This window comes from Loxodonta africana, chromosome 21, assembly GCF_030014295.1.
Source record: "Loxodonta africana isolate mLoxAfr1 chromosome 21, mLoxAfr1.hap2, whole genome shotgun sequence".
NCBI lineage: Eukaryota > Metazoa > Chordata > Mammalia > Proboscidea > Elephantidae > Loxodonta > Loxodonta africana.
Genome location: NC_087362.1, coordinates 10,016,480 through 10,304,837, shown reverse-complemented (window position 1 = coordinate 10,304,837; position 288,358 = coordinate 10,016,480). Strand labels below are relative to the sequence as shown.

Here is a 288,358-nt window from a genome sequence, read left to right as displayed (position 1 = left end):
TTGTGTATGCTGTGAGGCTTGGGTCCTCTTTCATTTTTTTACAGATAGACATCCAGTTTTACCACAGTCATTTGCTAAAAACACTCTTTTCCTCATTTAATGGACTTTGGGCTTTTATTGAAGATCAGGTGAATGTAGGTGGACGGATTTATATCTGGCTTCTTAATTCCATTCTGTTGGTCAATGTGTCTGTCAGTATACCAGTACCAGGCTGTTTTGACTACCATAGCTGTATAGTAGGTTCTGAGGTCAGGTAGTGAAAGTCTTCCTAATTTATTCTTTTTCTTCAATAGTGCTTTACATATTCAGGGCCTCTTTCCTTTCCATATAAATTTGGTGATTTGTTTTTCCATCTCGTTAAAGAATGTTGTAGGTATTTGGATTGGGATTGCATTGTGTTTATCAATTTTTTGGGGTAGAATTGACATTTTCACAATGTTGAGTTTACCTGTCAATGAGCATGGTATGTTTTTCCATTTATGTAGGTCTCATTTGGTTTCTTGCAATAGTGTTTTGTAGTTTTCTTTGTATAGGTCTTTTATGTGCCTGGTTCAATTTATTCCTAAGTATTTTATTTTTTTAAGGGCTATGATAAATGGTATTACTTTCCTGATTTCCTTTTCACTGTTCTCTTTATTGATGTATAGGAATCTAACTGATTTTTATATGTTAGTCTTGTATCCTGCTTCTCTGCTGAATCCTTCTAATAGTTTCAGTAGTTTTCTTGTGTAGTCCTTTGGGTTCTCTATGTATAGTATATCAACTGCAAACAGAGATAGTTTTACTTCCTCCTTGCCAATTTAGATGCGTTTTATTTCTTTTTCTTCCCTTATTGCTCTATCTAGGACTTCTGAGTGGTGATAAAGGGAATCCTTGTCTTGTTCCTGTTCTCAGGGGGAATGATTTCAGGCTCTCTCCATTAAGAATGTTGTTGGCTGTAGTTTTATAATGATGCTCTTTATTATGTTGAGGATTTTCCCTTCTATACTTATTTTATTGAGAGCTTTTACCAGGAATTGGTGTTGGACTTTATCAAATGCCTTTTCTTTGTCAATCGAGATGATCATTGATTCTTTTGTTTTATTTATGTGGTGGATTACACTGATTGCCTTTCTAATGTTGAACCATCCTTGCCTACCTGGTATGGATCCCATTTGGTTGTGGTGTATTGTTTTTTTGATATGATGCTGAATTCTATTGCCTAGAATTTTGTTGAGAATTTTTGTATCTGCTGTCCTATAGGGTCGCTATGAGTCAGAATCGACTCCATGGCAGTGGGTTATTCATGAGAAATATTGGTCTGTAATTTTCTTTCTTTTTTTTTTCTTAGTGTCTTTGCCTGGTTTTTGTATCAGGGTTATGCTGGCTTCATAGAATGAATTTGGAAGTATCCTTTCCATTTCTATATTCTAAAATAGTTTGAGTAGTACTGGTATAAGCTGTTCTCTGAATGTTTGGTAGAATTCTCCAGTGAAGCCATCTGGGTGATGGCAGCTTTTTAATAAAACTGATCTTGTGATTTGACTCTGCTCTGGAATCAACTGCATAGAAGCTATTTGTTTCTTTTTGTTTCTTAGCTTGGTTCTCCAGACTTCCTGTGAATTCTGGTCCTCCTATCAGGAAATCAGATATTGGTGAACAGTCCTTGAGCCTAGCACATATTCCTCTTTATAATGTACTTTTTAGATTGACTCCAACTCTCTGTTATCTTAAAAAACACTGTAGTTAACTTCTTTCTCCATCTCTACTTATAGGCCTTGTTAAGACATTTTTGTTGTATAAACCCAGAGAAGAAATGTTGATACAAGGGTATAAAGCATATTAATTTAGCTAAAACTGCCAAATCACCTCAAAAAAGGCTGTGCTAGTTTACTGATCTTACCAACAGTGCGTTTACCCTATGTTTGCCACCACATCTTATTGGATGTCGAGTTTTCACACTATTGAGCAGTGGACAAATAATAACTTGTAGTTATTTATAGTTAAATAAACACAAGTGAGGTTAAGCACTTCTTCCTTTGCTTTATATCCTTTGTTTGTATGTTTGAAAACTTCTTAGGTCTTTTCAGTTTTTTTTCAATACAAATTTTACAATTCTTTGGTTAAATTATTTCAAAAAATCCTGCTGGTAGTTTTATAGGAATTTCATTTCATATATAGTGATAATTGTTATACATAAGACAAAAAGTAGAGTGTGGTGAGGAGAATGAGGAAGTGTGCAGAACTAAATGAAATGATCAGAATAAACTTTATTGAAATAGTGAGTTTTGAACAAAGGCTTGAGGGGGACAAGGGAGTTAGAAAAGCAAGTTTGGGGGAAAAAAGGACATTCTGGGTAGAGGAAAGAGCTTAAGAAAAGACCCCAATGCGGGAGTATACGCAAAGAGCAGCAAGGACTGTGAGGCTAGGATGGAGTGAGTGAGAGGAAAGAGTGGTAGGAGAAAAGTTCAGAGATTTGGAGGGCGGGGTGCAGATCATTTAGGGCCTGAGGACCCATGTGAAGACAGCTTTTCCTCCAAGTGAAGAGGAAGGCATTACAGGGTTTTGAACAGAGGAGTGGCATGTTCTGACCCTCGATTTAAAAGGATAACTTTGGCTACAGTTATGAGAATAGACTGTAAAGGAATAAGAGTAAACCTGTTAGGAGGCTACTTTATTAACCCAAGCATGTATGATATTGCTTGGCCCCGGATCACAGAATGTGGCAGTAGCTCAAAGTGATAAGATATGTTTTACAGGCTGAGTTAATTGGATCAAAATGTCCCTGGTTGGTGTAAATGGTTAATGTGCTTGGCTGTTAACTGAAAGGTTGAGGTTCAAGTCCACCCAGAGGCACCTTGGAAGAAAGGCTTGGCAATTTACCCTTGAAAAATCAGCCATTAAAAACCATATGGAACACAGTTCTACTCTGGTACACATGGGGCTGCCATGCGTTGGAATCCACTCAATAGCAACTGGTTAATAGGATCACAAATGAATTGCATGTAGGTTGTGAGAGGAAGAGGGGATAATGATAGGTTTTTTTTTTTTTTTTTTTACCTGAGCAACTTCAAGGATATAAATGCTATTACCCAAGATGGGGAGGGTTGTTGGTAAAACAGGTTTAGGGAAGAAAACTGGGAGTTACTTTTTGGACATCTTATATTTGGAATATCTAGTTAATATTGAGTAGAAATGTAGTGTTGGCAGGTGAATGTACAGATCTGGTCTGTGGAAACAGATAGAAGATGGAGATATATTAGAAAAAAATCAACACAGAGATAGGATTTTAAACCATGAGACTATATGAGATTTCCAGAGAGTGTTGCTAGAGGAAAGAAACAAGGATTAAGCCCAGAAGCACTCTAGCATTAGAACTTCCGGAGAAGAGGAAGAATAATCAAAAGAGACACAAAAGTAAGGATCAGCATTTATTTTGATCATGTTTTTTGCAAATTTCTAAATTGTCATTAATTCTACAGTTTCTCTGCCAGTTCATATGGATTTCCAATGCAAATGATTATTTGCAAGTAGTGGCTATTTTGTCTCTTAGTTATGTCTTTCTCTGGTCTTGTTACATCAGCCAGAATTTACAACACTTTGGAAAAACCGGTGATGGTAGGCATGTCACTTTGGTCCCCAGTGAAATAGGAACAGTAAAATCTAATGTTTACCCTCTGATTATGGCGGTTAAATTTTAGTACATTAAAAAAAAAAAATTATTATTTTTATAGTCTTTATAAATTAAAGACATGCTCGGGCTTGTCTTTAATAGTTTCACAAGAGATTTTACTTCAAAGGCATTTTCTGTATATATTGAGATGATCAAGGACTTTAATTTGGGATCACTACTGTGACGATTTACGTTGGTATTTGCCTTATGACGAACTATGTTATAAACAAACTAAAAATAGTCCTAGGATAAATCCTACCTATCATGATAAACACTTTATATTTTAATATATGGTTGGATTAACTAACTAACATTTTAATTAGTATGTCCATATCCTTTCGAATAATATATTATTTATAATATAAAACAATAATATTTTAATTTGGAGGCATGTAATTTATATTTTGTACTAATCTTTTTTATATTAAATTTGATATTAAAAAGATACAAAAAAATTAAACAAATCAATCAATATTTTGGGCTTTTTCTTTTTTATTTTTCTGGGGGGGTGAATTTGTTTAAAGAAGGATTATGTATTTCTTCAGTATTTGTTATAAATCATCTGTTTTTTTGTGTGAGATTTTCATTACCATTGCTTATCCTGTAATGTTTATTATCTACCAAAATTTTCTATTTTTTCTTTACCCCACTTTGTCAATTTATGGTACTAAAATTTTATCAACACATATGGAAGAAGTAGTCAGGAAATCAAACGACACATTGTGTTGAACAAATCTGCTGGAAAAGATCTCTTTTAAAGTGTTAAAAAGCAAAGATGATGCCTTGAAGACTAAGGTGCACCTGACCCAAGCCATGGTGTTTTCAATCACCTTATATGCATGTGAAAGCTGGCCAATGAATAAGGACCACCGAAGAAGAATCCATGCCTTTGAATTATAGCGTTGACAAACAATATTGACTATACTATGAACCGCCAAAAGAAGGAACAAATCTCTCTTGGAAGAAGTACAGCCAGAATGCTGCTTAGAAGCAAGGATGGTGAGACTAGTCTCACATACTTTGGACATGTTGTTAGGGGGAATCAGTCCCTGGAGAAGGACATCATGCTTGGTAAAGTAAAGGGTCAGAGAAAAAGAAGAAGGTTCTCAATGAGATGGATTGACACAGTGGCTGTAACAATGGGCTGAAGCATAACAACAATTATGAAGATGGCGCGTAACCGGGCAGTGGTTCGTTCTGTTGTACATAGGTTCCCACGCTGAGATGCTCCCAGACCAAGGGAAGACTAATGACAAGGACCTTCCTCCAGAGCTGACAAAGAGGGAAGGCTTTCCCTTGGAGCTGGCACCCTGAATTCGGACTTCTAGCCTACTGGACTGTGAGAGAATAAACTTCTCTTTGTTAAAACCATCCACTTGTGGTATTTCAGTTATAGCAGCCCCAGATGACTAAGACACCTGGTGTATGTTTTTTCATCTTTTTATTTTCTTACTTTATGAATTCTTTTATTTTTAATATGTCTTCAAAAGCCACATATGGCCTGATAGCAATTTAAGAATTCAAGCTGGGAAACTATGTCCTTTGATCAATGATTTTCTAAATTTATTAAAACTATCATTTTATTCAGCCTCATTCTGCCATATTATTTTGTGTTTTCTATTAATCATATTTTTTTTCTCCATCTCTACCTTATCCTGGCTAAACTGAATAAAAAAATTATGTTGGTTTGAAAGTTAAGGTTTTTATCTTTATTCTTCTTTTGGTTACTCTTATTAAACCTCATACTTACCTTTCTTCGGGGATTAATAAATGCTATTTCTTCTCTTCAAGGAAAGCAAGTAACTCCTGCTCTGTCCTCTCCAGCTTCATTCTCCTCTTTTGTTATATTTTGGTTTTGGGTTTTTGTGGGTTTGCTATGCATGGAAGCTACTATTGTTACTTAGGGGAAAGTAAAATGATCAGTGGTTGGAACTTGCCTGGAGACACCTCAGAAGACAGGCCTGACGATCTGCTCCTGAAAGGTCATAACCTTGAAAACCTTTGGAGCAGTTCTACTCTGTACATATGTGGTCAATATGAGTCAAAATCAACTCAGCGGTAACTAACAACAGCCGCAACAAATTTTACTTAGTTATTAACTCATTCCTACTTCTCTTTGTTCTTTCCTACATCCACTCATTTTATTGTCAGCTTACTATCATTCAAGACTAATATTCAAGACAGTTTTCTTGTGGTAAAATCTTGAAGTCATTTATACCTGAGAATATTTGTATTTCACCTTTGCATTTAAGTATCACTGCTTTTCTGGGTATAAACTCCATGTTCGAAATTATTTTCTTTCAACACTTTGAAAATACTACTTCATGACCTTCTCTGACATAGTTTTTGAGAAGTTCAATGTCCAAGTGATTCGTGTCTCATGATAGATGATCTGCAAAAGCTTTCTAAAGTTTCACTAGGTTTATTTACTTACTTATTTTCCAACATCCAATGAACCATTTCATTTGGAACCTTTTCTATCATTAGAGAGACAGCCTTGATCATTTGTCTTTGTTTTTGTTTTTTACTTCAGCTACATTTTTTCTCTTCTCCTTGGATTATTTTTAGAAGGGTGTAATCACTTGTACTTCTTCCACTTTTTTTTTTTCATCTTTTTTTCCCCATCTTTTCCATTTGTTATACTTCTTGTGCCTATTGGAAGAGATCTTTGCCCAAATCTTCTAGCCCATTAATTTGTTCACTATCTGTGTATATAGCGTATCTATATGCTATTTGAGGGGCCCCGATGGTGCAATGGTTAAGTGCTTGACTGCTAACTGAAAGGTTGGTGGTTCGAGCCCACCAGCTGCTCCACTACTCAGGAGAAGCATGTGGCAATCTGCTTCTGTAAAGATTTACTGCCTTGGAAATCTGTCCTATAGGGTCACCATGAGTCAGAATCGACTTAACAGCAATGGGTTTGGGGACATGCTATTTAATATTGAATTCTATTTCAGCAATTACGTTTGTCATGCCCAGTATCTATAATTGATTTCTTAACTCTTTCTTCTTGGTGCATGTTTCTAATAAAAAAAAAAATATTGTCTTATAATAACCCCACTTCTCCTCCTTAAATAATAAAAAAAAAAATGCAGGAAAGTTGATTCTGATTCATAGTGACCTTATAGGACAGAGTAGAACTTCCCAGCTTCCTTGAAATTAGAGTTTTTAAGGCTGAAATCTGTACAGAAGTAGACTGCCACACCTTTTTCCCACAGAGCACCTGGTGGGTTTGAACCACCTCATTGACCTTTCAGTTAGTGGCTGAGTGCTTAACCACTATACCACCAGGCCTCCTTGTCTTTGTATAGACAAGGATAATTATTTTCCTTATTTTAATTTCTTGCTATTCAGACCATCAACTGTTCTTCCAGAAGATGTGGCTCAATGTGTTGTTCTTCATTCCTGTTTGTAGTCCTTAGTAGTCACATCATGTTTGCTACAAACTCAAGACCTTTGGGATTACTAGCCATGCTACTTATCCATAGCTAAGAGGTAAGTGAACACCTAAGCCCCATCTTGTTCCAGCTTGATGAGTTTAGGAATGGGGATTGGAGATAAGAGACTTTGCCCTTAAAATTCAAGTCCCAACTCCTCCCATTTTAGTCCACCCTAGATAATGTTATATTCCTCAGGGGACTTGTTGTTTCCTCTGCTTCGGCCCCTATTATTTTCCAAGAGATGTTATTGACAGCAGCAGGTGTCTGGGCTAGAGTGTAGGAGTTGCCTACGGAATGCTGAGGGGCTGACCAGCCTGCTCGAATACTTTGGATCAGCCCTGACATAGCTGATTCTGGAGTTGCCGTTACATCACAAAGTCTGCCCTGCATGGCACAGGGAAGGTACTTTGCTACTCAGTCTGTTGTTAGTGACCAGAGCAATGTGAGGGAGAGTAAAGCACCACTAGAATGCCCTCTCCAAGCCTAGCCAAGCATTCATGGCACCAGGCCGTCCCCTTTAACTAATCTTCCATTTGTCTTCCTCACTGGGTCACATGCACTTGCTTATTTCTTAGTTTCTCACTGATCTTGTGTCAGGATAGGCATTGCGTTAGCTTCTTTCTTGCTTTTGTGGCATCTCTTTAGTTGGGTCCCAGGTTAGAGGCCATGGCTCATATTAGTTCCTAAACTTGTTCAGAACTAGAAGCTCCCCAAATTTTATAAAACATAAAATTACTTACTCTTTTGACAAATAAAATTGATTGCCACTTGCTAAACAGAATAAAATGTTTAGTTCCTCACCTCCAGCTTCCAGAGAATATTATTACAATCAGCCTGGCCTCAGAAAGATTTTTTTTTTTTAATAATTTTTATTGTGCTTTAAGTGAAAGTTTACAAATCAAGTCAGTCTGTCACATATAAACTTATATACACCTTACTACATACTCCCATTTACTCTCCCCCTAATGAGTCAGCATGCTCCCTCCTTCCAGTTTCTCCTTTCGTGACCATTTTGCCAGTTTCTAACCCTCTCTACCCTCCCATCTCCCCTCCAGACAGGAGATGCCAACACAGCCTCAAGTGTCCACCTGATACAAGTAGCTCACTCTTCATCAGCATCTCTTTCCAACCCATTGTCCAGCCCCTTCCATGTCTGATGAGTTGTCTTCGGGAATGGTTCCTGTCATGGGCCAACAGAAGGTCTGGGGACCATGACCGCCAGGATTCTTCTAGTCTCAGTCAGACCGTTAAGCCTGGTCCTTTTATGAGAATTTGGGGTCTGCATCCCACTGATCTCCTGCTCCCTCAGGGGTTCTCTGTTGTGCTCCCTGTCAGGGCAGTCATCGGTCATGGCCAGGCACCATCTAGTTCTTCTGGTCTCAGGATGATGTTAAGTCTCTAGTTCATATGGCCCTTCCTGTCTCTTGGGCTCATAGTTATCGTGTGACCTTGGTGTTCTTCATTCTCCTTTGATCCAGGTGGGTTGAGACCAATTGATGCATCTTAGATGGCCGCTTGTTAGCATTTAAGACCCCAGACACCACACTTCAAAGTGGGGTGCAGAATGTTTTCATAATAGAATTTATTTTGCCAATTGACTTAGAAGTCCCCTTAAGCCATAGTCCCCAAACCCCCACCCTTGCTCTGCAGACCTTCGAAGCATTCATTTTATCCCGGAAACTTCTTTGCTTTTGGTCCAGTCCAGTTGAGCTGACCTTCCCTGTATTGAGTATTGTTCTTCCCTTCACCTAAAGTAGTTCTTATCTACTAACTAATCAGTAAATAACCCTCTCCCACCCTCCCTCCCTCCCCCCTCTCGTAACCACAAAAGAATGTGTTCTTCTCAGATTATACTATTTCTCAAGATCTTATAACATTGGTCTTGTACAATATTTGTCCTTATGCCACTGACTAATTTCACTCAGCATAATGCCTTCCAGGTTAGAAAGATTTTTTAAAAAATTAATTTCACATGCCTAGACAAATCTATCAATATGTTGCTTTTTCTGCTGCAAAGTGTTTCCAGCATATTATACAATAATGCTCCACAACTAGGATAGCTATATAAGAGAATTGAAAAAAAAAAAAAGAAAAAAAAAAAAAACCATTGCTGTCAAGTCGGTTCCTACTCATAAAGTCGAACTGCCCCATAGAATTTCCTGGTGGATTCAAACTGCCAATCTTTTGGTTAGCAGACATAGCACTTAACCACTACTCCAAGAGAATAGAGATACTTTTATTTCAGGCCTAGAGAGGAGACCCCCTGGCCAGGGAAACTAGAGGGGAAAGTCCCGCTCTCTACAAGCAAGTAGTGAGACAATTAGAACCAAGGTATCGTATGGGGATAACAAGAAGATCATGAATCAACAGTGGAACTCAGCAGTCGGAAAGCAAGCAGGAAAGAAGGAAGAAAGGAAAGAAGGAGCCTATAATCAGGAGACATTGGTAATAAAGTAAAATGCAATAACCTTTAGTTGACAGTAAAATTAGACTATTAGACTTATCATAGGACAAGTGGTATTATGTCTATTTATGCATTCAATAATAGCAAAAAATGACAGCCATCATTTATTAAGAATTTCTAATGTGCCCAGTACTGTGCTAAGTATGCTATATACATTACCCCATTTAGTTCTTACAACATTTTATGAGGTGATAATTATATTTGTTCTTATTTTACAGATAAGAAAACTGAATTAATAAGATACGTAACTCTCCCAAGTCAAAGAGGCAGAATTTAAGACAAGGAACTCTGACTCCAGAGCTTAACTGTCTTGTAATGAAGAGGTGTGAGAAACTTCTGCAAAGAGTTCAGTAGAGATTTCAACAACAATTTTAGGTGAGAAAAGAAATTAAATGAGGAAATTCTGAAGGAACTATATTCATCTTTTACACAGGTGGAATAAGGCACTTTAATAATGGTTTTTATTGTAGAAATCCTCCCACTTAAAGAAGGAAGGTTCTTTAATTCCCTCCCACTTAAAGAAGGAAGGTTCTTTAATTCCTCCACAGACCATTGAAGACTTTTCAACTGGAAAGGTCTTGAACAGGAACTTGAAGCATTTTAGTTAAACACAGGGAAGTATGTAATGACTGAACAGATTTATCGGAATGTTTTGCCAAAAAATGTTATAGAATCTTCTTTTTATCATTAAAAATAAAATATTAGATTCTGCTTGGTATGATTTAATCATGGATCTACCTGAAAGAAGGGGAATGCTTTGTTGTAAGAGCAGCAACTGAAGGGAGGGTTACAAGATAAAGGTCTTACTAAGTAGCAAGAGGCAGTCTTAGGTATTGTAGTGGATTGAATGATGCCCCCCACTCCAGAAAGATATGTCCACGTCTTAACCCCCAGACCCTTTGAATGTGACCTTGTTTGGAAAAGGAAAGTTGCAGATGTAATTAAGAGTCTTGAGATGAGATCATCCTGGGTTATCTGGATGGGCCCTTAACCAACGAAAATATCTTTATAAAAAAATTAGAAGAAAGACACAGAAGAGAAGGCCATGTGAAAATGGAGACAGAGACTGAAGTTATGCAGCCACAAGCCAAAGAATGCCAGAAGCCACAAGAAGCTGGGAGAGGCAAGGAAAATTTCTCCCCTGGAGACTTCAGAGGGAGTGCGGCTTTGCTGATGCTTTGATTTTGGACTTTTTGCTTCCAGAACTAAGAGAGAATAAATTTCCCTTGTTTTAAGCCACCGTTTGTGGTACTTTGTTATAGAAGTCCTGGGAAACTAACCCAAGTATACATTCAGATAGTATCACTAGGACCATTGTATGTAATGATATGACCTTGATATGACCTTGAGTGTATCCTACCTGAGTTTAGAGATTATCTCAAGAGTAGATATAACACATTGAACACTAATGACCAAAGACCAGGCAAGCGCTGGGATAACATCAAGAACATAACATATGAAGAAAGCAAAAATTCATTTAAAAAGACAGAATAGAAAGAAAAGACCAAAATTGATAACAGAAGAGACTCTGAAACTTGCTCCTGAACAAAGAGTAGCTAAAGTGAATGAAAGAAATGATGAAGAGCTTAACAGAAGATTTCAAAGGGCAGTTCGAAGAAATAAAATATTATGATGAAATGTGCAAATATCTGAGTTAGAAAGCCAAAAGAGAAGAGCACGCCCAGTGTTTCTCAAGCTGAAAGAACTGAAGAAAGAATTCAAGCCTCAAGTTGCAACATTGAAGGATTCTATAGGGACGGTTGTGGAGTAGTGGTTAAGTGCTGCAGCTGCTAACCAAAGGGTCAGCAGTTCATATCTGCCAGGCACTCCTTGGAAACTCTATGGGGCAGTTCTACTCTGTCCTATAGGGTCGCTATGAGTTGGAATCGACTCGCCAGCATTAGGTTTGGTTTTTGTTTTGTTTTTTTGTATAGGGACGCTATGAATCCGAACTGACTTGATGGTAATGGATTTGGATTTTGTTTGGTTTGTGAGCAAAATATTGAATGATGCAGAAAGCATCAAAAGAAAATGGAAGGAATACACAGAGTCACTGTTACAAAAAGAATTGGTCAATGTTCAATCATTTCAAGAGGCATCATATGATCAAGAACCGATGATACTAAAGGATTAAGTCCAAATTCACTGAATTAATGAAATACCAAGTGAAGTATTTCAACAAACTGATGCAATACTGGCAGTGCTCATTCATCTATGCGAAGAAATTTGAAAGACAGCTGCCTGGCCAACCAACTGGGAGAGACTCATATTTGCACTCATTCCAAAGAAACGTGATCCAACAGAATATGGAAATTATCGAACAGTATCATTACTATCACATGCAAGTAAAATTTTGCTGAAGATATTTCAAAAACAGTTGAAGCAGTACATTGACAAGGAACTGCCAGAAATTCAAGCCAGATTTAGAGAAGGATGTGGAAAAAGGGATATCATTCCTGATGTCAGGTGGACCTTGGTTGAAAGCCGAGAATACCAGAAAGATGTTTACCTGTGGTTTATTGACTATGCAAAAGGCATTTGACTGTGTGGATCATAAAAAATTATGGATAACATTGCTGAGAATGGGAATTCCAGAACACTTAATTGTGCTGGTGGGGAACCTGTACATAGACCAAGAAGCAGTCTTTTGAACAGAACTGTGGGATACTACATGGTTTAAAATCAGGAAATGTGTGCATCAAGGTTGTATCTTTTCATGATACTTATTCAATCTGTATGCTGAGCAAATAATCCAAGAAGCCAGAATATATGAAGAAGAGTGCAGCATCAGGATTGGAGGAAGACTCAATAATAGCTTGAGATGTGCAGATGACGTGACCTTGCTTGCTGAAAGTAAAAAGACTTAAAGCACTTACTGATAAGGATGAAAGACTGCAGCCTTCAGTATGGATTATATCTCAACATAAAGAAAACAAAAATCCTCACAACTGGACCAGTAAGCAACATCACTATAAATGGAGAAAAGATTTGAAGTTGTCAAAGATTTCATATTACTTAGATCTGTAATCAATGCCCATGCAAGCAGCAGTCAAGAAATCAAATGACATTGGGCAAACCTGCTACAAAAGACCTCTTTAAAGTGTTAAAAAGCAAAGACGTTGCTTTGAGGGCTAAGGTGCACGTGACCCAAGGCATGGCATTTTCAGTCACCTCACGTGCATGCGAAAGTTGGACGATAAATAAGGAAGATTGAAGAAGAATTGATGCCTTTGAATTATGGTGTTGGCAAAGAATATTGAATATACCACGGACTTCCAGAAGAACAGACAAATCTGTCTTCTAAGAAGTATGGGCAAAATGCTCCTTAGGAGTAAGAATAGTGAGGCTTTGACTCACATACTTTGGACATGTTATCAGGAGGGACCAATACCTGAAGAAAGACACATGTTTGGTCAAATAGAAGGTCTGCAAAAAAGAGGAAGACCCTCAACAAGATGGATTGACACAGTGGCTACAACAAAAAAAGCTTAAATATAGGAATGATTGTGACAATGGCGCAAGACTGGGCAGTGTTTCCTTCTGTTGCAAATAGGGTCATTATGATTCGGAACCAGTTTGATGGCACCTAAAAACAACTGTAACATTTTATAGAGAATTATAGGAATCTGTATAAAATGAAACTTTGATACAATCATAAATAGTCTCAGTGAGAAAGTCAAGGCTGAATTACCTAACAAAATCTATTGTCTGTAATTACATGCAAAAAATGGACATGCAAAACCATGAGAAGTATGAAAATGCATGAACTGCAATAACAAACACTGCTGCCTTCTGAAATGAAGCACTGGTGCCATAAGTATTCTCCCAGAGGGTAGACCTCGGTGCTTTGCTATTGGCCCTGACGCATTCAATGTTTTCAGTGGTACCTTGGATAAAGCCGTGTATAAGGCATACATATAAAATCTGAAAATGACTGAACTTGAGAAAGAAGTAATATATTAAAAGATGAGTATGTGAAGTAATGGGTCAAAATCTAAATTATGAAATTTAGACAACAATAAAATTATTTAATAGTCATTGAGTACTTTCATTCGTTAGTCATTGAGCTAATCCCTTAGAGGTCGTTACATCATTTTACCCACAAAACCACCCTCCAGAGTCAACATTAGTCAGTGGTAACTTGTGGACACCAAAATAACTAATCCAAGTTAATATGTTTTCATCAAGGACCAATACTTAAAACTAGGTAGATAGGAATCTGGCGTTTCCCACAAAATGAGATCTCATCATGTCTGGAGAACAATATTTATTAGACTTCAAAGATATTGAGGATCACACTGAGTTCTTTCAGAGAAAAATGAACAGTTCTGGAAGCCAGGCCATTCTAGGCCTGATTAAAGGAAAGATTTAAGCCACCTTCAAACATTTGTTGGACTGATATGTTGAAAAGGAGTTCACTTATTTTCATGTTTTCAGAGGGCAGAATTAGGATGAGAGGCAGAAATTACAGGAAAGAAAATTGTGACTCACTATATGGACATTTTTTTTTTTTTTTAATAATTACCGTGGCCCAGTCATGGAATGGAGACCTTGGATGGCACAAACAGAGTCTGCTGGGCTACTAACCAAAAGTTTGGAGGTTTGAACCCACCCAGAAGTGCCTTGCAAGAAAGGCCTATCTCCGTCTGAAAAGTCACTGCCATGAACACCCTGTTGAGTAGTAGTTCCACTCTGCATATACGGGGTCATCATGAGTTCTGAATCAATGATCTACTTCTACCATGAGGGGAACTCTTTGATCCTCCCGAGTCCCACAGCAACAGCCAGAATTTACAGTTAAGCTGAAGTAAAGATTCCTACAGTGGGGTGATGTGGGGCTGAATAATGTCTTTGATTCCTTTTGACTCATGCACTCTGTGTCTGTGAATTTCTGGCATTAGTAACAAGTAGGGAAAGATCGCGGGCGATGTAAGGAATCTAGTGAAGTGCGGAAACTCAAAAGGCCAACCTCCATTTCATGGTTTCACAAGGCCATTTAACAATTCCTCAGCAAAGCAGATGAATTAGTAAAATACTTTCTAAAACTGTCTAATTTAATACATAGACATAGATTTAGCAAGGCATGAGCTGGGAGATGACTAAATGCAATCATTTGTGACTAGACTGTGAGATTTGGAAACAGTCTGTCTGCGTTCATGCCCCAACTCTGCCATATTTTAGTTATGCCATCCTGGGATGCTTCGTTATCTTCTCTATGCCTCAATTTCCTTATTTGTAAGATGAGAATGATAATAGTGACTCATATGGTTGTTGTGAAGATTGAATCAGTTACTGGTGTAAAGTACTTAACACTGTGCTTTGCACAAATAATGGTATTACGCAAATACACGTTGAATGAGAAAGCAAAAGCAGGCAATTTCTTACAGGTAGAGTTTGAATGAGAGAACAATTGAATTCTGGGAGTTGTTGTCCATGACATGAACAGCACATTTTTGTACTTACTACATTGCACATGCCATGCTACGGGGCATCTTTCAGAAGATTTTAGACATTTCTTTAAAGCAGAAATGGAGGAAAACAGCAAAGATTGATGTTTTCTCTTCCCTTTGATTTGAATGCAAGTAATAAGTCCACGTAAGAGATTCCTAAATATACCAGAGTGAAGGAAAATACTGATATGATACTGAGTATATTAATTGAAAAAAAAAATTGTCCAGTGTAAAGAAAAGAACCATTTCTGTGAAGAACCAAAGATGTGAAGCTAAATTTCTGTTCTACTATTGTGACCTTGAGCGATCATAGAGCCAGGGAAAACTCAGTGTCCAGGTGGTGCAGTTGTCAAGTGCTACAGCTGCTAACCAAAAAGTTGGCAGTTCGAATCCGCCAGGCGTTCCTTGGAAATCCTATGGGGCTGTTCTACTCTGTCCTATAGGGTCGCTATGAGTTGGAATCAACTCAACAGCACTGGGTTTTGGGTATGTATAATACAGGAATAAAAATAACTGACCTCCCAATTTCATAGGGATGTGAGGTTCAAACAGGAGTGCAAATGTGAAGGCCATTTTAAATTGTGAAGTCCAACACCAATATTTTGTGTTGTTTTGATATATTGCAAGGGTAAACTAGTTAAACTTATCAAAGAAAATTCTCTGATTCTCTTCAGAATAACACATATAAATGTTGCTGTCTTAACAATTGTGAACAGAGAAACAGTCTATGAGGATTCACACAACATCTATTGTTACCTACCAGGCAACATCACCCCATTTAGGCTTCTTGTTAGCTGCTGTTGAGTTGGCTCCAACTAATAGCAACCTTATGTAAAACAGAACAAAAACTCACCTGGTCCTGTGCCCTCTTCGTGACTACTGATATGTTTGATTGCTCGTACTACCTCTGCTCAATTTAGAGTAGTCAGAAAGAGCAGAGACGTTTGAAAGGAGGAGATAGAGAAAAGAAGAGAGGATAAAAATAAGATGTTATTTCTTCTCCCCACATCCCAGTTCCAAGCCTCAGTCAGATCTGGATTGCAGATTTGGATATATGGAAGGGGAAAGAAGCTTCTAGGTTTGATATGAGACTATGAGACTGAAAAGTTTAATACCTAAAAATGAGACTGTTCTTTAATATATGAAAGGGATTAAAAAGCTATGAGATCTCTCAGATGTTTTCTATGCAACGGTGTGAGAAAGCCTTCAGACTGAGTGTGAAAGGTAGCAGGAAGGAAGAGTAAACGTTTTATCCCTGGCATTCCTAAACTCAACCCTTATCATTTGGTTGTTAGTTTGGCTGAGTATAGAATTTCTGTTTCGAAATAATTTTCCTTCAGAATTTCTCCAATATCTTCAAGGACTTTAGACTATTGCTAAGAATGAAGCCAGTGTAATAATTATTTTTTGGCAAATACTTTTTTTTTCCTCTTCAGACTCTTCTAGGTTCTTTGTTTTATTCTTGTTCTAAAATTTCACAGAAAGGTGCTGGGCTGTTTTCTCTCACTGGGCTATAAAACCAAAAAAACCAAACCCATTGCTGTCAAATCAGTTCACACTCATAGCGACCCTGGTGGCTCAGCGGCTAAGAGCATGGCTGCTAACCAAAAGTTCAGCGGTTCCGATCCACCAGCCTTTCCTTGACAACCCTATGTCCTGTTGTTCTCTATGAGTCAGGGCATTGGACTCTAAGCTTCATAAAATCGGAGACTTGGTTTTGTTAATTTCTGATTCCCAGCACATGCAGCAGTAGTAGTTGATTCATTTTTGGAAGGAATTCATCTTGTGGAACACTTGGAAGATATATCAAATCAAAAGAATCTATCTCTCTTCATTTAAAAAAAAAATCCCAAAGTTCATTTTCCATAAACTTTCCTCTTTTTCATTCATCCATCTACTATGGCAATAATGGGGTGAAATGCATCAGTTTGTTTAGATCATGTGGGAGTCAGAACAATTCAAAGAGCTAAAACAGCATCCCTCCAATTCAATGTTTTTATCTTTTCTTCTCAGGTTCTTCTGGCAGCTTCACTTAATCAAAAACAAAAAACAGTTTTTTGTAATTATTCATTCTGAATAACTGATTGGGTCTTAGTAGAGCTACCAATTTGGGAGTCCCCAGTCTGTTTTGTGACCTCTTGCACAAGCAAAATATAAAAGAAAAAAAATTTTTTTGATGGAAATGGCCATTAAAGCAAGGATCTGGAGCAGTCAACTCAGTGATGAGAGTCTTGTGATTTTCTGAATTTCAAAAGAAAATTTTCAGTTAAAAAAAACTGTGTATTATACAATTTCTGTTTTTTGTTTCTATAGGAAATGGCATTTTAGAATGTTACTACCATTTAATATTGCCATGAGTTCATTAAAAGTATTACATTCTAACCCAAAAAAGACTTAGGGTATAATCTTCAAGGAAGGCAAAAACTTTAGCATTAAATAAATTTTAAATATTATTCTTTATTTTTTCATCAATTGATTGGTTAATCCATTCAGTCATTTCATTTCAAGAAATGGAATCTTGTTTGTGAGTAAGAACTGGTCTGTGGGATCAGTTGAAAACAAATAAACAAAAGTTAAAAAAAAAAAAAAACATTAAAACTGCTGCTTGTCAATTCAGCTCAGACTTTTATGGCTTGGTCTGTTCTCGATTTATGGTCTTTTGATGTGCTTTGACATCAAGAGGAATAAAATCTGTGCATGTCCTCAGAAAATTATTTTCATGATGGCTTTAGTAAGTGTTAACTGTAACCCAAGACATGGAATTAGAGTTAAAGATGACATTTTTCCTACCTCTATTTTAACATACTCCTTTTTCCTTGGACGAGGAAGAAAAACAGGCAAAGAAAAATGAATAGTGCTGAAAGCAAATTGAGGCTACATCTGATTCTTCTGGGATTTTTTCAAGAACATTTTATCCTTGAAAAATGGTGCTCTTATTGCCAGGGTCAGTGAAAGCCTAGTAATTCCCTAGGTATGAACTGTATAAATGTGACCTGGCAAGTAACATATTCATTCTATACTCTTTAACTTAAACGTGTTTGCAGCATTTCTCAGTCACGATAAGTTAAAATAAATTTACCGCTTTCACTCATTTTTTTCTAGCTACTCTTCTGTGTTCTACGAAAAGAGAGTAGATACATTTCCTCTTCAGAACTGGAAAAGTATAAAACTACTCTGTCCAGGGCTCTGAGGAGGAAGTTTCCACCTAACTTGTCCAAAATCTAGGTGAAGGAGGGGGTGGGTGGAGAGGGTGGGTTTCAAATGATTCCCCAGCAAATAAAAAGTGATAACATTTAAAATTTATACACACATATATATATGTATATGTATATCCACATACATGCAAAGAAAGTTAGGAATAACTACGAAGGAGAATATAAATGACAGAAAGATCATTTGAAAAAGAGCCATAGAAGTGTCCAAATCATTGGTGTGAAGATAAAAGCAAGCAATTGCGCATCTGTGCCTAACACTTGGCCTAAGTAGCAAAGAGTTTTTGTGTCAGCTTTGGGAAGCCTCTGAAATCACAGTTTCCCATGTCTTCTTGACTTGAGCAGATTTACTGAATCATCATTCTTTCAGTCCCTCCCACTCTCCACCGTGCTTCAGTGGAGAACGGCCACAAACAGCAGGATAATTTCTGATACTGCAATGTGTGCAATGGCCATTCCATTACTCGAACTGTATGACCTTAAAGCAAACTTCCTTATTGCAAAATGTAACCTATGTCTTAACCTCTGAACTGTGTCTCAATGAATAGCATTTTCTCTTCTAACCTCTTTCGTATTTGCTTACCTTTTTTTAATGGAAGGAAACTGTCCCATTATCTTCACTACCTCCCCTCTTTCTCTCTCTTTCTATTATGCTATTGTGACTAGGCAATCTCATAACTGCTGAGCCTTTGAGAAAATCCTAGTCATGCAATCCCAAGAGGTGGAACTGAATGATGTAAGACAGAGAGGTGTGTATGTGCGAGATGCCCATGAAGGAGTGGTCAGGGCTGAGGTGCGAACTGTGTTTTGCAAGCATGTTAGAACACAACCTTTTGTGGGCCCGACCATCTCTGCTCTCTCATGATTGGTGTATTAGTTTCTTAGAGCTGCTATACCAAACTAGGTGGCTTATAAGAGCAGAAATTTATCATCTCACAGTTCTGGAGGCTAGTAGTCTGAATTCAGGGTGTTAGGAGGGCAGCGATCTCTCCAAAGGCTCTCAGAGAAGATCCTTTCTTGTCTCTCAGGTTCTGGTATCCCCTGGCTTTCCTTAATTTTCCGCTGCAGCAAAACTCAGTCATTACATGGCTGTCTTTCTTTTTTCTCTCTGTTTCTCTTCTATTTTATTAGATACCACTCAGATTTGAATAGGAAACCCCTATTTCAGAACAATGTCATGTTAAGTAATAATATTTTCTAAGATCCTATTCCAAACAGGGTCACATTCACAGGTACTAGAGGTTAGGACTTCAATGTAAATTTTGGGGGGACACAGTTCAATCCATTACAATTGGTATTATTGTTAACTCTAGGGTTTCTCTCCCCTGCATTTCTTCGGGGGAACTACCACTTGCTGAAGGCTTTTTCTACCCAAGTGGAGAGAGAACAAAGGCTCTCTTCTGTTTGCGTCAGCACCCCACTGATGGAGCTCTCTCTCGGGTTGCACCAGGGCAAGAGTGAATCAGTTCAACCAGGAAATCAGAGGGACTCCTGGATGTTCACAGACCCAAAGAACAAAGTCAAGAGCCTGGGTTGCTCTGCTTGATAGCATTTCAGATACATTTAAATAAAAAGGAGACTAATAACCTTCTCCAAACCTCCATTGTACAAGTATGACTCCTGGTTCTTACATTGTTCTACTATTGGTGCCCTGGTGGGGCAATGGTTAAGAGCTACAACTGCTAACGAAAGGTCAGGAGTTACAATTCACCGGATGCTCCTTGGAAACCCTATGAGCCAGTTCTACTCTCTCCTATAGGGTTGTTATGAGTCGAAATTGACTGGAGGGCAATGGGCTTGGGTTTTTTATTGTTGTTAGTGTTCCTCCTGGAAATAACACGACACAGTGGGTACAATGATTATCTCTTGGCACAGTTTACATTTGGATTGGCAAGTCTAGAACCAGGTAATGCTTTTCCCTAGAGGATAGATATATTATCTATCAGTGTCTGATTCCAAATTATGCCGTGAAGAAAGAGCTTCCTTCTACAAATTGTGAGGCATTTCCCTGGCTGTGAAAGGAAAAAAGGAAACAAACATTCAATGTATTTAACAATATCTATGTTTCTAGACATTAATTACATACAATACCAGGTAATCTAATATTTGTTGTGAAGCATTAATACCCAAACATAGTGGCCTTCTGCGATTCAAGATGAAGTAAACCTTGTATCATTAACATGTTCAGCACTTTAAATCACCATTAACTGAGAGAAAGCAAGCTTATGTTAGCAGAGATCAGATATACAATTCTATTAATAAAACAATTTATATTTAAAAAGAAAGATTCACCAAATAATTAACACCCCTAAAACAGACATTCATGGTTACAACATTTCAAGAGGGGACTTTTGTTTTCTTGCCTTAAAGGGTTCTGTATTCTTTTCACACTACACAGAGCAAATGTATATCCTTGGGCAAACCTATGCACAGAAAGCAGAGACCATTTTCAACTCTGTTTATGGAGTTCTCTTCCCTATCGAGATCTAAGCCAGGACTGGATTAAGGTAATTTTTTAGAGACTATTATCATCTAAACAATGTCCTTAGCAGCAAAGGCTTTCTACTAAGTAACAAAGCCCCAATATTGTCTGGGTTTGTACAGGAAGAAGTTGTCTTTCCTAAATCTCCCTAAATGTACATATTTGAGGTACTAAAATCGTATTTTTTGGTGCAGTGCTTAAGAGCTCAGCTGCTAACCAGAAGATCGGCAGTTCAAATCCACCAGCCACTCCTTGGAAACCCTATGGGGCAGTTCTACTCTGCCCTATAGGGTCTCTATGAGTCAGAATCGACTCAACAGCAATGGGCTTGGTATAAGATGACACCTTAAATTATTTACCCAAAGTTTTGGGTTATTGCTATTGGAAACATTATGTTATAATCTCTTTTGGGAACTGTTTATTCATCCCCAACTCCTACCCTCAATCTATATTCCCTACTATGTGTTGGGCATGGTGCCAAGAATTATAGGATAAATAGCTTGGACTTGATGGAAGGAATACACAGAGTCATTATACCAAAAAGAATTAGTCGATATTCGACCATTTCAAGAGGTGGCGTATGAACAGGAACCGATGGTACTAAAGGAAGAAGTCTAAGCTGCTCTGAAGGCATTGGCAAAAAACAAGGCTCCGGAATTGATGGAATATCAATTGAAATTTTTCAACAAACAGATGCAGCGCTGGAGGTGCTCACTCATCTACGCCAAGAAATATGGACGACAGCTTCCTGGCCAACTGACTGGAAGAGATCCATATTTATGCTTATTCCCAAGAAAGGTGATCCAATCGAATGTGGAAATTATACAACAATATCATTAATATCACACGGAAGCAAAATTGTGCTGAAGATCATTCAAAAAAGGCTGCAGCAGTATATCGACAGGGAACTGCCAGAAATTCAGGCCAGTTTCAGAAGAGGACGTGGAACCAGGGATATCATTGCTGATGTCAGATGGATCCTGGCTGAAAGCAGAGAATACCAGAAGGATGTTGACCTGTGTTTTATTGATTATGCAAAGGCATTTGACTGTGTGCATCATAACAAACTATGGATAACACTGCGAAGAATGGGAATTCCAGAACACTTAATTGTGCCCATGAGGAACCTTTACATAGATCAAGAGGCAGTTGTTCGGACAGAACAAGGGGACACTGATTGGTTTAAAGTCAGGAAAGGTGTGCGTCAGGGTTGTATTCTTTCACCATACCTATTTAATCTGTATGCTGAACACATATTACGAGAAGCTGGACTATATGAAGAAGAACGGGGCATCAGGATTGGAGGAAGACTCATTAACAACCTGTGTTATGCAGATGACACAACCTTGCTTGCTGAAAGTGAAGAGAACTTGAAGCACTTAGTAATGAAGATCAAAGACCACAGTCTTCAGTATGGATTATACCTCAACATAAAGAAAACAAAAATCCTCACAACTGGACCGATGAGCAACATCGTGATAAATGGAGAAAAGATTGAAGTTGTCAAGGATTTCATTTTTTTTGGACCCACAATCAACAGCCATGGAAGCAGCAGTAAAGAAATCAAAAGACGTATTGCATTGGGCAAATCTGCTGCAAAGCACCTCTTTAAAGTGTTGAAGAGCAAAGATGTCACCCTGAGGACTAAGGTGCGCCTGACCCCAGCCATGGTATTTTCAATCGCATCATATGTGTGTGAAAGCTGGACAATGAATAAGGAAGACTGAAGAAGAGTTGATGCCTTTGAATTGTGGTGTTGGTGAAGAATATTGAATATACCATGGACTGCCAAAAGAACGAACAAGTCTGTCTTAGAAGTACAACCAGAATGCTCCTTAGAAGCAAGGATGGCGAGACTGAATCTTACATACTTTGGACATGTTATCAGGAGGGATCAGTCCCTGGAGAAGGACATAATGCTTGGCAGAGTACAGGGTCAGCGGAAAAGAGGAAGACCCTCAACGAGGTGGATTGACACAGTGGCTGCAACAATGAGCTCAAGCATAACGATTGTAAGGATGGCGCAGGACCGGGCAGTGTTTCGTTCTGTTGTACATAGGGTCACTATGGGTCGGAACCAACTCGACGGCACCTAACAACAACAATAACTAACAAGCCTAGACTTGGAGTGGTTTCTACCATCAAGGATTTACAGCCTGCTGGGAGAGATAAGAAACAAACATAAATATCCAAGTAGCACATTAAATTGGTGCCTAGTCTATACAGTCAGTGATATTTCAGACACATCAGGCTTGTTTGTAGAGCCAGTAAGGCAGAAGAGCTGAGTGTTTGCAGACAGACTGGTTTGAGGCTGAAAGTGGCCTCCTGGGACCAAACGCCCTGGCAATCTGTGAGCAAGAATTACTCTTGTCCATAAAGTCACTCTGCTTTAGGACCTGGTTACACATTAATGCAAAAGTGTAATTCTTTTTAGGTCACTACAGTAACTTTTGGAATGAACTAGAAATGGGCCTATAATGACATTTCTGGACACAAGTATAACCAAAAGAGCTGCATCAAGAGGTGCGACAGAAAGAAGTTCACATGGCTGAGCCTAACTTCAAGAGGGGAAGAAGCGCTATCCTCTCATGTGCTGGAAGCAAGACAGCAAGACACTGGGAACTGTAATAATGCCCACCCTCACACTGTGAGCACCGTTATTTTATACTCTGTGTCTAGTTATTCTAACATGTTGAGTTTTGTAGGTGTGTTTCAATTGTTATCTCAAGAGAATCATGCCAAAAACCCAAACCAAACCCACAGCCGTTGAGTTGATTCCAACTCACAGTGACCCTACAGAACAGAGTAGAACTGTACCATAGAGTTTCCAAGGAGTGGCTGGCAGATTTGAATTGCCAAACTTTTGGTTAGCAGCCAAGCTCTTAATCACTGCACCACTAGGGTTTATCATGGGGATGTGTTTATTTGTATGCCAGGTTATTTTTGACAGTGCAATGGTGATTGTAGTTGAAAAATTATTTCTATGAAACTTTGAGAGTTTGGAGAGGAATTTTTCTTTAGCTTTTGCCAAGCCCTTTGAGGTACTGCCAGCCTGGGACCATCTTAATATAATTTGAAGCTTGATGCTTCATGTACTATCCAGATGACACAAACCTAGGCTGCAAGTCTGCACAAGGGCTAATTAATTTCTAGTTCAGATCAACTCTGGGTTTATAGACCTTGGCTCCCAGCTTAAACTGGAAGAGGATGTAAACTGACTCTGTACTTTGTGTGGTCCCTCGGATTATGTTCCCTTAACCGTGAAAATCCATCAGAACCAGATCTCAGTTTGGTAGCCGCTGCTTCTTATGAGTAAATGATGTCAGGGTGAAAACAGCTTTGTGTGCTAGGCTTACTTCACTGGAATCTTGTCTCTTATTTAGATTTTGGCCCTGTACTTTTTCACTATATTTTCAAGGTTTTACACATACATTAATATGTATTTCACTGATGTATAAATTTGTACTCAGTGGGAGGGTTAGCTCAAATTATCTCGCTTGCCAAGAAGCAGGCACCACTAGAGCAGGGTCTGTGAACCTCAGCACTGCTGACATTTTGGGCTGGGTGATACTTCCTTGGGAGGCAGGCTCCTATGTCATTGGCTGTATTCCTAGCTTCCACCCACTGATGCCAGTAGCATTCTCTCCCCCAGTTGTGGTAATCAAATGTGTCTCAAGGTGTTGTCAAATGTCCTGTGGGGATGAAAATTGTCAATGGTTCAGAACCATTGCCTGAGAGTATTGATACTTTAAAATAAAGATTTCTGAAAATAGTTGCGGTTTTCTATGTGTTAATCATAATTGTATCTTCATGCTTTCACTGCAAATTTCAGTTTTATGATATTGAGGAAAGGGGTTTTTAAAATCAAGTGGGAATTATTGAAACAGTGTGATATAATGGAAAGAACATTGACTTAAAACCAGACAGAAATGGATTCCAAACCTGCCTCAACTACTTAACTTTGACAGACTACTAATTGCATGGCCTCAGGCAAATTACTTAACCTCTTCACCCTTACTTTCTACTTCTGTAGATTGTGATTCCTCAAAGGATTGTTTGTGAGTAATTTCTTTCTCATTTGGTTCGATTATTCACTCAGGGCACGTACAGCATGTAACGTTAACTCCTTCTTTCTTTTTCACACACTTTCTCAGTATATACTATTTCACTGAAGGCTTTGTTGCCAAGTTAAAAAAAAATCTATTGAACTAAATGCGATAATCTATAAAATACCTTACTGAAGTTGGATTGTTAAAGAGTTTTCAAGGTAAGACTCAGCTTCAACCTTACTTTAAAAACTTTTTGTGTGTTGGGGGAAAAAGAGGCAGAAAAATCTTACCCAAAGCTAAAAATAATGTTTCAAAATTTGTATCTTTTCTTGGTGTGTATTTTCACAGTATTGTGTACAGATTGAAGAGGTAGAAAATAAGAAAATCTTTGGTATAAGGCAAATAACAAACTTACCATATCTATTAGTTCCCATATCAACTTGAACCAGAGAGGCCAAGATCTTCTTGATAGTTCTAGAAGGAAAATTGATTGAACGCCCATTGCCAGGCACCATGGTATTTCTTAGATGTTATCCCACTTGACTTTCACAAGAAACATTTAAGGTAAGAGCTATTCCCACTTTACAGATTGATAATCTCGGGTATATAGAACCTATGTATCCACGGACACCCAACTAGATGTAAAGACTCCCAACTCCGCTTGCTCTCAAACACATCACGCTGCCCCTGATAATCAAGTGCAAGGGACACCAGTGAATAATGTCCTGTTAGAGGAAGCGTGAGCTTTGTGAAATCTAATAGGAAGGGTTTTGAGAAAAGAAAACTTCAGGGTACGAAAAATTAGAAGACAAATGAACAACGGAAAAGAAATAGAGGGTGGGGTCAGAAGCATGGGTTTATAGATCACTCTTAACATTTATCAGATTAAAGGAAACATCTTTCTTTTTAGTGAAATAGAAACTCCCACAATATCTATTCAGTTTTGTGTATTTAGATATAAACTATAAATGATACCTTCCTGCCCACCAAGAATTTACTTATGAGATAATACCCTCCCTCTGACATGGAGACAAGCTTCTTAATCATCAGATAGCTACAGCATTTGAGCGTTTCTGAAACCATAAAATTATGTTTTAAAGCTTCTACTGAGTACAGGAGCTCTCAATGGATATTTTATCTCAGTAAGAGGCATAGATCTTAGCCCATAGATCTTAGATAGAAATGAGCTTTGAGACTATCAAGTGGATTTTCCTGCCAGGGTAGAAGAAGTAATGAACACTATTACACAGAGCTTCCAAAGGCCATACTTCAGCAACAACTCCTTAACAATACCTAACACTTCAGATTGTATTTGTCAAGAGAAGATTAAGTAGATCCTAAGCCATTTCAGAGCTTGGCTCCCATTTAACCATCAGATTTGCTTTCCTTCTAAGTTTATAGCAGACACTTCTCTCAAGAATGGGGATAAAAGTGGCAGTGGGAGAGGGAAAATTGTGAGCATTTGTTGGTTGATGTAATTTTCCTTCTAGGCAGCTACATTCTTCTGAATAATTTAAACTTCTCATATCCAGGTACTATTCACAACCTGATATTATATGGAGTTTAATCTTGGGTCTGCAGACTTCCAGTAGGGGCTTAATTTATATGTTGTAAATGGGTCTAGGCATCTTGCAAGAGAAGCCAGAAATTGGTATTTTAATATTTTATCTACCTAGTTTTAAATATTTATAACTAATTCCAACATTTGTAAATATTACATAGGTCCCAAAAAGTAGACCTGTGGGTGGCCAGTTTACCACCTCTAAAGGCAGATAGATATTCCAATGGAATTGAGCTCACCTGAGTATTCTGTCTCAATAGTGCATGATGGAAAAAAGAGAAGAAAGAAGATTTGGGGTCATGTCTTGGAAATTAATAGCTGTGTATCTTTGTACCAGTTGCTTAATCTATTTTATCCCCTTACTATTATTAGGAAAATAGGGCAATGGCACCTGTCTCACTGTGTTGTCATCTGGAATGAATAAAAGAGTCTACGTAGCCCACAATAGGTAAGTGAGCATCGGCTCTACTGGGTTCCAGAGATATCCAGTTATCTCCAGAGAGTGTTCAAGTCTTGTTGGGGGAACTCAAGTAATGGAGTGCCTACAGAAGCTTTGGGTAGAGAGGAAGAAAAGGGTAGAAAGAAACATGATGTGAGAATATAAAGAGACTGAGGATAGTAAAGTACTGACTTCTGAATTCAAAGTTAGGTCTACCCGAATGCAAAGATATATTTGTTTTCCAACTCCCTCTTGGCCTCGTGGATCCAAATTTACTTAAACAATGCATTGTTACCCTCCCTATTTGAGAATTTGAGGTTTGGTGGCAGGCACTTGAGAATCCCCGCCTTGTCACAACCTTTGCTCTTATAGCAGCCTTGGGGTCCTTCTCCCAGGGGCGGCACCTACCTCTTGTATCCTCCTCTGCAGCTTTTGTTTGCTCAGGGTACTGAGAATGTGGGCACAGAAAATGCATCACTTGAGTTCTCAGTGCAGCTTGGGGAAGCTATTTTCATCTGCAAAGCGTTGCTTTCCTCTGGCTGGTCATGGCATGAATTGTGAACGTCAGCAAGGACCCAGTGCCTTTCTTTTTACTTAGGTTTTTAGGAGATGTAAAAGAACATGGTAGGAAAAGCTGCCTCTGAGCATCACTTGATCTAAAAGGACTGGAGGCAGCATTTTTTCCAACCTAGGATCCCAGGCAAGAAAGAGTAACTCAGGATTGGAAAGTGGAATAAATATGAATGATGCTTTTTAAAAATAGCGCATTGGTTTCATAAGACCTCAACGCTTTAAGATAACATATATTTTAAGAGAAAGATGTGTGTGAATACACATGCACACCTACACGCCTTACTGCCAAATTATACAACACAAGCATGCTGTAGACTATCCAGAAGGCCCATACATTTCTTGGCAAAAACAAATCCCAAATGTAGGTGCTACATGGAATCCAAATCTACTTCAGGAATGTGGAACAGAGGGTGACTGAAAATCACTCAACTTTAACTCTAATTAGTATCAAAAAGTTCAACTCTCTACAAAGCAAGCAGATATATTTATTTGTCAATTGAAAAATCAGGTTTAAAATAAATTTGAAAGTAAGATGACACATTTAAAATACTTTTTAAAGAATTGTCTTGATGTGCCTAGCCCAGTCATTGATTCTACCGCCTGATTTTAATTCATCTTGTTTTAAACTTCCCCCAGAATGTCTCTGAATTACCTAATTGAGTGATTCATTCATGTTATTTTTTAATAGTTGCAGGGCTCTGTTAAGCTAGCAATTGTGGATTGGCTCACAGAATTTCAAGCTAATCTCTCTTGTTAGTTTTCTGCTCCGTAGCTTCAGAGTGTTTTTAGCCAAGGTCCTGTCAATTACAATGCATTGGATGTTGGGATACAGTTGGGAACACTGCTTATTCCGTAAGATAAAAACAAAACAAAAATGCTACAGATACTATTGTGAGCCAGAGGTGGAAGCCAACTCTTGGAACAGTTATTCATGATCAGCATATTCTCTTAAATGCAACTCTTATACAGAATTAAATTGAGAAAACATTGAAAAGATGTCTTTATCATGTAATAAGGGAAGGTTTTTATTTTTCTATCATATCTCTTTTAATGACCTGGGAAAGGGTGTGGAAATGGTTTGATGATCTATGTGATTTTGGAATTTGAAAACATAATATTTCTAATTAGAAGACCCATGAGATAGCAAAAAAGCAATTTCGATAAGCTGTCTACATTTTTATATCTCAGTAAGTCATAATTTTAAGAACTAAAGTCTGGTGCGAATTTTACTTGTACTTTTAAGTTAAAAATCTCAGCCTGTGACACATTGGAGAAGATAAGATTCCCTCTTCTTCTTCCAAAACATACGCATACACTTTTCTCTCCATCCCTTTGACTGGTTTGTCCCACTTTATTGTAGAGTTGAAATCTTTCAAGCTAAGATAACAAAGTCAAATTCAAGGTCTGCCTAGCACAACTTGGGGAAATGCCAAGCATGGCAGCAGTGCTGTTCTTGACAGGTACAGCTCCATCAGTTTCCTAAGGGAGAGAAAGATTTGTAGAACATTCCATAGGGAAATAGAGCAAACGCCTTGGTGAGTTACAGTCGCAGAATTGTATCCCTTGGCACATTGTACTTGTGTCTTTTATAGAGCTACCAAAAAAGATGACAGAACTGAAAATAAAATGCCATATCTCAATAGAAAAGATTTCTATCTTCATCAGTCAATACTCTGAGAAAATGGAGGACTGTTGGGATGCACCCTAGAATAAATCCTTTTCTTTGGACTCTCATTAGCATTCCAGATAAACACAACAGGAAGTTGTGCAATGTAAATAATACTGCTTGACCTCCTCTTTTTTGCAGCTAACAAATTGTCTCGAGATACTGCCAGTAGTCGGGATCTGTCACTCAAGGATGTTTCCAATGTGCATTTTCATTATGTTGCTGTCAGACTCCTGTGTAGCTCATCCGGGATAGGGGCTCTTTATTTCAGGTTTCGTTGTACAAAGTTTAAGTCTGTGTGTCCTCAGCAGGTAGAGGCTGCCAAGTCACTCCAGGGATATAACCTGAAACATTTTGCAAGCAAAGCTCAACTGATCAGAGATTTTAAAGTGAAAACTCACATTTAAAAAAGTTAGCCTTACTTTTCCTTGCCATAGATTCCCTAGCCTTTAGTCTACTCATGAAGCTGGATTTTTTGGAGAACAACAGTTTTGTCCTAGCAGATTGTTTACTTGTATTTAAATCGGGGGAACTATGCTTAAGGAAAAAAAAATTATCCTTGTATTGCTTCTAAGCATATAGGCAGCTTCTAAGCAACTGTGCTGGGCTGATGGGAATCAAGTCTATTAAAAAATATCTGCTGAGAGACACACTTCACAGCTGCCCATTTAGCTAATGCGGATTATATGTAATGTCTTTTTTAATGCATTAGGTATTATATGCACACAGACAGTGCCCAAACACAAGGCCATTATCATTATTACATATAATTATCCGGGAAAAATATTTTTAAAGTAAACAATTATTCCCAGGAACTATTTCAAAACAAACAAAGGAATGTGTATCCATAAACATTTGAACAGTGGGTTGAAATACTTAGAATTATTATTAAACCAACCTACAGAATATGTGTTAATATGAGGAGAAATTGTACACAAAGACAATGGTAGGCACAAGGGGTTGGGACTGGGGGAGGAAGAGTGTTTGTAGGTGTCTCGCTCAATGCATGGGTCTTGCCTGAAGCAAATATTGGCAATTCTGCTTCATTTTGTCAACCAAAGGTTGACTCGCTGTAGCTGCCTGAGGCCCATGACCTAATAGTACTTGAAGCAATGTGCACCAGAGGGTATGTTGTTCCTGTTCAAGTGGCCTTAAAGACATGATGAGTAAGCTCAGAATGCCTGATGACTTTGCTGGGTTCATGAGATTACTCCTTCTCCATTTACAAAAACAAAATATTAGAAGTATAGGGAACGGTGAAATGGATTTTACTAACGACAAGGCTTGTTAAACTGTCTCAAATAGCTCCTCAGTCTTTACCTAGCAGTGAAAGCTTGGACTCTGAGCAATTCATGGCTAGGTTCTCTTCTCTCACTGTTCAGTACTCTAAGCAATTGGGTTTGATTTATCCTATATTTATCAAATCGCCATGTAGGTGTCCTGAACTATAATAAGTGGCTGTCATTGGTAATTCCAACTGATGGATTTTTATCATCAAAAATAGTAAAAGCAGAGGGAAGTCACAATATAAAACTACTTTTGCACAGAGTTATATGTAATCCAGTTTTGTTGCATATATAAAATCTGCATAAAAAAGATGACCTGACTAGGCTTCCAGCAGAGCTTCCAGACTAAGACAGACTAGGGAGAAAGCCCCTGTGATCTAATTCTGAAAACCACCCAATGAAAACCTTATGGGACACAACAGAACACTGTTCAACTGGCTTGCTGTGGACACTTCATCAGGAGGAATCAATCACTAGAAGAGGACATCATGTTTGGTGAAGAAGAGGGCCTGCGAGTAGGTGGAGACTCTCAGGGAGATGGATTGGTACAGCAGCTACAACAATGAACTCAAACATGCTGGCAATTGTGAGGGTGACACAGGACCAGGCAGCATTTCATTCTATTGTACATAATGTTGTCATGAGTTGGAGTCAACTTGATGGCAGCTAACAGCAACAGGAAAGTCATGCAGAGGGTAGACTGTCTGAGGAGACGTCAACTTAGCTGAGGCCTGAAAGATGAGAAAGTTTCTAACTTACAAACAACAAGAAGAGAATTACAGCCCAAGAACCTACATGAAATCCCGAAGCGGGGATGTTGGCATACTGGGGAAATTGAAAAGATGAGCTCTGGCTGGGTCATCGTGGACTCAGTGAACAATATGAAGTGAAGTCAGAAAGATAGGCAGGGACAAGACTGGTTAGGGTTTTATGGACCGTGGTAAGGAAAATTGATTTTATTACAAATACAATGTGAAGCAGTGGAAGGATTTTAAATAATTGGTAAACATGGCCCAATTTATGATTTAAAAAAAAAAAATCCAGGTTGCTGAGAAAAGAATTGATTAGGCTGGGCAGGAGTGGAATTGGGACTACAAGTCTCTAGCTGGGTAATGAAATAGTCAGCTGAGGGATGTGGGGTCCTGGGTAAGGGTGGTGGCAGAAAAGACAGAGAGATGGAGCAATATAAACTGGATTGTCTGTAGTTAACTCTTAGCCCTCATTCAGATCTCACCATAACTTTCTCAAGAGGCTTTCCCTGTTGCAGCCTGACCAGGATAGATCAGAGGACACCAACCACCCCCTTCTGCTTCGTTATAATCTTCACAACACTTACCACAGTGGGGTTAAATAAGATCCTAGAGGGTAAACACATTGTCTATTTTGATCACCATTGTATCTCTGGGGTCTAGCAAAAAGTACCTGGCACATAATTCTAAGTCAATACATATTTGCCGAATGCAAGAATGAGACAAATACTATATAATCTACCAGGAAATAAAAAAATTCTCGATTTCTGGAGAGACTTTTGGAAAGGAAAGACTAGAGAGTAAGAACCCCTTTGAATATGCTATTCAAGCTTGGTTGAGAAAGGAATTCTAAACTGTAAGGTGGATAAAGTCATCTGGAATCGGTAGAGCTGAGACTTATCTCTGAATCACACCCGGCAACCCCTAACCCTTCTCGTGTAGTGAACAGGTCAACGCACAAATGGCTTAGCTATTGAAACAGTGTTTGATTCTGTGCCACGTGTGAAGTTTTAGTCAATCTATCACATCAGAAGATAGTGTCTTGTTGAAAGCGTTTAAGAACGCATGCTCCTGTCTGCAGTCCCTGGATGGTACAGATGGCTAATGCACGCACTTTTAACTACCCAGAGTGCCCCAGAAAAAAAATTCTACTTTCTCAAGACAATCAGCCCCTGAAAACACTGTGGAGCAGAGTTCTACTCTGACACAGACGGGTTTCCCATGAGTCAGAGTTGACTTGATGGTTACTAGTTTGCTTTTTGATTTGTCCCTCTCTGTATACTGACCGACATTGTCCAGGCATATCTGATACAGAACAGCCAGGCCAGGGAAGGTAAGATTTTGGGGAAGCATTTTGGAGAAGAAATCCTGACACCATACCCGTGACAACACTAATGCTCAGTTCTTTGACATTAGTGAGACAGTTTTTCTTTGTCTACTGGCTGTACAGCCTTGATTTAGGTTTTGGCTGGTGATAAGGCTGTGGACTAGACACTGTTCCAATTAAGGAAAGGGTCTTAAAGGTTAGGAGTACATTAGCTCCCAACTTCTTATCTAAAAATTAGAGGAAACAATTGCTGAGAATTTATGAGCTTCTGCATACACTGTTTGGACTCAGTTGACTGGTTAGTACAAATAAAGTGTGATTTATTTTTCTGTTGAGTTGACCAGTAGTTTGAATTAGGCAAAATGGCTTGTTATTTTGGCGTTAGGTAAACAGAGACAATTAGTGGAATAAGGATCAATAAACAATATGTAAAGATAGATCACTTGGATTGAAATAAGTGCTATTAAAATCTGCACGGCAAGAAAACATGAAAAGAGCATTCATATTATCTCCCTCGGTCTGAAAAAAATGAGGAATCTCAACCTTTAGCAGCATCTTGTAGAGTTAAAAAGAGACATGTACAATACTGCACACAAAAGCCAAAATCTGGAACAACTCAATGTTTCTCAACAGGAGAGTGGGTAAATAAACTATGGTCTATTAACATGTAAGAGAATCATACAGTACCAAATGTATTGCAGTGTCATGTAACATTATGGATGAATCTTAGCAATAAATTATAATATGTATAATATAACTAAAAACAGATGCCATAAAGCTATATAAAAACAATAGCAAGGGACTGAAGATGACGGTTACTTTAGGTGTGTGAAAGGCAGAGTGATAGAATGGACAATAGGAACCATAAGATTAGATGCAGATAACTGTCATCATTTTAGTTTTGTTTTGCAGAGTAGGGTTTGCAGGTGCTAATTACGTTATTATGAGGCATTGGTGGTCCAATGGTAGAATTTTCATCTTCCATGCTGAAGACCTGGGTTTGATTTCTGACCAATGTACCTCATGTGCATCTACCACCCATCTCTCACTGGTGGACTGTGTGTTGCAATAACATTTCAGCAGAACTTCCAGACTAAGACAAATTCTAAGAAAGGTCTGGCGATCTACTTCTGAAAATGAAAACCCCATAGATCACCATGGTCTGGTCCCCAACCAATCATGGGGATGGTGCAGGACTAGGTAGCATTTTGTTCATATTTGCATGGGTTGCCATGAGTCAGGATAGACTTGACAACAGCTAACAACGATTATATTATTAGGGAGAAAGGAAAGAAGAAAAGGGAGGGAAGGCAGGAGGGAGAGAAGAAGGAGGGCTTTTCGTCTACCAGTATTGAGAGCAGGTTTAGAAAAATATATATATATGTACCTATGATTAATCCAATTGTATACATCCAAGGGAAAAAAAAAAAAACAGAGAAAGAGAGCATCCAACAGTTAATTAAAAACCTTGGAAGACTAGATAAAGGTCTCTTTCTGAAGTCATCTGTCAGGTATTGGGCCAGAGCTAAAAAACTTATTTTTCCTTACCTACCTGTCCATTCTCCTGTGCATCCTACCAGAGTTACAGGTGACACTCTCTGGAGAATCTTTGAAAACAAAACTAAAAAAGCAAACAAACAAATAAAAAAAAACTTACAATATTCTGTCATTCCATCACTCTCACCTCATATATCTTCATGTACCTAATCCATTGCTATATCCTATATGTTCTCCCTTCAAATACTCTCAAAGTCATCCTTCATTCTCCATCTCTTAGATCTGGAAGCAACCTCTTACCTGCTCTATATGCTTCCAATTTCTCCCTACTTAAGCTTTTGTTGTTTCTAAGTGCAGTGGAGTTGGTTCCAATTCATAGTGACCCTATGTACCACAGAACGAACCACTGTCAGTCCTGGGCCATCCATACAATTGTTATTATACTTGAGCCCATTGTTGCAGCCACTGTGTCAATCCACCTCGTTGAGGGCCTTCCTCTTTTCCGCTGATCCTGTACTCTGCCAAGCATGATGTCCTTCTCCAGGGACTGATCCCTCCTGACAAAATATCCAAAGTATGTAAGACGCAGTCTTGCCAACCTTGCCTCTAAGGAGCATTCTAGCTGCACTTCTTCCAAGACAGATATGTTCGTTCTTTCGGCAGTCCATGGTATATTCAATATTCTTCACCAACACCACAATTCAAAGGCATCAACTCTTCTTCGGTCTTCCTTATTCATTGTCCAGCTTTCACATGCATATGATGTGATTGAAAATACCATGGCCTGGGTCAGGCGCACCTTAGTCTTCAGGGTGACATCTTTGCTCTTCAACACTTTAAAGAGGTCCTTTGTAGCAGATTTACCCAATGCAATGCATCTTTTGATTTCTTTACTGCTGCTTCCACAGCTGTTGATTGTGGATCCAAGTAAAATGAAATCCTTGACAACTTCAATCTTTTCTCCGTTTATCATGATGTTGATCATTGGTCCAGTTGTGAGGATTTTTGTTTTCTTAATGTTGAGGTGCAATCCATACTGAAGGCTGTGGTCTTTGATCTTCTTTACTAAGTGCTTCAAGTCCTCTTCATTTTCAGCAAGCAAGGTTGCATCATCTGCATAACACAGGTGGTTAATGAGTCTTCCTCCAATCCTAATGCCCCGTTCTTCTTCATATAGTCCTGCTTCTGAGATTATTTGCTGAACATCCAGGTTGAATAAGTATGGCAAAAGAATACAACCCTGACGCACACCTTTCCTGTCTTTAAACCACTCAGTATCCACTTGTTCTGTCTGAATAACTGCCTCTTGATCTACGTACAGGTTCCTCATGAGCACAATTAAATGTTGCAGAATTCCCATTCTTCCCAGTGTTATCCATAGTTTGTTATGATCCACACAGTCAAATGACTTTGCATAGTTGATAAAACACAGGTCAACATCCTTCTGGTATTCTCTGTTTTCAGCCAGGATCCATCTGACATCAGCAATGATATCCGTGATTCCATGTCCTCTTCTGGATCTGGCCTGAAGTTCTGGCAGTTCCCTGTTGACATACTGCTACAGCTGCTTTTGTATGATCCTCAGCAAAATTTTGCTTGCGTGTGATATTAATGATATTATTTGATAATTATCAAACAGCATATACTGAAGTGTATTGTCCACAGTTTTCACTCTAATGAAAAGTTCTACATCATGCCCAGCTTAAACCCTTTCAAGAAATTAAAAAAAAAAAAAAAATGCCGTTGAGTTGATTCCAACTCATAGCAACTCTATAGGCAGAGTAGAACTGCCCCATAGGGCTTCCAAGGAGTGGCTGGTTGGTTTGAACTGCCGACTTTTTGGTTAGCAGCCAAGGTCTTAACCACTACTCTACCAGGAACCCTTCGTGAAAGCAGGATAAAGCCAAACACCTTGGAATGGTAGGCATGATCTTTCATAATCTGGTCAGCTTTAACTCCTGGCACTCCCCGACAGTGACAGTGAATTGTTTGTCTTGCTTAACTGGCAAGATTGTTCCTGGTTTTTTGCTCTTTCTTTCTACCTTCCCCTTGGTATGCTCGTCTCACTTTCTCTTTGACCAATTTCTGCCGCCTCCCTCAGCACTCTCTCTTCCCTACTCAAGCCATGCCATCTCCATTTTAGAAGTTTGTTTCCTCACATTGCCCTCTATTCTTACCTCACTGTGCCTCCAGAACCCTCTCAGAGCCCTCGGGCTGAAGGCAAGACTGTTCTGTGTCCAGCACACCCGGCACAATAACGGTTAATAGACAGTCTAAGTTTTTGTGGAACAAATGCACAGGTTAATAACAACCACTGCCTGTTTAACTTGCTTCTAGAATAAAACTGTTCTACCTTTTATTTCTTCTGTAACGGAATATTTCAGCAGAGAAGAATTCTGATAATTATCTCTCTTTTTCTCAAAATAGAATTCAGTTGAACCGTTGGGGATTCAAAGCTCAGAAAACAAGAATATTCTTCAAGGTAAAAGTAGATGGGAGATATTACAGCTACAGCCAAATTTTGCGTGAAATATCTATACTGTTTTTTTCATTTATGATTTTGTTTTAAATACACTGGACAGAAAAAGCACTTGCAAAAGAGCACCAAGAATATAGACAATAAGAAAGCGTAGGTTGAGTAAGCAGGAAAAAAGGAATACTCTTTGCAGGGATTGACAGAAATTTGCAATTCAGAGGTAATAGCCCAAACGGAATCTTAGAAAGATAAAATGGAGAGAAGAAGTCTCCCACTTGACCTAACTCTGAAAGCACATGATTAGGTAACAGATGGGCCTTGCACTGTGCCCAGGGCCAGCAGGCAAAGATTTTCTAGAATGCAGAGCTCTGCCTTGGGAATGAAGAGAAAACGATTAAGATTTCCATTCCCTGGATTTCCTGCTGGCTTGAGAAATGAAGCTTGCCATCTCCTCTGATTTTGGGAGTAGCTGTTCAAATTTTTTTTTTTTTTTTTGTTCAACTGCAGCAGGTCTTATTTTAACTCTTTGAACCTGAGAAAAGGGAATTCCCAACACAATATAATCGTGACAAAAGCATTCGTTCTGACGCAAAAGCTGCTGACCTGGTTGGCGCCAAGGCCTACTTGGAGCAGATTTCCTGCAAGGAGTTGGGTCAAGGAAAGTTTTTCACTGATGCTTAATTTATTTTGTGTTAACCACGTTGCCTTTTTCCTCTTTGGGAGTGCCCTTGACAAAATACTCCTTAGCTTTTGCCTCAAAGACATTCACTGCCCCAGTGTGAGAATATTCTCAGTGTCTTTGTGTAGCACTGGTTTGCCTAAGAAGGATGTTTTGTTATTTCAGCAGCCTTCAAATATGTAATAAATAAATTTCCACTGGGTTGGCACTTCCTCTTATTTCCTGAAGGAGGGGTTGATTGTTCTGACGACTCCCCAGGGATATTCCAGACTCTCCAAATGACTAAAGTGACCAACAGTCTCATTCCCTATGCTCTTTGCACCAGCCACATAGAAAACCCAGGGAAGGCCATGTTTAGCATCAATATCAAGGCTTGTACTGTCTGCATTGGAATTTCTCTAAAGCTAAAGAAACCATCAAACTGGGTTACCACAGACAACGGTAGAAGAGGTTTAAACCTGTGGAGATGCTCTTTTGGAGTATTTGTGTGGTGTCCTTTGAAGGAAAATAAAAAGGCACAGACACTTCTGAAGAGAATGAGGAGAACGTGACTTCCAGCACAAAGCAAAGATAGTCCTGCTTGACCCAGGACAAAACACTTTTAATCAGATAAGCCTTGCTAAGATACTAGGGGTGTCCAAAGACGATTAATACTTGTCTTCAGTGTTAAGCGCTGCAATCAGATTCAGTACATACAAAAAAGGAAGAAGCAAAGTGCAAGAGCTGTAATGTTGCTGCTCACTCAAAATGATTAAATAATTATGCCAAAGAAAATTCCTCAGAAGTGGGGATTCTACAGCACTCAATCGCTTTCAATCCTGAGATAAGGAACTATAATTTGACAGTCTTTTAAACTGCTATTTTTTTTCAGTAATAATGCATCGCTCATTTTGTAAATGAACTCCAAAGCATCAGTCCTAGAAACTCATCAAAATCTCCAAATGCCTTAATTTTAGGGATTTAACCATTTAATGAAGAAATGATTAAAGTAAATCCAAAAAAGTTAAATATAAATCATTTTAAGGGTTCAGTGGACCTATCTAAAATGGCAACATTTTTGGATTTTTTTTAACATTACTTTATAAAATGCTTATTTTCTCAAGTACACCAAGTCAATCTTTTTTTTTTTAAGCTTTTCTCGAGGGATAGTAATAACAAAAGAAAAAGTCTAGGATAAAAGAGCCCTTCCTGTCCAAAATTTCAACTGATTTGGATTAAAAAAAAAAAAATTGCCATTTTTTTCTTTTTCACCACAAAACAAATGTTATCATATTTCTTTTTATTATTCGAATTAGTCAAAGATATTCTAGAACTATTACAGAGTACAGATAAATTAAAATAAAAATGTAAAATCTCTTGAAATTTCAACCCACTTTTAATTTTGTTATGAAAATAAGCCCTAGTCCAATTAAGTTAAACTTCACAGAAAATCGTAGGAATATAGCAATGACCAGATCTTAGCCCATTAAGTGTATCTGATTGTGAGATTATTATGAAAAATTTAAACATATAATTTATCCTAACTGGGGACTGACACTAGGAGCCCTGGTGGCCCAGTGGTTAAGTGCTCGGTTTTCATCTGGCAAATGCATTTATTTCCATCCTTATCAGGAAAGAGGACAGGACCAGTTCACATTTGTGTGTCATAGACAATAGTATACATTTTCAGTCTTGACCCAGGACTACCTTAACTCCCTCAGAGGAACCTAGACCATCTGGATATGCTGCAGAACATAACATTATTCTACTATATTAATGACGTCATGTTAATTGAATCAGATGAGTTAGAAGTGGTAAGTATTTTGGCGGTCTTGATCAGACACCAGTAACGCCAGAGACTGGGAGATAAGCCCTGCAAAGATTCATGGGCCTATCACATCAGTGAAATTTTAAGAGTATTCTAAGTTACCTTTTCCAAAGAAAAGGACTAATTATTTCATCTCAAGCCTCTTACAGCTAAGAAGGACTTGGTAGGCCTCTGGATTCTGGAAGCAACATAATCCCAATTTGAAAATGTTATTCCAAAACTTTTATTATAAGATATAGAAGGCCATCGGCATTCAGTGAGGGACTCTTTGGTATTTGAAGTGGCTGTGGAGAAAACAGATGATGATGGTACAGCAAAATCAGGTAAGCAGGGCCAGAGGGCAGAAGTAAGCTGGCATTATTTGGTGTCCCATATATGAATGTTATTCACCACAGTTGGACCGATACCTCTATATCAGCTCACACTTATGGCTGCAGTGGGCAGATTCCTTATAACCAGCTGATGGAGGAGATAGAAGGCCCAGATAGTTCATGAATGACTCAGTCTGCATGTGACTACATGCTTCAAATGTGATATAGCACTCAGGAGGTGTCCCTAAAATGCAGTGAAGATGGGAAATTCTTCAAAGAGGAAGAGTTTTATGTGGTCCACCTGGTTATCCAATTTATGTAGAAATGAAATGACCCAAAGTAAGATCATATAAGAATTCATGGAAAGTGGCAAACGGCTTAGCTGGTTGGTCAGGGAGTGTCTTAGTCATTTAGTGCTGCCATACTGAAATACCACAAGTGGATGGCTTTAACAAGCAGAAGTTTATTCTCTCACAGTCTGGTAAACCAGAAGTCCAAATTCAGGGCATCAGTTTCAGGGCAAGGTTTTCTCTCTGTTGGCTCCGAAGGCAGGTCCTTGTCATCAATCTTTTCCTGGTCTAGGAATTTCTCAGTTGCAGGGACCCCAGGTCCAACAGATGTCCTTTGTTCCCAGTGCTGCTTTCTTGGTGGTATGACATCCCTCTGTCTCTCTGCTCACTCTCTGTTTTTATCTTAAAACAGATTGGCTTAAGACAAAATCTAATCTTGTAGATTGAGTCCTGTGTCATTAACATAACTGCCACTAATCCCATTTCCTTAACATCACAGAGATAGGATTTATAACACATAGGAAAATCACATCAGATGACAAAACTGTGGATAATCACACAATACTGGGAATCATGGCTTAGCCAAATTGATACACATATTTTTAGGGGACACAATTCAATACATGACAGGGACCTGTAAGGGAAAATAACAGAAGGTCAGGAACAAGGAGGTCTGGGAAAGATCCACCTGGGTGGACCTATGGGAGTAGGCACAGAGAGTGAAAAACTTTATATCGCATGTTAATGCCTACCATGAAAGATGCAGCAAACAGGCAGACAAATAAACTGACTCTGCAAGTTGACATCAGCCAGGTTTTCTCATTGGTCGTGCTAATGCTAACAGAATGGGAATGAGAAATGTGTTACATTTGTTTCATGCATGAGCCGAAGATGTCTCTGCCTACTGGGTCCAGGTTGCTTACTTATTCATAAGTGGAAGCCCATCAGCCCAAAATGCTGGCCAGTGCGGAACTCAATTTTTTTTCCATCTAATTGTTTTAAAAACAGCCCTAATAACCAGATTTTTGGCCAGTTAGGGCTCACCTGCTTTACATACACCATGAAAGTGTGTCTAATATCTGCTAGCCATAGATAAGATAAACCATACAGGTGTAAAGACTCCTACTGCTGCTGCCCTTCGGAGCTCTCTGACCCAGAGACTCCCCACCTTGTTCCCATTTTTTTTCCTCCTCTCTCCCTAAGGGTTTCCTTGCCCTCTTTCCCTTCTGGCTCCCTGCACCGTGTACCTCTTTACCTCTGGCAGACCTCCTGCTATGGGAGATGGTACCCTGTGCGCAGCCTGCAGTGTGCTGACCGCAATAAATAGCTTGTTATGCAATACCGCTATCTTTTTCCTTGAGCAGTCTTGTACTCCCTCAAACTCACAACACCATGCTACATGGGTTCTTACTCACCAAAGGTGACCCAGCTGCTGCTATTATTGAATGTCTAATGTGCCAACAACAGAGACCAACATGGAGCCTCAGACATAGAACCATTTGTCAAGAAGTTCATCCATCCATTTTATGCCAAATTCATTACCTCATAACTCTTACACTTGAATTGACACGTATTCTAGGTATAGCTTTATCTTTTCTGCTTACAGATCCTCAGACAGCATCACTATAAGCCAAGATTTTCCAGACTGATGAACTGAAACAAGATAATGCAATAGCATTGCCTCTGACCAGCAGACCCACTTTGCAACGAAGAACTTGCAGCAGTAGACACATGACTGTGGGATCCTCTACTCACACAACATACTACACCAACAGAAGCTGCTGACCTGATAGAGTGACAAAATATCCTATCAAAGGTGCAGCTAAGGCGACACCTTGGAAATGAAACCCTGTGAGAATGAGGAGTCATTCTCCAAGACAGAGTTGTTGCTGATTGTTAGTTGGCATCAAGTCGATTCTGACTTACAGCAACTCCATGTGTGCAGAATAGAGTTGTTCCATCAGGTTTTCAAGGCTGATACTTTTCAGAAGCAGATCACCAGGACTGTCTTCCAAGCTACCTCTGGGTGGGTTTGAACCACCAACCTTTTGGCTAGTAGTCAAGTGCTTAACCATTTATGCCACCAGGGACTGCCCAAGACAGGGTATGCACTCCAAATCAATGACCATTATATCATCCTATGTCCCAGTCTTAGTCTCCTGGTGCTTCTCTAACAAAATACCACAGAGTGGGTGGCTTTAAAGAATAGAAATTTATTTGCTCACAGTTCTGGAGGCTAGAAGTTCAAATTCAGACGTATCCTCACCTGGTGTCTTCCCCTGGAACGTGTCTGTTTCTGTGTCTGTTCTCCCCTTCTATAAGAGACCACTTGGATTGGAACAAGATTAGGACCCATCCTACTCAGGTATGACTTCATTTAACTGGACCGAAAGAAAAAATATATTTCCAAACAAGATCATAATCCCAGGTACAGGACTTTAATATATCTTTTGAGGGGACACAATTCAATTTATAACAGTCACCAATAGGCGAAATACATGGGTCTGGGAACCAAAGGGTGGAAGCGAGCGTAACAGCAATTATCTTCACTCCTAGCGACCTATTTCTGGGATTGTTTTTGCATTCCTAAGGAACCAGGGATATCATTGCTGATGTTAGACGGATCCTGGCTGAAAGCAGAGAATACTGGAAGGATGTTTACCGGTGTTTCATTGACTGTGCAAAAGCATTCGACTGTGTGGATCATAACAAGTTATGGATAACATTGTGAAGAATGGGAACTGCAGAACACTTAATTGTGCTCGTGAGGGACCTGCACATAGATCAAGAGGCAGTTATTCGGACAGAATAAGGAGATGTTGAGTGGTTTAAAGTCAGGAAAGGTATGTGTCCGAGTTGTATCCTTTCACCATATCTATTCAATCTGTATGCTGAGCAAATAATATGAGAAGCTGGACTATATGAAGAAGAACAAGGCATCAGGATTGGAGGAAGACTCATTAACAACCTACTTTAAGCAGAAGACACAGCCTTGCTTACTGAAAGTGAAGAGAACTTGAAGCACTTACTGACAAAAATCAAAGACCACAGCCTCCAGTATGGATTACACCTCAACATAAAAAAAAAAAAAAAAAAATCGTCACAACTGGACCAATGAGCAACATCATGATAAATGGAGAAAAGATTGAAGTTGTCAAGGATTTCATTTTACTTGGATCCACAATCAACAGCCATGGAAGCAGCAGTCAAGAAATCAAAAGACGCATTGCATGGGCAAATCTGCTACAAAGGACCTCTTTAAAGCTTTGAAAAGCAAAGATGTCACCTTGAAGACTAAGGTGTGCTTGACCCAAGCCATGGTATTTTCAATTGCATCATGTGCATGTGAAAGCTGGACAATGAATAAGGAAGACGGAAGAAGAATTGATACCTTTGAATTGTGGTGTTGGTGAAGAACACTGAATATACTATGGACTGCCAAAGAACGAGCAAATCTTTCTTAGAAGAAGTACAACCAGAATGCTCCTTAGAAGCAAGGATGGCGAGACTGCATCTTACGTACTTTGGACATGCCGTCAGGAGGGATCAGTCCCTAGAGAAGGACATCATGCTTGGTAAAGTACAGGGTCAGTGGAAAAGAGGAAGACCCTCAACAAGGTGGATTGACACAATGCCTTCAACAATGGGCTTACGCATAACGATTTTAAGGATGGTGCAGGACCAGGCAGTGTTTCATTCTGTTGTGCATAGGGTTGCTACGAGCCGGAACCAACTCGACAGAACCTAACAACAACAACAAGTATGAAAAATGACTCTAGGCTCTTAATATTTAAAGGATCTTGTTCACAGAAAGGGAACACTTCACCAATAGAAACAGCAAAGTTCTAATAAACTTCAATTTATGACTATTGCTTGGTAACTTTTGGACACCTCATGCCAATAGACAAGCAGACAAGGAAAGTAGTCACCATCCTGTCCAGGGCAATTGACCCCATTTATCAGGAGGGTAGGCTGCTAATAAGCCATGTGGGCAGAAAAGACTATCTTTGGCACCTAGATTATCTATGAAGGCATCTCTTGATATTCACTCCTTTGCTCAATTTTGACCGTAAATAGAAAAGTGTGCAGCAACAACCTGAAAAAGGCATGGTACTCAGAAGTAGAGATCCATTAAAGAAGTGCATCTGAGTTACCCCACCAAGTAAACCACCTAGTCCAGTGGAGTCGCCAGGCTAGGGTAAGAGAATATACAGTGAGTAGTAAAAGAGGGAGATGATGGGTAGAGGTGGTGGTCCTAAGACTTGATGCAGTATCAGCAGCTGGATTTTTTTTCTACTGACCTTTCTTCTGGTAATTTTCCCTGAGAAAAGACCAATCATACCCTGGAGGAGATTTTCCAAGAATGGTAAATTTATTATACAAACAAATAAATCCAATCATACCACAGAGCGCTGTAGTGGATGCTGTGGTGTGCTTCCTAAATGCTGCAAAACAAAGAGAAGGATTTGAGTCAGTAATTATAAATTAATTTATCAAGGAGTATTGGAGCAATAAGAAACAGAAAACTTGGAGTGATTGAGGGAAACATTTGTTTTAAGATAGGATAAATAAACACATGATTTGATAATGAGAGATTGATTCAGTTGAAGGAGAAACATGGATCATTCAGAAGACAGTAGAATTGCGGGAGAAACGTCCTCCAAGGGTAAGACTGGATGAAACCTAGAGCACAAGTGAGGGGCTGGCTATAGTTAGGAGCAGGAGGGCATCAGCTTAAAAGGAAATAAGCTCTGTACATGGAAATAGAAGTTGGGAAATGGGTAGGTATTGGAAGGAAACTTGGAAAATCCCTTTTCTGATTGCTTCCATATTCTCGGTGAATTAGGAAGCTGAAAGTAAGGATTTGGGAGGAAATATCAGTTTGAACAGAGAGGGACAGGTGTAACATAATTAAAAAGTACATGTTGCAGATACAGAGTTGTGATTAATAAGGGTAGGGATTTTTGCCAGAAGAACAAGAATAGAAACAAAGTAGTGTGTATATCTACAAAGAGTGACTATAATTGTTGTTGTTAGGTGCCATCAATCAGTACTGACCCATACAACAGAAGAAAAAACTGCCAGTCCTATACCATCCTCATAATCCTTGTTATTTTTGAGCCCATTGTTACAGCCACTGTGTCAATCCATCTCATTGAGGCTCTTCCCTTTTTCGCTGACCCTCTACCAAGCCTGATGTCCTTCTCCAGGCACTGATCGCTCCTGATAACATGTCCAAAGTATGTGAGCTGATGTCTTGCTGTCCTCTCTTCTAAGGATCTGGCTGTACTTTTTCTAAGACAGATTTGTTCGTTCTTCAGGCAGTCCATGGTATCCTCAATATTCTTTGCCAACACTGTAATGCAAAGGCATCAATTCTTCTTTGGTCCTTATTCACTGTCCAGCTTTCAACATCATGGTTTGAGTCAGGCACACCGTCTAAGTCATCTAGTGCTGCTATAACAGAAATATCGCAAGCCAATGGCTTTAACAAAGAGAAATTTATTTTCTCACAGTTTTTTTAGTAGGCTAGAGGTCCAAATTCAGGGCATCAGCTCCAAGAGAAGGATTTCTCTTTCTGTTGGCTCTGGAGGAAGGTCCTTGTCATCAATCTTCCCTTGGTCTGGGAGCATCTCAGTGGAACCTTAGGTCCAAAGGACAGGCTCTGCTCCCAGCACTGCTGTCTTGGTGGTATGAGTCCCTCAACCCCTCTGTTCACTTTCCTTTCCTTTTATCTCTTGAGAGATAAAAGATGGTGAAGACCACACACCAGGGAAACTCCCTTTATATTGGATCGGGGATGTGACCTGAGCAAGGGTGAGTGCTTCCAACACTGCATCCATTTGTTGAAACATCTCAATTAGTATTCTGTCAATTCCTGAAGCCTTGTTTTTCACCAGTGGTGTAGCTTGGACTTCTTCCTTCAGTAACATCTGTTCTTGATCATATGCTACCTCCTGAAATGGTTGAACATCAGCAAGTTCTTTTTCGTGTAGTGACCCTGTGTATTCTTTTCCTCTTCTTTTGATGCTTCCTGTGTTGTTTAATATTTTCCCCATAGAATCCTTCATTATTGCAACTCAAGGCTTGAATTTTTCTTCAGTTCTTTCAGCTTAAGAAATGCTGAGTGTGTTCTTCCCTTTTGCTTTTCTATCTCCAGATGTTTGCACATTTCGTTACAATACTTTGGATTCTCAAGCTGCCCTTCGAAATCTTCTGTTCAGCTCTTTAACTTTATCATTTTTTCCATTTACTTTAGCTACTTGATGTTCAAGAGCAAGTTTCAGAGTCTCTTCTGACATTCAGTTTTGTCTTTTCTTTCTTTCCTGTCTTTTTAATGACCTCTTGCTTTCTTTATGTATGATGTCCTTGAAGTCATTCTACAACTTGTCTGGTCTTCTTCAGTCGTTATATTCAGTCTGTCAAATCTATTCTTGAGATGGTCTCTAAGTTCAAGAGGGATATACTTAAGGTCATGCTTTGGCTCTCGTGGTCTTCTTCTAATTTTCTTTGGCTTCAACTTGAACTTGCTGTTGTGGACTGAATTTTGGCCCCCCAAAAATATGTGTATCAGTTTGGTTGGGCCATGATTCTTTGTATTTTGTGATTGTAATTTTATGTTAAAGAGGATTTGGATGGGATTGTAACACCCCTACTAAGGTCGCATCACTGATCCAATGTAAAGGGAGTTTCCCTGGGGTGTGGCCTACACCACCTTTTATCTTGCAAGAAATAAAAGAAAAGGGAAGCAAGCAGAGAGCTGGGGACCTCATATCACCAAGAAAGTAGTGCTGGGAGCAGAGCACATCCTTTGGACCTGTGATTCCTGCACTGAGATGCTCCCGGACGAAGGGAACACTGATGTATCACAAGGGCCTTCCTTCAGAGCTGACAGAGAGAGAAAGTCTTCCCCTGGAGCCAGCACCCTGAATTCAGGCTTCTAGCTTACTGGACTGTAAGAGAATAAATTTCTGTTTGTTAAAGCCATCCACCAGTAGTATTTCTGTTATAGCAGCACTAGATGACTAAGACACTTGCATATAAGCAACTGATGGTCTGTCCTGCAGTCAGCGCCTGGTCTTCTCATGATGGATTATATTGAGCTTTTCTATTGTCTCTTTCCACAGATATAGTTAATTTGATTTTATTCCTGTGAATGCCATCCAGTGAGGGCCAAGTGTATAGTCACCATTTATATTGTTGAAAGAAGGTATTTGCAATGAACGTTGGCCTTGCAAAATTCTATCATTCGATCTCTGTCATCCTTTCCGTCACCAGGCCCATATCTTCCATGATTATAATTATGGACCGTTAAATTTAAACTAGATCAAAAGGACTTGATGTCCTAAGGAGGTGGTTAGATTAATGGATGGTTACCCTAAGTGAGGCTGAAAGTTCTAATCAGTGTACTAGAGGGAATGAATTGGAAAGATTTCAGAGCTTGGACTGCAAGAAGTCAAGATTATAGAGATATTGCAGATATTGATAATGATAAGGTCTAACCCAGACCCACCCAGTGCTGTCGAGTCGATTCCGACTTATAGCGACCCTATAGGACAGAGTAGAACTGCCCCGAATAAGGTCTAGCATATGGCAATGGAGGTGAGAGAACGAGATGGGAGTGGAGTACAAGATTCTTTATTTGTTTATTCAACAAATATTTATTGAAATAATTGCAGAAAAGATAGTCAAGGAACCAAGAAGACTGAGTTTAGATAGTTTATATGGATATTGGAATTATAAAAATTGTGATAATAGTAGAGTTGGAAAGAGTGATAATCAGCCAGGAAATAAAATTTTCATTAAGGGTGTAGTAGATGACTTCTGTATGGAGGGAAATGGGTGTTTTGCCTGACTATATGCAATCCAAAGCTGGGGACATGGCGGAAGTGGAAGAGAGAATAATCTGATGAGTAAGGTCCTGCTTGCCCTGGAAGTGCAAGGGACATGGGAGAGAAAATGGTCACCTCTCAGGAGGGCTGCTAAGAAAGCCATGCTTTTAGGAGAAAACAAGGTTTAGCTAGAATAAGAAGTTGAAGATATAGGGGATTTATCTGATTACTGACTGTAAATTCTAAAGTGTTCTGTGGAAAGATTTTAGATGTGGGAGAAAAATCGAAAGTGTAGTTAGGCACAGGAATGGAGATTAGAATCTGGGGGATAAGGGATGAGTGGGGAGCTCTTGAATTCTTGTGAAGAACAGGGAAAAGGGACAAAATAAGATAATTCTTAATAATTTCACAGTAGAGAGTGGTGGTGAGGCCAGGATTGTTGGGGGAAGGAAGAGTGAAGCTCTTGTCAGGAGTATAGGAAGTTCCAGAGGCTTCTTTTCACTCATGACAATGATGTTGTGGAAACCAAGGGAAGGACTTTTCAAATCCAGAGAACCAAAGTTCCTGAGATTCCTCTGGACTCTGCTGATGTGGCAGGGAGGCCAGTGGATGAGTGGTCTGCAGTAACATAGGGGTGGACAAGGTTGAGGCAGGAGGGGACTTGACATAAAGCCACATCCTCGTTAATAAAAATCCTCTAGATGACTTAATTTACACTAGGGTTTCTTGATCTCAGCATTTTTAACATTTTTAGCTGAATAACTCTCTGATGTGGTGGCTATCCTGTGAAAATATTTTGCAGCATCCCTGGCCTCTACCCACTAGTTACCAGCAGCACCCTCTCAGTTGTGATAACCAATAATGTCGCCAGATATTGCCAAATGTCCCTTGGCAGTTTGAAACCACTTATCTAGCTATATGCAAGAAATCAAGAAAGCACAAAGGAGAGAACAGTTAGCTTTGCCTGACTAGATCAGGAAAGGCTTCAGATAGGATTTTTCTCACAATTAGTTTGTGACTATAAACAGTTGGTAAAAAAGCATGAGAATGGCCATGTTCATTGTTGAATCTATATATTTCAAAGTGTATTCACAGTTCACCAAAAGTTAGGTTCAGTCATATTTTAAGAAAATATTTGGGCTATTTTGTTTTTATCTCTTCCTGTATCTATTCTTAGCTCCTCTTCAATATGTCAGTACATTTTTATGTCTAGTGGACTGCATAATGAAATTGATGTTAAACTCAACAGTACTTATACAAAGTTAAAACTGAGGTAATTAAAAACAACCACATGATGGCCTGCACAGCTATTTTTAATTCTTCATCTTGGCCTCAAGTAAGTATAACACTGGACATGACTTTTCAACAGTTTATGCCTTTTTAAACCTTAGTTGACACAACCAGTTTGTGCTCAACTATTGACCTGAAGGCTGGCAGTTCTAACCCACCCACTGCCACGGGAGAAAGTCCTGGAAATCTGCACCCATCAAAATCACAGTCAAGAAAACCCCCTGGAGCAGTTTTACTCTATAGCACTCTGGGTCACCATAAATCTGAATCAACTCAGTGGCAACAAGTTTAGTTTTTGTTTGTTTGTTTTTTGATGCTAAACATCAGAGCCTGTATAATGGCCTGCTCTCATAATTCATAACATTTTTATTCTTGTGAGCAATTCTCATTTAGTTTTTACATCTATTGTTTTTATGTTGTAATAATCTCCTAGGAGATAATAGCACGACTTAAAATTATTGTCTTATCTGGAATGCAAAGAATTACTAGGAGTAGTTATATGGTGAAAGCTTTAGACTTCTTTTGCATCTCAGTTCACTACTCAACATCTCTTTCCCCTAGGACTGTTCTCTAGAGACATTCACCTTGATAACTGGGTTGACATAGATGATAATGATAATCAGGAACTGAACAAACTGTGGGAAAAGTCACTTAGTTCAGACCGATGATTCACAGGCATTCTTTGTTTCATATGGTTTTCCCTTTTCCCATAAAAAAGATGAGAAAGAATGATCACTTTGGGGTAGTCTGCCAACAAACAGTGTTCTGTTCTTCAAAATAAATTTTAGGTAATTGGAAATATACTAACATGTGGGGTTACTATATGCATTCACATGCTTTTAATCATAAGAATAGAATTTATAACTATTTTCAACATGAAGCTTCTCTGATTGTCTCAACTTGGGGCTAAGAGTGTGCCTTAGGATCACCATTTATGTCTGTGAGAAGCAATTTTCTAAAAATCACACCATAGGACTTTGCCTCCAGGAAGAAGGAGTAGGCATACTTTTCCCTATTTCTCCCTCTAAGCATAACTAAAAACCGTGGCCATTATGTATAAAACAAGCTCTGAAAAGTGGAAATGAAGGAAGACTGCCTAGGGCCCTCAGAGCCCAAGGAATGACATAGGGGTGAGTTCCCTGGGTTTTCTTATAGTCTCATATACTCCAGATTTGGAGAAGAAGAAGACGGAAACCCAGTAGGAAAAAAAGCCTCGATGAAAGCCTGCTGTCTCTAGTCAAAGGACCAGGGAAGGCACAGCCTAGAGAGGCAGAAAACTTTTCCATAGTAATAGCTCTACTCCAGCTAAACACCGCAGAAATAACTGTGGCCCCATTCTTGAAATGGGTTGCCAGGAGCTATGATGGGTTAGAAGGGTGAAGGAGATATGAGAGGGCCAGAGGGAAGTGGGTAGGGATATAAAATAACATGAGTGACCCTTGTGGTGCTGGAATGTTCTGTGTCATGACTGCATCAATGGCAACATCCTGGCTGTGCTGCTGTCCTACAGTTCTCGCAAGCTGTTACAATTGGGGGAAAGCAGGTGAAGGGTACTTAGGATCTCTTTGTGTTATTTCTTACAATTTCATGTGAATCCTCAATTATCTCAACATAAAAAAAGTTTAATTAAGAAATCAAACCGTAGTTATTGTAGTTGATATTTACCATATTTTCTGGCTGCTAGCTCAGTTTGAATACCTTTATTAATTAAGGGGGAATCTCCTACCTTTATGAATTCTGCCTCCCCAGAAAACTTACATCCTCAATCTCCTTAGCTAAGTCACAGACATTCGACATACCTGCATGAGACTCCACGTTGGAAGTGGGTATCTTGAAGCAAAAAGGTTCATTCACAATCCGTTTTGCAGGTGGCTATGAGGGTGGGAATCGGGATAGAGAAGTCTAGCTTTCAGGGACAGCATTGATAGCCAAGTCAAATTTATGACACAAAGGTGGCACTGATGTTGGCAGCAAAAGAGACCACTGTTGATCTGAGAACAAACTTAATATTTCTGAAACTTGGCAACTGCAGTGGCAGCTGATTAGTAATCATGTACGGGCATTCTGAGCGTCACAGCACGGGACGTATAGCTTTAGCCCTGGACCTCCAGTCCCTCTAAAAATGTGGGAGCTACTTCATCAACACTGTGTTGGAATCAGCTAGTGCCTGTTCAAGAGAACCAATTGCACATGTGTCTTCTCAACTTTGTATTCGGTGGCATCACATTCATTGTTTCAAAATGGCAAATAGTACAAATCAGGGTTTTTGTTTTTCTGGAGATCTTATTAAACATTTACCAGCATGCCACTGATATCTCCTTTAAATAAAGTCCTCTTTTTGATCAGCCTTCATTGGTATCAGTTGCCAACAATGAAAAACCCTGGCTGATACAGACATAATTCCCATGATTTTACTTGGGAGAACTGCTTTTTAATAGTTATTTTGCTTAAAGGTTAAAATGTATTTTCAACCTTTCATTTCAGTTATTTCATTCAACTTGGCACATATAATATGCCACACACTGGGCTAGACTGTGGATACAAGCAAGGTGGTCCTGGTCATGGATACTTACAGTCTGATGGAAGGCCAGGTCTCCCTCAAGCATCACATGTCACCAAGAAGAGGCACAAGGTGCTGTGAAAACTTCTGCAGAGGGACTTGGCCAAATCCGGGAGTCAAATAGGACTTCCCAACATATGTTAACTGATATTTAAAGATTTAGTACAAGTTAACAAAGTAGGGGTTAAAAAAAAAAGTCTGTCTAACAGAATAGCACGTGCCAAGACCCTGTGGCAGAAACTAAAAGGCAAATTGCCTGAACTGAACAAAGCAAAACAGGTGTTTCGTTACTAAGCTGATTTTCATCTTAATTCTGCTTATGGTTCTCTCAAACCATTTAAAGTCCCCCCATACCTTTCAATAATACAAACTGCACATACAGAGGCTCTGCTCTGTACCAGAAGCTTCGATGGTGCAACAGTTAAGCACATGGCTGCTAAAAGAAAGGTTAGAGATTTGGACCCACTCAGAGGCTCCGGGGGAAAAAGGCTTGGTGATCTTTTTAATCTTACAGCCAAGAAAACCCTATGGTTCAGATCTACTTTGTCACATGGGGTCACTGTGAGTCAGAATCAGTTCAACAGCATTCAACAACAACAATCTGTAACAGGGGTGGCGCAAATGGTGAAGTGCTCAGTTGCTAACTGAGAGGTTGGAGGTTCAAGTCCACCGAGAAGCATCTCAGAAGAAAGGTCTGGGTACCTACATCTGAAAGATTAGCCCCTGAAACCCTGTGGAGCACAGTTCGACTCTAACACACATGGATTTGGCATGAGTTAGAATTGATTTGGTGGTACCTGGTGGCTTAATCTGAACCAAAATACTTTCAAAGTCTTTTATCACTCATTGTCCCTACTGTATTATTTCAGCTTCTCACTAATTATCTTATAATTTTGGTATATATGAGGGACACGATTCTAAAATTACTTTGTGTGAGAGATTTATATAAAATAAAAAATTGAAACTTTAGAGAAAGAGTCAGATGCCAGGCTTTTTATTGTTTTCACTCTTTTTTTCTTCTCTTCTTCCCATCCAGCAGACACTTTCCAAGAACAATTTCTCATTTTTTGTCCTCTGTACCTTAAGCACATGAAATCCTTGCCTTCAGATTCAAAGAGATATTCTCTCCAATTGTATAACTTTGTGAACAAATAGCTTGTTTCATTAGCTACTAATTTTTAATGCATAGTGCACACAAAAACAGAGGTGCTATTTTTAAAATAAAACACATATAAGGTTATACACACGTTATTTGTGTAATTAGGTGTGCAATTATGTACATAGTTATTGATGTGGAAATATTGGGACCTGCACACATTGTAAGTATGGTTGTCATTGTCGTTAGGTGTCATTGACTTCATTCCGATTCATAGCAACCCTATGTATAACAACAAAACACTGCTCGGTCCTATGCCATCCTCACAACTGTTGCTATGTTTGAGCCCATTGTTGCAGCCACTGGGTCAATCCATCTCATTGAAGATCTTACTCTCTTTCGCTGACCCTTTACTTTACCAAGTTTGATGTCCTTCTCCAGAGAGTGGTCCCTCCTGATAATGTGTCCAAAGTATGTGAGACGAAGTCTTGACATCCTCACTTCTAAGAATACTGGCTGTACTTTTTCCAAGACAGGTTTGTTCGTTCTACTGGTAGTCCAAGGTATATATTCTATGCCAGCACCATAATTCAATGTGTAAATTCTTCTTCAGTCTTCATTTTTTCACTGTCCAGCTTTCACATGCATATGAGGGAAATGAAAATACCATGGTTTGGGTCAGGTGCACCTTAGAGCTTAAGGTAATATCTTTGCTTTCTAACACATCAATAAGGTCTTTTGCACCAGATATGTCCAATGCAATATGTTGTTTGATTTCTTTACTGCTGCTTCCGTGGGTGTTGATTGTGGATCCAAGTAAAACGAAATCCTTGACATCTTCAATATTTTCTCCATTTATCATGATGTCTATAGGGTCGCTATGAGTCGGAATTGACTCCACAGCAGTGGGGTAGTGGGTATCATGATGTTGTTATTGGTCCCCTTGTGAGGATTTTTGTTTTCTTTATACTGAAGTGTGATCCATACTGAAGACTGTAGTTTTTGATCTTCATCAATAAGTGCTTTAAGTCCTCTTCACTTTCAGCAAGCAATGTTGTGTCATTTTCATCTTACAGGTTGTTAATGAGTCTTCCTCCAATCTTGAGTCCCCATTCTTCTTCTCAGATTATTAGCTCAGCATACACATTGAATAAGTATGGTGAAAGCATACAACCCAGACACACACCTTACCTGATTTTAAACCATGCAGTATCCCCTTGCTCTGTTCAAACAACTGCTTCTTTGTCTATACAGGTTACTCATGAGCACAATTAAGTGTTCTGGAATTCCCATTCTATGCATGTTATCCGTAGTTTGTTATGATCCACACAGTCAAGTGCCTTTGCATAGCTGATAAAACACAAGTAAATGTTTGTCTTAGTTATTTAGTGCTGCTGTAACAAAAATACAATTAGTGGGTGGTTTTAGCAAACAGAAACTTATTTTCTCACAGTTTAGGAGGCTATGACTCAAGCAAGGGTGTGATCTCAGTAAGAGAAAGTGTAAGGCATTTACTTGAGTAAGGGCATGACCTAAGGTGGTGTGACTCAAGATACACCCCATCCTAATCCTGACTCAAAGAGGTTTTAGGATTTATAGCACATCACAAATTGAGGGTAATTACGTAACACTGGAAATCATGGTCTGGCCAGTTGACATTTTGGTGGGGACACAATTCAGCCTATGACATTCCTCCCTTGGGCTCCCCAAAACTTCATGTCCTTGCCATATATGAAACACATTCACCCATCATATCATCCCAAAAGTCTTAAATCAACTACAAGTCCAAAATTTCATCTTCTGAATCATTTAAATGAAATATGGATGAGATGTTAGGTGTATCCCATCCTGGGGCAAAATTCCTCTTCATCTGGAAACTTGCAAAATCTAGAATACAAGTTATCTTTTGCCAAAATACAATGGTGGAACAGGCACAAGGCAGACATTTCCATTACAAATCAAAGAGATTGGAGGGAAAGAAGTGATAAGAGGCACCAGGCAAATCCAAAATTCAGCAGAATGAATTACATTAGGTCTCAAGGTTTGAAGATAATCCTCTCTTCTCTGAACCAGCTAGGCAATAGTCCTGCCCTTAAGATTCTGGGTGTTGACCATGCCCCCTGGATTCTTTGTGGAGGTCCCCCTACTCTGGGCTTCAGCTTCACCTTCCAGGCCTACAGGATGGTAGATTTTCTCCCTTGGCCTTGGGTGGTCCCATTCTCCTAGTCCATCCAAGTGGTAACACCATCCCCTTGGCCCAGAGAGGCCCTGTTCTACTGCCCCTTGTTCATGACGACCCCACCCCCTCTGCTTTGAGCTGTGGCTCCATTCACCTTGCACACTTTAACAGTAGTCCCACACTTCAGAATCTAGTTGGAAAAGAAACAACTCTTTGAAACTGAGGCCCCACCCTTTGATACCTAGGAGACTGTGGTCGCACCCTATGAAACCCCAATGGCCATGGCTGCACCCTTTGAGACTGAGACAGCTCTTCTTCCCATGTTCCTTTCAACAGTTCTGCTGATCTCTGAGCTTCTTCAGGGATGGTTCCTTTCCTGGAGGACAAGAGAAGTAGCTCCTTTAGTCTGTTTCCTGCCTGTAGAATTCCAAGAGGCAGACAGTGTTCTCTCCATTCGTCTTTTCTCTGTCCCCTCCAGTCTAAGCTAATGGGTTTTCTCCTCTGATAGTTGGTTAGATTCAACTACCAAAATAAGTAAAAGGCTTAATTTCTTTAACAAAGCTTTGTGTAGTCACATACTTGATGAAAATTCTAGGACACTTTTCCTTAGTTTGTACAATAGAATTTTCCAAATTTTTAAGTTCTGTTTTTATTTTGCACACTTGATTTTTAAGTCCATCTCTTTCTTCTAAGTCCATCTCTTTCTTCTCACATCTTACTACGGCCTTTTTAAGATCTTGCTTAGAAATCTCATCTGGCAGATAGCCAAGTTCATCACTTACAAGTTCTACCTTCCACCAAACGTTTGAACATAATTCAGACAAGTTCTTTGCCACTGCATAAGAAGCATCACCCTTCCTCCATTCTGTTACTGGCGCTATGTGTGTTCTCAAAGACAATAAAGACTTTCTCTCAAGCTCTTATCACAGCCCTCACCAGAATTGCCTTTGATGTCCATAATTCTACCAACAATCTCTTCAAGACAATCTTGGCTTTTACTATTCTATTACTATTACTATTCTATTACTATTAAAAAAAAAAAAGTAGGCACCTTAAAATTATTCCAGCCTATTTTTTTTCTTTTTTTTTTTTACCCATTACCCATTCCAAAACTGCTTCCACATTTTAGGTATCTTTTAGAGCAGGACACCACTCTTTTGGTATCAAATTCTTTCTTAGTTATTTAGTACTGCTATAACAGAAATACCACAAGTGGATGGCTTTAACTGTTTGTGTGTTACTCTCCAGATATATTTTTCATGTTTCATTTATACATAATTTTTTTTTTTTTTTTAACACAAGTGCACTCAAATTATCCCTTTGTCCTAAAACCAGCTTTATGAGGTGATGATATTTCACGGCTATCTTTTCATGTCACTATATTTTTTTGGCTGCATAGTATTAGATTTAACAAGTCTCTTACTGACTGGGCATTTCAATTACTTTTACATACAATGCTGAAAGAAGCATTCTTTCAATACATCTCTGCATCCTAGAGTAGTATATCAGTGAGATAGTTTCATAGATGTGTGTGAGTCAGAGACAGGCATGTTTACAATTTTGATGACTATTATTGCCTAATTGTTCTGGAAATATTTGTAGCTATCTGCCTTCCTGCAACACCCTCCCTCCAAATCCTCAAGTCTCATTAGATCATGACATTAGACTCAAAATCCAAATCTTGTAATCTGCATCAGATATGGTGTCAACAAGCCTGGTTGGGTAACTTTCTTTGGATTTGGTTATTTTCTGTTCAGGAAACTGTGAGCTGAAAAGACAAGTTTTATGTTCAATGAAGACAGGAAAGGACAATCATAATAGACACTCCAATTCTAGAAACAAGAAGCACAGAGGAGTTATTGGTTCATAGCAATTCAGCTGCCCATCTGACCACATTTGTCAGGGCTGAACCCATTGTCATCAAGTTGATTCTGACTCATATCAACCCTAGAGAACAGAGCAGAACTGCCCAACAGGGTTTCCAAAGAGCCACTGGTGGATTCCAACTGCCGACCTTTTGGTTAGCAGCCACACTCTTAATCACTCCACCACCAGAGCCAGGGCTATGACTTGATAGGGATTGGCTCTGCTCTCAGTGTTTCCCTATTCCACAGTTTCCCTTTGCTCTTGGCTGTACCTTTTTGGTCCTTAGCTCTACTCTCTAAGATGTCTTCACTGTTCTGTCAGGAATGGTCCATATTTGCAACTCAATAGCTTTCTCAGGTTTCTTCCTATTCCTATGGATGGTTAGGTTCCAGAGTCCTCTTTTCACTTTGAAATACCTCAGATTCTTTTAGCTCAAGCTGATGGAGCTTTTGCCAGAACAACTCTCTAAAAATTTGTTGTTTGTCTATGATACTTATTAGGATTCACTCTATGCCCCCTAAGCCTCATCCATAATACTTTTTTGAAACAGACATCTATTTTGTACTAGTCACATTGCTATGGACAGCACTCATGATTCTTGGAAGACATTTTGTCTACCTAAGAAAGTCTGTTAGGTACAGCCTTCCATTTTTCTGAGATTTTAACAAACAATATTATAGTTACTCTTAATTTGATCATCATCCTAAACTCATTTCTTACTGTCAGACTATTTTGCCAAGTTGTGAAAGAATTTTATTTTCCAACCCAGTAAATCCTAAAACTTCTGTATTTACCCTAAATCTTTCTTGAAAGATGAACAGTTCCCTTTAGCTCATCTCTTTCTTCTCAAATTTCATCATACACTGGTTTAAAAAAAAAAAAAAGAATTTTTTGGATCTTAAGGGCAGGTTTGGAACTAGAACTCAAGAATTGCCTGAAAGCAAGTTCTGTAAAAAATAAAGAAAGAAAGAAGTTATCTGCTCTTCATTTCTGATTTATCTTCCTCCATGTTGGCTTTATTATACTCTCTTCTTATAACTTTTTTCATATGGCAGAAAATACATTTGTTGACAAACTGTACTTTTTCATGTTATAAGTCCAGCAACTGAAAGATTGGAAAAAAACAAAAACTCATGTTTTGTCCCAACTTATTTCAAAATTATAGGAATTCTCAGGTCAAGTTTGGGTCATTTTTCCAGTCCTGAATCAATAAACTGGGGCCAGGAGTCGAGGGTCACCCTGCAATATAATTGCATCTACTACAGTCATGTTTGGAGAGTGAGGGAAGAAACAATTCTTAAAAATGATATTCTGGGCAGACAATATGATAGATACACACACCACTGGTTAAGCTGTCCTTAACTAAACTTAAAAGAAGCTCTTCATCCATGCTTGGGAAAGTGTTAAAGGGAGAAGGGTGCCCCCATCGCAGTGTAGTGGAGAAAATCAAATGGAAGGAAGCAAAGAAGTTAAAACTTAAGAGTCATTTGAATTAAGATTGGTAGTCAACTCTGGAGTGTTACATGTATTTACTTAAGCGAGAGCTCTTTGAAGACCACAACTCTATTCCTCTTTTTTTTTTTTCTTTTGGTCTTCATATTTTCTGAGCTTAGCTTGTTGCTGGGTAAATGGTGTGTACTATATAATTGTATGTTGAATGAGTGAACAGAAGAATGAAGATAGTTTGAGAAAAGGAATAAACCTAAGACAATCAGGCCATTGACACTGCTGAACTCATTTTGAGGTTTTTTAATTTTAACTTGCATAATTCTCCCTATGCCTCAATTCACTTGATTATCAAACATTGATTTAAACTGATTAACAATCTGAATGATGAGTCTCAAATTAAAATCATTATAAATTTCATATCTGGACTCTTTGGCCAATTTAAAGAAACCAAGTTTAAAGACTTTAAAATTTATATTTTAAAGATTGACAAAACAAATGAACATAAAACCTTAACAGCTGCACTTACACAAATATATATGCCTAGAATCACTATTACACATAAAAGTCCAAAAATGTCCCTATATATATATATATATATATATATATATATAATATATATATAATATATATATATTTTCTCTCTCTTCAGAAAGAAAATAACTAAAGTTGCACAAGATGAAACAGAACAGAATGACTTCTCATATGTTGGGCAAATCCATTGGGACTTGAAAAAAACCCATTTCCTCCTGAATCATCAGCATATGCTTCTAAAGCTTATTTGAAGCTTTCCTTAAAAGGACACTATGCATAAAATCTAATTTTGTTGCTTTTTTCAACATGTTATGGAACATCTGACATGTTATGATACATTATTTTCTCAGGATTCAAGGCAAGAGTTTCAACTGGATGCTGACAACATAGCAACCACAGAAAATCTTTTATTATCAGTTTTTTTTTTTTTTAATTTTGCTGCAGGTGGAAGTTTACAGTGCAAGTTCCTTTCACATTCATAAATTTATACACAAATTGTTTTGTGACATTAGTTGTAATCCCTAAAATACATCAATGCTCTCCCCTTTTCCTTTTCTACCCGGATTCCCCCGTCCATTGACAGTTTTCCTGTCTCTCCGAGCCTTCTTATCTTTGCTTTGGAATAGGCATTGCCCAGGTGGTCTCATATACTTGATTGAACTAAGAAGCACATTCCTCATGTGTGTATTGTTTGTTTTATAGGGCTGTCTAATCTTTGGAGGAAAGGTAGACTTCTGGAGTGGCTTCAGTTCTGTATTAGCAGGGTATCTGGGGGCCATAGTCTCAGGGGTTCTCCTTCAGTCTCTGACAGACCAGTAAGTCTGGTCTTTTCCTGTGAATTTGATTTTTGTTCTACATTTTTCCACTGTCTCCGAGACCCTCTTTTGTGATCCCTGGCTGAGAAGTCCATGGTGGTAGCCAGGCACCATATAGTTCTGGGCTGACACTGGTGGAGGCTGTGGTTCATGTGATCCCTTACTCCCTTAGACTAATATTTTCCCTGTGTCTTTGGTTTTCTTCATTCTTCTTTGCTCCAGACAGAATAGGACCAATAGATCTATCTTAGATGGCCACTCACAAGCTTTTAAGACCCCAGGTGCTACTCACCCAAGTAGGATGTGGAATATTTTCTTTATGAATTATATTATGCCAATGGACGTAGATGTCCCAAGTACCGTGGTCCCCAGCCCTCAGTTCCTGTAACTTGGTTCCTCAAGGTGTTTGGATGTGTCTAGGAAGCTTCTATGACTTTGCCTTGTTTTAGTTGTACTGACTTCCCTTATATTGTGTGTTCTTTCCCTTTATCAAAGTTAATCCTTGTCTACTATCTAGTTAGTGATTTCTACTCCTCTCCCTCCTAAAGATCAAACATTGTTTTTTTCTGTGTGTAAACCTTTTCTTGAGTTTTTATAATAATGGTCTCGTACGATATTTGTCCTTTTGTGATTGATCAACTTCTTTCACTCAGCATAATGTTGTCCAAATTCAACCATGTTGTGAAATGTTTCAAGGATTTATTATTATTCTTTATCATTGGGTAGTATTCCATGGTGTGTATGTGCCATAAATTGTTTATTCATTCATCTGTTGATGGGCACTTAGGTTGTTTCCATCTTTCTATTATTTTGAATAATGCTGCAATGAACATGGGCATGCATATGTCTATTTGTGTCATGGCTCTTATTTCTTGAGGATATATTCTTAGGAGTAGGATTGTGGAATCATGTGGTATTTCTATACCTAGCTTTTTAAGGAGGTGCCATATCATTTTCCATAATGGTTGTACCATTTTACGTTCTCACCAGCACTGTATAAGAGTTTCAATCTCCCAGCAACTTCTCCAGCATTTGTTATTTTCTGTTTTTATTTATTTTTTATTAGTGCCAGTAATGTTGGGGTGAAATGGTATTTCATCGTAGCTTTGATTTGCCTTTCTCTAATGGGTAATGATCACAAGCATTTGCTCATGTGTCTGTTAGCTGCCTGAATGTCTTCTTTGGTGAAATGTCTGTTCATATCTTTTGCCCATTTTTTAATGAAATTCTCGTTTTGTTTTTGAGGTGTTGAAGTATTCTATAGATTTTAGAGATTACAGCCTTGTTGGACATGTCATAAACAAAGTCTATAGGTTCTCCTTTTACTCTTTTGATGAGCGTAAGTGTTTAATTTTAAGGAGCTCCCAGTTATCTTCTTTATCTTCTGGTGTTTGTGCATTGTTAGTTATGGTTTGTATTGTATTTGTGTCACGTATTAGGGCCCCTGGAAACCCTGGTGGTGCAGTGGTTGAGTGCTATGGCTGCTAACCTAAAGGTCAGCAGTTTGAATCCACCAGGCACTCCTTGGAAACTCTATGGGACAGTTCTACTCTGTCCTGTAGGGTCGCTATGAGTTGGAATCTACTCGATGGCAATGGGCTTGGTTTTGGTTTTTTTATAAGGGTCCTAGCATTTTCCCTATTTTTTCTTCCATCATTTTTATTGATACAGGTTTTCTGTTTAGGTCTTATGTGCATTTTGAGTTAGTTTTTGTGTATAGTGTGAGGTATGATCCCTGTTTCATTTTTTTACGGATGGAAATCCAGTTTCCTCAGCACCAATTTGTTAATAGGACTGTCTTTTCACATTTTATGGACTTTGGTCATTTGTCAAAGATCAGCTGACCATAGGTGGATGAATTTATGTCTGGGGTCTCAGTTTTGTTCCATTGGTCTATGCGTCTGTCAATAACAGGCTGTTTTGAATACCGTGGCTGTATAGTAGGTTCTGAGATTAAGTAGTATGAGGCCTCCTACTTTGTTCTTTTTCTTCAAAACTGCTGTGCTTATCTGGGTCCTCTCTCCTTTCCATATAAAGTTAGTGATTAGTTTTTCCAATGCTGCTGGTATTTGGATTGGGATTGCATTATATCTGTAGATCACTTTGAGTAGAATTGACATTTTCACAGTGGTGAGTCTTCCTATCCATGAGCATGGTATGTTTTTCCATTTATGTAGGTCTCCTTTGGTTTCTTGCAATAGTGTTTTGTTGTTTTCTTTGTAAAAGTTTTTTTTTTTACGTCCCTGGTTAGATTTATTCCTAAGTATTTTATCTCATTAGGGGCTATTATAAATGGCATTTTTAACCTGATTTCCTTTTGAAGTTCTCTTTGTTGTTGTATAGGAATCCAACTATTTTTGCATTCTTGTCTTATATCCTGCTACTTTGCTGAATCTTTCTCTTAGTTCTAGTATTTTTATTGTGAAAACTTTGGGCTTCTGTATGTACAGTATCATCATCTGCGGCTACAGATAATATTACTTCTTCCTTTCCAATTTGGATGCTTTTATTTCTTTTTCTTGCCTTATTGCTCTAGCTAGGACTTCTGGCACAATGTTAAATAGGAGTAGTGATAAAGGGCATCCTTGTATTATTCCTTTTCTCAAGGGGAATGCTCTCAGCCTCTCTCCATTGAGAATGATGACAGCTGTTTGTTTTATAAGTTTCCCTTTTGTAAGCGATTTTTCCGAAGTTTTCTGCCAGCAACACTTCAACAATCTTCTCTGTATTTTTCATTTTCTCCCCATTCTGGAACTCTAATCATGCACAAAATTTTGCTCTTGATTGTGTCCCATATGATTCTTACGTTTTCTTCATTCTTTTCTCTGATTTTTCCTCAACGTGTTACCAATGAATTTATCTTCAGTCTTGCTGATTCTGTCTTTCATTGTTTCAAATTTACTCCTAAATGTTCTATTGAGTTGCCCATTTCTGAAATTTTATTATCTTTTGGATTTATAGTTATTGCTTTGTATGATTTCTAGTTGTTTATTTATTTTGACACTTTGTTCTTGTATTATTTTCCTGAAATTTTCTGTTACTTCGTCTGTGCTTTTCTTTATTTTAGCTGTGTTTTCTTTGGTTTTGTCACAATTTCCTTGAACTCTTTCCTAATCTCTTGGAGAGCCCCAAATATTAATCTTTTGAATTCCTTGTCAGGTAGTCCACTGCCTTTTTTTTATTAGCAGAAGATTATCTGATTCTTTATTTTGGTCACTTTCTGGAGCCATCTCACCCTATGTTTTTATGTTTTGATATAGTCTGCTGTCTCTGAGACATTAAGGTATTATTTCCTTATCGATTGTATATTCATTTGTTTCATCCTGCTTTTTTCTTTTGTTTTGGTTTGTTAGGGCAGGTGGGCAGGGCATGCTTTACTGCTTCCTTGTTTGTGGGCACAGTAACTATCACCACCTTGTCTGTGTGTATAGGGAAGCACAGGCAGGGTGAGCCTGCATTGCTGTACACTGGATTGGTGAGGTGGATGAAGGAGGACTGGGTAGGCTCTATCTACCTCCCAATGTTGGTCCAGCAGTGTGGGAGCATTTCCAGCCCTTTGCAAGATGGGCGGACGTGTCAGGCAAGGAGCAGTATGGGCTCACTTCCCATGTTCAGTGGCTGATAGAGTGGTGGAGGGGAGGGCAGTACAGGCCTGGCGTGGCAGGAGACCTGAGAGACGAGGGTGCTTTAGCCATGGTGACATGGAGGGGGCTGGTAGGAAAGGGGGGAGGTGGCATATAGGGGTAGGTAGAAGGGAGAAAGAAGAGAAAAAAGAGAGAAAGGAAAAGGAAAAAAAATGAGGATGGCACAACAGTAGCCAGCAGGTGAAAACAGGCAGACTGTAGGGCCGATAGGAAGGGATTGGAAGTTGGCATACAGGGTAGGTGGGATGGAGAAAGAAAAGAAAGACTGAAAAAGAAAAAAGAGAAAAAATATGTAAAAAACAAAATAAATGGCTATTTGTTGGGGTCTGGCAGGTGGGGGCAGGGCAGACATGGAGCAGCTGCAGGCTTGTGTACCAGTGGCTCTCTATACATGGTGGCACGGATGGAGCCAACAGGAAGGATCAGAGGTGGCATATGGGTATAGGCAGGAGGGAGAAGTAAAAGTAAGACTGGAGAAACAAGTAAAAGGAAAAAAATGGGGGCATGATGAGGCTGGCAAATGGCGCGGGACAGACCTGGGGGCTTGTGGTATGGGAGGGGAGGTGACTTACGTGACTAGATGGGAGGAAGAAAGAAGGAAAAGAAAAAAAATTGCTGCTCAGCAGGAACCAGCAGGTGTAGGTGCGGTGGACCCAGGATGGCAGAAGGCCAGGGCTCTCTACCCAGTGGCACAGCAGGAGTCAGCAGGAGAGTGGGAAGTGGCAATGTAGGGCTAGACAGAAGGAAGAAAGAAAAGAAAGAAAGAGAGAAAAAAAAGAACAAGTAGAAGAGAAAAAAATGGCACCACTGTAAGAGCCAGCAAGTTGGGGTGGGGCAGGCCTGGGGGTCAGTGGGAAGGGAGGAGAGGTGGTATACCTGCCTAGGTGGAAGGGAGAAAGAAAAGACAGAAAAAATGGTGACTTGGCAGGGGTTTCTAGGTGGGGGCACAGTGGCCCCAAGGCAGCAGTGGGCTGGTGTGCCAGTGGCTGTCTGGGTGCAGTGGTATGGCAGAGGATGTTGGGAAAGCAGGGAAGGTGGTGTACAGGGCCAGTGAGTGGAGCGTGGGGCAGGCCCAAGGGCCAGCGGGAGGCAAGGGAAAGTGACATAAGGGGCTACATGAAGGGGGGAGAAAGAAAAGAGAGAGAAAAAAAAAATAGTGGCACAGTGGGGGCTGGCAGGTTGGGGTGGGGCAGACCTAGGGTGGCAGCAGGCTGGTGGCTCTCTAGACACAACATGGCAGGAGCTGGTGGGAAGTGGGGGGAGGTGGTGTATGGGGCTAGGTGGCAGGCAGAAAGGAAAGGGAGAAAAAGAAGAAAAGGAAAAAATGGCATCACAGTGGGAGCTGGCAGGTGGTAGCAGGGTGGACCCTGGGCTCTCTAGCAGTGGTGGCACAATGGGAACTGGTAGGAAGAGGGGAAATGTGACATGCTGGGCTAGGTGGGAGGGAGAAAGAAAAGGGAATGAGACAGAGAGAGGGGGAAAAAAAGCTGCATGGCAAGTAGGGATGGGATGGGCCCTGGTGAGGGGCTCTTATTGTAGGCTCTGGTGCTGGGAGCTGCCAGGATGGGGCGGTTCTTGCTTCTACTCACCAGAATGGTGAGGGGTGGGAAAGTGTGTTTCTCTGTTTACTGGGTGCTCTTCTCCCATTGGGAACTTCATGAAGTGGCCTTCCCAAACTCCCTGTCTGGGGCCCTTGCTGGCTGTGCTTCAAGATGGTGATGCTGTGCTGTGTTAGTTGGCAGGTGACTGCCGCTCCATGTAATCCTCTGTTTTACATCAGTTTCTTTTTCCATTTGGTGTTTGATCTAGTTCTTTATGACTTCATTTGATGCTTACGGTTCCAGGATTGATGTTCATATTTGTTTTATTTACTTTTCTGGTTTTTGCTGCAGAGGGACAGCATGGCGTGTCCGTCTGCAGTGTCATGTTGGCCTATTGAGCAGTTTTAATGTAATTAGAGATAAAATGATCAGTCTGCTCTTGTATGTCTATGGAGTTCTCTTATTAATCAGTAACGTTAGTTCTATTAAATATGTTATAGAAGAAATGATTTGGCTTCTTAATAAGATCTTTTTTATTTTATAGAACAGAAAATCACTTTAGTGATAGAAATGGGAAATAAAAAGTGAGTTGAAGTTTTATTTTAGCAAAAGTCTGTTACTAAATCGCTGTTCCATTTTTTCTCTATTGACATTTTGCCCTTCCTCATGAAAATGAATTGTAAAACTGTGTATGGGTGTGTGTTTGTGTGTGTAGAGCAAGATTCTGGGAAGCTGGGAAGTTGAAATTTTACCATCTACTTTTCCCAAATTTAGTTTGTGCTCCAAAAAGAAAATATCAGTGCAAGTCAGTGTAAAATCCTCTTATCACCTCACTTATTATATATTTCCTTGGTTCCTTTAAAAATGATACCAGGAAATTTCACTGAGTTAACAGAATAACCAAATATGCCTAAACTTTTCCAAAATATAGCCTGATAGCTGTTGTTTAGTGAATAAATAATACTATCACACAGTTTCTTTTATTACTTAATTACTCACCCTGGAATCATTCTTTAATACACATTTTCTCTTTTTCATATTCACACACCAAATATGCAAAACAAAACAAAACAAAAAACCCAAGCCCAGTGAGTTGATTCTGACTGATAGTGACCCTAGAGGACTGAGCAGACTGCCCTATAGAGTTTCCAAGGAGGGGCTGGTAGATTCAAACTGCCAACTTTTGGGTTAGCAGCTGTAGCTCTTAACAACTGTGCCACCAGGGCTCTGCACCAAACACGGATCCCTTAAATACCTTTTTTTCTAAGACATAATTAATTCATATAGAAATATGCATGGCCTATGTGTAAAGCATTCGCAAAATGTCACTCCTCTAGCTCTTACATTAGTGTGGGAAGTTTTCTTTCTGTTGTACAATCATAGAATGTACATGTCACATAGTAGAGAAATCCTTCTAAAAAAAAAATTGACCCAGTCTGAGTGGAAGGTTTATAACTTGGAAAATACCTCAAAAATGATATACTTATTATAGATCTGTTGAATTTGTATTCAAAAGAAAGACGGATTTATGAACTGCTGCCTCGGTACACTTGGAGGACAAATTAATCTGCCTTTCTTACTTTCATCTGACCGCCTAAGGCCACAAAGTGTTCTGCAAAGAAAACAGAGTCCAGGAACCTCTGTTTTAAGTATGCCTCTCCCACTTGCCATTAGGGTTGTTGTTGTTCTTAGGTGCCGTCGAGAAGGTTCTGACTCATAGCGACCCAATGCACAACAGAAGGAAACACTGCCCGGTCCTGCGCCATCTTCACAATCGTTGTTATGCTTGAGCTCATTGTTGCAGCCACTGTGTCAATCCATCTCCTTGAGGGTCTCCCTCTTTTCCGCTGACCCTGTACTCTGCCAAGCGTGATGGCCTTCTCCAGGGACTGATCCCTCCTGACAACATGTCCAAAGTATGTAAGACACAGTCTCGCCATCCTTGCCTCTAAGGAGCATTCTGGCTGCACTTCTTCCAAGACAGATATGTTCGTTCTTTTGGCGGCCCATGGTATATTCAATATTCTTCACCAACGCCACAATTCAAAGGCATCAACTCTTCTTCAGTCTTCCTTATTCATCGTCCAGCTTTCACATGCATATGATGTGATTGAAAATACCATGGCCTGGGTCAGGTGCACCTTAGTCTTCAGGGTGACATCTTTGCTCTTTGACACTTTGAAGAGGTCCTTTGCAGCAGATTTGCCCAATGCAATGCATCTTTTGATTTCTTGACTGCTGCTTCCATGGCTGTTGATTGTGGATCCAAGTAAAATGAAATCCTTGACAACTTCAATCTTTTCTCCGTTTATCATGATGTTGCTTATCGGTCCAGTTGTGAGAATTTTTGTTTTCTTTATGTTGAGGTGTAATCCATACTGAAGGCTGTGGTCTTTGATCTTCATTAGTAAGTGCTTCAAGTCCTCTTCACTTTCAGTAAGCAAGGTTGTGTCATCTGCATAACACAGGTTGTTAATGAGTCTTCCTCCAATCCTGATGTCCCGTTCTTCTTCATATAATCCAGCTTCTCGGATTATCTGTTCAGCATACAGATTAAATAGGTATGGTGAAAGTATACAACCTTGACGCACACCTTTCCTGACTTTAAACCAGTCAGTGTCCTCTTATTCTGTCTGAACAACTGCCTCTTGATCTATGTAAAGTTTCCTCATGAGCACAATTAAGTGTTCTGGAATTCCCATTCTTCACAGTGTTATCCATAGTTTGTTATAATCCACACAGTTGAATGCCTTTGCATAGTCAATAAAACACAGGTAAGCATCCTTCTGGTATTCTCTGCTTTCAGCCAGGATCCATCTGACATCAGCAATGATATCCCTGGTTCCACGTTCTCTTCTGAAACCAGCCTGAATTTCTGGCAGTTCTCTGTCGATATACTGCTGCAGCCTTTTTTGAATGATCTTCAGGAAAATTTTGCTTGGGTGTGATATTAACGGTATTGTTCTATAATTTCCACATTCAGTTGGATCACCTTTCTTGGGAATAGGCATAAATATGGATCTCTTCCAGTCAGTTGGCCAGGAAGCTGTCTTCCATATTTCTTGGCATAGATGAGTGAGCACCTCCAGCGTTGCACCTGTTTGTTGAAACATCTCAATTGATATTCCACCAATCCCTGGAGCCTTGTTTTTTGCCAATGCCTTCAGAGCAGCTTGGACTTCTTCCTTCAGTACCATCGGTTCCTGATCATATGCCACCTCTTGAAATGGTCGAATATCGACTAATTCTTTTTGGTATAATGACTCTGTGTATTCCTTCCATCTTCTTTTCATGCTTCCTGCATCATTTAATATTTTCCCCATGGAATCCTTCACTATCGCAACTCAATGCTTGAATTTTTTCTTCAGTTCTTTCAGCTTGAGAAACACCAAGAGTGTTCTTCCCTTTTGGTTTTCCATCTCCAGCTCTTTGCACATGTCCTTTTAATACTTTATTTTGTCTTCTCAAGAGGCCCTTTGAAATCTTCTGTCCAGGTCTTCTCCTTCATCGATTCTTCCTTTTGCTTTAGCTGCTCGACGCTCAAGAGCAAGTTTCAGAGTCTCCTCTGACATCCATCTTGGTCTTTTCTTTCTTTTCTGTCTTTTCAGTGACCTCTTGCTTTCTTCATGGATGATGCCCCTGATGTCATCCCACAGATCGTCTGGTCTGCGGTCACTAGTGTTCAATGCGTCAAGTCTATTCTTGAGGTGGTCTCTAAATTCAGGTGGGATATACTCAAGGTCATATTTTGGCTGTCATGGACCTGCTCTGATTTTCTTCAGTTTCAGCTTGAACTTGCATATGAGCAATTGATGTTCTATTCCACAGTCAGCCCCTGGCCTTGTTCTGACTGATGATTTTGAGCTTTTCCATCGTCTCTTTCCACAGATGTAGTCAATTTGATTTCTGTGTGTTCCATCTGGCGAGGTCCATGTGTGTAGTTGCTGTTTATGTTAGTGAAAGAAGGTATTTGCAATGAAGAAGTCATTCGTCTTGCAAAATTCTATCATTCGATCTCCGGCATTGTTCCTATCACCAAGGCCATATTTTCCAACTACTCATCCTTCTTCTTTGTTTCCAACTTTTGCATTCCAATCGCCAGTAATTATCAATGCATCTTGATTGCATGTTCAATCAATTTCAGACTGCAGCAGCTGAAAAAATCTTCTATTTCTTCATCTTTGGCCCTAGTGGTTGGTGCATAAATTTGAATAATAGTCCTATTAGCTGGTCTTCCTTGTAGGCGTATGGATATTATCCTATCACTGACAGCATTGTACTTCAGGATAGATCTTGAATAGTTCTTTTTGACGATGAATGCAACACCATTCCTCTTCGAGTTGTCATTCTCAGCATAGTAGACTATATGATTGTCCAATTCAAAATGGCCAATACCAGTCCATTTCAGCTCACTAATGCCTAGGATATCGATGTTTATGCATTGCATTTCATTTTTGATGATTTCCAATTTTCTTGGATTCATACTTCTTACATTCCAGATTCCAATTATTAATGGATGTTTGCAGCTGTTTCTTCTCATTTTGAGTCGTGCCACATCAGCAAAAGAAGGTCCCGGAAGCTTTACTCCAACCACGTCATTAAGTTCGACTCTACTTTGAGGAGGCAGCTCTTCCCCAGTCATCTTTTGAGTGCCTTCTAACCTGGAGGGCTCATCTTCCAGCACTGTATCAGACAATGTTCCACTGCTATTCATAAGGTTTTCACTGGCTAATGCTTTTCAGAAGTAGATTGCCAGGTCCTTCTTCCTAGTCTGTCTTAGTCTGGAAGCTCAGCTGAAACCTGTCCTCCATGGGTGACCCTGTTGGTATCTGAATACCGGTGCCACAGCTTCCAGCATCACAGTAACACAGAAGCCCCCACAGTATGACAAACTGACAGACACGTGGGGGCATGAGGGATATAGGTCTGAAATTTTCCCTTTTTGTTGTGTCTTTACCTGGTTTTGGAATCAGGGACATGGTGGCTTCACAGAATGAGTGTGGGAGTATTCCATCCTTTTCTATGCTCTGAAATACCTTTAGCAGTGGTGGTATTAACTCTTCTCTGAAAGTCTGGTAGAACTCTGCACTGTTGGGAGTTTTTTGATTACCTTTTAAATCTCTTCTTTAGTTATTTTAGTTGTTCTACCTCTGTGTTAGTTTAGGTAGGTGGTGTATTTCTGGGGATTCATCCATTTCTTCTAGGTTTTCAAATTCGTTACAGTACGATTTTTCATAGTAATCTGATATGATTCTTTTAATTTCTGTTGGGTCTGTTGTAATATCGCCCATCTCATTTCTTATTTGGGTTATTTGCTTCCTCTCCTGTTTTTCTTTTGTCACTTTGGCCCGTGGGTTATCAATTTTTTTGATTTTTTAAAGAACCAGCTTTTGGTCTTGTTAATTCTTTAAATGGCTTTTCTGCTTTCTATTTCATTTAGTTCTGCTCTAATTTTTATTATTTGTTTTCTTCTGGTGCCTGAGGGTTTCTTTTGTTACTCTCTTTCTATTTGTTCAAGTTGTAAGAATAATTCTTTGATTTTGACCCTTTCTTCTTTTTGGATGTGTGCACTTATTGATATAAATTGACCTCTGAACACTGCTTTCACTGTGTTCCAAAGATTCTGATAGGAAGTGTTTCCATTCTCATTGGATTCTATGAGTTTCTTTAATTTATCCTTAATATCTTCTATGGAAACCCTGGTGGCATAGTGGTTATGTGATATGGCTGGTAACCAAGAGGTCAACAGTTGAAATCCAGGTGCTCCTTAGAAACTCTATGGGGCTGTTCTACCCTGTCCTATAAGTTCGCTATGTGTCGGAATTGACTCGATGGAAGTGGGTTTCGGTTTGGTTTAATATCTTCTATAACTCAGTCTTTCTTGAGCAGGGTATTGTTCAGTTTCCAAGTGTTTGATTTCTTTTCCCTGCTTTTTCTGTTATTGATTTCTACTTTAATGGCCTTATGGTCAGAGAAGGTGCTTTGTAATATTTTAATGTTTTGAATTCTGCTCAGGCTTGCTTTATGACCTAATATGTTGGTCTATTCTAGAGAAGAAAAGAAAATATACTTGGCTGCTGTTGGATGGAGTGTTCTGTATATGTCTATGAGGTCAAGTTCTTTGATTGTGGCATTCAGATCTTCTGTGTCTTTATTGGGCTTCTTTCTGGATGTCCTGTCCTTTATGGAAAGTGGAGTGTTGAAGTCTCCTACTATTATTGTGGAGCTGCCTATCTCACTTAATACTGACAAAGTTTGTTTTATGTATCTTGCAACCCTGTCATGGGGTGCATAAATATTTAATACAGTTATATCTTCTTGGTATATTTTTCCTTTAATCATTATATAGTGTCCTGCCTTGTCCTTTATGATAGATTTAACTTTAAAGTCTATTTTGTCAGAAACTAATATTGCCACTCCTGCTCTTTTTTTAATTGTTGTTTGCTTGATATATTTTTCCATCTTTTGAGTTTTAGTTTGTTTGTGTCTCTAAGTCTAAGGCGTGTCCCTTGTAGGCAGCATATAGACGGATCTTGTTTTTTAATCCATTCTGCCACTCTCTGTCTCTTTATTGGTGCATTTAGTCCCTTTCCAGTCAGCATAATTATGGATAGGTATGAACTTAGTGCTATCATTTTGATGTCTTTTTTAGTGTGTTGTTGACAGTTACTTTTTCCCACTTAATTTTATGTGCTGAGTAGATTATCTTTATATATTGTCCTTTCCTCATATTCGTTGTTGTTCATTTTGTTTCTGCTCAGTCTTTATTTTTTTCTTGTATTTTATATAGATGTGTAGGACAGTTTGTCTCCTTTGTGTTTACCTTATTATTTACCCCTATGTTTCTTAATTTAAACCTAAATTTTATTTCTTTCTATCACCTTGTCTTCCTCTCCATATGAAAGATCTATGACTGCATTTCTTAGTCCCTCTTTATTGTTTTAATGTTGTGTTCTTTTATGTAATAACATTGCTGTTTCCCTGTTTTGTGTGTTTTTTTATCTTGATTTATTTTTTTTTTATTTCTCTTTCTGGGTTGACTTCTGATTGCTCTGCCCAGTGTTCTAGTCTTGGGTTGATATCTGTTATTATTGATTTTCTAACCAAAGAACTCCCTTTAGTATTGCTTGTAGTTTTGGTTTGGTTTTTACAAATTCCCTAAACTTCTGTTTATCTGGAAAGGTCCTAATTTCACTTTCATATTTGAGAGACAGTTTTGCTGGATATAAGATTCTTGGTTGGCAAATTTTTTCCTTCAATTTCTTATATAAGTCACCTCATTGCCTTCTTGCCTGCATGGCTTCTGCCGAGTAATCCTAGCTTATTCTTAATGACTCTCCTTTGTAGGTGACTTTTCCTTTATCTCTAGCTGCTCTTAAAATTCTCTCTTTATCTTTGGTTTTGGCAAGTTTGGTTATTATATTTCTTGGTGACTTTCTTTTAAAATCTACCTTATGTGGAGTTTGATAAGCATCTTGAATAGGTATCTTCTCATCTTTCTTGATATCAGAAAACTTTTCTGCCAACAAATCTTCAACAGTTCTCTGTATTTTCTGTTATCCCTCCCTGTTCTGGTACTCCAATCACTTGTAGGTTGTTTCTCTTGATAGAGTCCCATATGATTCTTAAGGTTTCTTCATTTTTTTAAATTCTTTTATCTGATTTTTCTTCAAATATATTAGTGCCAAGTGCTTTATCTTCAAGTTCATGAATTCTGCCTTCCACTTGCTCAATTCTGCTCCTCTGGCTTTCTATTGAGTAGTCTACTTCTGTAATTTTATTGTTAATCTTCTGAATATCTGATTGCTGTCTGTCTATGGATTTTTCCAGCTTATTAGATTTTTCATTATGTTTCTGAATAATCATTTTAATTTCTTCAGTTGCTTTATCTGTGTGTTCCTTGACTTGTTCTGCATATTGCCTGATTTCCTTCCTGATATATTGAAGGGTTCTACATGTTAATCTTTTGTATTCTGCTTCTGGTAATTCCAGAAATGCACTTTCATCTAGAAGATCCCTTGATTCTTTATTTTGGAAGCTTGTTGAGGTGATCATGGTCTGTTTCTTTCTGTGACTTGATATTGACTGTTGTTTCTGAGCCATTCATAAGTTATTGTATTAGTTTATTTTATGCTTGCTTACTATGACATAGCTTCTTGCTTTGTTTTGTTTTGATATGCCCGTATGGGTTGCTTGAGTGAGCTAGCTTGATTATTTTCACCTTTGGAGCTCTGACGTCCTGTCCCCAGTTGGCTAGAGCTGTTATCATGTATATCAGTCTAGGAGTCCATTTGCTTTTCTTGTATAAATTCAGATCAGGTGTCCAGGTAGCTGATCATCAAGTGCATGGTATAGGCTCTGTCCTATAGTCTTAGAGGGGCAAGGGTGATTGGTGTAGGTACCGGTATCTGGTTGCAGAAGGTGGCCACACTGTGAACAAGGCAGGGAGCTGAGAATCACCCCCCACGTGTCTCTGAGGAAAACATGTCCATTTTCCCTAGAGTGTACAGGTGGGTGTGTTCTGCAGATGGACCAAGTGCACCCAATGTTTTTGGTTTTAAGGACTGGGAGGTACCAGCTGTCCTTGGACCCCTGTCGTGGGTGGCTGGGTGACCTGAGTGGATCTACCAGTCCTTAGGCCCTTGATGTGGTTAGGTGAGGACCTGGTTAATAGGCAATGCAATGTTAAACATCAAACACACACCTCTGTGCTGCACAGCTGAAATTGTTGGAGTCTGCCAACAAGGGTCTATTCTCCTGAAATAGGCTCACATAGGTTCACGCAGAGGGGAAAGGTACTCAAAGTCCAAGACTGTTTATGCCTGGACGTGAGCCACTTCTGTCCTGGGCTCCCCTGGTTAGTGGAGCTGGCAAATTATCTTTTCCCCCAATTGCAAATTTATTCCTTTTCCAAGGCTAGGAGGATGGCTCTAGGTGCTCAACAGGGCCTGTATCTGGCCCAGGGAAATCAGCCACTGAAGCCAGCTTGCGAGTGGGGGTGGGTGCAGTAAAATATATGCAAGTACTCAGCTTTTGCCAAGAGTGCTGCTCTTCTCTGGTTCCGGAGGTGTGAGTAGGCTCTGTGGCTGGCTACTTCTCCCTGAGAAAACTGCTGCCAAACACTAGTACCAGCCTGCCACCACTGCTCCCGGGAATGGTACCTGAGGGCTCCCTGCAATTCAGATCCGGTAACTCTTCTCCACATCTGAATGGTCTCTTCCTTCCCCTGTCCCTCAGTTCATTTCCTAAGCTTGCCTTTGATGTCCAGCACTTCTAGCTTGTCATAAATATACTCATTTCACTTGTTTTTTCAGGCCTTTGTTGTAAGAGGGCTCCCCAGAAGCATCTGTCTAGTCCACCATCTTGGCTTCCTACCTGAAGACCTAATTCTTAATGAAAAAGGAAGAAACATGGTACAATTTGCAAATAATTTATTACAATATAATGTTGGTATCATATATCTACTGCTAAGTATTTTTGGTAAGTATATAAAGGGTCACACATAGTATATGGAATCCACTATCTAGAAATCTTGAGTAATATTATAATGTATAATTTACTTTGTGTTGTTCCTCATATTACGTATTTTTTTAGTAATATGTAATTATAAAATATATACATACATATTTTTTAAAACATTACTTCAGCCTCTTTTGTTGTATTTTCCTCCACTTATGGAATGTTTTAAAGTACACATACTATCATATTTCATATCTGTGGCCTTTCTGTATGTTTTTACACATTTTTAAATGTCCATATACTCATTTATATGAATCCTCACCCATGTAATCTTTTGGTTGCATGGTACATATAAAGTTTGCCTTTACAAAATGAGGTCTGGCTGAGAGTCAAATAAAAATGTATCTCTGGAAACGAAAATAGTTACAAATGGGTGCTAGTACCAATCAAGATAGGCTAGGCTTATGCTCTGATAACAAACCTTCCCTAAATCTCTATAGCTCAATACAATGCAACAAATGTTTATTTCTAAATCCACTGTGGGTCTGGCCACTAACCATGCTGCTTTACTCAAAAGTTACTGTTAAAGGAGAGAATGGGGAGAATCACACAGCGGGCTGTAAGTCCTTTGGTCAAGAAATGACTCACAAACAACTGGCCAGAAGCAGTCACATGGCCCCACCTACCTTCAAGTGGGAGGAGAAGCATCATTCTCCCACATGCTCAGGAGAAGAAGATTAGACATAGGGGGAACTCCAGAAGCCTTTACCGGTTTGAATTGTTATATTAGGAAGAAGTGTATGTTTGAACACATACGTTAATGCATATATCCTTTGAATGTTAAATAATTTTAAAAATAATAGTATTTTCATATGAAACTGATTGATAAAAAGCCTAATGATTTTGATTTATATTATGTGGTTGAATCCTGGGAAATGTCTTCCTCCTCTCCTAACATGGTAAATTTAAAACATGTCTTTGGATCCTTTGACAATAGTCTCCCAAAAGGTGGCATCTAATTCCCTTCTCTGTGAAGATCTTTATGACTCACTTCTAGCAAATAGAATGCTGCAGAATTGATTCATGGTGACTCCAAGCCTAGGTTAGAAAAAAGATAACCCTGACTCTAACTCTGTCTCTCCTGGGAATCAGGTCTTGGAAACCCTGAGAAGAAGTGTAAGAAGTCTTGTTATCCTGAAGCCACCATTTTGGAAATACCATGAGGCAAGGACACATAGAGATAGGGAGAGATACTACGGAGCCAACCTGTGCTGGTCTTCCCAGTACCAGTCTCCAGACAAGAGGGTGAATGAACCTTCATAGAATTCTAGCCACCAGCCTTCTCTTCCAGTTGAGATCCAAGACATCATGGTACAAAGATGGGCCATTCTTCTGTGCTCAACCTGAACCCCTGGCCCACAGAATCTATGAACATAGTGAATGATTGCATCACTAAGTTCTGGGGTGATTTTTTATACTGCCGTAGCAACTGGACACATAGTAACCTGCCCCCATGAGAGAAGAGATAAGTACACAGGCAGATGCTTCTCTTGTCTTCCCAAACGGCAGGTGAAGTGGTTGATTCTGTGAATGGCCAAAAGCAAGAGGTTTGTTTTCTAGTATTCCCTGAAGATATTTAAAAATTATTTGGAAAGAGAATTTTTTATTTGTATAAATCCCTTCTGAAGAGATTCCAATGCTTCTTTTTGTAAACAGATCTTATTATTAAGAAATTGTACGTATTATTAAACCTAACACTTAAAAATTGAAAATGGATCACATGTGCCCATATTCTGGCTTCAAGAGAAATATTAACTGTTGCTCTTCTTCTTTATAATGAAATTGATCTTTTGTTTGAAAATCTTGTGCTTTCCTCAGTTGCCTTTTTAAACTTAAAATAATCACGATTCTAATAATCTCTCTTCATGGGTTTTTTCTTCCCCAATATAAATGTTTTTTCTTCCAAATTCTGTATGATACAATTTAAGTACTGTATTTTAAGCAAATAACACACACTGTCCATGTTTGTTTGCCAATCATGCCCTCCCCCCAGGAAGTATTTTTGTAAGCACATAATGCCAATTTTTTACAGCAATTTCCATTTTGAAAACATTTTATTCCATTTCTTCAGTAGTGGACTTGCAAATGGTAGTCTTATGTTTAAAAAGCTTCAGGGTTTCTTAGATATATTTTATAACTCTCTTCGTAGTTATCTCATTCTATTGCTATTAAATGAGCTTCTTAAAGAGCAGGGGTTATGCCTTCTTCATCTTCAGAGGCTTTGTGTTTTCAGTATAGTTTCTAATATAAAGTGGATATCTTATAAATGTTTCCCAAATAAATGAGAAAAGGTTATTTTCACCAGGTATCACTGGTTCTCTTAAATGAAGTAAACATTTTATCTTCTAAAATTCCTATACAAAATAATTAAACTGTATATAAATTTATTTTAGATAGCCTATATAACTTTTAAAAAAAAGTTCTGAAATACTTAGTCTCATTGAACATAAATTAAAAATTTTCTCTTTCTGTGACTATATCACTATCAGAAGTGACCTAAAATTTCTTCAGTTTCTTGACTTGTAGAAATACAAGGTTTTGATGAATCATCACAATGTTTTGCAAGTCCAAGTTGATTGCTGATGAATGTTCTGACTCATTAAAAAAAAAAAACTTTTAAGAGTGACATACCGTGTAATTTCTGGAATATACTTCTTCAATACTGTCTTTGAAGGAGATCATTTCTTAGAATATAAAACTCTATAACACTTTAAGAAAAAAATAGCATAGCTTTCTGGTGATTAAATATAAATACATTGGGAGATTTCTGGGATATTAGATGCAGAATAGCAACAAGCATTCCATATTTACATTTCCTGAAAGATAAGTTCTGTATGAAAATTTCAATTGAGAAAAAGTCTAAATATATGCAAAATTATATAAAATAAAGAATTCTAAATAAAACTAACAGGTACATAGCACTTGCCTTGTGCTGTAACTGATTTTTTTTTTTAAAAAAAAACTACTCTAATGTATTCTGTCTAAAAATAGATTTTTCTGATTTTTATTGAGAATTCACTTGGTAGCTCTCATAGTAAATGAGAAAAACTAGCAAAACATTTATCTCAGCTTCAGTATTTAAGTTGTATTAATTAGAATACCACAACACTGGGAATAATTTCATTACCTTGAGAGCCTTGGTAGTACAGTGGTTAAGTGCTTGACTGCTGACCGAAAGACTGGTGATTGTAACCCATTAGCTGCTTCGTGGAAGAAAGATGTGGCAATCTGCTTCTATAAAGATTTACAGCATTGGAAACCCTGTGGGATAGTTCTCTTCTGTCCCATAAGGTCTCTATGAGTCCAGATTGACTTGACAGCAGTTTTTTTTTTTTTTTTTTTATTGCTGTTATTGCCTTTGGCTATTTTTCATAAAGTAGTAATTTATATTACTTAGCAATGTTAATGTAGAAAGCTAAAGAAGGCAAAAAATGTGATTTAATGTCTACAGACCTGTTATAATAATTGAGTTATGATTTTTTTAATGAAGCTACATTCTTCAATTCTTCTCTAATCTGACCCTTATCAATAGTTTTTGTGTAACTGAAATTTGAGAGTACCAGGGGCAGAGAATAGGAAAGCATTTGATTCAGGGAATTGGTAACTAAAAGCAGAAGGAAAGAAAAATGCATGTTCTTTATTCTAAATGGAGGAGTCTATAGGTGATGCAAATGGTTACCACACTCAACTGCTAACTGAAAGGCTGGAGGTTTGAGTCCACCCAGAAGAAAAGAGTAGTAATCTAAACCAAAAATACCAAACCCACTGCCTTCAGTCATTCCATTTCATGAAGACCCCATGTGTTACAGAGTAGAACTCCTCCAAAGGGTTTTCAACCCTGGTAGAGCAGTGGTTAAGAGCTTAGCTGCTAACCAAAAGGTTGGCAGTGTGAATCTACCAGTCACTCCTTGGAAACCCTATGGGGCAGCTCTTCTCTGTACTATAGGGTCGCTCTGAGTCAGAGTGGACTCAACAGCTCCTAACAACAATAATCTTTATGGAAACAGATTACCAGGTCTTTCTTCTGTGGTGCTGTTGGGTGGGTTCACACTAACAACCTTTAAGTTAGTAATCACATGCAAGCTGTTTGCACCACCCAGGGATCTGTGTGGCTATCTACTTCTGAAAAATCAGCTACTGAAAACACTGTGGAACACAGTTCTGCTCTGGCACACACAGGGTTGAAATGAGTTGATTCCAACTCAATGGCAACTGGTGGTCTACTAAGTGAACATAAGTACTGCCTCTGCACCCACTTTCCACAGTTTAAATTAAGATATATACTGGGCTCTTCTATATGATTCCCAAAAAGTAATTTTTATTCCCAAATTGAGCTAGAAAATATATAATTCTATCATGTAAAAAAGGCTTCAAGTAATTTAATCATGCATATGCATAATTGTTGCTCTACCAGAAACCATTGACAAGGACACATCAGATGTCTCCTACTAGTTCCCGCTTTCTACATATTCATCTAGAAAGCAAAGTCAGTGTTTCCTAAACTGTCACTCAAAGACTTGAGTCCACAGATGCAGCTTCATGTCCAAAAGGGGTTCCCACCCCACCCACCTCTTTTAAACAAGTCCTTTCATTATTTAAGTTCAAAATACACTAGTTCATGCTCATCTAGAGGTTTTCCCATGAAGCAAAAATCACAGCTTTAATGCTTTGCCATCAAAGACTCATTAACCACCTGAGATACAGATGACACAACGTTGCTAGCCAAAGATGAAGATGATCTGAAGCACTTGCTGAAGGTCGAAGACTACAGACATCAATATGGAATATACCTGAACATGAAGAAAATGAACATCCTCGCTACCGGACTTATAAACAGCATCATGAAAAGCTGAGAAAAAAATCGAAGTTATTCACTTCAAGAACAAATAATGTGTGGCGAGGCCAAACAGCAGAGTAGTCAGATGCTTCCTGTGGATCCTCTTACAGCAGAGATCCCCCCCCAAAAAAGTGAATCAATTACATATGACAATCTAGGATCTCTGAACAACAAAGGCAAAGTTTAAGAATTTGACTGAGCGGCAGGGAGAGGGAGAGACACTTCAGAAGCAGTGAGGGATTGCCAGACCTGACCCAGAGGGAACTGGCATCCCACAAGCCAGATCTGCTGGCACAAATGTGGTGAGCCAAGCAGCTGTATATGGGACACATTTCCCACATTGGGACAGACCGAGTGGTGGAGAGTCCACTCGGGCCTCCAGAATCAGTGATAAGTGGCTCTCAATTAGCAAAAGATAAGCACATGTATCTAATCTACCACATGAATCAAAAAACACTGTTTTTGGAAAGAAACTCTCTCCCATTCACCTGACCCATCCTTGCTCTGCTCTGTGTCCTGAGCCAGCTTCAGTGATAGTCACTTTCCCTGTGCTGGAAGTAGGACCTGTCACATGACCTGAGCCATTCTCCCAGACTTAGAGAAAGAACAAATTAATGAACAGGGAAAAAATAATCTGCTGGCTCCCCTAAGCTGGGAACTCGGGGCAGAAACACCTCCTTTGTCTAGGCACATTCATAAAGGGTCCACAGATTTGAAACCCTTTCACCCCTGCATAGACCTGTGTGAGCCCATTTCAACAGCACAGTACAGTACAACAGGGTATACACCCGAAGTCTAAGTTCTACTGTTTCAACTACATGGTAAAGAGTCAGGTTCTTGATATTTGACACAGCTCTGCCTGTTAAGCAGGGTCCTCACCTACCCACATCAAGGGCCTGAGGACTGTTGGCTCCAACCACACCACATAGCCACCCACAATAGGGATCCAAAGATAAGTGGGACCTCCCAGTCCTTACAGCCAATAGCACTGGGTGCCCATAGTCTGGCTGCAAAACCCACCCACCTACATGCTGTAAGAAACAGGGAATGCTTTCCTCACAGACACTCAGGAGCAGTTGTCAGCCCCCTGCCTTTTTCAGCATGTGACCCCCTATTGCAGCCAGATATCTGTGCCTACAACAATCACTCCTGCTCATCTAACACTGTAGGTGAGAGTCTGCACCACACACTTGGTGGCCAACTACCTGGACACCTGAGCTGAATCCATATAAGAAAAGTAAACGATACTCCTGGGTACATATACCTAGTAACAGCTCTAATAACCTAGTGACAGGATATTATACCTTCAAAGGCACCAGTAATCAAACTAGCTCACTCAATAAGCCTATCTGGGCATATCAAAAAAAAAAAAAAAAAGAAGAAGAAGCTAGTACACAGAAAGCAAAAATAAAATAAATAGATACAATCACTTATTGATGGCTCAGAGGCAAACAGTCAATGTCAAATCACATAAAGAGGCAGACAATGATGACTTCAGCAAGTTTCTAAAACAAAAAACCAAGAAATCTTCCAGATGAAAAGAATTTCCTGGGATTACCACAGGTAGAATACAAAAGATTAATATACAGAACTCTTCAAGAGATCAGGAAGGAGATCGGCCACAATGCAGAACAAGCCAAGGAGCATGCAAAGCATTAGAGGAACTTAAGAAGATCATAGGAGAGCATAACGACAAATTTAATAGGCTTCAATAATCCATAGAAAGAAAGTAAACAGAAATTCAGAAGATTAACAATAAAATTACAGAATTGGACAACTCAGTAGAAAGTCAGAGGAGCAGAATTGAGGAAATGGAAAGTACAGTTTATGAGACTGAAGAAAAAACACTTGGCACCAATATATTTGAAGAAAAACCAGATAAAACAATTTTAAAAAATGAAGAAACACTAAGAATCATGTGGGACTCTGTCAAGAGAAATAACCTGTGAGTGATTGAAGTACCAGAACAAGGAGGAATAACAGAAAATACATAGAAAATTGCTGAAGATTTCTTGACAGAACACTTTCCTGATATCACGAAAAATGAAAAGATGTCTATCCAAGATGCTCATCAAACCCCACAGAAGGCAGATCTCAAAAGGAGGTCACCAAGACACATTGTGATCAAACTTGCCAAAACCAAAGACAAAGAGAGAATTTTAAGAGTGGCTAGGGATAAATGAAAAGTCACCTACAAGGGAGAGTCAATGAGGTTGGACTACTCAGCAGAAACCATGCAGTCAAGAAGGCAATGGGATGACTTACATAAAGCATTGAAGGAAAAAAATTGCCAGCCAGTTATCATATATTCAGCAAATCTGTCTCTATAATTTGAAGGCAGAATTAGGGCACTTTCAGATAAACAGAAGTTTAGGGAACTTGTAAAATCCAAACCAAAACTACAAGAACTACTAAAGGGAGTTCTCTGTTTTAAAAAATCAGTAATATTAGATATCAACTCAAGACTAGAACAAAGGACAGAGCAACCAGATATCAATCCAAATAGGGAAATCACAAAAATAAATCAAGATTTAAAAAATGCTCAAAACAGGGAAACAGTGATGTCATTATGTAAAAGATGACAGCATTAAAACAATAAAGAGGGGATAAAAACTGCAGTCATAGATCTTTCATATGGAGAGGAAGATAAGGCAATATAAGGAAATAAAAGTTTGGTTTAAATTCAGAAAAATAGGGGTAAATATTAAAGCACCACAAAAGGGACTAACAATCCTACACGTCAAAATAAAATATGAAAAAAACATAAAGACTCAGCAAAAACAAATTTAACAGCAACAAATAAGAGGAAAAGACAGCATATAAGGAAAAACCACTCAGCACAAAAAATTAAGTGAGAAAAAGAAACTGCCAATGACACACAAAAAAAGACATCAAAGTGACAGCACTAAATTCATACCTATCCATAATTACACTGAATGGAAATGGACTAAATGCACCAATAAAGAGACAGAGAGTGGCAGAATGGATAAAAAAGCACGATCTGTCTATATGCTGTCTACAAGAGACACACCTTAGACTTAGAGACACAAACAAACTAAAACTCAAAGAATGGAAAAATATATGTCAAGCAAACAAAAATCAAAAAAGAGCAGGAGTGGCAATATTTTCTGACAAAATAGACTTTAAATTCACCACAAAGGATAAGGAAGGACACTATATAATGATTAAAGGGACAATATACGAGGAGGATATAACCATATTAAATATTCATGTACCCAATGACAAGGCTGCAAGATACATAAAACAAACTCTATCAGCATTGAAAAGTGAGATAGACAGCTCCACAATAACAGTAGGAGACTTCAACACACCACTTTCGGTGAAGCGTAGGACATCCAGAAGGAAGCTCAGTAAAGACAGGGAAGATCTAAATGCCACAATCAACCAACTTGACCTCATGGACATATACAGAACACTCCATTCAACAGCATCCAAGTATACTTTCTTTTCCAATGCACATGGAACATTCTCTAGCATAGATCACATATTAGGTCATAAAGCAAGCCTTAGCAGAATCCAAAACATTGAAATATTACAAAGCATCTTCTCTGACCATAAAAGTAGAAATGAGTAACAGAAAAAGGAGGGAAAAGAAATCAAACACTTGGAAACTGAACAACACCCTGCTCAAAAACCACTGGGTTTTAGAAGAAATTAAGGATGGAATAAAGAAACTCATAGAATCCAATGAGAATGAAAATGCTTTCTATCAGAACCTTTGAGACATAGCTAAAGCAGTGCTCAGAGGTCAGTTTATAGCAATAAGTGAACAAATCAAAACAGAAGAAAGGTCCAAAATCAAAGAATTCTCCTTACATCTTGAAAAAATAGAAAGAGGAACAAAAGAAACCTGCAGCCACCAGAAGAAAGTAAATAATAAAAATTAGAGCAGAATTAAATGAAACAGAGAACAGAAAAATAATTGAAGAAGTTAACAAGACCAAAATCTGGGTCTTCGAAAAAAATAGCAAAATTGATAAACCACTGACTGAACTAACAAAAGAAAACCAGGAGAGGAAGCCAATTACCTAAATAAGGAATGAGATGGGCGCTATCACAACAGACCCAACAGAAATTTAAAGAATCATATCAGATTACTATGAAAAATTGTATGCTAACAAATTTGAAAACCTAGAAGAAATGGATGAAATCCTAGTAACACACTACCTGCTTAAACTAACACAAACAGAGGCAGAACAACTAAACAAATCCATAACAAAAGAAGAGATTGAAAAGGTAATCTAAAAACTTCCCCCACAAAAAAAAAAAAAAGCCTTGGCCCTGATGGCTTCACTGGAGTCTTCAACCAAACTTTCACAGAAGATTAAACACCACTACTACTAAAGGTATTTCAGAGCATAGAAAAGGATGCAATACTCCCAAACTCATTCTATGAAGCCAGCATATCCCTGAAACCAAAACCAGGTAAAGACACCACAAAAAAAAAAAAAAAGAAAGAAAGAAAATTATAGACCTATAAACCCTCATGAACTTAGATGCAAAGATTCTCAGAAAAATTCTAGCCAATAGAATTCAACATTTCAAAAAACTAATTCACCATACCAAGTAGGATTCATACCAGGTATGCAGGGGTGGTTCAACATTATAAAAACAATCAATGTCATCCATCATATAAATAAAACAAAAGAACCACATGATTTTATCAATTGATGCAGAAAAGGTGTTTGACAAAGCCCAACACCCATCCATGATAAAAAAACTCTCAGCAAAATAGAAATAGAGGGAATATTCCTCAACATACAAAAAAAGAAATTTTTTTTTTTAACATAATAAAGGGCATTTATACAAAGCCAACAGCTAACATCATCCTAAATGGAGAGAGCCTGAAAGCATTCCCTTTGAGATCAGGAACTAGACAAGGATGCCCTTTATCACCATTCTTATTCAACATTGTGCTGGAGGTCCTAGCCAGAGCAATTAGGCTAGAAAAAGAATAAAGTTCATCCAGATTGGTAAGGAGGAAGTAAAAGTATCTCTATTTGCAGATTACATGATCTTATACACAGAAAACCCTGAAGAATCCTCAAGAAAACCACTGAAACTAGTAGAAGAGTTCAGTAGAGTATCGGGATAGAAGATAAACATACAAAAATCAGTTGGATTCCTCTGCACCAAGAAAGAGAATTTTGGAGAGGAAATCACCAAATCAATACCATTTACAGTAGCCCTGAAGAAGATAAAATACTTAGGAATAAATCTAATGAGAGATGTACAAGATCTATACAAAGAAAAGTACAAGATACTACTGCAAGAAATCAAAAGAGACCTCCATAAATGGAAAAATATACCTTGGTCATGGATAGGAAGACTCAACATTATAAAAATATCTATTCTACTGAAAGCGATCTATGGAATGCAATTCCAATCCAAATTCTAATGACATATTTTAATGGGTTGGAAAAACAAATCACCAACTTCATATGGAAGGGAAAGAGGCCCCAGATAAGTAAAGCATTACTGAAAAAGAAAAACAAAGTGGGAGGCCTCAAACTATCTGATTCTAGAACATATTATACCACCAAAACAGCCTGGTACTGGTACAACAATAGATACATAGACCAATGGAGCAGAATTGAGAACCCAGACATAAATCCACCCACATATGAGCAGCTGATATTTGACAAAGACTCAAAATATGTTAAATGGGGAAAGAAAATCTCTTTAACAAATGGTGCTGGCATAACTGGATATCCACCTGCAAAAAAATGAAACAAGGTCCATACCTCACAGCATGCGCAAAAACTAACCCAAAATGCATCAAAGACCTAAATATAAAATCTAAAATGATAAAGATCATGGAAGAAAAAATAGGGACAACATTAGGAACCCTAAAACATGGCATAAAGTATATAGAAAACGTTACTAACAATGTACAAACACCAGAAGAGAAACTAGATAGCTGGGAGCTCCTAAAAATCAAACACCTGTGCTCATCCAAAGACTTCACCAAAAGAGTAAAAAGATTACCTACAGACTGGGAAAAAGTTTTTAGCTAGGACATTTCCGATCAGCATCTGATCTCTAAAATCTACATGATACTGCAAAAACTCAACAACAAAGAGACAAATAACCCAATTAAAAAATGGGCAAAAGTTATGAACAGGCACTTCACCAAAGAAGACATTCGGGCAGCTGACAGATATGTCCTTTGCTGCAAATCTGCTGCAAAGGACCTCTTTAAAGTGTTGAAGAGCAAAGATGTCATATTGAAGGCTAAGGTGCACCTGACCCAAGCCATGGTATTTTCAATCACATCACATGCATGTGAAAGCTGGACAATGAATAAGGAGGACCAGAGAAGAATTGACACCTTTGAATTGTGGTGTTGGTGAAGAATATTGAATATACCATGTACTGCCAAAAGAACGAACAAATGTGTCTTAGAAGAAGTACAGCCAGAATGCTCCTTAGAAGCAAGGATGGTGAGACTGTGTCTTACATACTTTGAACATGTTGTCAGGAGGGATCAGTCCCTGGAAAAGGGCATCATGCTTGGCAGAGTACAGGGTCAGTGGAAAAGAAGAAGACCCTCAACGAGGTGGACTGACACAGTGACTGCAACAATGAAGTCAAGCATAACAATGATTGTAAGGGTGGCTCAGGACCGAGCAGTGTTTCGTTCTGTTGTGCATAGGGTCGCTATGAGTCGGAACAGACTCGATGGCACCTAAAAGCAACAACAACAGATATATGAGGAAATGCTCACGATCATTAGCCATTAGAGAAATACAAATCAAAACTACAGTGAGATACCATCTCACTCCAACAAGGCTGGTATTAATCCAAAAACACGAAATAATAAATGGTGGAGAGGTTATGGAGAGAAGGAACACTTATACACTGTTGGTGGGAATGTAAAATGGAATAACCACTCTGGAAATTGATTTGGCGCTTCCTTAAAAAGCTAGAAATAGAACTACCGTATGATTGAGCAATCCCACTCCTTGGAATATATCCTAGAGAAATAAGAGCCTTTGCATGAACTGATATATGTACATCCGTGTTCATTGCGGCACTGTTTATAATAGCAAAAAAGATGGAAGCAACCAAGGTGCCCATCAAAGAGAGAATGGATTAATAAATTACAGTATATTCACACAATGGAATACTATGCATCAATAAAGAAAAATGATGAACTCATGAAACATTTCACAACCTGAAGGAATTTGGAAGGCATTACGTTGAGTGAAATTAGTCAGTTGCAAAAGGACAAATATTGTGTAAGACTACTGTTAGAAGAACTCTAGAAGTAGTTTAAACACAGAAGAAAATATTCTCTGATAGTAACGAGGGTGGGGAGGGAGGGAGAGGGTTTATCGCTAATTAGACAGTAGACAAGACCCATTTTAGGTGAGAGACAATACACAATAAAGGTGAAGTCAGCACAACTGGACTAAACCAAAAGCAAGGAAACTTTCTGAACAAACCGAATGCTTTGAAGACCAAAATAGCAGGGGCGGGGGCCTGGGGACCATAGTTTCAGGGGACATCTAAGTCAACTGGCATAATAAAATCTATTAAGAAAACATTCTGCATCCCATTTTGGTGAGTCAGATCTGGGGTCTTAAAAGCTAGCAAGCAGCCATCTAAGATGCATCAATTGGTCCATACCAGCCTGGAGCAAAGGAGAATGAAGAACACCAGAGACACAAGGAAAACACGAGCCCAAGAGAAGGAAAGGGCCACATAAACAAGAAACTCATTGGCCTGCGCCTGGAAGAACTAGATGGTGCTCGGCTGCCACCAAGGACTGCCCTGACAGGGAACACAACAGAGAATCCCTGATGGAGCAGAGGAAAAGTGGGTTGCAAAAGTCAAATTCTAGTAAAAAGACCACACGTAGTGGTCTGACTGAGATTGGAAGGACCCCAGAGGACATGGTCCCCAGACTCTCTGCTGGCCCAAAACTGAAACCATTCTGGAAGCCAACTCTTCAGACCAAGATTAGACTGGACTAAAAAAAAAAAAAACAAAAAAACCCAGTGCCGTCGAGTTGATTCCAACTCATAGTGACCCTATAGGACTATAGAACTGCCCAATAGAGTTTCCAAGGAGCACCTGGAGGATTCGAACTGCTGTCCCTTTGGTTAGCAGCTGTAGCACTTAACCAGTATGCCACCAGTGTTTCCTAGACTGGACTATAAGATATAAAATGATGCTGGTGAGGAGTGTGCTTCTTAGCTCAGGTAGACACATAAGAATATGTGGTCAGCTCCTGTCCAGAGGTGAGATGAGAAGGGAGAGGGAGACAGGAGCTGGCTAAATGGGTGTGGGACATACTGGGTGGAGAGGAGGAGTATACTGTCACATTATAAGGAGAACAATTAGGGTCACATAACAATGTGTGTATAAGTTTTTGTATGAGAAACTGATTCAAACTGTAAACTTTCACTTAAAGCACAATAAAAAAAGAAGAAGAAAAAGACCAAATAATGTATTGCTTTTTTGTGGGGGGGGAAATCTGATGCAAAAGACCTCTTAAAATTATAAAAGATGTCACTTTGATGACTTAAGGTGTGCCTAACCCAAGTCATGTTTTCAATCGCTTCATATGCATGTGAAAGCTGGACGACGAAAAAAGGAGACAGAAGAATTGATGTCTGTGAGCTGTGGTGTTGATGAAGAATATTGAGTATATCATGGACTGCCAAAAGACCAAACAAATCGATCTTAGAAGAAATACAATCAGAATGCTCCTTAGAAGCAAGGATGTTGAGATTTGGGCTCACTTCCTTTGGACATGCCATCAAGAAAGACCAACAGCTAGGAAAGGACATCTTGGTCGGTAAAGGAGAGGGTCAGGGAAAAAGAGGGAATTCCTCAATGAGATGGATTGACACACAACCTCAGTAACGGGCTCAAATATATCAAAGATCATGGACGTGGTCAGAACAAGTTAACGTTTCCTTCTGTTGTGTGTAATGTCTTCACGTGTCTAAGTCAACTCCAGGGCGACTAACACACACACACACACAAAAAAAAACTAGTGCCAACACAGCTGTGCAGTATCCTTCCTGGTCAGAAGACCCGTGTGTTCCTCCACAGGACAGATGCAAAGAGCCTCATTTACGGAGTGTTTGGTTTCTACACACTAGGTCTTCCTTATGGAAATTCCTTGTGGCATAAACTAGTTATAAGAACAAGAAAAACTTTGATATTAACTTTGTAATTGACAATGTATTTTTTGTGACTCGTGCTTTGGCTTACTAGTGATTTGGCATTGGAAATATAATTTTCACCCAACAAAGTGCTATGTAGCTTGAGTTCTTTTATAGGAAATAACATTGGCGAATGTAAAGGGATAAGCAAAGGAAAAAAGCAAATTTGGAGAAAATATTCGAATAGGAAAAAAAAATATGCATTTACCCCTTGGCAGCTTATTTTAAACCTTATCTTAATAAAATGTGATCATTTCAATCTACAAACTGACCATTTAATTATTTAAAATCATGATTCTAATAATTGAATATACCTAGATTCCCAAAATTTAGATAATTGAGATTTTAGAAAAAAAATTTTTTTTAATTGGGGAAGAAAATTTTATAGTTCTCCTCAGTAATGTATTTCCAAAATCCTTTCAGCTTCTTTTCCTTTCCAAACTCGAGTGATAGAAACCAGCTCTGCGCTTCCAGATTCCTGCAATAGTTACAGATGTGTTAATGTCAAATGCCAGCTTTCTGGTCTGACCCAGAGCGATTATTTTAGTGGTAGTTTTTCATATTCGGTGCTTTTTAATTCATTTACATGATAAATGCAGCTTTTTTGCACTTTTGTTTTTATGAAGAAAATGTGTTCAAGTAAAGCATGTTTTTCTAAGGGTTGTTCCCTTATCCCCACCCCTCAGAATCAGGGGAAGAAAAAAACCCCAGGAACATCTGTTTTTCTTCAAGTCTTTCCATGTCCATTCCTTAGTTATTACCAACAACTGATTATAAAATGGGTAATTTTTCTAGGATTCTCTGTAAAGAAGAACAGACAGAAATAAAATTGGGAATATGAAATTTTTGAACCCATCAGATAGACATTTTGGATTGGCGAACAGTTTTAACCTCAACAAACCGAAGTGTGACCTGAATTCACTTGTTATTTGAATCTGGTTTGTGCTTATCTCATTTCACCAAGTTGTCTCCATGCATTTGCTGATGAAAATGGTTGGAAGATGTGAGAACGGCACTGAAGGTAGTATTATGACTCATGGGTTTGTGTAAGACTTGGGAATTAGTCTTCAGTAGGAGACAGTTATTCTGGTTATCTTCTTGGTCTTGTCATTAACTTACTTAACGATTCTAGAAGAGTAACTTAAATGCTCTTGTTCTCAAGTTTCTTCAGCAAAACAAGACTAAGTATACTTGTCTACCTCATTGAATTTTTCTGAACCATGACAAATATAGATATTAGTAGCTCACTTTACAAATTCATTAAAGAAGAGATATGATTAATAATAGCCTACTGTCCTAAAAAATAAGATTGCAATAAAACTAACAGAACATTTTCAGGACTTATTGTCATTACACTTGAAATAAAATTTACCAGATTTTTTTTTTCTTGTCCATACTTGACATACATGGTATTGACTGGTGTAGCCCAACTTCATTAAGTATTTGCATGTCTAGAAATAATTTTAAATGTCATATTTTTACCCAAATAACATATGCATTATACTTTTTTGCCAACCATGCTACCCCCTTATACATTAATTTCCTACGTGTGCTATGTGCATTCTGTGTGTGGGCGCGTTATTTGCATGGGCAAATTATTTGTGAAAAAACATGGTATTCATTTGTTGAGTGTTTGATATTCTACCTCCATTTGAGGCTTTCATAAAGCAAAATGTTGGCACACAGTGGACATTCAATAAAAGGGTATTGATAAGACAAAATATACTGAGTATCTGAGGTCATAGGGGTTGAAGTAAGACACTGTGCTTAAGACCAACTGCAATTTTGTAGAAGGACAGACAAAGCTTAGAATTTCTTTTGAGTGCCAACTGTATACAAAGTATAGCACTAACTATGTTTACATTTTTAGCCCACTTAATTCTTACAAATGTTATTTCCTTCTTTTTTTCCCATGTGGAACTTGCAGTTTAAGGTGATGAGCAAATACACCTATAAATCACACAGTTGTTTAGAGGCAGAAGTAAAACTCACAGTTCTCTTTCCAACTCCAAAATTAAGGTTTAATTGACAGATCATAGCTCCTGTGAACCAAAATCCATCATCTAAACCAAACCAACAAACCAAACCCACTGCCGTCGAGTCGATTCTGAGTCATAGCGACCTTATAGGACAGAGTAGAACTGCCCCATAGAGTTCCCAATAAGCGTCTGGCAGATTCAAACTGCTGACCTTTTGGTTAGCAGCTGTAGCACTTGACCACTACGCCACCAGGGTTTCCATTATCTAAACAGTGAAGAATAAAGGTAAAATTGTGGATTTTTTTTTTTGTAGTTTTAACAGTGTTGTTCCATTGATGTTTAATAAGTGTGGTAGGCAGAATTCTAAGATGGTCCCCATGACCTTTTCCTCCTGTTCCTACTCTCCTGGCTATATGGCAAAAGGGATTTTGTAGATGTAACTTAAGTTACGAACCAGTTGACCTTAAGATAGGGAAGTTATTCAAGTGGGCCTAACGTAATCACATGAGCCTTTTAAAAAGCAGAGTATTTTCTCCACCTGGTTGCTAAAGAGGAAGTCAGAGAGATGGGAGGCATGAAAGCAATTCTATGCGAGGGAAGTTCTTCACTGCTGAGATGGAGGGTCCATGGAGCAAGGACCTGAGAGTGGCTAATAGGAGCTAAGAGCAATCTCTGGCCAACAGCTCGTGAGAAAAAAGGTACTCAGTTCTACAGTAGCAAGTAACTGAATTCTAGCAAGCATCTGAATGAGCTTAGTCAATGCTTCTTCCCCAGAACCCCCAGATAAGAATTCAGCCTGCCCAACACCGTAACTTTGCTTTTGTGAGACTCTAACCAGAGGACTCATTTGAACCCTCCTGAATTCTGACCTAATAAATGGGTGTTGTTTTAATCTGCTAAGTTTCTAGTCATTTGTTATGCAGCAAAAAGGGACTAATGTTTTAACAGCCGAATTCCCTGGTATGAACTTAGATACACATGCCAGTATCATGCTTGACACAATTCTTAAGCAATGATGCGTTTCCCTTCTTGGATAATTGGTTCGGTTTTTTATTGTTAGTATGAGGCAATTCACTCACCTTGAAGTCTTGCCCTCCTCTCTTTGAGCAAGCTGACCTGTGTCAAATCAGGGTAATGAATCTACTCTGTCATCTTTTAGTTATTTTTCCCCTTTTTAAACATTATTTCTTTAGAAAGTATGTGGGAGTTTGGTCTATAACATATTTCTCACGTGCAAAAAGCATGCGCCATGTTTTCAATACCTATAGTGGAGCGCTGCCTATAAAACGCATACTTCTGTTTTCTTGAAGGAAACAAGTTATCGCAGAATATGCTTCTTGTGTACTGTTGAAAATTAAAAATGCTTTGAATCCACTGGAATATCTGGCAACTTTGCTACAAAGTCTTGTTTTCATTAACATGGTTTGGGCTGAACCTTTCTTTGATAATTTAAAATTCCTTTCCACTCTCCCTCCTCCTTCCTGCCTACAACCCCAATGCTTAAAACATCACTGGTATTTTGGCAAATCAGACTAACTTAAAAACAAACTAGGTTGCTTACATTTCCTCCAGCATCTGTCTCACAATCACACATGAACCAGTTGAAGGGCATGCTCTCCCCACACTGCTGTTGTGTGCACATTTGATCTTGCCTTCATTAGTCACGAGTTGCATATAATACATACGGTACTAACTGGCCATCGTCATCTCTCTCCAGAATCATTATATTCCATGAAAAGTTTAATTGCTGAAATTGTCTAGGCAAGTAAGCAACTTTGCATTTGTGGTAATGATGTCTATTGACCTTTCCATTGATTTAGTCACTTCTTCCTTCACTTACACGATTTGATTTATCCTTCTTTTAGTTACTAGTGTTATGTAACAAACCACACCATACTTAGTACTGTGAAACAGCAACAATTGTATTACATAGAATGATTTTGTGGGTCAGAATTCAGGTAGAACACAGCTGGGCTGGTTTGTGTCTGCCCCACAATATCTGGGGCCTCAGCTGTGGGTGATTCAAATGTCCAAGAGCTGGAATCATCTGGAGGCTTCTTCACCAAAAGTCTCAGCTGTAATGACTCAAAAATTGAACTCAGCAGGTACTGGTGACAGGAGCTCCTGCCCATGGCCTTTCCATGTGGGTTAGAGTACTAACAGCATAGTGGCTAGGCTCTGTGAGGACATACCCCAAGAGGGAAGTCCATAGAGTGAATATCCCAAGAAAACTGGACCATAAAAGCAGCATGACCTTTTCTGACCTTGTCTAGAAAGTCACATAGTGGCACCTCTACTGTACTGTGTTGGTTGAAACAACCACAATCTCACCCACCCAGATTAAAGAGGAGGGGATATAGACAGAAATTCTTGAATGAGAGAGTAGTAAAGCACACTTCAGAAAAGCATTTTGGATGGGATATATTAGGTGACCATCTTTAGGAAAAACAGTATAGAATATGCCACATTTCACCCTCTGGCTACAATTCACATCCCACCTGCATGTAAAATACCATCACCCTCTCTCAAGACCTAAAAAATGTCGAATCCCATTTTGGCCTCCATCTCATGTTCAAGGTCCAGAATCTCATCACCTGAATCAAATGATATGTAGATGAAAATCCTTGAGTTCTGTTTCTCAAGCATCGCTTCCCTCAGTCAGATTTGTGAAATAAAGAGACAAGTTATGTGTATCCCCAACACACTAAACATACAATATTCAAACAGATAAAGGGTAAATACAGGTAGACATTCCCAGTCAAAAATGGAGTCACTCTTCTATTGGAATTCTAAAATCCAGCAGGGGATATATTGCCAATTCCTTGATTGAGGCTTAGCCCTGTTCTCTGAGAGTTATTCTTTAAGGCTTTAGGATTCATTCCTGAGCTCTTTGTTCCACAGTCTATGTCATTATTCCTTTTTCCTAAGAAGTAGCCCATGTTTATGGCTGAGTAATTTGTTTTTATCCTATAATTTGCCTATAGAATTTAAGGAGTTCAAAGTCCTGTTTTCATTTTATACTGTCTCTATCCCTTTTTGTCCCAGCTGATATAGTTTCTTTAAAATCTATATGGTTTCTTATATGTCGATTTATAAATCTACTCATTTAGATGAAATCTATACTTACAAATCTCTTAGAGAGAAGCCCTTTTCTACTTTGGACCCATTATGATGCTTCTGTAGAATAAATACTTAAGGTTTTTAGAAGCATTATTATTATTTTCTAAACAGAGAAATGCCTTAAGAGCCTTAGAAAACTTTCATCTGTTTGAGAGTGGCTATTCTGGTTATGGGATACCAAGTGAAATCTTTCTGAGGTCTTAATAAAGAATTCCACAGTCACACCTATGGTTTCATCTTTACTCTGAGACATTTTTCTGATAGCACCTTGGATTTAATATTTTCACTAGAGACTGTTTTCGTATTTAAGAAGCTTTTTCTGGCTAGAAAGACTTTCCTAAGCCCTCTCTAGTTAGTCTTGAAAACTGAATAGTTTGTTTATTAGTTCATCTTTCTCCTCTCATATTCTATTATAGCTAGTGAGAAGAAGCCACACACACTTTTAGCTTCCCTCCTGAAAATCTTCTTACCTAGGTTATTGAGCTCACTATTATGTTTATTGTTTTCCACATTACTGTGGGTGACTGTGTTACTAAACTTCCTACCACTGCATACAAAATTTTTCTTCCTCCAGCTTCCAATAACAATCTCAGTGATCTCTTCCAAGCCTTCACTGACTATCTTTTTGGAGGCCTATGGCTTTTGTAACAAATTACTACAAACTGAGTGCCTTAAGATAACAAAAATTTATTCCCTCACAGTCTGGAGGCCAGAAGTAAGAAATCATTTTTCTTGAGCCAAAATCAAGGTGTTGGCAGTGTTGTGTTCCTCTGGAGATTTCTGGGAGAATCTATTCCTTGCCTCTTTCAGCCTGTGTCTATAGCATTTCTTGGCTATGGCTGTATCAATCATTTTATTTTTCTCACAAATTCTGTGTGTCAGGAATTCAGATAGGTTGCATCAAGAATGTCTTGTCTTTCCTCCATGATGTCTGGGTCTCTTCTGGGATTGATTTGAATGACCGGAAGTTGGAATCATCTGGAGGCTTCTTCCTGAATATGTCTTGTATATGGGCTGGGATGACTTGAAGGTTGAGCTCAGCCAGAGCATTCATATTGGCTTCTCCACTCTGCTTTGATTTCTCACAGCACAGAAACAGTTATGGAAAGGAGCATTCAGCATTTGGAGAGGTATACGACTCCACTGTGCTTCACTAGTTGAACAAGTAACAAGCCCTCCCAGATTCAAGGGGGTGAGACTCTTGGTGGGAGAAGTGCAAGGCACAGTGTGGTGTATGTGGGATGAGAGATATAATTATGGCCATTTTTGAAAAATATAATCTGCCACAACCCTCTTTCTCATATTTGGTTGTTTATGACATGCTGAGTTTAGGGAATTTTTTTCCCTGTTTTTAGGCCTATATATGAAAGAACAACTTCATCAACGGATGAAGGACAGGGGAACAGAGCAGATGTAGCATTCACAATGGACAGGTGCTCACCCCGCCCTTTGTGTAGTAAATCTAGAAATGATTATAATATACAAACAGCTCCTATGTTAGAGTCTTGAGTCTGCTTTTAAGAGGATCCAAAGGAATACAGTATAAATGCTTTTTCACTTGTGTTAGGCTGGGTACTCTAGAGAAGCAAAACCATTATAAATATATCTAGAGAGATATTTATATCAAGGAAATGGCTCACATGTTTGTAGAGACTGGAATGTTCCAAGTCCATGGATTAGGCTGGAGGCTTCTTCTAATTCATGTAGCTGAAGGGGCTGGCGAACCTAAGATTGGCAAGTCAGAGAGCAGGGCTGTTCCTCATAAGCTGCGAAGATCGCTGCTATCTCAAGCCCCAAGAACCAGAGGTCAGACGAACAGGAGCCAGCTGAAGGATCCAGAGCAAGCAAAAGCCACGAGCTTGCCAGAATGTCTACTTCTAGACAAGCAGGCCACACACCAAAGGAAATTCCCTTTCAACTGACTGGCTCCTCATAGCAGACCCATTCATGGGCGTGATCACAAAGTCATATGACTGCCAAACCACTGAGAATCATAGCCCAGCCAAGTTGACACAGAATTTTAACCATCACATCGCTCAACAGTGAGGTAGTTAAAAGAGTGAATTTTGAAACCAGATGCCCTAGGTTCAGTATCATTTATTTGCTTATCATTTAGGGAAATTTGCTTAAAATTTCTATTTTATTCCTAATTTCGATAATGGAGATAACATTACCTACCTCACACGATGTTATGGGATTAAATTAACATCTGTATGTAAAACTTGAAAAATTCTATCATTTGATCTCTGGCATTGTTTCTATCACCGAGGCCATATTTTCAAACTACCGATCCTTGTTTATTTCCGACTTTCACATTCCAATCACCAGTAATTATCAATGCATCCTGATTGCATGTTTGATCAATTTCAGACTGCGGAAGCTGATAAAAATCTTCAGTTTCTCCATCTTTGGCATTAGTGGTTGGTGCTTAAATTTGAAACATAATCATATTAACTGGTCTTCCTTGTAGGCGTATGGATATTACCCTGTCACTGACAGCTTTGTATTTCAGGGTAGATCTTGAAATGTTCTTTTTGATGGTGAATGCAACACCATTTCTCTTCAAGCTGTCATTCCCAGCATAGTAGACTATACGGTTGTCCAATTCAGAATGGCCAATACCAGTCCATTTCGGCTCACTAATGCCTAGGATATCGATGCTTATGCGTTCCATTTCATTCTTGACAATTTCCAGTTTTCCCAGATTCATACTTCATACATTCCAGGTTCTAATTATTAATGGATATTTGAAGCTGTTCCTTCTCATTTTGAGTCCTGTCACATCAGCAAACGAAGGTCCCGAAAGCTTTACTCCATCCACATCATTAAGGTCAACTCTACTTTGAGGAGACAGCTCTTACGTCGTCTTTTGAGTGCCTTCCAACCCGGGGGGCTCATCTTCCAGCACTATGTCAGACAATGTCCCACTGCTATTCCTAAGGTTTTCCCTGGCTAATTGTTTTCAGAAGTAGACTACAAGGCCCTTCTTCCCAGTCTGTCTTAGCCTGGAAGCTCAGCTGAAACCTGTCCTGCACAGGTGACCCCGCTGGTATCCGAATACTGGTGGCATAGCTTCCAGCATCACAGCAACACATAAGCCTCACAGTACGAGCGATAGAATTTTGCAAGACAAACAACTTCTTCATTCCAAATACCTGTTTTCAACAACATAAAAAGTGACTATACACATGGACCTTGCCAGATGGAATACACAGGAAACAAATCGGCTATGTCTGTGGAAAGATATGATGGAAAAGCTCAATATCATCAGTCAGAACAAGGCCAGGGGCCAGCTATGGGACAGATCATCAATTGCTCCTATGCAAGTTCAAGTTGAAACTGAAGAAAATCAGCGCAAATCCACAAGAGCCAAAATATGACCTTGATTATAAAAAAATGACCTTGAATATATCCCACCTGAATTTAGAGACCATCTCAAGAATAGATTTGAAGCATTGAACACTAATGACCGAAGACCAGACGAGTTGTGGGATGACATCAAGGACATCATACATGAAGAAAACAACAGGTCATTGAAAAGGCAAGAAAGAAAGAAAAGACCAAGATGGGTGTCAGAAGAGACTCTGCAACTTTCTCTCAAACATAGAGCAGCTAAAGAAAAAGGAAGAAATGATTAAGTAAAAGAACAGAACAGAAGATTTCAAAGGGTGGCTCAAGAAGACAAAGTAAAGTATTATGATGCCATGTGCAAAGACCTGGAGATAGAAAACCAAAAGGGAAGAACACACTTGGCATTTCTCAAGCTGAAAGAACTGAAGAAAAAATTCAAGGCTTTAGTTGCAATAGTGCAGGATTCTATGGGGAAAATAATAAAAGATGCAAGAAGCATCAAAAAAAGATGGAGGCTTTAATGAGATGGAGAAACAAATCACCAACTTTGTATAGGAGGGAAAGAGGCCCCGGATAAATAAGACATTACTTACAAAGAAGAACAAAGTGGGAGGCCTTACTTTACCTGATTTTAGAACCTATTAAACTGCCACAGTAGTCAAAACAGCCTGGTAATGGTACAACAACAGATACATAGCCCAATGGAACAGAATTGAGAATCCAGATATAAATCCATCCACATATGAGCAGCTGACATTTGAAAAAGACCCCAAAACAGTTAAATGGGGAAAAGACAGTCTTTTTAAAAAATGGTGCTGGCATAACTGGATATCCATCTGCAAAAAAATGAAACAAGACCCATGCCTCACCGCATAAACAAAAACTAACTCAAAATGGATCAAAGACCTAAAAATAAAATCTAAAACAATAAAGATCATGGAAGAAAAAATAGGGACAACGTTAGGAGCCCTAATACATGGCATAAACAGTATACAAAACATTATAAAGAATGCAGAAGAAAAACTAGATAACTGGGAACTCCTAAAAATCAAATAACTATGCTCATCCAAAGACTTCACCAAAAGAGTAAAAAGGCTACTGACAGACTGGAAAAAAGTTTTTAGCTATGACGTTTCTGATCAGCACCTGATCTCTAAAATCTACATGATACTGCAAAAACTTAGCCACAAAAGGACAAATAACCCAATTAAAAAATGGGCAAAAGATATGAATAGACACTTCACTAACAGATACATAAGGAAGTGTTAAGGATCATTAGCCATTAGAGAAATGCAGATCAAAACTACAATGAGATTTCATTTCACTCCAACAAGGCTGGCATTAATCCAAAAAATACAAAATAATAAATGTTGGAGAGGCTGTAGAGAGATTGGAACACTTCTACACTGCTCGTGGGAATTTCAAATGGTACAACCACTTTGGAAATCGATTTGGCACTTCCTTAAAAAGCTAGAAATAGAACTACCATATGATCCAGCAATCCCACTCCTTGGAATATATCCTAGAGAAATAAGAGCCTTTACACGAACAGATATATGCACACCCATGTTTATTGCAGCACTATTTACAATAGCAAAAATACGGAAACAACCAAGGTGCCCATCAATGGATGAATGGATAAATAAATTATGGTATATTCACACAATGGAATACTACGCATCGATAAAAAACAGTGAGGAATCTGTGAAACATTTCATAACATGGAGGAACGTGGAAGGCATTATGCTGAGTGAAATTAGTCAGTTGCAAAAGGACAAATATTGTATAAGACCACTATTATAAGAACTTGAGAAATAGTTTAAACAGAGAAGAAAACATTCTTTTGTGGTTACGAGAGGGGGAGGGAGGGAAGGTGGAAGAGGGGCATTCCCTAATTAGATAAAAAAAGTAGATAAGAACTACTTTAGGTGAAGGGAAAGACAGCAGACAAGACCGGGGAGGTCAGCACAATTGGACTAAACCAAAAGCAAAGAAGTTTCTTGAATACACTGAACGCTTTGAAGGCCAGCGTAGCAGGGACAGGGGTCTGGGGACCATGGTTTCAGGGGACATCTAAGTCAATTGGCATAATAAAATCTATTAAGAAAACATTCTGCATCCCACTTTGAAGAGTGGTGTCTGGGGTCTTAAATGTTAGCAAGCAGCCATCTAAGATGCATCAGTTGGTCTCAACCCACCTGGATCAAAGGAGAATGAAGAACACCAAGGACACAAGGCGATTACAAGCCCAAGAGACAGAAAGGGCCACATGAACCAGAGACTACATCATCCTGAGACCAGAAGAACTAGATGGTGCCTGGCTACAACTGATGACTGCCCTGACACGGAACACAAGAGAGAACCCCTGAGGGAGCAGGAGAGCAGTGGGATGCAGACCCCAAATTCTCATAAGACCAGACTTAATGGTCTGACTGAGATTAGAAGGACCCCAGTGGTCATGGTCCCCAGACCTTCTGTTGCCCCAGGACAGGAGCCATTCCTGAAGCCAACTCTTCAGACATGGATTGGACTGGACAATAGGTTGGAGAGGGATGCTGGTGAGGAGTGAGCTTCCTGGATCAGGTGGACACTTGAGACTATGTTGTCATCTCCTGCCTGGAGGGGAGATGAGAGGGTGGAGGGGGTTAGAAGCTGGCAAAAGGGACACGAAAAGAGAGAGTGGAGGGAGAGAGCAGGCTGTCTCATTAGGGGGAGAGTAAGTGGGAGCGTGTAGCAAGGTGTATATGGGTTTTTGTGTGAGAGACTGACTTGATTTGTAAACTTTCACTTAAAGCACAATAAAAATTTTGAAAAAAGAAGATGCAGGGAATACACAGAGTCATTATACCAAAAAGAATTAGTCAACGTTCAAACCATTTCAGTAGGTAGCATATGATCAGGAACCAATGGTGCGGAGGGAGAAAGTCCAAGCTGCACTGAAGGCACTGGCAAAGAACAAGGCTCCTGGAATTGACAAAATACCAGATGTTTCAACAAACAGATGCAATGCTGGAAGTGCTGACTCGTCTATGCCAAGAAATTTTGAAGACAGCTACCTAGCCAAACAACTGGAAGAGATCCATATTTATGCCTATTCCCAAGAAGGATGATCCAACTGAATGTGGAAATTATTGAATATCATTAATACCACATGCAAGCAAAGTTTTGCTAAAGATCATTCAAAAGTGGCTGCAGCAGTATATCCACAGGGAACTGCCAGGAATTCAGGCAGATTCGGAAGAGGACGTGGAACCAGGGACATCATTGCTGATGTCAGATGGATTCTGGCTGAAAGCAGAGAACACCAGAAGGATGTTTACCTGTGTCTTATTGACTATGCAAAGGCATTCGACTCTGTGGATCATAACAAACTATGGATAACATTGCCAAGAATGGGAATTCCAGAACACTTAATTGTGCTCAGGAGGAACTTGTGCATAGATCAAGAGGCTGTTGTTCGGACAGAAGAAGGGGATACTGAGTGGTTTATAGTTAGGAAAGGTGTGTGTCAGGGTTGTATCCTTTCACCATATCTATTTAATCTGTATGCGGAGCAAATAATCCAAGATGGACTATATGAAGAAAAATGGGGCATGAGGATTGGAGGAAGACTCATTAACAACCTGAGTTATGCAGATGACACAACCCTGCTTGCTGAAAGTGAAGAAGACTTGAAGCAGTTACTGTTGAAGAACAAAGACCACGACCTTCAATATGGACTGCACCTCAACATAAAGAACACAAAAATCCTCATAACTAGACCAATAAGCCACATCATGATAAATGGAGAAAAGACTGAAGTTGTCAAGGATTTCATTTGACTTGGATCTGCAATCAACACCCATTTGAAGCAGCAGTCAAGAAATCAAAAGACGTGTTGCATTGGACAAACCTGCTGCAAAGGACCTATTTAAAATGTTGGAAAGTGAAGATGTCACCTTGAAGACTAAGGTGCACCTGACCCAAGCCATGGTAGTTTCAATCACATCATATGCATGTGAAAGCTGGACAGTGAATATGGAAGACAGAAGAAAAATTGACTCCTTTGAGTTGTGGTATTGGTGGAGAATATTGAATATACCATGGACTGCCAAAAGAACGAACAAATCTGTCTTAGAAGAAGTACAACCAGAATTCTCCTTGGAAGCAAGGATGACCAGACTGTGTCTTACATACTTTGGACATGCCTGGAGGGATCAGTCCCTGAAGAAGGACATCATACTTGGTAAAGTACATTGTCAGCAGAAAAGAGGAAGACCTTCAAGGAGATGGATTGACACAGTGGCTGCAACAATGGGCTCAAGCATAACAATGATTGTAAAGATGGTGCAGTGTTTCGTTCTTTTGTACGTAGGGTCACAATGAGTCAGAACCAACTCAATGACACCTAACAACAACAACAACATATGTAAAAGACATAGGACAGTGTAAGAAATAGTAAGTATTCAATAAAATCTTCAGGTCACCTTTCCTGCTAAATGGCTAAGAGCACACACACATGTGCAAACACACACTCAGGTGTATATACACACACATGCCATAAAAATCTTGACTCACTGTCCAACATTTTCTTGTGAAACAAATGACTAAGGAAAAGGCAGTACTGCTATGAATGTTTGAGTATCGAAAATTCATAAAAAACAAAAACAAAAAAACTGTTGTTTGCCATCAAGTCGATTTGGGCTCATAGTGACCCATGTGTTACAAAGTAGAACTGCCTCATAGAGTACTTCTGGCTGTGATCTTTACAGGAGCAAATTGCCAGGTCTTTCTTCCACAGAGTGCCTGGGTAGGTTCCAACCACCAACTTTTCAGTTTGCAGCTCAGTGCTTAGCTGTTATGCCACCAGGGCTCCTTCATAAAAGGATTACCTGACACAAAGTTTAAAAAGCTGCTTTGAGAAACAAAATAGATATTTTAATAATGCCTGCATCACATCCTTCTTTTTTTGCCTTAATAATTCTCTCAAATTAGGTTTCTTTGGAGGTTTTATCAAATACTAGGTGAGACATCTGGGTGAATTTTCCCTCCTTCATTTGTTCCTTAGAATCAGGCTTTTAAGATTTTGATTAGTACAATTGTCTCTGCTTGTTTTTTCATGTTTTTGAACCTTGGTGTTTAAAGATGGCTGGAATAGTGTCCTATCGAACTATTTCCCAGATCATGCCTGTGGAAAGTGGGCTGAGATTTTACAGTGAAGAGAAGAGGGGATTCAATTATAAACGGATGGTAATTATTTACTTGGCACATTGTTTTTCATTCAAAACATGAAGGGATTGTCTTTCAGTTGACTGAGTTTGGAACTTTAACCATTTTCAAATAAAGCTGAAATATTATATTATTGGGATACTTTTAATGGGAAGAAGAAAAAAGTGCAGGGAAGCAAGGTCCAGAATTTCCAAAAGCAAGGACTTACTCTCTAAACATTTATACTATAATTTTCCTTTCATAGATGTTGGCCTCAAACTTTTCTGGGTGTAGTTTTGGCCTGTCAGGCCTGGGATGAGTTAAGTTTTGGTTTTCTCATGACTTTTGACCTGTAGCATCATGGGTTTTCTTAGATAGCAGCACCTCCAATATGACATGTTAATATCATCCATGTTCTTTAATAAAGGAATAATTCTCCCTTCTTCAACTGCCCTCAGCCATTGCCTAATCATGAGCATTTTTTTTCTGTTTGGAAGTCTTCCAACAATCCCATGGGGACAAAATGGTCTCCTTGTCACCCTTGTAAAGATTTGGCTGCTACTCTCAAAGTGAAATAGTTAGAAAAGAGACTCAGGGCCAGAGGCAACTTTGAAATACACCATCATCATCATCATTCTTCTTCTTCTTCTTCTGTATTATTACTATTATCCAGTGGGGGACCAGGGGAATTCTCTGACAACAAGGGGTCTGGACATCTTTATTTCACCTGGGGTTGACACTTTCCAGCTGTCACCTGTGTGTGTGTGTGTGTGTGTGTGATTTGTAAGGCGTCTCTTGACAAACCTCTTGGTTTATTTTCCTTTGTTGACATGTATGAGTACCGTTATAGTCATAATTTTATTTGGTAGTATGTGACTTTAGAAATGTTCTTTGTGTACTTTTCAGTCAAAATTCTGTGAGGCTGAAACTGAACATTGTTTTCTATGATTTATAAGGATATGGAAGGAGGATCAGACCTCTCACATAATTATTCAGGATTTGGCAGATTTTTGAGCTGTATTTTAAGAGATTACAAGGAAAAAGGCCTTTTTGAGCAAAATACGGCTTCATCATCGTGATTTTAGAGTACTTTTGCACCCAGGGCGGTAAGTGAATGTATAAATGGAGTCAATATTTCTTAGATATTGGAAACTACCTCTCATTTCTCTTCAAATTTTATAGGCAAGTAGTCCAAAGGGCATTCAACTTGCTGCCTTGATGCAAAACCTAATCACACCCAGTATGCCTTCCCACTGCTGAAAAATAAATTCACGGCTATTCATTCTCTTCTTCCAAACTTACCTACTTTAGGAGGGCTTTAAAATATCTTACGCACTCCACTAATATTCTCTTGATTATCATGGGAGACTTTGATTTTCTTGCCTTAACTTTGAATTTTCGAGCAATCTTAGAGGTAGGCACTTTTGGTATCTCCACCTAGCTGATTAAGGTGAGGGGTTTGAGTTCACCCAAGGCACCTCGGGAGAAAGACCTGGTGATCTACTTTTGAAAAATCAGCCATCGTCCCTATGGAGAACAGTTCTACTCTGACACACATGGGGCACCGTGAGTTGGAGTTGATTCAATGGCAACCATTTACCATCTCGATACAAGTGCTTCTCTATGGTTGTGCTGGGAGAGGAAGAAGGTGGCTACAGAACTGCACAAAGGCTTTTCACTGCCTCAACCCAGAAGTGACCCACCTCACTTCTACTCATTTTTCTTTGGCCAAAATCTGTTGCTTGGCCTCATTTTAGTGCAACCATGCTAGGAAGCGAAACACAGAAAATAAAGGAGAACTTTATATCCATACAAGCCAGTTGCCGTCAAGTCCATTCCGACTGATCGTGACCCCATACGTGTCAGAGTAGAACTGGCTCCACAGGGTTTTTGATGGCTGTTTTCTCAGATCACCAGGCCTTTCCTCAGTTCGGAGTGGACTTGAACCTCCAAACTTTTGGTTAGCACATCAGTGTTTGTACTATATTGGTATAATTACCCACTTATACTATTAAATGATCTTAGCAAATATAGAAGGAATGGAAGGTGAAAGGGAGGAATATAGAAGAAGTTGACTGTTATCATGGGGTAAGGCAAAAAGATGGGTAAGATGGAATAAAAATAAACTTATTGTAAAGTTGTCATCTTATTTAGGTGGGCAGAAGGTAGGGGGATTGTGAGTCTTACTAAAGAAAATGTTTTGTCTTGCCTTCATATAATAGGAGAATATTTATCTACTGATGAAGGAATAGAAACTGTAGTATGGTAAAGTTAATGGATATTTGGAACAAATTTTGCTGATTATACCAACAACAATCATAAGGAAAATGGAATTAACAATACAGAATAAACAATAAAGTAGAAAAGTAAAATAGATTATTAAAGACATTAAATATGAACAAATAAAAATCTTACATTAGAATTTTGAGAAGCAAGCTGAACACGTATGGATCAAGGATGACTGAAAACAAAGGGGCAGTCAATTGCAAACCAGAAGAAGTGAGTGAGATGTTAATATCAGACAATGTGGGCCTACATGATGAAAAGCACTGAAAAGAATAAAGCAGGTATTATATAAAAACAAATCCATTCCAATCTGACTTGAAGTGCATCACACTAATGAGTAAAAACATATTCTTCATAATTAAGCAAGTAGTTGAAATCTAAATAATTAACATCAGGTGCTGACCATGTGCACAAATGGGTACTAGATGCTTTCTGTTCAATTTCCATTTGTTTAGGAAATGTTCATATCCTTAGCATTCTGGTACTCTGCTGATAGGTTCAACTTAGTAGATGGCTTCAGGTGTAATATTTCCACCATAGAAGCAGAACTCTGTGGCTCAGAAGCTCAGGACCAATATTTGAATTTATTTAATACTCCATCGTTTGCCGTCGAGTTGATTTTTGACTCAGTGACTCCATGGGACAGAGTAGGACTGCCCCATAGGGTTTTCTAGGCTGTAATCTTTACAGAAGCAAATCTCCAGGCCTTCCTGCTGTGGAGTAGTTGGGTGGGTTCGAACCGCCCACCTTTCAATTAGCAGCCAATTGCCTAAGCTTTGCACTACCGGGGCTCCTTTTTTTATGCTCTAAATAACAAAAAGATATCAAACTTCTTTATTTTGTCTTTCATTTGGCTTTGGAATGGTGCCTTCAACAGCTAACTCATCAATTCAATGACAAAGATCCTGTAAAACAACGTGATAAGCTGGAGCCTTCCAAATAAGAATAGTATCTGACTCCTCTCTTCCCAGTAGTTCAACTTTTTTATACTTTCTCTATAGGTTCAACTGAAATTCAATTGTGAATATTTAGTTTCTAATTGAGTTAGTCTTAGTGTTACACATAATAGTTACACATAATAGTTCTGTGAGGCAATGTATTGAAAACAGGAAACTCTAAATGAAACCCATTCCTTTAGTCTGAGGCAGCTAAGATTTTCTTTTTAGATAATAGCTCAAAAGTTAACTTATTGAGTTTACTTGGCTGCAGAGAAATCATTTCAAAGAATATGAAATTACTTCGAAATATCTGGTTTAATATAAATAGAACTCTGTGCTCAGAAGCTCATGAGGCCATGGGGGATTTAAAGTTATTTTGTTTCCAAAAAGCAGAGCCGGTCAAGAGGCTGCACATACCAAGGGGCAAAGTCAGGCTAGAAATAGGAGGATTGACAACCTGGTAAAATCCTTGCAGGGCTTGACAGGACTCAAGGTGAAAAAGGTGCTGTCTAAAGTACTGAAATTTTATTTCACTTGCAATAAACTTGTGGCGAAAAAATACAATCAGATTCCCTTGGTGATAAAGAAAAAGATGGGCTGCATTAAATACTTTAGCATTAAATATATAAATTAAGCTTTGAATATTTTAGTCTAAGGGATGCACACACAAAAAATAAAGTAATGGGTTAGAATTTGATTAGAAACTGTATCTAAAATCAACCTTGATGGCCTAAGGTTACATCAAGCAAATGGCTCCACAGCAAACAGGCAAAATTTGCTGGTGGGCTTCTCAGAAATTTTCTCAGAAGGTTTAAATACTAAAGAGAAGGCAATAAAAATTTGAGATTGTTTCTGCTAACGCTTCCCCCCCAAATATTACCATAATTCATAACATTATGTGGAGAAGAATACAAGGAAGGATGCCAGGTCTAATGTTTTAAATTTACTCTATTATTTGCAACTTATCTGAGTCCTGTTTAGAAAACGTAAGTGGCATTATAACCTGAAAAGCCGTTTCATAGATTGAAAGAGCTCAGAAATTGCATTGCTGTCCCTTTATTATTTCTTATCTTGATCAGCACAAGCTTTTAACAGGCATCACTCAGCTTTTTACCAGACACATTATTTTGAAGCCTCTTAGGGATAAGCTGAGGGTTTGCCATACTGTGCGGGCTTGCATGTTGCTGTGATGCTGGAAGCTATGCCATTAGTATTCGAATACCAACAGGGTCACCCCTGGTAGAACAGGTTTCACCTGACCTTCTAGACTAAGATAGTTTAGGAAGAAGGACCTGGCAGTCTACTTCTGAAAAAAATTAGCAAGTGAAAACTCTATGAATAGCAGTGGATCATTGTTTGATATAGTGCCAGAAGATGAGCCCCTCAGGTTAGAAGCCACTCAATATATGACTGGAGAAGGATACCTCCTCAAAGTAGAGTCGATCTCAATGACATGGATGGAATCAAGCTTTTGAGACCTTCATTTGCTGATGTGGCATGGCTCAAAATGAGAATAAACAGCTACAAATATCCATTAATAATCAGAGCGTGGAATGTATGAAGTATGAATCTAGGAAAATTGGAAGTTGTCAAAAATGGAATGTATAAGTCAATATCCTAGGCATTAGAGAGTTGAAATGGACTGGTATTGGCCATTTTGAATCACACAATCATATGATCTACTATGCCAGGGATGACAAATTGAAGAGGGATGATGTCACATTCATCATCAAAAAAGAATCTACAGGAATCAAATCAACTACATCTGTGGAAATAGATGACGGAAAAGCTCAAAATCATCAGTCAGAACAAGGCCAGGGGCTGACTGTGGAATAGAACATCAATTGCTCATATGCAAGTTCAAGCTGAATTTGAAGAAAATTAGAACAAGTCCATGAGAGCCAAAGCATGACCTTGAGTATATCCCACCTGAATTTAGAGACCATCTCAGGAATAGATTTGACACATTGAACACTAATGGCCGAAGATCAGATGAGTTGTAGAATGACATCAAGGACATCATCCATGAAGAAAGCAACAGGTCATTAAAAAGACAGGAAAGAAAGAAAAGACCAAAATGGATGTCAGAAGAGACTCTGAAACTTGTTCTTGAACAAGGAATAGCTAAAGAGAATGGAAGAAATGATGAAGTAAAAGAGCTGAACAGAAGATTTCAAAGCGTGGCTTGAGAAGACAGAGTAAAGTATTATAATGACATGTGCAAAGACCTGGAATTAGAAAACCAAAGGGGAAGAATATGCTCAGTATTTCTCAAGCTGAAAGAACGGAAGAAAAAATTCAAGCCTCAAGGTGCAAAAGTGAAGGATTTTATGGGTAAAATACTGTAATGACGCAGGAAGCCTCAAAAGAAGATGGAGGACGGAGAGCCAAGATGGCGGAATAGATAGGCGCTTCCATCGAGCCCTCTTTACAACAAAGACCTGAAAAAACAAGTGAAATGAGTATATTTGTGACAAGCTGGGAGCCCTGAGCATCAAAGGCAAGCTTAGACAAAGAACTGAGGGGCAGGGGAAGGAAAAGACTGTTCAGAAATGGAGAGGAGTTGCCAGACCTGAATTGCGGGGATCCCTCAGGCACCATTCCTGGAGTGGCTGCGGAGGTGGCAGCGGTGGCGGTGGGCTGGTCCTAGCGTTCAGACACAGTTTCCTCAGGGAGAAGCAGCAGCCACACAGCCCACTCACACCTCCAAAACCTGAGCAGAACGGCGCTCTCGGCAAAAGCTAAGTACTTGCGTATATTTTACCGCACCCCCCACCCCCAATCCAGCTTCAGCGGCTGAATCCCTGGGCCTGAGATGGACCCTGCCGAGCACCTTGAGCCGTCCTCCCAGCCTTGGGGAAAGAAAAAATTGCCAACTGGGGGGGAAAAGATAATTTGCTAGCTCCATTAACTGGGGGAGCTCAGGACAGAAGCGGCTCCTGTCCAGGCATAAACCATCCATGGACCTTGAGCACCTTTCTCTTCTGCATGGACCTGTGTGGGCCTATTTCAGGAGAATAGGCCCTTGTTGGCAAACTCCAACCATTTCAGTGGTAAGGTGGAGAGGTGGGTGTTTGACATTTGACATTGCTTTGCCTATTAAACAAGGTCCTTACCTACCCACAACAGGGACCTAAGGACTGGTGGCTCCACTTGGGTTGCCCAGACACCTGTGACAGGGGCCCAGGGTTAACTGGTACCTCCCAGTCCTTACAACAAAATCTTTGGGTGCCCATGGTCCCTCTGCAGAGCTCACCCACCACCACGCTCTAGGGAACAGAGACGTGTTTTCCTTAGAGACACCTGGGCGTCTGTTCTCAGCCCCCTGCCTTGTTCAGAGTGTGACTTCATGCTGCAATCAGATACGGGTATATACGCCAATCACCCCTGCCCCTGTAGGACTGTAGGACAGAGCCTGTACCACACACCTGATATCAGCTACCTGGAAACCTGAGCTGAATTCATACAAGAAAACTGAATGGACTCCTACACTGATATACCTGATAACAGATCTAGCCAGCTGGGGACAGGACACCAGAGCTCCAAAGGCAAAAATAATCAAGCTAGCTCACTCAAGCAACCCATAGGGGTATACCAAAACAAAACAAAGCAAGCAGCTACAATACAGTAAGCAAACATAAACTAATATAATAACTTATAGATGGCTCAGAGACACCAGTCAATATCAAGTCACATAAAGAAACAGGCCATGATCACCTCAACAGGCTCTCAAAACAAAGAATCCAGGGATCTTTTAGATGAAAGTGCATTCCTGGAATTACCAGAGGCAGAATACAAAAGTTTAATATACAGAACCCTTCAAGACATCAGGAAGGAAATGGGGCAATACGCAGAACAAGCCAAGGAACACACAGATAAAACAACCGAAGAACTCAGAAAGATTATTCACGAACATAATGAAAAGTTTAATAAGCTGGAAAAATCCATAGACAGACAGTAATCAGAAACTCAAAGGATTAACAATAAAATTACAGAATTAGATAGCTCAATATAAAGTCAGAGGAGCAGAATTGAGCAAGTAGAAGCTAGAATTTCTGAACTCAAAGATAAATCTCTTGGCACTGAAATATTTGAAGAAAAATCAGATAAAAGAATTTAAAAAAATGAAGAAAACTTAAGAATCATTTGGGACTCTATCAAGAGAAATAACCTACGAGTGATTGGAGTACCAGAACAGGGAGGGATAACAGAAAATACAGAGAAAATTGTTGAGGATTTTTGGCAGGATACTTCCCTGGTATTGTGAAAGATGAGGAGATACCTATCCAAGATGCTCATCGAACTCCACATAAGGTAGATCTTAAAAGAAAGTCACCGAGACATATTATAATCAGCCTTGCAAAAAACCAAAGATAAGGAGACAATTATAAGAGCAGCGAGGGATAAAAGAAAAATCACCTACAAGGGAGAGCCAATAAGAATAAGCTTGGACTACTTGGCAGAAACCATGTAAGCAAGAAGGCAATGGGATGACATATTTACAAAATGGAAGGAAAAAAATTGCCTGCCAAGAATCATATATCCATCAAAACTGTCTCTTAAATATGAAGGTGAAATTAAGTCATTTCATGATAAACACAAGTTGAGGGAATTCGTAAAAACCAAACCAAAACTACAAGAAATACTAAAGGGAGTTCTTTGGTTAGAAAATCAATAATATCAGGTATCGACCCAAGACTAGCACACTGGGCAGAGCAACCAGAAGTCAACCCAGACAGGGAAATCCAAAAAAAAAAAAAGCCCAACCCAGGGTAACGGTGATGTTATTATATAAAAGAAGACAACATTCAAATAATAAAGAGGGACTATTTTTTAAGGAATGTAATCATATACCTTCCATATGGAGAGTAAGATACGGCGATACAAAGAAATAAAAGTTATAAATTTAGAAAAATAAGGGTAAATAATAAGGTAACCACAAAGGAGACAAACTATCCTACTCATCAAAATAAAATACAAGGGAAAAATACAGACTCAGCAGAAACAAAATCAACAACAACAAATATGAGGAAAGGACAATATATAAAGAAAATCTACTCAGCACATAAAATCACGTGGGAAAAAGAAGCTGTCAACACACAAAAAAAGACATCAAAATGATAGCACTAAATTCACACCTATCCATAATTATCCTGAATGTAAATGGGCTAAATGCACCAATAAAGAGACAGAGAGTGGCAGAATGGATTAAAAAACAAGATCCGTCTATATGCTGCCTACAAGGGACACACCTTAGACTTAGAGACACAAACAAACTAAAACTCAAAGGATGGAAAAAAATGTATCAAGAAAACAACAATCAAAAAAGAGCAGGAGTGGCAATACTAATTTCTGACAAAATAGACTTTAAAGTTAAATCTATCAGAAAGGGCAAGGAAGGACACTATATAATGATTAAAGGGACAATACACCATGAAGATATAACCATATTAAATACTTATGCACCCAGTGACAGGGCTGCAAGATACATAAAACAAACTCTATCAGCATTGAAAGGTGAGATAGACAGCTCCACAATAATAGTAGGAGACTTCAACACAACACTTTCAGGGAAGGACAGAACATCCAGAAAGTAGCTCAATAAAGACACGGAAGATCTAAATGCCACAATCAACCAACTTGACCTAGTAGACATGTACAGAACACTCCACCCAACAGGAACCAAGGGTACTTTCTTTTCTAGTGCACATGGAACATTCTCTAGAAGAGACCATATATTAGGTCATAAAGCAAGCCTTAGCACAATCCAAAACATTGAAATATTACAAAGCATCTTCTCTGACCATAAGGCCATAAAAGTGGAAATCAAATAACAGGAAAAGCAGGGAAAAGAAATCAAATACTTGGAAACTGAATAATACTCTGCTCAAAAAAGACTGGATAATAGAAGACATTAAGGATGGAATAAAGAAATTCATAGAATCCAATGAGAATGAAAATACTTCCTATCAGAACCTTCGGGACACAGCAAAAGCAGTACTCAGAGGCCAATTTATATCAATAAGTGCACACATCCAAAAAGAAGAAAGGACCATAATCAAAGAACTATCCCTACAACTTGAACAAATAGAAAGAGAGCAACAAAAGAAACCCACAGGCACCAGGAGAAAACAAGTAATAAAAATTAGAGTTGAACTAAATGAAATTAAAAAAAAAAAAAAAAACAGTGCTGTGTTTTTTTTTTTTTTAATTTAGTTCAGCTCTAATTTTTATTATTTGTTTTCTTCTGGTGCCTGTAGAAGACAGAAAAACAATTGAAAGAATTAACAAGACCAAAAGCAAGTTTTTTGAAAAACTCAACAAAATTCATAAACCATTGGCCAAACTGACAAAAGAAAAACAGGAGAGGAAGCAAATAACCCAAATAAGAAATGAGATGGACGATATTACAACAGACCCAACTGAAATTAAAAGAATCATATCAGATTACTACGAAAAACTATACTCAAACAAATTTGAAAACCTAGAAGAAATGGATGAATTCCTAGAAACACACTACCTACCTAAACTAACACAAAGAGAGGTAGAACAACTAAATAGACCCATAACAGAAGAAGAGATTGAAAAGGTAATCAAAAAACTCCCAACAAAACAAAGCCCTGGTCCAGAGGGCTTCACTGCAGAGTTCTACCAAACTTTCAGAGAAGAGTTAACACCACTACTACTAAAGGTACTTCAGAGCATGGAAAAGGATGGAATACTACCAAATTCATTCTATGAAGCCACCATATCCCTGATACCAAAACCAGGTAAAGACACCACAAGAAAAGAAAATTATAGACCTATATCCCTCATGAACATAGATGCAAAAATCCTCAACAAAATTCTACCCAATAGAATTCAACAATATATCAAAAAAATAATTCACCATGACCAAGTGGGATTCATACCAGGTATGAAGGGATGGTTCAACATTAAAAAAACAATTAATGTAATCCACCACATAAATAAAACAAAAGACAAGAATCACATGATTTTATCAATTGATGCAGAAAAAGCATTTGACAAAGTCCAACACTCGTTCATGATAAAAACTCTCAGCAAAATGGGAATAGAAGGAAAATTTCTCAACATAATAAAGGGCATTTATCAGATCAAAACTACAATGAGATTTCATCTCACTCCAACAAGGCTGGCATTAATCCAAAAAATACAAAATAATAAATGTTGGAGAGGCTGTAGAGAGATTGGAACACTTCTATATTGCTAGTGGGAATGTCAAATGGTATAACCACTTCAGAAATCGATTTCGCGCTTCCTTAAAAAGCTAGAAATAGAACTACCATATGATCCAGCAATCCCACTCCTTGGAATATATCCTAGAGAAATAAGAGCCTTTACACGAACAGATATATGCACACCCATGTTTATTGCAGCACTGTTTACAATAGCAAAAACATGGAAGCAACCAAGGTGCCCATCAATGGATGAATGGATAAATAAATTATGGTATATTCACACAATGGAATACTACGCATCGATAAAGAACAGTGAGGAATCTGTGAAACATTTCATAACATGGAGGAATGTGGAAGGCATTATGCTGAGTGAAATTAGTCAGTTGCAAAAGGACAAATATTGTATAAGACCACTATTATAAGAACTAGAGAAATAGTTTAAACTGAGAAGAAAACATTCTTTTGTTGTTACGAGAGGGGGGAGGGAGGGAGGGTGGGAGAGGGGTATTCACTAATTAGATAGTAGATAAGAACTACTTTAGGTGAAGGGAAAGACAGCACACAAGACCGGGAAGGTCAGCACAGTTGGACTAAACTAAAAGCAAAGAAGTTTCCTGAATAAGCTGAATGCTTCAAAGGCCAGCGTAGCAGGGGCAGGGGTCTGGGGACGATGGTTTCAGGGGACATCTAAGTCAATTGGCATAATAAAATCTATTAAGAAAACATTCTGCATCCCACTTTGAAGAGTGGGGCCTGGAGTCTTAAACACTAGCAAGCAGCCATCTAAGATGAATCAATTGGTCTCAACTCACCTGGACCAAAGAAGAATGAAGAACACCAAGGACATAAGGTGATTACAAGCCCAAGAGACAGAAAGGACCACATGAACCAGAGACTACATCATCCTGAGACCAGAAGAACTAGATGGTGCCTGGCTACAACTGATGACTGCCCTGACAGGGAACACAAGAGAGAACCCCTGAGGGAGCAGGAGAGCAGTGGGATGCAGACCCCAAATTCTCATAAGACCAGACTTAACGGTCTGACTGAGATTAGAAGGACCCCGGTGGTCATAGCCCCCAGACCTTCTGTTGGCCCAGGACAGGAACCATTCCCGAAGCCAACTCTTCAGACATGGATTGGACTGGACAATGGGTTGGAGAGGGATGCTGGTGAGGAGTGAGCTTCCTGGATCAGGTGGACACTTGAGACTATGTTGTCATCTCCTGCCTGGAAGGGAGATGAGAGGGTGGAAGGGGTTAGAAGGTGGCAAAAAGGACACGAAAAGAGAGAGTGGAGGGAGAGAGCAGGCTGTCTCATTAGGGGGAGAGTAATTGGGAGTGTGTAGCAAGGTGTACATGGTTTTTTGTGTGAGAGACTGACTTGATTTGTTAACTTTCACTTAAAGCATAACAAAAATTATTAAAAAAAAAAAAAGAAGAAGAAGATGGAAGGAATACACAGAGACACTACCAAAAAGAACTGGTCAACATTCAACCATTTCAGGAGGTAGGATATGATTAGGAACATAGGGTACTGAAGGAAGAAGTCCAAGCTGCATTGAAGCTGTTGGTAAAAAAAACAAAGTTCCAGGAATAGACAGAATACTAATTGAGATGTTTCAACAAATGAATGCAGCTCTGGAAGTACTCACTCATCTATGTCAAGAAGTTTGGAAGACAGGTATCTGGCCAACTTACTGGAAGAGATCTATATTTATGCCTACTCCAAAGGAAGGTGATCGAACTGAATGCAGAAATTATCAAAAAATATCATTACTATCGCACACAAGTAAAAATTTGCTGCAGATCATTCGAAAGCAGTTGAAAGATACATTGACAGGGAACTGCCGTAAATTCAAGCTGGATTCAGAAGAGGGTGTGGAACAAGGGATATCATTGCTGGTGTCAGATAGATCCTGCCAAAAGCAAAGAATACCAGAAAGATGTTTACCTGTGTTTTATTGACTATGCAAAGGCATTCAACTGTGTGGAACATAACAAATTTGGATAATATTTAGAAGAACGGGAATTCCCAAACACTTAATTGTGCTAATGAGGAACCTGCACATAGATCAAGAGACAGTCATTCAAACAGAACAAAGGGATCCGTGTGGTTTAAAGTCAGGAAAGATGTGAATCAGGGTTGAATCCTTTCACCATACATATTCAGTCTATATGCTGAGCAAATAATCTGAGAAGCTGGACTATATGAAGAAAAACATGGCATCAGGATTGGAAGAAGACTCATTAACAACCTGCCATATGCAGATGAAGATCAAAGACCACAGCCTTCAATATGGATTACACCTCAACATAAAGAGGACAAAAGTCCTCACAACTGGACCAATAAACAACATCATGGTAAATGGAGAAGATATTGAATTTGTCAGGGATTTCATTTTACTTGGATCCACAATCAACACCCACGGAAACAGCAGTCAAGAAATGAAAAGACACATTGCACTGGGTAAATCTGCTGCAAAAGACCTCTTTAAAGTGTTCAAAAGCAAAGATGTCACCTTGGAAACTAAGGTGCACTGACCCAAGCCATGGTATTTTCAATTGCTTCATATGCATATGAAACCTGGACAATGAATAAGGAAGACCAAAGAAGACCTGATGCCTTTGAATTGTATTGTTGGTGAAGACTATTGAATATACCTGGACTGCCAGAAGAATGAACAAACCTGTCTCGGAAGAAGTACAGCCAAAATGTGCCTTGGGAGCAAGGACGGTAAGGCTTCGCCTCACATACTTTGAATGTGTTATCAGGAGGGATCATTCCCTGGAGAAGGGCATCATGCTTGGTAAAGTAGAGGTCAGCGAAAAAGAGGGAGGCCCTTAATGAAATAGACTGACGCAGTGCTGCAACAATGGGCTCAAGCATAACAAGGATCATGAGGAGGGTGCAGGACTGGTCGTTGATTCATTCTGTTGTATATAAGGTCGCTGTGAGTCAGAGCCAACTCAATGGCAACTAACCACCACAACAGGGATAAGCTGAGAACTGCCACTTAAGGGTTGAGGTGGAAGGGGGCGGGTGCAAGAAATGAAAGGAAGACCAGGAATTAAAAGTTTCTGAAAAGATAAACTTGTTAATCTTGAGCATATTTGGGTACATATCAAAATTATTTGAAGATATAAAATGAAAAAAAAAAAAAAAACACAGGAAGACCCCTAACACTTTAAAACTCACATTATTAGTTTCATGCTCTCTATCTGCAAACATTTAACTTAATGTTTTCATTTTTTATATGCTTAGGGTCTGCCTTCTTGAAAAGTGAAAGAACAACTTTTTTTTAAAAGTAACAAAATGATTGTAGTATAATATGTTTAAAAATTTGTCATTTGTACCATTTTTAAGTGTACGGCTCAGTGGCATTGATGACATTCACACTGTTGTGCTACCATCACCATCGTCTATTTCCAAAGCTTCATCATCCAAACAGAAAGTCTGAGCCTCTTAAGCCATGACTCCCCCCAGTAGCTGCTAGTCTACTCTCCATCTCTACGAATTCTTTTACCCTAAATTTACATCATAAAAGTGGAATCATACATTATTTGTCCTTTTGTTTCTTGCTTATTTCATTACCTTAAGATTTTCAAGGTTAATCCATGTCCTAGCTTGGGTGAATAATATTCTATTCTATGTACACATCACATTTTGTTTATCTGCGCATCTGTTGTTGGACTCTTGGGTTGCTTGTTGGTTATTGTCAGTAATGCTGTAATGAACACTGGTGTACAAATATTTGTTTAAGGTCACTGCTTTCAATTCTTTTGCCTATATATTTAAGAGTGGAATTGCTAGATCATATGGTAGTTCTATGTTTAATTTTTTGAGAAACTGCCAAGCTGTTTTCCACAGTGGCTGCATCATTTTACATTCCTACGAGCAATTCACAAGTGTTTCAGTTTGTCTACAACCTTGCCAACATTTATTATTTTCTGTCTTCTTGTTCTTGTTGTTTTAATATTAGCCATCCTAATCGATGTGAAATGGTATCCGATTGTGGTTTGGATTTACCTTTCCGTAATGATTAATGATGACGAGTATCTTTCCATGTGCTTATTGGTCATTTGCATATCTTTTTGGGAGAAATATCTAATCAAGTTCCTCACCCATTTTTTTTTTTTTTTTTTATGGGTTGCTTGTCTTCCTGTGTTTATTTGTAGGAGTTCTTTATAAAACAAAATATAAGCTAGATATTAAATCCTTATTGGATATATGATTCTTAAACATTTTCTCCCATTCTGTGGGTTTTCACTTTCTTGATATGTCCTTTAATGCAAAATAGTTTTTAACTTTGATGAAGGCCAATTAATCTATTTTTCCTTTTGTTGGTTGTGCCTTGGTGTTGTATCTACAAAGCCATTTCTAAATCCAAAGTCATCAAAATATATCCCTACATTTTCTTCTAAGAATTTTATGGTTTTAGCTCTTATATTTAGGTTGCTGACCCATCACTGACATGTATACATATCCTTATGCCAGTACCACACTGTTTTGAGTATGGTAGCTTTATAATAAGTTATGAAATTGGAAAGTGTGAGTCCTCCAATTTTGTTCTTCTTTTTCAAAATGTTTTTGCCTATTCAGGAGCACTTTTAATTCCATATGAATTTTAGGATTGGCTTTACCATGCCAAAAAAAAAAATTATTGGAATTTTGATAGGGATTGCATTGAATCTGTAGATCACTTAGGATAGTATTGATATCTTACAAATATTAAGTCTTCCAAACCATAAACACCAAATATCTTTCCATTTATTTAGGCCTTTAAATTCACTCAACAATGTTTTGTAGTTCTCAGTGTACAAGTCTTTCACCTTTAGGTTAAATTTATTCTTAGGTATTTTATTATTTTTGATCCATTTGTAAATAGGATTATTTTCCTAATTTCATTTGCAGATTGTTTATTGTTGGTGTATAGAAACACGACTCATTTTTGTGTGTTGCTCTTGTATCCTACCACTTTGCTGAATTCATTTATTAGTAGCTTTCATGTGGATCTTTGGGATTTTCTATATATAGGATCATTGTCATCTGCAAATAAAGATACTTTTACTTCTTCCTTTCCAATTTGGATACCTTTTTTTTTTTTCTTTTTCCTGTCTAATTGTTCTGGCCAGGATTTTCAGAACAACATTGAATAGCAGTGGTGAAAGTGGGCATCCTTGTGAAGAATAGCTATTTGAAATATAGTCCATGTTTTGAAACTTTCTAATAGCACATGTATCTATTTTAATGATGAAAAATCTTTTTTTCAAACCTATGGAATTATGTAATCTCAACAGCATATGTTATTAAATGAATGAATGCATATTTATTAAACATTCTCTTAATATTCAGTGACCCCACTGGGGGGAAAAAACACAATATATAGAAAAATTACTATGCACCCTAAGGGGAGTCACTTAAGAAAGGTTAGCCAGTTAGGCATTGTCAAACCAACGAATAACGTTTTGGACAAACATAAGAGTAGAATTTTTTTTCCAGATTGCTCTGCTAGTGACTATTTTCTCAATTCACTTCAGTGAAATCAAAACTTAAAAATCCACAAAACATTGTAGGCATTTTATATCCAAGAAAGCAAAACCCAGCTCCAGAGAAAAGCTCTTGTCCCTACAACAAAGCCTAGTGAATTAGTATACATGTGTATATAAAATAAAATTATATTTATTATTATATCATGCTTAGTTATTCCCATTTTAACATTTTATGTTAGCCGACCATCAACTCAACCCAACTATGAATTCTGATTGTTTCTGCAAAGGCTTTCTATTCCAAGATATTTCCGTCTGTAGGCCACATATATGGTTCTACACCATAGGATAGAATACAAAGACACCTGTTATTTTAAGATCTTTAATTTTATAAAATGAAAATCAAGCACCTCATGTATCCCACACTTAGTGCCAAAATAAATACAAAGGGGCATGTGTAGTCTGACAGAGCACTTTAACTGAGATTCTGTTAACACTGTCATTTGGGGAAGTGCTGCTCTCCCCTCCTCTTCTAACCCTCCTCCCACCCTGTGTTGTTTTTAACTTCAACAGAGAGATGTTTATATTTTTATCTAAAGACCATGAACCCAAAATACCACCAGAGAAGAAGGAATTAATCTTATGTTTTTTCTCAGTAGAAAACATCTTTACCGGGATTCCTTAAAAGTTGCCTGGTTGGTATCTGTCTAGTGCTGGTGTCAGCCATGTAACAGTCTGAGGCTCCTCCTGAACAGACAGACAGTAAGTTGTAAAGGCCGTTCCCAAGTAAGGCATACTCATCCTCATTGTGTTGAAAGGTCAAATGTAAGATGTGACTTCTTTCAGTAAACCCACCAAACTGAACTCACTGCCATCAAATCGATTATGGTTCATAGAACCCTAAAAGACAGAGTAGAACTGCCCCATAGTGTTTCCAAGTCTGTAAATCTTTACAGAGGCAGACTGCCACATCTTTCTTCTGCAGAGCAGCTCGTGGGCTTGAACTGTCAACCTTTTGGTTAGCAGCTAAGCACTTTAACCACTGCATCATCAAGGCTCCAATTATTTTTGCAAACTTGAGGCAGCAGGACTTGGGGATAAAATACTACCAGGCAGCCTAACACTCCTTCACTCACCTTATCTTGACTTTGTAGTAAGATACTTATGAAGAACACCCAAAAGTGTTCACTAGGTCACATGATACGTAACACCTGGAGGAACTTACCCGAATTCTAGGGTTGAAATAAGCAGACTGAGGAAAAAGCTGGTGATGGACTCAGTCTTTGCCTTCTGTGGCAAAGCAGTCAAGCCAACATGAATAAAATGAAAAATCACAGTGTATTAACCCCACAGCGTGGCACTTGGCAGCTCTCCTCTTAGTGTATTGGTGCTAATCTTGAGGTAGCTACATTGTTATTATTCTATCCCTTCTCCATCTTTATACATTATTTAGAGCTTACAACTCCCAGGAAATATCAGTCAGGGTAACTTGTTGGGGGTGACTGATAATACATCTTGAGAGAGATCTTCCCCATGGCTTTCAGAAGCTAAGAAAACTGGTAAATGTAAAGGAAGGTGGGACACTTGTACCTACCACAAAATAAAAATGTTTAAAGATAAAATATTACAACAAAGATGAAAGAATAAAATAGAGTAGATGGCTTAGGAAGCAACCAAGAATACATAAGAACACATACTAACAGAAACATTGTACACAAGTACACCACACAAACAGGAGGAAATAATTATTCAAAACTATTGTTAGAAAAAAAATGTATAGTGCTAGGAAAATACACTAAACAATTTGGGCAAAAGTTAGACCAAACCATACAGCAAAATAAATGCTTGTGGGTTTAAAATGTTAACATTTTGTAAATGATTCCCATTAAGGATTCATGTAGTTGGTTTACAATAGGAATTTTTTTTCTTGTATGAAATAATTGATATTTGATAACATAGATTCTCTGGAAAACTTACTATTATTTTAGTGCTTTTTACCCCTGTATGGCCTTTACATTGGTACTAGTATTCTATTGCTCTAGGAATTTCATAATCTGGGAACAAAGAATGTCCAGTGAACTATCATTGTTGTAACAACCAAAGGAGCACCCGAGTGTGCTTGCCACATAAGGCAAGGTAAATCTAGTGCCTTTCTTACAGGATCAGGGAAGGAAACTAGGAAATCAAAGACTCGCCCTGTAGAACATTTCACCACTCAGAGAGCTGAGACTACCATTTTAGTTCCTATTCCAGCTCCCATCAGTCTCCTTGAGGAGATTCATTTGTAATTAACAGCACCATTTCCTTATCACGTACATAGCCCTGAAATACCTTCTGACTACTGCCTTTGCCGTGTAAGAAACAACTGCAGATTTTTGTTTGTTTGTTTGAAGCTGGAGGGTGATAAGCATATATGCTCGAAAAATTACACATAGAAAAAAAGGCTTGCCTACATAAATTTTTAAGGTTTTTGTGCATAGGAGCAGCATAAACTATATTATCAGGCCAATAAGTAATACATACAAATCTTTAAATAAGTAAAAACATTTAAATGACATTATTGCATTAAAAGTTTATACAATTTGATAAGTAAAGCAATCCAATGAAAATTGACAAAGGATCTGAATAGCTTTGTCACAGAGAATTAAATAATTGGGTATTATATGAAAGCATGGAAACCCTGTTGGCCTAGCAGTAAAGTGCTACAGCTTCTAACCCAAAGGTCAGCAGTTCAAATCCACCAGGTGCTCGGGGGAGTTCTCCTCTGCCCTAGAGGGTTGTTATGAGTCAGAATTGACTGCATGGCAACAGGCTTGGGTTTTTGGTTTATATGAAAGCCTATTCTACCTCACTAGTGATCAAAGATTTGCAAATTAAAACAAGTTATCTTTTTTCACCCACAAATTAGCTGAGATTCTGTTAAATATGATATTAATGGAGGGGCAACAAAACTTAAAATTCTCTCAAACTGGTAGGGAGGGTAAAAAAGGCCACCGTCTTTCTGGAGGGCAACACTGGGACTATATATGAAGATCCCCAAAAGATTAATACATTTGACCCATAGATTCTGCAAATAGGAACTAGCCTAATAAATAAAGCTGTGAACAAAAATGCATAAATAAATATAAAGAATAATTGTAATAATAAGGTAAAATGTTATATATTAAATAAATGTTAAAGCATGAAAGGGTCACGAAAGAAATTTGTGTTTAGTTGGAATATTACTCAGTGATGCAGAATAGAACTGTTATAAAAGAAAAACACGCACAAAAATTAACTGCTAAATACCTGAAACAAATCTATACATAGCATATGATTCCAGTTTGTGTATTAATGGAAATAGTTATGTTTTGTTTGCTGATTTAGTGAAATTGATTCTGACTCCTAGTCATGCTACAGGACAGGATAGAACTGCCCCATAGGCTTTCCTCGGCTGTAATGTTTACGGGAACAGATCTCCAGGTCTTTTTTCCAGGGGAGCAGCTGGCGCGTTGAACTGCTGACCTTTCAGTTAACAGCTGAGCCCTTAACCACTGTGCCACCAGGACTCCTTTGAAATTAGTTATAAAGTATGCTGTTAGCGTAATGATTATGTTTGGGTAGTATAAGCCACTTGAATATTCCTAGATATGCCTTTCTGAATTTTCTACTATAAACATGTATTTTTTTTCCATAAATACAACCTTTTAAAAGGAGAAAGAAAACATGCTGAGTAAAGTAAGTCAATCAGAAAAGACAAATATCGTATGATTTCACTTACTTGAAATACATTTTTTTTTCCCTTGCCGTCAAGACAATTCTGACACGAGGCAATCCCACGTGTGTCAGAGTAGAACTGTGCTCTACGGGGTTTTCAATAGCTGATTTGCTGGAAATAGATGGATAAGCCTTTCTTCTGTGGTGGATTCAAACCTCCAAAATCTTTTGGCTAGCAGCCGAGCCTGTTAACTGTACCACCTGGGGATTTCCATGAGGCACTTAGAATAAGGAAATGTATAGAGGCCAAAGTTTATTCGTGATTAACAGGACAGGAGGGTGGGGAACAGGGGAAGCGTGGTTTAGGAAGCAGTGATTTTCTGTTCACTACGAAAAATTTGGCAATGGATATTGGTGATGGTTACACAACATGATTGATGTAATTAGTGTCACTAAATTGTACATGTGAAAAATGTTGAATTGGCAAGTGTCGTGTTACATGTGTTTTTTTTTAACTATAAGAAAAAAGAGTAAAATAAATAGGTTAGAGATTTATAAATGAATTTTTTTTTTTATATTGTGCATTAGGTGAAATTTTACAGAGCAAATTAGTTTCCCATTTGATAGTTTGTACAAATAGTATTTTATGACCTTGGTTTCATTCCCCACAATATGTCAGCACTCTCCCCGTTTCCACCCTGGATTCCCCATTTTCTTTAGTTCTGATTTTCTACTGCTTCCTGCCTTCTCATCTTTGATTTTGGGCAGATATTGCCCTTTCAGTCTCCTATAATTAATAGTTCTAAGGAGTATGTTCCTCTCATATGTTTTTATCTTATGGGCTTCTCGATTGTTTGGCTGGGAGGTGGCCTCTTGGGATGGTTTAAGTTCCAGGTCAAAAGCGTGCGTTAGGGTCATAGTCTCTGCATTTCCTCCAGTCTATGTCAGACCAGTAAGTCTGGCCTTTTTTGTGAATTTGATATTTTATTCTGCAATTTTTCTCCCATTCTGTCTGATCCTCTGTTGTGATCCCAGCCAGAGCAGTAGGCAGTTGTAGCTGAGCACCATCTGGTTCTTCTGGTCTCCAGGTTGTTGTGATTCATGTAGTCCATTATTCCTTTGGGCTAATTACTCCCTTGGGTCCTGGTTTTCTTGATTCTCCTTTGCTCCTGGTGGTAGGAGACCAATAATTGTCTTAGGTGGCTGCTTGCAAGCTTTTAAGACCCCAGACGCAACTCACCAAAGTAGGATACAGAACATTGTCTTTATGAACTATGTTGTGCCAATCGACATAGATGTCTATGGTCCTTTGTCATCTAGTTTAGAAACTTTGTCCTGGGTTGTATTTGGTTATGTCTAAGAGGTTTCCCTGATTGTACCCCTTGTGTGCTCTATATGAGCCACACCTACAGTCATGTATGTAGAAATATCCACCACTAAACCTGTATCTGCCAGTGAGTGTATTCCCACACCTCTTGGTATATCTATGTGCCTATTTATCCATTCATAAATTATTATTTGTTAATATTATCACTCCAGGATTGTCTAAATTATAGTAGCTACCATAGTTGCCCTTTATTCTTGTGTTCCTTTCAGAGTTCTCTCTTGCCTTGGTCATATTGTGCTCACTGCCCCCATATTATGTATTGCCTTTCCCTTCGCCACTATCAAATTGGTAATTTTCCCTCCTTCCTTCCATCTCTGTTAACCATCAAAGAATTTTTTTTTTTCCTGTGTGTAAACCTTTTGTTGTTGTTTTATAATAGTGGTCTCATACAATATTTCTCCTTTTGTGATTGACTTATTTCATTCAGTATAATGTCTTCCAAATTCATCCATGTTGTAAGATGTTTCATGGATTTGTCATTATTCTTTATAATTGTGTAGTACCCATTGTGTGTATGTACCACAATTTGTTAATCCATTCATCTGTTGATGGGCTATTAGGTTGTTTCGTCTTTTTGCTATTGTGGATAATGCTGCAGTGAACATGGGCATGCATGTGTCTCTACATGTCATGGTTCTTATTTCTTTAGGGTATATACCTGGAAGTGGAATTGCTGGATCTTTTATAGTTATAGTATTTCTATTTGAGTTTTTTCAGGAAGCACCATGCTGTTTTCCGTAGTGGTTATACCATTTTGCTTTCCCACCAGCAGTGTACAAGAGTTCCAATTTCCCTACAACCCCAACCTCCCTCACATTTATTATTTTGTTTCTTTTTTTTTTTTTTTGCCATTATAATGTTGGAATGAGATACCTCACTGTACTTTTGATTTATATCTTTCTAATTGCTGGTGACTGTGAGCATTTCTTTATATGTTTGTTAGTCACTTGAATGTCTTCTTTGCTGATACGTCTGTTCATATCCTTTACCCATTTTTTAATTGGATTGTTTGTCTTTTTACTGTTGAGGTGTTAAAGTTTTCTATAAATTTTAGAGATTAGTCCCTTATCGAATACATCACAGCCAAAAGTTTTTTTCCAGTCAGTAGGTTCTCTTTTGACTCTTTTGGAGAAGTCTTTTGTTGAGCATCAGTGTTTAATTTTTAAGAGGTCCCATAGTTCATCTGCTGCTGTGTGTACATTTTTGGTTATATTTGGTATTCTATTTATGCCATGGAAACCCTGATGGCATAGTGGTTAAGTGCTACGGCTGCTTACCAAAGGGTCGGCAGTTCAAATCTGCCAGGTGTTCCTTGGAAACTCTATGAGGCAGTTCTACTCCGTACTATAGGGTCGCTATGAGTAGGAATTGACTCAACAGCACTGGGTTTTTTTTTTTTTTTAATTTATGCCATGTATTAGGAGCCATAGCATTGTCTCTATTTTTTCCTCCATGATCTTTATAGTTTTAGGTTTTATATTTAGCTCTTTGATTGATTTTGAGTTAGTTTTTGTGCATGGTGTGAGGTATGAGTCCAGTTTCTTTTTTCTATAGATAGACATCCAGTTTTGCCAGTACCATTCTTTGAAGAGATTGTTTCTTCCCCATTTAATGATCTTTGGCCCTTTGTCAAAGATCAGCTGATCATAAATGGATAGATTTTTGTTTAGGTTCTCAATTCTGCTCATTGGTCTATGTGTCTGTTGTTGTACAAATACTGGGCTGTTTTGACTACTGTGGCTGTATAGTAGTTTCTACAATCGGGTAGAGTAAGGCATCCTACTTTGTTTTTCAATAATGCTGTACTTATCTGGCTCCTCTTTCCTTTCCATATAAAGTAGGTCATTAGTTTTTCCATCTCTGTAAAGAATGCTGTGGAATTTGGATCAGGATTGCATTATATCTCTAGATCACTTTGAGTAGTATCGACATTTTTACAATGTTGAGTCCTCCTATCCATGAGCATGGTATGTTTTTCCATTTATATAGTATTCTTTTGGTTTCTTGCAGTAGTGTTTACTGGTTTTCTTTGCATAAGTCTCTTACATCGCTGGTTATATTTATTCCTAAGTATTTTTGCAGGGAGGGGAGGGCTATTGTAAATGGTACTGTTTTCCTGGTTTCCTTTTAGAAGTTCTCTTTGTTGGTGTAGAGGAATCCAACTGATTTTTATATGTTGATCTTGTATCCTGCTACTTTGATGAATCCTTCTACTAGTTCCAGTAGCTTTCTGGTGTAATCTTTGGGATTTTCTATGTATAGGATCTATTGCCTGTGAATAGGGATAGTTTTATTTCTTCCTTACCAATTTTTATGCTCTGTTTTTTTTGTTTTTTTTTTCTTGCCTTAATCCTCTAGCTAGGACTTCCAGTACAATGTTGAATAAGAATGGTGATAAATGGCATCTTTGTCTGGTTCCTGTTCTCAAAGGGAATACTTTCAATCTCTCTCCATTGAGAATAATGTTGGGTATTGGTTTTGTATAAGTGTCCTTTATTATGTTGAGGCATTTCCCTTCTATTCCTATTCTGCTAAGTTTTTCTCAGGAATGGGTGTTGGACTTTATCAAATGCTTTTCTGTGTTGATTGAGATGATTGTGTGATTTGTTTTCTTTTGTTTTATATATATGGTGGATTACATTGCTTTTCTAGTGTTGAACCATCCTTTCGTACCTGGTATGACTCCTACTTGGTCGTAGTGTGTTATTTATTTATATGATGCTGAATTTTATTGGCTGGAATTTTGTTAAGAAATTTTGCATCTATATTCATGACGGATATTGATCTGTAATTTTTGTGTGTGTCTGTGTGTGATGTCTTTGGCTTTGGTATCAGGGTTATGCTGGCTTTATAGAATGAATTTGGGAGTACTCCTTCCTTTTCTATGCTCTGAAATAGTTTGAGTAATAGTGGTGTGGGCTCTCCTCTGAATACTTGGTAGAATTCTCCAGTGAAGCCAGCTGGGCTAGGGCTTTTGTTGTTGTTGGGAGTTTTTTTTTTTTTTTTTTTAACCTCTTCAATCTCTTCTTTTATTATGGGTCTGCTCAGTTTTTCTACCTCAATTTGTGTTAGCTTAGGTAGGTGGTATGCTTCTAGAAATTTGTCCGTTTTCTCTAGGTTCTCAAATTTGTTGGAGTACAGTTCTTCATAGTATTCTGGTATGATATTTTTTATTTCAGCTGATTCTGTTGTAATGTCGCCCATCTCATTTCTTTTTATTTGCTTCCTCTTCTGATTATCTTTTGTCAGTTTGGCCAGTGGTTTGTCAATTTTATTGCTGCTTTCAAATACCCAACTTTTCGTCTTGTTGATTCTATTGTTTTTTCTGTTCTCTATTTTATTTCTGCTCTAGTCTTTATTTCCTTTCTTCTGATGACTATGGGTTTCTTTTGCTGCTCTCTGTTTGTTTGAGTTGTAGAATTAATGTTTTGATTTTGGCCATTTCTTCTTTTTTGATGTGTGCATTTATTGCTATAAATTGGCCTTTGAGCACTGCTTTGGCCATGTCCCAAAGGTTTTGGTAAGACGTGTTTTCATTCTCATTTGACTCTAGGGAATTTTTTAATTCAAGTTTGATTTCTTATATTACCTCTTGGTTTTTAAGTAAGGTGGTATTCAATTTCCATGTACCTGAATTTTTTTTCCTTGCTTTTCCTGTTATTGATTTGAACTTTTACATTGTGATCAAAGGAAATGCTTTGTATTGTTTTGATGTTTTGTATTTTATTGCGGCTTGCCTTGTGGCCTAAAATGTGATCTATTGTGGAGAATGATCCATGTGCATTGGAAAAGAATGTATACTTTGCTGCTATTGGGTGGAGTGTTCTGTATATGTCTCTGAGCTCAAGTTAGTTGATTGTGGCAATTGAATCATCTGTATGTTTGCTGAGTTTCTTTCTAGTTGCTCTGTGCTTCACCAAAAGTAGCGTGTTTAAGTCTCCTACTATTATTGTGGAACTGACTGTTGCTCTTTTCAATGCTGATGGAGTTTAGGTATTTTGATACCATGTCATTGGGTGTGTATATATTTATTACAGTTGTGTTCTTTTGGTGGATTGACCCTTTAATCATTATATAACATCCTTCCTTATCTTTTATGGTGGATTTTGCCTTGAAGTCTGTTTTTATCGAGATTAATATTGCCATGCCTGCTCTTTTTTTTTTTTGGTTATTGTTCAATTGATATACTCTTTCCATCCTTTTAGTTTTAGTTTATTAATGTCCTGTGTCTAAGTTGTGTCTTTTGTAAACACATATCGATGGGTCATTTTTTTAATCCATTTTGCCACCTTTTGTGTCTTTACTGGTACATTTAAGCCATTTACATTCTACTTGATTACTGATAGGTATGTGTTTACTGCTGTTATTTTTTTTTTTCTTTTGTGTGTGTGTGGTGTTCAAGATTTCTTTGTTCCACTTAATTTTCTGCATTTCTTTCTTTTTGTTTGTGGACCTTCTTTTCATTTCTTTCATTGTTGTTGATTTTGTGAATACCAAGACTTTATGTTTTTTTTCTTTTGATGTGTAGGCTTGTTAACTTTCTTTGTGGCTACCTTAAAAATTTCCTTTATCTTCCAAAGTTTAAAACAGTCTTTTATTTCTTGATGTCGCCTTGATTTCCTCCCCATAAGAAAGTTCTATAACTACATCATTTATTCCCCCTTTTTGTTTTGACACTGTTGTCATTTACAGATTAACATCTCTGGTTCCCTGTTTTCAGTCTTTTAGCTTTGTTTTAATTTTGAAAATTTTTTAAATCTGAGTTGATATATGGCTGATGCTGAACTGTGTCCTAATCTTAGGTTGTTGTCTGATGTTGTTTGTTGTCTATGTGAAGAACTCCATTTAATACTTCTTGTAGGTTTCTTGCGGTTTTTTACAAATTTCCTTATTTTCTGTTTATCTGGAAATGTCTTAATTTCACCATTATATCTGAGAGACAGTTTTGCTGGATATATAATTCTTGGTTGGCGATTTTTTTCTTTCAATTTTAACATATGTTATCTCGTTGCCTTCTTGTCTGCTTGGTTTCTGCTGAGTAATAAGAGCTTAATTTTATTGTTTTCCCTCTGAAGATGACATTTTGTTTTTCCTGAGCTGCTCTCAGAATTCTTTTTTTGTATTTGCTTTTGGTAAATTTGATTATGGTATGTCTCAGTGACTTTCTTTTGTGGTCTATCCTGTAAGGGGTTTGCTGAGCTTGGATAGATAGCTTCTCGTCTTTCATGATTTAAGGGAAGATTTCTTTCAGTAAATCTTCAACAGTCTCTCTGTTTTCCATTGCTTTCCCCTGTTCTGGAACTCTGATCACATGCATATTTTTCTGCTTGATACCATCTCACATAATTCTTAAGCTCTTTCATTTTTCTTCATTCTTTTTTTCTGATTTTTCCTCCAACAAATTTTTTTCAAGGGATTTGTCCTCCATTTCACAAAGTCTGCCTTTGAATAATTCAATTCCGCTCTTATATCCTTCTGTTAAACTTTTGGATTTCTAGTTGATGTTTTCATATGGTGTTTAATTGTCATTTTGTTCTTGTATTGTTTTCCTGAATTCTTCTATTGTGTTTTGTCTGTGTTTTCCTTGTTCTCTCAGAGAACCCTGTGTATTAGTCTTTTGAATTCATTTTCAGATAGTTAGTTCCATTCTGTTTCCTCCTCTGGATGGTTTTTTGGTTCTTTATTTTTGTTGCTTGCTGAAGCGGTCTTGACCTACTTCTTTATGTGATCCGATATTGTCTGTTGTCTCAGAGGCATCAAGGTGCTATTGTATGTTTGTGTGCTGCATTCTGATTTTTTGCTTTGTTTGTTTTTATATATCTGTATAGGTGGGGCTTGTGTTCTACTCTAGTTGCTACTCTGCTGGCACTGGAGCTCTCACCGGTTACGTCTGGGTAGGTGGAGCAGCAATTACATGTGCAGTTCTCTGTTTGCCAGTCTCCTGGGCACCTGAGGATGTAGTTGCTGTTTCTGGTGAGATGTCGTGCCCATCCTCCTAGTCAGCTGGGAGTGGGTAAAAAAAAAAAAAAAATTTTTTTTTTTTTTTTTTTTGAGTGGGTGCAGGGAGCGTATTCACTGGCCACTGGCTTGGGTGTTGTGTGTGTGCACTGTTGGTTGCTGGGTGTTCTGGGTGAGGGTGCCTGGGTTGTTAGTCACTGGGTGGGTAGCATAGAAATTCTCCCTAATGGCCCTGGGCAGGCTGAGCTGGCAGAGATGGAGTAGACACAGCCTGCCAGTTATGTGGGGGGGGGGTGATGTGGGGGCAAGGTAGGGAGATACCACTAGTCCATGGGTGCCAGGATGAAGGGTGTGCCCCTATTTCTAGATTGTGCTGTGGGGGAGGGTGTGCCACAAGTCCTTGGGCCACTGGCACAGATAGCTAGAAGTAGTAGAATGTGCCACTGGACCACAGGCCCTGACATAGGTGGCTGGGTATAGGACTTCAGGGTCACCTCCACTCACCAGGTCAGGGAGGAGAGAGAGGTGGGTGATTGACATGTGAGTATGTGGGCACACAGTCACTTGCATTCTCCTAGTGTGGAGGAGGTGGGTGACGGATGGGCTATCTTGTGTGCGAACTTGGGCAGGCATGGAAATCGGAGTGATGGCTGAAGCAGTGCTGGAGCTGTCTGTTGGTGGTCTGCTATTCGGGTAGGTGTGAAAGGCACGGCGATGGCCAAAATGGAGCTGGATCTGCCTGCTGATGCCCTGCTCACTTGGGTGGTCAGGAAAGGCAGGGCAGCAGCTGAAGCCGCATCAGAGCTGTCTGCCAGCACTCAGCTTACTCAGGCAGGCAGGAAAGATACGGTGGTGGCTGAGTCAGGGGGAGAAAAAAAAAAAAGGGAAATAAAAGAGGTGGTGCTTATACCACTGTCCTTGGGGGTCTGGACTGCAGGGATAGCGGGGGATTGTGCCACTGTTCACCTTGTGTCACCTTGGACGTGTCTTTTCGATTTCCCTATGTCCTGATGGGCGTTCCTTGAAGTCGCCTGCTGTGCTCCTCACCTGGGATTGCCATTGCCTTTGCTCGATATGGCTCTGTTGTGCTGGGCTGTTTGGCTAGGCATCTCCCTTCCATCCTTTCTTGTTTGATGTTTCCAGTCAGTTTATTCTTCCATTTGGTACTCAGTCTAGTTTTTCTCTCTTCATTTGATGCTCAGGGTTCCAGGATTGATATTTGTATCTGTTTTACTTAGTTTTGGGGTCTTTGTTGCAGAGAGATGGCATGTTGCATTTGACAAGTCTGCCATCTTGGCCAGAAACCCTTCTGAATGAATTCTTATTTGATGTTATTTTTGTAGTCTCGTCTCTTTTATACTGAAAAATAAAATTTGATCCTCAAAATCTAGAATTTCTGATTCTTTTCTTCCTTCTATCTTTCCTCTTTCTCTTTCCGTTCTCCTCTCTCTTGCTCTGTGCCCACCTAAAGCAAGCAGAGACTGGTTTTAAAAGAAAAGAAAGATCATGTGATCACTGACTAACCAAATCAGTCTTTTTGCAAAAGAGTAAATAGATATGGGAAAAAATAAAATAGGTTATTACTTTTTGATATGCTTACTTACAAAATAATTGAAATATTAAAAATACACACATATTTAGTAATATATGTGTATATTTAGTAAATTAGTAAATATTTCAACAAATATCTAGTAAATATCCCACTCACTCACATAATGAATGGGATATTTAATAAATAACTATTGAGCATTTTTCAAATGCAAAACCTTCCCTTGTGGCCTTTATGTACACTGTTGCAGTGAATCTTAAGAGCAATGTTGATATCAATGTAGATTAAGGAATTGAGGCTTAGAGAGGTTAAGTGGTCCCACAGCTATTGAGGAGAGGCAGGATTCAAACTATACTCTTCCTACCACACCAGATAAGCTTCCATTAGAATAACTGATTTTAGTCATTTCATTCTTTCTTGTATTTCGTGTTGAAAAATAACACATATGTAATTGATAGGGAATTATGCAAATGTTTGGGAATTATGTAAACATAGTTAAAATGCTGCTATCCCTCCATGCAGGTATTTTTCCAAAATGATAAGATTTCTTATCATTTTGGAGATCAGCCACCTTCAAACATTGAAATTTAGTCTGCACAGTTTTAGTGATTGTCTAAATCAAAATTTACATGGATGAGTGTTTTATTTCAAGACCAGATCATATCCCTAATGTAAGCAGAGCAAGTCATTATAGAAGTATTATACGCATACAGTATAATGAAAGTATAGCCTGAAAGTGGAATCCTGTTGATAACATTTAGGCTTTCTTAGTATTTTTAACAAATGAAGGACAATCTCTATTTTTTATTAATATTATAGTAAAGTCCTGTTTTACTTTCAAGTTGTCTACCAGTATTTTGAAATTACATACATGTGCATGCTTTGGTGTGGAGATTTTTCATTTTATTTTCAAATCATTACCTCTCCTCCTCCTCCAAGCTCTCAAAATTCTACACTTTAACCTTTAACCCTTTCCAACAAACTAAGCTTTTAATAGCATTGCCTGAGCCCACTGCTGTTCATCTTTCAGAAAAGGTACGCTGGGTTTCAGTAGGTCTCTGTAAATGTATTTTTCACTAAGGAGGGAAAGTGTAAAAAAATGAAATTTGAATATGTTAGAAATGGATGAGAATTCCCTACATAGCTATTTCTGAGTTACTGTATTTTTTTCCAACAACTGTTTAGTAGTTATATCTAATCTTCTAAGCAAGTTATGTATTAAGGACATAGTGTTGCCCTCTTTGTTCTGTTTGACATGCAGGAGCCCTAGTATTGCTCAGTGACATTTTCCAGACCATGTTGCCTTAAAAAATGCACTAAGAATTTTCTCATAGGCCATGTTTGAAAAGTGCCGATTTAAACTAAATTTGTAAGCTTATGAATAAAGTGCTCACTACTAAAACTGAAGAAAATTCTTGGTAAAACAATATGAGAATTTTTTAAGTAGAAATATGTAAGTTTATTTCCAACTTGAAAGCATTAATATGTTCACATTTGTTTCCTTTTTTCTTTCTTTTCCTTTGTTTTTTCTTTTTCCTTTCCCTTCCCTTTCCTTCCTCTTTCTTTTTCCTTGCTTCCTTTCTTTCCTTCCTTTTTTTCTTATTTTACTTAAAGGTGTTTTATTAATTAAAATTGCCCCTCATTCTTGGTACATTTATCTTTATATTTCCTAGCTAGATTCCAGTCTCTGGGAGCCTTTTTACGTATTAAGGGGCAAAGAGCTGGCAATGATATATTTGAAGTACAAAGTATCATGACCTAATGTGACAAGCTGTGTGACTGAATTCTACCACTTGTTTGTCAGTATGTCACACCGTAGTGGCTTGTGGATTACTATGATGTTGGAAGATATACCACTGGCATTTCAAGTACTGTCAGTCACCCATAAGAGACAGGATTCAGCAGAGTTTCCAGACTAAGACTAGGAAGAAAGGCCTGGAGATCTATTTCTAAAAATTAGTCCCTATGGATCACAATAGGATATTGTCTGATATAGGGGAAATGAATCCTCGAGGTTAGAAGGCATTCAAAACACACAGTGGCCACAACAATGAACTTGAGCATAACAATAATCATGAGGATGATACAGGACCAGGCAGTGTTTCATTGTTTATACATGGGTTGCCATGAGCTAGAGCAGAGTCTATGGCAACTAACCAAAACAACATGACTGAATTAAACATGCATTACAGAATTGTTTTTTAATTATTACAGGTGATGATAGATACAGATGCTAAAATTTAGTACTTGACTGAATACTAACATTTTCTCAAGTTTATGCTTGCTCAGAACTTCACGTATGTTGTTATTTGTAGATGAGGCTGAATTTCTAGAGACTTTAATTCTGGTTAGAATAGGCATTTGACATTTAAAACTACCAAAATTTATAGATATCACTTATTAAGGGCTTTTCATAGGTCAGGGGTTGTTCTGAACAGTAATATTGGTCAAATTTGTAAGCAGCAAACAAGGAAGTAAAGGATTTCTCTTTGAAACCAATGATCTTGAAAACGTGGCTTTGATTCTTGGTCACCTATAGAATCTAAATGCTAGGTGGGGTCATCATCTTGTATTTTTTGTTCTGAAAATCAGTTATAGATTGTCACAGTTATCTACAGATCTCTGCTAATTTAATAACTCTATTCATAACATATGAAAGCACTCTGCAGTTGTGTAGGGTTCAAAATAAGCTCATTACAATGTGAGGACTCTAGAGGTAAAGGGAAATAATTTTAAGTACCAAGTTGGAGGCAAAATCCAGTTTACCTTGGCACGTAAGTACATACTTTTTAATTCTGATTTTTTAAATCTTCAGTTCAGTTACATTATTCTTCAGCCCACTTCCTCGGGTGGAGTTTCAGGTATAACTCAAATGTTATTTACTTTCTCTGCAAATCAACTTTTTGTTTTACTTCTCTCTAATCCCAGCACCCAGCCCTATTAGGTCTTTTGCACTCTCCTTGGTCTCAAAACATATGATTCGTATTTGACTCTTTCCTGCCAATTAGAGTTTACACATAAGTGGGGCAAAGTGTGTTTCAAAATGAGCTGAATTCACATAGCCTTTTGACAAACGTAGGCATGTCTAGATGGGGGGAAGTATCTGATTGTATGTGGCGTCTAAGGCCTTGGTGAAACAACTCTACATAAGGAAGACAGAATCAAGGCATATATATTTGGCCCAGGAAAAATGCCTTGGAGTTGAAGGTGAGGGGTTAAATATAAATCCAGTTACTCAGGGGATGTTGCAGCCCAGCTCATATTGAACTATGTTTGTGCTTTGGAGAAAGGAGGAAAATTTTTTAAAAAGCTAGAGTCTACAGAGTTTTTCCTCTAAATTATCTGTTCTAGGGAGTATCTGGGGGCACTTTGCAGGGGAGATGGGTAAGCACTTTTCCCTCTGTGGCAGACAGCACAGTGGCCTTACTTGGTGTCAACAGCATCTTGGCTCCCTGGCCGAGGGGAAGGACTCTAGGCTACAGGATTTTAGTACAACTACTGGCCACAGTTGCACCCATGATAGATGGTGGCTTTTGAAGTAAACAAGAAATTTTTAAAAGTGATCTAATAAGGTAGATCTAATAAATGATCTAATATTACAAAGCAGTGATTTAGAAAAAAATAGCAAAGGTCATTTTAAAAATAAAATTATTTTTCCAGTATTTTTATATAAAACAGATAAAAGCACATTTTTTCTGTTTGAACCAAGAATGGAGGTCTGGCGCCCAAACGTAGGACTTTGTAGAACGCACACTGAATGCCATTGTTGTTTCTGTTAGGTGTCTTTGAGACAGTTCCAACTCATATCAACCCCATGTACAAGAGAACGAAACATTGCCCAGTCCTGCACCATCCTCACAATCATTGCTATGTTTGAGCCCATTGTTGTAGCCACTGTGTCAATCCATGTCATTGAAGGTCTTCTTCTTTTTCATTGACCCTCTGCTTTACCAAGCATGATGTCCTTCTCCAAGGACTGGTCCCTCCTGGTAACATGTCCAAAGTATGCGATGAAGTCTCTTCAGTCTGGCTTCTAAGGAGCATTCTGGCTGTACTTCTCCAAAGATAGGTTTGTTTGTCCTTCTGGCAGTTCATGGTATATTCAGCATTCTTCACCAACACCATTATTCAATGGCATCAATTCTTCTTAATTCTTCCAAAGTCATTGTCCAGCTTTCGTATGCATATGTAAAAAAAAAAAAATTTTATGAGGCGATTGAAAATACCGTGGCTTAGATCAAGTGCACCTTGGTCCTTAAAGCGGTATATTTACTTTTTAACACTTTAAAGGAGTCTTTTGCAGCAGATTAGCCCAATGCAATACAACATTTGATTTTTTGACTTCTGCTTCCATGGGGGTTTATTGTGGATCTAGGTAAAATAAAATTCTTGACAACTTCAATCTTTCCTCTGTTTATCATGGTGTTGCTTATTGGTTCAGTTGTGAGGATTTATTTATTTATGTTGAGATGTAATCCATACTGAAAGCTGTGATCTTTGATCTTCATCAGTAAGCGAGTCAAGTCCTCTTCACTTTCAGCAAGCAAGGTTGTGTCATCTGCATATCACAGGTTGTTAACTAGTCTTCCTCCAATCCTGATGCCTCATTCTTCTTCTTATAGTCCAGCTTCTTGTATTATTTGCTCAGCATACAGATTGGATAAGCATGGTGAAATGATACAACCCTGACACATACCTTTTCTGATTTTAAGCCACACAGTATCCCCTTGTTCTGTTCAAATGACTGCCTCTTGGCCTATATACAGGTTCTCCACGAGCACTAATTTCAATTCTTCTCGATGTTATCCATAATTTGTTATGATCCATACAGTTGAATGCCTTTGCATAGCCAATAAAACACAGGTAAACATCTTTTTGGTATTCTCCGCTTTCAGCCAAGACCCATCTGACATTAGCATGATATCTCTCATTCCACAACTCTTCTGACTCCGGCTTGAAATTCTGGCAGTTCCCTGTTGAAGTACTGCTGCATCAATTTTTGATTTATTTTCAGCAAAATTTTACCTGTGTGTGATATTAATGATATTGTTCAATAATTTCTACATTCTGTTGGATCACCTTTCTTTGGAATGGGCATAAATATGGATCTCTTCCCGTCGGTTGGCCAGGTAGCTGTCTTCCAAAAGTTTCTTGGCATAGATAAGTGGCCACTTTCAGCACTGCATCGGCTTGCTGAAATATCTCAGTTGGTATTCCATCAGTTCCTGGAGGCTTGTTTTGCACCAATGCCTTCAGTGCAGCTTGGACTTCTTTCTAAATACCATCAGTTCTTGATCAAATGCTACCTCCTGAAATGGTTGAACGTCGACCAATTCTTTTTGGGACAGTGACTCTGTCTATTCCTTCTGTTTTCTTTTCATGCTTCCTGTGTTGTTCAGTGTTTTGCCCACAGAATCCTTCAATATTGCAACTCAAGGCTTGAATTTTTTTATTCAGTTCTTTCAGCTTGAGAAATGCTGTGTGTTTTTCCCTTTTATTTTCTAACTCTAGATCTTTGCACATTTCATTATAATACTTTACTTTGCCTTCTTGAGCTGCCCTTTGTAATCTTCTGTTCAACTCTTTTACATCATCATTTTCTCTGTTCACTTTATGTTCAAGAGCAAGTTTCAGAGTCTCTTCTGACATTCATTTTGGTCTTTCTTTCTTTCCTCTGTATTTAATGACCTTTTCCTCTCTTCATGTTTGATGTCCTTTATGTCATCCCACAACTTTTCTGGTCCTAGGTCATTATTGTTCAAAGTATCAAATGTATTCTTGAGAAGGTCTCTAAATTCAGGTGGGATATACTAGAGGTTGTACTTTGGCTGTCTTGGACTTGTTTTAATTTTCTTCAGGCTCAATCTGGACTTGCACATGAGCAATTGACGGTCTGTTCTGCAGTCAGCCGCAGGCCTTGTTCTGATGTTGAGCTTCTCTGTTGTCTCTTTCCACAGATGTAGTTGATTTGATTCCTGTGTATTCCATCTGGTGAGGTTTATGTGTATAGTCACCGTTTATGTTGTTAAAAAAAGGAAATTTGCGATGAATAAGTTGTCGGTCTTGGAAAATTCTATCATGTGATCTCTGGCATCCTTTCTGTCACCAAGGCCATGTTTTCCAACTACTGATCCTTCTTTTTTGTTTTCAACTTGTGGATTCTAATCACCAGTAATTATCAATGCATCTTGATTGTATGTTTGGTCATTTTCATATTGCAGACATTGGTAAAAATCTTCAATTTATTCATCTTTGGCATTGGTATTAATGCGTAAATTTGAGTAAGCCATATTAACTATTCTTCCTTAGAGGTGTATGGGTATTATCCTATCACTGACAGCATTGTACTTCAGGATAGAACTTAAAATGTACTTTTTGATAATGAATGTGACCCCATTCCTCTTCAGTTTGTCATTCCTGGTATAATAGGTCATATGATTGTCTGATTCAAAATGACCAATACCAGTCCATTTCTGCTTATTAATGCCTAGGATATTGATCTTGATGTGTTCCATTTCATTTTTGATGACTTCCAATTTTCCTAGATACTTTGCACATTCCACATTCCAATTATTAATGGATGTTTGCAGCTGTTTCTTAAGTTGTGCCACATCAGCAAACGAAGGTCCCAAAAGCTTGACTTCACCCACGTCATTATGGTTGACTTTACTTTGAAGAGGCACTCTTCCCCAGGTGTATTTTGAGTGCCTTCCAACCTGAGGGGCTCAACTTCCAGCACAATATCTGACAATGTTCTGCTGCTATCCTTAAAGTTTTTACTGCACAACTAAAATAATGTTTTTTTTTTTAGAAGTAGAACACCAGTTCTTCCTAGTCTGTCATAATCTGGAAACTCCACTGAAACCTGTTTGCTACGGGTGACCCTGCCGGTATTTGAAGTACTGGTGGCATGGCTTTCAGCAACACAGCAACATGCAAGCCACCATAGTATGGCAAACTGACAGACGAGTGGTGAAAATGCCATTGTACAAGTGTGGAAAGCATTGACTAGAGATCATTTGTCCTGTGTTTTCTTATGGACTCTACCACTCCACTGCCTGTGTGGTTCCTAGTCAAATATTTAACTGTTCAGGACTACAGATACTTTATTTGAGGAAACGAGAGGGTCAAGCTCTATCATTACCAGAATCCCAACCACGTCTAATCTGAATTTCTCGAATTATCTCAGACTCAGAGGGGACATTGTTCAATTTAACAACTGGATTGTTCAAATGAACTCTGCAACCAGGATTACCTCTTAGAGTTAGTAAAGTTCAAGATTCCCGGGAGCATCAGGTTTATAAAATCAAGTTGCTGTTGAGTAGATTCCAACTCATGGTGACCCCACGTGTCCGAGTAGAAGTGTGTTCCATAGAGTTTTCAATTGCTGATTTTTTGGATGTAGCATTTCTTCTGAGGCACCTTTGGGTAGACTCAAAGCTCTCAGTTGGTAGCTGAACAAGTTAACTCTTTGCAGAATCTAGGGACTCTGCATCAGGGTATAGGCTCCTACATGATATGGATGAAATAAGATTTCTCTTTCCAATGTGCCCCTTAAAGTAATCGCGAATCATGGTTCCCCTCCTAGATGTGAAGGGGGGAGATTAGAGTCTGTTACTTTCTCATATTCAGGATAAACTAGTTTTATAACTTGTTAGAAAAAAAAATCACAATGAAATTTTCACACTATCTGAAATTTCATGCAAAAAAATGTTTTAAATCCAGAGATGAGGAAATTCTTTGTTTCACCATGACCTTCTCTAAAACAATTCACTACGACATGAATGACGTGGCATTTAAAGTGTCCATGTGCACAGGTAAAGACTGAAGTTATTTCATGCCAAACATCTTTTAGTGTTTTACTTTAGAATTTTACCAGTGAAATTTTCAAATAACCATCATCGTATTTATTGTAGTTAGCTAGTCAATACCATAATTCAACTCAAACACTGCTCACCAGATACGTCTTTGCCATTCTTGTTTCCATGTTGCAGAAACGTTTCCTGTGCACTTCAACAAATTGCCAAGCCTTCCCTATCCCTGTCCCAAGAGATCGTGTGGCATCTTCACCTTTTCTTAAAAATCTAGTTTCCTAGCTCTTTATCTCATATTTCCATTTATTTTCATTTTTTCTGCTCTTCCTTCCCGTTTTCTCCTGTCATTTATTTCCTTCCTCTTTTCCTCTTTAAAATGAGCAATTCCAAGTCCTATCATATGACCCTCAACTTTATGTATTCTCTGAGGTATGAACTTCAAAATATCATCAAGGGTAAGAGATGCTATCTTAAAATGAGTATTAGTTTGTCAGTCCAAAGCCTATGATAGGATCAGAGGAAGCTGAGAAAGTTTTTCTTAGATACCCACATTCTATCTGATCCCTGGGATCCTTTCTCCTTCCTGTGACAGCATGTCATTGAGCAATGGTTGCCAAAAATGTTGTTGAATGGAAACATCAGTAAGGAGAGAAATAAACAGGGGTGAAAAGTTATTGTGTAAGATGAGTAGGATATAAAGAGGAAGAAGTAATGCCTTGCACGTGGCGGAGGGAGAGGGGAGCTGTCATAGAAAGGAAATGTGAAGAATGGAGCTGATCAGAGGATCCATTTGTTAGATTAGGAAGGGCTCTGTGAAGTTTCCATGTCAAGTATTTAAAGTTCTGTCACTCACACTGAAGAAAGGGGCTCTTTTCCAACTGAATAAACTTTCATATCAGCTACATAGTTACATTATTGAAGACATAGTAATATTCCCAATAAAGAATTTGTACTGGATGCAAATATGTACATTTGAACATAAAAAAATTAATTTTTGGAAAGACTAAAAAATGCAGCTGCCTTGAGATGATGAACGTTCCACAGCTTGAACACCAATAAACCACACGAAACCCATTGCTGTCTCGTGAAGTCCGACTCACAGCGACCCCACAGGACAGAGCTGAACTGCCTCAAGGGGTTTCTAAGGAGCGGCTGGTAGCTTCGAACTGCTGAACTTTTGGTTAGCAGCCAAGCTCTTAACCACTGCACCACCAAGGCTTTAATAACACACCCAAAATACTGTTGCTCATAAAGTGTTGGTTATTTTTTTCCTCCTTGTAAAAGTAAGATTATATATTTGTTTGGATGCTTCAGAATTCTTTCCTATCCAGACACTTGTTATTTAGTGGATTTTAAAAAATAGTTTTTAAAGGTTTTTCAGTCATTTCTTTCAAATCAAAAGTTATCCCTGCTACTAATGGACCAAAACTACCACAGCCTCCACCAGACTGAGTCCAGCACAACCAGATGGTGCCCAGCTACTACCACCGACTGCTCTGACAGGGATCACAATAGAGGGTCCAGGACAGAGCTGGAGAAAAATGTAGAACAAAATTTTAACTTACACACACACAGAAAGACCAGACTTACTTGTCTGATAGATACCGGAGAAACCCCAAGAGTATGGCCCCTGGATACCCCTTTAACTCAGTAATGAAGTCACTCCCAAGGTTCACCTTCAGCCAAAGATTAGACAGGCCCATGAAACAAAATGAGACTAAATGGGAACACCAGCCCGGGGGCAGGGACAAGAAGGCAGGAGAGGACAGGAAATCTGGTTAAGGGGAAACCCACGGTCGAGAAAGGAAGAGCATTGACATGTCGTGGGTGCAACCAATGTCATAAAATAATATGCATATTAACTGTTTAATGAGAAACTAATTTGTTATGTAAAGCACAATTAAAAAAAAAAAAAAAGTAATCCCTGCTGCTGTGGATGGATGGTAAGGTCTCACCAAGCCTGATATATAGTCCGCTCTCATACGCCAGTCCGTGGGCAGCATCTGAGCATTCTGACCTCTATAATTGCAATACCTAGAAGCCAGATCCTGGTGAAGCAGGCCGAGCTCCTAATCAAATCCTATAGTGGTAACATCACGAGTCAAATTCTGCTTTAAATGCTTTGCCTAAAATTAAATGCAGTATTTGTGCATCTGATTGAGGTTTGGAAGCAATGAGTGAGAACCGTTATGCTTTTGCTATCTTGTGAAAGTCCCATGGTTTCTCAAAATATTTACTTTTCCCAATAGTTTAGAGGCATTTTCCAAACTCCCTATGTGTGACCACCTTTTATATGAAGAAGTCTGGAAGAATGATGTTTTGAGTTACCTAAATTGGTTAAGATTTAAGTAGTAAAATGGGAATATAAGGGAGAAAAATTTTTCATTTATAATTTCTTAAATAATTTTAAAAGATAAGTATTTCTCATTTGTTTATTAATCTCAAGCATGTTGTTTCCCCAGAGTTCTTTAAAATATTCTGGTTTAGACTTCTCTCTTTATGCAGTTCAGTACAAACGTTACAACTTCAGAGGTGGGATCTCACATATAATTTTAATCCAACTTCCTCCTTTCACAGAGTAAGATGTTGGGACTCAGAGTATCTCGGTGATGTTCAGGAATAAAGCAGAAAAATCAGGATTAAAAACCTGGTTCATAATTCCCAATCCAGGCTTCCTTCTAATATAGTATGCTTCTTTAAGCAATGAGCTGTTAGCTATGGAATGAAGAAACATAAACAGTGAAACTTTGGTATATATAAAACAAACAAAAACTTCCATACCATGAAATTCCGTTTCCACTTCCACAAGTTAACAAATAATTAACTTAAAAAATTATGCAATATACCAAAAACTCAAACACATGAACCAATAAAGACATGATGTAATTACTTAAAAAGATCTGTTTCGCAGACTTCATTTAAATAGTTCTCTGGGTGTACTATACGCATTTTTAGGGTACAATAATTAGATTTATTCAGAGCTTTCTCAAATTTATCTACTATATAAAAATCAGACGTATCAACTTTCCCTCTTCCACAGCAGCAGAGTGAATACTAGCTTGACGTCATTCTCATTTCCAGGTCAAAAGGTAAAGTCCCTAAAAAGTATCCTTTGAAAAATCTGATAATGAAAGCGCTCAGATCTTGGGGGATAGTTTGGTAATATAGGTAAAATGTGGGCCAAGAGACCTTTGTTCAGCTCTTGCTACTCATACTTCCTAATTAGGTGAACACGGGAGCTTATTAACCACGTGAGGAAGTTCATAAACTTGGGTGATACGCTAAAACAATGAAGGTAACGTGAACTCTCTCACCTGTTGTTCCTACTTCTCCTCTCTCAGCTTTGAGTGAAATCCCTAGAGCAGGATATCCCTGAAGAAGGCCTAGGTGTGTGCCTGTTCCTCGCTCCCTCCCTTAGAGAAGTGCATTTGGGGTACACCAGTGAATGTGTCTTATATTCACCTCTCAAACTCCTGGTCACTTTCTGAACCTCTAATAGAAAATCTGTTTCACTCAATCAGTTACTAAGTGCCAAAATCCCATATTAAAAAAAAAAAAAAAAACTGGACGGTAAATCTTACACAATTATTTACCAAACATGTTTTTCTTGAGTCTTCCAGACAGAGTATACAGTATTGGGTTTCTGGACATCAAGTGCTGTTTATAAACTTTCTAGGACTTGGATACATGGACTGCTGCTGCAGGCTTCCAGAGTTTCTCATCTTTACCCTTTAGATTGACTGGATTGGTATCTTGGGGCTTTTCTGCAGGGACTATCAAATTCATATTCTACATATTCTACATAATTGCTTGGCTATACCTCTAGTCCACCTTCTTCACTGGCATCCAAAAACTTACTCATTATAATGGAGTGCTGTGGGATTTTTATGGTCCACATAAAATTGCTTGCAAGTATCTCTGGCAATGTGTTGTCTTTATCCATGCTATTCATGCCTTTGATCAAAATTATTACATCTCCAGGGACAAATCTGTGCGTTATTTTTTCTGGCATGCTTCAGGCTTTAATTTTTGGTCTAGTGATATTTTTGGCTTACCCATATATTCTGAGAAACTAATTGTCAGCACACAGTTTAGATGGTTTTTTAAGCTGATAACAGTCATTGTATCAGGTTCTAATATTCTTTACGTGGCCTCGGGGGGCTCATTTGGAGCTCAGAATAGATTTTTTTCAGATTAGCTAAAAAAATTTATTTAATTTTTTCTGAAACTAAAGAATAATTGACCAGGTCACCAATAACAGTTTAGAAGTTCGTGTGCTTTCATTTTTGGCTCAAATGGGATGAAAATTATTGAATTACAGCTCAGCTGAACGTCATAGATGATGACATTTTATGGATGAAGGTCTATGCCTCTAACAGATGGAAGGACGTTATTTATTTAGATTCCATTTTTTCTTCCATAATCACTCCTGAATTTGTTCTTTTAGAGACGTTTTAAGAAAACTGCAACTGTTGTCAAATTTGCTTACCGTATTTTCCTGTTCTCAAGTTTGAAAATTACCTAGACGTAGATAATTAGCAAAGAATAAGAACATGGCCCATAAATGTACAATGAGAACATTTTACATTTTAGAAGACTGCTTATTTTCTTCCCCAATACATGAAAAATCCTACTTTATCAACTGTTACATTTAATGTTGCACAGAGCACATAATTAGGATTGAATAAACACTGAATGCAAAACCCGTTTTAAAAGTTAGGATTCAAAACACTGAGGGTACTTTTTAGGGCATTAACCTTCTAATGAAATATTTTATAAAAAACAAATTATTTATTTTATAGCAATGCATGTAGATACTAATACTTTGCATTTATTAGTCACCATTTAAAAGTATGTTTTTGTTTACATTTTCAAACATCTATAGAAATTTTTTTTTTTAATTTACTTGTATTTAAGCAAGCAAAATAATTGCTCCCAGAGAAAAGTATTTTAGCATGATGCCTATTAGGAATGAAACCCGTACTTCAGTGTGTGACTGAAACGTTTCCTTTCTAACCTATATGACTGTTTAAATTTTCTTTCCAGGTTATTTTCAGTGTGCTGGGTAGGAGCACTTCAGTTCAAAATAAGTATTTCAGCTAGTCAGAAGTTAAGTATTTGGAAAGGATTCTTTTTGAGTAAAATATTTTAAAGCCATTTTAACATATACTGAAAGACTTTATATCAAGTTATGAGTTGGAATGCTTCCAGGGCACTAAATAACTTACAATCACATGGACCTGCTAAGCAGATTATCTTACAAGATAATATGTTCTGTATTATTTACTTTGTTATAAATTTAAGAGTATCATGTGCTAAAATGTTTATAATCATTAAATATTTTAAGGGATGAATTTAAACAAAATACAACAGCGTACTGTTGGCCTCTGAAACTTTTTTTATAGGATCACAATTTTCCACAGCAATCTGAACCTGGCATTTGGTTAGGGAAAAAGAAAAAGAGAGGGAAGGTCAATGGTTTCATGATATCAGTTTTTGTTTATCGTGTAAGATGGTAATGGACTGAAATTACCAGCTTATAATACAACTTTCATTTTATTTTAGACATATTTTGTATGCTATAAAAATATTAATCACAGTGAGCTTTACCAATTGTTATTGCTTTAAAAATGAATGCAGAAACAATATTTTTAGTGGAAATAAATTATATAGTCATTAATTATTATTTTTTTTTAAACATGAGAGAAAAACCTCAGCTGTTTGGCCATTGGCAGAAACCAGTCTTAGCAGAGGTCTTTTGCAGGTGAGCTCCAGTCCATTTCTGTAAAGTTATCCACACAGTTCAGAAAACACAGGTTTTGTCTTTGTTACGACGGTCCCCAAAGGTCTCTGTCTTCACAGACAGTTCTAATATGGCAACATAGTTTTCCAAGATCGAAAACGATGAACTGAAAAATAGTACTATCTTAGTTCATATGTGGCCTTTTCCAATATGAAGGAACACAGCGACATACTTCTTCACTAAATGAATATCCTGGCTCACAATGCTTCAGTCTATTTGGACATGGCCTTCTGTAACAACTAGAACAAAAAAGAGGAACACATTTTCATTTAAAGGCCAAGGCAATTAATTCATTTTACTGTAAATATACTTCTGCATTCTTCTAAATGTCAAACTAGAACAAAATTGTTCATTTTATCGTAAAGTCGTTCTTAGTTGTATAAACTTTTAAAGTTTCTGCATAGAATTACAACGTTTAAGAGCAATGGAAAAGCCTAAAAAACAGTTTGGCTTCCTGATGCAATGAATGGAAAGACAGGATGTTGTATCCATTAGTTCTTTTGAAGTGCTCTCTGCTTCATGGACGAAAGTAACATAAAACAGAAATCGTGAAAGTGAATATTTAAGGACTGCCAGTTTCCTGTGATCATGTAAGCACAGCAGAACTCACAAGGGTCTGGGTCTTGTGTGGAACCCAGACTTCCAGATTATTAAACAGTGCCCTGTTGGGGCAGTGGTTAAACATTTGGCTGCTAGATCAAAAGATCGGCAGTTTGAATCTACCCGCTGCTCCTTGGAAATCCTGTGGGTCACTTCTAATCTGTCCTACAGGGTCACTGTGAGTCAGAATCGACTCGACGGCAATGGGTTTTTTTTTTTTTTTTTTGGTGGTCCTCAGCGAGCAGCCCCACCCTCAGTCTTGTCTCTTTACTCGGCAGCTGGCTGCAGGATGGTGGCCAACTCTCCCTTCCCCACCTGGGCTCCATGTGAAACAAATGTGGTCTGCGGGAAGAGGCAGAGAGGGAAACTATTCACCAGTGGTCCCCAGTAAGTCCTTTCAGTTTCTAGCAGTGGTGAAAAGATAAATTACCAATCTGTCAATAATGTCAACAGGCACATTGCTCTAATGGATTGGAGCTATCTTTGAAGAACTTTTTGGGGCATGAGTGTGCCTACCACATGGGGATGGTGTACAGGGGGAAATGCAACATGACCTGACATGTGGAAATCAACAGGGCATTACAAAAAAAAAAAAAAAAAAAGACAAATTTGATTTTAATATTTCATTTCTTATTCCCTAGAAAAGAAAGCATATCTTTAGTTAAACTGTTAAATGTTCTTATAAAATGAAAAACTATACTTCTAAATACAAATGCAAAGTCATAAGACCTAACTAAACAGGAATAAATTTGTCAATAAAAATTGATGATTAAAGCAGTGAACCAAAGAATATGTACTGTCCAATATTTTGAAATAAATATTAAGAAAAAAAAGAATAGCATATATATTTTTTCAAATAATCTCCTGTAGTTCCATATATATATATATATATATCACAATACTTGTAATTACACACTTAGATGAAAAAAGGAAGACTTGCAGTAAATACAGTATCTTTACGAAAGAATGTGCATTGTAAGATAAATACAATGATAGAAATATTTTCTCCTAATATAGGAAATCATTAAAAAAAATTTGATGGCTGGGTAGTCTGTATGCACACGTAAAAACTTTCAGATTTTCCAATATATACCAGGGTAACTTAGAAAGATTCAATGTACAAAATGAAGGTTTAATGTGATCAAGTATCTACATCCTTCTGAAAGTATCAGTGCATTTGTGAAGTATCCTTTTGGTAATTAGAGTAGTAATATGCAAGTAAAATTGGCATACGGTTATTGCCGAAAATTTCCTAAAAAGGAAATGGATTCTTATAATGTTCTCAATCCACTAAGGGAAGAAAAAAATATAATCAATGAGATGCATAGATTCATTAAAGTCTCCACATGCTATAGTTAAAATGATAGTGTGGGCACATCGTCAGAAATATAAATTAAAATAAGAACTCAAATTTTTTGAGAATCAAAAAGATGGACTGTTTACTGGGGAAAAACGTAATGATAGATGTTAATGAATATACTAAATTATAAACAAATGAAATGCTAAGTTTTAAGTCATATGAATACTTATCTACCACACCTGAAGACTGGAAGAAGAGAATCCAGTGACAACAACTAAGAACTAATGGTCAAAAATTAAGACAGCAACCAGGGAAGTACAATGTCATCTCAGCCAAGGAGGACATGAGCTTAAGCAAGGCTGCAGAAGGACAGGTTACATATAATATTACAAAGAATATAGATATTTGAGGAAAACAGCAGGGTTGAGTTTTTCCACATATTAATTTTTTTTTTTTTTTTTAATGAATGCCTTGATCTTGTACTGAATCTGCTGGTGAGATCTAGCCTTGCCACTTGCATTTCCATTCTTTAAAAACAACTTTAATATCATCTCTGCACTATAACGATGGTAATTGTAAATAGCGTTACCAAAACAACATGCACTGATATACCACTGGCCAGACTGACAAAAGAAAAACAGGAAAGGAAGCAAAATAACCCAAATAAGAAATGAGATGGGTGATATCACAACAGACCCAACTAAAGTTAAAAGAATCACATCGGATTACTACGAAAAATTGTACTCTAACAAATTTGAAAATCTAGGAGAAATGGATGAATTTCTAGAAAGACACTACCTACCTAAACTAACACAAACAGAGGTAGAACAACTAAATAAACCCATAACAAAAGAAGAGATTGAAAAGGTAATCAAAAAACTCTCAACAACAAAAGTCCTGGCCCTGATGGCTTTACCGGAGACTTCCACCAAGCCTTCAGAGAAGAGTTAACACCACTACTACTAAAGGTATCTCAGAGCACAGAAAAGGATGGAATATTCCCAAACTCATTCTATGAAGCCAGTATATCCCTGATACCAAAACCAGGTAGACACCACAAAAAAAAAAAAAAAAAAAAGAAAGAAAATTATAGACCGATATCTCTCATGAACTTAGATGCCAAATCCTCAACAAAATTCTAGCCAACAGAATTCAATAACATATCAAAATAATAATAATAATAATAATTCACCATGACCAAGTGAGATTCTTACCAGGTATGTAGGGATGGATTCAATTAGAAAAACAATCAATGTAATCCATCACATAAATAAAAGACAAGAACCACAGGATCTTATCAACTGATGCAGAAAAGGCATTTGACAAAGTCCAACACCCATTCATAATAAAAACTCTCAGCAAAATACAAACGGAAGGAAAACTCCTCAACATAATAAAGGGCATTTACACATATGCAACAGCCAATCTCATCCTAAATGGAGAGAGTCCGAAAGCATTCCCCTTGAGAATAGGAACCACACAAAGATGCCCTTTATCACCACTCTTATTCAACACTGCACTGGAGGTCCTAGCCAGGGCAATTAGGCTAGATAAAGAAGTAAAGGGCATCCAAATTGGTGAGGAAGAAGTAAAAGTATCTTTATTTGCAGATGACAAGATCTTATACACAGAAAACGCTAAAGAATCCTCAAGAAAACTACTGAAACTAATAGAAGAGTTCAGCATTGTATCAGGATACAAAAATCAGTTGGATTCCTCTACAGCAACAAAGAGAATGTCAAAGAGGAAATCACCAAATCAATACCATTTACAATAGCCCCCAAGAAGATAAAATACTTAGGAGTAAGTCTAAACAGAGGCGTAAAACACCGATACAAAGAAAACTACAGGACACTACTGCAAGAAACTAAAACAGACCTGCGTAAGTGGAAAAACATACCTTGCTCATAGATAGGAAGACGCAACGTTGTAAAAATCTCTATTCTACCCAAAGCAATCTATAGATAAAATGCAATCCTGATCCAAATTCCAACGACATTTTTTAATGAGATGGAGAAACAAATCACCAAATTTATATGGAAGGGAAAGAAGCCCTGGATAAGTAAAGCATTACTGAAAAAGAAGAACAAAGTGGGAGACATCACACTAGCTGATTTTAGAACATATTATACTGCCACAGTAGTCAAAACTGCCTGGTACTGGTAACAACAGATACATAGACCAGTGGAACAGAATTGAGAATTCAGGCATACATCTGTCCACATGTGAGCAGCTGATATCTGACGAAGGCCCAAAGTCAGTTAAATGGGGAAAAGACAGTCTCTTTAACAAGTGGTGCTGGTATAACTGGATATCCATCTGCAAAAAAAATCAAACAAGGCCCATATTTCACACCGTGCACAAAAACTAGCTCAAAATAGGTCAAAGACCTAAATTCAAAATCTAAAACAATAAAGATCACGAAAGAAAAAATAGGGACAATGCTAGGAGCCCTAATACATGGCATAAACGGTACACAAAACATTACTAACAATGCACAAACACCAGAAAAGAAACTAGATAACTGGGAGCTCCTAAAAATCAAACACCTGTGCTCATCCAAAGACTTCACCAAAAGAATAAAAAGATTACCTGCAGACTGGGAAAAAAATTTTGGCTACGACAAAGCCTATCAGTGTCTGATCTCTAAAATCTACATGATACTGCAAAAACTCAACAACCAAGACAAATAACCCTTTAAAAAGTACTGATTTATTTTTTAATTACTTTAAATACTCACCTTAAATATTTTCGTTTCTAGATATGACTGTACAGTAAATGGTGCTAGTCCATCTTTTGTTTTTAATTTTGCATAAACGTTGTGTACACCTAGAACGGTTACCCTAACGACACATGAAAGCATCATAATTTTTGGCAACAGCAAGTGTGGATTGCCTGACTGTGTCTGAAAAGCTCCAGGGGTGACCGTCCTATGTATCTGTCCTCCAGCTTGGACTGACTGCCACTACATTAGCCTCTGGGACAAGGGATTTAGAGACTACTCTGAGCTCGGACGGGCTTTGGTCCCCGAGCTGACGTCTTGCTCTTTTGGGGGCAAACTCAGTCTCATGAAAGTTTCCAACTGCTCTCAAGTCGATTTTGACTCATGGTGACCGAACGTGTATCAGAGTAAAACTGCACTCCATAGGGTTTTCGACGACTGTAAACTTTCAGGAGTCCTGGTAAAAGTAGATCACCAGGTCTTTCTTGGAAGGTGCCTCTGGTTGGACTTGAACCTCCAACTTTTCAGTCAGCAGCTGAGTGCTTAACCATTTGTACCACCCAGGGACTCCTCATGAAAGTTCGACATTGGTTAAAAAATAGCAGACTTCATCTTCTAGAACTTATAGGTGGCTATTCTCATTCTAATAAACAACAATTATTTTAGATTTTGGAGCCCTGGTGGCACAACGGTTAAGAACTATGGCTGTTAACCAAAAGGTTGGCAGTTCAAATCCACCAGCTGGTCCTTGGAAACCCTATGGGGCAGTTCTACTCTGTCCTATATGGTTGCTATGAGTCAGAATCAACTCGACAGCAATTTATTTTAGATTTTGGCTGAGAAAACTATTTCCAGTAAGAAAAATTAATACTACTTAAGGTTTCTTACCTGCACGTTTGATGATGAAACTTCTTTCCTTTTAAGAAGCATTTTTGCATATTTTCTGTACATTCACAGGCACATTTTCCAGGATTTAGAGGTTGATTCTTTGGGCAGGTTCTTTTACACACACACTGGCATGTGTTTTCATCAAATTCTCTGTTGGCCTCACAGGAGCTGGGGGAAAGTTTGTTTTTGCAGACACACTGGCATGAGTTTCTGTCTAGCTCCTTGTGGGGCCCACAGCTGGATGGCCGAAGCCCTCCTTTACAGACGCATTGACAGGTTTCTTCATCCAGCTCCTTGTCGGGGCCGCAGATGCCATGAGCTTCATCTGTAGAGTCTAGACAAACACAGCCAGAACATTCTTAGTCTACCTTCCTCGGTGTGAAGCATTAAAATTCATCTTTCTTTTTATGTTTCTTATTAAAGGACTGTGTGCAAAGATGAGTGCGTTCCTTTACAAAGAAATTCAAAACAAGACCCATATGGAGTTAAAAATGTCCTGTTCTGTAGTCACTTGTTTCAAGGACTGATGATCTGGCTATCGTACATGTGGTCTTCATAATAAATATTTGTTAATCAAAATAGAGATCCTGGGCATTTAGTCTTTGAACTAACAGGCTACTCACCATCTCCAGCACTGGAGGAAAAAATAAAATCTTGCTGAGCCAGGCATCTGCACATGTGATTATTCCAGATGTAATTTGTAGGGCAAGTCTTGTTTGTTGTCTGACACCTTTAGAAGAGATGGAGGCAGTACGACAGCCGTTACACAGAAAAAGTCATCTCTTTCCTTCCGAAATTAATGCACACTTTTAAATAAACATTAAAATAATATAGGGATGTATAAAATACAATGAGAACGTTTCCTCTCCAACTATACCCACCTCCATGTGCTGTGGTCTATATTCAGACTTGGATAAAGTCATTAATTTTATTCTAAAATTCACCCTGTTCCCACTAAACAATGTATTATGGACATCTTTATATCTCAGTTCTTAAAGTTGTGCTTCACTATTTTTAGTGACTGAATAATATTTCATAAAACGGATGTACTTTTATTATTCCCCTATTGGGAGCTATTCAAGTTGCTTCCAACTTTTGATTTTCCAACAACAGTGCAGAAAACTAAGCCTGGAAAAATAAAATAAGCATAGAATCCCATAACTACAAAGGCTCTGTTAATAGTTGGGAGCCCTGGTGGCACAATGGTTAAGAGCATCACTGCTAACCAAAGATCGGCAGTTCGAATCCACCAACTGTTCCTTGGAAACCGTAGGGGGCAATTCTACTCTGTCCTATATGGTCACTATGAGTTGGAATTGACTTGATGGCAACAGGTTAACAGGTTAATGCTGGTTGACCTGCAAAATTTCCACTCTACACTTTCCTTCCTGCCCTCCCTGCTTCCTTCCCTCATTCTTTCCTTTTCCATTTAGTAAAAATTATGAACATAATGGCTTCAGTCAATTACCTAAATTGCCCACATGGTTAAGCACTCAACTACTGGCAGTTTGAACCCAACCAGAGGCGTCTCAGAAGACAAGCCTGGTGATTTGCTTCCCAAAGGTCAAAGCCTTGAAAACCCTACGGCATTCTACTCTGCACACTTGGGGTCACCACGAGTCAGAAACGACTTCACGGAAACTAGTGACAACAACTCCTTTGATGCTCCAGTTGTACCACTGGTGGCTAAGTGGGGACTCTTCAAGTTGGTGCTTGTATGACCAGCAGCTTCTTTGCTCTCTGATGTGATTAGATGTCACAAGCTTGTCTTGTCCAATTTTTTTTTTTTTTTTTTTTTGCTCCATACTTGGAGTCAACCTTTGGTTAGTTTAGATTCAAGGAATCTAATTCTCTTTGCTGGAAGATGACATTTAGGGGGCACCACTGGGCCCACAATCAATGCCTACGGAAGTAGTCAAGAAATCAAACGAAGTATTACATTAGGCAAATCTGCTGCAAAAGACTTCTTTAAAGTGTTAAAAATCTTAGTCCTTGAGGACTAATGTGCACTTGACCCAAGCTATTGTATTTTCAATCACCTCATATGCAAATGCCTGTGAAAGCTGGGCAATGAATAAGGAAGACCGAAGAAGAACTGCTGCCTTTGCATGATGGTGTTGGGGAAGAATACTGAATATACCAGGACTGCCAGAAGAAAGAACAAATCCGTCTTGGAAGAAGGAGAGCCAGAACGCTCCTTAAAAGCAAGGATGGCAAGACTTAGTCTCATGTACTTAGCACATGTTACCAGGAGGGACCAGTTCCTAGAAAAGGACATCATGCTTGGTAAACTAGGGGGTCAGCAAAAAAGAGGAAGACCCTTGATGAGACAGACTGACACTATGGCTGCAACAATGGGCTCAAACATAGCAACAGTTGTTAGGATGGTGCAGGACCGGGCAGTATTTTGTTCTGCTGCACAAAGGGTTGCTGTGAGTCGGAACCAACCCGACGGCACCTAACAACAATTGGAATTAGGTGTGTTCAGTGCCGTCAGATTATATTACCTCTAGACCTTTACAGTGGGCAGGGTTAGAAAACGCAAGTATATCCCACAAAATGTCTCTCTAGGTAATGTTCATCCAGTAGAAGGACTCGTGGTTTTTATATTAAAAAAAAAAAAAAAAAAAAATTTTTTTTTTCAAAAAGTACATACAAATCTCTAAATGCCTCATCTTTCAAGCTAACATTGGTGTATAACCCAGTGCCATCAAGTCAATTCCGACTTACAGCGACCCTACAGGACAGAGTAGAGCTGCCCCATAGAGCTTCCAAGGAGCACCTGGTGGATTCAAACTGCCGACCCTTTGGTTAGCAGCCATAGCACTTAACCACTATGTCACCAGGGTATCCACCTTGGTGTATGGAAAGTATATATTTACATTCTTCACACTCAGTATAGTATTCTAAACAACGTGATGTGATGGAAGAGAGTTAAGTTACATTCCAAGTTGGGAGAGCAGAAGAATCATGCGTAGAGGTTTAAAAAGTGTAGGGGGCTTAAACAAAGAGGTCATGTGTCTTGGTGTTTGCTGGTATTGCGAATATTCACAGAGCCATAGAGTGATGACGGAAACAATACATCTTGCTTTTAAAAACAACTTGGTGTCTCTCGTAGGAACATATGAAGAAATATATGAACAGAAGAATAAGCGAATCTGCATTTTTGCAACCATTTCTTCATCTTGACCACTGTTCCTGACGATTTACGAAAAGCACTCCTGTTCGGCAATCTACACAGCAATGCCAAGACATGGAGAATCTCCATCAGTTCCTCTGAGTCTGCTAGTCTGTTAAAAAGCGTTGCCTTGTCATCCCGCTCATCCATACCATCACCTTCAGCCAACAGCAGTGACCGCTTTAATCTGAATTACCCCTCCCTTCTCAACTTCCTCCAGCCTTCCTGTTTCCTTTAGCTTGGTGACAGTCAATTTTGGAAATTTCCTTGAATTTTCCTTTATTTTTATCAACTTTTTTTTGTTGCTACACCATATCATAAACTAAGAGATTATCCTATAATATGCAAACTGTACATGTAACCACACAGACAGCAAGGGTGTTAATAAGCACATCAATCACTTGGTGATAACAAAACAATAGTCTAAGCATATTAGATCTTATCTAGGTAGTTTGATACTTTTCTACAGGCATTACTGTGTCTAAGTTATTCCGTAAGAAATTGGTTATGTTTTGTGGTTGGCCTAAAATGCATTATAATTTTGTCCAAATTAATAATACCACACATATTAATGTTGAAATTTGCAATCCTGCTAGGTACAACTGAATTAAATAAACATGTACTTGGACAGAACGCGTTTTCATCGTTCTTAAATGAACTTCCAAGCTCCAAAATGGAGTAGCAAGTTCTTGGCATTTAAAGCTTCTCGTGAAAAAATGGAAGACACAGTTTAAAAATACTGTTTTTAGAATGAAAAAAAGTTTTCATAGTGAGCAGGTTTAGCATAATTTGTCTTCTACATGTTTGAATCCCCAAAGCATTTTCATCCTATTAAAATTTCTCTTAAAGTTTTGAATATTAATGTGCGTAAAAATATGCAAAGTTTTATAAATGTTATTTTTATAATCTGTCTTTATAAAACATATGATTCGAAGACATAGTTTGTCTGCAACGCAAAACAGAGGGTTGTGCAATTATTTGTAAAGTAGATCTACACTGAGAATCAGTGTGTGACTACTTCAATATTCCTTTTTTCCTTTCCCACCCATATGTACACACACACAAAACAAAATCCATCTTTTTACCATATGAAGGATACAAAATTTTCATAAGGATTATTTAATTAATTATTCAATACTTCATTTGACTTTAGTTTGATAGCTACTGTTTCTTGCTAGTTAAAATCAGAGAACAAAAATTTAAGGACATAGGTATTTCTCAACTTACAGAATAAGAAATTTAATTACTGAAGTCAATCTGTCATTCATCTCTCTCTTGAAATTTTAAATGATGAATGTGCTCCTAAAATGATCTGTTAGAGGAAATTACAAATATTGGGCAACAGTTACTAACGCTAGTGCCGTGGACATCGCAGTAGGCTATTTTATGGGTGCCGGTGGCACAGCAGTGAAGCATTTGGACGCTGATCAAAAGGCAGGCTGTTGGAATACACCAGCTGCTCCTTGGAAACCTTATGGGCCAGGTCTAGTCTGTCCTACAGGGTCGCTATGAGTCAGAATTGACTCGACAGGCGTGGGTATGGGCAAAGCATTAGTTAGAAACGAAATAATGTTATTTTCTAAAGAACAATAATCATTGTAATATAAGATATATTTCTAACTGAAAAAAATTTAACTGCACATTGATTTATCTCAAACTACTTATGAATTCACTAAATCTCTCAAAATTTTTAAATAGATAATTTAAAATGAAAGATAATATTAATTGAATACAAATGCAACTCGCAGACATTGATTTTTTAAAATGCAAATTATTTCTACGGATATGATCTGCACTGTGCATCAGTTACTCTCATTTGCAGCTCTTCTAATAAGGTACTTTCAAAATATCCCAATTGGTTAAACCTTTCACTGCTGGCAATGTGGCATGTACACTCCACAGCTGTGTTCCTCAAATATCTACCTAACACTAAGTCTTGCTACGTGTGGAGTGAGAGCCACTAAAATTATTAGTGATTTCCATGTTTGAAAGCAGGTACCACAAAAACCAAAAACCAAACCCACTGCTGTTGAGTCGATTCTGACTCATTGAGACCCTTTACTCTTCATAACCTTCCATGGGACATCCAGTAAAATGCTCTGTACCCCATCAAAAAAAAAAAAAAAAAAATGAGGGGATCCTGACTACTTTAATTATTTTGATAATTATTAAACCCCAATTGTTTATCTCATCTAAACCTGATCCACTATTATTATCACTTAAGCCTAAAATTATATTGTGAAAGAATATCAATCCAGACCCTTCTTGCGCAGGATTGCTGTCTAAATAGCCTTGCTCAGGAACAAATAAATTCTTTCACTATCGCCAGCCACGGAGCCCTGAGAAAAATGTTTAAACAGTTCTACCCCAAAAGTTTTTAAGTTTTTGTGTTCCTTTTCAGTGTACCCTTTGTCATGCATGACCCTTGAATACACTTCACTAACTACATAGACCTTGATTGTTTTTATTTTTCCTGAGAGTTGTTTATCTGGAGTGGAAAGTGGTTAAGTGAAAGTGGCCTTTATATTCATTGTTATTAAGAAACTTCTTTAGTACTAGGGATAGACAGCAGATAGACTTTCACTTTAAGGCTCTGTATAAGTTGTCTAAAATAAAAAAGGAACACGTTTAACAGAAATATACCTTAAAAATGCACATACTTATCTTTCCTTGCATTGATTTTTATTGATTTCACCCTAATTTGTGCTTACCTCTGTTTATCTTCCTGTTTGTCCGTGTTCCACTAGGCTACTGGCAGGGGTGACAATGGGTAAATTGGGGTTTGTTAGGATATAAATAGAAGAGTTGGTAAACAGACCACAAAAATTCTATGGTCTTAACAATTTTGCCACATTTAACATTTGAAAGGCTAATCAGATAGTGCATTAATAGACAAAAGTAGACTTATTTATCTAGTCTTTCCTTGTCTCATAACTTTAAAGACTTGAACTAGAGCCTGTTCAAAACCCAGACCTGTTGCCATCAAGCCAGTTCCAACTCAGAGTGATCCTACAGGACTGAGTACAACTGCCCCATAGGGTTTCCAAGGAGCACCTGGTGGATTCAAACTGCTGACCTTTCGGTTAGCAGATGTAGCTCACGGTTGTTAACCAGCTATATCCCAAAGCTCAGCACTGCTTGAGTCTTGGGAGTAAAACATGGGTCGCACTATGTGATCACCAACAGGCTAGTCAAGTGGAGAGATTACTTGTTTTCATGTTGGATGGCAGCCAGAAAGGGGGCATAGATGCACAGGCAGAGTAGGGTAAGTCTGGAAGTCTGTGTCTTCCTGTTTTGGGTTTTGTTTGGCTATACAAGGAGAGATAACGCTGGTTAAAATAATGGAAACACAGTAAGTACCACATTTATCAGCTTGTCATTTTCATCTCTAGTTAAACTTGAACTAACAGAATTAGAACCAAGAATTGATAAAGATAAGTAACCAAGAGTACGGTAAAAATGCCTTTCAACAATAGCTACTGGTCTTATTATTTCATCAAAGCCACACCTCAGTGACAGAAAAAAACACTATGTTGAGTGCATTAGAGTGTAGATTTGGCATCAAACCAACAAATTGATTTGGTCTGCTATTACGGACATTTATTAAAAATAATCATCGATGTGTTGAGGTTGAACCTAATGCTACCAAAAACCAAACCCACTGCAGTTGAGTCAATTTTGACTCATGGAGGCCCTACAGGACAGGGTAGAACTGCCCCACAGGGTTTCCAAGGAGTGCCTGGTGGATTCAAACTACAGTTTTTGTTAGCAGCCATAGCTCTTAACTACTACACCACCAGGGTTTCCTAATGTTAAGCTTCACAAAATCTTTGATCTGATAGCCCCATGGCTAAACATACAAACGTAATCTCAGTGCAGAGGAAGTACTTTACTCAGCCGTGTACACGTGGTTGTCATTTCTCCAGTAGTCAACAAGCCATAGGGAAGCTGTGCTTTCAATAATTATATTCTAGAAGGCAGAAGACAGTCCAAAGGCAGGAATGCTATGTCACATATTCAGCTTTCTTTTAGAAAACTAATGCTTCTGGGCCTGGAATCTCTTAACTGAGTTCCAGGTAAATCTATCCATATAAATAGATGCTAGTTTGAAGGTGGTGGACAATATTTAGATAATGAGCTATGTAAAAAGAGGGTGGAACACACAGGAATTAAGATTTTAAAAGCACTTCCCTAAGAACATAAGAACCATGAAATTGCAAAAGTATATTTTTAGGGGAGAAGAAAGATGCATTTTTAAAACTGCTGGAAAAAAGATTTCTGATCAACTGGTGCAAGGCTATGTCCAAACTAACTGGAAGCTACATTACCTCTGCTCTGAGGTAGTTTATTAAGTCTCTTCTCATACTTTTTGGTTTATGTCTATTTTTGGTGAAACTCTAATGTGTTAATCTTCATATTAAAAAGGAAATAATGAAACATTAAAGTGGGAAAAAGAAAAACTAACGTATTTAAACTTCTTAGCATTTGGACTCAGGAGCTGCCATGAATTAACAGTCCAAAAACATTGAGCGTTCAAGTTCCAAAGCAAACGCTACCTGGGCTATAAATCCACTGCTCCTTGGAAAGCAGAGGTGTTCTCATAAGGATGAAATTTTATAGGCAAATATGTTTTATTAAGTGTTATAATAATCACTGTGGGCATTTTTGTAAAATAAATGAAAACCTGTAAACAAAAACACAAAATAGACTTCAGGTTGGACGCATCCATTTCCTTATCTTTCTTCGCCCCCTCCTTTCCTCTACCACATGACTTGTCCTCCAAAGGACTGACACAGCCACTCCGTCAGGCTGAAATAATACACATCTTCTATTTTCATTATCCATTAAAAAAATAAAAAAAGTTCAAGGCATTTTAGTTATGCTGAACATTGTCTTATCATCTCTCTTGTCTTACTACCTCATCAACGCCACACCTCAGTGAAAGGGGAGTAAATGAAAATAAAAAAAAAAGTCTCCTAAAGGCACTATAGAAATACATAGAGTTCAACTTGAAGAAAAACGTAAAAGGAAGTAACTGAAAAGAAAAAGAATAATCTATGAAAACTTCAATATGAATATTGAAATCTAACCACTTGTACTTATCATCCTTCCTTAACCTCTGGAATTTGTGGTACACTTTGGTGATGCTGCCATTGAGACTTGAAATTTTGCTGTACTTAATGAAAATGCGTTAAGATGTTGGAGAAAAAGTCTGAGCTTCAGAAAGGGCACTTTTTTTTTTTTTTAGCTCTCTAGTTGTGTATGTTAACACAACGTGTTAATGTGTAATTAACACATCTAAAACTCAGCTTTTTCATTTGAAAAATGTTAGTAATAACAGCAGCCAACACTTGATAAATAGTCTGTATTAGGCACTGTGATAATACTTAATATGGACTGCTGCTTATAAACATCACAAAACCCTACGTGATATATATTATTATTATATTATGTTGTTATCCAAATATTAGGTTAACTTGTTTCTGTCGTTGTTGTTGTTGTGGGCTGCCAAGTTGATTCTGACTCATAGCAACCCTATAGGGCAGAGTAGAACTGCCCCATAGGATTTCCTAGGCTGTAATCTTTACTGAGATTGCCAGGTCTTTTCTCCCACAAAGTCACAGGGTGGGTTGGAATCACCAACCTTTTGGTTAGCAGCCAGGCGCTTAAACATTTAGCCATCAGGGCTCCTTTGGTTAACTTCTAACATAGCATAATATTACTGAATAGATTGATTATGAGGATTAAGTTATAAATGTTACACTATATTATGTTTATATATAACGCTATTATTTATGTTTTATAGATGATAAAAATGAGTCATAAAAAAAAGCTTACATAACTTACCAAAATTCAAAGAGTTAGTAAGCAGATAATGAATTTCTGAATCAGGAAGCCTGCCTGCAGGGTCCATACTCTTCAACCCTGTGCTGTGTGATGTTTCGGAAGCCCTGCTGGCATAGTGGCTAAGTGCTATGGCTGTTAACCAAAGGGTCGGCAGTTCGAATCCACCAGTCGCTCCTTGGAAACTCTACGGAGCAGTTTTACTCTGTCCTATAGGGTTGCTGCTATGAATCGAAATTGACTTGATGGTAACGGGTCTGGCGTGATCTTTATCATGAAAGTAGCCACCTGGCAGGATTAGTGTGTGCATGAGACGTGTGGCAGATGCTTTGTACCTAGTAATATTCAATAAAATAGTGATAATTACATAGCACGTGCTGTCCCTCCCTAGCCATGAGTGCTCTGAGGCCAGCCATAGCCAAGCTCATCTTTGTAGGCTCACAGTACCTAGAAAAATTATTTATCCATGTTAGTGACTCAACAAATATTTTATGACTGACTCATTTTATAAATGCTTCTCAAATACACTTCTTTATAAATAATGCAGAATAAACAGTCAAGTAGATATTTTAATTTCATAACAATGTAAATATAATGCCAAACATTTGAAAAAAGTGCATCTATCTTCCTCCTGACAATGGTGGGTGGTAAGAACATAGCAATGGGGCAGAACTCGACCACAGTTGCAACTGAATAAAATTTCAAATGGTATGTAAACCAGTTCTCTTCTGGGAACCCTCCATAAAGATTTAAAGAAATCTACCATTTTAAATCTAAACTAATTACAAAATTATAGTTAATAAAATGGGACTTTTTTTCTTGACTTAAAATGCTCCTATTTTAAATGTGTTGACTTTCACAAATGCATGCACCATCAATACAAAGAATATTTTCATCGCCCCAAAGTGTTCCCTTTTGCCCCTCCCCAGTGAACCCCCTGGTGGTACAGTGGTTAAGAGCTATAACTACTAACCAAAAGGTGGGCAGTTTGAATCCACCAGGTGCTCCTTGGAAACCCTATGTGGTACTTCTACTCTGTCCTACAGGGTCGCTATGAGTCAGAATCAACTCGACGGCAACACCTTTTTTTTTTTTTTTTTTTGGAGCGAACCACCAACCATCCCCATCACCAAGCCACTAACAATTTGATATGCTTTCTCTCAACCTGGATTAGTCTTTTCTATGATTTCATATGAATTGAATCATACACAATGTGCTTTTTGAGTCTAGCTTTTTTCATTCAGCTTAATGTGTCTGAGATCCATGTGTAGCAATAGTTTACGTTTTATATTGTTGAGTAATAATCCACTATATGGATATATTACAATGTGTTTATCCACTCACCTTTGATGGGCATTTGGGCTGTGTCCAACTTTTGACTAAAATGAATAAAGCTTTAAGAACATCTGTATACAAGTTATTATGTGGAAGGGTGTATTTATTTCTCTTCGGTAAATAACTAGAAGGGAATTTCTGAATCATATGATAAGTGTATGCTTAACTTCCTAAGAGTCTGCCAAACTATTCCGCAATGTGGCTGTACCAGGTTACAGTCCCGTCAGTGGTTCATGAGAGTTCCTTCCAGTGGCAGGACCTTGTCTCCACCTCTTGGTTTTGCCAACCTTTTTACTTTCAGCCATTGTTTTAGAGGCTGTTCCTCCTCAGTTTTAACAAAGGTGATAATTTTATAGCATAACTATATATTTTAAATTTGTATATCATCATTATGGTAGTTTTCTTTTAAACTGTGGGTCACAGTTCACAACAGGTTGAGATCAACATTTTAAAAAAGAGAAAGAATAGAAAAAAAAAGTTTGGGTGTATCCCATATAATAATACATACATTTATAATGGGGAAATATTTCCAATATGAAGCTTGGATATTTGGGGGTGAAAATCCTAGATCTTACAATTATTTTTTGGCTCTCTAAAGCTCAACCCTATCCGAAAAATCTTAATTCTTAGTATTTAATTTCTTTCAGGTTTTTTTGGGTATCACATGAGCAGCACCAACATTGAATTCCTGGAAGATATAAAAAATGTATCCAAGAGCAGGGTTAAAAATTATGGTAAATAAATGGCCATGACTGGAGGACTTTCTCTTATTGTGTTGCTGGATCTCAAAGTCATACAGCAAGAGATGCCTGAGTGTGCCAACTGGGTGCCACTGTCTGCCCAGTGAATGTTGTGTTTGATTCTCTGTGCTTTTGTGCATGACTTGAGCTTTGAGAAGTACATAAAAAAACTCTATGTTTTCTTACTTAAATCTACAAAAGGTATTCAAACCATGATTAATTATTTCAAGTACTGAAAGAAAAACAACTTTGACTATCTAAATAAGTTAAAAGTTGTTTTCACATATTAGGCAAAAGTTTAAAGTTAAGTTTTCTAAAAAATATTTTTAAGAAAGTATTTTTAATTGTTTTTCTTTTGATGGAAAAATAATACTTTTGAATGTTTTAAATTTTTGTTATATTTGTTATGAGTACATATTTATATCCATTACTACTTTGCATATGAATTTCATATATTATCATTTACCTAAATAAATAAATTACATTAGAGTTAATCAGCAAATGCAGTTATGTTTTTAATAGTTTTTTTTAATTTTAATTTAACTTCTAATATAAAACTTTTAATCATTTTAACTATGCATTAGATAAAAAATATAAGCTTTATACTTGCTCTTGTTAAGTATAAAGCACAGATAAACATACAATACATAAAGACGTGCAGTATATTTGTGGTGTTAAAATTGCATGGGGGCAATTAAGAAAAAATACCTTTAAAAGCTCCTTCTTGTTTACTGCCATCGAGTAGCTCCCTAACTCTTGGCAATCCCGAGCATAAATGGATCACTTTTGCGATCCACAGCGTTTTCTCCGGTGATTTCCGTACGTAAATCACCAGGCCTTTCTCCCTAGTCTGTCTTAGCACGGAAGCTCCTTTGAAACCTGCTCAGCCTCATGGCAACATGGGAGCCTCCACTGACAGGAGGGGGATGGCTCCACATAAGGGGCATTGGCTGCGGGGCGGACAATAATGAAGAAAAGGTTGAGCGGTACTGTAATAGGGTAAGTATTTTTGAATGATGCTTTGTTTTAATTTTATGGTTGCATGGTTTTCCAACGCTGTAAATCTTTACAGAAGCAGGCTGCCTCATCTCTTTCCTGCAGTGCAGCTGTAGCTGGTGAGTTCAAACTGCCGACTTTCTGGTTAGCAGCGAGTGCTTAACCACTGCACCACCAAAACTCCTTATATATAAATACATAGAGTTTAAAACTATATAGCTATAAAAAAGAAAAAAATAAACCCGCTGCTATCGAGTCAATTCTGACTCAGAGTGGCCCTATAGGACAGAGGAGAACTTGCCCCATCGGGTTTTCAAAGAGTGGCTGGTGGATTCGAACCGCTGAGCTTTTGGTTAGCTGCCGTAGCTCTTAACCACTGCACCATCAGAAAAAAAAAAATTATACGTAAACATATACCTACAGATATCAAACATATATGTGTACTGATTTGAAACATAACATGCATTTTTTATTCTGGACAGTGGTAAAGAGAAAACACTGAAAAACATAGGGACAGGAAGCTGAATTAGACATGAGTCTTAACGCTAACAATAATAAAGTCTGCCCTTTCCTGACTACCTCTCAGATGCCAGACACTGTGCAATGCAGGGCACAAGCATCGAGTATTTGTTCTGATTCTCTTTAGCTCTTTACATTTTGTATATAGATAAGCAAACTGAGATTCAGGAAAGCCATGAGATACCTGCCCAATCTTAAAAAAAAAAAAAAACTACTTACTGGTAGACCTGAAATCAGATTGTGATCTTGATAACTCTAAGCTCCAGGCTCTTTTTCCTACAGCTTTTTGCCTCCTCTTGCCCCAAACTACATTTAGCATAGTATTTATGTGAATAAACAATGACAATACACCATAGGACATGTCAAGTGTTACAAAATACATGCAAATAAATGATTCTACTTAACAAGCATTTGTTGATCAGTATAGCACAGTGATTAGCTCATAGCTTTGAAATTTTGTAAGGGTTAAATGTGATAATGTAAGTAAAGGGCCAAAAGCATACTAAAGACCAGGTTATTTTCAAGTGTTATTAGCTGGACATTATGGAGACTATAATCCTACCTAAAATACTCTCACAATCTAGTTTCACCTGAAACATTTATAGACTCTGATAAAGCCATGCAAGGAAGAAGTAAATTCAGCGATTGTTACGGGTACTCAGGGAAGCTACGGTGGTGTGGTATTTGGACTAGACAAACGGAGGAGAAAGACCTTTACCTGAACTTTGAGAAATCGATAGGGCTTTTGAAAGGCAGAAAAGAAAGGGAACTTATTTCAAGCCAGGGCCAGAATAGAAACAAGATACAAAGCAGGAAATGAGCTTGGTGAATACTGGGTGACACCACGAGAAAGGAAGGCTGATTGCCAGAGTAGGGAGGTGCAAGATTCCTGTTCAAATCTTTGAGCAGCTGAAAGTCCTGACAGTTTCTGATCAGAGGAATGAAATGATGCCTTTTTCATTTTACTTGTGACAATGTACAGGAGTGAAAGACTTGAGACTACAGAACTAACCACAGAACTAGTGTTGAGGCCACTATAGTAAACCAGATACCCACACAGAATGAAGAGGACTTGGACCGCAGCGACAAGGCACCGTTTGGAACAGATATTCTCCACCCCCAAATTATCCAGAGTATTTAGATGGGATATAACAAGAAGGAGTAAGCAATGACAAATGCGTGATTTTAAGGTCTCCAAGACTATGAGAGAACACGTCCATGAATAATGTAGCAATAAAGGGATTAAAACATCTTTGTTTTTGTAGCCATCATATCTAATATAATTTTAAACAGCAATAATAAGATAGCTTTAGATAAGATATTAGAAGTCAAGACTATGGTCAGATCTTGAAGGGTAACTTAAGGAATCACTAAAAATGGTTGAAGCTCTAAGAATGGATTAGATGCTAAGGGAGGTGGGGCTGAGAAAGGAGCTGAGAACTCCAGTTGTCTCTGCTCCTATTGGAATGAATTTATTGACAGGTTCCTGTAAGGTCTTTTCTTTGTCTCTCAGTTGAGGCTATCCTCAAGTTTCTTCTCAAGTGTCCCTGGATGTACCTGTTAAAAACTCATTGCTGTCAATCCTGACTCATAGTGACCCTATAGGATAGAGTAGAACTGCCCCATAGGGTTTCCAAGGAACACCTGCTGGATTTGAACTGCTGACCTTTTGGTTAGTAGCTATTTGTCACACTAAGTAAAGTCCACAACGAGACTCCATGGAGAAGACTACATATTACATTTATGTCCTCGAAAATGCAAGGTTTGCCTTAAAATTTCTGTAGTGTATATGTTTTACTCATCAATTTAATTTGACATTTATTACAAATAATGAGTTTATGTAAGTTTTACTCATAGGCAGATAACATATACTTAATATCCTAAAGAACAGACTTGCATCCTCATTTGGGGGCAGAAAGCAGGAAGCCCCTAGATTTCAGATGATTCATTATAAACTATTCACAGGGGCAGGAGGTGCTGCTCAATCCAGTCCTTCAGTATGACCCAGGATATGCTGCCATTTACCAAACATAAAAAAATGACAAGAAGGAAATTTGAATAACAAATGTTTTTTTGAATGTTAATTTGAAATAATATTAAAAGAAAACTCTTCTAATTAACCATTATTTGCATATTCAATTCTTGTTGAAACCAGAAATATGTATATATATACACACACACACATACAAATATGTATATATATAATTAATTGAGGTTGAAGAAAGGAAACTGAATGCTAATAGATGTAAAACAATTTATTTCTGTTTACTTTTGGTTTTGGACCAAAATTTTATCAGGGCTTAATTTTTTTTTTTCTGTCATTAGTTTTAATATCATTTATGAGTTAGCATACCTGATTTCAGGAATGTTATAGTCATTAGGCCATATAACTGAAATAATTCCATAGAAATAATTCCTTTATATTGTGAACTACTTTGTCTATAAAAAGGGATTCCCTATTTCAGTTTCGTTTTATTTTCATGGTATGGTATTAAAGTTTGTCTTCATTATGTCTAATATACTGCAAAGTGTATTACAGCAAATTTCACAAAAATTATTTTAATAAACGTGTGTCTGCTTGAAAATAATTTTATATTAGTATAGGATGCAGAAAAGATAGATTTAATTCATACTCACTGTGGTAATGTTGCTGGCAGGGAACGTCTAATAATTGAGTGGACTTGTCTGTAAACATCCAGTTTGGACATGCATCGGCAGGAAGTGTGATTGGCAAAACTGATTGTTACTGGTTTGGGGCCTTGAGAGAGAGGCACTGTAATTTCAAACAACTACAAAGAAGGGACACAAAGAAGAAAAAATTATATAGGTGCTATAAAGCATTTTTATGTTAAATGCTGGAGTCCAAAAAAAAAAATGAGATTAACTATTTATGATTAGGTAGTGCCACATAAAATACACAGGACACTACTGTTTTTACGACTACAACGTTTAAACTCTTTTGCTTCTAATCAGCAATTATCAGATTAATAAATAGTTCATATGCTTATATCAAGTCACTAGTTATAAAGCGTATTAGAATTATGATAACTCATGATTATAGAGCACAGATGTAATAGACCTAAGTGTTTAAGAAAAAAAAAAAGTTGCTTCAGAGTTCTATTATTTGACATAAGCATTTAAAATTTAAAAGCATCTGACCTATGGTTAGCTAACATTCCAAGGGTTAAAAAGTGGCACAGATATAAACATCTTTGTTACGTAAGAGCAAAGCTATTGGCCACACAATCCAGAAAGGTTTAAGTCCTATTTTACGTAAACTGAACACATAGTGTCCAAATTACATTTCTAGGTCAGATTTGTTTTACAGTTATCTCATATCTCTTTTGAATTTATTAAGTTTAAGAGAAAAATAAACTCAATCGTTATTAAATAGATAAAGCTTTGTTCCTTCTCTCTTGACAAAGGCATTATGACAATAATGAACTTAACATAAGGTAGGGCATTTTACATGATTCTGGATATAGTCATAAAATTTAGTTTAAGTAAAGCTTCACTTTGAATGCTTTATTTATGGAGAACTTAAGTCCTCTGCCTTCTCCAAAAACAATGTTTTAAACTCAATATACAAGTAAATTGGTGATGTAAAATTAAATGAATTTAAATTCCTGAGGTTCTTAAAATCTAAGCTACCACTAATAAAAATGGTAAAAGTGTAATCAGGGCTATTGCCTGCTTGCTAAGGTTAGTTTTTAATAATTTAACTCTAATTGAACCATATGGTATTTGATACCTTTATGGGAACCTGGGCAATGCTATAAAAAGATTACATACTCCACAGCCTTGTGGCCCAGTACCTAGCTGTGATTTCATGCCAACGGTTAATTAGTTTACCAATTTCATCCACACCCACAAGGCAAATATTAAAACTGATTCTGAACACTGAAAGAGAGAAATGTCTAAATTCTAAAATGCACAGTTCTTCATTTGGAATGTATTCATTATGGATTTATTTAAAAAAATCAGCTACTTTCTTAGCATAAAAATAATGCGATTCAGAAGAAATGATCACAGGATTACACCCAGATAGGGCGACAGGTACTTTTATTAGCTCCCTTGCTTATAAGTTGTGTAACTTTGAAAACGTCATTCAACTTCCCCAAGCTGTATTTTCTTTAATGATCAGTAAATTGAGGATAATATTTCACAGTACTTCACAGGATTGTTGCAAAGATTATGTAAGCTAATGTATATGAATACGATATGAAGTTTACACACTATAAAAAAAAACACTATACATTTGTTTTATTACCTTTCTTTGCATAAATTCTTAAGAGTAATGCGTTCTCCAGGATAATATCTATTCTACATAGATATATTCTACATATGATCTCAACATATGCCAATATTATGATATTTTCCCAGTTTCTTCTCTAAAAAGACATTGTTTACGCAGTTTGATGTGATGGGCAGAAATTCTTTGCATTATATACAACTATTTTAAGGTCTATTATTCTGCAATGTCTACACGTGTTATACTTCTTCTATTTCCTATTACATCTATGGGCCCTACATTAAAATGAGTGCTACAGGAGAAATATAAAGTGGTTTTCAGAATAAATAATTTACAAATTGCTTATTTAAACTCCATAATAATGTAAACGGTAGGAAGGTGTACAAGTCAGCTCACAAAAGCCCAAGAACTCATGTCTAATTAGTAGTTACATACATGTGTCTAGATGATAGAAGAGCCATTGAAAAGCCATCAACATTTAATTGAAGTCTTGGACACTGATTAGATTGCCTGGTGAGACCATGCTCAGTGAGAAGAGAAAACATCTAATAATAGAAACCTAGGGTGGCCTGAGAGGGGACAGGAACTTTTAAGAGGTGAGAAGAGGCAAATGAACTAGTAAATATGACTGGGAAGAAATCTGACATGAAGATGGAAAACCAGGAGGGAGTATTGCATAGCCAAGGGAAGCCAAAGAAAGCAGAGCTTCAAAAAGGTGTGTGTGGTCTCTGGGTCAAATGTCTTGGGGAAGTCAAATACAATAAGGATTGATAGGAGAAAACTGGTACCAGACGTGGTTCTGAGGCCTGTGCAGCACAAGGGCTATAAAATAAGAGCAGCAGTGGGAAAGGAGGGACAAGCAGAGTCCCCTTGTGACTGGAGGGAAAAGAACTCAGGTGGCTGAGGCCACCAGGATCATTTTTGATTAGAGAATGTTTGTAATCAGTGAAGGATTTGGCATGTCTCAACTGACACAAGGCAGAACAGAGCCTGATAGTGAAGGATAAGGCAGTATCTGAGATAACTCTATTGTAGAAGAATTAATGATTTTTCCCACCCCTAACTCTTGGCAGCATCATCCCTGCCCTCAGTGATTCCTGACACTCCAGAAACCACCCTAGCCTGTTTACAGAAGGGGGAAAAGATCACAGGGAGCAGTGTCAGTCAGTTGTCATGAATAGACATCAGCCATTCTTGAGCGGGTATGTCCCCAATCAGTATCTGCCCAAAAGCATCAAGTGTGTCTTCAGGCACTGGGGCTTTGAGGAATGTTCTAGTGAAATGGAGAACAGCTAAATGCAGATTAAGAAAGTATCTTCCTAGAGAAATAAGCTGGGCTCCTTACTTTCAAAGGGTAGAAGAGATTTGTGTTCGTGAATATACTGACTAAAAGGATAAAAAAAAAATTTTTTTTTTGTTTAAAGAGGCACTAAAAACAAACCACTGTTTAGAAAATTTTTTTTCCCTTGTAAATTGGAGAATTATATGAGCATTAAAACTACAGTACAGGTTGAAATAGAAAATTTAGTTGAGGTTTATCGTTTATCTATTCAATAAAGGTAGACAAAACCTTAATTACTAACGTCCCATTTCCCTTGTTTGTGTCCAAGAATGCAATGATCAAGCTGAACTCAGTTAAAGTCTCTGAAAACATCTCCCACCCCCCACCCTCTCACCCCTCAGCGTTCGACCTGAGTTATTCAGGCAATCTCCTTAGTTCTTTACTTGACTACATCAATGTGGAAAATTTTTTAAGAGTCTAGAAGAAGACGACTTTGACCAATGCATTTATCCTCATAAAAATCAGGAACCGTCTACCGAGAACGTGTCATATGTGTGTGTGTTAAGACATACGTGTAGCCATGCTGGCTTCTGTCCGACACTGAAGATGGTTTTTCATTTTCCAATCTGTTTCTGCACTGGTTTAATGCATGCATATTAACTGACATTTGCATTTAAAATGACTAAAATTACTATTATATTTTTTTTTTTTTGCAAAGCAGTGAATTCTGATTTCAGTGAATTCTGATTTCTTATTTATAGAACAATTTGTGAATTTTGTGAAACTATATTGGCTGTTTGTGTTACTAAGCATGTTCATGGCCTTTTTTCCTAATCAGAGAGTATTTAGAAAATGTAAACCTTTTTGAACCAAAAAAAAAAAAAAATTAGAAAGCCATTATAAACACACCTGTCCTCTCCCCTTCCCCCGCAAAGAAAAATAAATATATAACCAGAGCCAGCCAGCTGTCCTGGAGTCGATTCTGACTCGTGGTGATCCCATGTGTGTCAGGGCATCACTGTACTCCACAGGGTGTTCAATGGCTGATATTTTGGAAGTAGGCTGCCAGGCCTTACCTCTGAGGAGCTTCTCAGTGGACTTGAACCACCAACCTTTTGGTTAGCTGCCAAGCATCACCCGGGGACTAATAAACACATATGCGCTTCAAGTAACTGGCAAAAACTTTCCTTCTCTACTAGACATGAGAATAACCAAGAGCTTAGTCTTAAGAAACAGACAGGAATTGGTGCCCTGGATCTCCAATTTACTACCTCTGTGACATGAAAAAAATTTTAACATCCCTTTTTTGTTGTTTTTTTTTTCAGCCTCTGCTCATTATCTATAAAACAGAGATAACAACGGTGGTGATTTCATGGTACTGTATGGATTCCATGAGCCATAGGAAATTTTTAAAAATACGTCATAATAATAAGTGTAAAACCATCATCATCTGCTTCATGTTCTCCTTCTTCTCCTTTTTCATCATCATCACCAACATCAGTTAAGACTGAGTTGAACCTTTGTTAAAGGAATTCCAAATTTTTAAAAAATCTCTGTTTAAAGGCTTTCTTCATCTAGTTTTCAATAATTTTTTTAAATTTATTATCCATAAGATACCAAGCACTATGTTAGAATTTGAAGTTGATAGTCATTAATAATGACTCTTGCCCCTCTCCAGCAACAAAACTAACAAAGAGAGTGAATGAAAAAAACAGATATATAGTTTGTACTATGTTAAAAAAAAACAAACAAAAAAACAATAGTTTACCACAATCAATATCAGTGAGCAAGGACCTTCAGTTTAACTCTCTTAAAATCTGTGCTTGCCATTTTATAATGATCCGAAAACACCGCAGTAACTGTACTTTTCTCTCGAAAGAGTTAAGGTTTATCCAAACACATCAGTGTTTGAAGCAATAATTAGATTCTCTTCTATTTTGATAATACATGAATCCCTCCACTAATCTTGGACTATTTTATGCTAACTAGTGTTTTCTAGTTTAGATTTGAGTTCCTTGAGTGCAAACATTATCCATTATGTTCTTCGTTAGCTAGTAATCCTATGTATATGTTTAATTAGTAGATACTAAATGAGGATGACAATTATAATTTGATATTTTGAACATGATGGTTTTCCTAAAATGGATCTTATGCCGTAAAGTGAATAACAGATGGTATTATCTTATACCTAATCTACCCAAAACTAGTCTAGGACCTAAGAAATAGTAATAATAATATTCATTATAGAGATGGGTGCTATACTATCAGGATCCTATTAAGAGAGTTGCTGGTATTGTACAGATCAAAAGGACTTATAAACAAGGTGCATTTAAGTAAGTCTGAAATTTAAAAAATAGGACAAAAAAACTTGTCTATTCTGCAAAAGTGCAATAAACCAGAGGAAATGGCAAGCACTTCCAACTAAGAGGTTTCCAGTTGTTATCTACTGGCATTCTTTAATAAGAATATGTAATAGTCAGTTCTCACCAACAAGAATAGGTTTCAGAAAAAGCCACCATTTGAAACAATGGATTGTTTACACCAGCTTAGCCACAGTTGTAAAGCAACAGTTCCTATTTCCACTTATCTTGTAGGCTATTCAAGAAAAAGGCGTACAACTCCTTACTAAGAAGATTCTTGATTATAATTTAGTACTAAATTCTTAAGGAATAAAAAAAAAATGCTTATGTGAAAACAAATACGACACAAACAAATGCCTCCTTTTAAAACATTCTTTATATCCAAAATTATATTCTGTTCTTTTCAGCTCACATTATCTCATTACCATACTGGATTTCAATATTCTGTCTTTGAGCCCATTAATTAAGTATAGACGCAGTCTATAGCCCCTGGACAGCATGATTAATAATTGCAAAATCAGAAAAACTACACGTTAAAAAAAACTAATTTCTAAAGACGGGGAACGGTGAAAATTGAGGGTTCACTGTTAACATTTCAACCAAGTATTCCAACCACATGATCACCTATCAAAAGAGCCTATGGAATTTAAATTAGGTCCATAAGGAACACCAGAGAGCAGGCAGCCTAACCTGTTGCCATCGAGTTGCTTACGACTTATAACAACCCTATAGAACAAAGTAGAACTGTCCCATAGAGTTTCCAAGAAGTGGCTGGTGGATTCGAACTGCCAGCCTTTTGATTAGCAGCCTTAGCTCTTAACCACTACACCATCAGGGCTCGTTACATCTGGTACCACATTATTTTACCTGATTGTTAGATATAAAATGTATACACAATGCTACATTTATATATTTTTAAAACTCAATTCAGAAGTTTTAGAAACACTGAATAAAATTTGTGGACATCACCAGTGGTATTTTCCACAGAAGCGTTAATTTTTTCTTCAGGCAGATGTTACTTTTAAAGTTACTTCTGATAACTGGTATTGGGATAGCGTTATTTTTCTACATCAGGATAAAACTTGTTTTCCAACAACTGTGCTTGCCAAATATTAAGTAGCTAATGATACAGTACAAATCACATTCCACTTGTTGAATACATATGAATGTAATAAATTCATATTTCAGACTGTCAGTGCTCAGTTTAGTTAACAGAGGAGAAATACCTGTCTGTAATGCAAAATAATGCCACTACGTTTCATTACATAGTTGCACATTTTACTGAGGCTTAACTACATTTTGCTGTAAAGAACATTTTATGAAATGCTTATGTTAACTAAAATATAATCTGGAATGTTCTTGCAAAATATACACAATTATATTATTTTTATATAATAAAAAAGAAATATTTTTAATGGCAATACCGAATTTTAAATGACACTGTTAATGTGTATCAGAATTAGATAAATGGAGACAGAGATCTCAGCTGAGGTGGATTTTTCAGTCCTGTGCTAATAAACACAGCAAAGAGGTTCCTGTCTTTTGAGCTCTAACCCCAGGACTTCTAAGGACATAAATACTGAACCATTTAAATAATGTTTTAATCCTAATACCAGTCAGACTCAAAAGCAGATGAATTTCTTCTACTTCGTTTGCTCCCTTAGTTTAAGCACAAAATAATTCACCTTCTGCAAAATTCACTTTCTACTTTTTGGCTGTATCTCTTAAATATACAACTTCTCATAAGAAAATATACTTAAAGCGTATGTTTATGAAACAGGTCAAAAAAGACATTCAATCCACTTAACTTTTCAAAGCAACTCAGATATTAGCTGCGCAGAACTCTGAAGCAGTTGTTATCGATTAGCTGACTCTGGAAGGCTTGGTGCACGTGGTTTTATTTTCCAACTCACACATTCTTATAACCTGGACTTGACTGGGCCTCATAAAATCCACTTCTATGAAGCGTCTATAACAATCTTGGTTTTAACATTACTTAGGAGACACTGTTTCTACAATTTATGTAATTGTAATCGGTGACTTTTCATTGACAACAAAATGTGTTTGGAACTCCTTTGATAAAACAAAAACTTTTTTTGTCTTCTGAAAAACAACAGTAAGAAACTTTCTCTTACATTTGAAAGAAATTATCACACGCTCCCATTTTTACTACACTAATGATAAACTGAATAAACTCATGAAAAGGTGTTACTTCAGTCCAAGCTTTTAAAAACAGCACAGTATCAGTAAAACCGTTCAGCATAAATGAGTCAACACCGCCTTCAGGGCTTCCAGGCCTTTCTCTCCCTTAGTTTGGAAGCCTCCCTGATACACATTTACATGAACCTTTGTACCTCTCTGTCACAGCACTTATACTACTTTTAACTGCTTATAAATGTTGATTTTCCCTGATAAATTATATATATGCCATTATATAAATTAATAATATGCCTTTAGGGTTGGCTCTAAATGTCCTTGTATACCCATTATAAAGCATAGTGTCTGAAGTATCACATAATCTAAAAAAAATTAAAAAAAGTTTCCATCGAGTCCATTCCGACTCATAGCAACCCTATAGGACAGAGTAGAACTGCCCCATAAGGTTTCCGAGGAGCGGCTGGTGATTCAAACTGTTGACCTTTTGGTTAGCAGCCAAGCTCTTCGCACTGCACCACCCGGGCTCCGTAAATAATAACATAATAAAAATTAGGTGCTCAGAATTCATCTGTTTATGAGTTTAAATTAGAATTCTCCCATTTACTACAAACGAAAACAACCCAGTGGATTCTCTGGGTGGCACAGGGTATACTATCAGAAAACCAAAGGCAGAACTGGACGGGACCATCGAGGACTGCATGCTGGCTTTCCTGGGTATTGGCTCCTGCTTTTTTTCTTCTGATACATAAACTCTCTTATTAACAACCACACCAGGGCTTTGAAAAACATTTATCACTACTCTGCTTACTCCAAATCTATATCTAAAATCCTAATCTCACCTCTCTAGAATTCCAGAAATATATGTTGGGCATCTGCACTTGAAAACGCTTCAAAATCAAGCATCACAAAACTCTACCTCCACTTCCAACCTCTTCCCTTTTATTCAGTTTTCATTCTATTTAGCTCCAAGCATTTACAATGGGCAAAGTGCTATGCTATGTCCCAGGATAATAACCAAACACAATCTCTGCTCTTAGGGGAGTTAGGGAATAAAACAATCTGATAGATAGATAAGGTACTGATACTAAAATACGGGCAACAAAGGGTGCTACAGGGGCATAGAGCAGGATGTCACGGAAGTGACACTTACGTCTAGGCTTGAGGATGAGTAACAAACAGATAAGCAGTGAAATGGGGATAGGGAGTAACGAGGTGTTTCATACACAGGGAACAGCACTGTAATGACTTGAAGGTGAGAGACACTGACATAATTTAAGAACTAAAAGAATCTGGGTACTGGTGGAAAAAAGTATTTGAGAAGAAAAGCAGAGACAGTGAAGGCCGAGGACTTAGCAGCAGCCAGATCATAGAGGAACCAGTAAAAGATGTTAAGGAATTTTGCCCTAACGAAGAGTTGCCAACAAAAATATTTAAAAACTTAGGACATTTACACTAACCAATCAGAGCTGATGTTGGCCTGAACAACCCAATCAGAAAAGGCTAGCCGAACACTGGCTCAGTCTAACAAGGCAATGTTATTGAAGAGTGTTTAGCAGTAACATCACCTGATTTGTCATTTCAGGGAAAAACAAAAATCGCTGGCTAAAATATGACAAACAGATTGGAGGGAAGCATGAATGGAGGTATGAGGCCAGTTATTAGGCTGTTGTAATGGTCCAGGTGGAAGAAGAAAGGGGTCTGCACCAGAGTGAGCAGTAGGATGATGATACTGGATGGATCCTAGAGATACCTGGACGGTAGATTTAACAGCAAGTATTGACTGGGCTTGAGGTAGAGGAAAAATGACTTGAGCAACTGGATGAATGATGGCACCATTTACTAAGACAGAGAACACTGGAGAAAGAATGGTTTTAATTCACTCGTTTATTATCTGGGGGAGAGTGGTAAGTCATAACTCCAGTGTGACAAGGATAGACTTTTATCTGTCTCAGGGAAAGCCAAGTCAAAGGATGAGGAGGTGGTCTGGAGACCGGAGAGAAACTTGAGCTGGAGATAAAGATGTAGGTGTCATCACCAGGAAGAGCGAAAAGAGTACACGACCAAACCTAAAAAGAATGTGTGGAATCAGATACGAGGTAACTTGAGAAAGATCCTGAGGAGTTAATACCATGATTTCAATTATTTTCAAAGTTTTAATTCCAAAAAGCCTGAAAATATTTTAAAAAACAAAAATGACAAAAGTGAATTACTCTGCTGGTATAATGATGTATAAATTTAAAACATTACTACTTTACAGATATGAATTTATCAGAGTTGTGATTATTTCAAGTATCAAGCCTATTAATGATAGTCAAAACAAAACTGAAACATATACCACTCCAGCACCAACAAAAACAGATAACCTTCAAAAGTTCTATAGGTAAATTGTGATTTTAAGACGAGTAGATGATTGGGGGCCCTGGTGACACAGCGGTTAAAATGCTCAGCTGCTAATTGAAAGGCTGGTGGTTTGAAACCACAGTTTACTGATTTTCTATTTTGTAAGTTCAGTTCTAATGGAGATTCAAGATAGCTGGGAGATAAAACTGACATTTGATTTTGTGACAAGCTGGATTTGCGAAGAAAGAAAAGAGAAGTCAAAGATACTCCCTATGGTTCTGATCAGAGGTGAAGTCAAGCAACAAGACAGTTAAAATGGTAAGACCAGGGTGTTTTTTTTTACAATGTTATTTTGTGGGGATGGGTTTGTGTTGGGGAGACAAAGAACCTGTTTGAGGATCTATTATAGAAAACAGGTGAGCATCAATATTTAAAGAAGACATTACTTTCTAAAGATCTCAACAACAAAGCTTGTGACATTTTTAAAGTAGGCTCATTTTTAGACTTCCCCCCAATATTAACAAGACATAATAGATGATTTTACGGAAGGTGTTAGTAATGAAAAAAGCTTTTGATACTGTCAATTTGCAACTCAATTTCATCAAGAAAATAGACTAACTATATAAAAAGTTAGAAATTTCAAGAAACAAGCAAAAAAAAAAAAAAACCTCATCACTACAATAGTTAATATTTATGCTACAGTTTTACAACATGAGCACAATGAAAGTTAAATTTCATCTAACAACTAAATCCAATAAGGTGTTTTTGGAATTATGAATAATGAGCTTATAACAGATATGTTTTGTCTTATTTGATGAAATAATTCTTTAAGATCTATTCTTGAATCTATCCCATGTCATTTCATGCTTAAAAGAGATACAGCCCTTTGACCTTCAAAAAATACAATTGGAATACTTAACCCTTTGATCATCAACCGAATTGATATCTGATTTAAATCAAACGCCATTATAATAGATAAAATAATTTAAGGTGCATATCATGTTGCCTAACTGGATTACTTAAAAAATACACTACTAAAGGTATTCCCCCAATGTGTATTTTAATTTCTAATTTAACCATATTTATTTTCTCTAACCTTAAAAATATGCCATTTTCAAGAGACACAAAATGTCAAAATTCTTTTTATGGAGTTTGGCTTGAAATTAAAAGCAGCAGTTTTTTTATAATAATATCTTCTTAAGATGAATGTTTTGGAGAATGACTGGCATGAGTGCTATCTGATTATCAGTGGGCTAGAAAATAGTGTTTAGTTCCAACACCCATTAAGAATTAAAAAAAAAAAAACTATTTCACCTTAGGGTGTGATAAGATAAAGATATAATAATACAATAGTAAAACCTGTGAAATTAGTATTACTTTATTCAAAATAGTATTCAATATAAAATCACAATTTCTTAGCAAACAGATAGTGAATTGTTGTCCAATACAGATTCAGGAACAAAAATTAATCAAGACATTTTGCTATGGCCAAACACTTCAGTTATTTAAATTCATTAATTTGTCAAGCACTGAAATGTTATTGCATTATCCACACCCATATATTGTAATAAGGTTTATAAATGTATGAATAAATTTACGAGCATACTACTTTCTTTGCTAACACTTGCTAGAATGAACACTATAATATTTTTCTGTACTTTTAGGAAATAATTAGAAAATAAACTCTTTATGGATATACAAACTATGATAATAACAGGAATGATATACGGCCTCAAAGCATCACCTAATAATTTTCTTTCAGTCTTTATCGTTCAGGCAGAGGCGGGGTGAACAGGAAATTCAGATTTATAGTGGATTCTTTGTTTCATCTTGCGAGTATTTGCAATGTTGCCTTGTTCCTTCATCAAGTATGTAAGCAATATAAAAAATACAATTAAAAAAAAGGCGACTTGGATATTAAAATAGGAGAAGAGCTCCTAACTCACAGACTAAATGATCGTTACAGTAAAAATGTTAGAAGTTTTCAGCTGGGTCAGAACTGAGGTAGTAATCTCAACTTTCGTCTCCATGAATCTTATATTAAGGTAAGAGTAGTTTTTATGAGTGGGAACCATGTATACCGGCTAAAATTTATATGAAATGAAACTTTTATTAGATATGTTTTCTAAGTACAGGATTTTTTAAAATTAAAAATGTTAATCTGATGTCATGCCTATACTGTACAAATCAAATCTAACATCAAAATTTTAAAATAATTTCATTTTTTCATACGAAAGGTCAAAAGACTGGTCTCGAAGGAGCCATATTACCTATGCTGCTTCAATTCTCAAAATAGCTGAGACTAGCCTTGAGAGCAATCACAGTTTTCTTTCAGGAAGAAGTCTACATCAGTCCTGCCCACAGCACTGAACTTCTCCAAACCCTCTGTGCAGAGGGCCGTGGCACACACCATTTCAAACAACACTCCCCACGGTTATCGTCTACACATAAACATGTCCACTGAGAGCCAGGCTCTCTTCCACGTAATACCTACAATGTGGGTCTGTGTATCTGCTCTGAAAATCCCTGATCGGAACCCAACCTTAAGAGAAGTTTCTTTCTTAGTAGAAGCTTAACATCTAATGTGACGGACTTTACAGGTTATTCAAAATAGATAAGATTTGATGCTGGAATTATTTCCTTTGCTCTCTGAAAGAGCACAGTGAAATTTGTTCAGTGTAAATGAAGGCTTCTGTCAATAATATTTCACTGCTTCATAGAATACACACACATGGAATTACATATTTTCTACTCTGTCTTACAAGGTCACTATGAGTTGGAATAGACTCAACAGCAATGGGGTGGTTTGGCTTTTTAATTTGTTCTATATCTGGATAGCCAGAAGACTTACTCATTTTTACAGTTGTTTACTTCCAAATATACTGTCTATCCTCAACTATCAACATATATACAGTATATTGAAAACCCTGGTAGCATAGTGGTTAAGTGCTATGGCTACTAACCAAAAGTCAGCAGTTCAAATCCACAGGTGCTCCTTGGAAACTCTGTCCTATAGGGTCGCTATGAGTCAGAATTGACTTGATGGCAATGTTTTTTTTTTTTTTTTTTTTTTAATGGGGCCCCTGGTGGCACAGGGGTTAAGAGCTCAGCTGCTAACCAAAGGTTGGCAGTTCGAATCCACCAGCCACTCCTTGAAAACCCTATTGGGAAGTTCTTACTCTGTCATATAGGGTTGTTATAAGTCAGAATCAACTCGATGGCAACGGGTTTGGTTTGGTTTTATATTGTATATGTATGATTTTCTTCACTTGGCCTTGATACCACCAAAAGAACAGAGTTATAAATGATCAGTTACTTCCTGTGTAATATTTTATCAGTGAAAATACAAAATCTGGAAAAATTTACTTCATTCCCCAAAGAAAATATAAGAAACTCTAAATTGAGCTAATTTACTTAAAGGGACCAGGAGTTTAAGCAAATTATTCTCCAAATTAAAGACTCTGACTGAGGAGGCTCTTGGGCCATAGCTGAAACACCTACCGTCTTGCTGAGGTAGCTTGTGCTGGTGTTTGTGCACTGTAGCCCCTCACTGTTGCAGCAGCCCCCACATCTGTAGATGGACACACATGGAGGTTTAAAGAAGGTGTTTGTGGCCGCTCCAAACTCCTTCCCCACATCTATACACACCTCACGAGGCATGCATTGAGTCTTTCTCCACTCATTATCAATACCTGTCAAGTCACAGGGAAGTTCATGAGTTACACAGAAGCCACCAAGGGGAACAAAGCCCACAGCAGTCAGCAGTCATTCGCATTTGATTTGAGAAGTCAAGATTTAAGTCAAGTATGTAACTTCAAATAAATAGTTGGCAGAAATCTAAATTTCCCTGTGGCTGGGAATATGATATAATATTTAACAGAGCAGCTACGGGTATTTGCTAACCAAAACTCATTTCTACAGCCACATGACAAGCTAAATTAGGATTATGCTTTCTTAAAATTATACCAATATCCCACGGCAGTTATGTTTGGGCTTCCTTACTTAAGAAAATGAAAATTTAATACATGGACATTTACAAGACCTGCAGAGATTGAGTCAGGCTCATCTGCTATAGTATGTACTACTATTTTTGTGGTCTCAAAGCAAAAGTAAACAATATCATTTTATTTTTCTTTTTAACTGAGATGTTAAATGAGAAGACAGCTAAAGTTTTGGATTCGATTCAAACATCATTTTCAGGCAGGCTATTTGGCAGCTTTGGGTAATGTCATGGTGTAGCTGCTTGAAAGCCAAGGCTATTTTCTATCAGCTGGGACTTGTATCCCGAACTAACTTTCTTCAGGAAGGTCAAACTCTCCTATTCCTTCTATGTTGTCTCTTTGAGTTCTGTTACCAATGAGTTAGCGGTTTACTTACAACATTACTGACTATATAAATGCTGCATTATGAATGATGTATTTCTTAAATGTTCTAGTTTATTTCTCCCATATTTTCCCTAACATAAAATTTTGGGGAAAAAAGGACATAAACTATTGATTATTCAACCGTGAAGCCATTTTGTTTGTTTTCCTTCTCAAAATACTTTGTATTCTCAAACCTGTTATAGGTTAGATGGCAATTAGTCTTTAACAACCAAAGGAAGTTAATTTTTTTTTTTTTAATTAGTCCACCAATTTATACTGTGCCATTTTGCACACATCCTATTTTTTGTGTGGAGTTTTCTGTGAGACATCTCAGGAGTTTTACAAAAGTCCAGCTCTCAAGCCAGTTCTCTGTGAAGCAGCAAGATAAGTAGCATTTGAAAAGGTGATTTTGGTTCGTTTTGAGAGAAATAAAGCATTTCTAAATTTAAATAGGAAAGAAAATGTATATACAATTAGTTTGTAAGATACAAAATGTTCAAATGATTAAACCGATATAGTGTGCAAAACACACCTACATGTTTTTGAAAAGTTTAAGTGGGGTATTACCTCAATTTACAAAGCATTTCAAGTGTGCTGATATGCACACACTTTTGCATCTTTATAGTTCAAGAATTCATCTTAACACGAAAGTGAAATTGTAAAAGACTGTATTTTAAATCAGTTCTTTATTTCCTGTTTATACGGCCCTAAAGGTATATTCTTGGTACAAACACTGAAATTCAAGGACTAGGCTGGCAACTTTCACTGGTTTAATATACAAGGATTATTATATATTTTCTTGCCTGCACTTACTTCTCAAGATCTCTGCATTATAGTGTGCGGCAGCAAATTTCATGTTCTCTTCTGTCCTTATGTTGGTGCCGGGCTGCTCTTTATGATGCTGCCAGCCTCCTTTCCTCAGCTGGCACTTGAACATTTTCCAGTATTCTGGGTAGAGTACTGTCATGAGTTCATCTACACTGGACACGGACCGTAACTGCTCCTCCAGGTCTTTGCCTGCATAAGCCTGTTAACGAAACCCAAAAGATCAACTACTTATCAGATTAAGGATATCCAATATGTCCTAAAAAAAAACAACAACAACAACAAAAAAACTATTATTAGTTACTCCTCAATTACATACATTTTCTTGGTAAAGTGATATTCATATCTTTATTTGTATGGCTCAATAATGTGGTATTTAAAATACATACAGTGAAACCTGTGAGAGCTGGAACTTGACAGGACTGCCTCGTGTTTTTGGGTCTTCCAAGTTTTCCACTTTTGAGAGGGTGCAGTCTTAGCACTTTTCCATTGCTTGTTTTAGTGGAAAATATTTGACTTATCTTCCTCTGACAGATTTCTGCCTTATACAGATTCTGATTTTCACAGGTTTTACTGTATTTGGTTTTTAAGACAAAACTTTTTAGAGATATAATTAAAAATAATCTATGTTAATTCTTTCATATAACTGGCATAATTGTAAATTTGAAAATTCATTCAAACTTGTGTTTTCCTCCAATATAAATAAAATTAACCTGAAATCCACTTTAACGCATTGCTTCATTTTTAATTATTAGCGGTGATAAAATATAATTAAGCAGGATGCTTGCGATAACAGTACGAATCTTACATGGAAGCTATTTTAGAGTAAATAATCACATGAAGAATGGGACTTCAACAACAGTGTCACAGTAAAGTTGTTATTTTGGCAGAAATCTTCACCCTTTACTCAGTATTAAAAAAAAAATACTATTTGATCATCAAGATTTATGCAACTATATCATCTGGGGCCTTACAAGCTTGTGAGCGGCCATCTAAGATATTCCAATGGTCTCAGGCTATCTGGAGCAAGGGAGAAAGAAGAGAACCAAAGACACAAGGGAAAGATTAGACCAAAGGACTAACGGACCGCAACTACCACGGCCTCCAACAGACTGAGTCCAGTACAACTACATGGTGCCTGGCTACCACCACTGACTGCACTGACAGGGATCACAGTAGAGGGTCCTGGACACAGCTAGAGAAAAATGTACAACAAAATTCTAATTCACACACACACACACACAAAGACCAGACTTACTGGTCTGACAGAGAGTGGTGAAACCCTGAGAGTATGGCCCCTAGACACCCACCCTTTTAACTCAGTAATGAAGTCACTCCTGAGGTTCACCCTTCAGCCAAAGATTAGACAGGCCGATAAAGCAAAACAAGACTAAATGGGCCCAGCAGCCCAGTGGCAGGGATGAGAAGGCAGGAGGGGACAGGAAAGCTGGTCATAGGGAACCCGAGGTCAAGAAGGGGAGAGTGTTGCCAAGTAGTGGGGATGGCAACCAGTGTCACAAAACAATGTGTATTAACTGTTTGAGAAACTTGTTTGCTCTGTAAACCTTCATCTAAAGCACAATAAAAAAAGAAGCAGAATAGATGCAGTTAATAAATGTGGTAATGGGGCTTTACAGACTTTCAGTGCCCAAAAAAGATTTATGCTACTGTGAAAAAGACATGGAATAGTTCAGAGAACACAAAATCTCCTTATAAAAGCTTAACTATATAAATGTATCCAATTAAGTAGAACACTGTGTGTAATATTCAAGTAATTACCAGAAGTAAAAAATATATATACAATTTTGTTTTTCTAAATTAAAAACTTTAAAATTTTGAAAATGGAACTTTTTGGCTTTATCTATCTGGAAACTGAAGTACCACACATTAAATGCTTATTTTGTATTGTTATGGTTATCCCAGTTTTAAGTCTAAACGTATAAATAACTACTGCAGACACTGGTTTTGAAAGTTGTTTCCAAGGAAGTCGATTGAAGGACTGTTGAAATGCAGCTAACTGCTCCTCTGCCCCCTGGAATCGTCAATGAAGATGGAGATTCTGCATTCTAGCAAGCTGTAGTTTTCTCTTCTCTACTTTTTGAGGTACACAATTCATATCTTTATTTAAAAACTGAAATACTAAATAATCAAAAGCCTTTCTCACCGCTATTTTAAATAATCCAAGGTGGCCTGAGGCAGGTGATTTTGTACCACATTTTGAGAAACATAATTTTAATGTAGTTTTCTTACATTATGATGCTTCTCTTAAAAAACAGGCATACAATTATGAGGCATACTTCTTATTAGGTAATGAAATTGGCTATGAATGTTGGTTTTGCATTTCTACACAATTTACTGTGTGACTTGAATATATCACTTAATCTCTTTAGGTCTGTGCTATAAAAATGTTGATATTAATTCATTACCTTCTAAAATTTTTGAGATGATTCTTGATATACCACAACCCATTGCCACTGAGTCAATTCTGACTCATATCGGCTCTGTAGGACAGAATAGAAATGCCCCACAGGGTTTCCAATGAGTGGCTGGTGGATTCAAACTGCCAACCTTTTCGCTGGCAGCCAAGCTCTCAACCACTGTGCCATGAGGGCTCCGATATACCACAGAGCTACACAAAATACAATTCTGTTGAACAGATAGAGGTTGGGGATAGAGGGAAGATCATAGTTTAAATAAAAGTGGTAAAGTTTCCTTCCTCTCACAGTTTTCCAAATACATGTTTATGAAATATTTGTCTAAGGAAAATGTGATATATGACACAAAACTCAAGAAATAAACATGTTCCAGGATCTGAAAGGATTATTACTAGAAGGAAAGATTACAAAAGTACACAGGTATATTCCTGGTCAATGTTACCAATTGTAATGCATCACCAATGGGCTTTTGCTTGAGTATTCCAAAGAATGCAAGGGACTGTGTGTGGCTGGAGGGTCCTTGGAACTCCTTCCCTTGTTACTCAGCTGTGATTAACATTGGGTTGTAACGAAGCGGATCATACCAATGCTCTCATTAACTGCAATACAACAGTGATATACAATATAACTAAAGATACACACCACACCACTAAGAAAAAAGATGGTAGTGAAGGACATTTAATTAAGTATGAATTGAATTTTAAAGGCAAACTCATTACTTTCATATTTTATAATTTAGGAATAAAAAAAAAACTAAAGCAGTATTTGTAAGACAAAACACTAAGTTTCCTAATAGAAAAAAAAAAAAAAAAATTTTTTTTTTTTTTTTTTATAGAGCAAGAGGATAAAAATATAAGCACAAAATTCACAATAGAGAAAAAACAATTAAAAAAAATACTGACTGAAATAAAAGTTATTTTCTATTAAGCTGAAAAAAGGACTTTCTAAGAGTAAATATAAAAATCAAATGTAAAATATCTGCATTGCAGAAAACACGAAAAAATTAAGAGACTTAACTTATGGATAATTCCTAGGCATAACCAAACATCTCATGGGAACAGGTTATTGGGTTTGCGGGCTTAGGACCACAGTCTGGATCAATTAGTATAACATAGCTCATAACGTTCTACATCCTAGTTTGGTGAGTAGAGTCTGGGATCTCAAAAGCTTGTGAGTGGCCATCGAAGATACAGCTATCGTTCTCCATGCATCTGGAGCAAAAGAGGAGCAAGGAAACCAAAGGCTCAAAGAAGAAACTAGTTTATAGGAGTGATAGTCTACACGACCCACAGCCTCATCTACCTGGAGACCAGAAGTACTAGCTGGTGTCAGGATACCACTACTGACTGTTCTGACCAGGGATACAATAGACGGTTTTGGATAGAATGGGGAAAGACGGTAGAAAGAACTCAAATTCCTAAAAAAAAGGCAAACTTAATGGACCAGTAGAGACTAGAGGAACCCCCAAGGCTATTGTCCTGGGATACCCTTTAAACTTGGAACTCCTGGTGGTCACCTATCTGCCAAAATAAAAAGTGGCTCATAAAATAAATAGCATCACCAGCGAGTACTGTAATCCTCTAAACAATCATCTAAATGAGACCTAAAAAACAAAAACAAAAAAAACCCACTGCCGTCGAGCCGATTCTGATTCATAGCAACCCTATAGGATAGAGTAAAGCTGCCCAATAGGGTTTTCAAGGGGCGCTTGGTGGATTCAAACTGCCGATCTTTTGGTTAGCAGCTGTAGGTCTTAACCACTATGCAACCAGGGTTTCCAAATGAGACCTAATGGTCAACATTTACCCTAGACCAAAGATGTGAAAGTAAGGGGTAGGGGGGAGGACATGGAAGCTCGATTAATGGAAATAGAATAGCCAGAATGGAAATAATGAGAATGCTGACATATTGTGAAAAGTGTAACCTGTGTCACTGAACTATATGTATATGTATTTGTATAGGAAACCCTGGTGGTGTAGTGGTTAAGTGCTACAGCTGCTAACCAAAGGGTTGGCAGTTCAAATCCACCGGGAGCTCCTTGGAAACTCTATGGGGCAGTTCTACTCTGGCCTATAGGGTCGCTATGAGTCAGAATCGACTCGACAGCACTGGGTTTGGTTTTGGTTTTTTGTATTTGTATATGTATTATATGTATAGAAATTGTTAAATGAGAATCAAATTTGCTATGTAAATTGTCTCCGAAATCAAAATATTAAAAAAAAAAGATGTGATCATATAGTTCTTCAAAGATGCATGTACAAATTCACTGGGAGCTGCCTATAGTAACAACCAAAAACCCAAACCCATTGCGGTTGAGTTGATTCTGAATCAGAACGACCCTATAGGACAGAGTAGAGCTGTCCCATAGAGTTTCCAAGGAGTGCCTGGTAGATTTGAACCATTGACCTTTTGCTTAGCACCTGTAGCAATTAATCACTATGCCACCAGGGTTTCCATAGTGAATATTAAAACAAGTTGTACAGACAATAATAAACAATTAATTAAATAGCATATAACACATGATGAACGATCTGATACACAAAGAAGTTCATAATGTATTCTATGAAAAAACAGAGTATACTATTTCCACACAGTGGTGGCACTATGGTTAATTGCACACCAAAAGGTTGGCGGTTTGAATCCACCCAACGGCCTATAAGAAGAAAAACCTGGTTATCTGCATATGTAAAGATTACAGCTGAGAAAACTCCATGGGGCAGTTATATTCTGTCACACGAGGTTGCTATGAGTTGGAATCAACTTGACGGCTCCCAAGAACAATTTACACACAATACGTGTGTGTATACATACATATATGAATATACATAATCTTTTCACAAAACAGAATTCATACACACACACATATCATGCATTTGTGTATACAGTGGAGTACCTAGATGGCTCAAATGGCTAAGTACTCAGCTCCTAACTGAAAGGTTGACCAGTTTGAGTCCACCCAAAAGCACCTCAGAGTAAAGGCGTGGAGACCTACTTCCGAAAAATCAGCCATCAAAAGCCCTACAGAACACACTTCCACTCTGACACACATGGAATCTCCAAGCTGAATTTGACTGGACTGGTGTGGTTTGGTTTGTGTATATAATCTCAAAGAATAAAAGATATGTAGGAAATATGCATAGTTATCCTCAGGTAGTAGAATTATAGGTAATTATTATGTTCTTTGGAAACCCTGGCGGTGTAGTGGTTAAGTGCTACAGCTGCTAACCAAAAGGTCAGCAGTTCTAATCTGCTAGGTGCTCCTTGGAAACTCAATGGGGCAGTTCTACTCCACCCTATAGGGTCGCTATAAGGTTGCTATGAGTTGGAATCAACTCGACGGCAGTGGATTTGGTTTGGTCTGGTTTTATCCTTTTCTTTACACATTTATGTATTTTAAATTTTAAATGAGTACATGTAGCTTTATACAATAATACAATTTTAAAACTAATCATGTCTAAGCACATTGGCAGGCCACATTATCAGTTCTCATTTCAGCCTTTCACTTACTTGACTGTTCTTATTTTTGCATAGAGCATGTCTTTTGATATATTATTTCATTTATAGCAATCATCGAGGAATGCACGGGCTATCACAAAATGGCACAGAAATGGCTGGAGATGGAGACAATTCATTATTCCCACTAAACTGTAATTATAATACTTGTGTGAAAGAAGCTCAAGCTTTAGTTATCAGAAGACCCAGATTTTTACCCTGGCTATAGTGAATGACGTTAGACAAACAACTGTAACTTTTTGATTCTCATTTTATTCTGTAAAATGGCAATAATAAGATCTTCATCACAACCCTTTTGTGATGTTCAAATATACATTTGATATAGAAGTATATCAGTAGTCAGGGGGGCATTACTTGTCATTATATTGTACCAGCTCTGGTGCAATACTTCTTAGGTCTGTCTTTTGCTTTTCCTTTCTAAATAAGCAACAACCCAGAAATGGGACATGATCAGCTAAGTGATGGGGCTGATCTGTGATTCAGGACAAGATCAAGAGCCTGATGACAGACACTACCAGCAAATCATGGCAAATTCATATTCTACTTTTGATGAATTTTAAGAGATCCCAGTAACCCGGAATCAGCTCTAAACCAGGGAAACATCAAAATCTTTCAAGTGGAAGTGCTATGCATATGAAAGCCAAAATCTTTCTAGATGCTTTCTTGAGCATTTCTGTTCACCAATGTTTGCCACATGTTCAGATCATTTGCTTAATTCCTTTTAGTTTCCAATGAAATTCGATAGGGCTTAAAATAGAAAGTGGCTTATAAATGCATATTCATATGTAATAAAAGCTTCAAATGATCCAAAAATAAATCTAATTTTGCCTTCCAACCTGAATGGATCAATTAGGAGGTACCAGTAGTTAAGGCAATTTTCAGCACGTACATATTAGCAAACAACAACTTACGTGACCTTCAGTGGACGATGCTGAGACGCAATAGGAAGCCAAAGCTGGATGTGCAATGCTGAAAACAGGGAGCTAGAGACTGTGGAATAGTCTCCTTCCTTGGTGATTCATATATGCAAAAGTTGTCCCCTTCTCATTTTAATGGGAGGAGAAAGAAGAAGCAAAAACCAGTAGTTCTAGGAGAATAGTCATATGCTGAGAAAGAGCTTTGGAGTTTCGCCTGCGCCCTATAATTCTCCTTAGTTATAAAGAGTCATAATATGAAGCGAGCATTGAGGTGGGCTCGGCAGCGACCCCTAAACAAACTCGCATTTTACTCACAGAGCTCACAAAAACAACTTTCCCTCTTGCTCTTCTGCTTTGACCAGAGGTTGTTCAGATGCTCGTTAGGGAGAAATCACAAGTATCTGCAGGTTGTCCTACTTGCCAAGAACAACACCGGACCTGAGAGTCAATCCTAAGTGAGAGGCCACAGCAGTCGTCTAGGATTACTGTTAGCAACGGTCGTGGTCTTGCCAATGAGCCGAAATCAGCGTTCAAAGATCTGCAAATCCCAAGTCAACCATCCTTTTAAGAAGTCTTAAATTAATCGTTATGTTTTTAAAAAAAAGGAAAAATAGATACTTCTAAATTTGGCATTCATTTATTAAGTCTATGGAGTTGAAAACTACAGAGAGGTGCATACACTTGAATTATGAGAGATTTCCTTTTACCTAAAAGCATATACCCTTACCAATAATAATGAAAACTAAAAAATGAGCAGGTAGCCATCAAAGAACAGTTTGATTACACCAGCATATTTTTAAGAAGCTGCCCAAATGGGTCATGGGCAAGTCCGGTTAAGTGTCCAATACATCTGCACTTCAGGGGAGAGGGGGAAAGTAACCTAACACTCAAACTGGAAAATAAGGAATATATACATATGTATATATGTGTGTGTGTGTGTGTATGTTTAAACTATCCATACCCTATTTTTAAAAGTCTGACTCAAGTAATATTTTACATTTGAAAAATAACAAAAACATGTTCACTGCAATGGAAAATTTCATAAAACAAAGCAAATAGAAGACTTTTTGGTAAAATTATCAGTCTACTAAAACCAGAAATTTACTAAAAAGCTCTAAATGGAAATACTACTTTTATTTTTCACCATATACTTCATCCATTTGTCCTAAGAAAGCAAATTATCAATAGTCATCAATTTATCATAAGGGTTTTTTTTTTAGTTGCCAATGTCAATAATTCTGTGTTTTTAATGGGTTTTCTTTCTCTCTTTGGAAAACAGGGTCAGATCCAATCATTGGAATAAGTAGCTGCTGAAGTTAGTCTTTCTGTAAAATGGCAGAGGAACTTATGTATTCATTCCTTTCTACTCAACAGTGGCAGATGTATAACAGAAGAACTTATAGGTTCCTCTGTTTCTTTTGACTAATTGTCTATATTGGAAAATTATGTAAATCTTAAAAGCATATCCGTCTTAGTTATCTAGTGCTGCTATAATAGCAATACCACAAATGGATGGCTTTAACAAACAGAAGTTTATTCTCTCACACTTTACGAGGCTAGAAGTCCAAATTCATGGTACCAGCTCCAGGGGAAGGCTTTCTCTGTTGGCTCTGGGGGAAGATCCTTGTCATCGATCTTCCCCTGTCCTAGAAGTTTATCAGCGCAGGGACCTGGGGTCCAAAGGACGCGCTACTTTCCTGGTTCTACATTCTTAGTGGTTTATGAGGTCCCCCTGTCTCTCTGCTTTCTTCTCTCTTTTATATCTCAAAAGAAACTGACTTAAGATACAACCTAATCTTGTAGATTGAGTCATGCTTCATTAACATAATTGCCTCTAATCCTGCCTCATTGACATCACAGAGGTAGGATTTACAACACATAGGAAAATCACATCAGATGACAAAATGGTGGACAATCACACTATACTGGGAATCATGGCCTAGCCAACTTGATACGTATTTTGTGGGGACACAATTCAATCCATGACAATGTTCTAATTATTTAATAATACTTTTAAAAAAGCAAAAATTGGTCCGAACGGTAGAATGGAGAAGGCTTTTGATTTGAGAAAATCACTGAATGCACAATTATAAAGCTGACTTTAAAGTTAACTTTAAAAATCACTCCTTGGTAGAGAATCACCTATGAAGATGGAAATTCAAATGGCTCAGTAACGCTTCTAATCCTTCTAAAGTATAGGAATATGTAAACGTTTTACAGGACCTTAGCAAACCATTTTACCTAAGGTTTCAGTGAAGGTGTCAGAGTCAGGATTCCTCCACCCTCAGGTCACCTATCATCCGTGTCTATACCAACCTGATGTAGACATAGCTGACTCTGAAAGCAGATATTTAAATTTAATATTAGAGGTTTTAATCTTATCTTGCCCTATGAAATTTTTATAGTAAATGTGGAAATGATCTCATAATTACAGACTTTTTTAAATATCTATTTTTGAGAGCACACATTATTTATTAATTTTAAAATCATCTTTTTAGTTTAGCACATATATAAATCAATTGAAAAATCAAATATTCACTTAAAATCTAAGTTGGGTCTAAAAACACATTTTGGTTTTCATTTAAATTATGTTACTTTTTGGATAACATTCTAATTTAATGCCAATGTAGATAAACAACACGATGGAAAACATTAATACTCAGATCACTGATTTCTTTCACTAAACACAAGAAACCACTTGGTTGACTCTTATCCTTATACTCATTGGCTCCGCTTCCTTGTAAATGACAAAATGGTCTCAGAAATATTAATTCCAGTCTTTTTCCAGGTATAATTACAAAAATTAGCACCAGGTAGGTGGAGCCAAAAATAACAATCTCAATTATTTACCAAATAATAAGAAAATGCCAAACTTACTATACAAATATCCCAACATTTATACCAGTAGAACAGTCGTTCTCAACCAGGGACAATTTTGCACCCCTCCAGGGGGCATCTCTCAATATCTGAAGACATTTTTGTGTCAGAACTCAAGAGAGAGGGAAGGGGAGGAGAAACTACTGGTTTTAGTGAGTAGGGGCCTAGAACGCTGCTAAACATCCTCCAATGCACACAATATTACCTTACAAAAAAAATATTATCCAGTCACACATGTCGATAGTGCTGCTGTTGAGAAACTCTGCAGCTGAGTAACAGTGGGATTTGTCAGACATGTTAATTTAGCGATGGTAGGTAACTTCTCAGCCTCTTAACACATTAAAACCAAAAAGACCCGTTGCAGTCGTGTCCGACTCATAGTGACCCTCTAGGACAGAGGAGAACTGCCCCATAGGGTTTCCAAAGAGCGGCTGATCAAACTACTGACCTTTTGGTTAGCAGCCGAGCCTTTAACCACTGAGTAACCAGGGCATCCTTAACACATTAATCAAAACCAAACCAAACCCGTTGCTGTCAAGTCGATTCCAACTCATGACGACCCTATAGGACAGAGGAGAACTGCCCCTGAGAGTTTCCAAGCAGTGCCTGGTGGATTTGAGCTGCCAACCTTTTGGCTAGCAGCTGTAACTCTTAACCACTACACCACAAGGGTACCCTTAACATATTAATAGAAGGTTAAAAATGGCATGAATTCCACTTTGTAAAATCTCTGGACGTTAGAATAAAGAATCTAAAATATTATTAGCAGCTGGACTTAGTAACTGAAATATTTTATGAAATTTATTTATTGGCCCGGTTAAATTTACAACACTTCTTTTTGCATAGGCATCTCTCAGCATTCCCGTCTTTCATAATGAGAAGGTACCAATTTAGACCAAGTCTTCCTTGTTAAGCAAACACAAAATATTTCATAATTATTTTCCTTTATCATTTTTTCTTGCTGAAAAATTCAAATAATTTCATAATTACTACTTATTTTTTAAAATGTTTTTATAGGAAATTCTTTTGCAATTAGAAATAATGTAATGGGATTTTAAAAACATTTCTTTTAGTAAAATTTCTTTTCTTCTTTGAAAGGCCAATTTATGTTAATGGTAGTTAATACTAAAAGTAATTTTAATGCTATTCTAATATAAATTGTTAATTAATGAATATCCTTCCAGAAGAGTAAACAAATCATATATATAGTTTGATTTTTACAAAATTGAACAAATCCTTGTAATCACACACAGCTCAAGACACAGAACATTTGCCACATCCCAAAGCCTTTGTTCTCTTTCCTAGTCATAATGCTCCAACATATGTAACCAAGCGTTACTCTAATTTCTGTCAACATAATTTTTTAGTTTTCATTCTTTTTTGAATTTTACATAAATGGAATCCTACAGTATATAATCTTTTGTGTTTGGGTTCTTTTTCTCGACAATTATGTTAGTGAGATTCACTGCTGTTATACGAAGCAATTGGTTCCAGTGCTGTCTGGTTTTTCATTGAATGAACTACTGTATTTTGTTTATCTAGTCTATGTTCTACACCTCTTTTGGTGAACATTTCTATGCATTTTTGTTGGTTATGTAACTAGAAGTGGAATTGAGGCCTCATGAGGTATACATATACTTAAGCTTTTTTTGGCAACTCTATTGAATTTTAATTGGCATGCGGCAAACTGCACACATTTAAAATGTACATCTGATAAGCTTTAACATATTTATACACCCGTGAAACTATCACCACGTCTATACAAGGAGTGTAACCATCACCCCCCAAAATTTCTTCATGCCTTTCTGTAATCATTCCTGAAGTTCTCCACTCCCACTCCCCTAGGCAACTACTGATATACTTTCTCTTGCTCGAGTTTCTGTTTTCTAGGATTTAATATAAATAAAATCACACGTACACCCTCTTTTTTTGTCTGACTTATTTAACTCAGTACAATTATGATTCTGTGTCATCGCATACAACAATAGTTCGTTCTTTTTTACTGCTGTATAGTATTCCATTGCAGGGGTATATCACAGTTTGTTTTTCTATTCATGTGTTGATGGACATTTGAGCTGTGTCCAGTTTGTGGCTGTTACAAACAAAGCTTCTATGAACTTTTTTTTTTTTTAATATTCTATTCTAGGTGAAAGTTTATACAGCAAATTAGAGTCTCATTCAACAATTCATACACAAATTGTTCTGTGTTCCCACAATGTGTCAGCGTTCTCACTGTTTCTACCCAGCCTGCCCTATTTTCATCCACCTAGTTTCCCTGCCCCCCCTTGCCTTCTCATCTTTGCTTTTGAGTAAATGTTGACTCTCTGGTCTCACACAGTTAATTGTTTTGGGAAGCACATTACTCCCAGGTAATACTATTTACTTTGTAAGCCAATCTATTATTTGGCTGAAAGGTAACCTCCCTGAGTGGCTTCAGTTCCAGGTTAAAAGGGTATCTTAGGGCAGTAGTCTTGGGGGTTTCCTCTAGTCTCTAACTGTCCAGCAATCTGGTCTTTTTTTTTATGAATTTGAGTTTTGTTCTACATTTTTTCCCTCCCATTCCAACCAGGCTCTTCTACTGTGTCCCTGGTAAAACTGGTTAGTAGTGGTAGCTAGGCACCATCTAGTTCTTTCTCAGGCTAGAAGAGGCTGTGGTTCATGTGGGCCATTAGTCCTGTGGGCTAATTTCTTACCTGAGTCTTTGGCTTCCTTCACTCTCCTTTTCTCCAGATGAGAAAAGGTCAATAGTTGTATCTTAGATAGCCACTTGCAAGCTTACAAGGCCTCAGGTGCTACTCACCAAACTAGGATGTAGAATGTTATCTTTACGAACTGAGTTATGCCAATTGACCAAGTTGTCCCACGAGACTATGGTCCTGAGCCTTCACACCCAGTAAATCAATCCCATGAGGTGTTTGGATATGTCTAGGAAGTATCCCTAACTGTGCCCCCTATGTGTTTTATTGTATATATGAATATATATGTAGCACGTACATATGTGTATATACATATGCCCACAAATACACCTATATAAGTACAAGCATGTACTCCCATATGCCTTCCCACACCCGTATAGCATACATATCTACCTATGTAACCACTCAAATATTTTTTGCTTGTTATTGCAAAATTGTATGTTATAGCATTTAATGTAGTTGTCCTTTATTCTTGCACACCTCTCAATGTCTTCATTTACCTCGTCAAGTTGTACTGACTTCCCCCACATTGTGTATTGGCTTTATCATCAAGAGAATTAACACATGTCTACTACCTTAGTAAGTGATTCTTCCTCTTTCCCCCAGTAGCCATCAAAAAATGTTGCTTTCTGAGTGTAAACCTATTCTTAACTTTTTATAAAAGTGGTATCATACAATATTTGTCCTTTTGTATTTGACTTACTTCACTTGGCATAATGCTGTCCAGATTCATCCACGTTATAAAATGTTTTGTGGACTCATACATTATTCTTTATTGTTGTGTAGTATTCCATTGCTTATTGTTTATCCATTCCTCTGCTGATGGGCACTTAGGTTGTTTCCATCTTTTTGCTATTGTGAATAATGCTGCAATGAACATGGATGTGCACATGTCTACTCATGTCACTGCTCTTATATGTCTAGGATATATACCTAAGAGTGGGATTGTTGTATCATAAGGTATTTCTATTTCTAGCTTTCTGACGAAGTGCCACACCGTTTTCAACAGTGGTTGTGTCATTTTACATTTCCACCAGCAGTGTATAAGACTTCCAATCTCCCCACCACCTTGTCCGTATTTTTTTTTTTTTCAGTGCCATTTTTGCAGGGGTGAGATGGTATCTCATTATAGTTTTGATTTGCATCTCGGTGGCACAGAGGTTAAGAAATATGGCTGCTAACCAAAAGGCTGGCAGTTCGATTCCACTAGGCACACCTTGGAAACTGTGTGGGGGTAGTTCTCCTCTGTCCTATAGGGTTACTATGAGTTGGAATCAACTCGACAGCAACAGGTTTTTTAATGGCTAATGATCGCGAGCATCTCTTCATGTGTTTGTTAGCCACCTGCAATCAGGACCTGGCCACAACCAAATACAGTGGATGGGGGCCTGCCTGGAGTCTGGTCAGGTGGAGGACCTCCTGCTGACACTCTAATCTAGGACTTCATGTGTATTACAGACTCTAATGATCAGGAACCACCACTGGAGAGTAGTCCTGTCTCTGGTTCCTGGCTCCCACCTTGCTCCGTGGTCACCAGGTTCCCTGGAGCTCTTGCCCCCCTTCCTGTACTTTCCACTCTTAGATCCAGTTCATGTCCTGCTCACCTTGCTTCACTTTGGAATTCTGTGAAGCTGCCTTCATGTGTACCTCAGCCGGGGTCAGTGCTCACTCTGTTTCAAGATGGTCACACGGCACAGCACTGGCTGGCAGGGCACCTCCGACCTGTAACTCCCCATGTTCACTGTTTTTGTTCAGTTTCTCCTTCCAATCAGTGTTCAATCTAATTCTTCATTCTTCCTGTTGATGCTCAGTGTGCCAGGATTGTCATATGTATGTGTTTTACTTGGTTTCTCAGGTATTTGCTGTAGGGGGATGGCAAGGTGTGCCTAAGTTGCCATCATGGGCTATCTCTGCATATGCTTAGCTTTATCCCATTGCCATCCAGTCAATTCCGACTTATAATAATCCTACAGGACAGAGAAGAACTGCCCCATAGGGTTTCCAAGGCTGTAAATCTTTACTAAAGCAGACTGCTACATCTTTCTGCCATAGAGCAGCTGGTGGGCTGGAACCACCAAGCTTTCAGTTAGCAGTCGAGCGCTTTAACCATCAAGCCACCAGTAATCCCTATTTAGTACAGTCACTTTTTAAATTGAGCCAATATGATGGATATGCGATAATATCTCATTACAGTTTTAGTGTGTAGTCCCATCGCAACTAATGATGAGTACTTTTTCATGGTTTTCAAGATTCGAGCTACCCTCTTTCAAGAAGTGCCAATTCCAAGCCTTTTAATAATTTTCATTGGCTGTCTTTTTTCCTACTGATCTATAAGGGTTCTTAATATACTCTGTACACAAGTCTGGTGTTGAATATGTGCATTACAAATATCTTCTTCCACTGTGTAGCTTGTACTTGCCCTTGCATAATGCTGTTTTTTGATGAAAAGAAGTTGTTAATATTAATGAAGGCAGAGTTTTTTCTTTAAGGTTAGTGTTTTTGTGTAATCTTTTAAAAATCTTTACCTACCCAATTGATGAAGATATTCTATGTTGCCTTTTAGGAGCTTTATTTTTCTACTCTTCACATTTGGACCTACAATTAGAATTTCTTTTTGACTATTATATGAGGTAAGGGTCAAAATTCTATATTTTCTCTTCTATCTAATTGATCCAGCACCATTTACTGAAAAGCTCACCCTTTCCCCACTGAGCTGCAGTATCACCTTCGCTGTAAATCACATGATCACACTTGTTGGGTCTGTTTTTGAACTTCTGAATCTGTGTCACTGAAATTTTTGTCTGCCCTCAAGCCAGTATTACACTACATTTGTTTTTTAATTAAGCTTGATATTAAGCATATTATCTGATTTATACATGGTGATGTCCTAAATTTTAATAATATCATTGATACACAAAAAATTGTTTGCCATATCATGATCTTATTCTTTGACTAATTTCAATTATGGCTTTTGAAATAAACCTGAAGTACCTGATAGCATTAAATAATATATGTCACGTGCATAAAGTAATGCACTGTATATATTGGCCATTCAACGACAGCTATAGTTCATAACAGTAATAGTAATGGAAAGAGCTATAAACATGTTATTAATAGTCATTAATCTCATAAATGATTTAATTCTCAAAGCATATTATAATATCAATTTTCACTTAAAACTTACCTTCTTTGTGAAAGTTCAATTTCCCTAATCATGTATTTTCACACTATTTAAACTACATAATACATATATGCATACACAGAGATATGCTTCTAACAAAATGCCTGACTGAAATCTGAGTTTTCCAGGAAAGCACAGGGTTTGAGGATCCACATGTTTGGTACTACGTAACAGCATATGTTTTGGGCACTAATAAACATAAACCTGTGTTTGGAGCCCTGGTTGCGCAGTGGTTAGGGGCTTGGCTGCTAACCAAAAGGTTGGCTGTTCAAATCCACCAGCCACTCCTTGGAAACCCTATGGGGTGGTTCTACTCTGTCCTGTAGGGTCACTAGGATTTGGAACGGACTCCACGGCACATAACAACAATCCCTACATTTGAATCTTAGCTTCTCTACTTACTATGTGTGTAAACTCTGAACCTCATTTTCTTATCTGAAATACAAAGATTGCTGTAACAATTACATAAGCTAATGTAAAACAGGATCCCTGGTGGTGCAATGGTTAAGCATTTAGCTGCTAATGAAAACATCTGCAGTTTGAATCTACCAGCCACTCCTTGCAAACACTATGGGTGCAGCTCTCCTCTGTCCTATAGGGTCGCTATGAGTCAGAATTGACTCGATGGCGATGGGTAATACAAAATAAGGTATGTAAGCAGCCCGGTGCTTGAACACAGCAATTTTTACAAGTGTAGATAATGATGATAATAATAATACCCTCAAGCATAGGATCCCCCACTTTTAAAATGTAAAAAATAAGATGTACTTTGCAAAACTGTTCTGTGTGTAAATAAGATCGTATTTATAAGCACAGAGGAAGAAGGCTGGTATAGTAGTCAGCCACTTGATGGTAATAAAATATTTTAAATAAATAGAAAAGTTCAGAAAATTTTATGATTTCTGAAAATTTTATAATTTCTGAAAATATTTATTGAGTGACTACACTGTGCCAAGGACTGTTCCTTGCAAACAAGCTCTCCCCTTTAATGTAGTTTACATATTAGAACTTACATACATTATTTTGAAGGCTGGTAATATTAATTATCAGTTCCTTGAATTTGGTATTTCCAAGGAATTTGCAAATTTTAAGGCACACCTCTTTGTATATTGCAAGTAATTCCAGATGAAATTCTTGTTGTTCATGTGCTTCTGTGCCTAAAGAATTCCAGATCAGTTAGGAAAGTGGCAGGAAGGAGAATTTGTTGCTATGAAACAATGTTGAGTAAAACAAAGCTGAATTATTTAAACAGAAGTACGGTGTCTAAAACAAACAACAAAAAATCATTTTGCATTTTTGCTAACACTGGAGTTGCTAAATTTCTCTCCATAATTAAAACCTATAATAATTATCTCAGAGTGGCAAAAGCATTTATACTTGCTTAATAAAAAATGAGAGCAAATTTTATATACGCTTCTTCATAAACTCTTCTACGTTCCTGGTTTTGGACCACAGTTGCACCCTGGTTCTGGAAGCACGGTACACGTCTATCCCGTGTGCGGGCAGGTGGCTGAGTACACTGAGTACACTGAGGGTACATTTAGTAAGTAAACAAGCTGGAAGAATAACCAAATCTAATTCACTATTAATGATTTGGAGAGCTTTCTGGAGAGGAATATCACTTACTCATCTTGGGGAAACCATTTACTTTTAGGAAACCACAAACGCTCCCTTACCAAGCCACCTTCTCTTAGACCCCTACCTGCTTATTCAGGAAAATACTTCACTCAATCCACTGCCCAGTTCCAAGGTTGGAAACATGTCATAATATGCTTCTCAATTTTCCACTATTCAGATACCTAAATTAACATTGGTCTGCTTTACGCACTTCACTTTTTATGGTATCTTCAGCAAGGTATATCACTGCAAATGGTATTAGTGGTGGCGGTACCTTAAGAAGGAAATATTTATTATAAAAATACAAAATTAAAAAAAAATATGCTGATAACTTGGGGTAACAAGTATTTGTTATAGCTCCTTTGGATAAATTTTCTTAGCTCTAATCGATCGTAATTTAGACAAATGAATACTGTGTTGAAGAGTCAGTTCACATCTTTTTACACAGATACTTCTTATCTACTTGTTGTTAGAAATATGTGGGCGAATAAAAGCTTACACTGAATGAGAAAAGAAAAATATCGTTTATATCACATTATTGAAATATTCAACCAGCCTTCATAACATAAAGCTACCCTTTAAGCTAATTTAAAAATGTAAGACTAATTTACATTTTAATCCAAGTTTAAAATCTGACTTTTGAAGTTCCGACTGGAGTTAAAAATTTACATTGTACAATGCTCTGTATCAATAAATAGAATGCTCTATGTTTAAAGTTTCACTGAAGGAAACCACCAATTTAACAGATACAGATGAAATTCAGCATTTGATTCTCTTCAATTTCTGACTGTAGTTAGGTTTTTTCGTTTTTCTTTTCTTAAACTGGACCTACAAATACGACTGAGACATTAGCCAGCTCACTTCCGACAATCAAAATGGCAACAGAATTCAATATTATATATTTACCAATGTTTGTCAGGCACATTTAAGAATGGCAAGTGTATTTACAAAACTGATTTTTTATTTTAGGATCACCAGTGGAAAAGGAAAGCAAATATATTTAGATGCAAGAGACTACTCTAGGTACTGCGAGGGGTAACTAAAAACCATTTCTAACTAATGTCTTATCCATACCTGTGACTGTCGAGTCGACTTATAGGGACCCTATAGGACAGAGTAGAACTGCCGCATAGAATTTCCAAGGAAGAAATGGTTCTGAGGGAGTGGCAATTATTTCCAGCTATGGCACTCAGGGAAGGCTGCTGAAGAAGCTCACTCTGGAGGTCTTACATTGACCCTAGGACCCCGTGAGGGCCAACAGAGAGCACCTACACGCAGGTGAAAAGCCTGAGCGCAGACACCAAGCAAAGTCATTTCCATAGAAATATTTTTGTCTCTTCTGAAATTACAATTTTTTTATTTTGAAATGCAGATATAAAATTATAAATATCTAGTTTAAGTAGCTTAATGCTCACCATCAGTTCATTTATTCCATGCCAGTTTCAAACAATCCTCATTTGCTTCAATCCCCTATTCTTACTTTCAGTGGACAAGCTCGCCTCATACTTCATACGGAAATTAGAAGATTTTAAACACCTGATTTTTCTATGTTCAATCTTTCTCCTTTCAGGATAACTAATAAAATGCCTCTCCTCATCCTCGAGAAAGCCAAGCCCTCTAAAGGGGCATGAATCCCCTCTGGTCTCACTGTTGTCAGGTGCCATGAAGTCAATTTCAACTCATATGGACTCCATGTGACACAGGAGAACTGTCCCATACTATTTTCTACAGGAGCAGATCCTCAGAGCTTCTGGATGGGTTCAAACTGCCAACATTTTGGTTGGCAAGCAAGTGCTTAACCATTATGCCCCAATTCTTTATTCCTTTAGTTACTTCTTTCTCTCTTCAGCATCTTTCTTCTTCCATTCTTTTCTTCCCTTCTTTCCTCCTTTCCTTTTAACTGTATTGTTTCTATTAGGCTACAAGCCTACGGTTCTGCTAAATTAAAAAAAAAAAAAATACAAACATACAAACTGAAAAATACTAACAAGCAGAAAAGAAAACCCTCTTTAAGTCCATATCATTACTGAACTATTGCCTTTTTTCTGCTCTCCTTCGTAGCTTAACTTTGGAAAGAGTACCTGCCCTGTACCTGCCCTCTCCTATTCCTTACCTCCTAGTCATTTGTCAACATTCCAACTTGGTTTCTGAACCCATTACTCCACTGAACCGGGTCCCAACAACCTCCAGGGGAGCTCTTCTCTGCCCCATCACTTTACCTCTATTCTGTGGACCACTCTGCTAGTCTATCATATATGCTCTTTGTCTCCAGGAGACCATGCTCTTCAGCAAGTCCTCCTCCTTTGGTGACTATTATTATCAGTGACCTTTGCTGACTTGTCCTATAACTAACCACAAATGTTTGATTCTCAAGATTCACAAGACAGCTTCCCTTACATACTGTGCGTACCCCTTCCTGAATACCCTCACCCATTCCACCCCAGCCTTCTAAATATGTGTTTTGAAGACTCAAATGAGTACATGCAGTCCAAACCATGCTGCAAAGAGTCTCTCCCATTAGATTTGTCAAGATCTCTTTCTCAACATATCTAAAAACTGAATTCATGAATTTCCTCTTCAAATATGTTTCCTTGCCTGTACTTTCCCAGCTCATTAAACCCTCCTAACCAGTTGCTCTATCAAGAATACAGAGTTATACTTAATCTCTCCCTTTTCCTTACTCCTAAATATAATCTATTAGCATGTCACAGTAATCTTACCTCTATCTAGAGCAACTTTTCTCCATAGTCATTCTCATCCTCCTGGTTTAGCTGCCATCATCTCTTGCTTGGATTACTGCTTCACTCTCCTAACGGGTCTTTTCAGCAGTTCTATTGGCTCCTCCACGTCACTCTTCATACAAAATTCAGAGGAACTTTTAGAAAACACAACTAAATGACGCCATTCACCTATTTCATCTGCTTCAGTGGCTTACCATTATTAAAACCAAAAGAAAAGTCCCACTACCAACTAGGAATTCTGAATGACCTGGCTCCCATTACCTCTCTAATTTCATCTCATACCATTCCTGTCCTCACTCACTGAATATTGGACCCTTAGCAAACTCTGTTCCCTTTCCTAGAATGATACTGTCTTGGTGCTATGCCTGGCTGCCATTTTCTCTTTGTTAAAGTTGCAGCTTAAATGTCACACACTTGGTGCAGCTTTCAATGCACTGTTATGGAATATCCTGGCTCACATAGTCTATTTCAGTACCATGCTTGTTTCCTTCACATCATTTCAGACACTGCAAATACTAGCTTACTTAATCATTCATTATTCACCCCCGCTACATTCTTGCTTTGTTGTCTATTAGACACTTCCTCTCTTGTGCAGTGTCTGGCAGATGACATTCAGTAAAGGAATAAATAGAAGAACAGCGTACGTATAAGCAGTTTCCTTCATTTTTCCATGTCATGGAATAACCCTACAGGTAATGCTTTCCTAAAACCAAAGAGAAACATTAGAAAAATATTTGAAATGAATTTAATTCATTCTGTTTGTGGACATGGAGACCAGTGAACAAGTCTGAGAGCTATTGGATGCTAAAATGTAGAATACTTGATTTATATTGGCTCAGAGAGGAAGAGGTAAAAGGTTTCTGGTTTTATCAACAGGGCGAATGGAGAGCACAATGGGAGAACTAGTTTAAGATACCTGTGTGGGAATTCTGAGTTGACAGTAGGCTATGTGATTCTTCTAATCACAAAGAAGCTATAAACGCGGCAACTGTCTCTGTATCTAGTTGGGAAATGAAGCCACACACGTGGTTGAGATTTCCTCTGATGAGTAAAAAGAGAAAAGGCCAAGACAAGGACTGGGAGCTGCAAACCTCAAGTTCAGGTTTCAGAGGAAGAACCAGTAAGAGAGAATGAAAGGGAGCAAAAGGAGAGGGTGGAGAATGTGTGTCATAAAATCTAACCTAGAACAATTTTTTTTTTTTTAAGAGAGTATTTCTGAAGGAGGGATCGTTTAACATGAAAGTCAAACTCTTCTCCAATGAAGAGGTCACTAGCCAATGGGGAATTAGGCAAGGGCATCCCATCTCCCTCATTCCCACCAAAAAGAAGGCGGGGAAGAAACAGGCAGACAAAATAGGGGAGTGAAAGAAAGAGGGGCTTTCAAAAGCATATCACCTTTTAGTGGACTCCATAAAAGTGGATGGAAAAAGCATGACTAGCTTAAACATTGCTCAAGCAGTCAGGAGGTAAAATATGGACAGAAGAAACATAAAATGCATATATTACACATAAAAACAAAAAAGAAAAAGATCCTCAGAGGCCTAAATGTAAAACACACACACACACACACACATATATATATACATACAAATACACTTAACATATATTCATAACCTATTACCATGTAACACAGTAATACTTTCTTATATTACATATACTGGTAGCCAAAGTTCAAGATTTCATTTAATAGCTGTGAAGAAATACTCACCCTTCTATATATGTGCTTTTTATAGTAAAAATTTTAAGAAAAAAAATTAAATACAATAATAATTTCTATATGAAAGTAGAAATTTAGTAAGTATAATTTGACAACATTCATTCTTTTTTTCTTTTTACTTTAAATGACTGGCAAAGTGACTACTGATTTTGCCACAGTTGTCACTTAGAGCTGTAGACGGAGCCAGTTCTTGCTTCAAAGCAAAGTATCTACTTTGAGTGGATTCCCCTATCGGGGAATTTGCTATTTATCATCTGCCTACTGGGAATCTTTCTTCCTTGCAATATGCAGTTCTCTCTTCCTTGGAGCATCTTTCTGCATCACTGACTAACTATAACCTGATTCAAGTATATTTTTTAAATCCCCAAATTCTATTAAAATTTCTCAAAACCATTTTTTTAGGTACAAGTGAATATTTTTCATTACGTTCCTTCACATCATTTTCAAATATCTCATGGTCTCTTTCATCCAGCACCCTTATCTAGCACTTTTACTTTGAGAAGCACCATGAGAAGCAAATACAAGACTGCACAGCTTCTTGTTACTTCAAGTCAGTGATTGTGTGCATTTTTATTTTACCAAGTTAAATTTTCATAGTATAAAATAACTACCAAGTTATTACCCAGAATATGAAAAATTTCTGTTACAGCTCTTAAATGTGAAAAGATAGAATTGTGACCTGTAGGTCTTTGATCCAGTTCTATTGTTTATACATTGTAAAGCAAGAAGAAAAAAAAAAAAAAGAATGTTAGTAGATACATGTCACTATTTCCTTTTCTTTTTCAGCACTGAATATACTGGACAGAGTATCTTAATAGATGAAATCTTCCCCAAAATTAAACTTTGATTTTTGCCTATTCTGGCGTGCAGAAGAGGCCAATGGCACTGATTTTAAGACACCAAATTTTAAAATTTGCAAATGCAAGCTTCTGAATGGGTGTACTCTGAATAGAACACTGCAGGACTAATCTTGGGCTCTAGAGGACTTTCCAGAAACCCTGGTGGTGTAGTGGTTAAGTGGTATGGCTGCTAACCAAGAGACTGGCAGTTCAAATCCACCAGGTGCTCCTTGGAAACTCTATGTGGCAGTTCTACTCTGTCCTATAGGGTCGCTATGAGTCAGAATTGACTCGACGGCAGTGGGTTTGGTTTTGGTTAGAGGACTTCCCATCAACTGACAGTGTGAGGGACATTAGGCAGGGCAGCATGACGCCTGCTTCAGGGAGCAGGGACATTTGGATCATTTTCAAAATCATCATTCGTAGGGGCTTTGGTGTAGTTTTTGAGGTATGTAAAATTCTGTCTCATAATATTTTGCAATCTATCTTATTTAAACTGGCATATTTAAGTAGCTCTCCTATTAAATCTAACATAGCAAAGGCTTTAGAAAAAAATTTGCCTAATTGAGATAGATGTACCCATTCATTCGAAAATGAGTTTATAGCAATTATTTCCTGCTAGAGAAAAGGCACAATCTCCACCTTTCAGCATCAGTTTCTCTATGGAGACTCATGCATTAGTTTCTATGAGCAGAGGATTTTGCAAGTCCTCCAGTCCTGAAAAGTATTTCTTGAAAAGAGAGGAAAATACCGGAAATAATTTGCACCTGAAATCACTTAGTATACATAATGACCACAACTTGTCTGTCAGTTTGAGTACTGTGGTGGCTTGTGTGTTGTGATGCCGGAAACTATGTAACCGGTATTTCAAATAGCAGCAGGGTCATTCATGGTGGACAGGTTTCAGTGGAGATTCTGGACTAAGACAGACTAGGAGGAAGGACCTGGCGATCTACTGACAAAAAAAATTTGGCCAGCGAAAGCCTTATTGATAGTGATGGAACATTGTCTGATACAGTGCTAAAAGATGAGCCTCTCAGGTTGGAAGGCACTCAAAATAAGACTGGGGAAGAGCTGCCTCCTCAAAGCAGAGATGACCTTACTGACATGGATGGAGTGATGATTTGGGGGGACCTTCATTTGCTGATGTGGTTTGACTCAAAATGAGAAGAAAACAACTGCAAATATCCATTAGTGACTGGAACATGGAATGTACGAAGTAAGAAACAAGGAAAATAGGAAGCTGTCAAAAATGAAACGGAATGCTTGAAGATCGATATCTAAGGCATCAGAGAACTGAAATGGGTGAGTAGTCGCCATTTTGAACAGCACAATCATATGGCTTCCTATGCCAGGAATGACAAACTGAACAGGAACGGCGTCACATTTATCGTCAGAGAGAAGACTTCAAGGTCTATCTTGAAGTATAGCACTGTCAGTAACGGAATAATATCTATTCACCTACAAAGAAGACCAGTTAATATGACGACTATTCAAATTTATGCACCAATCGCTAATACCAAAGATGAAGAAACTGAAGATTTTTAATAACTTTTGCAGCCTGAAATTGATCAAATATGCAATCAAGATGCATTGAAAATTACTGGTGATTGGAATGCTAAAGAAATCAGTAGATGGAAAACATGGCCTTGGTGACAGAAATGACACAGAGGATAGCATGATAGAATTTTGTAAGACCAATGACTTATTCACTGAAAATACCTTTTTTCAAAAACGTAAATGGCGACTATACACATTGACCTTGATGAATGAAATACACAGAAATCAAATCAATTTTGTCTGTGCAAAGAGAGGACAGAGAAGCTCAATGTCATCAGTCAGAACGAGGCCAGGGGTTGACTGTGGAACAATCATCAATGGTTCATATGTAAGCTGAAGCTGAAGAAAATCAAAACAAGTCCACAAGAGGGAAAGTACGACCTTGAGTATACTCCATCTGAATGATATCAAGGATATGATACATGAAAAAAGCAAAGGTCATTAAAAGGACAGGAAAGAAAGAAAAGATCAAAATGGACGCTATGTCAGAAGAAACTTTGAAAGTTGTTCTTGAATGCAGAGTAGCTAAAGTGAGTGGATAAAATGATGAAGTGAAGAGCTGAATAGAAGATTTCAAAGGGCAGCTCAAGAAGATAAGGTATTATACTGAAATGAGTAAAGACCTGGAGTTAGAAAACCAAAAGGGAAGAACATGCTCCGCATTTCTCAAGCTGAAAGAACTGAAGAAAATATTGAAGCCTGGAGTTAAAATGTTGAATGATTCTATGGGCAAAATATTGAATGATGCAAGAAGTATCAAAAAAAGTTGGAAGGAATACAGAGCCTTTGTATCAAAAAGAATTGGTCAGCATTCAATATCAGAAGGTAGCATATGATCAAGAACCTGTAGTATTGAGTGGAAGTCCAAGCTGCACTGAAGATATTGGCAAAAAACAAGGCTCCAGGAATTGATGGAATTGAGATGTTTTGACAAACAAACAAAACGCTGGAAGTGCTCCCTCATCTATGCCAAGAAATTTGGAAGACAGCTACCTAGTCAACCAACTGGAAGGGATCCATATACCTACCCTTTTCAGATAAAGGTGATTCAGTGGAATGTGGAAATTATCAAAGAACATCACTGATATCACATGCAAGTAAAATTTGCTGAAGATATTTCAAAAATGGTTGCAGCAGTGCATCAAGAAGGAACTGCTAGAAATTCAAGGCAGATTCAGAGGGATGGAACGAGGGTTACCATTGATGATGTAAAATGGATCTTGGCTGAAAGCAGAAAATACTAGAAAGATGTCTGCTTTTGTTTATTGACTAAAGGCATTTGACTGTGTGGACCATAACAAATTATGGATAACATTGCAAAGAATGAGAATTCCAGAACACTTCATTGTGCTCATGCCGAGCCTTGACATAGACCAAGAGGCAGTCATTTGAACAGAACAAGGGGAACATGCATGGTTTAAAATCAGAAAAGGTGTGTGTCAGGTCTGTATCCTTTCATCGTACTTATTCAATATGTATGCTGAGCAGATAATCCAAGAAGCTGGACTATAAGAAGAATGCAGCTTCAGGATTGGATGATGACTTATTAACAACCTGCGATATGCACATGAAACAATCTTACTTGCTTAAAGTGAACAGGACCTGAAGCACTTAGTGATGAAGATCAAAGACTACAGCCTTTGTGGAAAGAGTACGAGTTACACCTTAACATAAAGAAAACAAAAATCCTCACAAATGTACCAAATGTACCAATAAATGATAAATGGGGAAAATATTGAAGTTGACAAGGATTTCATATTCTTGAATCCCCAGTCAATGCCCATGGAAGCAGCAGTTGAGAAATCAAAGGACGTATTGCACTGGGCAAATCTGAGGCAAAAGACCTCTTTAAAGTGTTAAAAAGTAAAGATGTCACCTTAAGGACTACAGTGTGCCTGACCCAACCCATGATATTTTAAATCACCTCATATGCATGCAAAAGCTTGACAATGAATAAGAAAGGTGGAAGAACTGGTGCATCTTAATCATGGTTTTCGTGAAGAATATTGAATATACCATGGACAGCCAGAAGAACAAACAAATTAGTCTAGGAAGAAGTACAATCAGATTGCTCCTTAGAAGAGAGGATGGCTAGACTTAGTCTCACGTACTTTGGATACGTTACCAGGAGGGATCAGTCCCTGGAGGACATCATGCTTGATAAATCAGAGGGTCAGCAAAAAAGAGGAAGACCCTCAACGAAATGGACTGACACAGTGGATGCAACAATGGGCTACACAGCAACAACTGTGAGGATGGGAGTGTTTCATTATGTTAGATATAGCTCAGCAGCATCTAACGACACCAACATATGTAATAAACACTTCAAAAGCGTTAAGCATTTTCTTTGGTCTCCGAAAGAATTAGGCATTTCAGAGTTTAAATTGAAGCGCATATAAGGAATAAAAGAATTCATCTTGGATATGTTTATTTTAATGGGAATATCTCTTCGAATGATTTTTAAAAATGCTTCTTTGTAAAATTATTAAATATTTATAAATGCTTTAATTTTTTTCATATTCATAAATAGCATACTGTTCACCAAATTAAAAACAATTCTTAGCTAAACATGTAGAGATAGAAAAAAACTATGACTAAATATTTATTAATGAGCTACATGGTGAAATACAAACTTAGCCAATTTATTTTTAAGAATATAGTTTAATATAATGATCCTTGGAGTTCGACAAACAATAACATTTGTCTTTTAAGACTATTATTAAACAAAATATCTGAATGTATCAGTATATAAATTTTAAATGGTTACACAGAACATGCACTGTTTACAAACCTGAGAAGTAATATTAATTGAAAGACCACTCAATTTGTCACACTAATAAACATCCTAAGCTCAAACGTAAACACTGAAAAAGAAATGTACACTGCCATAAAAATTAGTTAATTGACGTAGAGAATTACAACAAAACAACTTTGAAAATATTCTCAAATTTTTCTATAATTGTTCATTTAACATACAAATATTAAATTTTAGATGCTTTCAAATCAATTCAATAGATTTTATCCAGAATCTATTTAGAATATACTAAAAAAAAAAGTATGCTGATGTTTGTATCTTTCATGTAATGTTTCTGATCAAAAATTACCTGAAAAGAAAAAAATACTGTTCTTAACATGACAAAACAAAAGCAGTATTAACTAGTGTTCTAAACAGAATAATCATAAAAATAGTCTAGTTATATAACTTTTATAAGATAATTTTGCTTTTTGAACAATAAAACCCTCCTTAGAACGTCACATCACAATTTTATTTATTCTATTTTAAAATAACTGATGTTTTTCAATTCCCATTATAGATAATTACCAAATTTGGTTTAAAATGTATTTACACATCCTTACAAGGTACAGAGGCAGAAGCAAAAGGTGAGTGGAATATGTTTTACAAACCTAAGCAGATATTGTGCCACACTATCCAGTTATTGAATAAAGGTTTATTTACTATGACCATGATAATACATTGAACAAGTCTACTTGATGTCGATGTCACAGATGTCAATGTCACAGAAAACCATGCTACGCCCAAGCAAAAAGGCAAGAATAAATAACAGCTTGAAAACATAAGGAAAAGGTTTTGAAATCTTTTAAGAAATAAAACAAGCAATGCTTTGAAGCGTTCAAGTCTAAACGCTAGACAAATGAGGAGCTATATTTTGCAATTTTCGTAACTTGTGACCATCAGGAGACCCAAGACTGATTTTTCACAAAGCCTTCTCTGGGCCAAAGTGCCTCTTCATGTAACAGAAATCAAATTTTCAAGAGTTTAAGTCACTTTGTGGATCATCTTATCAAAACAAATCAGGGGAGCTTTGGCAAATACCACATTTAAATCAAGTGGTGACTTTGTAGCTCCCATGCTGACTTATGGCACTATCTGTTTATAAGCTGGTGATGTTAAGGCTGGTCCTGAAAGAAATCAGCCTTAAGCTTCCTTAATTTAGAGTAGGATAAATAAGTGATCCCTAGTAAAAAAAAAAAAAAAAAAAAAATTTTTTTTTTTAGGCTAATAGGCTAGGGTCAGTGTCTCTTTGCTCAAGTAGTTGAGGGTTTTGTCCCTAGGGGCTGTAAAGACGGACTGGGAACATGTCAAAATCATGTTGTTAGGTGCCATGGAGTCAGTTCTGACTAAGAGCGACCCTATGTACAACAGAACAAAACACTGCCTGATCCGTGCCATCCTTACAGTCGCTGTTACGCTTGAGCTCATTGTGACTCCTGTCAAGCCATCTCATTGAGTGTCTTCCTCTTTTTCACTGACCTTCCTCTTTACCAAGCATGATGTACTTCTCCAGGGAGTGGTCCCTCCTGATAACATGTCCAAAGTACATGAGACCCAGTCTCACCATCCTTGCTTCTAAGGAGCATTTTGGCTGTACTTCTCCTAAGACAAATTTGTTTGTTCTTCTGGCAGTCCATGTATATTCAAAGTTCTTCCCCAACATCCTAATTCAAATGCATCAGTTCTTCATCAGTCTTCCTTATTCACTGTCCCACTTTCACATGCATATGAGGCGAATGAAAATACAACGGTTTGGGTCAGGCTCACCTTAGTTCTCAAAGTGACATCCTTACTTTTCAACATTTTAAAGAGGTCTTTTGCATCAGATTTGCGCAATGCAATATGTTGCTTGATTTTCTGACTGCTGCCTGCATGGGTGTTGATTGTGGATCCAAGTAAAATTAAATCCCTGACAACTTCAATCTTTTCTCCATTTATCAAGATGTTGCTTATGGATCCGAATGTGAGTTTTGTTTTCTTTATATTGAGGTGTAATCCATACTGAAACCTGTAGTCTTTGATCTTCATCAGTAAGTGCTTCAAGTCCTCTTCACTTTCAGCAAGCAAGGTTGTGTCACATGCATGTCGCAGGTTGTTAACGAGTCTTCATCCAATCCTGATGCCATATTCATCTTCATATAGTCCAGTTTCTCAAAGTATTTTCTCAGCATACAGATTGAACAAACATGGTCAAAAGATACATCATAATCTTATCACTGGAATTTTTTTCAGAACACAACAGAAAACACGATTCCTCATTTTACAGTTATATAAACACTTTGATCAAAATTAGCCTTCCCTATTAATTGGAAGGAGTCCCTGGGTGATATAAATGGTTAAGTACTGAACTAGTAGCCAAAAGGGTTGGTGGTTCAAACCCATACAGAGGCACCTTGGAAGTCAGGCTTGGTGATCTGCTTCCAGAAGGTCAGAGCCTTGAAAACCCTAGGGAGCAATTCTACTCTGTATCCGTGGGGTCATCATGGGTACAAACTGACTCAACGGCCACCAACAACATTAACTGGTATACTCACATTACTCACCAGACTTCTCTCCAAATGACTTTGTTTGCTTTGAAACTTGATTTAGATTGTTCAGAAGAAAAAAACGGCCACAGTTCATGGAGATATTTTCAAATATAAATAGTCCAAAAATGTCTTGAGCAAAAACTAAATTTTCGCTTATTCCAAGTTCAGGCAATTTTTTTTTTTTCTCATTACAACTTAAATAATTCTTTACAAAGAGTAGGTTTTCAACCAACACTTATTGATTGCAGTAAATAACTCAAAAATCAAGTTAATGAATAGCAAGTATAAAAGTTTGCTATATTAACTTTAAATTTTTTTATTTTATTTTATTGTGCTTTGGGTGAAAGTTGACAGTGGAAATTATTTTCTCATTTGGAAAATTATACACAAATTGTTCTGTGACACTAGTTGCAGTCACTGCAATGTGTCAGCACTCTTCCCCTTCCCCTTTACACACCGGTTCCCTGTGTCCGTTCTTGCAGTTTCCCTGTCCCTTCCTGGGTCGGTGTTACCCATTTGTCCTTGTAGACCTGATTGAAATGAGAAGCACTCTCCTCACGTGTGTTTTCATTTGCTTTATGAACCGTTTCTGTTGCTGCGGAGTCGATTCCAACTCATAGCAACTCTGTAGGACAAAGTAGAACTGCCTCATAGGATTTCCAAGGAGCAGCTGGTGGATTCGAACTACTGACCTTTGGGTTAGCAGCTGTGGCTCTTAGCCACTACGCCAACAGGGTTTCCACTTGCTTTATAAAACCTGTTGCCGTCCAGACGATTCTGACTCATAGTGACCCTATAGGACAGATTAGAACTGCCCCACAGAGTTCCCAAGGAGTGCCTGGTGGGTTGGAACTGCCAACCTTTTCATTAGCAGACCACTACGCGACCAGGGTTTCCCGTTTGCTTTATAAGCCTGTCTAATTTTTGCCTGAAAGATGAACTTTGGCGGGAATGGCTTCAGTTCTGAGTTAGCAGGGAGTTAGCAGGACATAGACTCAGGGTGTTCCTCCAATCCCCAACAGAATAGCATGTCTGGTTTTTTTTTTTTTTGTGTGTGTGTGTGTGTGAATTTGAATTTTGTTCTACATTTTTTTTCCACTTTGTCCGGGACCCTTTATTGTGATCCCCGTCACAGCGGTAAGTGGTGGTAACCAGGCACCATCTAATTCTTCTAAGCTCAGGCTGGTAAAGGCTGTGGTTCACTGAGTTCATCAGTGTTTTGAACTATTTTCCTTGTGTCTTTGGTTTTCTTCATTCTCCTTTGCTCTAGATAGGATGTGACCAATAGTTGTATTTTAGATGGCCACTGGCAAGCTTTTAAGACCTCAGATGCTACTCATCAAAGTAGGTTGTACAACATTTTCTTTATGAGCTATTTATGCCAATCAGATTCACTACATCTGTGGAAAGAGAGGATGGAGAAGCTCAATATCATCAGCCAGAACAAGGCCAGGGGCCGACTGTGAAACAGACCATCAATTGCTTGTACGCAAGTTCAAATTGAGCCTGAAGAAAATTAAGCAAGTCCACGAAAGCCCAAATATGACCTGGAGTATATCCCAACTGAATTTAAAGACCATTTCGGGAATACATTTGACACACTGAATACTAATGACTGAAGGCCAAAGGAGTTGTGCAAGGACATCAAACATCAAGAAAGCAAAAGGTCATTAAAAAGTCAGGAAAGAAAGAAAAAGCCAAAATGGATGTCAGAAGAGACTCTAAAACTTGTTCTTGAATGTAGAACAGCTAAAGCGGAGGGAAGAAATGATGAAGCGAAACAAAAGGCGGCTCAAGAAGACAAATTAAAATATTATAATGAAACGTGCAAGGACCTGGAGATAGAAAAGCAAAAGGGAAGAACATGGTTAGCATTTCTCAAACTGAAAAAACTGAAGAAAAAACTCAAGGCCTCTAGTTGCAATAGCGGAGGATCGTATAGGGGAAAATACTGAACAACCCAGGAAACATCCAAAGAAGATGGAAGGAATACACAGAGCCACGGTACCAAAAAAAGCCGGTTGATGTTCAACCACATCAGGAAGTAGCATATGACCAGGAACTGATGACGCTGAAGGAAGAAGCCCAAGCTGCACTGAAGGGAATGGTGAAAAAAAAGCGTCCAGGAATTGACAGAATACCAAATGAAGTGTTTCAACAAACAGATGCGGTATCGACGTCAAGAAATTTAGAAGACAGCTTCCTGGTCAACCAACTGGAAAAGATCCATTGTTGTACCCATTTCAAAGAAAGATGTTACAACAGAATGCAGAATTATTGAACAATATCATTAATTTTTTTTATCATTAATATCACATGAAAGTTAAATTTTACTGAAGGTAATTCAAAAATAGTTGCAGCAGTACATCGACAGGGAGCTGCCGTGGAAAATGAAGAAGCCCGATTCAGAAGAGTGGGATTGCCAGATTGAATGGTATTTCTATTTCTAGCTTTTTAAGGAGGCACCATATCATTTTCCATAGTGGTGGTACCATTTTACATTCCTACCAGCAAAGCATAAGAATTCTAATTTCCCCACAACCCCTCCAACATTGGCTATTCTTTTTTTTCCCCAGTAGTGCCAGTAATGTTGAAATGGGATGGTATCTCAGTGTAGTTTTGATTTGCATTTCTCCAATGGCTAGTGATTGTGAGCATTTCCTCCTGTGTCTGTTAGCCTTCTGACTGTCTTCTTTGGTAAAGTGTCAGTTCATACCCTTTGCCCATTTTTTAACAGGATTATTTGTCTTTTTGTTGTTGAGGTACTAAAATATTCTATAGATTTTAGAGATTATACCATTGTCAGGTATGCAGTATGCAAAAAATTCTTCCCAGTATGTAGGTTCTCTTTTTACTCTTTTAGTGAAGTCTTCTGATGAGCATACGTTTAATTTTAAGAAGGTCTCAGTTACCTAATTGGTCTTCTGCTGTGTGTGCATTTTTAGTCATATTTGCTATTCTATTTATGCCCTATATTAGCGCCCCTATTGTTGGTAACCCTGGTGGCATAGTGGTTAAGCATTACTGCTGCTAACCAAAAGGTCGGCAGTTTGAATCTACCAGGTGCTCCTTGGAAACCCTATGGGGCAGCTCTACTTTGTCCTATAGGGTCGCGATGATTTGGCACCTACTCAATGGCAACAGATTTTGTTTTGTTTTTATTGTCTCTATTTTCTTCTTTCATGATCTGTAAAATTTTAGGTTTGATATTTAGGTCTTTGATCCATTTTGAGTTAGTTTTTGTGTACGGTGTGAGGCATGGGTCCTCTTTAATCTTTTCACAGATTGACAGCCAGTTTTGCCAGCACCATTTGTTAAAAACACTGTCTTTTCCCCATTTAGTGGACTTTGGTCCTTTGTCAAAATCAGCTGACCATATGTGGATGGATTAATATCGAGCATTCTTCATTTTGTTCCATTCATCTATTTGCGTGTTGCTGTACCGGTAGCAGGCTGTTTTGACAACTGTGATTATACGATAGGTTATCAGATAAGGTAGTGTGAGGCCTTCTACTTTGTTCTTTTTTCAACAATGTTTTGCTTATCCAAGGTCTCTTTCCTTTCCATATACATTTGGTGATTTGTTTTTCTATCTTGTTAAAGAATGAAGTTGGTATTTGGATCAGGATTGCATTATATCTGTAGAGCACTTCGGGTAGAATTGATATTTCCCCAAAGCTGATTCTTCCTATCCATGAGCATGATATGTTTTCCCATTTATGTAGGTCTCTCTTAGTTTCTCACAACAGTCTTTTGTAGTTTTCTTTGTATAGGACTTTCATATCCATGGCTAGATTCATCTCTAACTATTTTATCTTTTTAAGAGCTATTATAAATGGTATTGTTTTCCTGATTTCTTTTTCCAGGTTCTCTTTGTTGGTGTATAGAAAGTCAACTGATTTTTGTATGCTGATCTCGTATCCTGCTACTCTGCTGAATCTTTCTATTAGTTCCAGTAATTTTCCTGTGGAACCTTTGGAGTTCTCTATGTATAGGACCATATTATCTGCAAATAGGGACAGTTTACTTCTTCCTTTCCAATTTAGATGCCTTTTATTTCTTTTTCTTGCCTTATTGCTCTAGCTAGGACTTCTAGCACAATGTTAAATACGAGCGGTGATAAAGGGCAAAAAATCCTTGTGTCCATTTTCAGAAGGAATGTTTTCAGCCTCTCTCCATTGAAAATTGATGTTGGCTGTTGGCTTTGTACAGATGCCCTTTATTATGTTGGGAATTTCCCTTCTATTACAATTTTATTGAGAGTTCTTGTCAGTAATGGGTGTTGGATGTTGCATAAGTTTATTAATGCATTAATTAACATGGTTTATCAGAACTCCCTGAATCTGAGGAATAAACCAAAAAATCCACTAGCACATAAATATATAACATTGTTAATTCATCAATGTCATTGTATAATATCTCTTATATATTGTGTCTATTTTGGCACATGAAGAATACAAGCACTAATACTTAAACTAAAAGCTCCATTTTGATACTTTATCTTTCTGTACAATCATCCTCGTATAGTAAATTGGAAGCTTATAGAACACAGGGCAGATTGTTGTGTTTGATTTAAAAACTAACATTATAGTTGGAAACATTCTTTATGTAAGGAACACAAAGGAGAAAAATAAATTGTGCTAATTCCAGCTGATTTAATTATTGGAATCATGTTTTAGTTTATGTAAATCACTCTAGGGCTCAGGGCTGTGCCAGCTGGACAATCAAGGTTGGTGAAGATTGTACTGGGATAATGTGAGGTCATTAAAATTTGGGAAAACTGGGCCAGAGAGTCCACTCTGGGGCTTGATTTATCTGGTACCGTTATCTTTAGTATCATAGCAATCGGGAAACTGCCGAATTGCTACTGACTTCTGCTGGGTAATGTGATGCCTCAGACCTTAACCTCTAGTTCCTAATTTTAAACTAAGAGAGTACGTGGCGTCCCATACATGGTAAAAAGCATCATGCTGTGGATAATAAAAAAGATAAAGTGTAACCGTTACTTGAAAAATCATTTAGTATATCTTATAAATTGAAATGTTTGGTGCAACTGTTACTGATTGTACTGTTCATTTAAAAAAAAAAAATCTGAACTGCAACCAAGAGCTACACAAGGAAAAGGAAAGGTGATCTAAAGAGATCGTTATTCTTTTCCTTGGCATGGAACCATATTAGGGAGAAAAGCTATAGAAAGCCATATATTACTAAATTAATTATCTTATTTTGTTAAGTGTCCTTCTCCTCCTTCTTTTTCATATATTTAAGTACATGACTTAAGGGGAAGATCATGAATTTAGGATCATATAGGCCTTGGTTCAAATGCTAGTTCTTCCTTTTGGATTTACTGTCAAATAATTATTAATAAGCATTTTGAGTTTCAGCTTTATTACCTTTAAGTGGATTCTAAGGTTTTCCCGAGGATTAAGCAGTTCAATATGTTTCATAATGGCGTTATCAACATCTTCATGCATTTTGTCAGCACTAATATTTAAGTTGTAAAATAGAAAAAAGAAAAAAAAACCTAATCATAACTCTTCCCAAATAACTCTAAAATTGGCAGTACAAGTTTTGCCTGTAATGACTTTGAATGGCCAAAAGTTAAATTCATTCCAAAAATACGTATTTGGCAGGAACTAGGCCAGGTGTTGGGTGTTGGAGATGGCAGGGGCACAATGTCTCCAAATTGGAAACAGTGAGTGATGCTGACATCAAGGTAAGATCTACTTAACAAAGGACTATAAAGTCAGAGGAACAAAAATAGCAAGAACAGACCAAGAGAAGTCAAAAGGCGGACATGGGCAAGCACCTTTGTTGAACACTGTTGCCCACTATCCCTGTGCAATCTCTCCTTGGTGTGCCTGGGGAGGCCATTTGTATTCAAACACCAAGGACAGAGCAGATAGATAACACTAGCCACTTATCCATAGCCAAAAGCAAATGAAACCTATTGCCTTCGAGTTCATTCTGACTCACAGTGACCCTACAGAACAGAGCAGAACCGCCTTGTAGTGTTTCCAAAGCTGTAATCTTTACAGAAGCAGACTGCCACATCTTTCTCCTGTGGAGCAGCTGGTGATTTCAAACCACTGACCTTTCGGTTAGCAACCAAGGCTTAACCACTGTGCCACGAGGGCTCCTCTACTTATCCTTATGGTTTTCCAAATGTCACCTTCTCTTTGAATCCATTGGGAAGCTTGATCAATTCCTTTATGAGTCTTCCAGTTGTCAATAACTGGAACATCCATTGTCAATGGACTGAACATCCATTGCTGCCACCCTCTCTATATCAGCAATTCTAAAACATTAGTTCAAAAAATATATTTTTGTTAAAATTATAAAATCTTGGGTCCCTCTTATATAGATTCTAAATTATTATTTCGCCATCATCGGACATGCATTCCATGTGATTTGGATCACTGGACCATTCTTTTAGCAGTAGGGGTCCTTGGGTGGCAAAACACTTAAGCTCTCGACTACTAACCAAGAGGTTGGTGGTTTGAACCCACTCAGAGGCACCTTGGAAGAAAGGCCTGCTGATCTACTTCCAAAAACTCACGACCTTGAAAACCCTATGGAGCACAGTTCTACTCTGTGCACACAGGGTTGCCACGAGTCAGAATCGACCTCATGACAGCTGGTTTTTGTTTTTGCTCTGCCTGATATCCTCACCTTCGCCTCCCTACAGAAATGATCAAATTTAGTTCCAGAACTATCATGTTAGGCCATGTCCCAAATAAGGCCGAGAACAAGCTAGCCTAATAACAGCTGTTGTTGTTATTAAGTGCTTTCCAGTCGATTCTGATTCATGGAGATCCTTTAGGGCAGAGTAAAAGTGCCCCACAGGGTTTCCAAGGAGTGGCTGGTGGATTTGAACTGCCGGCCTTTTGGTTAGCAGCTGAGCTCTTAACTATTATGCCACTAAAGCCAAAAAGGAAACTCGTTGCCATCTAGTTGATTCTGACTCACAGGGCTCCAACAACAGTTAGTTCTGGTATTTTAACTATCTACAAGCTCTTCACAAGCCAAAATGTGATTTCTTGCTAAAGCGGCATTGAGGTCTGCTGAGGTCTGTCCTGGCCAGGCCACATACGGAGATATGAACTACTGTGTTTCATTGTAGGCTTTTCATTTTCACACAGAAGGGAATTATCCAGATGAGGGTATTGGTAACATGAGAAAACTGAAAATCATACCATATAAAGTGCTGTTAACAGCGCTAGGGCTATGTACCACAAGCAGTATAAATCTAAAGGAAGCCAGTGTTAGATATTTGCTAATGATTATTGTATTGACATGTGAGGGACTTGTTTTCTATCACTTAGAGGGCAAAGCTAGAACCAGTGTACAAAGGTAAATTTTTGGCTCATTTTAAGAAATAGATTTCTAAGAGCTAGGACTTTTGAATAATGTAGTGTGGTTAACACGAAAAAGAAGCAAAATAAGAACTTGTGAGGGATGGCCAAGAATGTTGTAGAAAAACAGTAGTACCAGAAGATAACACCATAGGATATTTTCTATTCATTAGTAACCAATGTTTTATAATGCCCTCTCAGGTTTTTACCATTTTTATAAATGAGACAAGCAGGGTATCTCCACGGATCACAGAAATACCTTATTGCCTAAATCTATGCTACCCTTCTGCTCTCTGCCTATATACGACTGGTTCATGGGTAGAGAAGGTTAATCCACGCTAGGACAGTAAGGTCAACCCTTACAGGAATTCCCAACTTACAAAGAGGAACACAGAAGCAGACGTCTTTGGAACCGAGGAAACTGAATGCCAAGTGCGCCATGGGGAAAGCTGTGGACACTTACTACTGAGGTCCAGGAGCACCCAGGGCCTTCCAGGGGCTGGGTCATGCAGTTTTTTCTTGGTTCTCTGCACCCTCCTAATTTATTATAATTACTTTATTACGATAAATGACAAAGCAAACTGACATAGCAGACAGAGCATGGTTTTAGAGTAAAAGAAGACCAGGATTCAAATCTGAGCTTAAAGGGGGAAAAAAGTCCCCTTTTAACTTAAATACGCAGTTCCGAAGAGTCAGTTTCCACCACTTGCTGAACAGTACCTTTCTGAAAACGCTCCCCTCAACCTCACAGTTCTTATAATTTACTGACTTGTTTTCTCTCTTTGTGTTTGTATTTGTAAAGTTGTGCAAGTTAAGGAATTTGTAGTAAAATTGAAGGCTGAATTGACTTGGTTGCTTCTGTGATTTCCAGTAACAGTAAAGCAACCAAGTAGGAAGCTGGTTACAATATTAAAATCCACAACAGCACACAAACAACATTCAACCACCATGGAAATTCCAAGCAACCACAAAAATGATCAGTGATCTCTATGCGCCAGTTGTCCATATAAAGGCACTAAAGGAAGGCAGGGCAGATGGCAGATGTTGATAAACTCTTGTGGGCTGAATTTATTAACCAGACTCAGAAACACGCTTATTGCTTGAGGGCTTAGATGATGCAGAGCTTTGCACGTTAAGAAAATGTCAGTAAGGAGACTAAACGGCATCATTTGACGATGCATCCTGCTTCATGACAAGGCGTACTGAGTAAGTGGCAGGATTCTGCCTCGTGTTTCCCATCTCACATCAACCAAACTTAGACATTATTAAAATATATCATGGGATTATATCATGTGACATCCCACATAAAATTTAACAGCATGCTTATTTAGGCTTTGAAAAGAGAAGCAGAAGAAAATCAGATGAACTTAACCACTAATCAAGATGGACACAATGACTGAAGAATTAAGTTCTTACTTAAACAAACAGTACACTGTATTTATACTCAAATGATAATGTCAATCTTATTTGAATAAGATATAAGCAGAAATAAATGAGATAAAAACATGTCTTTTTTTTTTAATATCACAGTCAATCTTTATTCAAAAACGACACTTGTAAGATGTAATTGCAAACCCTTGGTCTGAAACAAGGACTGGACTCTTAACTACACTATGTAAATGATGGTCAAGTTCTACTTCATTAAGCAGCTTATAAGGCAGGTAGAATGAAATAGGGGTAAATGGGGGAACAAGAAGCTGGCTCAGAACAAACAATGCAGTGAAGAAAGTATTTACTTTGCTGAGGTATACCTTGAATTGAGGCTTAAATGTTAAAACAATTCCTTGGGACTGGCAAAGTTTAAAAAAAAAAAAAAAGTTATATTGAGGCATTTTAATACGTGTACCAAAAATTCTGGAAATTTTAGACTATACCAAGACTACACCAAACAGATTTTGTACTCATTCCAAAGTAGGTCACATGTGATAACGTGTAAAATTTGTTTTTTAAAAAAGGAAAGATTTTCTGTGTCTTAAAAACAGCTCTTCGATAACTGCTAAGGTAAAGGATAAATACTTTAATAAATAACAAAGCAAACCGACACAGTGCATAGAGCAAAGCTTTGGAGTAAAAGAAGATCTGGGTTCAAATCCAAGCATTACAGGGTTCTATGTTACAACATCTACTAACCTTGGGGTTGTTCTCTAACTTCACTAAGTCTCAATTTCCCTCACTGTGAAATGAGGGCAATAATATCCACCTCATCGGGAATTAAATGTAAAAATACAATCAGTACAATGTTTTTTTTTTTTTTTTAGTGGTGTACTGGTTAAGTGCTACAGCTGCTAACCAAAAGGTTGGCAGTTCAAATCTGCCAGGCGCTCCTTGGAAACTCTATGGGGCAGTTGTACTCTGGCATATAGGGTCGCTATGAGTCGGAGTCGACTCGATGGCATTGGGTTTTTTGGGTTGGAAAGTAGAGAAAAAAAAGCAAAGATGTCACTTTAAGGACTAAGGTGTGCCTGACCTGATGTTTTCAATCACCTCATATGCATGAGAAAGCTGGATAATGAATAGGGAAGACCACAGAAGAACTGACGCATTTGAATTAAGGTACTGGTGAAGAATGTTGAATATACCATGGACTGCCAAAAGAAGGAACAAATTTGTCTTGGAAGAAGTACAGACAGAATGCTCCTTAGAAGTGAGGATGGCGAGACTTTGTCTCACATACTTTGGACGTGTCATCAGGAGGGATCAGTCCCTAGGGAAGGACATCATGCTTGGTAAAGTCGAGGGACAGTGAAAGAAAGACCCTCAACAAGATGGATTGACACAGTGTCTGCAACAATGGGCTCAAGCATAACAATGATTGTGAGCGTGGCGCAGGACCGGGCAATGTTTCATTCTGTTGTACATAGGGTCGTTATAAGTTGGAATCAGAGAGAGAGACAGAAAGGGAGGGATGGAGGAAAATTTGCCTCTAATACACATGAAAGTATATTAAGAGGTACACACGTACAGTGGTAAGACTTCTCTCATTTAGAGTTCTAACTGTTCAGAATAAAATCCTAAATCTGAAAGTAAACAGAAAATACTCTACGAGTTCCACTTATATATTTTAATTATAAACACTTGCTAAGAATATACTAGATGTAAACTTACCTGCTATTTAAACAGAAGTTTCTGAAAACAATTCAATATTTTCTTGATATTGTCTATCCAGAAAACAAAACACCCATAAACTTTTTAAAAATTCTTTAAAACCTTCTTGAAGATGTATAACATGAAAAACCCACTACCAATCCCACTGTTCTTGAGTTGATTCCAACTCATAGCGACCCCATAGGACAGAGTAGAACTGCCGCATAGAGTTTCCAAGGAGCACCTGGCAGATTCGAACTGCCGACCTCTTGGTTAGCAGACGTAGCACTTAACCACTATGCCACCAGGGTTTCCATGACATGAAAAAGTTAAAAAAAATTTAGACACACAAGATAGAAGTCATGTTGTAAAAACAGGCTCTGATCAATAAGGCCATGAGATAGGATTTCATCTAAATAATTGGTGAAACTCATAAGATACCATGATACAAATGTCAAATTATCCTTGAAAGGGAAAATGCATTATGCAAAGTAATAACATGAATCTAAAACAGCATCATGTTGACAAAGACTGAGAAGTGGATGTCGGAGAGAAGTTAAAAGCTGACTATAGACTTGGTCTCAAAGAGGGAAGACTTGGAAGATACTGGGTCCCTGTGGTTTGACATCAAAAAGTACAGAAGATAGGATATTACTGGAAACCTTAAAAATACTCCCTTTCCCCACTAACAACTAAAAAGCTTAAAAAATAAACTCAAAGGAACAAATGAAAACTTTTCTTAGAAGGAAAAAAGAAACTGTACTGCCTGAAAAAAATTGAGAATGTTTATTCATATTAAGATAGATGTTTTCATGTGTTCATTTGACTCCAACTTATTTAATGTATTTTTATACGTTCTCTTGTCAAAAAATTAAACTTTGCACTTTTTGTAACCTGTATTCTCAACTAAGTATATACCCATAAAATAAACTTCATTACCTAAAATTAAGCTCTCAGTATAAAAATAATTTGGTTTATTCTACCATATATGTGTAATTATAGCAACAAAACTCGTATCATTTAAAAATTTCCCATTTTGAATTTCAGCTACATATCTGTATCCAAAATATTTTTTTTAAATATAAAATTCTCAAGCATGCACAAAAAAATGAAAAGTTAAGAAGCAGTCCAATAGATGCCAAAAATCCATTTGTCATTAAATTTGAAAACTAAAATTCAGATATTCCATCACTCCCTCTTGTGTTTCTAGCGAGTATGTAGCTCAGTCTCTTAAGTGGTTTTCCCAACGGTAACAAAGCTAATAGTAGAAGCAAAGACAAACTCTCATTTCTCTATTTACCTAACCCATCATGCAGTCCATTAAACAACACATGCTTTTTTTTTCTGATGATTTCATCTGAAAAAAACAAACTACTTTTAATTTTACATTGAATTATGTTGAAAACTACAGTTTAAAAATTTAAGAAAATTTATGGCAAATGCCATACTAAGAAAATCTTTAATTACTAAGAGAGCTGAAGTTAACAGGAGACTCAAAAGAACCGTAGAGATTTTTGAATACTGATGTTAAATTTTCAAAGTTTTGAGAAAAAGGCAAAGGCAAAATAAATATTGAACATTTTAAAAGTAATCCTTTAGTGAGTCAACACTGGGTACACGCAGGTGAGAGTGATTATTAGTCTAACATGGGAATTAATTCTAAGGAAATCGTTCAGCGAACAAGAAAAGAGAGTTAGGGCCCCTACTATGTGCTGGAGTATCAGCAACAGCAATAAATATGAACTTATCAAACTCAAGCATTAGAAACAGAGATTATCAGCTGTGATCTTAAAAAAAAAAACTATACAGTGATTAAAAAATACATCTAAAGCAGCATCATACATCAGATTTGAAAATAAAAGGATAGGAAAATATATATTATATATAAGAAAAATAATAAACCAAACACGTTGCTGTGGAGTCAATTCTGACTCCCAGCGACCCTCCAGGACAGCGTACAACTGCCCCATAGAGTTTCCAAGGAGCGCCTGGTGGATTCCAGCTGCCGGCCTTTTGATTAGCAGCCACCGCACTTCACCTCTGTACCACCACGGTTTCCATATATATAGACGCTAAAAAACTTGCTGTCGAGTCAGTCCTGACTTATGGCATCCCCATGGGTGTGGGTCAGGGTAGAATGTGCTCCACAGAGTTTTCAATGCCTGTGATCTCAGGGAAGTAGATCCTCAGGCCTTTCTTCTGTGGTGCTGCTGGGTGGACTCGAACTGCCAACCTTTCAGTTAGTAGCCAAGTTCAAACCATCTGTACCACCACTATATAATAGATACTACTAATTATGATAAAGTTTATGTAGCAATATTAACACCAAGAAAATAATTTAAAGCACAATGCACTAATACTGATAAGAATCATAATATAGTAATAAACATAATCCACCAAGAATCCATTTCAATTATAAACATTACCTCACATCTAAAACCTTAGTGCGACAAGAGTCTAATGATGCTAGAGAAGATTCAAGCAATACAAATTATCTGTAATTTTTTTCTTAAGAAAAATATCTGGAAACATTCTGCAACATATTAAGGATTTGATAGGGTTGAATCGTGGATGTATGATCTCCGTCCTCTTGTGCATATTTTAAATATGTTACAAAAGAAAAAAATAACAATGAGATGGAAGAACTTCACTGTGCTTCAGCTTCCTCCTCTGTAAAATACGACTAACAAAACCAAACCAAACCCATTGCCATCGAATCACTTCCGACTCACAGCAACCCTATAGGACTGAGTAGAACCACCCCATACGGTTTCCAAGGAACTGCTGGTGGATTTGAACTTCTGACCTTTTGGTTAGCAGCCATAGCTCTTAACCACTGTGCCACCAGGGCTACTTAGAATACTCTGTAGGGAACTAGAGAGATCAGTGATCAGGGCACTGCTGTCATCCAGGTGAGAGGCCACAGTGGTTCAGAACAAAGAGGAAGCAATAAGGGTGACTGCGGAGTGGTTAGATTCTGGACGTGTGTTGACTTAGCCAAGAGACTGGCTTCCCTGATGGTTTTATGTGGGACAGGAAAGAAAGTAAAGGATAACTCCAAGGACTTTGGCTTGATCAACTGAAAGCAATTTAACTTAGAGGTCTGTAAAGTGTAATATCGAATTATCACTACTATTAAAACATAATACCATATTGTTTTTGAAAATTTCCATTAAATTGTGTCAGAAATTTTGAAATAGATCTTCACAGGTCTGGATACTTCTGTATCCTAAGCGTTTAATTGAAAATCTCCACGCAATAATGGAGAAGTTCTTTGAAATTTTAAAGCACTGAACAAGTAGAAAAAGTCAGACAATTTGTCTGGACTCCTAGCAGTTGTCAGGAAAATACAGGGTGCAATTTATACGGAAAAAGAGTAAACCCTCCCCTAGCGGGAGAGTGACTTTTATATAGGTTATACTGACGCTCTAATAGCCTCTAACTCCATAATCGGAGAGTAACAGAGACAAGATTTCTGGCTTTAAAGATACTAATGACACTGTCACTCCACTGTTTAAGAGGAGCATAAAGGTATTTAAATATGAAGTGACCAAATGCAAAGAAGAATCAAACTTCTATTCTCCATTAAAACGCAAATTTCCTGGGAGTCCTTTGTCAGTCCAGCAGCCTTGCAAAGATGCCAACATCCTCTAAGAGCAGTTTTCCATATAAGATGTAAACATGCACATCTTAAATAACCAAACATGATGCTTCTTACGTAGAACTAAGAGCATGCTTTTCCTACAGAATCGGAACCTGGCCTCGATTTTCTAAGGCCACTAACTAGCCAGATTTATGACTTTTAGAAGTCTGTTTCCTCGTCTGTAAAAGGAGAACAGGAATACCTATGTTCTGATGTTATTTTTAAAAGATGCAGCACGTGGCGTATAGTAACTTCAATAAATGGTAAGTTACAATTTATTGATGGAAGGGGAGAACTGAATGTATGGAAAGAGGTGCTAACAGTTGATGGCCATTAAAGAAGACCTGGAAGAAGACGCCCTGACCTGCCCTGCTCTTCTTGGTCCTCTTCACCTCCTGCCTGGTCCTGGGGGACAGGCTGCAGCTGTGGCATTCTTAAGAGCTGTTTGGTGATAAAATAGCGCTGTCCAAAAATCAAACAGCAAGTTGTTTATTATTGTTTTGCTGCAGGCTTATTTTGGGTAGGGGTGGGAAGTGGCAGGGGGTGTCAAAGAGTGTTGTATAGGTTACAGGACAGAAAACTTTAGAATCGCTGCCTTTTTTCTAGGGCTTAAGAAGAGACAGCTACACCTTATGGAATTCATTAGCTGTTGGGGATTCCTCACCCCTGAGCCCGTAGCAGCCTGGAGCACTGCGACTCAGCAGGCCGCTTTTTGGTCACTGGCAGGTAGGGCGACCCCGTCAGCAGGGACGTTTTGCTCTTCTCTATGACCCAAAAGAGTCATTGCTAATATTTAGATGCAAAGGGGAGAAGACAACACAGAACACTATTCTACCAAAGTTTTAGAAAAGCTAGAATTGGAACACAGCTTTGTAATTCCTCCAAAGTAAATGAGGCGTACAAGTTCAACATCTCACAGTCCACGGAAGTGGTTTTATCCTCAAATAAATGAACTATTTTAAAACATTTCTAATTAAAGTATAGTAAACTCAATTTTAAGATGCATGATAGAAAAATAACAATGACATTTTTCAGCCAGTTAAAAAAAAAATTTTTTTTTTTTTTTTTTAAAGAACAGCCAACGTTTAACACAGTGTTAAGACAAAAACAGTTACATTAAAGTTTAGAAGACAGAGGGTCTGTGCGTCTGTGATACAACCTTGGAATCTGAGTAACATTACAGACCTCTAAGTCACGCCATGAGTGCGCAGGGAATTCAACTATAATGGACACTCTGAATATTTACAGATTGATTTTAAATAGATAATAATGGAAAGCAAGATTCATAGTGCTAACACAGTGGCAATGGGGAAATGACATCCATTTACTAAAGTTCAAATTCTAAAGTACGTATGACTGCTGCTGTTGCTGTGAATTGCCACGGAGTTGATTTTGACTCATGGGAGCTCCAAGGGTTAGAGAAGAACTACTTCACAGGCTTTTCTTGGCTGTGATCTTAATAAAAGCAGATTGCCAGGCCTTTTCTTTTGGGGTCCTACTGGGTGGATTCCAACTGCCAACCTTTAGGTTAGCATTAAGTGCAAACCATTTGCGTCACCTAGAGACAAAAGGACACGCAAAGAACATTTTTCTCATCTAACAATGTTCTATGCTCTTTATTAACATTTATCATGATCATTTATCACCCTGAGTTCAATTGTTTAAATTCTCTCTTTTAACTAGCTGAACATTACCTTCTGCTAGTTTTCTTCACTGTTTTCATCAGATTCCAATTATTTTTTCAAACATTTCATTCACATAATTATTCCTATGTTTATCAAACAACAGTTCTCTTTAACAAAAAACTAACCTGATTATATATTCGGTACTTTTAAAACTCAAAACTCACTGCCATCAGGTCTATTTTGACTCATACCAACCCTACAGGACAGAGTAGAACTGTCCCTTAGCATTTCCAAGGAGCGCCTGGTGGATCTGAACTCCCAACCTTTTGGTTAGCAGCCACAGCATTTAACCACTATACCACAAGGGTTTCCTCATTACTTTTAGGCAATATTATTTCATAATACTTAATACACTTCTACAAAGGTGAAAGCAAAATTTCACTTGTAATTTTCTGTATCTCATAAAACTGAAATTACGAATCCTATTTTTTCTAGCACTTTCTTTTTTGTATCAGTCACTCATCCACTCAGTAACACACATGTGTTGATCATTGTATTATGTGCAAGAACTCTTTGTTTTTTTAACCTCTAGAAGGGAAGTGATTCAGACACAGTCCCAAAAGAATGAAAAAATATATATATTATATATACAGGTATATATGTGTGTGTATGTGTGTATATATATGTAAACAAATAATAGTTATTAGTAGAAGAAAGGAAAAGTTGGCTACTAGTAATAAACAATATATCATTGTATATTTGAGGACTGATTTTTTGAGGACAAAGAAGGTTAATTGCTTCAGTTTTTCTTAGTAAGATTTATTCCTAATCATTCGGAAATTTGCCACACTGTAGTTATCTCGCTGACCTGAAATACTGACGTAAATATTCAGAAGTTTAATTTCTTTCCCAGTAGTAAATTCATATTTAGATGAGCAAGTACCAAGCTCAACTGTACCAGATGCTTCCTACAGCTAGGGCATATACATACTGTTAGTCCTGGCAGCTGGTGCTAGAAAACTTCCTTCCTATTGAAGCTGAATCGAATGTGCTTATCAATCTTGATCCATGTCAGGGAAAATATAAGGTACCTTAGTAAGTAGCTTCCCAGGTCGACACCATACTGTACTTGCTTCTTTTCTTGGTGTGGGTCATCTGTCCCCAGGAAATGGGTGCCTCTTTAAACTCTAGTTATTAGTGGCAGCAGTTTCTGCCTGTATCCAAGTTATAGACCTTTCCATGATGTATACCCCTTGCCTATACTGCATTCAAACACCAACTTTGCTTATTTCTAGGCTGCCAATCCCTTTTTGCCTTAGATTTCCACGTTCTTACCCTTTTCTGCGCTTACACTGTCACATGGCCATTCCTAGAATAACGGACTCTGGTTTTGTGCCTGTAACGTAGCCCCAAATACTTTTGCTTAAAAAGGAGTCCTGGTAGTGCAGTGGTTAAGTGCTCAGCTGCTAAGCAAAATATCAGCAGTTTGAACCCACCAGCCACTCTATTAAGAGTCACTATGAATTGGAATTGACTTGATGGCAATGGGCTTTTTGATTTTTTTTTTTTTGGTACATTTGCTCAACTCTATCTTAGGCTTCACGAGCTCATCCCACCACCGTCCAAGCCCAAAGTTGACAGAGCCAAGATCACTCATCTTCTAGTCCATTGTTGCTGAATATTATTTTTAACACATTTTTAGAGCTTATTATTTAAAGGCTTATGAGAGTTTCTAAAAAGCTAAGAAATTCCCTCTAGAAATGAATTATCATGAAAATTACCTACTTTCTTAAAGGAGAAAACTAGTAAAATGTTGCAAAGGAATTACTTAAATTTATAAATACCTGAGAAAGTAAAATAGCATTTTATCAAAGTAAAAACTCAAAGCTATACTGTTTATTGAAATTACGAACTGTAAGAATAAATTGTCCTCAATTTCTATTCAGAAATAAAATCAAATAGGGTTCCCTCTGGAAAGACACCTTAGATCTGGTAATTTTGAGGCTGAGTCAATTCCTTTGGGATAGTGAGAAAGAAAACGTACTTGTGGATAAATCGAACCATTAGGATATTTTGAACATTATTTAAAAATAAGTGAAGCACACTTAAACAGTTCATGAGAAAATTTTTTTGCATTGCTTTATTTTTGCTTTATAATATTACACATAACTTGTATACAAATGGTGACTGAGTTCATATGCATAGCTCCATTCCTCCAAGATTCTTTTTGAATAAAAAAAAAAATCAGTGAATGTAACTATAGAGGGAGGGAGTCTATGGTTTCATAAAATGAGAAACAGAAAGCTGAAAGAATTACTTTAGATATATTGCAATTGGAATAATACTAAAAGCAGGTGGGAAACTACCTCATAGCAAAAGCTCACAGCAAGTGAGGAAACAATACAGAAGTACAAGAGAACCCAACAGAAAACCAATTCAACTTCCCTAATGCAAAGGAACAAAAGAAGATACTTGGAGCAGTTGGGAAAAATCCTTGGATCTCTCCCCCACTTCCTGGAAGCTCACCAGATTCAGAGGGCCACAGGAAATGGGATATCCACAGATACACTTACACTCAGTTATGTGTGAAGCAGGCAAAGGACAGTAGTACCTCTGCCATTACATCCTGATAAGTATGACCATGCAGGCAAGTCATGCAGCCAACACCAGAGTGACACCACCCGAAGAAGAGCACCCCGTGCAGCCCAGAAGAAACGCTTCCTGCTGCTGCTTATTCTCCAACTCCCTTCCTACTCCCCCAAGTTGCCGAATCTGTGACCTATCTAAGCAAAAGGACTGATGAACACTAAAACTCTTTCAGCTATATTTTGGACCAGAAAGATACCCTCTAATACATAAACATGAATCTTCTAATGAAAGCCACTTCAACTTCCAATATGGGATAATTTCCATTATTTAAAAAAATTCACTTTGAAAATCAGCATAAATGACCTTCTGACTTTCTATAAAAACACCGCAATACATAGGAGGTTATTGCAAAATTCCACACTGTATCCACACAACAAACACACACAAAAATCCTTAAATGAGGAAAGCTGAAATTGAGATTAAAAAATCAAAAAATTGAACAAAGTATTATAAGGAACTCAATACATGTGATACGAATTCCCTATAAAATAAGAGAAGCTAGAGAAGAAGTATGATTGAAGGAATTATGACTAAACCCATTGCCTTTGAGTTGATTCCAACTCCACAACCCTGTAGGACAGAGTAGAACTGCCCCATAGTGTTTCCAAGGAGCACCTGGTGGATTCGAACTGCTGATCTTTTAGTTAGCAGCCGTAGCTCTTAACCACTACACCACCAGGGTTTCCAATAATAATGATAATAATATTAACATAATCCAAAGTTCAAGACAGGTTTGAAGATAAAATATTCACTCAGTCAAAATTTATGAAAGTTGAATACTCTGTACACATCTCCTGATAAAATATTTAAACTTCAAGGATACTAATAGATTTCTATGACATACAAACAGAGAAAAAGAGAGAAAGGAAAAACCACTCATGAAAATCTGGAAATATGATAATTATACAGATTAAAATCCTATCTTTAGATTTTTCTTCTATAACATAAATGCAAAAGAGTAATTAAAGAGCACTTAGAGAGTTATGTTTTCTTGGGGGGGTAAGGTGGGGGATTTTGTGTTCTATGAATTCTACTGCATATTATTTTGCCATTAGTATGTGGATAGAAGAGAATAGGATATCCTTACATGTGTAAAAATTCAGAAATATAATCCATATATTGCTTTGCTTTTCCAATGCAGACACAAAATAAATCAACATGAAGCATTTATAAAATAACTGATAGTGAGCTATGAAATCATTTAACAGAACAGAAGTACATTTAAATACCTTCCAATGTGGTTATAAAACCTTATTCAAGTTTTCACAAATAATTTTTCACAAAGAAGATACAAAATGCAAAACACAATAATTTAATTAAAACAACCAAAGTCTTGAATCTCCAATTATACCACCAGAACTGGACATGGTTGTTGTAGAACAGAGATGTAGCAAATGTTTTATACCTCATTTACCCATGAGACAAACTTGATTTTTGAGACTGTTAGAATGAAATAGATTAAATTATGCTTTTAAGATGAAAAAAGGATTAACATTAATATCACTGGAACACGTGTGTATCTTCCAAATTACTAGAGAAAATGCATAAAGAAGTATTTACTACAAAGAAAAACAAAAATATTTATCAGCAAAGAAACAATAAAGAACAGAAAACAAGTAAAAATAAGGTAATGAAGTCATTAAAAATCATATCCTTGAGGAGGATTTCAGGATATGAAAAATAGAGTACATTAAATTTAAAAAAGTAGGCTATCAAAAAGCAATATTTCAAGTATTATGTTATTTTCCCTGAATATAGCTTGGGAAAATACAGACTGAAAACAGTTATCTTTGATGGTGATGCTAGAGAACTAATTTTAATATATTTGTGCTTTAAAAAATACCCTACAAAGCTTTTACATTTTTGCTATAATGAGAAAAACAATGCAGAATAAAGGCTACTTTAAAATGTATTTTATGTGTATGTTTCAGTCACTAAGCAATAGTGGGGCTTTTCCCTAATAGCCGTCCCCAAGAAATAAAGACTTTCTCCGGAAATACCATCTGTTAGTGGTTGGCATAGTCTGAATCATGGTGATTGCTAGCAAAAAAATATCTTCAGATTTCTTTAGGCTACAGTGTCCACATACTTTTAATAAATATTTATCAGCCAACTGACTTGGGGTCTTCTCAAGAGTAGCAGGTAAGAAGAAAAGGTAACAAGCATTTCACTCCATAGCCATCTGTTATTGCTCCCTTTTCTTATCCATCACTTCCCCTCTTCATCTACCCCAGAACTTTTTTTATTCAACCTAAAGATGCTCCGTGAAACATGAAAGAACTAGTCCTTTCTCTGACAGAGTTAGAGCCAACCTGTTCCTGTGCATGGGATTTTGCAAGGGTCCTGTTTATTCCCTAGAAATACGCCATTCATTAATTTGAGGACTCCAAAACAAGAATTTGTTGTTGTGGTTGTTAAAGAATTGAACAAATGCCACACTGAGCGTCGATCTCAGTTAGGATGTAGTCTAAGCTTATCATTACTCGTAACAGCTGCAACCGTTGTTGTGCACATGGTAAATCACACAAGGTCAGTATAAAGAGGCTTGGTATGCTGGAAGTATGGCCCGATGATAAAAGGCTGGGGATCCCATGAGTTTGAAGTAATTTGATCCCTAACATGAAAAGGTTCTATAGTTTGTCCTGCTATTGATCCAACAAAACCAAGTGACAAAAAAAAAAGAATAGTGTTATAATGCTGATCCTATATAGAACTGTCCTAAAACTACTAGAAATTAAATAATACAACTGATAAATATGTTTACCTTTTCTTACTGCAACTTTTCCTCTCATTTTAATCCAAGTATTCTTAACCTAAGATCAGTGGAAATTAAAATGGCCAATATCACATGCGCAGTTTAGTAACCACATGCACATATGAGATTTCTGTGGAGGGAATATGTAATTTTTATAGGTGCCCTCCCTGAAAAAAAACAAAACAAAAACTGTATCACAGTTTTATGGTTCCAGGGATTTGTAATGTTGAACACTGTATCAAGAACCACAAACTAATGTGTGTGTGTGCATGTATGTACGTGGGTGCATATATTTGTGTGTACGTATATTTGTGTGCATGTGCATACAGGTAGTCCCTAACTTACAGTGGGGTTCTGTTCAGACCACTCCATCATAAGTCAGCTCTGACATGTCGAATACCTATCTTTTTTTTTTTAGTTTTCATTATTATTGCCTTTTATTATCAGTATCTTTATAAATTCAATCTTTGAACATCTGTGAGAGAGTATCTGCCACCTATAACATTAGCAAATTGCGCACTGCAAAAAGGTAGTACATACTACTAAACAATAAGATGTACAAAAGAAAAAAAATAAGGTCGTAACTGCAGTTTGTCCTAACTAGAAAACATAATTAACTCGAGGACTACCTGTACATGTGCATACCTGTTGCCGTGGAGTTGATTCCAACTCATGGGGACCCTACAAGACAGAGCATAAATGCCCTATAGGGTTTCCAAGGAGCAGCTGGTAGATTCAAACTGCTGACCTTTTGGTTGGCAGCTGAGCTCTTACACTCACACACACACACACAGTCTCTGTCTCTGTCAGCCAGCTTCCCTATACCTATTATACACATGCTAAAGTTACAAAACACTAAATATACATTTAGCATTATGTTCTATCTTATGGGACACAAAAATAATAGGTAAATGTTTGTAAGGCTCATCATTGGCAGACAGAGGGAATCGCAAGTGAGAGCAAGGCATGCAGCATAAATCGAGAAGGCAGAGAGAGTCACGGCTGGAAGAAGCCATCAGCCTGGAAAGAAAAACTAGTCAGAGGAAGAGAAAGGTAAGGAAATGACAGGGAGTAAGCTCTGCTACTGCTGACCTGTTTATTCCAGTTTTATTTATAATAAATGTATTTACTATGACCAAGCAACTTCCCATGGCTCTGTGCCAGTTATGGTGAGAGAGGGAATAAAAATTTCTATTTCACTACACTATCTATGACTGAAGATGCCCACAGCAGCACACCTGGCACCACTGCTATCAACAGCAGATAGACACAGGACATGAGACCCTAAAATCATCAGGTCTCACGGATGTGATGGTTAAGGTTGTGTGTCAACTTGACTGGGCCATGGTTCTCAGTGTTTTGGCTGTCATATAACGCAGTGATCACTTCCCTGTTGAGATCCGATATGCGATCACCCCACGATGGAATCTGCTGTGAGTAGCCAATCAGTTAAAATGAAGCTTCCTTGGGGGTGTGGCCTCAATCAAATACAAGTAGACATTCTGGCAGGGCTGGGGGGCTTTTTGCTAGAGCTGGAGGCTGCAGCTGGCTCCTGTTCATCTGACCTCTGATTATTGGGACTTGAGCTAGCAGCTTACCTGTAGTCTTGCCTGCTGATTTTGGTATTCGTCGATCTTCACAGCCCATGAGCAAGAGCCCTGCTCTCTGGCTTGCAGATCTTGGGTTCATGAGCCCCTGTGGCTACATGAATCAGAAGAAGCCTCCAGCCTGACCCACAGACTTGGGATGTTCCAGTCTCTACAACTGTGTGAGCCATTTCCTTGATATAAATCTCTCTATATATTTATACATGCTTTACTGGTTTTGCTTCTCTAGAGAACCCATCCTAAGACAAAGGACAATCCAAAAACCTCTTATACCAATGCATTGGTTTGTTTCTAACAGTTTTGGAGTAGAGACTCTCTGAAAAAATACATCTTTCTTATCTATCTATCTACATACATATATGTTGTCTGCGTGTGTGTGTGTGTACGCACATTCGTGCCTGTATACACAGTGAAAATCTGATAAGAAAGCAAAGATTCACAGGAGGCCAAAATAAAACAAAAGAGAGAAACTAGGGACTAAGTAAGCATTACAGTCATATTCATCCTGGCTGGTGGTGACCTTGGAATTTGAAGTTGACGGTCTCATAGGAGAAGGTCCAGAACCTTACAAAGTGAGGAATCTGATAGAAGACTCCTGTAGTAAGTTAGAATCTCAAAAATCTATAGTGCGCTCTCCATATAAGGGCAAACTAGAAAAACAATCCACCTCCACAGAAGGAGACAGCAAGAAATCTGTCTATCTCAACATTTGCGCTGGGTGAGAGGAGGGAAGCAATCTTGCCTTTTGGTATAATCACAAGATGCTCTCGCCCTGGTCTTCGGCCTGAAATAATACTACCTGCGTGGGTAAAGCAGCCTTAAGCCAAAAATACTTTTTAAAGTAGTCTGTCCTTACAGTATCCACAGGTGCCTAGCAAAAAACAAATAAAGTTAGCTCTAGAGAACTCCATCTTCCACTCAGTCTCAAAGAATTCTCACAAATACATTTCTAAGGAAAGGCGGCCCGGAGTGAAAAATCAGAAAACACACAATGTCCATTCATAGGAGAATGTGCATGTTGGAGATACTCTGAAAATATAATTTCACTACATTGAAAAAGAAGGAAAATTAAGAAACTACAGCTACAAACATCAACATGAATTAATCACAGGAATCTGATGTTAAGCAAATAAAGCATTTTCTAAAAGAACAAATATAGCATCATTTCAGTTATAGCAAGTTCAAAAACTCTAAGGAGTGCCTGGTGGATTCAAACTGCTAACCTTCTGGTTAGCAGCCGTAGCACTTAACCACTGTGCTACCGGAGTTTCCTTGTATGTTTTGACCTTAAAAAAAAAAAAAAAGAAAAACCCCAAACCCGTTGCCATCAAGTCAATTTTGACTCAGAGTGACACTACAGGACAGAGTAGAACTGCCCCACAGGGTCTGCAAGGAGCTGCTGGTGGATTCGAACTGCCGACCTTACAGGTTTCATAAGTTTTCTGTATTATTTAAGCACATTTATTACGTGATGGTCACTGTAATAATTTACATGAATTTTTGCACTTAATTCTCACAAGAATCCTACTGAAAAATTCTGATTTTCTAATTACAGATGACAAAAATAACCATTTGAAGTATAAGTATCTTGAACATTGTAAAGTAAGGATTTAAACCAAGGGCCTAGCTAAAAACTTTGTTTTTTAATCACTAAGCCATGTTGTTGTTATTATCATTTTTGCTGTTGTGTGGCTTTGAGTTGATTCAGACTCATACAGACCCTACAGGACAGAGTAGAATTGCTCCATAGGGTTTCCTAGGTTGTATGTAGTCTACTACAGCAAAATGCTAGTTTCTTCTCCCTTGGAACCACTGCAGGGTTCGAACTGTTGACCTTTTGGTGAGCAGCCAATTGCTTCACCGCACTACCAGGGCTCTTTCACTATGCCATTCTAACTTCAAAATAACTATTAAGATGACTTACTTAGTGACTTCCACTTTTGCCAATGATGGAGTAACTTGTGACAAAACTATTTCCCCACCAAGAACAGTTAGAAAATATATATAAAATTTAAAAGAACAGTCACCTACTTGAAGATATAGCTGCAGTGGCCAAAATCTTGAGCAGAAAATTAAGAGAGGTGAGCTAATATTCTGAGAGTTACCTTTTCTTTTGGGTAATATGCAAGGCCTAGGATGGGTGAGAAGCTGAGAATTCAGGCAAGGGATAACTAAGAGGTTTAAAAAAAGTATATGTATCTTCAATCTGGATGCTGAGCAAATAATCCGAGAAGCTGGACTACATGAAGAAGAATTAAGCCATCGGGATTGGAGGAAGATTCATTAACAATCTGCATTATGCAGATAACAAAACCCTGCTTGCTGAAAGTAAAGAGGGCTTGCAGCACTTACTGATGAAGATCAAAGACTAAACCCTCAGGTATGGGTTACACCTCAACAAAAAGAAAACAAAAATCCTCACAACTGGACCAATAAGCAACATCATGATAAACAGAGAAAAGATGGAAGTTGTCAAGGATTTCATTTTACTTGGATCCACAATCAATACTCACGGAAGCAGCAGTCAAGAAATCAGATGACACATTGCACTGGGCAAATCTGCTTCAAGAGACAGCTCTAAGGTGTTAAAAAGCAAAGATGTCACTTCAAGACTAAGGTGCACCTGACCGAAGCCATAATGTTTTCAATATGCATGCAAAAGCTAGGCAATGAATAAGGAAGGCTGAAGAAGAAGTGACACCTTTGAATTACAGTGTTGGTGAAGAATATTGAATATACCAGGGACTGCTAGAAGAAGGGACATATCTGTCTTGGAAGAAATACAGCCAGAATGCTCCTTAGAAGCAAGGATGGCAAGATTTTGTCTCACATACTTTGGACACATTATCAGGAAGGAGCAGTTCCTGGAGAAGGATATAACACTTGGTATAGCAGAGGGTTGGCGAAAAAGAGAAAGACCCTCAAGGAGATGGACTGACAGTGGCTGCAACAATGGGCTCAAGCATAACAACAATTGCAAGGATGGTGCAGGACCGGGCAGTGTTTGCTTCTGTTGTGTATAGGGTTTCAACGAGTCAGAACCAACTCAATGGCATGCAACAACAATAACCACACACACACACACACACACACACAAAATTCTTAGCATTCTCATAGGGTTGGACACAGAAAAACTGAAGCGTGCCCTGCCAAGGGAGCCAAAGTTTTAGAGGTGCTCAGACCTTGGAAAGAAGATAAGAGTAAGCCTGATACTTGAGGTTGTCTTATTGAGGCAGGGGCTAAATTTTCAAGTTCATGAAGCAAGTAGCCAAGCAAAAATCTCTTGAAAAAGCACAGGGATGTTTTTAGCAGTCTTACAGTGCTAAGGATGCCAAAGTTGGAGTTCAGGCCCTGCCCAGGAGAAGGGATCTCAAAAACTCACACGCTCTCTTCTTGGTGTCCTGAAGGGCAACTCCCTAGAAATACAGGTGAAGCAGAAAGATGAACACGCCAAAAGAAAAATGAACAAATTATGTACACCTTTATTTCATAAATGAGGATATCCAAATTACCTAACCGCCAGAATACTAAAAAACAAAAACCAAAACCTGACAATACCAACTGTTTGGCTAGGATATGAAGGAAAGATGGGTTGGGATATTTATTTTCCCGTCCCTGCCTCACCACAGTTACAGAAGTACGTGCATCTATAACAGAGTTACAACTGCTGGTGGGCAGCCCCTACGCTACGGTGCCCAGCAAGTCCCAGGATCTGGTGACACCACTCCGGTCCCTCCCTCCTGCATGGATTTCCACTGCTGCTGCTCCATGTTCTTTCGTTGGTTTCCTTAACGCTGCTCACACCTCAGTAAAATAAGCCAGTCATCAAAATCTTTTCAGTTAAAACATCTGAGGGTACCATTTGTTTTTGCCAGGACCCTGACTGCAATACCTTTGTAGGGATTTTAGCTTTTACTCTACATGAAATAAGGAGTTGTTCTAGGGCCTTAAACAGATGGATGTAATCTGACTTAAATTCTAAAAAGATCACTCTGTTTTGTTTCGAATACTCTCTAGGGGAGTCAGGCATAGAACCAGCAAGATCAGTGAACAGAGCACTGCTGTGATCCAGGTGAGAGGGGACGGTGGTCCCGGCCAGAGAGGTAGCAGTCAAGGTGGTGAGGAGTGGTTGGACTCTGGACATATTTTGAAGACTTAGTCAAGAGGTTTGGCTTCCCTGATGATTTTGATGTGGGAGAGGAAAGAAAGTCAAGGACAACTCCATGAACTTTGGCTAGATCAACTAAAAGCATTGTGTTGCTACTGAGTGAGTTAGGGAAGGCTGTGGACAGAGCAAATACGACCCGCAGAGGAGGAGATGAGAAGTTCAGCTCTGAATATGTTAACTGTGAAAGGTCTGTTAGCTGTCTGAATAGAGATGTCAAATAGGGAATTCAGAAGGAAGTTGGTTATAAAGTTTGGAAGAGAGATCTGGACTGAAGATATGAACTTGAAAATATTTAGAATCATGAGAATGGGTTAAATCACCAAGAGAGTTGGTGGTGATTGAAAAGAATAGAGGACCGTGGGCTGAACTCTGGGCACTCCAATATTAAAAGTTTAGGGAGAAGAAGAGTCATGAGCTGTGGAGAAGGAGAAAGAAGAACCAGTGAGGTTAAAAAAAATTAAAATATTGCATCAAATATTGCTAAATCAGGTAAGAGGAGTCCTGAGAATTATGTACTGGGTTTTAGCAACATAGAGGTCACTGGTATCTTCACAGAGTAGTCTGCTGTTTATAATTAATAAGTATTTAACAAGCAGATATTACATTATAAACAGATATTTACATGAGCTTAATTACATCTGTGGACTTTGGATCACAAAACCTCAGTTAAGGACTCTGGAGGTAAGAGTATCCTACAGGGTCGGTATGAGTCAGAATCGACTCGATGGCAATGGGTTTTTGGACAGAGCCATCGATTTTGACAGGGTCTAGAGAAGGAACTCAGCCTTTATCGACAGGTAACCTGAGACTGGGCTTTACATGAGCTCTCTCACAAGGCTGGAAGATATACACAAATTCTTCCAGTTCACAGCCCAGAAACTAACTCAGACAGGTTAAGACCACACACCTCCTAAGGTGCAATGCTAAATTTAAACCCATTTCTGACCCCAGAGGCTAAGCTGCTTCAACTACTCTATGTTGTCTAATAATAAAAGAAAGATGAAAGAAGGCAGGCATACTTGAATTATCTGGGAATCAAATCTGGGGCCCTTCACTCCCCAAAATATTATTTCCTGATTACGCATGCAAAAAATAATAATAAATCCATGAACACATTCCTACAAGGTTTGAGAGGGAAAGTACATCAAACTTCAAATTGCACTTGGATTTTATTCATTTTCCAATTGAGCTGAAAATATCTGGAAAAGTTAAAACGGCAAAAACTAGGTTAACCTACCTGCAGTTACCTAATTGCTTCAGTTAGTATAACTGCTTAAAATTAAAAGGCTACGTCTGAAAAAAACAAAAAACTTTATATACCCAGTAAAATTCATTTCTAAACACACTTAGAAAGTATATTTGGCTAACCAAATAGAGGTCTCCTTTCAAACTTTAGTTCCAGTGCAAAAGGTTAAGTCCTACTACTACCAACATCACTCTTGTGGAAACTGTTTAAGATATTAGTCACTAAAACAATTTTCTAAGTGTATTTGCAGGTTTATTTGGCTACATATGAAACCTCTTTTCAAGCCTGACATGTTACTTCCAGTGACCTGATAGGGTATTTCCCTGAGAAAGCAGAATGGAATAAACCCTAACACAGACTTGCTAGGAAGAGACTAAAAATAGCAGCGAGTGTATTTTCAATTTTGAAATTACCTCTTTCAATTTTAGTGTCCACTGGACCTCAGCACCCTGAAAAATGACCGAGTTCCTATTTTATCAACAGACATTCCCTTGAGGTGGTTTAAAGAGATTAGGATATAGAGTACAATATAAACTATGAGAGTTCTACCTCAGCTAGTGTACATTAAGGCCAATTATGTAACTTTCTTCTTCCTGTTACTGTTTTTAATATAATGAGCCTGTTCTCCACTGCTCTCTGCCTTCCACCAAGCTGACAATTCTGACCTGACCTCTGAGGTACCCACGAGAATACCCATTCCTTCTCTCCGTCCCCCTAAACCTATTTTCAGATCTTACATTCAAATGAATGATTTTCTTCTCTCGAGGCCATTTACTGAAAGTACAAATAAACAGGAATCAAGAGGGGAAATAAAATAAATTCTAATGTGGACTCCTTTGAAAATATCAGTATACATAACAGTTGCCCAGAAGGCACATTAAGAAGAATAATTCAAAACAATAAGGAAAAATAATAATCCAGCTGTGGGGTAAAAATTTAAAATGCTACAAATTTGCCAAATCTTATTGGTATATTGGATGATGGTCTATGGAAACCAGACTAGAGAAAATACTCCAAGTTCAAATATACTTAAAATAGCTATTTTCTTCCCTCTTCTAAATGTCTCTCCATGTCAAATTTCCATTAAGTTTGATACACAATCTACTTGCTGACAAAAATATTTAACATATATATAGTTACAAATTGGAATAATAAAGTCTAAGGGAGGAATATCAAAGGTAGTAAGGAAAATGGTGCCCTGGTGGCACAGTGGTTAAGAGCTACAGCTGCTAACCAAAAAGTTGGTAGTTCGAATCCACCACCTGCTCCTTGGAAACACTAAGAGGCATTTCTATTCTGTCCTATTGGGTCGCTATGAGTCGGAATCAACTTGATGGCAACGGGTTTGGTTTTTGGTTTGGTTTAATAAGAAAAATATTGCTAAAGAAATGGGCTTCAGGTTTCCATTAACATCAAAATGGGCTAAATATACTTCTGCTGATTTATGTTTCTCCGTTGTCTTTCTCATTGAATAAACGTGTAAGACACATGAAGAGGGCAGGAGGGTACACTGGGAAGTACCTGAGAAGAGTCTTATGTCTGGTACCAATGCTGTGGACACCACACCTGGAAGAAGCAACCACTGCTTTTCCTCTGTGAGGATGGACACAACAGAATCCGCACCAGGTGCTTTACTGGTAGTGTGAGGAAGTTTCAGTCATCCGTCCCATCTCAAGCTTAGCTTTTTGTCATGATCACATGCCGTGTGGTCAGCAGATCCATGCGGTAAGGTCAGGATGACGGTATTCTCTGTTATCAGAGCAGCCTGTCATCTGACAACAGCTGCCCCCCCGGACCCCTTCCTTTTCTTGTGTGAAGAAAAGGAAGAGTGGGAATCTCCATCTATACCAGTCTTGTTTGAAGTTGCACATACTTCATTTTTCAGCTTCCTTGATAGCTAGAGATGGCCAAAAGACAGTTCTGATATTCAATAATTAAACTTATCAATAAATAATGAAAATTAACTTTAGGAGTAATTGGCTTTAAATATAATAGAAGGTAGTAGGTGACATAGTTAATAGTAACTTCAGAGGCCATCGGAGCCAAATCAGAGAATCACTTCTGCGTGTGACTCGGCCACTCTTATGAGCTACGTCACTTAATCTACCTGTGTGGGGTTTGTCAAACATTTTTATTTGTGGCACAGCGATCGCTTCGCGTACACAAAATGGGGAGAGCATGTAAAACAGAAGAACACGAAACTGAAAATTTTAAATATCAAAAAATAAAAAAAGGAAAAATATCAATTCTAGAAACCAAAATGATTGCCTTATATAAACTAGATAACACTTCATGTTCCAGATTACGTCTTGAAAGAATATATTAGAAGACAGATTTTATGCTGCTTCCTGAACTTAACATGTCTTGATTTCTACCCTCTAGATGTTCAGGAAAGAATATCCTCAAAATCAGTTGGTCCAGCCTCAGACCAGCACTAAACTGCAGCAGGATTGATCAGGGTCTTATAACTGACATGATTAAAGGGCACTGTTCGTGGGGAGTGCACTGTACAAATACTGCCGACTCACACACGTTCCAACAATCTGACAGATGAACTTGCAGCCAATGGGAAATAATACGGCAGAAGTGAATTTAAGACATTTACCCTGGAGTGTGAGGGAATAAATTTACAGGACGCAAGAAAACTTCAGGGAGAAGGCACTTCAAGTATAAAATCTTTAATCATTTCAGATTCTATAAGTTGGTCTGTGGATTCCAGCTCCAAAATTTTATGACTTAGAAAAAAAAAATATGTTTATAACTTAAAAGAGAAATATGTTTATAAATAAACTAGTATCAGAAAAAAAAATACTTTAAAGGTTATGGGCCTTGCATTCATTATTTCACATTGAATTTTTTTCCCCCAAAACATTAACTTCAAATTCTTAATCGGTGTAAAAGAGTTTCTATACATTTAAAACTTGTGTTAGAACATTTCTTAAAAACAAGTACTCTGCACATCAGCCAATCAGATTTTTTGAATCACCTCTAAACATTCCAGTGAGTTTTATAATTGCACTTAAAAAGGCTCATGTGGCATCTGCAAGTACTCGGTGACAGACGAGAAGACAAGCTTATACTCCAAAAATTGTTACTTACAGCTGCTTTGAATTTAAATTAGCATTCTTTCCTAATTTTTCAACTTCATGACTGTGATGGTAAATTCAGGTTTACAAAGGCCTAGAATCAAACATAATTTTTAAATAATCCAGGTGCTTAATAATTAGAATAATTCATTAATCTGAATGAAATGTGAAAATATTTAGTTTATACTTTTTTTTTCAGTTCTGAGGTTTCCTGTCCAACTTTCTCTTTCTCTCTCTCTCTCAATCCCATGAGAATTCTCTTTCATTTTCACTATGTGTCTCTCTCTAGTTACCATCTTCCAAACAATTAGTTGGTCAGAGGTCACTATGAGGCTATTAACACTTTTAGTCGCTAAGAAGGGCCAAATGGGCTTTACCCATAGATAGAACTTTTATTTATTTGAAATATGGCTATTAAATAAGACTTTTGAAAGCCTGTGTAAAATATAAACATAATATTTTAAAAGAATCCATCAGCCGGACAAGGAATGCTGAATAATAAAGAGACAAATTATTTCTACTCTAAGGGTCAACAGATTAACAACACGATAAAATAAATTTAGAAAGTCACTCCACAGTCAAAGGCCCACATTAATAATTATAAAAAATCAGTATCCAAATCATTCCTAAAAATGTTTTTTCAATAAGCACAAAATAAAAAATTTAAGTTATAAAGCATTTTCTGATTCCCAGGATAGAAAAATAAGGAAACAGGAACAAAGGTACCTTACCAGAAAAGCAAAAGTTTTCCTAGAAATTTCTACTAGATGTTTCTCTTATGTTACATTGGCCAGTACTAGCCTATGGCAACCCCTAGCTGCAAAGGAAGCTGAAAGATGAGGTATTTTTACCTGGATACATGTGACTGGATACATGCTAACCAAAGGGTCAGCAGTTTGAATCTGGTGGTTTACATGTGACTTCAAACAAAATTTGTTCCCAGCTACCTTTAAAATCTCCAGTTAATACTCTGAATTAAACCTTTGGCATTGAATCAATTCTGACTCATAGCAACACTATAGACTTGGGTAGAACTGCCCCAGAGGGTATCCAAGGCTGTAATCTTTACAGTAGCATACTGTCACATCTTTCTCCCTTGGAGCATCAGATGGGTTCAAACCACCAACCTTTCGGTTATCAGTCGAGCACTTAACCACTGCACCACCAGGACTCCTGATACGTTGAATTACACTAAGAAAATAAACAGGAACCAGCAGAGCCAAAGCATAATACACAACGCGTGACTACGGCCAGGAAAAGAAAAAAAATGGCAGAGCTGAGCCCTGTGGTATTTAAGTGTTGCCAAGGTCACCTACAACCTAACATAACAGGAGAGCGGAAGGGAAAAAGAAGAGAGAACAGCACAGGAGGATGAGAAGAGTCATCCCCACCTGATCCTGAACCTGGTGGACCAAACGCTGGCTCAAGGGCTGTCTCTTAATAAGTTCTGTACGACACTGTGCCCTAGCAATTAGGGCAAAAAGAGAAAATTACTAACGTTCACACCAGTTTTAGGTTTGGTTGTTTTCTCTTTTGGTGTATTATCAAATGAAACAACTTGGGTGTGTTAAATTACAAAAGTTTCACTGAAGTACTAGTATTTATAGTTATTAGATTATTTATCTTTAATTAATATTGTAAATAATGGATGATCCACTTAGTGTCTAATACTTTGAAACTTAAACTGGACAAGGTGTCCAGTACAGAACATTGTCGTGAATATTCAAGATAAGTATTACACATACCAAATTACTGATCTGAGCTGAATGGTGCAGTTCTGTGAGCTTAAATTTAAATGGGCCCATATTCTTGTGGTTTGTAATGTCTTAATGCCACTTCTTAGAGTTTGACTGTTATCTTAATATTATCCTCTTCCTTCTAATGCTAAAAAGTATAATTTTAATAATTTTGCATAAATAATTTTAATAATTTTGCATAAATAATTTTGTTTACTTCAAAGACTTTTATACAGATGTAAGTATTTTTGGATTATGCCTCAATAAATTAAACAAAAATCTTCACAACTGAACCAGTAAGTAGTATCATGATAAACAGAGAAAAGACTGAAGTTGTCAAGGATTTCATTTTACTTGGATCGACAATCAAAGCCTATGGAAGCAGCAGTCAAAAAAAAATCAATAGACATATTGCATTGGGCAAATCTGCTGCAAAAGACCTCTTTAAAGTGTTCAAACAGAAAGATGTCACTTTGAGGACTAAGGTGTGACTGATCTGAGACATGGTATTTTCAATTGCCCCATTTCCATATGAAGGCAGGACAATGAATAAAAATGAAAAAACAAAGAAGAACTGATGCATTTGAATTATGGTGTTGGCAAAGAATACTGAATGTACTGCCAGAAGAAAGAACAAATCTGTCCTACAAGAAGTAGGATAAAATTCTCCTTGGAAGTAAGAATCACAAGACTTCATGTCACATACTTAGGACATGTTATCAGGAGGGGACCCGTCCCTGGAGAAGAACATCTTTCTTGGTAAAGTGGAAGGCCAGCGAAAAAGAAGAAAATCTTCAACAAGGTGAATTGACGCAGTAGCTGCAATGATGGACTCAAATATAGATAGCAATGATTGTGAGAATGGCGCAGGACTGAGCAGTGTTTCATTCTGTTGTACATGGGGTCGCTGTGAGTCGGAACCAACTGAATAGAACCTAACAAGTATTTTTGAGGAAGAAGAAGGGGGAAAAAAACTCAACGGGCTTTGTAATAACTTTTTCATTGGCCTAGATAACTAGTCATAATTTTTTGCTTAAGTCTAGGTTCTTGTGTATATTTATGTCTCACAAAAAATGAGCCATTATTATCTCTGTGAAAGTTTACATATATAAAATATTTTATATCATGGAATCTTACATTTTCCTTGGGTTTTACCTAATATCTTAAACACAAGCACACACCAAGTAATAACTACTTGCTGAGCAAATGAATAGATGTTATTAAGTCACAAGTACAGATATAAAAGCTACTCTTGGTATATGTAAGATAAAACCAAAAAACCAAACCCGTTGCCATTGAGTCAATTCTGACTCATAGTGGCCCTATGGGACAGAGTAGAACTGCCCCATAGAGTTTCCAAGGAGTGTCTGGTGGATTCGAACTGTGACCTTTTGGTTAGCAGCCATAGCTCTTAACCACTACGCCACCAGGGTTTCCGTATATCTAATTTAAAGTCAGAATGTGCCTAAAAACTTATCTCTTGAGCTTATTTTACTTGAAGCTATAAGGAAATTCTAAAATAATTCTCCAAATCTAAGAATTTAATGTCTTTCTGTTTATAATTCAAAGTGATATGATTTTTTTTCATCCATAATTCTAATCATCAAATTGGAGCCCTGGTAGCACAGTAGTTAAGCGCTTGGCTGCTAACCCAAAGGTCTCCTTGGAAACCCTATGGGGAAGTTCTACTCAAAATATTGACCTTTAATCAAAATAAAGCATAAATAGGAAAGAAAAAAAAAAAAAAAACCCTGGAGACCGGAGGAAAATGTGACTTCATATGCTGGTGATCTAGTGACAAACTTTTTCATGGTGGACACGTTGGCTGGTGAGTTTTGACTATTAAACCTCGGCATGCTGGGTGTGAAAAGAATCCGTTAACTGAAATACGCTCAAACTACAACTGGTGGCAAGAAAGCGAATGCAAGAGAAATGCCAAAAGTCAAGAAAAAACGTATTTAGGAAAGAAGCAAATAAGCAAGTAGTATCTTCTTATGGAAAAGAAACGCTAATGGGGGAGGGGTGTTACTTGAGTTGCCCTAAGACGAAAAATATTTTTTCTTCAACAACGAGAGCCCCATAATACCAAATTATTTACCTCTACTCTATTTATTAGAATAAAATGCTGAATCAAGAAGGAATTACCTAAGTAAATAATGTGGGTCAAACGAACGAGTCCTGACAGCAAGTTGCTTTGCTGAATGAGTGAGGTCTTGTAAGAACTATTGTAAACTATATTTACTTCTTAGTTACCAGTCTCACTGAAAAGAAGTTCATTGCTGATAATAAAATTTGACCTAGATTGTTATGGATTGAACTGTATCCCTAAAAAATACGTTGTAAATCCTAACTCTACGCCTGTGGTTATAATCCCATTTGGGAATGGGTTGTCCTTGTTACCTTAACAATACAGGATTAGAGCAGGATGTGTTTTGAGTCAATCACTTACGAAATATAAAAGGAGCAGGTTAAGCTAGCAGAGATGGGGGAAGATAGATGCCAGGCCATATGGAGATCTCCAAGGAACCAGGAAACAGAAGTTGAAGAGAAAAAGACCTTCCTCTAGGGCCAACAACAAAGCCTTCTCCTTGAGCTGGTGCTCTGAATTTGGACTTCTAGCTTCCTGAACTGTGAGAAAATCAATTTCTGTTTGTTAAAATCACTCACTTGTGGTACGTCTGCTATAGCAGCACTAGATAACTTAGACATGTATGTATTACAGTCACACTTCAGTCCCCTGCTGCAGAATATTCACTGTGATCCAAAACACCCTCTGCTTTTCATACAAACAAAACAAACAAACTCACAGCCATCGAGTCGATACCGACTCATAGCAACTCTATAGGACTGAACAGAACTGCCCCAGAGAGTTTCCAAGGAGCGCTCTGCGGATTCAAACTACCAACCTCTTGGTTAGCAGTTGTAGTACTTAACCACTATGTCACCAGGGTTTCCATATAGAGGAACTAAAGCATCTTGATTTTTCTAAGAGTGTCTCATTTTCACAGATTCTTCTCATAAGCATTAAAAAGTAGTCCCCAAAATCACTTATTTTAAGTTGTAGCAATGGAACAAATAATTGCAACAAATATTTAATCAATTAATGAATGCTGCCAAAGACTGAATGCCTTCTCCGTCCTCCCCACCAAAAAACGAAGCATCACAGAGTAGGAAAAATTACTGGTTCCTCATGCTAAATGCACATGCTGTATACATACAGTGTATACTTCTGTATTTGTGGATGCAGCATATACACGTTTTTCAAGCCAGAAAGCCTTCTAACATTACATCAAAATAGAGCCACCCTCATATAAAAGCATCATCTATTCATCAAAATAATGGGAAGATGTATAATTAGAAGTAAAAAGCCAACACATGCGGAAGCTGATTGTCCAAAAGAATTTAAATTCAAATTTAAACTTGCTCTAAGAAAATCTAGTCTCAGCTGGGCAGCTCCTGTATGGAGCCAGGATGTGAAGGCAGAAAGGGATAGAAGCTAGCTGAATGGACATGGGGAGCCCAGGGTGGAAGGGGGGTGTGCTGTCACATTGTAGGGATTGCAAGTAGGGTCACATGACCATACGCATACAAGTTTTTATATGAGAAATTGACTTGAGCTGTGAACTTTCACCTAAAGCACAAGAAAGAAAGAAAATCTAGCCTCAATATAAATTTTAACAATCTTTCTAAAATGACAACATTTATATATATTGTAATATAAGGTGGTATAAACAATGAATAATTCCTGGCAGTGACAGACTAGGTATTCTGTAATGAGAAAATGTCATTTGACTTGAGTTTCAAAATATTTTACTGTAAAATAGTACACTAGAGTACAAAATCTTATAAAAGAAAAGAAAAGAACATGTGATTTATAAAAAATGATCTGCATAATACATGTCTAAAAATTTTTTCATTAAACAGATAGTGGATACTCAGGGACACACCATCAAATGGGATACTTTGCTCTAGGGTAAAACAGTAATCCCTAAATTATGGGTCTTTTTCATCTTTAAGGAAGACCATGACCCTGGAACTTTTTCTCTCCACAGGATGGGATCAGCTGACATCACAGGGAAAGCCAAGCACCCAAATAAATTGGCTTCCAATGGATGTAACTAAAAGATAATTGTGAATGTCAGAAAACCAGAAACTGCTCTGGAAAACGCTGAATATAAAGATAGAGAAAAACGTTTCCATGTACTACTGATGACATCACACAGCTTCAGTGATTTGTGTACTGTTAGGTCCAAAGTGCAGCCCTGGTAGCACAGGTAACTAAGACAGTATTTAATAGTCCTAGGCACTGAAATCCATGTTTCAAATACTTTGGTGACATTGTATTAAAGAACGAAAAGTTTTAAACATATACATGTATAATTAGAACTCTAAACTTCAAATTAACAGCAACTGACTCCTTGGCATTTTACGGTGATATCTATTAAAACGCATATATAACCCATTCCCTAATATTAATATGCCCACTGCCGTCGAGTCGATTCTGACTCATAGCGACCCTATAGGACACAGCAGAACTGCCCCATAGAGTTTCCAATCTAGACACTTTACAGAGCGGTAATGAAGTCAACATCGAGGGCACCTTAAATGAAAAGATGGCTCACCAGGGAAAAGTTAGAATTCAAGGTTTTTTGCTAGAGGAAGCTTGAGGACAAGTGGCCACACTAACACTGTCCCCAGTTCGAGACTGCAGAAGAACCTGTACCATCAAATAACCATGATACAAGGAAGTAACACCGACCTTAAATACTCTTATTTTCAATTCACTAAGTTATAGATGGAGCCCTGGTGGCAACTGGCTAATAGCCTGGCTGCTAACCACACGGTCGGCAGTTTGAATCCACCAGCTACCGCTTGTATGCTACATTACAGTAATATAGTAACTCTTCTAAGTTCATGTGGACATGAGACAAAGGTACGCTCTTCTAAATGAAAACAGAATTGGTCCGCCACAGAGCAGTTCTCTACCAACGTTAAGGAGAAAAAAAATTATCTTTTGCACTATAGTTTATGACATCACTATTTGCTTAATTTGCGTATCTAAAGCAGCTTCAAATTACCCAATTTTAAGTGTAACGGTCATGACTCACGAAAAATTTTGGCCTTGATAAAATTTTAATTTAGCATGGATGCCAAAAATTAAAAAGAAAATCCCAGGACTCAAAAGAGAACAAATAATGAATCACCATCATCTCAAAAATGAAAATCTGGCTCTGGTACAAAAGAATGAGTTTGTTTTTTAAGGGAAGTCATAAACGCCATGATCCATAAGCAAATATTCCACGTAGGCAACGTGACAGTAATAAAGGAAGAGCGGTTTCAAACAGCCTCACACCTGCTTTGTGATGTTAACTGGCTACTTACAAGAACTCTGAGTGACCCAGAATAACAATCCCTTTGACATAGGAATTCAATCACAGGATTCACCATTTACAAGAATATCAAGATCATTTTAAGATTCATGCTAACTTGTCAAATTTATTCACTCTTTTGGGGGGAGAAGGAGCTGCTGTTGAGAGAAGAATACACTTTATTTAAGCATAAACAAAGAAAAGACAAAGTGTATTATTATTTCCTTGGTGAAAGGTTATATTACGGCCATTGCCAACATACCTTTTTTTAAATAAGAAGATTATCTTTTGCCATTTCAAAGAAACTCATTAAACATTCTGAACACTCATTGGTTGAGCGGGCAAATAAGTAGTCAGCTTTCCAGACCCCCAGAACACAGATCCATCTGGCAGCCAAGACGGAGGAAGGATTACCTGCCTCAGGCAGCATATTCTCATATATGCCTGATTCTTCTCAAACAACCACCATGTCAAAGTCTGTTTTGTCGAGCCAGTAGGAACCAATAGCACTATCAATGTCATGAACGTTTCCTCTACATGTAGAGGAATATTAACTAAGGAATGCTATTTTAATTCTGGTTCTGACCAAAAAAAAATAACTTTTTAAATTTTTATTGTCCTTTAAGTGAAAGTTTACAGATCAAGTCAGTCTCTCACACTAAAACCCATATACACCTTGCTACACACTCCCAATTACTCTCCCCCTAATGAGACCGTCTGCTCTGTCCCTCCACTCTCTCTTTTCATGTCCATTTCACCAGCTTCTAACCCCCTCTACCCTCTCTCCTCTCCCCTCCAGGCAGGAGATGCCAACATAGTCTCAAGTGTCCACCTGATCCAAGAAGCTCATTCCTCACCAGCAACCCTCTCCATCCCATTGTCCAGTCCAATCCCTGTCTGAAGAGTTGGCTTCGGGAATGGTTCCTGTCCTGGGCTAACAGAAGGTCTGGGGCCCATGACCACCAGGGTCCTTCTAGTCTCAGTCAGACCATTAAGTCTGGTCTTTTTATGAGAATTTGGGGTAAAAAAGCATAATTTTAAAGAAAAAAGAAATTAGTATGAGAATAGAAAATTTCTGTGAAGGAAATTCCTTTCTATTAAAATTTAAAACTGAATACTACAATTGGGGAAATACAACAACACATAAAGCTTCATTATATATAATTACATGTAATTCTAATCCTAAAATAAAAATACAAAAATCACTTTAAAAAAGATCATACTACTATCTGAAAATAGATTTGAATGGGTAATGTAGTACTAATTCTTTATTCATTTACATATTGGCTCAGTGTCTATGTAGTGTTCAGTCCTTGCTTCCACATTAAAAAAAAATTCTGTTTAGAAATATGAATCAAAATGAAAAAATATTCCAGTTAACATCTATACCAGAATCCTCAGGCAATGAATGCTTTCAAGATTTTATTTAAAAAAAAAAAAAAAGTTGTAAGCTCTTTAAACCAAAAACCAAACCCACTGCCGTCGAGTGGATTCCAACTCATAGGGACCCTATAGGACAGAATAGAACTGCCCCGTAGAGTTTGCAAGGAGCAGCTGGCGGATTCAAACTGCTGACCCTTTGGTTAGCAGCTGTATCACTTAACCACTACGCCACCAGGGCTTCCTGTAAGCTCTTCAGGAGCTGGGTAATGTGTGCTCCACTTATTCTGAATTTCCTCTTCCAGTCTGTCCACACACCTCCGACAGCCACCATCACCGGGATAAATTCATCACCCTCTGATCGTGCAATTCGCAATGTTGACTGAGGGTCTGGCAACTGGCAAATGAAACTATCAAACAAAATCAACTATTTTCAGTAAATGAGAACACACAAGTGAGCCAAACGTACCCTAGGGTAAGGAAGATATCTACTATTCACCTAAAAGACAGCACAGACGGCCGACTGCTGGCTGCCACTCAAAGGGCCTCAGAAGAGCAGCGCGATCATGTTTTTCTAAACAAATTTACACAAACGCTGGCACACAAACTTCTTTCATTAAATTTTCTTTATACTTTTATTCAGTATATTTTTAACCTTTTAGGTATTTTGCAATGATCTCATTGCAAATTTAGAATGCGTATTTATGCTTCTTTTTTTTCTGTCAATTAATAACGGGAAGACTTGAAGACATTTACGTGGCAACATTAGCTTTTCGTTGTTATTAGGTGCCGTTGAGGCAGCTCCCACTTTCGGTGATTTCCTGTGCAAGAGAACAAAACGTTGCCCAGTCCTGTACCATTTTCACATCGATGGTATGCTCAAGTCCACTGCTGTGGCCATTATGGATTTTAAGTGCCTTCTCAACTTTTTCTAAACTAGGGGCTCATCTTTCAGCATTAAGCCAACAACATTCTGTTGTGATGCATAAGGTTTTCATTGGCTAATTTTCAAAAGCAGGTCACCAGGCCTTTCTTTCTAGTTGTCTTAGTCTGGAAGGTGCACTGAAATCTGTCCACCATGCATGGCCCTGCTGGTATTTGAAATACTGGTGGCATAGTTTCCAGCATCACAGCAATATGCAAGCCACCACAGTATGACAAACTGACAGACGGGGAGTGAAACATTAGCTTTGTTTCATTAATAAAAACTTAAAATGGCTCTGAATGTATTCAGGATTGGTTCAGATAAAATTATATGGTGTGATAAAACTCCTGTATGTACAAAAGTCCTTTCACCCAAATAATATAGGTATGGAGAGCTTTAGGGGATGGCCGCCATCCTCTGTTACCTGTGAGCTCATCCATGGCCGGGACTGTCACCCTACAGGACACGCACAAAGCCAGGCATCCAGGACAGGTGGAGATGTATCATACGCAGAACTAACAGTGGTAGTCTCCATGCGCTGAGCACACTAAACCACCTAGATTTCCCCAAACCTTCTCAATATCACACATCGATACTACATCCTGTTCCTATTTCAGAAATCATTAACATCCTCAATAAACTTATAATAAAAGTATCTAATAAATTAGTGGGAAGGTACTGCAAAGTTACTCTGAAGAATATCACAGTTAACTTCAGATCCCTATGGAGCCCTGATGGAGCAGAGGTTAAGTGCTCAGGCTGCTGACCTAAAGTTCGGCAGTCTGACTCCACCAGCCGCTTCTTGGAAACCTTATGGAGCAGTTCTGTTTCATCCTATAGGGTCAGAATTGTCTCGACGGCAAGGGGTTTGCTTTGTTTTATTTTAGTTTCAGGTGCCTATATACATAATACTCAAGTCAGCTGCTGTCGAGTTGATGCCGACTCACGGTGGCCCCATGTGTGTCAGAAAACAACTGTACTCTCAATGGTTGATTTTTTTGGAAGTAGATCACCAGGCCTTTCTTCCAAGGCATCTCTGGGTGGACTGAAACCTCCAACCTACAGGTTAGCAGCTGAGTACAGTAACTGTTTGCACCACCCGGAAGCTCCCACGTAATATTTACACCTATGGTGTTTTTCTGATCATGAAGCTTGTCTAGTTAATCAAAATATACAAAATGCTTACTATGCATCTGCCATAATTCTAAAAGGTTTCATAAACTTTTTTAATTCTCAAAACATTCTTATGAGATAGGTATTAATTAGTCTTTACCCATAAGGGAGAACAGAGAGGTTCAGTAACTTGCCCAAGGTCACACAGGTACTAAGTGGCATAGCCAGGATGTGTATCCACACAGTCATGTCCCAGGGTCTGTGCTCTTATCCACTATACTGTCTCTCTACTTAAACAGTTATGTCACTGAGGCAAAACAGAATGACAGTGAACTCTTCTAGGCACTACCACAGAAAGTGTACGTGAAAGTGAGTGAGTCCTGCAGTCAGAAAAATGGGCAGCTTTGATTCTAGGCTTCACCATTATTACTGCATACTTCACTATTGCATAAAAGGCAGTGAAGAACAGTAATTTGGGGACCAAGACTTAAGGGAAAATGAATTACAAAATAATGGCTAATTAAAACATCCACAAGGGTTGTTGTTAGGTGCCGTACAGAACAAAACATTGCCTAGTCCTGCGCCATGCCCACAATCGCTCTTATGCTTGAGCCCATCACTGCAACCACTATGTCAATCCATCTTGTTAAGGGTCTTCCTCTTTTTCCTTGACTCTGCACTTTATCAGCATGATGTCATTCTCCAGGGACTGATCTCTCCTGACAACATGTCCAAAGTACATCCAAACTATTCTGGTTGTACTTCTTCCAAGACAGATTTGTTCATTCTTCTGGCAGTCCATGGTATATTCAATATTCTTCGCCAACACCACAATTCAAAGGCGTCAACTCTTCTTCGGTCTTCTTTATTCATTGCCCGGCTGTCACATGTATATGATGCAACTAAAAATACCATGGCTTGGGTCAGGTGCACCCTACTCTTCAAGGTGACATCTTTGCTTTTGAACACTTTAAAGAGGTCTTTTGCAGCAGATTTGTCCAATGCAATGCATCTTTTGATTTCCTGAATGCTGCTTCCATGGGTGTTGATTGCGGATCCATGTAAAATGAAATCCTTGAAAACTTCAATCTTTTCTCCGTTTATCATGATGTTTTTTATTGGTCCAGTTGTGAGGATTTTTGTTTTATGTTGAGGTACAATCCCTACTGAAGGCTGTGGTCTTTGATCTTCATTAGTAAGTGCTTCAAGTCCTCTTCACTTTCAGCAAGCAAGGTTGTGTCATCTGCATAATGCAGGTTGTTAATGAGTCTCCTTCCAACCCTGACACCCCATTCTTCCTCACACACTCCAGCTTCATACTGTCTACAATGGTAGAAATTGCAAATTGAGTATCTCTGATCTAACTCAAATATTAATATCCTCCCTTCCTGGCCAAACGAGAACAATGTTGAAGCTGAAGTCGTTGGGAAGTCTTTTAAATGCTTAAATACTATTTGCACAAAGCTGCACAACTGAATATTTTCTTTTTCAGTATACCCATTTTCTAGTAGGTATCCTTTGAGTTTGAGAAAATTTTCCACCATTTTTTTATTTTTACAAGACAGCAACTACAACGAATTTCTTCTGTTTATTTCATAGTTCATCTTCTCCCCTTCCTAACCTTACTGTCAGTAGGACTACTTTTAATCAGATTTGAAAAAGAAGGAATACTAGGACAGTTGCTTTTGTTTTCAATTTCTAGCTAATCTACAAATAAATGTGTAAACCAAAGGGAACTTAATTTCATACACTACTTATAATTTTTTATGTTCTATTTCAATGGATAGTTTGAAAATATTTAGCCAGGCAAGAAAGAATCTGTGAGTCATGGTAGGCAGTTTGAAGTACCATTAAGACGTGAGTGAACGAGTGTGAGGGAGAGCGTGTGTGTGTGTGAGTGCGTCTGCGCGCGTGCGTGTGTTGTGCGCATCCAAGCATGACCACTGTTTACACTGCTTGGTCTGTTTGGGCTATAAGCTGTAACAGCAAAGACGCCTGTTATTAACGTAATTATAAATATATCCAGATAGCGTGATGATGTGTGCTTACAGTAAGTCAAGAGTCATCTTTATTACCACCATCAGAAATTGGGCTCATACAGAGGAATTCAAATACCATACATGGGTGGCCGATGGACTGAGAACAGCACTCACCACTGTCCACTTTAAGAAACCCTGAAGTAAAAGCAGCTTCTGAGAGTTTTGACACGTCTGCCAGATTAAGCCCACTGTCATCCCCTCAATTCTGACTCCTGGTGACCCCAGGTGTTACACAGCAGAACTGTGCTCCACTGGGTTTCACTGGCCATAATCACTACAGAAGAAGTTCACCAGGTCTTCCTTCCGCAGGAGCCACTGGGTGGGTTCGAATAACCGACCTTTAGATTACCAGCTGATTGCAGCTTTTAAAAACACCATGTTTAACACATAATTTACGAAAATTCCGTGGCTCCTGTTGCTTTCAACCAACTTAGACTTACATCCTGCTCTTTGGTTTTCCACTCACAACTATATCCTCTGCTGTTTCCCTTAAAGCTCTTGATCCTTCAGCCAGTCGGGTCTGCGCCCAGTTCCCCAAACGTCCCTGATGATCCCGGTCTCTGTTCTTGGTACTCACTATCCCATACCAGAAACACTCCTCCCTCCCCCGTTTCTGTTACTAGCGTCTAATTATTTTTCACAGCTTATCTCACATCTCCTCATCTTTCCCTTGCCTCATCATACAATCCCCAAAGCCTCTCCAACAACTGCTGGTAAACTATGAGACTCTGTTTAAAAATCTCTTCTATCGCCTTGGTTTAACTCAGTAGTGGGATTTTTGATGAGTAAATTTCTTGTTTTTCAAAAAAAAAAAAAGATTATAAGCTTGCTGTTGATAGCAATAACTCATTCTACATTTTTTTTGTATCCTTCACTACATTGTAATTTTGGACTGAGAAATGAAGCCACATCAAAAGGCCACTAGTGGGAATTAGTTAAAATGCCCCTGAATTGAAGTAGATTTAAATATGAGAATGTGGAGTAAAAAGCGCATGACCTGGTATTAAGGCCTCTCTCTTGAGTTCCTCAGTTTCCTTTCACTGTCCGTTCCAGGCAGCCACTGAGGCAACAAGGCTATTGAGGAATATCCATTGGACACAGCTTTGCACTCCTTTACCCTAAACTACATGAGTTTCAGATCTCAGAAATTTTCAGGAATTTTCACAAAATACAGTACATATGTCTTTTAATATTCAATGTCCTAGCAAACTCTATGGCACCGTCTCATAAATAAAGACATTACAATTTCTTCAATGAAGTACAGAAATATTCAGCCCAAGAAGTTAAAAAAAAAATAACAAACACCTGCCACTGAGTTGACCGTGACTCACGGCGACCCCATGCGTATCAGAGTAGAACTGTGCTCCATAAAGCTTTCAATAGCTGATTTTCAGATGTAATCTCCAGGCCTTTCTTCCAAGGACCTCTGGGTGAACTTGAACCACCAACTGTCTGGTTAGCAGCCAGCACCGAGCCTGTTAGCCGTGTGCACCACTCAGGATAAGTAAATACTCTACATAGCCTTCTGCTAGTTCAGATTAGGTTACTGCATCAAATAATTCATGAAAAATGAGCTTTTGGACTTAAGAACTACAGAAAAGGACCAGTGATCCTTTCTGACACTTGAAATTCGCTAGGGCACTGTTAGTACAATGAAGCAATAAGAAGGCACCACCAAAAGGTACTATAAGGCACCTAGTTGATTGATGCTATGATGAATGCCCAATAAAGCAAACCAAATAAACACAGTCTCTGCTTTCCAGCAGTTAGTCTATAAATTCTGAAAAATAAATCGAGCATGGGAACAACCTAAATAGTTTACGTGAGCAAAGTTTGGAAGAATCAATTATTCAAACTTAAAATATTTTTAAAAATCTTAGAATTACAGTACAAATTCAATGCACTAGCATCATTCCATCGAAAATTTTGGGCTAAACCTGGCGTTACAGAACCAATGATATCTCAGTTCATATTTTATTCAAATCCTAACTTATAAATATACATTTTGCAACAAAATGTACCCCTATACAGATTTCCAGAATACAAATCCACTAAGGATAATATACCTGGTGAAAGGTGAAACAATACACATTTGGAAGTCAACGGATGGATAATGCCTCTGCCAACCAAAATTTTTTTTCTTTCCATACCCATGTATATGTGGAAAACACCAACAAAGGTAAGATCATGACCTTTTCACAGACGTTACATTACCTCAACTTAGAAAACCTGCTTAATTACTGTCAGAAATTCTTGCTACGCACTGACTTAAGCAGTCTTTCTTATAATATTACTATGGATTAGACCATTTTTAGTCAAAGGGGCACCATTAGATGAAGTTAGGAAGAAAGCCCAGGCTTATTTCAGCTTGTGCCACTGAGGGCATTTGTTCTTCTTGTTGTTAGCTGTCATCGAGTCAGCTCTCAGTCACGGCGACCCCACGTACAACAGAACCACACACTGCCTAGCCCTGTGCTACCTTCATGGTCACTGGCATGCTACAGTCCTTTGCCTTCCAACGTAAGAGGCTCATCTTCCAGCGCTATATACGAAACTATTCTATTGCGATCCATAGGGTTTTCACTGGCTGGTATTCAGAAGTAGATCAACAGGTCTTTCTTCCTATTTTGTCTTAGTCTGAAAGGTCCACTAAATCCTGTCCACCGTGGGTGACCCTGCTGGTATTTGAAATACTGAGAGCATAACTTTCAGTATCACAGCAACACGTAAGCACCACAGAAGGGCAAACTGACAGACAAGTGGTGGTGAGAAGAACTAGAACCTAGATAAGTGGAACAAGGTGACCCTAATAATAAACGAATACTTCTTTTTGCCTTCTGCTAAACTTGCGATACACTGCTACAGCTTGCAGGGAGGAATCGGCACAGGGGCTGAAAAGAAATCAATCATGGTTTTTTCACAGACTTAGAAGGTCCAAACGTATTACCACACTTTTCTAAATTATATGCTACAAAAGTTTCAAGAAAAAAAAGGCTCTGATCTTGTTCCTGATTAAGTAATTTGAGTCTTCGACTCATCATTTTTCATGAGCTATAATAACACCCATCTCAGAGGGATGTAATGAAGACCAAAACAAAATATATTGTAAAGCTCTTAGCAAAGTGCATGGAACACGTTGTCGTTAAGTGCCATTGATTTGGTTCCAACTCATAGTGACCCTATGGTCAACGGAAGGAAGCACTGTCCAGTCTGGCACCACTCTTACAACCCTTGCTCATAGCCATTGTGTTGGTCCACCTCACTGATGGTCTTCCTCCTTTTTGCTGACCATCCGCTTTACCAAGCATGATGTCCTTCTCCAGGGGCTGGTCCCTCCTGACAGCATGTTCAAAATATGTGACACAGCTTCACCATATTCACTTCAAAGAAGCATTCTGACTGTACTTCTCCCAAGACAGATTTATTCGTTCTTCTGGCAATCTGTGGTACGTTCAATATTCTTCGCTAACACCATAATTCAGATGCATCAATTCTTTTTTGGTTTTCCTATTCATTGTCCAGCTCTAGCATCCATATGGGGTGACTGAAAATACCATGGCTCAGAATATTGCAGACATATCCTAATTAATATTTAAATTCTTGTTCTCAGTATACAGACGTATGTATGCTATCTAGAGGGTAGACTGAACTTGTGAAGGCCCCTGCAGCTGCCAAAGGTAGAGCAGTACTGGGGGTAAGTTCCTTTCATGCCAGCTTCTGTGGCCCAATACATCCCAGGAAGAGCCAGGAAATACCACTCCAGACTGGACTCATGTGACTACTAGTAGGCCAGTTCTCCCTCTCAAGAGCCCCAGAACTGGAAGACGAGAAACTAATCTCCCAAATCCACCCAGATCAATGTAGAAAGACAGGATTAGAGACTCACTCATCTTAAAGATATTCTACTGATGTAAGTAAGTAACTAAGTGCTTCCTACAGAGCACTTCTGCTGTCTCAGGAACAAACGGCTACCAATCAAGTTTTCACAGTTCAGGAGAAAGAATGCAAAGAAGCAGAAACTGAAATGAAAGATAAACTAAGCTTTTTATGTCCAAAGCTGTATATCCCTAGGTCCACTCAAAGTTTGTTGAAAATCATTTTAAGAGAGGAGGTGACTAATAATGATTTAATCATATACTCCAAGTGATACTGTAAATATAACAACTATAGAATCATCAGTAGAGACTCAGATATCAGGAAACAAGGGCCAGAATTCAGTCCTTTGGTCATGTAATCCTTTACCCTGCTCAGACAGGAGTTCTTGGGAAGTCACACCTTGACCCTCTAGCACGAACTGATGCAGGGTGAGATGAAGAAAGAGAGTTCAAAGGTTTCTACTTCCACAAACATTTACATTTCCCTAAACTTGAACTTCCTGTCTAAAGACTGAAAGTGATTTGCTGCCAAGAAATATGGACATCAGATAGGTACATCAGAGAGGCATCATGGGCATGGTAACATGAAACACGGAGAAGGTACCAAGTAAATGACTAAATATTACAACCACATTTATGGCCTATTTTACCTGAATAAAATTTACGTTTTCGATTTTAATGTAGAGCAAAAGAATATGCATACTTTTAATTTTCCCTTAGAGACTGTAGTAATACTTGTCAAGTGCTCAGATATTTGAAGTGTATTACACAGTTTAAGTTCTCTTGACCCTAGACAATTAATTCATTTTAATGAGATGGAAGTTTGTACAGCCAACCTCATATAGACAAGGAACTGCCAGAAATTCAAGCCAAATTCAGAAGAAGATGTGGAATGAGGGATATTCATTGCTAATATCAGATGGATCGTGGCTGAAAGCAGAGAATACTAAAAAGATTTTACCTGCATTTTATTGACTATGCAAAGGCATTCGATTGTGTGGATCACAACAATTTATGGATAATATTGTAAAGAATAAGAATTCCAGTCCAGAACACTTAATCGTGCTCATGTGGAGCCTGTACATAGAACAAGAGGCAGTTGTTCAAACAGAACAAGCACTGCATGGTTTATAATCAGGAAAGGTGTGTGCCAGGGTTGTACCCTTTCACCAAAGGTATTCAATCTGTATGCTGAGCAAATAATCTGAGAAAGTGGACTATATGAAGAACATGGCATCAGGATTGATGGAAGACTCATCAACAATCTGAGCTTTGCAGATGACACAGCCTTAATTGCTGAAAGTGAAGAAGACTTGAAGCACTTACTGATGAAGATCAAAGACTACAGACTTCAGACTACAGGATTACACCTCAACCTAAAGAAAACAAAAATCCTCACAACTGGACCATCATGATAAATGGAGAAAATACTTAAGCTGTCAAGGATTTCATTTTACTTGGATCCACAATCAACGTCCATGGAAGCAACATTCAAGAAATCAAACTTATTACACTGGGCAAATCTGCTGCAAAAGACCTCTTTCAAGTTTCCAAAAGCAAAGAAGTCACTTTGAGGACTAAGGTGCACCTGACCCAAGCCATGGTATTTTCAATCACTTCATATGCATGTGAAAGCTGGACAATGAATAAGGAAGACTGAGGAAGAATTGATGCCTTGGAATTACAACGCTGACAGAGAATATTGAATATACTACAGGCTGCCAGAAGAAAGAACAAATCTGTCTTGGAAGAAGTACAGCCAGAACGCTCCTTAGGAGGAAGGATGGCAAGACTTCATCTTACATATTTTGAACATATTATTGGGAGAGATCAGTCCCAGGGTAAAGGGTATCATGCTTGGTAAAGTAGAGGGTCAGCAAAAAAGAGGAAGACCTTCGACGAGATGGACTGACACAGTGACTGCAATAATGGGCTCAAACAGCATGGGTTGGGAGGATAGCACAGGACTGGGCAGTGTTTCATTCTGTTGTACACAGGGTTGCTATGACTCAGAACCAACTTGATGGAACCTAACAAGAAAAACAACAATCTTGTATGTCTTGCTCTTCCTTAAAAACATTCTCACCTTCTCACCCCACCCAAGACATTAAATGAATTGCCGCCTCTTCACGCTTCATTTGATGCATTCATCTGCTGGAAATTCATACCCAAGTTACAATTCAAGCTCTGCTCTTGCGTCAAGGTGCCTAGACTAACTAGGCCAAGTGATGACTCTTGTCTTCAGCAGCACAGATGCACCTTGGTACCACTCACTCCTTTGACAACAGGCATATGATCTCCGGCAGTGCTACCGAGTTCTGTGCATAAGCCTCTGTTTTTCCCACTGGGCTATAAGCTCCCTGAACAGTGGAAAATTGCCTTATGTTTTTCAAGATACCCCAAGCCTAACAAAGTGCCTTACAAATTCAACAATTACATAATGAAGATGATAACAAAACTGGTAAAATTAGTGACTAGTAAACACCATACATCGGCTAATCTGAAACTTCAGTTGTGCATGAGGATGACCTAGGATGCTAGTCAAAAATGTGTATGTCTAGACCCAACCCAGAGATCTGGTTGGTTTTAGGTGGAAAACAAACAAACAAACAAAATTAAAGATCTGTTGGGAGTTCTGTTTTTTGTTTTTAGGGAGTTCTGATGCAGTTAGCACATAGATTTAATTATGACAAACACTGCCACTGATTAAGTGGGAACAGTAAATAAAAATTAAAACAAGTCAAAAAAAAGTATGTGGAATTATAAATCATACAGAAAGGACATCTGGCATGTTACAAACAAGTTACCATTATTGTTTGTGATAGTCACAATACCATACATACTTTTACTATACTAAGTAAAAATAGCTATTTTCATTAACACAGTTAGTATTAATACTAGATGAATCTATTTCTTTGCATTTAAACCATAAATGTAGGGATAAAAAAAATTTAAAGTTATTTATGTAAAACAGAAGACAGATTATATTTACTCATTCAATAACAGTTGATCTAGATTATTTGCTTAATTGAAACAAGACTAAATTTTTAACTTTTCTTTCATTGAGTTCTATCTTTGACAAAGGTATTTTCAAAGTAAAACGTGCCTTCCTTACATTTATTAATCTCAAAATATATAAGTATTTAGGTATTCATACTTCCAGTCTGATTCACTTATTGGAATAACAAGTTCCACAAGTTTACCTCCTGACATGAACTGTTCTTCTGCCCCCCAATAAACGAACTTCTATTTTAAAACCAGACCCTTTGACTCCAACCAAGCAGAGTGAACTCTACCTAACCTCAAATTCACACAAGACTGGATTTAGCTCCTGCTCTTCTTTCTTCCTAGGTTTTGTCTTTTTTTTTTTTTTTTGCTTAGTTTGATGATAATTTGCAATATTTCCTCTTTTTGCCCATCATGTCCAGTTACTTTGAATCACATAACAGCCTACAGCTTTTGTCTGCCTTACTTTCTGACATTGACTTGTTTGCACTAACATTTTAGAATTTTTCAGTAAGCTATACAAGCATGAATCATTAAAAAGATAGCTAATAAACATAAATATAAGTTGAGAAACAAGGAGATCTTGTTTTCATTTGTAATTTTACCTCTAATTTTTTGCATGACTTTGGGGGTTGGGGTGAAGGATTGGACAGCTAAACATGGGTTATAACCTATGAACTGTTTTGTATTTTTAAAGTACTTCATAAATGTAAACCAAAAAACCTGCATTTATTAGGGATTATGTATATTTAGTATCTTCTGATTACCTTCTGAAATCTCTTCCAGGGGTTTATGTAGCTTTTTTTTTTTTTTTAATAGTCTAAATGAGGTGCTTATGTAGGCCACTCGGGGGCGACATGGAGTCTTTGGACCTTGGGCAGTTTTCACTGAAGGCACTAGCTCTGTCAAGGCTCCATTCACCCCTGGGGAACACCTTAGGGCAGCTAAAATGCACTGCCTGTGGTCTCAGAGGCTTAAAATGATGTTTCGTGCAGTATAAAAGAACCTACATCACATGCAGGATACCACCCCATATTCATCATACAGAATATAAAAGATGGTTAAAGGTGAAAAACAACATTGACAAACAAAAACGCACAGGGATTTTAACAGCAAAAGGAAAGCTTGATTACATCACAATGAAAATATTTTGACAATTAAAAATAAATTTACTTTTATTCTCCAACCCCACAACCATACATAATACATAACACACATAAAAACGCGCAAGCACGCACGCACACACGTACACATACAAGCACATGCACACACATTCATTCAGGACTGACAGCAGTGAGTGACTCTCATACAGACTCTTGGCTTATCAGGAAAAGCTTCTCATTTTACTTCCTACTTCCCACTTTCTTACTGTAAACAAAAGTAAGTTATTATAGGCGAGAGAGAGGATTGCCTTAAGTCACACTTTTCATAGTTTGACTTTGCAGAAACAAAAAGTGAATAAAAATCAAACCCACTGCCCTTGAGTGGATTCCAACTCATAGAGACCCAATAAGACAGAGCAGAACTGCCCCCTAGGGTTTCTGTGGCTGTGATCTTTACGGGAGCAGACTCCCACATTTTTCTCCCACGGAGCAGCTGGTGGCTTCCAACCACAGACCTTCTGGTTGGCAGCCCAGTGCTTCAACCACTGCACCACGACAAAATTCAAGGCGCTCAAATTACAGGAAGCGTTAGTGGGTCCCATGCTACATTTTTACAGTACTGAAGGACAGGACAACGTTCTCATCACTAGAATTACAGCAATGTAAGAATACGCATTGAAATTGTTTTGTAATTCACAAAAAACATATGTTCTCCAACTGAATGTATATCGCTTTCACTCAAAAGTTTGTTTTTTCCCTGAGCCCGATGCTGAATTATAAATCTCAATATTTTAAAATTTTCCTCCAAAATTTAAATACTAAGAGAGTTTCTTAGATTTCTAAACTTGTTCTTCTCAATTTTAAAAGCAAGTGTATTTCAAACGACAAATGGGCATGAAATTGAATTTCTCCACACTCAGGACATGTCAATCAAGTTAGTCAAGGAACAGTTGAGGGTAACACACCACTGACGCTTCTCCACTTGCCCTCAGTTGACCTAAACCACGGCAGCCTACTTCCAGCAAGGGCTGCTCCAAGTGTTTGAACAGAGACTTCTCAGTAAAACACTAGGCTCAATATCAAGCTTCTTCCGAAGTTTAAGACCTCTATTGGCACCGCAACGTCAGGTTTGAACTCCAGCTTTTTCACAAGAGCAAGTAGGAAGCAAGCATAAATATGATAACTCCTTTCTGAAAATCAGAATGCCTCATAAGTATCTTAGAAAGTTTTTTTGTTGTTGTTGTTGTTTAGGCAAAGAATTAAATACCTCTTGTTTTGAAAAACAAGAACCTTATTTTTCAGTATTTCACGACGAGATTTCAGAAATTCAGAGTTTATACAGTTGAAAGCAGTCTGGTTTTTTACTATGATCTACATGAGAATTGCCCCCTGTTGTGCCTCAGGTTTGACCAACTTCTCCAAGTGAACCTCCAAGTTTGAAGCTCTCATGCTTATTAGCAACTACGTTCCTTCACGCTTCTTTCTCAAAGCGCGCACCGAGCCTAGTGCTCCGCGTAACACGCGCGAACGCTCCAGGAAAGCGCCCGGGTTGACCGGTCGTCCTTGCTCCAGGAGCGCTGTGGACTCCCACGAGCCGGCTAAGGGGAGAGGTCTTCCCCACCCGCGCTCGCCGGGGCTGCGTAACTGCGCAGCGTTCGAGACCCCTCCCTGCACCAGTGGAGAGGACTCAAGATACCCCCATTACCAGGCACCCCTCTGGGCCTTTTCACTTGTGTAAGTTGCTTTCCATTATTCCCTTAGTTAAAAAAAAAAAAAAAACTTTCTATTAATAATAAAAAGAAGAAGAAAAAGGGAACTTTTCTTCAGTGAAGCGCACCCACAGTTCACTCACTTTGAATCCAACGTACCCAAGGTTGAAGGCTACCCACGCTCTGCGCAGGCTCTGGGGTCCAGAGCGACCCAAACGCCCGCCCGTCCCCGCGCAGCCCGCAGCCCAGCCCGGCCCCGCGGGCGCGACCCGCGCACCTACCTTGGCCTCGCCGGCGTCTGGCTCCTCGTTCGAGAAGCCGAGTCCAGACTCGAAGGCGGCGGCAACGGCGGGCGCCTCGCGCCGACCCGGGAGCAGCGCAGCGGCCAGCAGGGAACACGCCAGAGAGAAGAAGCCCAGCAAGTGCATGGTGGAAGGAGCGGGAGCTGGGGAGGCCGGGCCGCGGTGGGGGCCCCTGCGCTGCTGCGCTCCCCGCCGGGTCCCTCTCCCCCGAGATCCTCCCGGTAACCCCCTGGGCGAGCCGGCGGCGGCGGGCGCGGGTGCGGGGCTCCGCGTTCCCAACTTTGCAAGCCGCCCTCCCAGCCAGTGCCGGAGCGAGGCGACGGGTGTCAGGTAAAAGGCTCACAGGAAACCGGACATCCGAGCTCCCCTCATTCGGAGCCGGCGAGGTGAAGCGAGGGCGAGGGCGGACGGCTCCTCGCTTCGCGCTGTTGTTTTTGCTTTTTGGAAGTGGGAGGGAAAAGGCCAAACACCCCGCAATTTTCAGCCCCTCTGAACCCCCCAGAGCCCTCCTCCCCCTCCGCCCTCCCCTTCCCCGAAGGGAGACGAGCTGGGCTGCGGGAGCTGCCGGAGAGGCGGCGGCGGCGGTGCCGGGGGCGGGCGGAGGGCGGCGGGGCGCCCGGCTGCTCGGCGGCGCAGGAGTCGCCTGTGCGCGCCGGGCTGAGCGGCGGCGGCGGCGGCGGCGGCGGCGGCGGCGGGCGCAGGGGCAGGGCATGGCTGATGCGCCCTCTGCCTGCGCTTATGTGAGAGAAAGCGCCGAGGGAGGGAGCGTGCCGAGCCCGGGCTTCCCTCCCCTCTCACTTTCCCTCGGAGGCCGTCTCCCTCGAGCTCCCCACGTCCCTCGCCACCTCCCCAGCGGCCCCACCTCCCCCCACCTCTCCTCCCCTCGGCTCGCGTCCCCTCCCCTCCCGGGAGCCGGCGGCTTGAGGAGCGAGTTCAGGCTTGGGGCTGGAGGGCTGCAGGGCTAGCTTTAGACACCACGTTACCACGCTTGGTCAGGTTGGAGCGGGAAGAAAGCAGATATATGGGGGAGGAGGGAGACGACCCTGTGTCCTTGGCAGCTCTCGGGCTCTGCCCTGCCCCGGGCACGCCTCGCCCTCAGCCCCCCGCTCTAAGTTGGAAATAGCCCCGGAGTCCTAAAAGTTCCAAGACAAAGTCATCACTATGGCGAAGATCCCGCCGGAACCTGGGAATAAGCAGCAGCCCCCTCTTGCCCTTCCTCTGGGTAACGTTTAAGACTTGTCTGGCAAAGCAAGGACTAGAGGAGCTCTCAGAACGCAGTGCGGACTGTTGGCGTGGATGTTCATGGTCCTTTGGAATCAAAATTTAGGCAGCTGGGGAAAGGAGCTTTGGGGAGAGTAAAGAGACACGGGGTGGGTTTCTGCGTTCCCTTGAGGGCACAAGAAGTTGGGTTTAAATGAGGAAGAGGGTGATGGAGATGTCTGTTAAACACATTGTAGAAGTAACATCTGGAGAAAAACAACTGCGTTTCCCCTGTTGGAAAAGCACCCAGAGACTCCATTGTGCTTATTGCATTGGCTGTTTCCCTCCTTGGGGCACGGTGGGCAGGTTTCAGTGTGCCAACCGAAGGGTGTCAACAGTGTGCAGAGCGTGAAGACTTGTATCACTTTCATGCCCAAACTGCTTTTAAGCAGGTTGATTTTATTTTTTTGTAGGTTCATAGGATCTCAGACAGAGAGGAGACTTTTTCATCTGATCCAGCTTGGTAGAAGACCTGAAACTCCTCTCGTCCATCATTTGCTGGAAAGTTGAAATACCTTTAAGGGCAGGGAACCCACTGCTCGCTCGCTGTAGCTGCCCATTGTCCTTCTTGAAGGCCATCATTGCTGCAGTGTTTTCTTGCATCAACCCATTGCTTTTGACTTGGGGAGCATTACACAGATGCTTCTGCATCTGAGTTCATCACATATTTTAAAAATATTCCTTCCAGGTAAATATTCTTATTTTTCCATGTTTTTCATAAAATATACTACTCAGATTGTGACCTAGTGTTCCAACAAGCATGCAGAAAAGAGTCTTCCTTGTCCAGACGCTATGCATTGTTGATGCGTCCTCGGATCAAGTTTGTTTTCTGGCAGCCAAATCAGTGTTGACTCACTACGCTTGCAATCAACTAAATTCCTCAAGAATTTTTCATGTGTACGGCTGTTTAGTCACGTTTACACTACCCTGCCTTTGTGGAGTTGGTTTGTGGTGTCCAAGATCTAAGCTTTTTTATTTAACTTCATTAAATTCTGTGCTGTCAGGGTCAGTCCATCATCACAACTTGTTGAGATGTTTTGGGATTTTGACATCATCAATGTCCTATTCCCCTTTCTGTCTTCCTACTACATGCATATTTGATCAGCCTGCCATAACTGTCTTCCAGCACTGATAAAGCTGTGAAAGGGAGAGGTTTAGATAGAAAGGATAGACTGGAGTAGGATTAGGGCAGAAGCTGGAGTTCTTTTTAAGCATTCTCTGTTGCAGTGGTCCTCACCTTGATGGCGCTTCAAATCACAAGGGGTGATTTTGAAAACAGCACCAATGCTTGTGTGTGCTGCCAGAGGTTCAGGGTTAACTGGTCTGGGCTAGGGCTTGCACATGAGGATTCTAATGGGCAACCAAATTTAAGAACTTCAGGCATTTCCAGCACCCACGGGGCCTAGCACAGGCTTGAAAGTACACAATCAACAGACTTCAGGCATATCATATTTAACTGTATAGTTTGTGAGTAAGCCCATACAGACTTTCTTATTGTTTTTTCAAAAATATATCATCTTCCTAGTACAACTGGTATTTTTAACTAAAGGAAGCGTTGGCAAAACGTAGATTGAATGAGAAAAAAATCGAGAGTCTCAGAAGACCTGCTGCAGTAGTTGTTGAAGAGTGTCTACAAGACAGAAAGGAAGAGTCGCTCTGGGCTTTCTTTGCTTCCTTCTTGTTGGGTGCCATCTTGTCTGTTCTGGCTCATAGCCACACTATGGGAAAGAACAGAACTGCCCCATAGGGTTCCCTAGGCTGTAATCCTTACAGGAGCAGATTGTGAGGTCTTTTCTCTTGTGGAGTGGCTAGTGGGTTCAAATCATCGATCTTTTGGTTAACAGCCAAGCACTAACCATTGTATCACTCGTAGCTTCCTTAAAAAAAAAAAATTGTGTCGAGTCGATTCCGACTCAGTAATCCTATGGGAGAGAATAGAACGAACTCATCGCTCCTCCAAGGAATGGCTAGTAAATTCAAACTGCCGACCTTTTGATTAGCATCCATAGCTCTTAACCACTGTGCGGCCAGGGAAAATACTTCATACCACCAGCAGATGTTGAAGCCTAAGGAGCACTTTTTTCTTGGCTTGGGGGTCTATCACTAACTTCATACCTGTTTTACAATAGGGCTTCTAAAACAGTGATTTTTTTTTTCAAAAAGTATTCCTCAGGCAGTGGAAAGTGAGGAAAGAGAATTAAGTACCAGGGCTCTGGTCTTCTAATCCCTAAACCCCAGTCAAAGTAACACCCTTGTCTGTTTTATATACTGTGTTTCTATTTTCCTTTGAAGACAGAATTTGAGACTTTTAGTGATAGTAATATATCTACTGTGTGTTCTTCAATATCCGTTCTGGCTGTCTTTTTTAGTTCATTGATCCCCTTCTTTAGTTTTACTTTGTTGCTCTATTCCACACTTCTTGCTTTACTTCTCTCTATTATTTCTATTTCCTGATAAATCTATTTTCACATATAAGTTTTGGTCTAAGTTATGCTTTCCCTTTGTTTGCCTGTGTCTTAGTTATCTAGCGCTGCTATAACAGAAATACTGCAACAGATGGCTTTAACAAAGAGAAATTTATTTCTTCACAGTAAAGTAGGCTAAAAGTCCAGATTCAGGGTGTCAGCTCCAGGGGAAGGCTTTCTCTCTCTGTTGGCCATCTCATCAATCTTCCCTGGACTAGGAGCTTCTTTGTGCAGGAACCCTGGGTCCAAAGGACACGGTCTGCTCCTGGCACTGTTTTCTTGGTGGTATAAGGTCCTCCTGTGTCTCTGCTGGCTTCTTTCTTTTATATCTCAAGAGATTGCCTTAAAACACAATCCAGTCTTGTAGATTGAACCCTGCCTCACTAATACAACTGCTGCCCATCCTCTCTTGTTAACATAATAGAGGCAGGATTTACAGCATATGGAAAATCACACAATACCAGGAATCATGGCCCATGCCAAATAATACACACATTTTTGGGGAGACATAATTCAATCCCTGACAGCCTGTTTGACCTCTAGGGTTTTCTTTGTCAAGCAGCTATAAATATATCTTAATTTCTTTCTGCTTTTTTCAAATTAGTTTCCAGACGTATGGATTTTTGGTCAGGTCATTAATTTCTAAGTTTATCACATGTAGTCATACTATAAAGGAGCCGTGGTGGTACAGTGGTTAAGTGCTGATTTGAGCCTACCAGCCTACTCTGTGGGAGAAAGATGTGGCAGTCCACTTCCATAAAGAATACAACCTTGAGAGCCCTATGGGGCAGTTCTACTCTGTCCTAAGGGTCACTGTGAGTCAGAATCGACTAGACAGGAATGGAGTCATATTATAAATTATGTTGATTTTAGAAACGCATTAAGGCTTTCCTTATAGCTTTGTATGTGGTAGATTTTTGTACTGGTTCCATGTGTGCACTCATTTTGTTGGGTTCTCAGTTTGAGTGGCACAATGATGGAAGCACTCAGCTGCTAACCGAAAGCTTGGTGATTCAAACCCACCAGTAGCTGTGCAGGAGAAAAAACCTGGCAATCTGCTCCCATAAAGATTGCAGCCTAAAAACACTGTGGGACAGTTCTGCCTTCACCTATATGGTTACTCTGAGTTGGAATCAACTCGAAAGCACACAAAAAGAAGAAGTTTGAGCTTATTGACAGTAATACTCAAATCTTATCTAAAAGTGATGTGTTAAAAATCTCATTATAATTGTTGACGGTTTTCTGTTTCTGACTGTAGTTCTGTCAGTTATTTCTTTTCATACACCCTCTTCTCACTTATTGGCATAGTTAGGTTCCAAAGACCAAATGGTTATGCAAAATTGACATTATGCAAAAGTGAAGGATGACCACATTAGATCACAAAATGGAGGATGACTACATCATCATTATATAACTGCTAAATTGTATCGTTATACCAAAAAAACTGAACCCATTGCCATTGAGTCGATTCCAACTCATAGCGACCCTATAGAACAGAGTAGAACTGCCCTACAGGGTTTCCAACTTCCTGGTGGATTCAAACTGCCAATCTTTTGGTTAGCAGCTTGAGCTCTTAATCACAACACCACCAGGGTTTCCACATCATTATATAACTGCCAAATTATGTCATTGTGTAACTGCCAAATTTCATCATTACATAACCATCAAATTACATCCTTATGTAACTGCCAAACCACTGAGAATTATGGCCCAGCCAAGCTGACATATAACCTTAACCATCAAAGTCAATGTTACTCTCACCTCAGTGTTCATTACTGCCAGACATACATCATTAGTGCACAAAATAGTAGATATTTTACCTCCGTAAATGCAAAATATCAGATAATGAGATAGCCAAGAAAGAAGGCGTAATTTGATGATACATTGTTAGCCTAAAATATTCATGATGATTGTATCCTTTTTCTGTTTTCATTTTATTCGTGTATAATATTCATTTTTATAACTTTGAATCTTTTAATACCTTATTTTTGAGCAGTTTTACACTTACAGAAAAATTGTACAGAGTTCCCGTATATTCCCTCTTCCCGTTGTAGGTTGTTCCTCCAATTAATGACATTTTGCATTATTGTGGTACATTTGTTATAATTGATGAACTGATATTGTTACATTAGTTTACATTAGGTTTTACTCATTGTACCCTTCAGCTGTATGGATTTTGACAAATGTTTAATGTCATGTATCCACCGTTACAATATCATGCAGAACAGTTTTAATGCCTTTAAAATGTCCCGTGCCTTGCGGATGATACTTCACTTCTGATATTTTTATTTGAAATTCTATTTTTCTCTCATATTAAAATCATGGGCTTTGAGAATTGAGACCATCTGTGAACATGACTTAGATAAGACTGTCGAAAACTTACATCAACATGATATAGTTGTTTCTTCTAGGAAATGTTAGCCTTGGAAGGATAAATTTATAAACCAGTAATTAACTTCACTCTTTCCTTCAGGAAATGTCCACAAATCTACTCTCTGTCAGACTAAATTCTCTTTCCTGTGGCCAGTCAGAAACCCTGAAAGCTCAATTGATATTTAAAGTTGAACCTCCTTCAGATGGGGGAAAGTCCCTTAAGGCGGATTTTAAGCTCTGTGGTCTCAGCTGAGAGTGTGATTCCTTGAGAGTATGATTAGTTGTCAAAGACTTTGCAAAGCATGGGCAAGTGTGGAAACTGCTCTAAAAAAGGGGGCAAGGTAGGCAAAGCACGGTAAAGATCACTGTCTTAGATATCTACCCAGTGCCCTCGAGTCGATTCCGACTCATAGCGACCCTACAGGACAGAGTAGAACTGGCCCATAGAGTTTCCAAGGAGCACCTGGCGGATTTGAACTGCCGACCTTTTGGTTAGCAGCCGTAGCACTTAACCACTACACCACCAGGGTTTCCATCTTAGATATCTAGTGCTGCTATAACAGAAACACTACAAAAACAGCTTTAACAAACAGAAATTTACTTTCTCACAGTTTAGGATGCTAGAAGTCTGAATTCAGGTGGCCAGCTCCGGGGGAAAGTTTTCTAGCTCTGTTGGCTCTGGAGGAAGGTCCTTGGGGAATCTTCCTGTGGTTTGGCATCGCCCTTCCTTCATCTCTCTGCTTCTTAATCTGCTCTTTTTATATCTGAAAAGAGATTAACTAAAGACGCACCCTACACTAATCCTGCATCATTAACTTAACAAAGACAACCCATTGCCAAACAGGATTATAACCACTGGCATACCAAAAACCAAACCAAACCCAGTGCTGTCGAGTTGATTCCAACTCATAGCGACCCTGTAGGACAAAGCAGAACTGCCTCATAGAGTTTCCAAGGAGCACCTGGTGGATTTGAACTGCTGACCCTTTGGTTAGCAGCTGTAACACTTAACCACTATGCACTGTAACACTAAACCAGGGTTTCCACCACTGGCATAGAAGTCAGGAATTACAATACATACTTTTGGGTGACACAATTTAATCCATAACAATCACCATGTTTCCACTTGGAAATGGATCTAAGCTTCACCTTCCCACACCTTCCTTCCTCTTCACCAGTTACTTCTTTGGCACTTCCTCTCTCTGAACCTAACTGCCCAGAGTTAGGTCAGACTTCATCCCTGGTCACCCTGAGCCAAGTCAAAACATCCCTGACCACCCAAAGCCATGTCATCAGGTACCATCCTTAGGTCCAAGAGCCTACATAGTTCCCTGCACTTCAGCCGCCCACCTACCCAGGCACCTGGGGAGAGTACAAACTAGAGGGACTCTGTACTTCACCCACTGCCCATACAGCCTTTTTCGGACCACCAGCCACCCAAAGCTGGGTCGTCACAAGTTAGGACTCTATTCTACTAGTTCCTGATGGCTCATTGCCCGCAGTGGGTTTGTTAATTCCATAAGATAGCTCACAAAATTCACAGAGACTGTTACCTATACTTACAGTTACCTATTTTTTATAACCAGAAAAAATTCAAGTAAAGAGACATATCACCAAGGCCTGGGAGAGGTCCCAATAGGAGGCTTCTGTTGCCCTGGGTACATGCCACCCCTTCCAGTGCATAGATGTTTTTGAGAATCTCAAAAGTTCCGTAAGGAACTTCCAAGGTCTAGGAAACCATATAATAGGTTTTTAGGCATCAATGCATGTTCATGAATCAATAAATATGCATAATTGACTGCATCATGCCACTCTCCCTTCTTTTGGACCTCCTACTGATTTGCATATGTTTAAGTGTTGCCAATGAATGGAAGAAATGATAAAGTAAAAGAGATGAACAGATTTCAAAGGGTGGCTTGAGATGACAAATAATACCAAGAACACACTTGGTATTTCTCAAGCCTCGAAAGAATTAAAGAAAAAAACTAAAGCCTCAGATTGCAATACTGAAGGATTCTATGAACAAAATATTGAAAGATGCAAGAAGCATCAAAAGAAGATAGAAAGAATACACAGTCACTGTACTGAAAAGAATTGGTCAACACGCAGCCATTTAAGGAGGTAACGATAATCAAGAACTGATGATATTGAAGGAAGAAGTCCAATCTGCCCTGAAGACATTGGCAAGAAACAAGGCTCCAAGAATTGACAGAATACCAGTTGAGACGTTTCAACAAATGGATGCAGTGCTAGACACACTCACTTGTCTATGGCAAGAAATTTGAAAGACAACTACCTCGTTAGCCAACTGTAAGACACCCATATTTGTGCCATTCCAAAGAAAGATGATCCAACAATATGTGGAAATTATTGAACAATATCATAAATATCACAGACAAGTAAAATTTTACTGAAGATAATTCAGAAACAGTTGCAGCAATACATGGACAGGGAACTGCCAGAAATTCAAATTCAAGCCAGATTCAGAATAGGACATGGAACAAGGGATATCATTGCTGATGTCAAATAGATATTGGCTGAAAGCAGAGAATATGTTGTTTACCTGTGTTTTATTTACTAGGCAAAGGCGTTCAACTGTGTGGATTGTAACAAACTATGAATAACATTACAGAGAATGGTAATAACAGAACACTTAATTGTGCTCTTGAGGAACCTGTACATAGACCAAGAGGCAGTCGTTCGAATAGAAAAAGGGGATATTGTGTGGTTTAAAATCAGGAAAGGTGTGCATCAGGGTTGTACCCCATACTTATGCAATCTGTATGCTGAGCAAATAATCTGAGAAGCTGGACTATATGAAGAAGAACACAGCATCAGGATTGGAGGAAGATTCACTAACAACCTGTGATATGCAGATGACACAGGCTTGCTGAAAGCTAAGAGCACTGATGAAGATCAAAGACTACAGCCTTCAGTATGGATTACACCTGAACATAAAACAAAAATTCTTACAACTAGATCAATGAGCAACATAATGTTAAACTGAGAACATATTGAAGTTGTCAATGCTTTATTTCATTTTACTTGGATCCACAATCAGCACCCATGGAAGCAGCAGTCAAGAAATCAAATGATTTTTGCATTGCGTTGGACAAATTTCCTGCAAAAGACCTCTTTAAAGTGTTTATAAGCAAACATGTCACTTTGAAGACTAAGGTGCACCTGACCCAAGCCATGGTATTTTCAACCACCTCATATGCATGAGAAAACTGGACAATGAATAAGGAGGACTGAAGAATCGATGCCTTTGAATATAAAAAATACTGTCAGAAAAATGAACAAATCTGTCCTGAAAGAAATACAGCCAGAATGTTCCTTGGAAGTGAGGATGAAGAGACTTTGGACCGTGTTATTAGGAGGGACCAATCCCTGGAGGAGAACATCATACTTGGTAAAGTAGAGGGTCAATGAAAGAGAGGAAGACCTACAACAAGATAGATCGACACAGTGGCTGCAACAGTGGGCTCAAACATAGCAATGATTGAGGATGGTGCAGGGGTGGGGAGTTTTTCGTTCTGTTGTACATAGGGTTACTATGAGTTGGAACTGACTTGTGAGCACCTAACAACAACTATCTATCAGAATTAAACATTTACTATTTTGTGGCACCAAAAACCAAACCCATTACTGTCAAGTCAATTTGGACTCATAGTGACCCTATAGGGCAGAGAAGAACTTCCCCATAGATTTCCAAGGAGTGGCTGTTGGATTCCAACTGCCGACCTTTTGGTTAGCAGCCATAGCTTGCAGTAATATAAATCTCTCTTTATTACTCTTCTGTGTTTCATGATCCATATGTATGTTTATTTCATTGGACACTTAATTCTTTTTTTTTTTAATAACTTTTATTAAGCTTCAAGTGAACGTTTACAAATCCAATCAGTCTGTCACATATAAGTTTACATACATCTCACTCCCTGCTCCCACTTGCTCTCCCCCTCTTGAGTCAGCCCTTTCAGTCTCTCCTTTCTTGACAATTTTGCCAGCTTCCCTCTCTCTCTATCCTCCCATCCCCCCTCCAGACAAGAGTTGCCAACACAATCTCAAGTGTCCACCTGATATAATTAGCTCACTCTTCATCAGCGTCTCTCTCCCACCCACTGACCAGTCCCTTTCATTTCTGATGAGTTGTCTTCGGGGATGGTTCCTGTCCTGTGTCAACTGAAGGTCTGGGGAGCATGGCCGCCGGGATTCCTCCAGTCTCAGTCAGACCATTAAGTTTGGTCTTTTTATGAGAATTTGGGGTCTGTATCCCACTGATCTCCTGCTCCCTCAGGGGTCCTCTGCTGTGCTCCCTGTCAGGGCAGTCATCGATTGTGGCCGGGCACCAACTAGTTCTTCTGGTCTCAGGATGATGTAGGTCTCTGGTTCATGTGGCCCTTTCTGTCTCTTGGGCTCTTAGTTGTCGTGTGGCCTTGGTGTTCTTCATTTTCCTTTGCTCCAGGTGGGTTGAGACCAATTGCTGCATCTTAGATGGCCGCTTGTTAGCATTTAAGACACCAGACGCCACATTTCAAAGTGGGATGCAGAATGATTTCATAATAGAATTATTTTGTCAATTGACTTAGAAGTCCCCTCAAACCATGTTCCCCAGACCCCCGCACTTGCTCCGCTGACCTTTGAAGCATTCATTTTATCCCAGAAACTTCTTTGCTTTTGGTCCAGTCCAATTGAGCTGACCTTCCATGTATTGAGTGTTGTCTTTCCCTTCACCTAAAGCAGTTCTTATCTACTGATTAATCAATAAAAAACCCTCTCCCACCCTCCCTCCCTCCCGCCCTCGTAACCACAAAAGTATGTGTTCTTCTCAGGTTTACTATTTCTCAAGATCTTATAATAGTGGTCTTATACAATATTTGTCCTTTTGCCTCTGACTCATTTCGCTCAGCATAATGCCTTCCAGGTTCCTCCATGTTATGAAATGTTTCAGAGATTCGTCACTGTTCTTTATTGATGCGTAGTATTCCATTGTATGAATATACCACAATTTATTTACCCATTCATCCATTGATGGACACCTTGGTTGCTTCCAGCTTTTTGCTATTGTAAACAGAGCTGCAATAAACATGGGTGTGCATATATCTGTTTGTATGAAGGCTCTTGTATCTCTAGGGTATATTCCTAGAAGTGGGATTTCTGGATGGTATGGTAGTTCTATTTCTAACTGTTTAAGATAACGCCAGATAGATTTCCAAAGTGGTTGTACCATTTTACATTCCCACCAGCAGTGTATGAGAGTTCCAATCTCTCCACAGCCTCTCCAACATTTATTATTTTGTGTTTTTTGGATTAATGCCAGCCTTGCTGGTGTGAGATGGAATCTCATCGTAGTTTTAATTTGCATTTCTCTAATGGCTAATGATCGGGAGCATTTTCTCATGTATCTGTTGGCTGCCTGAATATCTTCTTTAGTGAAATGTGTGTTCATATCCTTTGCCCACTTCTTGATTGGGTTGTTTGTCTTTTTGTGGTTGAGTTTTGACAGAATCACGTAGATTTTAGAGATCAGGCGCTGGTCTGAGATGTCATAGCTGAAAATTCTTTCCCAATCTGTAGGTGGTCTTTTCACTCTTTTGGAGAAGTCTCTAGATGAGCATAGGTGTTTGATTTTTAGGAGCTCCCAGTTATCGGGGTTCTCTTCATCATTTTTGGTAATGTTTTGTATTCTGTTTATACCTTGTATTAGGGCTCCTAGGGTTGTCCCAATTTTTTCTTCCATGATCTTTATCGTTTTAGTCTTTATGTTTAGGTCTTTGATCCACTTGGAGTTAGTTTTTGTGCATGGTGTGAGGTATGGGTCCTGTTTCATTTTTTTGCAAATGGATATCCAGTTATGCCAGCACCATTTGTTAAAAAGGCTATCTTTTCCCCAGTTAATTGACACTGGTCCTTTGTCAAATATCAGCTGCTCATACGTGGATGGATCTATGTCTGGGTTCTCAATTCTGTTCCATTGGTCTACGTGTCTGTTGTTGTACCAATACCAGGCTGTTTTGACTACTGTGGCTGTATAATAGGTTCTGAAGTCAGGTAAGGTGAGGCCTCCCACTTTCTTCTTCTTTTTCAGTAGTGCTTTGCTTATCCGGGGCTTCTTTCCCTTCCATATGAAATTGGTGATTTGTTTCTCTATCCCCTTAAAATATGACATTGGAATTTGGATCGGAAGTGCGTTAAATGTATAGATGGCTTTTGGTAGAATAGACATTTTTACTATGTTAAGTCTTCCTATCCATGAGCAGGGTATGTTTTTCCACTTAAGTATGTCCTTTTGAATTTCTTGTTTTTGAATTTCTTGTAGTAGAGCTTTGTAGTTTTCTTTGTATAGGTCTTTTACATCCTTGGTAAGATTTATTCCTAAGTATTTTATCTTCTTGGGGGCTACTGTGAATGGTATTGATTTGGTTATTTCCTCTTCAGTGTTCTTTTTGTTGATGTAGAGGAATCCAAGTGATTTTTGTATGTTTATTTTATAACCTGAGACTCTTCCAAACTCTTCTATTAGTTTCAGTAGTTTTCTGGAGGATTCCTTAGGGTTTTCTGTGTATATAATCATGTCATCTGCAAATAGTGATAACTTTACTTCTTCCTTGCCAATCCGGATACCTTTTATTTCTTTGTCTAGCCTAATTGCCCTGGCTAAGACTTCCAACACGATGTTGAATAAGAGCGGTGATAAAGGGCATCCTTGTCTGGTTCCCGTTCTCAAGGGAAATGCTTTCAGGTTCTCTCCATTTAGAGTGATATTGGCTGTTGGCTTTGCATAGATGCCCTTTATTATGTTGAGGAATTTTCCTTCAATTCCTATTTTGGTAAGAGTTTTTATCATGAATGGGTGTTGGACTTTGTCAAATGCCTTTTCTGCATCAATTGATAAGATCATGTGGTTTTTGTCTTTTGTTTTATTTATGTGATGGATTGCATTAATGGTTTTTCTGATATTAAACCAGCCTTGCATACCTGGTATAAATCCCACTTGATCAGGGTGAATTATTTTTTTGATGTGTTGTTGGATTCTATTGGCTAGAATTTTGTTGAGGATTTTTGCATCAATGTTCATGAGGGATATAGGTCTATAATTTTCTTTTTTTGTAATGTCTTTACCTGGTTTTGGTATCAGGGAGATGGTGGCTTCATAGAATGAGTTGGGTAGTATTCCGTCATTTTCTATGCTTTGGAATACCTTTAGTAGTAGTGGTGTTAACTCTTCTCTGAAAGTTTGGTAGAACTCTGCAGTGAAGCCGTCCGGGCCAGGGCTTTTTTTTGTTGGGAGTTTTTTAATTACCATTTCAATCTCTTTTTTTGTTATGGGTCTATTTAGTTGTTCTACTTCTGAATGTGTTAGTTTAGGTAGGTAGTGTTTTTCCAGGAATTCATCCATTTCTTCTAGGTTTTCAAATTTGTTAGAGTACAATTTTTCATAATAATCTGAAATGATTCTTTTAATTTCATTTGGTTCTGTTGTGATGTGGTCCTTCTCGTTTCTTATTTGGGTTATTTGTTTCCTTTCCTGTATTTCTTTAGTCAGTCTAGCCAATGGTTTATCAATTTTGTTAATTTTTTCAAAGAACCAGCTTTTGGCTTTGTTAATTCTTTCAATTGTTTTTCTGTTCTCGAATTCATTTAGTTCAGCTCTAATTTTTATTATTTGTTTTCTTCTGGAGCCTGATGGATTCTTTTGTTGCTCAGTTTCTATTTGTTCAAGTTGTAGGGACAGTTCTCTGATTTTGGCTCTTTCTTCTTTTTGTATGTGTGCATTTATCGATATAAATTGGCCTCTGAGCACTGCTTTTGCTGTCTCCCAGAGCTTTGATAGGAAGTATTTTCATTCTCGTTGCTTTCTGTGAATTTCCTTATTCCCTCCTTGATGTCTTCTATAACCCAGTCTTTTTTCAGGAGGGTATTGTTCATTTTCCAAGTATTTGATTTCTTTTCCCTAGTTTTTCTGTTATTGATCTCTAGTTTTATTGCCTTGTGGTCTGAGAAGATGCTTTGTAATATTTCGATGTTTTGGACTCTGCAAAGGTTTGTTTTATGACCTAATATGTGGTCTATTCTAGAGAATGTTCCATGTGCGCTAGAAAAAAAAGTATATTTTGCAGCAGTTGGGTGGAGAGTTCTGTGTAAGTCAATGAGGTCAAGTTGGTTGATTGTTGTAATTAGATCTTCCGTGTCTCTGTTGAGCTTCTTACTGGATGTCCTGTCCTTCTCCGAAAGTGGTGTGTTGAAGTCTCCTACTATAATTGTGGAGGTATCTATCTCGCTTTTCAATTCTGTTAAAATTTGATTTATGTATCTTGCAGCCCTGTCATTGGGTGCATAAATATTTAATATGGTTATGTCTTCCTGATCAATTGTCCCTTTTATCATTATATAGTGTCCTTCTTTATCCTTTGTGGTGGATTTAAGTCTAAAGTCTATTTTGTCAGAAATTAATATTGCTACTCCTCTTCTTTTTTGCTTATTGTTTGCTTGATATATTTTTTCCATCCTTTGAGTTTTAGTTTGTGTCTCTAAGTCTAAGGTGTGTCTCTTGTAGGCAGCATATAGATGGATCGTGTTTCTTTATCCAGTCTGTGACTCTCTGTCTCTTTATTGGTGCATTTAGTCCATTTACATTCAGGGTGATTATAGATAAATAAGTTTTTAGTGCTGTCATTTTGATGCCTTTTTATGTGTGTTGTTGACAATTTCATTTTTCCACATACTTTTTTGTACTGAGGCGTTTTTCTTAGTAAATTGTGAGATCCTCATTTTCATAGTGCTTGACTTTATGTTAGTTGAGTCGTTACGTTTTTCTTGGTTTTTATCTTGAGTTATAGAGTTGTTATACCTTTTTGTGGTTACCTTATTATTTACCCCTATTTTTCTAAGTAAAAACCTAACTTGTATTGTTCTATATCGCCTTCTATCACTCTCCATATGGCAGTTCAATGCCTCCTGTATTTAGTCCCTCTTTTTGATTATTGTGATCTTTTACCTATTGACTTCCATGATTCCCTGTTATGTGTATTTTTTTTTAATTAATCTTAATTTGTTTGTTTTTGTGATTTCCCTATTTGAGTTGATATCAGGACGTTCTGTTTTGTGACCTTGTGTTGTGCTGATATCTGATATTATTGGTTCTCTGACCAAACAACATCCTTTAGTATTTCTTGTAGCTTTGGTTTGGTTTTTGCAAATTCTCTAAACTTGTGTTTGTCTGTAAATATCTTAATTTCGCCTTCATATTTCAGAGAGAGTTTTGCTGGATATATGATCCTTGGCTGGCAGTTTTTCTCCTTCAGTGTTCTGTATATGTCGTCCCATTCCCTTCTTGCCTGCATGGTTTCTGCTGAGTAGTCAGAACATATTCTTATTGATTCTCCCTTGAAGGAAACCTTTCTTTTCTCCCTGGCCGCTTTTAAAATTTTCTGTTTATCTTTGGTTTTGGTGAGTTTGATGATAATATGTCTTGGTGTTTTTCTTTTTGTATCAATCTTAAATGGGGCTCGATGAGCATCTTGGATAGATATCCTTTCGTCTTTCATGATGTCAGGGAAGTTTTCTGTCAGGAGTTCTTCAACTATTTTCTCTGTGTTTTCTGTCCCCCCTCCCTGTTCTGGGACTCCAATCACCCGCAGGTTATCCTTCTTGATAGAGTCCCACAAGATTCTTAGGGTTTCTTCATTTTTTTAAATTCTTTTATCTGATTTTTTTTCAGCTATGTTGGTGTCGATTCCCTGGTCCTCCAGATGTCCCAGTCTGCATTCTAATTGCTCGAGTCTGCTCCTCTGACTTCCTAGTGCGTTGTCTAATTCTGTTATTTTATTGTTAATCTTTTGGATTTCTACATGTTGTCTCTCTATGGATTCTTGCAACTTATTAATTTTTCCGGTATGTTCTTGAATAATCTTTTTGAGTTCTTCAACAGTTTTATCAGTGTGTTCCTTGGCTTTTTCTGCAGTTATCCTAATTTCATTTGTGATATCATTAAGCATTCTGTAAATTAGTTTTTTATATTCTGTATCTGATAATTCCAAGATTGTATCTTCATTTGGGAAAGATTTTGATTCTTTTGTTTGGGGGTTTGGAGAAGCTGTCATGGTCTGCTTCTTTAAGTGGTTTGATATGGATTGTTGTCTCCGAGCCATCACTGGGAAACTAGTTTTTCCAGAAAATCCGCTAAAAAAAAAAATGCAGTCAGATCCCTATCAGAGTTCTCCCTCTGGCTCAGGCTATTCAGATGTTAATGAACCTGCCTGGGGAGGGTGGGGGAGGGAACAGAGAGATAGGAGAGTAGCACCTCAGAATATAGCCAGAGTTGCTTGTCTTGCTTGGAATGACTATTATATCTGAGATTCCCGCGGGGCGCGTCGCCTATGTGTGCTGGCTGTGTGGAGATTGCCCCCCCAGGGGGTCTGGCCCGCTGGAGTCACGATCAGATCCTCCGCTTCCAGCCCCACACCCAGCGTCAAGGCTCCCCTACTGGGACGGTGCACTCTCGACTCCAAAATTATTCGCTGCCTCCCGGGGACTTCTCGTCCCTCCAGCCGCGTGGCCGTGCCGCTCTGGAGAACCAGTTGGGCCTCCTCCCGGGGTTAGTTCATTAGTTCAGATGTGTGGAGCAGGTCCCCGTGCTTGTGCCGTGACCGAGTGTCCCGACTGGGACGCTGTTCTCCCCGCTCCAATACCAGCCGCTGCCTCCCAGGGACTTCTCCTACCGGCTGCGTCCCACGCCGCCCGTGGAACCGGCTGGTCCCCCTCCCAGGGTTAATTCAGGGGGGTGGAGCAGCTCTCTGTGCTTGTGCCGTACCTGACTGGTACGCTGGCTCCAGGCTCTGGAAACAATCGCTGCTTCCCCGTATTAGTTCGTTCTCCGTCTCTAAATCTGTGTTTGTTGTTCAGAGTTCGTAGATTGTTATGTATGTGATCGATTCACTTGTTTTTCCGTGTCTTTGTTGTAAGAGGGATCCGAGGTAGCATCTGCCTAGTCCGCCATCTTGGCTCCGCCCCCCGGACACTTAATTCTTAAGGGTAGTGCCCTTGTATTATTTGCTATAATTTTTGTCAAGGCATAAATGCTTTAGTAAATACTTGAACAATAAATGGATCTTTTGCTTCTATAATTAACCAAAATGCAGTTATTTCTTTTCTTTCTACTCTCCTTCCTTTTCTTCTTTTTCTCTATATATCTTTTACATTTCTGTCTCTTCTCTATCCCTATCTCTATATTCTTATCATCAAAAAACCAGATCCAAACCCATTGCCGTCGAGTTGATTCCAACTCATAGGGACCTTTTAGGACAGAGTAGAACTGCCCCATAGGGTTTCCAAGGAGCAGCTGGCAGACTTGAACTGCAGACCTTTTGATTAGCAGCTTGATCTCTTAACCATTGCACGACAAGGGCTTCACTCTTGTCATGGGCTACTAAAAATTGTCTTTATCCCTGCCTTAGCTTCCATGCTTAACTCTTTCCAGCTTGTATGTAGAGTTTAAGTTCCACTCCTCATTTTTCTCTTTGTAGCATCTTGCACAGCTGTTTGTTGAATGTAACTAAAAGTGAGCAAGACATTAAAAGTAAAAATTAGAGATGTATTTATTTATTTCCCAACTTGGAAGGTGAGATAATTGATTTAAGACCTCTTGTCTTTCTTAATATAAGGATTTATAGGAAAAAGTATGTTTTCCTCCAAGTTGTTTGAGCAGCATACAACAAATTTTGATATGTTGTGTTTTAGATTTTATTCAGTTTAAAATACTTTCTAATTTCTCTTTCTCTTGCTCTTTTTTTTTTTTTTTTGATTCATGGGTTATTTATAATTTTGTTATTTGGTTTCCAAATATTTGGGTATTTTCCAGAGATCTTTCTGTTATTCCTAATTAAATTTCATTGTATTTAGAAAATGTGGTTTGTATGACGTGAATCTTTTAAAATTTATTCAGCCTTGTTCTCTGGCTCAGAATATGACCTTTCTTGGTAAATGTTCCATTTGCAGTTGAAAATATTATGTATTCCGCTATGGTAGTGTCTTAGTTATCTAGAAATCCAAATTCAGGGTGCCAGCTCCCGGAGAAGGTTTTCTCTCTCTGTCAGTTCTGGGGGAAGATCCTTGTCATCAATCTTCCCCTGGCCTAGGAGCTTTTCAGTCCAGGGACCCCAGGTCCAAAGGACGTGCTCCACTCCTGGCGCTTAGTGGTATGAGGTCCCTCTCCTCTCTGTTAGATTCTTTCTTTTATATCTCAAAAGAAATGCACTCAAGAGGCAACCTAATCTTGAAGATTGAGTCCTGCCTCATTAACATAACTGCCTCTAATCCTGCCTCATTAACATCGCAGAGGTTAGGATTACAACACATAGGGTAATCACATCAGATCAACAAGGGTGGTTGGTCAGCTACCCAGTACTGGAAATCATGGCCTATCCAAGTTGACACATCCTTTGGGGGGACGCAATTCAATCCACAAGAGGTAGAATGGAATTTTCTATAAATATCACCTAAGCCAAGTTGATTGACAGTGTAGTTCAATTCTTTTATATCCTTCCTGATTTTCTGTCTACATGTTCTGTCATTCTGTTATTGAATGAGGGATATTGATAGCTCTGGCTGTAATTATGGATTTGTCTATTTCTCCTTGTAGTTTTATTGGTTTTTCTTTCATGTGTTTATAATCCTTGTTATATGCGGCCAAATAATATTTTGTGCAAAAGAGGCACAATTTAAGAGTAAAAGGAAATTCTAATAATATTTGCACTGTAATAGTAGAAATATATCAAAATTACCCTGGCAATAGTGGTAGATATATTCGATCAACCAGTTATAAATTTTACATACATATATATATATATATATATAATTTTTTTCTTACATAATAGCAGTCAGTATTTGAGTAATATGTGCCTGATGAGGCGGAATCACTTTCATCAGGGTTAATGGGTCCATCCATCTTTCTGCTTTGCCCCATGGCTTCTCTCCTCAAAGCTGCCCCATGCTCACGAGAGAGCTGCTATAACTTAAGACATCATCACATTCACGGTCCTTGATTTCTCATTCTCACTTACCGTTCAATCACTGTTATTGTTGGGTGCTGCTGAGTGGAGTTTTGGCTCGTGGAGACCTTATGTGACAGAGTAGAACTGCCCCATAGGGTTTTCTAGGCAGTGGTCTTTAGGAAGCAGTTTACTAGGTCTTTCTTCCGTGAAGTCACTGGGTGAATTCATAACTCCAACCTTTCAGTTAGTAGTCGAGCACTTAACCATTGCACCATCTGAGCTCCTTACTTAATCACCAGGTCCTGTATATTTTATTTCCCCAAACAGATACATTGAAAGGAAGGCTTGTGATATGTAATTAAAAAACAGCCTTACATGTCCCCTGCTACATGCGAAAATTAAGGCAGGTACAATGAGCCTTCTGATTATCCTTAGATGATACACAGTCCTCCAGTTCCTTCTAAACATAAAAACAGTCTGAATTTTATAATTCATTACTCTAACTCAGTTTAATAATAATGCACGAAAAAAGATTTATGTCTTTAATAAAAATTATAGCTTCTTTTGTTTCCCTCCTGGACTTGGTGCAGTTTTACTACCAACAACAGGAAAGGAATAGTTCTAGCTGCTTTGCTTTTTCTATTTCTTAATCCCTTTCTTGATAGTATTTTACATATGTTACGGTGTGTAAAAAGTTTGGAAGTCATCACTCTATCCTCACAACAACCAAAAAATTGAAAAAATGAAAATTGATAGCTCCTCTTGGGTTGATAATTGAGGTCACAGGGCAAATCACTGCCCCAAGAACTAGAGAGAGGACAGGCTCGTACAGAGAATCGCCACTTACTGGGAGCAGAAACCACAACTTCTAGACCTAACATCAGGTAGGAATACTTAAAGGGTGTATGACTAGTTCCTGGATACTGAGTGTGGACCAGCTTGAGGATAAAAACTCCTGGAACCCCTGGCTTAAAGGGTCCTGTCTTAGTTATCTAGTGCTGTTATAACATAAATACCACAAGTGAATTGTGTTAACAGCCACAAATTTATTTTCTCACAGTTTAAGAGACTACAAGTCCAAATTCAGGATTCCAGCTTTAGGGGAAGCCTGTCTCTCTGTTGAACCATAGGCAGAGGTTAGGATTTACACACATAATTTTAGGGAACACAGTTCAATCTGTAACATTCCAGCCTTTGCCCCCAAATTCATGTCCTTGCCACACATAACACATCATCCCAAAAGTCTTAAATAAACTCCAAGTCCAAAATCTCATCTTCTAAGTCATCTAAATCAAATATGGATGAGAGTTCAGGTGTATTTCATCCTGTTGCAAAATTTCTCTTCATCCATGAACCTGTGAAATCTAGAATACAGGTTATCTGCTTCCAAGGTATAATGGTGGAACAGGCACAAAGTAGACATTTCCACTACAAATGGCAGAAATTGGAGAGAAGGAAGGGATAGCCTTTTACCAAGTGAGTCCAAGACCCAGAAGACTCTGGGTGTTGCCGATACCTTCTGGATTCTGGATGGAGGTCCCTCGGCTCTGGGCTTCAACTCTGACTTCCAGGCCCACTGGGATGGCAACTCTGCTCCTAGTCCATCTGAGTGGTAAACTCACCTCCTCAGCCTTGGCAGGCCCCATTCTTCTGCCCTTTGGGCATGGGAGTCCTGCCCTCATCAGTTCTGGGTGGTGACCCCATCCGCCTGGCACACCTTAATGGCAAGCCCACACTCCAGAATCCAGTTGGCAAAGATCCAACTCTTTGAAACCCAAGAGGCTGTGGCCCCACCCTTTGAGATCCAGGAGACCGTGGCCCTACCTTTTAAAACTGAGAAGGCACTGCTTCCTGTGCTCCTTCCAACAGTTCTCCTTAACTCCCAGCGGCTCCAGGGATGTTCCTTTTCTCTTCTTGGAGGAGAACAGGTATAGCTTCTTTGCCCTGTTTCCTGCTGGTAGAATTCCAAGAGGCAGACAGTGTTCTTTCCTTTCATTCTTTCTCTGTCCTCTTCAGTCTAAGCTGATGGTCCCTCTGCTGTGGTACTTGGTTAAGTCCATCAGTCATAAGCTAAACCTCTTTCAAAAAAACAATTAGCCATATCCTTGGTGAACAATCTAGGACACGTGTCCTTGGTTTTTACAACAGAATTTTCCAAATCTCTAAGTCCATTTTCATTTTGCACAGTTCATTTTTAAATCCCTCTCTTTCCTCTCACATTTTACTATAAGCAGCAAGGAGAAACCATGCAACCTCTGTGAGATCTTGCTTAGCAATCTCATCAGCAAGATTTCCAAGTTCATCACTTAGAAGTTCTACCTTCCACCAAATATTTGAACATAATTCAAACAAGTTCTTTGCCACTGCATAAAAAGTTTTGCCCTTGCTCCACTGTCCAATTACATGTTCATCCTTTTCTTTTAAAGCCTCACACCGGAAGCACATTTGATGTCCACGTTTCTAGCAACATTGTGTTGCTGGCACCATGTGTATTCTCTAAGATGATAGAGACTTTCTCTATAGCTCCCCTCATTCCTTCTGAGCCCTCACCAGAATTGCCTTTGGCATCCTTAATTCTGTGAACAATCTCTTCAAAGCAATCTAGGCTTTACTATTAGGCAATTTAAAACTCTTCCAGCCTCTAACCATTACCCAATTCCAAAACGCTTCCACATTTTAGGTATCTGTTAGAGTAGCATTCCACTCTTCATACCACATTCCTAGTTATCTAGTGCTGGTAAGTGGCAGATTTTAACAAGCAGATATTTATTTTCTCACAATTTAGAAGTCTGAATTCAGGGCACTGGCTCTAGGGGAAGGCTTTCTCCTTCTGCCAAACCAAAGGCAGAGATTAGGATTTACGACACATAATTTTTGGGACACAATTCAATCCATAACAGGCCCCATGAACGTTCCTGGATTTTACCTTCAGGAGCTCCACCAGGTTCTCATTGTGAAGCTTGGAGAAAAATCCCCTAGGCTTCCAGCAAAGGGAGGGGAAATGTAACCATTTTGAAATAGTGCTTTGTTATCCTAAACAATAGCCTTCCCTCAAGGGAAACTGCTTTTCCAGGACCTAACCAGTATAGAATCCTTCACTATTGCACCTCGAGTCTTGAATTTTTTCTTCAGCTCTTTCAGCTTGAGAAAGGCTGAGCATGTTCTTCCCTTTTGGTTTTCCAACTCCAGCTCTTTGCATATGACATTATACTTTATTTTGTCTTCTTGAGAGGCCCTTTGAAATCTTCTGTTCAGTTTTTTTACTTCATGAATTCTTCCTTTTGCTTTAGCTGCTCGACACTCAAGAGCAAGTTTCAGAGTCTCCTCTGACATCCACCTTGGTCTTTTCTTTCTTTTCAGTGACCTCTTGCTTTCTTCATGGATGACACCCTTAATGTCATTCTGCAACTCGTCTGGTCTTGGGTCACTAGTGTTCAACGTATCAAATCTATTCTTGAGATGGTCTCTAAATTCAGGTGGGATATATTCAAGGTCTTATTTTGGCTCTTGCAGACTTGCTCTGATTTTCTTCAGTTTCAGCTTGAACTGAGTTGCAATAGTGAAGGATTTCATGGGGAAAATATTAAATGATGCAGGAAGCATCAAAAGAAGATGGAAGGAATACACAGAGTCATTATACCAAAAAGAATTAACCGATATTCAACCATTTCTAGAGGTGGCATATGATCAGGAACCGATGGTACTGAAGGAAAAAGTCCAAGCTGCTCTGAAGGCATTGGTGAAAAACAAGGCTCCAGGAATTGATGGAATATCAATTGAGATATTTCAACAAACAGATGCAGTGCTGAAGGTGCTCATTCATCTATGCCAAGAAATATGGAAGACAGCTTCCTGGCCAACTGATTGGAAGGGGTCCGTATTTATGCCTATTCCCAAGAAAGGTGATCCAACTGAATGTGGAAATTATAGGACGATATCATTAATTTTTTCATCATTAATATCACACGCAAGCAAAATTCTTCTGAAGATCATTCAAAAATGGCTGCAGCAGTGTATTGACAGGGAACTGCCAGAAATTCAGGCCAGTTTCAGGACGTGGAACCAGGGATATCAGTGCTGATGTCAGATGGATCCTGGCTGAAAGCAGAGAATACCAGAAGGATGTTTACTTGTGTTTTACTGATTAAGCAAAGGCATTTGACTGTGTGGATCATAACAAACTATGGATAACACTGCAAAGAATGGGAATTCCAGAACACTTAATTGTGCCCATGAGGAACCTTTACATAGATCAAGAGGCAGTTGTTCAGACAGAACAAGGGGATACAGATTGGTTTAAAGTCAGGAAAGGCGTGTGTCAGGGTTGTACTCTTTCACCATACCTATTTAATCTGTATGCTGAACAAATAATACGAGAAGCTGGACTATATGAAGAAGAATGGGGCATCAGGATTGGAGGAAGACTCATTAACAACCTACATTATGCAGATGACACAACCTTGCTTGCTGAAAGTGAAGAGGACTTGAAGCACTTACTAATGAAGATCAAAGACCACAGCCTTCAGTATGGATTACACCTCAACAAAAAGAAAACAAAAATCCTCACAACTGGTCCAATGAGCAACATCATGATAAACAGAGAAAAGATTGAAGTTGTCAAGGATTTCATTTTACCTGGATCCACAATCAACAGCCATGGAAGCAGCAGTCAAGAAATCAAAAGACGCATTGCATAGGGTAAATCTGCTGCAAAGGACCTCTCCAAAGTGTTGAAGAGCAAAGATGTCACCCTGAAGACTAAGGTGCTTCTGACCCAGGCCATGGTATTTTCAATCACATCATATGCATGTGAAAGCTGGACAATGAATAAAGAAGACCGAAGAAGAGTTGACGCCTTTGAATTGTGGTGTTGGCGAAGAATATTGAATATACCATGGACTGCCAAAAGAACAAACAAATCTGTCTTAGAAGTACAACCAGAATGCTCCTTAGAGGCAAGGCTGGTGAGATTGCATCTTACATACTTTGGACATGTTGTCAGGAGGGATCAGGCCCTGGAGAAGGACATCATGCTTGGCCGAGTACGGGGTCAGCAGAAAAGAGGAAGACCCTCAACGAGGTGGATTGACACAGTGGCTGCAACAATGAGCTCAAGCATAACAACGATTTTAAGGATGGCACAGGACCAGGCAGTGTTTCATTCTGTTGCGCATAGGGTCGCTATGAGTCGGAACCAACTTGACAGCACCTAACAACAACAACAACAACAACAACCAATATGGGTTTTATCAGAGCCTGATCTATGCAAGGAAACCCTGGTGGCGTAGTGGTTAAGTGCTACAGCCGCTAACCAAAGGGTTGGCGGTTCGAATCCTCCAGGTGCTCCTTGGGAACTCTATGGGGCAGTTCTACTCTGTCCTATAGGGTCTGTATGAGTCGGAATCGACTCGATGGCACTGGGTTTGGTTTTTGGTAATCTATGCAGAGAGCCCTGGTGTTACAGTGGTTAAAAGCATGGCTGCCAACCAAAAGGTTGGCAGTTTGAATCCACCAGCTGCTACTTGGAAACCCTATGGGGCAGTTTTACTCTGTCCCGTAGGGTTGCTATGGGTCAAAATAGTCTCGGCAGCAACAGGTTTTTTTGGCTAATCTATGTAGAGGAAGGGCAAAACCAAATTTTAGCCCCCTTTTTACTCTTGATGTTTAGACCACTGCGGCCTTCCTGTTATACCTGAGAAGCACTTGTGAATGTCACAGTCCAGAGCACAGGCTCACTAACAGACTAAAGTCTAATCATAAGATTACAGAAGGCTTCCCATCTCCCACACCTTACCACCACATCAAAATCAACAGAGCTTTATAGGGTAGTGAAAGTGAAAGAAACTCAGTTCCTTTCACCCAGTATATCTTGTCAATCTTTTATCAAAAAGTATTAGGTGTGCTTGTCATGGATTGATTTGTGTCCCCCCAAAATATATGTCAACTTAGTTAGGTGGATTCCCAGTTCTGTGTGGTGGTTCTCCATTTTGTGATCATAATTTTATGTTAAAGAGGACTAGGGTGGGATTATAACACCCTTACTAAGGTCACATCCCTGATCCAGTATAAAGGGAGTTTCTCTGGAGTGTGGTCTGCACCACCTCTTATCTTATAAGAGATAAAAGGAAAGGGAAGCAAGCAGAGGGAGTGGCCTCATACCACCAAGAAAGCAGTGCTGGGAGCACAGCAAGTCCTTTGGACCTGGGTTTCCTGCAATGAGAAGCTGCTAGTCCAGGGAGGATTGATAACAAGGACCTTCCTCCAGAGCCAACAGAGAAAGCCTTCCCCTGGAGCTGACACCCTGAATTTAGACTTCTAGCCTACCAGATTATGAGAAAATAAATTTCTCTTTGTTAAAGCCATCCACTTGTGATATTTCTATTCTAGCAGCACTAGATGACTAAGACAGTGCTAAAAGGCAAAAACACAATCTTAGGAGACAGGACAAACATAATTATGTGGCAGAGATTTTGGAATTAATTATTTTAATTAATTAAAATTTTAAATAGCTGTGATTAATATATAGGGTCGCTATGAGTCAGAATCGACTCAGCGGCACTGGGTTTTGTTTTGTTTTGTTGGTGATTAATATGGAAACCTTGGTGGTGTAGTGGTTAAGAGCTATGGCTGCTAACCATAAAGGTTGGCAGTTCGAATCCACCAGGCGCTCCTTGGAAACCCTATGGGGCAGTTATACTCTGTCCTATAGGGTCGCTATGAGTCAGAATCGACTCAATGGCAACAGGTTTTTTTTTTTTTTTTTTTTTTGATTAATACGCTCTACTGGAAAAAGTGGAAAACATGCAAGAACAGATGGGTAATGTAAAGCAAAGAGATAAAAACTCTTTAAG

The 288,358-nt window shown here is 38.3% G+C and overlaps 1 protein-coding gene across 1 annotated transcript; it reads right to left on the bottom strand.

Moving 5' to 3' along the window:
* Positions 1–140,140: 140,140 nt before the first annotated feature.
* On the bottom strand, positions 140,141–262,910 carry VEGFC (vascular endothelial growth factor C). The gene is made up of 7 exons (XM_003415823.4): positions 262,397–262,910; positions 179,216–179,429; positions 177,540–177,730; positions 164,285–164,436; positions 149,659–149,765; positions 149,036–149,369; positions 140,141–143,764 (listed from the first exon to the last, which is right to left on the bottom strand). The coding sequence occupies exons 1-7, from the start codon at positions 262,541–262,543 to the stop codon at positions 143,650–143,652; spliced, it is 1,260 nt and encodes a 419-aa protein (XP_003415871.1). The 5' UTR covers positions 262,544–262,910; the 3' UTR covers positions 140,141–143,649.
* Between the last annotated feature and the right edge of the window lie 25,448 nt (positions 262,911–288,358).

Coding starts and splice junctions, on each gene's coding strand:
- VEGFC (XM_003415823.4), bottom strand. CDS start 262,543: ATGCACTTGCTGGGCTTCTTCTCTCTGGCGTGTTCCCTGCTGGCCGCT. Junction 164,437..177,539: donor CAAGCTACCTCAGCAAGACG/GTAGGTGTTTCA, acceptor CCTTCTTTGTAG/TTGTTTGAAATTACAGTGCC. Junction 143,765..149,035: donor TTTCATCATCAAACGTGCAG/GTAAGAAACCTT, acceptor TTTTTGTTCTAG/TTGTTACAGAAGGCCATGTC.